This window comes from Ips typographus, linkage group LG3, assembly GCF_016097725.1.
Source record: "Ips typographus isolate SLU linkage group LG3, UJ_Ityp_2.0, whole genome shotgun sequence".
Lineage (NCBI taxonomy): Eukaryota > Metazoa > Arthropoda > Insecta > Coleoptera > Curculionidae > Ips > Ips typographus.
Window position 1 is genome coordinate 14,677,739 of NC_138424.1, and position 233,022 is coordinate 14,910,760.

Genomic DNA, 233,022 nt, shown 5'->3' on the forward strand with positions numbered 1-233,022 from the left:
ACAATTCTCGACTTTTCTACTTAATTCCTGTGTATGAATAATTAAAAAGAGCTCTGGCTAATTTCGTGATTAGTTTCTAAGGAATGTCTTACCTACGAATAAATTCTCAACGACGCCTTCGAGTTTTAACAGTTTCAAGCTTGAAAGTTTTTAGAAAGTTTTGACGAAGAACAAAGTTGCTTTTAGAGCTTTATTAGCATCAACTTGTAGAAATGTTTAATTCCGACAGTGATTAACAGTCGACTTTTTTACTACGGACACAAAAAGCCATCAGGGCGTACCTTTACTACTCATTAAATTCAACAAAAAAATTACAATTTATTTATTTATTTGAAATAGTGTTTACGCGAATGTAATGAGTTACAGGAACGTGTATATAGGGTAATTCCGCAATAAAGGTGAAGCAGAAAAAAATAAGGGTGATAACCCGGCGACACTGCTCTTTGGTTTCATCAGGCATGTAACTCCATCTGTATGAACGGGGGTTTAAAAACTAACTGACATGCACATAGTGAAACATATACGGGTGTAACCTGCAAAAGGAAGGATTATTTCCCTCATTGTACTAGCAGCCAATAAAATTCAATGAACCTTTCTAGTTCCACCAATGAGAGCCGTTATATACTGAATAAATCCCTAGTTGCTAAAATTTTACACTGATTATTTCCTTCCTATCAATTTTGACCAATCGCTATCAAGAATTAGTATAACAAATGTAAATTTTAAGTGGAAAAATCACTTAACAACTGTCAATTTGACACTCCTCACAGCAACATAAAGAATAGTGTTACCCTTTCTAGCTTGAAAGTTATTGTTCTTATTAATTATTGTTTTAATTAAAATAAAATGTTTATTTAACTCAGGAAATAATCTTACCAAATATCCCTCGTGCATCTAATTTTTTCTGTGGAAAAATTGGAATACTCCTTTCTAAGTAATTTGTTTTAACAATGAATCTTTGGAAAAAATCCTTCGACCTGCGGTCTCAGGATTTTATCGTCGAATTATTTAGTCCCAATCATTTTCCAAGCAAAATTTTGCAAAAAATCACCTATGCACAGTTTACCCGATAAAACTTCGGGATATAACCTATGAATAAATCCCTAGTTGCTAAAATTTTACACTGAATAAACACCTCCTACCTTTTTCGAATACGTTTTTTTGAAGAACATTTGATAATAAACGAAACGGGATTTAGACACATATAAAATTTAAGCTATTTTCTTCAATATTAACAATTAATAAATCACTATAACGTAGTTTCCATTAAAAAATTACATAAATTAAAATATTATGACGTCTGATTGTCAATCTGAAATGTAAACAAAAATATACATGGCTGAACGAAAATCTGTCGTCTGCTGGGGTGAGTTCAATATTATCATTAATTTCATCACGTTTAGTTTAGTATTTGTGTTCTAACTAAGGTGTTTTCTTGTTAATAAACTAAAATGTGAGTTTTCAGGAAATAATCTTGACATATACCCCTCGGCGTTCACGTTTTATCACGTAAAATGTGCATTGGTAGGTTTTTTGCAAAATTTTGCAAAAAATTACCTATGCACAGTTTACCCGATAAAACTTGAACGTCTCGGGATATAACCTATGACAAAAACAAACATGGATATCACAAATGCGATACAATTGTGATTTCCGCAAAAGGATCCACATATTGTGGACAACATCTCGTTGACAGCACGGGTGAAGCTAAAGCTAACCATTGCGAGTGATCTTACCCAAAGAAATGCAAAAACATGGAAGTGTTTACGCGGATAGGAGTTATCATCCTTGTTCCTTTCTGCTTCACATTTTTTGCGGAATTAGTTCCTGTTATTTATTTATTGTTTTACTCTGTGTGAAATGATCTACTAGCAATAATTATTAGTAGGCATTAGCTACTTAAAATTGGAATGCTTGGGTAGTTTTTGTAAATTTCCGGAGTAAAAGTAACTTTGTATTCTGAAAATGATAAAGCGAAGTCACGATGCAATTGGTCAACTTTTTTGTAATAGTACACAAGAGCGTCGCCAGCCTATGACCTAGGGGTGGAGGGGCATGTTATTATGGAATGGAAGATGGGAAAATGGTATTTTATTTAAAATTGCAAGAAACTCTTTCAGTGAGGGCGATTTCCTGATTATATCAATTGAAACATAATTTGCTTTGGTTTTTCGTAAATTTGTCGACTATTTTATTATGAAAATTCTTTAAATTTTCATTGACATTACATTTTTTGAATTTCTAAGGGGGGGGGCAGCTGCCCCTACCTGCTCCCCCTTGGCGACGCCCTTGGCGACGCTCTTGATAGTACATATGCAAGCATTCCCTAGATTTGTTAGTTATTACGGAAAATTTGTTTTAATTTTTTTTTTCAAAAAAATTAAAAATTTATATTAATTTTCATTGACAAAACCCTTCTCAGAGTTCCAAATTGAACATTATCAAGTTTAATATTTATTAAGTTGTTGTTTTCTGTGTTCTGACGTTGTGTTCTTTTTTAGATTCTCTGAAGACGGTGGTAGATTTTTCACCGAAACGTCAGCGTTTTTAGGTATCAAGACCGAATCTAAGTCAGTGGTCTTGTGTTGGGACGACTAGGTTAATGTTATTTTCAACTTAGTTGAAAATAGTGCGAAATTCCATTTTCCCAACAAACCTTTTTTGTGTGAGACAGAAGACCCAATAAACAAAGAAAAAATTACGGAAAAAACCAAAGTGTCTTTCAAGACGAAATCTATACCTCTCCTTCAAAATAGTAAATAAGGACGACCAGCCATAGAAAAAAAAGGGTTCTAATAATACAATAGAGCCTTTGTCCTGGTTCACCTGTATTTTTTTAAACAGGTGCGATGAAAGAAATATCGACCATAGGAAAACTGTATGAATGACAGAGAAACATTGATAATAGCATGCGCGAGACAAAGACAGAAAACCTAATACAAAGACAAAATCCAGTCAAAATTTCGAGGCAATGTTGTAGGAATCTGAATTCTGGCTTTTTTCGTATTCAAAAGAAGTAGAATATTTGTGATTAGCAATTTCAAGCCATTTGAATTTGAAAAAACTTCGCACCTGTAATAACGGATTTTATGTTGTAAAATTTTATTTTTAATGTAATTTTTATTTAAGTAATCTTAAGGAAGGATTCAAAAAACCTCAATAAAATTATGTTGCTACTTTGAAGTTAAGTTTATGTGGTTTTTTATGAGACTTAAGTGGAGTTCTTACTCTATAGGGTTGTCCGTTGTAGCATGACATTTACTTTATGGCATTTATTTACGTTCAAGTGACAGTTGATGCAGCCAACGATAGAGAGGCATGAAGGAAAGAAGAGGAAGCCTATGTCCAAAGATGGATGTTTAGGGCTGATTAGATAGATAGATAGACAGTAAATGACAATGTTTTTGATTAGACCAAATCAAAACCTAATGGCAAAAACCGTTGGTTCATATCGGTCACCGTTTGACAGATGGGTGCAAGGGTGCTTCTCAGAATTCCTACTTTTCTTCGAAACTGTCTAGCCTCTTCCAGGTGCATTATTTTTTATTTCTGAAAATACATTTCTACAGCAAGAAAATTTTTGCCTAGAATTCAGTAGTGTAAATAGTTTTTTTCTATTGGAAACGGTTTCTGAGATACGCACATAAAAATTGTTGTTTTAAACGGAACACTCTGTATATTATTTCATTTTTGAAAAGATCTTAAAATTACCATTCTAATGACATATAACACTTGATATTTCAAAATTTGTTCTTTTTAACGATTTTTCGTGCGTATCTCAAAAACCGGAAGTTTTTAAGAAAAGTAAGAATTCTGAGAAGCACCAGATCTGTCAAACGGCGACAGATATTAAACAACCAAAATAGTAGTTTTCCTATTCAGTGTGCAAAGTTATGTTTTCCCACACGCGAAAGCAGAAGCGGAGTTCGGATAAGCTTCAAGTGCGGGAAAACTACTTTGCACACGTGTTAGGAACAATATTTTTTCTACGAATGAAATATCTATACATTTTGTTTTTAATTTTTATTGATATTAAAAACAACAATTTATAACTATTTATTGTTATTAACAACATTAATGTTAAATGTACAGTTGGTCGCGTTTTTTAAATTGATCGCAGATTGAGCAACTGAAGGTAAAATACTGGTACTTGGAACTGCTTCACTTTCTTTAGGATTGAAGGTCAGAATTTTGTTACTCAATCCTTTTTTATAACTTGTGGATTCATCAATGTATTCTTCAGCTACCGTAGTCGATTTCCAACCCCCCAAGTGTTTTATGTCAGTGATTCCTTCTCCAGAATCGGCCAGGAACGTTGCCGATGATCGACGATAACTGTGCCCTGTGTAGAGTTCTGGATTTGGCAACTTCAAAAAATAGCTATTTCAGAAGGCATTTTTCCAAAACTGTTTACTCCAACACTTTGCGAAAAACATTTACCCTTTCTGTAAACTAGGAAAAAACGATTGTTTGACTTTTTTGGACGTAGGCCGGTGTATCTTCTGTACAGTTGCAGGTAGGTTCCGTTATGAATTTCTTCTGATATTATAAAGTTTCTTGCTGTATGATTTTTGGAATCCCTAATTTTAACAATTATGAGGTTTCCTTTGTCTTCAATATCTGTAGTGGTTAAATTGGCTAGCTCTTCCCTTCGACATGCACCAGCAAGTCCGAATATAGTGGCAACTTTAATTAACAGGTAAATTTCATCTGGTGCGGAGTTCATAAAACTGAATATTTCTTCTTTTGTAAAAATTTTCGCCTTTTTAGGTTTAAAACCAACATTCTGCTTTTTCAGAAATGCAGTGAGCTTATAAAACTCACCGATATCGATGTCTCTTTTTATTTTTATTACATTTTTGAGCATTGAATACTTTGACCACATTGTGTTAGGTTTGAATTCTTTGCTTAAAGTAACAAAATACGCTAAAAGTACCTCTTCCTTTAAGGTTTTTATCCCCTTTTGTTCGCACCATTGGGTAAACAACTCGTACTGTTTCTCGTATTTTTCTCGCGATTTGAGAGGCAGCAATTGCAAACTAGCCATGTTGGCGGCTTTTAGAACATCTTCCGGAAGTTCATCTTCAGTGATATCCATTATTAAAATAATTTTTTTAACTTAAATAAGTAAGAATAAACACTGTTGTAGACTTTAAATTGCATATAAATGCGTTGTTTGACAATGAGCTTTGGTTTCTAAGGAAACAAGCCTCATTTTCAAAGACAGAGACAAGGTGGTTTATTTACCTAAACTGTACGGAAGAATAATGTGAAAAAAGTCGTGGTTTTTATATGAAACCCCTGAATATTATTACATTTTTGAATTCTACGCAAAATTCTAAGCAGATTTTATATATAATAGTCTATATAAAACCACTGTTGCAAGGTATAATCAGCATTTTAAAAAGTGTGCGGGAAAAAAATTTTCCCGCATAGTGTGCGGGAAAGTGCCACTTTGCACACACTTTTACGTATGCAAAGTAGCTTATTTGCAAACATTCGTAGAAAAAATTTATTTTTTTAACCAAAAATTTTAGCTTTAGAATCTCTATTAATAAGAGCAATTCCCATTTAAATACATCCAATTTGGCCCATCCTGTACAAGGTGTCCGGATTTAGTGTGTTTTTACAGGAAAACCCCATTTCCCGGCTATATAGGAAAAAACCTAGTATACAATCATGTCTTGAGCTCAATTTTTGAAGAGAAATAGTTTATTACATACCTACTCAGGTGGAAACTGTTTGATTTCTGTCGAGAAATTAGGTAGTTTGCCGAGACTAAGTCGACTCGAAGTCGTTTGTTTTCATTTTTTCAATTTACTGACTTTATCTCGAGACAGAAATTAAAATTTCCACCGTGGTTTGTATAAAAAAAACACAAAAATCGTGAAAAAAAGCGCTTAAAAAGCAAAATCATTTTCTTTAAAAAAGCATAAAAAGCTTTAAAAAAGCACAAAACTCTTTCAGAGATGCAATTTTTTTTTTTAAATGCTTTAGTAGCACGGAAAATTTTAGACTGTTTTGAAAACTTTCAAAAGTATTTTGAACTACTTGAGAGCATTTGGACGGTTTTTGAACTGTTTAAACAACATATTGAAGGTTCTAGAATGCTTTAGAGGCATTTGGAATCTCTTACACGGTTCACAAAATTTGTTGGAAGCTTCTAAACTGGCTGATATTGTCACGAATGGAAAATCCATTAATTCAAAAGATGGACTGATTGACTTAAAAACATAAGAGTATTCGAGGATTGCAAAATATTAAGCGCACGAGGCAAGGTCGCATCACGATGCACCGAATGTGTCATGCACCGAGTGCACCGTATCGGTGATGAGTCACCACCACCTGCTTTGCAGAAATGTGAAAAACAAGCGACAATAACAAACTGCGTCAGCCGATCAATCGGGTATAAAATACGCCGATTTTAGCAGTAGGAGAGAGTGTAAACCAATCAACGGCAGCGCGACCAGCTGACCCAGGAAGTCGAGATGTCGACTCTCCTCGGTCAAGAAGATCAAGTTAAGTAGTCCGTTCTCCAAAGTAGTTCCAACGCGAAAGTGACCAAGCCAGCCGCCAGAAAATGCTAAGTCCTTAGCTTATGATATGTAAGTACGAATTGTTAAATTGTCAACTTTTAGTGTGTTCATGACTGTATTGTTTGGTTAATAGATTTAAGTGTTTAATAGAAAACTCAGTGTTTGATTCCATCCTTAAAACTGAGATCCCGGCACGACGTTTATCGTCGTGAGTCAGTTTAATTAATGAATCCGAAAGGGCTCATAAATTAAACGTGACATTTGGTGGAGGTGCCGGTCTGTTTTGAGATGGATGAAAAACAATAGTTGAGTTTTTTATTTTTATTTTATCTTTTGGGGTATGATTCAGATTCAGGAAAATAATGTGTGTAAATGTGTGTATAACACTGTTAAAAAAAAAGTGAATTTTTAAACCAGAAAAAATATTTTTGATTTTTCTCATCATGAGTGAAAATTACCTCTTTAAAGCAAAAATACAATTTTTCTTTTTGCATAATTAATTTTGTTCTACATTGTCATTTTGAATATTTGTTTTCTAAATTGTTAAAAGCATGTCAGTATTACTGAAACGATCGTGTCTTATGTTAAAAAAGTCAAGAAATTAATGGCTAATATAACTTTACGTACAGCACTGGCCGAACCAAAAACCCCGGCCATCCCTAAATTTACGTGTCCACCTACGTTTAATCCATCAAATGATTGCCCCATTACATTTTTAAATAAATATGAAAAGTCCGCAAGATTAAACAACTGGACTTATTCTTTAAAGATTTCATATTTTAATAATTATTTGGACGGACCAGCACAAGTTTGGTATCAAAACTATGTAAATGATCCAAAAAATGTTTTGAATACTTGGGCAATATTTCGAACAGATTTTCTAAAAGAATTCGCAGGTGACCAACCATTTCGTAAATTGAAATTTAGATTAAACACGCGTAAACATCGGGACAATGAAGACATTAAAACTTATTATTATGACTTACTTACCTTGGCAAATGAAATTAGCCCAGACATGTCTTTTGAAACTTTTAGAGATTATTTTGAAAACGGTTTAAATCCGTCGTGTTTTGAAATGTATTATTTGCTAAGCTCTAATAATACAAATTTGAGTGATTTAAACCAACTAGTCTTGAAAATAAGTAATATTAAAGAGCGTGTATTATTTAATCAAATGAATCGGCAAAGTAAATTTTACATTTCGGACGGAATGAATTTTCGGTCTCGTAATGATCGATTGAAAAACAAATTCGATGGTAATCGCACTTGGTCAAATAAGTATTGTAAAAATTGTGAATTTCAGTCCAACAATTATTGTGGAAATAATAATTACAAAGGGACCAAGTTAAACAAAAATGATTTTTACTATCAAAACGTGTCACGAGAAAAGCAAAATTATTCTAGGTTTGATCAAAATCGCGGTATAAGAAATAATAATACCAGAAATAATTGTTCATCAAAACGTAAAAATTTTAATCGAGGTAGCAACAAGTTTTACAATTTTGGACAAAATAAGAATGTTTCTACACATCAGAATCCTAGTGAATGTGAAAACTCAATGTTGTGTGTCGATGAAGTTGCTCTAAACTCGACAAACAGTAAAGATAGCAATTTATTGTCAATCAAAGCTTCAATAAATAACGAAGACAATTTGTTTGATGTAATTTTAGATACAGGATGTGAACCAAATTTAATTGATTTAAATCTTATAACTAACATGTCTTTATCATCGGAGAAAATCCAATTAACTTCAGTAGGAGGTTATACTGTTAACCCAATAGGTACTTCAAAAGTAACTCTAAAAATTAACAACATAAAGTTGGAAGTTGAAGCATTAGTAGTGAAAAACCTTTCTAAACCTTTAATTTTGGGACATAATTTTCTATCAAATTTTAACGCAATAATTGATAACAATAAAAATATTTTGAGTTTTTCAACAAACAACAACGATAAAGTAACAGTTAATCTCAATCGACCTGATTTAGATGTTACATCTAAAAACCAAGTTCAGAAAGAGTATCTAATGGGTGTAGAAATTTCTGACGTCAAAAACACAGTAAAACCTGTAATAAAATTAAAAGTTGCTCGAAAGTATATTGTAAAACCAAATACGCAAATAACGTTAAAATTGAAAACCGCGAATAATGTGCCGGATTTAACAAAATGCAATTTTATTAAAAGAGACAGTTATTTATGTCCAAGAAATCTGTGTGTAGACACACCATTTTTGCAAAATGGGCACAATTTATACATTAAAATTGTCAATAAGGGATTTAGAACAGTTCCTATTTTAAAGCATTCTGTTATAGGTAAATTCGACGTTAATGAATCAATCAACACAAATACGACAAAGGAATCAATGTTATGCATTTCAGAAAAACGCAAATCAAAAACTGCTAATAAGTTTCAGTCCGATTTTCCTGTTCAATCGAAAATGTTACATCCTAATTTACAGACAAGTAACATAAATGAAATCGATAATATAGATTATCGAAGAAAAGTTGCGATGTTTAAATCAACTCGTAAAACTTCACACCAAAATAGAGACACAGCCGACCAAGTCGAATTAAAAAATGTAATATTCCCTGTATCCCAATTTTGTGGATTACAATATTCAAAGCAAAATGTATGCTTTTAGCATTTCTATTTAGTAGAAGTTTGTATAAAAGTTAAGCTGAAAAATCAAATATTTTGAGAAAAAAAAATGAATTTTACATACTGCAGCATGCTATTAAATTAATTTTTACATGACTTCTAAATCTAAAGTTAAAAAATAAAATCCACACTGTAAAACAGCGGATTGTGTTATTTCGATGTCGAGGTCAAGCATTCCCGATAACGACAAAAAGTGTGCCGGAATGAAACTTCTAATTGTCGACAAATAATTTTTTACTTATTATGTGTAGGTACCAGCTTTAAATAAAAGCATAGTGCAGAGTTAAAGAGGATTTCGATATGTTTCTATCGTTTGAAAACGAACAGTACATAAAAAATCGAAGGTTATTATTTGGTCGCTTGCAAAAATCGCGACATTAGTGGAAAATAAAGTAAAGCAGACTAATTAGTTCTATTTGACGCCGCGTGCCGGTGTGACCGACTTGCTTTATTGCACTCGTCTCGTCGCATCGCCGCGAAGGTGTCGATAAGAAAACTGCTGATTGATGAATTTTAATGTTTTTTTTTTTCTAAATGCACATGATAATTTACCTACATGGAATAACAAGTCGAAATATTGTATTGGCTAAAAATAATTAAATTTGTTTTTACTATGAAAAAAATGACAACTGATTTAAAAAGTGTTTTTTTTTTAATACAAATGGAAAATCATACATTTGTAATAAAGTATTTCTGAAGTGATATTTAACACATTCAACAGACATACTGCTCGAATGAGACGACAAGACCCACACATCATGATAATGTGACTTTATTTTTAATTTATTTCAGCTGAATTTTATTACGTCTAATAATTAAGGTGAAAAACGCTAGCTGAGCGTAATACCTGATTATGTAAGATGAGATGAGTACTAAAGTTTCAACTTACATGCAGTTGAACTATTTTTGGTGCATCTGTACGAAGATGTCCAGCTCAGGATTCATAATTAAATGAAATAATTATTGAATTGCCAATGAAAAAATATTGGTATCTTTTATAAAGGAGTAATTTAAATACTCAAGAATTCAACAGGAAAAACAGTATAATTCAATGTTGGTAGGAGTATTAGCTCTCAAAGTAGTTGTTTCTGATTTTTCCCTTCTCAGTTGAGAAGTTTCTGATACAGAAAGGTCTGTACATGTTGATAAATATTTGTTTTAGTGCCACACAGCAATACTGTTTGCTGTTAGCGAGGTTAGGGCGGTGCATGAATTTTTCTTAAGGAACAAACCAAAAATACTCGTTGAATGCGAAATTAGTAGCAGGCTGAAATGATTGTGTGTATGCTACACCTTAACATATGTTTTGGAAATTGGGTCTTTGAAGCAAATCGATACTAGACTTCTTTAAACTCGGATATAAAAAGATCCATATAAAGTAGCTAAATTTGTCAACATTTTCAGGCAACGGAGATTCCTATTCCTGACAGCAACCGGTTATACGTTATCCTGGAAATTTGCGTAGTAGTTGCTTTAATCGTTTACCTTAATTCCGTTTATAGGATCGTCTCATTACGATGTACAATAAGTTGTACAAATTTCTAGCAGACTGACTACGACTACTTTTTTGAAACAAATATTGAACTGCTGAATAATTCAGAGTTACAAGCTACAAGCCCGATAAAGTCAAAATGCTCATAATTAAGTTATGAAAATGATTTACTTTTATTTGCTTAAATGAATTATCCTACAGTAGGATATATTTTGTGTTTTGTGCACATGAAAAAATGCGATATATAGGTACGTAACCTAAACAATTGATTAGATAATTCTTTTCTTATGCCGCATACAGTATGGTAATCACTTTGTTATTTAAGTCATGCTCCAAACTGCGTATGGATAAATATCATTGTAATTTCATTTTGACATGCAAATTTTTAGCATATGAGAATAATTAAGAAAAATGGCCATTGTTATTATAAAAGTTAAGAAGTGTACACTTGAGTTTTATATCATGATTTTTCATTGTATGAGTAAATTGATTAATTGAAGACTTTACGAAATAAAACTGGGCTAAATAATTATTGAACATTGACAAGTAAAGACTGTATTGCACGGTCAAGATGTCAAGATACTAGTAGCAAATTTTGAAACTTGAACACTTGTCATATTAGGTTATCAGAGAAATTTTTCCCAAAGGTTAATGAGTGCACCATGCTTAAAACCATGGAATTCGCTGGTTAACCAATTCGGAATATCTCAATGAGACCATGTAGGTACCTACCAACGAATAAAGATAAATATATGAAAAAATTAATATTGCTTATGCATTTTTGCGAAGAACGCAACTAATTCGCGAGCGATGAGAAATGAATGTGTCGCTGCGCGCATAAATAAATGACTAATTTAAATAGTCCAAGTTAGGAAGACGGTTTACATTATGTGCATATTGATTTTCATTACGTAATTTTTGAATCAACCGAATCATTCCCAATACACGCATATTTATATACCGAATGCTACGTTTCACCAGTTTCGGGTACCAGTAGTACCCCAAACACAACAAAGGGTTGAAACATCAGAAGTGAATTCTGCTGGCGCATCTTCTGGAGGTGCGTTTGGACCGCAAACTTATGGGACCACCTGAATCCCACGCAAGTCAGGTTGTCCGCAATCCGGCACTGTGCCCGAATCCGGATAACCAGGCGCAAGTGCGAGCAGGGGGGCCCATTAATCCTCAAACTAGAGATGATATAGAGCAAGCGGTAGCACAGCCGTTTGTTGCTTTGTTAGAGCCTTTTGGAAATATAGGGAAGAATATTCCATATTCTGCTTATCAGCAGCAATAAGGTCTACTTGACATTTTGATTTGATTGATAAGGTCTACTTGACATCTGAGTTTTTAAACGTGACATTTTTAGTAAGACAAACTTTAGCCTTGATTCAGCTTTGTAAGGCAAAGTGAAATCAAGACAAACAATGCAAATTTGTGGAAATGCAATAATTAGAGTTTTTTTTAATACGCCAGAAAGGATTTAAGTTAATCATTTAATACCTACTTGCATTTACATACTAATGGCATATTTTTAGTTTTACAGAAATCAATGAAAGAAAAGCATTTGATTGAGGACATTATATCCAATTTGTGATAAAACAAACTTCTCCAAAAGGATTTGAAGTTGATTAGAAACGGTTAATGTTTCTGTATTTTTTGAAACAGGCAAATACGTTCTATTTTCCATAAAATGAAAACTAGAGCGTCTTATACTTACGGAGTTCAAACTTTTTAGTTTCAGGACCGAATTCCTGTTTATTTTAACATGTCAGTTAACTTCATAAAGTAATACGTAACACTGCATGCAGAGTATACTTTGGATATAAGTATATTAAGCCTTAATGAACACATATTAACCTTTGTTCCTATTTTTATTTCATGTAAACGCACACATGAGAGTCAACAAGCCAGATCGAAATAATACCACACGCTGATCCTGCTCTGCTGAAGACATTTAATTTCTTCCACGACTGTTGACGTTGGTATACAACATAGTCCACACGCAATACCTACACGTCATTGGACTTTTACCCACGTCACATCCATCAATTTGATGCAAGTAATAAGAAACACGTAACATTATATTGGCATTCAGTTATGCGCAGTGAACATCTTCGTGGTAAGAGTGAACTATTCTCGGCTTAACAATAATGTCCTCTGTGTTGCTCTATTAAACTATGTTAGATTTAAGAAATTATTTAAATGGATGCGATGTAAGGCAAATGGAGTAAAGTATTTTACGCACATTCAATAATTGGTATTTTCGAAGCCTAGATACTTCTTTCTTTATAAATCTACTCCATTATCCTTTTCTGGGTTTATTAGTGTTAGTAAGTTATTTGTGTTGATCATAAGCAATACTGTGCTTTAATCATAATGTACTTAATAGTACCGTAACTTATCGATTGTTCTAATGGTTTTTATGTACGTCAATCTGAAATTTTGGTTTAATTGTATAATACTGTTACAAGTTAGATATTTTTTCAAGATAGTTGTTTTTAAGGAGAGTATATAGTATCTTTTGTTTTAAAACTGGGGACCAGTTTTTCTGGGGCGGAGGCATATGTCACGAATGGAAAATCCATTAATTCAAAAGATGGACTGATTGACTTAAAAACATAAGAGTATTCGAGGATTGCAAAATATTAAGCGCACGAGGCAAGGTCGCATCACGATGCACCGAATGTGTCATGCACCGAGTGCACCGTATCGGTGATGAGTCACCACCACCTGCTTTGCAGAAATGTGAAAAACAAGCGACAATAACAAACTGCGTCAGCCGATCAATCGGGTATAAAATACGCCGATTTTAGCAGTAGGAGAGAGTGTAAACCAATCAACGGCAGCGCGACCAGCTGACCCAGGAAGTCGAGATGTCGACTCTCCTCGGTCAAGAAGATCAAGTTAAGTAGTCCGTTCTCCAAAGTAGTTCCAACGCGAAAGTGACCAAGCCAGCCGCCAGAAAATGCTAAGTCCTTAGCTTATGATATGTAAGTACGAATTGTTAAATTGTCAACTTTTAGTGTGTTCATGACTGTATTGTTTGGTTAATAGATTTAAGTGTTTAATAGAAAACTCAGTGTTTGATTCCATCCTTAAAACTGAGATCCCGGCACGACGTTTATCGTCGTGAGTCAGTTTAATTAATGAATCCGAAAGGGCTCATAAATTAAACGTGACAATATCTTCTGGGAGCTTCTATACTAGTTTAAAGCATTTGGAATCTTCTAAACTGTTCTAACTGATTTTGGAAGCTTCTAGACTGTTTTGAACAACTTCCGACTGCTTTAGAAGCATTTTGGAGTTTCTGTTGTGTTTTAAAATCTTTTTAGACTACTTTAGGAGCATGGAAGGTTCTGGACTGCTTTTAAGACATGTGAATTTTGAAAACTTTTACTCTGCTCTAGAAGCATACGGAATCTTTTAGACTGCCATGGAATTTTTGAGTAGCTTCTAGACTAGTTGAAGTTTGTTTGGAAGCCCTTAGACTGCTTGAAAAGCATTTTGGAGTTTCTGTAGTGTTTTAAAACCTTTTTAGGAGCATTTGGAAGGTGTTTGGACAGTTTAAAGAGCCTTAAAGGTTCTGGACTGCCTTTAAGGCATTTGAAACCTTGTAGACGGTTTTAGAAACTTTTGGAAGCTGTTAAACTGCTGTAGAAGCATACGGAAGCCTTTGAGCGCTTCTAGATAAATTGAAAAAAAATGGTCTGAATTTTCTGAACTTTAGAGGGCTGTAATTCTCTTAGGATGAGGTCTTTTAAAAAATGACAACATACATGTCAATTTATTTTTTGAAGGAGACACCACTTCTTGCAGATTTATTTTTATAAAATAAAATGTTACTTTTTCCTTTTTTTTGTGTTTTAAAACGTAATAACTCGGTTATCTCCTAAAATAAATTTTGAATCAATTTCGTTTTCTATTAAACTAAGTTTTGAAGGACTGTATCTTCCTTAGGAAGCGTTTCTCTGCAAAATGACATGTCAACATATTTTTTGATGGTCTATCGGATAGTGGATAATTGGTATTTAAATATTTATTGTTAAGTCGATATACAAAAAGTTAAACAATCTGAATAAGAAAACCGACAAGTTCTTAAAACATCAACAATTCTGGTATAAGGTGACATAAAGAAGCTGCTTTACTGCATGATGTTTCATACACATCACTTTTACCACCGTATACATAACTGCTGGGGTTTAGACTAGAACAGTGGTCCCCAACAGGTGGTCCGCGGACCCCTGGGGGTCCGCAAGCCACGCCAGAAGGATCCCCAAGATATCATTAGAATACAAAAAGTTTACATATTTGGTACAGTAACAGGCTTTTATTTTATGCGCTTTCTGAGCGCTTCAGCGAAAGCTATCGTCCGGCAACTGACGCTAGCGCTCTCTAGTGCCGTCACTGTAAATAGACGAGCCTATAGTTTTAAGTTCATTAAGAACTAAAACTGTGTACTGATGGATGTAAAAATTATTTGTAAAAGAAACTTTAGCGTTAGCAGTATTTGAAAATCAAAAAAACAAATAATGACAAAGTTGAAAAAAAAATAAGCTCCATCTTCTTTCTCAAAATGTCAACCTTAATTTCTCAAACAATTAAATAAAGAAAACTACAAATTTTGCTCTTTTGCTACTTGTAAACTACTAGCTAAACTTAGGCTTAGTTGATTGAAGTTGGGTGTGCGGGGGGGGGGGGGGAGTTAGGAATTACTGGGGGTCCTTGCCATTATAGCAAATGGATGAGGTCCTGTGAAAAATATTGTTGGGAATCTCTGGACTAGAAAATACACATCTTGCAATTGGTAGGTACTGGCAAACTTTAGAGAACAATTCAGTGAACTTTGGTATGGGGTGTTAATGACTTCTTCGAATCGAATACACGAACAAAATGCCAATATCATAATATCAACGACCAGCTTTTTTTTTAAATCTTCTATTTCACGTGTTTTATAATTATGTGAAAAACAAAGATGCTAATAAATTCAATTCAATTCAAATTCGTCATTTAAGAAAGGTAAAATTCCAACTATAAAATGTTACGCTAGTTTTGTCTCCATTATTGAACGAGGAACTTAATAGTAATTTTTATTTTCTCAAGCGGTTTTACAGCAATCAAATTTTTGCTGTTTCTTTAATTACATACCTATATCACTCCGTAGAACGTTTGCACACCTATGTTTATGGGAGTAAGAAAAATTAAGATTAAATGTAGAATATCATATTTCGTTTTATGCATCTCATTCTGGAGTACCATGTCTATCAAACTAAGGTTATTTTCAAACAAAGAATGCTCGGTCAAAATAATTATCTTTTCTCATGAAACACGTATTTAAATAATATAGATTTGCAAGAGAATAATTGATATCTGTGATTAAGTTTTAATTCACGGACTTAATAAGATTGTTTAGGTCTAGTCTAGTCAAGTCTAGGTTGTAACATCTTAGAATTCGTCACGAAAACTTCTAGATAGACATTAAAAAGCCATTTGGTTGTAAACACTTTTATTGCTTTATTGGGCACTAGGTAGGTACACCAACTGGTACCACCAATCCAGGCATGAAAAAGTTGAAAGACAAGTACTCAGTTTTCTAGTTCAAGTCGCATTAATATTTCGACATCTTTCGTACAAGCAACATGATGGCTCCAGCCGTAAAGTCTAAAAGTGCATCTATGGAAGAGAAGCTTGAAGAGACAACGAATCGAGAGAGATTGTAATCAAAAAAAGTATTGATCTTCACAAAACGGTGGTGAAAAGAATGTGGATGGTGAACGCAGCCAAAAAACTAAAATCCTTCATAGCTCATCAACAAACTTTGAAAAAAAGTGAACGGTGCAGCGGTCAAGAAATCCAATCCCTGCTTAAGATGCTCCCAAAAAGCTTCTAGTTCTTCAAGCTTCAAGCTTTTGTTCCGTTATGTTGTTTCGAGTGAACTTCCTAATTGTCTAAGTCATACCACAGATTTTAACTTCTGTTTGTTGTTCGTTTTCATGTAAGTATGTATAATAGCTATTTATGTAACCAGTTACGAAAAGATCGATTTTGTGTAACGAATGAATGTTTGTAGGGCGAGTGCAGCGAGGTCCTACAATTTGAATGAGTTACACAATAAGACATTTTCGAAACGTGTTGCATACATAATTTTTTCTAATTTTGACCAAAAAGCGGTAAAAACCATCTTTTAAAGTGATTTAACACAAATATTCACTTTCACAGCACCTTGTATAAACAGTGACAACGACATGTTATGATGGATGTCGCCCATATGTTTCTACGGAAATGCATAAAAACAGGGAGTGATGAAATGAACTTTTCATAACTAGTTACATAAAGTAAAACGTTTTGTCACTCTAATCAGTTTTGAAAAGTGTCACTTTATATGCCAAAATTGGAAAAATAAAATTTTAATATCATGTATGTTATTTTTATTACCTGTCTACAAATCCTGTAGAGCTCGAATCAGCTAAGAAAAGGCCACAGGCGTCATCAAACGATGATGTCACGATCTCTGTACGTCTCGCTTTAAATATTGCTGCTCTCGTTACTTTCCAAGTTGTTGCAGCCAGTCAGTGGCGTGCTATTATTTTATCAGTAAAATGAAACATTTTCGTCGTTTTTAATAAAGAAAATAAAAGACAACAAGTTTTTTAAAGGAATGGAAACTCCTTCTGCTTCTTTCTTCATAAATTGTAAGACGTTACTGACGATTTCACGGCCTTGGCTGTATATGATAACACCTTTCTTTCCAACCTTTTTGAAAGACATTTTGACAAAATAACGTTTTTTATTCATAACACTATGTGAACTTCAACTGCGACCATCAACAATACAACCAAAACACCAGACTAAAACGGAACCTAACCTAACCCCCTAAGTCTCCCTGTCCGCCACTACATTTTTTTAAACTTGGCAACACCGTTTAGAATGCCTGCTAGTAAAAGCATATAAAAAGGTCCAAATGTCCCTGGCCGCTGCCGCATCTGTTTTAATTGTGTCCAAGTAAAAACCGTACTACGTTGCCAAGTGGCTTTTTGACCGCTTAACAATATATTTTCGGGAATATTTTAATAGGACGCCTCTGATTATATCTAATGCGACGGCAACTGTAGAAGGAGAAAGAAATAGTTTTAAAAACTGCGTCATTGATGATGCGGTGGCCTTTTCTCATCTGATTCGAGCTATACTTGTTGTTTCAGTTGTTTAAAAGCTGGTATTACCAAGAGTTTGAAATTCTAGTTGCTTTACAACTTTTTTTTTTTAAATCAAAGGGGTGCAACGCCAAGCAATTATTAATAAAAAAATAGTGAGCTTTATTGCTTTGAAAACCAGCTTTTTAAAAATCTGACATGTTTTGAATGCAATAAATTAATTCTTTTGGAAATGTTATATTAATTGTTCTCTTTTTATTGTTGTCACACCCAATACGCCACCTCGCCATCTCTTCATGGAAGATGTGGCAACTTTGGCCAGCAAATACACTTATTTCTCAACTGGCAGTGGACTAAACATAATATTAAGGTTAAAAAAAGTAGAAAGAGAAGAAAATAAAAACTTCCTTTGTGGTTGTTTAAGTTTTCATTTAGCGTTAATGACACCACAGTCTACTGTTATTCTGAGACTTTCGTAAAATGAAAGGATTTTTCTTTACCATACTGGAAAACTTTGGTGGTAAAAAAAGTGGAGTTATTGCAATTTTTCCAAATTAATTTTAAAAGTAACATTAAACAAATGTTTATTGCAGTTTTTATTTTTCAGGTTGTAAGGGGTCACTAGAGCTCGAATCAGATGAGAAAAGGCCACCGCATCATCAATGACGCAGTTTTTAAAACTATTTCTTTCTCCTTCTACAGTTGCCGTCGCATTAGATATAATCAGAGGCGTCCTATTAAAATATTCCCGAAAATATATTGTTAAGCGGTCAAAAAGCCACTTGGCAACGTAGTACGGTTTTTACTTGGACACAATTAAAACAGATGCGGCAGCGGCCAGGGACATTTGGACCTTTTTATATGCTTTTACTAGCCGGCACTCTAAACGGTGTTGCCAAGTTTAAAAAAATGTAGTGGCGGACAGGGAGACTTAGGGGGTTAGGTTAGGTTCCGTTTTAGTCTGGTGTTTTGGTTGTATTGTTGATGGTCGCAGTTGAAGTTCACATAGTGTTATGAATAAAAAACGTTATTTTGTCAAAATGTCTTTCAAAAAGGTTGGAAAGAAAGGTGTTATCATATACAGCCAAGGCCGTGAAATCGTCAGTAACGTCTTACAATTTATGAAGAAAGAAGCAGAAGGAGTTTCCATTCCTTTGAAAAACTTGTTGTCTTTTATTTTCTTTATTAAAAACGACGAAAATGTTTCATTTTACTGATAAAATAATAGCACGCCACTGACTGGCTGCAACAACTTGGAAAGTAACGAGAGCAGCAATATTTAAAGCGAGACGTACAGAGATCGTGACATCATCGTTTGATGACGCCTGTGGCCTTTTCTTAGCTGATTCGAGCTCTACAAAAAATAGTATATTAAGTACCTACCAAGAACAGTAAGTAAGCTTTACTGATCGATGACAAAGTTTGGATGATTTAATTTGTCTGAGATAAGTAAAGCTATTACTCTTCGTGATGCTTATCACTGTGTGTTACACTATTTTTTGTACGATTTCATCAAAATAAAATAACTAACTTTGTATAGTATGTTACATTGAAAATAATAAAAACAAACGTGCTTCAAAACAAGCCTACAGAGTGTTGTATCCTAATTGTCCTACATCATCAGATAGAATAAAATAAAAGTTATTCAAAGATCCAAAGAATATTAAAGAATAGTATATTACATACTCAGGTGGAAAGTGTTTAATTTCTGTCAAGAAATTAGGTAGTTTGCCGAGACAAAGTCGAGGTAAACTTTATCTCGAGACCGAAATTAAACTTTCTACCGTGGCTTATAAACTATTTTATTTTCAATCATTTATCAAAATCTCATCGAACTTTTAATAAATCATTCAGTTGAAATATTGATTGCTAATAGTCTCTAACAATACCATAGGCCCGAGTAGTTATGACTTCAACCATAATAAACGACTGGTGATTTGTTTACAATCTTAACAACGTCATTATTGTGCTATTCTGTCTTTAATATTTTGAGCTGAAAAGCGCTTTTAACATGGAGATTTCTGAAAACGCAGATGTTACTCATCATCACCTGAGCTGCGAGCTGTTGCAGAGGTGGCGGCACAATCTTTCAACTATAAAAAGTAAGCCCAGATATGACAAAACGCATATTGACATTCACCCGGGTGGAAAGTGACATTTACCCGAGTAGAAAGTGAGTACTTTCCACCCGGGTGGAAAGTAAAAGCGGGTAATTTTCATCTTTCCACCCGGTTTACACATAAGAAATAACGTTATTACATACCTGGTTGAAAATAAAAATAATTACAGACCCCACAAAATTTTACCAGACAGTGCAGACTTTTCTAATGCTCACAAACAGCAAAGGCTAGACTTTTGTCAAGATATGCTTCACAACCTAAATGAAGATCCCGATTATTTTTCCAGAATAATTTGGACTGATGAGTGATCATTTTCTAAGGCGGGAATTTTCAATAGAAAAAATAGAAGATAGGAAATTATGGGACTCAGATGGCCCCCTAACAGTCCGGATGTAGCTCCCATGGATTCGTTTTTCTGGTGCTTTCCAAAGGATATAGCGAACCACAATAATAATAACACTATCCAAGAAATTAAAGATCATATTCAATTAGAAATAAATAAACTTAATAACAATATTAACGTCATTCAGGACGTATTTTCTAATCTCAGGCGACGCTATAAATTATGCATCGAAAATAATGGCGGTGTTTGACAGATATCTAAGTTCGTTTGTTGTGTTAATTGATGATTTAAAATTTGTATTTTTTATAACCAGTTTATCATCTGCGACACTGTTTGCCGTTTTCATGCCTACTTGTGCTCACATGCGGTAATAAGTTTGATAAGTTAAAAAGTTTGACCAGGGTCGGACGCTTTTAATTTAAAATTTGTCCATTTTTTAAAACTAACCGTACCTAATATCTTTTAAATTTCTTTGTGTTTATAAGTAATAGTCCTTTGGTGCATTTTTGCTAGCTCTGATTTAAAAAAAAAAATACGTTATAAAGCTAGAATTTCAAACTCTTGGTAACACCAGCTTTTAAACAACTGAAACAACAAGTGCAGTAGGGGTACTATGTAACTTGATAGAGATAGAAACAGAGATTTAAACAAGGCAGACTTATAGTAGGACATACAAGTCAAAGTGAGATAAAGAAAGATTTTTTTTCTATTCCCTTACATAGTTCCACTGCAGGTTTTGTAGACCGGTAATAAAAACAACATAAAATATTCAAAAATTTTATTTATACATACTTACATAAAAACGAACAACAAACTGAAGTTAAAATTATAATATCTAAATCTACTAGACTAAAATTTCTATGTTTGACTTAGATATAGAAGATTTTATGACTTACGAATACTGTTTTTACTGTAATTTTCAAAAAAATTTTGCGTAAAACAATTAGGAAGTTTACTCGAAACAACATAACGGAACAGATGAATAACTAGAAGCTTTTTGGGAGCATCTTAAGCAGGGACTGGATTTCTTGACCGCTGCACCGTTCACTTTTTTTCAAAGTTTGTTGATGAGCTATGAAGGATTTTAGTTTTTTGACTGCGTTCACCATCCACGTTCTTTTCACCACTGTTTTGTGAAGATCGACACTCTTTTTGATTATAGTCTCTCTCGATTCGTTGACTATCTCTTCAAGATTCTCTTCCATAGATGCACTTTTAACACTTTTAGACTTTACGACTGGACCCATGATGTTGTTTGTACGAAAGACGTCGAAATAATGATGCGACTTGAACTAGAAAACTGAGTACTTTTTCATACCTGGATTGGTGGTACCGGTTGGTATACATACCTACCTAGTCCCCAATAAAGCAATAAAAGTGTTTACAACCAAATGGCTTTTTAATGTTTATTTAGAAGTTTCCGTGACGAATTCAAAGATGTTACAACCTAGACTAGACTAGACTAGACCTTTCCTTGCAAATCTATATTATTTAAATACGTGTTTCATGAAAAAAGAGAATTATTTTGACCGCGCATTATTTTTTTGAAAATAACCTTAGTTTGATATACACTCATAAGATAAAATATCAAATGAAGCAAAGTGGCGAGTACTGAGATGTGAAGCTTTAAACTCAAGGTGGCCGATATTAAAAGTGGAAAAATTAAAGAAAAAAGGGTATAATCCGCCATTTTTAAAAATTATTAATTATATACATTTTGGTATCGTTATTAAGCTTGAAAATAGTTATTTTCCTAACAAGTGCGGAAGGCAATACTCTCCTGCACGCAATTGCAGTCGTGCGTGGAAATAGTTATTTTTCTAACAAGTGCGGAAAGTGATACTATCCCGCACGCTGACGGGAAAGTATCTGAAGAAGAAGAAGTGTGAGAGAAGAAGTGTCGCCGTCACGCACGCCAAACTTTCTTTCGGCCGAAAAAATACCATTTTACGGTCTAGGTATAGAAATAACTATTGGGAGCAAAAAATGAGCGTTTCAGATAATCAAAATTTCAATTTTCACACCCTGTATATTCGAAACTATCAACATTCGGATCAGGCATATTTGCGTCAATCGCCACCATTTCACGTGTAGTATTTCCCGATGTATTTCCAGTTTTCGAGTTTCCCATTCTTTAAAAAATTAAGTTTCCCATTTTCATTAAAAAATTAAAATTTAATGCAGAATATCATATAGAATAGCTGTTGTGCAACATCTGGTGACATCTGTACTCAACTCTACTTTTTTTTTAAGGTTTTGTTCTTTGATTATGAAGCTTTACAGCTTTTCTAATGAGCCGGAATAAGGCAAAACCGGTCAAAGGATTGGGATTGATTAACAAAAAACAAAACCTCATCATTTTAAACCATATCATATTTAAGTTTACTACATCTACTCCTGAACCACCCTGTATATCAAATTAAGGTTATTATTAAACAAAGAATGTGAAGTCAAAATACTTTCCTTTTCTCATGGATTACGTATTTACGTATAGAGCGTTGCAAGATAAAGACTTGCAAGTAAAATAGTATCTTTGATAAAATTTTTACTTTACGGACTTCTAATATGATTGTTTATCCGTCATGTAAACTTTGGCCTAAACAAACATTAATGAACCATTTGTTTGTTAACACTTTTATTGCTTAATTGGGGGCTAGGTAGGTATAGTATATACGAAGTCAGTTGAAACTACTCAAAAAACAATTCTGGTGGAATAATCGTCGGCATCTTTGTTAAACATGGGCGGCGTTATAAAAATTTATTAAGGCGCTTTTTGCATGAACTGATCAATAAAACAAGTAAGAAAAAGGTATCATTGTTAATAAACAATGTTACTTAAACCCCCAAGAACTGTATTAAATATGTAAACACACACTGAACAATATTATTTATATTTTAATATGATACGAATGAAAACTCTAAATACCGGACTGCACTGCCTTTTTCACAAGTACGGAAGGAAGCTAATCGAGGGTCTAACAAGCATCTGAAAAAACTAAAAATAGTTTTTAAAATGCTGGCCAATAGAAACTGTGGTGCAACCAATCAAACAGCTTTACGGTGGTTATACTCAGAATTATTGGTGACACTCACACATCAAGTCCACGTTGACTCGCTGCAAATTTCTACGGGGGACAATCACATACAAATTTGCTCGTTTTTTCCTATTCTTTATGTGGTGTGTTGATCGAACCCCGTATTTTGACCTGTCCCAACTGACTTCGTATAGACTATACCTACCACCCGTCCAGGAATGCAGATGTTAAGGGCCAGGTACCTTGTTTTCTAGATCAAGTCGCATTATTTTGTCGACAACTTTTGTACAAGCAACACCATCATGGCTCAAGTCGTAAAATCTAAAAGTGATAAAAGTGCATCTATGGAAGAGAATTTTGAAAAGATAGTCGATGAATTGAGAGAGATTGTAATCAAAAAAAATATGGATCTTCACAAAACGGTGGTGAAACGAATGAGGATGGTGAACGCAGCAAAAAAACTAAAATCCTTCATAGCTCATCAACAAACTTTGAAAAAAAGTGAACGGTGCAGCTGTCAAGGAATCCAGTCCCTGCTTAAGATGCTCCCAAAAAGCAGTATGTATAAATACAATTTTAGAATTTTCCATGTTGTTTTTATTACCGGTCTACAAAACTTGCACTTGTTTTAAAGCTGGTGTTACCAAGAGTTGGAAAATCTAGTTGATTTACAATGTATTTTTTTTAAATCAGAGCTAGCAAAAATGCACCAAACGACTATTACGTATAAAAACAAAGAAATTTAAAAGATATTAGGTACCTACTTTTCCGGAAAATTATGTGTTGGTATCGTTTGATGTGAAGTCTCTTTTTACGAACATTTCACAGAACTTGGTTAAAGAAGTTATCGATAAACATTGGAATGAGCTATGTAAACACACTTCCATTAACAAAGAATTGTTTGTCATTTAAGTGTAGTTGCTTCTCATATGATAGACAGCACTATCAACAGAAGAAGGGAACACCGATGGGAGCGCCACTAAGCCCTATTCTGGCCAATTTAGTGATGGATCACATTACGACCACCGTAGTACAACAGTTGAGTTTCGAGGTTCCATTCTTTTTTCTGTTCGTTGATGATTCGTTGAATGCTGTACTGAGTAAAATGCCCGGTAATGTCTTTTTTAGATTGAATAGTGTGGAACCCAGCATTCAATTTACAGTGGAAAAGGAGAAAGATAACACAATACCCTTTCTCGATCTACTAGTTGTTAGGAACAATCATCAGCTTAGTACAGAATTTTAAATTACAGCTTTGCTCATCCACTTAACCAGAAAATAAACAATTTCAAACCAAAATATATAAACTTTGTGACCAACGAAACTGGAAAAGGAATGTAGAACAACTTCGGAAAACATGCTACAGAACGGGTATCCCATGGGCCTCTGTAGCCGTCTCCTTGCTCATGCTCCTCAGCTCAATCCCCTGCAGAGTGATTTATCCATTCCCACCGAAAAGAACGATGAAACTTCTATACAATGCTATACTTACCTTGACTTTCAGAGCGACTTAAAGAAAAATTATGCGTTAATGGTAAGATGGTGGGGATGTATAGCGTTAAGAAAGTAAAAAACCTTTTCAGTTCGGTTTTCAACTTGAAACGTGTCGCACGTCAGTTTCGTGAGTGCCATTTTTTGTCACTAAGAAACCACGTTTCTTGAAACGGTGTTCAGAGAAATTTGAAGTTGACGACCGAATTCCGCAGCCGGTCGAGTGGAGATGGTGGGACCTCTAAGTGGAAACGTCGATTCCTAAAAGTCTATGGGAATTGTCTTGTGCGGAGCACTAGGGTGAAAACCTAGGAGAAGACCACGTGGATGTGACAGTGACGGTTATAGTTTCCAGGGGGAATGACTATATCTTTTGCACGGATCGTGCCTTTGAGCGATTTTTTAGAACTTTTTGTAGCTATCTGGTGCTCAGGGGCTCTAGCCCGACTATCTGAGCCTCTCTCGTAACGAGCTGGCAAAATACCCCTAGCTGGTAGTGCCATAAAAACCCAGAAACAACAACAACAACAAAAAACCTTTTCATAAAAACTAAGGATCCCATAGACACAAAGCACAAGAGTAGTGTGCGGTACCAAATCCCGTGTGGAGCTTGCCCATCATGTTATGTTAGCTAAATAAATATATAAATATATATCCAGAATAGATTAGCTGAACATCGGCGGGACTGTGACATTTCACATGCGAACAGGATGCGACAGGATTGGCGAAACACCACTTTGAAGAGGGACACACTTTGATTTTGAATCTGTCAAGGTTTTACATGTAGGAAAAACGCCTCTTCTTAGAAATATGTCACATTAGTAGGGTAAAACCTAATGTCAATCTGCAGAGGGATACTTCGGATCTTAACAGCATTTATTACAAAATTTGATTTAAAACGCGATTAGGTGAGCCAGAGTGGGGTTGGTCGCCGGTACACACAGTGAATAAATTTCTGCTGAAGCCATTCGAAAGTACGGCGGCTATGGGTCATATTCCCAACACGATTTAGATCTATTAATTTAATTTGAAAAATCCAAGATGCTATTCTTGTGTTGCCTAGACAAAGTACAGCTATTTATCATAGGCAGTTCTTTTGTTTTTAGTTTTTTTCTAATTTTACCATCACCATAAGTTGTAAGTAGAAGTGTTTTATTTAACTATTTTATTTGAACACCGTTAAATGTGTGGAACGTTTTTATATTCAAGTTTTATGTGAATTGTAGTAATTTGACGTCACTAACGGCTATGAACGTTCTATGAATTTTATATCTTTTTTAGCCCTGAGGATGACACCGATATAGTGTCGAAACGTTGGCGGTTGATTTGAAAATTTGAAGATCCAAATACAAGTTCAAACAAGCCGAAACACAGTGTATTTTTTCGATACTAGGTAATATTTTTTTTTGGCGGTTACGTCACCGGGTGCAACGCCATATTGAAATTTGTGCAAGTTGCTCATGTATGCGTCTGTCATTAAGCAATTATTAATAGAAAGTAGTAAATTTTATTGTTTTGAATGCAATAAATTCATTCTTTTGGAAATTAATTTAATCGTTCGTTTTATTGCTACCACACACAATACGCCTGTTCAACATCTGCTTATGAAGGATGTGACAACCTTGGCCAGCAAATATTTCTCAACTGACAGTGGTCTAGACAACACTTTTATGAAATGAAGTCTAAAATAACTACCTTCCTTAAGGGTATTCCTTGAGCATGTTAAAGAAAGGCTAGATAATAATAACTTACAATTATCAGTGGAAAACGTAAAGCTGTCTGGTTTACAAAGACTAGAAAAAAAGACAATTTACCCCATGTAAAAATTGGGTTAAGTGATATTCCTTTTGAACAAGAAGCAAAATATTTGGGCATGCATTTACGATCGGATTTGAAATAGCATAGACACATTAAAGCGACAATTAAGAAAGCTAGAAAAGGATTAGCGAGTAATGCTAAGTGTACACGGCATTGACATTCAAACAAATGGACCGGCCTTTAGCTGTGCGACCAAGATACTCATAAAAGGACGGAGATGGTACAGTCAAAACGCGAAAAATATCAATTAGGCTGGGGTATGACCAAAGAATAACTATTTAACAAGAAGGGACAGCCGGCATAATTCCTTTGATGTTGGGGTGATGTTTTTGGCTGACCTCGGCTTGCCTTCGGTAGGCAACATGTTGACGGTTGTCTCTTATCTTATTTCATCTTGAAATAAAAATTGCATCTAATTTTCAGGATCAAATATAAACTAATTTCTTATAATCATTATTTACTTCTTTTGAGTCAGTGTTTTAAGTTCGTCTCTTAGGCTCAGTTGTACAACAATGGTTCAACCTTAGAACCTGGTTCAAGTCAGAAACCTCACTTTGACAGCAATGCAATTCATATGGAAAAGTTTAAGTACCAGTCGCAGTTCAACTGAACTAGGCTTTAAACTGTGATTGTACAACCGGACCTTAATCATTGGAAGATATCAATTCTTATTAACTATTATTAACTTTAAACTGATGTTTCAAAATAAATATTTGATGTGGTCTGAGATATGGCAACGTTATTTAACAACCTGAATGACCAACCAATGAAACTCCTGATAATTAACGATCAAAGCCGATATCAGTGGATTGTCTCTTAACTTTGGTAGGCAAAATCTATCTCTCTCTAATTCGCTTTCTCGTTTCAACTGTCTCTTCTTGTTAAATAGCTATTCTTTGGTATGACTATGGTATGACTGCCCTTACTGGAGGGCAAACGTCCTGCCGTTTGCCGATACCGCCATTCCTTAACCTGCGATTTCAACCAATTAAATATGTCACTTTATAGACAGCAGAAAATTCACTTTCGACTGTATTTTCATTTTCTTTTACGGATTCAGGGTCACAGCCCGAAGGGGCAATACAACAGACACAGCTGATCACGATCTGTCATCAATCCTGTCACAGGGTCAATCTTTATTTGATTCAACGAGCCAACACAATTGGCACACGTCATGTGATGCAGTCTACCACCTGGTAGCCGTAAGTAAATGACTCTGATTAAATGACTAACTATTAAATATCGTTCCTTTGATCTGCACGCTCCGTCCAGCTTCAAGGTTGGTGCACGGTGAAGAATGAAGAACACAGGGTAGTTTAGAAAAAAGCGTATGCTACGTGCAAATTGTTTATTGATCCTTTGTGAACCGGTTTCGGCCTTTTAGGCCATCATCAGCACTCAAATTAGTCAGATCAAGGCTGATCAACCGGAGACCACCACGCAATCAGCCACCGACCACATGTCCGGGCTGTATAGGCTAGTTACATTTTTTAAGAGGGGTTCAAGGGTTAAAACTGTTTTGGCAGGTAATTATTAAAAAGTTTGACCAGGATCGGACGTTTTTAATTTAAAATTTGCTCTAAACCGCCCCTTAGGTCGTTAGAGGTCTTTGGTCAAACTTTTTAACTTTTTAATAATTACCTCTCAAAACAGTTTTAAATGTTGAACTCCTTTTAAAAAATTTTAACTAGCCTATACATACGTTTTACATTAGAGGTGAAATCTTGTTGTTAGTGTTCTTATTCTTGTGTTATTGTGTTGGGTGTTGCGCTCCCGGAAAAGAATTGTTGTGGACGTCTTGAGTCCTGTGGTTAAGTCTGATTGCGTGGTGTTCTTCTGTGGATCAGCCTTAATCTGACGAATTTGAGTGCTGATGATGGCCTAAAAGGCCGAAACCTGTTCACAAAGAATCAATAAACAATTTGCACGTAGCACACGCTTTTTACTGAACAACCCTGTGTTCTTCACTGTACACACTTGGCATTACCATTATTAATGTGTCTATTCCATTTCAAATCCGATCGTAAATGCATGCCCAAATATTTTTTTTCTTGTTCAAATATAGCTCAACCTAATTTTTACATGGGGTAAGTTATTATTAGGTCTGTTCGTAGAGGCAATTTCAAACTGGTTTCCAACTAAAAACCGGAAATTGTTTGCTTTTATTAGTTGAATGCTCACGTGACATTGACATTTTCAAGGTAATGACCAATAGCTGGACATAATTCTCTAATTATTAGTTGGAGATTCGTTCTACGAACAGACCTATTATCTAGCCATTCTTCTTTAACATGCTCAAGGGAGTATTTTAGACTTCATTTCATAAAAGTCTGGTCCAGTCCACTGGCAGTTGAGAAATATTTGCTGGCCAAGGTTGCCACATCCTTCATAAGCAGATGTTGAACAGGCGTATTGTGTGTGGAAGCATACGAAGGCGTAGAAGGGCCACATACGTTATTTTTCTTAAATTCCGACTTTGAACTCGGAAATTAACTAAATTCCGACTTCAAACTCGGAATTTAGTTGCAATGTTGTCAAACTGACAAATTCTATTATTTTGGTTTGAAGAGTGTTTTTGCAATGTTGACAAATTAACAAGTTCTACTAATTAAGATCAAAAAGTGTTTGCAATGTTGCCAAACTGACTAATTTTACTAATTTGGTTTGAAGAGTATATGCAATGTTATCAAACTGACAAATTCTACAATTTTGGTTTGAAGAGTGTTTCCAATCTGTCCAAACTGACAAGTTCAACTAATTTCTTTGAAGTGTGTTTGCTTGCAATGTTGCCAAATTAACAAACTGTCCTAATTTAGATCGAAGACTGTTTGCAATGTTGCCTAACTGACAAAATTTGGTAATTTGGTTCAAAAGTGTCCTTGCAGTGTTATCAAACTAACAAATTTTACTAATTTGCTTCGAAGACTGTTTGCAATGTTGCCAAACTGAAATTTTTTGTCTAATTTGGTTTGAAGAGCTTTTGCAATGTGACAATGTAAATTCTGAGTTCGAAGTCGGAATTTAACTAAATTCCGAGTTTGAAGTCGAGATTTAATCGAAATTTAACTAAATTCCGAGTTTAAAGTCGGAATTTAACTAAATTCCGAGTTTGAAGTCGGAAACTAACTAAATTCCTAGTTTGAAGTCGGAATATAACTAAATTCCGAGTACAAAGTCGAAATTTAACTAAATTCCGAGTTCAAAGTCGGAATTTAACGAAATTCCGTGTACAAAGTCGAAATTTAACTAAATTCCGAGTTCAAAGTCGGAATTTAACTAAATTCCGAGTTCAAAGTCAGAATTTAACTAAATTCAGAGTTCGAAGTCGGAATTTACCTAAATTCCAAGGAATTTAAGAAAAAAAAAAAATGTTGTGGCCCTTCTACGCCTTCGTAGAAGCATTAAAAGAACGATTAAATTAATTTCCAAAAGAATGAATTCATTGCATTCAAAATGCGTCAGACTTTTAGAAAGCTGTTTTACAAAATATTAAAATTTACTACTTTTATTAATAATTGCTTAATGACAGACGCATACATGAGGTTTAAAAGACGAATTTGCCAATACGACCACGTGCAAATAGCGGATTAAAAAGATGGATAGTCCAAGCTTGTTATAAACAACATGTAAAAATTTCAATATGGCGTTGCACCCGATGACGTAACCGCCAGAGAAAAAAAATTATCCGTGCCTAATAACTTTTAAATTTCTTTGTGTTTATAAGTAATAGTACTTTGGTGCATTTTTGCTAGCTCTGATTTAAAAATTACATTGTAAAGCAACTAGAATTTCAAACTGTTGGTAACACCAGCTTTTAAACAACTGAAAAAACAAGTGCAGGTTTTGTATACCGGTAATAAAAACAACATAGAATATTCTAAAATTTTATTTATTCATACTTACATAAAAACGAACAACAAACCGAAGTTAAAATTATAATATCTAAATCTACTAGACTAGAATTTCCATGTTTGACTTACATATAGAAGATTTTATGGCTTACGAGTACTGTTTTTACTGTAATTTTCAATACTTTTGCGTAAAACAATTAGAAAGTTTACTCGACCGGACAGATGAAGAACTAGAAGCTTTTTGGGAGCATCTTAAGCAGGGACTGGATTTCTTGACCGCTGCACCGTTCACTTTTTTTCAAAGTTTGTTGATGAGCTATGAAGGATTTTAGTTTTTTGGCTGCGTTCACCATCCACATTCTTTTCACCACTGTTTTGTGAAGGTCGACACTCTTTTTGATTACAATCTCTCTCGATTCGTTGACTGACTCTTCAAGATTCTCTTCCATAGATGCACTTTTAACACTTTTAGACTTTACGACTGGACCCATGATGTTGCTTGTACGAAAGATGTCGAAAAAATGATGCGACTTGAACTAGAACTTTTTCATACCTGGATTGGTGGTACCGGTTGGTATACCTACCTAGTCCCCAATAAAGCAATAAAAGTGTTTACAACCAAATGGCTTTTAAATGTTTACGTACATGGAAGTTTCCGTGACAAATTCAAAGATGTTACAACCTAGAGTAGACTAGACTAGACCTTCTCTTGCAAATTTATATTATTTAAATACGTGTTTCATGAGAAAAGAGAATTATTTTGACCGCGCATTATTTTTTTGCAAATAACCTTAGTTTGATATACACTCATAAGATAAAATATCAAATGAAGCAAAGTGGCGAGTACTGAGATGTGAAGCTTTAAAATCAAGGTGGCCGATATTAAATATGGAAAAATAGAAGAAAAAAGGGTATAATCCGCCATTTTTAAAAATAATTAAGTATATACATTTTGGTATCGTTATTAAGCTTGAAAATAGTTATTTTCCTAACAAGTGCGGAAGGCAATACTCTCCTGCACGCAATTGCAGTCGTGTGTGGAAACAGTTATTTTTCTAACAAGTACGGAAAGTGATACTCTCCCGCACGCTGACGGAAAAGTATCTGAAGAAGAAGAAGTGTCGCCGCCACGCACGCCAAACTTTCTTTCGACCGAAAAAATACCATTTTACGGTCTAGGTATACAAATAACTATTGGGAGCAAAAAATGAGCGTTTCAAATAATCAAAATTTCAATTTTCACACCCTGTATATTCGAAACTATCAACATTCGGATCAGGCATATTTGCGTCAATCGCCACCATTTCACGTTTAGTATTTCCCGAGGTATTTCCAGTTTCCGAGTTTCACATTCTTTAAAAAATTAAGTTTCCCATTTCCATTAAAAAATTAAAATTTAATCCAGAATATCATATTTAATAGCTGTTGTGCAACATCTGGTGACATCTGTACTCAACTCTATTTTTTTTAAGGCTTTGTTCTTTGGTTATGAAGCTTTATAGCCTTTCTGATGAGCCGTACTACGGCGAAAACCGGTCAGAGGATTGGGATTGATACCACCAGCCATATCATATTATAGGTATAACCAAACTAAGGTTATTATTAAACAAAGAATGTGAAGTCAAAATACTGTCCTTTTCTCATGGAATACGTATTTACCTATGGAGCGTTGCAAGATAAAGATTTGCAAGTAAATTAGTATCTAAAATATAATTATATAAAATTCTGCTAATAAAATATTATATGTATATAAGATAAAATTATTACTTTACGCACTTCTAATATGATTGTTTAGGCATCTAGTTGTAAGATCTTTGAATCCGTCATGGAAACTTCTAGGTAAACATTAAAAATCCATTTGGTTGTAAACACTTTTATTGCTTTATTGGGGGTAGGTGCCACCCGTCCAGGAATGCAGATGTTAAGGGCCAGGTACCCAGTTTTCTAGATCAAGTCGCATTATTTTGTGGACAACTTTTGTTCAAGCAACACCATCATGGCTCCAGTCATGAAATCTAAAAGTGCATCTCGGGAAGATGATATTGAACAAACAGTCAATGAATCGAGAGAAATTGTAATCAAAAAGAGTGTCGATCTTCACAAAACAGTGATGAAAAGAATGTGGATGGTGAACGCAGCCAAAAAAACTAAAATCCTTCATAGCTCATCAACAAAGTTTGAAAAAAAGTGAACGGTGCAGCGTTCAAGAAATCCAGTCCCTGCTTAAGACGCTCCCAAAAAGCTTCTAGTCCTTCATCAGTTCCAGTTATGTTGTTTCGAGTGAAGTTCCTATTTGTTTTATGCAGAAGTATGAAAGTTATACTAAAAACAGTAAGACTTAAATGTTGAAATTCTAGTCTAGTAGGTAGATCCAAATAATTTTAACACTTGTTTGTTTGTTTCTATGTACTTCAGTACAAATAAAATTTAAATATTTTGTATGTTGTTTTTATTACCGGTAATCCAGGCAACAATTGCTAAAAAAATATATTGTGAGATATTCGATCTTGTACGTCTGGGAGTCTATTTTTGACCATACGCAACTTTAGAAACGTATGAAAATTATACGCAAATTTGCGAAGAAGCTTTTGGCAACATGCATTATTATATCTATATTTACATATAATCGTATACGTAAATCAACGTATGATGTCAAAAATTGACCCCCTGTCTAGTTATTATCGTAAACTCTTCAACCACGCAAGTCTCTCTCGGAAACTATGCGTCCTAAACTAATAATTTTGAAAATAAAGGATTCTTTTTCTTCTTCTTTTTCTTATTCATATTTAAGATCTCGCGATCTGTTAGTTTTGCAGGTTCCTCTGGATCAGTTCCTGGGAGGTGGACTGCCAGCTGTCCTTCCATCTCTTAGGTGGTCTTCCGGGTGCTTTCTTCCCTATTGGTTTCCCTTCAAGTGCGATGCGTGGTAGTCTTCCCTCTGCCATTCTTCTCACGTGAGCGTACCAATATCTTTTTCTTTGTCTCCCCCATCTTATGATGTCTTGCACCCCACATTGTTCCCTAATGTCAGTGTTCCTAATTCGGTTTATTCTTGTTTTCCCCATTATAGTCCTGAACGTTTTCATTTCGGCTACTCGAAGCATTCTTTTCGTTTTGTTGGTTTCTCTGGTTTCCATTCCGTATGTCATAATTGGCCTGATACAAGTCTTATAGATCCTGACCTTGCTATCCTTTCGCATCTATTCGTTCGCCCATATTATCTGCCTTAAGCAGCCCGACATGGCAGACGCTTTGTTGATCTGGCTTCTTAGGTCCTTCACTGGGTCGTGATAGCTCGACAGATCCATACCCAGATATTTGAATTGTGAGACTTGCTCGATGATTTTGTCCTGAACTACCAGGTTACATCTTACGGGATCTTTAGCAAAGGTTACGCTTTTCGTTTTTTCTATAGATATGGTCATGTTCATCGCTTGGCTGGCCTGGCAGACTTTGTGTAGTTGTCTCTGTAGATCGTCCTCCGTTTTCGCGAAAATAGCTGCATCATCGGCGTAGCATACCATGCTGAATCTTTTATTCTATTCTATTCGGTATCCCATATTTAGTGATGATACTTCCTCTATAATTCTGTCCTTTAAGAGATTGAACAAGAAAAATTGAAATGGGCTGTCACCTTGTCTGATGCTTTCTGGTGTCGGTATCTCTTCCGTATAAGTGTCTCCTGCCTTTACTTTAGTCATGTTGTTCATATTGAGACTGCGGACTGCTCTTACGATGGTGTCTGGCGTTACTTTTGCTATCAGTATATTTATGATGCCGCAGAGGCGAACCCTATCAAATGCCTTGGTCAAATCGATGAAGCAGACATATGATGGTGTATTAAATTCAATTTATTTTTCTTTTAGTTGTTTGATAATGAATATGGCGTCGGTCGTGGATCTGTTTCGTCTGAAGCCTTGTTGTTCTTCCCTGTTCGTTATTGGTGTTTCAAGTATTTCCTTCAAAATGCCGGTAATAAAAGAAACTCAAACTGTGATAAATTCATTTAAAAATTTTAAAAAGTCAGAAATTCAATGAAAGACCAATCAGTCAGTATTTTCGAAATCTGAGAGTTACGACACTGAAGTTTGCTATGTATAACCAGTAAATTAACCTTAAAATCTGGAGACCTACTGTAATTTTTCCAAAAACAAACCATACTTTACTGAAACTGTAACCATTACCATTAAAAATAAAATAATGTTAGTTAAATTACGATGAAACACAATTGCAGTCAGTATTTTTGAAATCTGGGAGTTACGGTTCTGAAATTTGCTGTGTAGTCAGTAAATTGACCATAAAAGACCATAAAATCCAGGAATGTATAGCACTCTTTCCATAAACAACTTTTACTTAACTCAAACTGTAATAAATCCTTTTAAAAATGAAAGAAAGTGGGAAAAGCAATAATATGTCATTTCAGTTAGTATTTTCGAAATTTGGGGATTAGGGCACTGAAATTTGCTGCGTAACCAGTAAATTGACCTTAAAACTCAGAGACGCATTGTATTTTTTCCATAAACAAACTTTACTTTACTGAAACTGTGACCATTACCATCAAAAATGGAAGAATGACAGTTAGAATGCAATGAAACGAAGCAATTTCAGTCAGTATTTTTGAAATCTGGAGGATACGGCGCTGAAATTTGCTGTGGAACCAGTAAATTGACCTTTAATCCAAGAGACGTACCTACCGTATAACCACCAAAATAAAAAAATAAAAGATAACGTCAGTTAAAATGCAATAGAACACAATTTCAGTCAGTATTTTCGAAATCTGGAGATTACGGTCTTGAAATTGGCTGTGTATGTAGTAAATTAACCTGAAAAATTAGGGACGTATGTAGCATTTTTCCCATAAACAATTCTTACTTAACTCAAATTGTGATACATTTTTTTAAAAATAAAGGAAAGTCGGAAATGCAATGAAACGGCATTTCAGTCAATGTCTTCGAATTCTGGGGCCTACTACCGATATGCCCACCAAAATGGCCAAAAATAGAAACGTGGTACAAGTCAACTAATCATAACTTTTTAGCTTCTTCTTCTTCTAGTGCCTATTCGTTTCGATTATTGGCTACCATCCTGGCTATGATGACCTTGTTGACTGCTGCTTTAAACAGTTCTGTGGTTGTTTTTGAATACCATGTCCTTAGGTTCTTGAGCCATGATATCCTTCTTCTTCCGGGCCCTCTCTTTCCAAATACTTTTCCTTGGAGGATGGATTTTAAGAGTTTGTATTTGTTGTCATTTCTCATTATATGTCCGAGATATTCCAGTTTCCTTCTCTGAATCGTTTTCTTCACCTGTTTTTCCTTCCCCATTCCTTCCAGTATTGTTTCATTGGTCACTCTATATACCCATGATATTCTAACGATCCTTCTGTATAGCCACATCTCGAAGGCTTCGAGTTTCTTTTGTGTAGCTTCGGTCAATGTCCGGGATTCCATGCCAGATTATAATATGGAGAACACATAGCAGCTCAAGAGTTTTACTTTGATATCTAATTTGAGAATATGGCTTTTGAAGAGCTTAGACATTTTGATTAAGGCATCTCTTGCTTTTTCTGGTTCCCAGGTAGACAAGTTTGGATACCCGTTCTATTGGTATATTGTTAATAAATAGTTGAAAATTTTCTTTCATTTCTTTACTTATGACCATGAATTTCGTTTTGTTGATGTTCATTTTTAGCCCATATCTTTCACTTACTTCATTTACTCTGTTCATTAGCTGTTATAGACCTTCTATACTATCTGCAAATATGACGGTATCATCTGCATATCGGATATTATTCAGCAGTTCACCGTTTACAAGAATTCCATTATCATCGTTTTCCAGAGCCTCTCTAAATATCTCTTCTGAATACAGATTGAATATCAGAGGGGAGATGATACACCCTTGTCGTACGCCCGCAGAATGTTAACTGCCTCTGTTGTTTCATCTCCAGGGTTGATTTTTATGGTGGCTGTCTGGTTCAAGTCTTTATCATTCATTCCGGTTCCTTTCAGCACTTGTATCATCTTCTGGAGTTGGACTTTGTCAAACGCTATTTGGTAGTCCACAAAGCAGGTATAAATGTAGCAATTCATGTGCCTACACCGTTGGAATAATACTTGTATACTGAACAGTGCTTCTCTTCCAACTCCTTTCATGAAGCCAAATTGTGTGTCTGCTACTCTCTCTTCGCATATCTGCTTTAGTAAATGGCTCATTAAGCTTATGGTTCTGTATTCTCCGCATGTCTTTGTCCCTTGTTTCTTGGGCAGCAATATAAATTCAGAGATGAGCCATTCTTTCGGGATTTTGCCTGTGTCATAGATATTGTTAAATATTTTGCAGATTTTTAGCTTAAGACGTCCTAATACTGGGGTTATAAAGTTATAGCGCTAGAGCTACAGAATTGGGCATACTGTCAGTCCCAAAAACTGGATTAAGTCGATTTTGAGTCGGAATTGATTTTGCATAAAGTAGAGGCGGCAATTTTGGTTTAAAATATTTTCTACTGTTCCAAACTTCTACCCTTTTGAAAAAAATGAGTACTTTAAAAACTTCTAAAACCTTAGAGAGTTCCACACTCGGTTCAACAAAAATAACTGTATATTAAGCGGTATTTTTTCAAAAAATCGACAGATTTTAAGAAGACTAAAATTGAAAAATTGATAAATGCATCCTTAATTTTTAATGTTTGGATTTTTTAAAATTATTGTTAAGAAGCATCCACATAAACTTAAAAATAAAACAACAAAATTATACAAACTAAAACGCCACAGTAACGCTAATTTACATATGAAATGAACATAAAATTAGTAAAATAAAACTTTGGTGTCGGCCATTTATGTGTCGAGTTTGCATTAGCTTTCTAACGAGAGGAATACGAAGAGTGCAATTAGATTTACTGTTACTGGAAGATAAAAAGTGAAGTAGAAGCTATGCAAGAGTTTGCATTAATTTCTTTTTGTTGGTTGGGATTTTTGTCCCACCGCACCAAAAAGGTTAGTTGGGAATATAGAATTTCACTCTATTTTCCAGTAAATTAAAAATAACATTAACTTAGACGCCCCAACACAAGAGCACTGATTTAGGCTAGGTCTTGAAATTCAGAAAACCCATCGTCCATCGCCGTCTTCAGAGAATCTAAAAACAAAAACAAAAAACGGCAAAACACAGAAAATACAATTTTTTAGAATTTGATAATCAATCATTCAATTTTTGTCAATAAAAATTGATATTAATTTTGATTTTTGTTATTCCTTTCAAGCCACGCCAAACCTGAAATCTCATAAAATCTGAAATATCTTAAGAACGGATAATTAATTATTATTTAATGAAATCCTAGCTCGTTTAAAAGATTTTTTTTTTAATTTGATGGTTTATTGCAATGTGCCTTTTCGTTCACTGAACAACTACTAAAGTGCACTTCTTTAAATATACCGCAATTTTTTGCGATCGATAGAAACATACAGGTGTGGTAAATGTAAAGCCAAGCATAGAAAAACCACGTAACTAACAGAGAAACATTGATAATTGCATGCACAAAGCAAAGACAGAAAACGTAATAAAATATTTAGTAATCGAAAACTTCAAAGCAATGTCGCCAGAAGCTTAAATGAATTCACCCAAGATATTAGTTACATAATTTGGTTATTGACCTATTGGCACCCAGTTTTATAAACAAATGTACACAGAAACCGAAGTAAACACCAGACAGTTATCGCAAATAGATAAACAGATTATCAAAATAAATTCAAATGATTAGGAGGAAAATTATTTTACAATTAGTTTAGTCAACGAATTCAGAAAGTCGTTTAGCAACATTGCAGCAAAATTATCTCTTACTTGGACTTTTTTAGGTTTTCTGTCTTTGTCTCCCGCACGTAATTATTCGTTGCATCCGCTTCGGATTCCACTGACTTACGAAGTTTTTCGTAGTCTTTGTCTAGCTTATTGATTTCTCTTGATGTTCCCTTTTTCTCTGCACTGCTTCCTATGCATAAATTTGAGAATTCCAAACCTATACAGGGTTACGACGAAAGACATCGATTGATATTGGAAAAAGTATAAATAGGAGAGTTTTGAAAATTTGGCAGGATACTGATGTGGGCATGCCCAATCCAACTAAAATATTTTCAAGATGGATGGTTGCACTTCCGTTTATACCGGAAGTCGATCACAACTTTCTTATTTTAAATAGAACACCCTATATATTATTACATATTTGGATTCCTCACAAAATTCTGACCAACTTTTGTATAGAATGCCCTTTGCCTATCTCTAGCCGTTTTCGAAATATTTGATGTTTTTCCAAAAAAGTGACAGTTGCAACGCTCAACATATTTTTGTACTATGTTAAAACCGTATTTCATTTTGCAATGAAACTTTGGGTTATTGTAAATAAAGGATCGTTTTATTAAACTGAGGGTGCGTAATGACTCATTTGTATACAGGGTCGTCAAGAAAAAATCATAAACTTGCCACTAAAACAAATGAAAAATCTCAAGTTTTTTAAATAGAAACCCACATTTTTTATGACGGAATCATTTTGAGCATTAAAAATTACTTTCAAGTTTCAATTTACTTGCCTATACCTAAATCCAACCCATTTCGTTTTATTTGAGAATAAACATTTTTTTATTATGCTGCACGGTTGGGATTATGTGGTGTTCTAGTTGGTCATGCTTTTGACACACGGTGATATTGGAGACCTGCAGGGCATAATAACACTAGTTTTGAGTGTTTTGACAACTGCAAATATGCCGTCGCGGTTACGTTATTCAAACCAAGATTACTTAAATCTGTTTATTATTTACGGAGAATGTGATAAAGTTGTGAGTAGAACATGTGAGGTATTTGCCGCTCGTTATCCAGAAAAACCAAAGCCATCACCAAAAGCTGTCAAGCAAATAATGGGCCTGTCCCACAATTTTTTTTTTTTATAACTACAAAGACGGATTGAAAATATTATACCAGTATTTTTTTGTTTTCAAAAATATTAAGTCTATATAGAAAAAAAATGATGATAAAAACTACATTAATCTCATGTTTTAAACGCCCGCCGCCGGTGACGTACTACACTATCAACCAATCAGCGACAAGAAGTGAAACAGTTGGCGTGCAACAGCCAATAAAATCGCCCAGAATGACGTACGTCACATGCGCGCCAAAACAGATCTTTTAAATTTAATGGACAAATTCAAACTAATGTAGGAACATTTACGACCATAATTTTTTCTTCAAGAATATGAAAAATTAGTTTTTTGATCCTTTTCTTTCGTTTCCAGTCATTAAAACAAAAATTTATGATATGTGGGATAGGCCCATTGAAAATTTTAAGAATACGGGATATGTGAAGATAAAAGCTATTAAAACAAAACCAATTCTTAATAATACAAATGTAGAAATTGCAATTTTGGGCTATTTTCTTGCAAATCCAACTTTGTCAATAAGACAAGTTTCCGTAGAATCAGGCATATCCAAAAGCTCAATTCAGAGGATCCTGAAGAAACATAAATTTCACCCTTTTTCATTTAAATTAGTGCAACACTTAAAATAGAGAGACTTTCCAAAGAGAGTTGTTTTTAGTGAGTTTTTGCTGACTAGTCACTATGGAGATGAATTGTTTTTGAATAATATTATTTGGAGCGACGAGGCCAAATTCACTAAAAATGGATTGTTCAATAGACATAATTCACACTACTGGTGTGACATAAATCCACACGTAATTAGAGAGAGAAATTTTCAAGAAATCTGGGAATTTTTATAATAAAAAATGTTTATTCTCAAATAAAACGAAATGGGTTGGATTTAGGTATAGGCAAGTAAATTGAAACATAGTAATTTTTAATGTTTGAGGTTTTAATTTTTAATGATGTGTGAGGAATCCAAATATGTAATAATATATAGGGTGTTCTATTTAAATATATACCTTTCCGGTATAAACGGAAGTGCAACCATCCATCTTGAAAATATTTTAGTTGGATTGGGCATGCCCACATCAGTATCCTGCCAAATTTTCAAAACTCTCCTATTCATACTTTTTCCAATATCAATCGATGTCTTTCGTCGTGGGACACCCTGTATACTTGTTCACAATGAAATGCTACATCGTTTCATATAGTTTCTTTTATAAATTAAATTGCTGAAGTTAATAATTACTTAAAATCGAAACATTTTCTCTCTCTCCTAGTTTATACAGCTAAATTTCAGGAAATACGGGTAGACTGGACGCTTGATAACGAAAATCTTAAAGTGTCAAGGGGGCTTAATGGCCTAGAACCAAGTTGTGGATCTGAAGGGCTACTCGCTCAAGACGGCCTTAACCGAGTCTATGTTGCTTTATAAGACAAAAAATACACAATGTTACTATATCGGCCACCATTTTATTTTAATAAACAAAACAGTCACAGTCTAAACCGGAAAATTTGCTTGGCAAAAAGCCCGACTGCTCTGAACTTGACAATGGTTGTTGAAAGGCAAATTCACGGAATGAATCTAGTCTAGAAGCCAATTAGGTACCGCAAAGGCCAGTAATTTTGAAAATCAAAGTTGCCAATATGGTGCAAATTAGCAAATTCCATAAACACAATATACTTCCCAAATTTCTAAATATTGATTGAAATATATGTATAGATAAGTTATGTTGAGTTTGAAATGTATCTTCCAAATGAAAACAAACCGGCAACCTGCCAACAGTACCATTTGCACACAAGTTGAATGAATTTGTTGTGACACTGGAAAGTAGAGATGAATTTAGACTCTATTAGATATGAAAATATGTTTATTAATTATATTACAGTATAGTTTTAAATTTTTATGCTTAATCATTTAATCATCAGTTCTTGTTGTTTTAAAGTTACCGTCCCAGTAACATACTTTTATCTACGACCGGTATATTATGAAGGTTTAATACGTCTGTTTTGGCGTGGACGCGTGGATTAAAGACCTTCTAATACACCACAGTGTAATAAAGGCCTTCTAATATACTGTCGTGTATTAAACTCATAACACTACGCCTACCGCAAAGTCAGTACCTATTTTTAACAAAACTTTTTTTCTCCTGTTCTCACTCTTTTTTCACTTTTCTACAGGGTGTCCAGTAAGCACATGATCGAAACGGTACTGTGACATTCTTTAGATCGAAAGGTGACGATTTGACGTATTTATCCTTAGAAAAAAACTGGGAAAAGTGTATGGTTCCAATGCTATTGATGGTCAAAGTTTGTGACTTGTCTCTAAGTAAGGCTCATGGTTTGATGAAACTACCACGTCCATTTGCCTTTGGCAAGTGCTAAGTTCTTCAGTAACTGGGTTCAAAAATTACCAGAACTTTTTATTTCGTCGTTAAAATTATTTTTTTATTATTTAATCTGATGTACTGGTCCTTTTTCAAGGCTTTACTATTCTTGGTAAAATTTTCTAGCATTCATAGTTCTTCCGCAAAAAATGTTTTTTGTGTCCCCCTGCTATTTACCATTTTACACATTTTTTAATTTTGTTAATTTGATAACTACAAACTAAGTATCAAAGTTTTGACTTTGGAAAAAAAAACATAATTTTCTATTGAAACTACCAGCCAGATCTCAAAAGCAGAAGATTCTCAACAAAATTTAAATTACAACAAATGTTCGATATTCTCACCATTTTCTCGGATGCATAGCTGGGTCCTTCGAATGAAATTGAATAGAACCTTCCTCAATATTTCTGCATCATTCCGAATTACGTTTGAACTAACTAACACGTAACTCTTTCTCGGATTCCACAGGAGTAGCGTAGACTTTATTTTTTAAGGCACCCCATAAAAAAATCTAATGGTGTTAAGTCGGTGGACCTACGGGGCCATTCGACAGGAACATCTCTCCCTCTCCTTTCGATCCAATTGTCTGGGAAAGTGTTGTTTAAATGTGCAGTTACATTTCTATTAATGTGTGGAGGAGCACCATCGTGCAAGAACCACATCTGAGCACGCACATTGAGAGGGACATCCTCCATTGGAACAGGCAAAGTATTCACTAAGAATTCAAGATAATTTTCACCATTCAAGCGATGGGGCAGGATATAAGGACCCAGAAGAATGTCTCCGATGATACCGGCCCACACATTTATGCGGAATTCCAGCTGAAAGTGATTAATACGCCTCACATGAGGGTTTTCTTCTGCGTAATGATGGAAATTATGTGAATTAAAAACAGAACTTCTAGTAAATCCAGCTTCATCAGTAAATAAAATTTTGCTGGTAAAATTTGGGTCACGTACCCGCGCATCTTCAATAAAGTGGCAAAACCGAAGTCTTTTGTCAAAATCGGGTGGTAGAAGCTCCTGAACAGGCGTTGCATGATATATATGAAGGAGCTGCCGTCTTGTGATGCAATTAACTGTAGTTTTTGGTACGCCAAATTCCAGTGCTAAACCGCGACTACTAATATTTGGGTCTTCAGCGACCCTGTTTCAAACATTAAATTTCTTCTTCAACAGCAGCACTACGAACTTGAGAACGACCCACACGGTCAACGGCTCTAACACCAAATTGCCCTGTCTCCTGTAAACTTCTTTCAATCCTTGCAAATGTCCGGTATTTTGCTGCACAATGAATCTTCAATATAACTTTCCGCTACCGTACTCGACTTTCAACCTCCGTGGCGCTTGAGAGTGATAATATCCCTCCAGCATTTACCAATAATGTTGCCGAAGACACCTCATTCCATGTCCGTTAAAACTTTCTAGATCAGGGAGTCCAAGAAACGACGCCACTTTTGAAAAAGTTTTCGAAATTGCGTTGAAGCTTCTTGGACTTGGCTGATATCCAAAAAGGTTAATTCATCGGCATCGACAAGCACCTGCGACTCCCATAATCCTTGCAACCTCTAAAAGGTTCAAAACAAACCCATTCGTATGTAAATTGAATATTAAAATCGTGAACTTCCTACCCTAACTTGTAAATATTCCTGATTTGCTCTCTCTCCAGTATCTTCTCGGTTTGTAATTTCTTATTGCGGATTTTAAATATGAAATAAGTTTACCATACTTTGAAATATCAATACTTCTATGCACTTTTAACATCGAATATTTTATCCACATTGATGAAGCAGCAAACCGTTGCTTCACATTAAAAAAATAGGATAATAAAACCTCTTCTGTAATTAACTTCTTCAGCTATACCCATTTTTTTCTCCAATTGTTGAATTTCACCAATTCCTTCTCGAATACACTTTTACTTTTCGATGGTAGCTATGATATAAAGTTGCTTTTTGAGCTTCTTGGTGGATTTCATCAGGAATAAAGAGATTCTGACTCATTTTTTGATGTCTCCGATTTGATAACTACCTACAGCTTCTTCAATTCTGTAAATCGTCGAATTGGTAGAGTACTCTTAAAATCCGAAGTAATATAGAGGGTGTTAAGTTTGAATTAAGAAAGTTGGTATACTTTGTGAGTGACTCTGTATACTTGCAAACCTCATTTCACTATCACGGCATGCGCTTTTATTTGCACAGATTATGTCTGGCGCTGCTCTAATGAAATAATTAAAATTTTGCAGCTAAAACATTTGTATACATGGTGTATCAAAATAACACACAAAATTAGAAAGCGATTTTCTTATGAAATTTAAGTTGGGTGTTTTAAATAATATTTCAGTTTGTGGTTCAGTTAGTTTTGCTGCATTAATTTTTTACTAGTTGGTGTGTCTGTGTGCTCAACGCACGTCTCAATTCTGAATATAGGAACTAATAGCAGTTTTTAGAGTAAATTAGGGTTCAATGCCGTCCTTTATGTACGAGGTCCCTAAAAGCAAACCCCTGTAAGAGGGTTGAGTGGTAAAAAAATTATTAACCCAAATACGATAGCACTAAGTAACTAATTTGTGTTTTACGCTCTAAATTGGTTAGATGCTGCTCTTTTCCTAAGTTAGTGAGTTATTAACTTAGTTAAGTATGTTTGATACATACCTGATATAATAAAGGCAGTTTTACAACATAATACCAAAGTTGTCTGTAAGTTTGATTTACTCTGTCGTGTATGTTAATGTGCAGAAAATATTTAAATTATTTTCATAGGTTTCCAAGTTAATTTCGTTTAACTAGATATTTGTTACTTTTGTAACCATTTTTCAGTTCTTTCAAAAACTACTTATGTATACTCAAAGGCCGATATTCGAGCTATCTTTATTTTCCAGACACGTTAAACCCAATAAATGGAAAATCTTTTTGCTTAAGGAGACAGCAAAACTTGCGGTTTTTATTTGGTGAACTGAGTGTTTATTGTCCTACCAATAAAAAGAAACCCTTAAAACGAGGGGTAAAGTTGGATGTCCGATTGACAAAGAAAAAATAACTTGTGAGTCGTGTTTTTTTCCTTTACGAGCATCAAAAATAACGTCTTTTTGTTAAGGAAACGTAATCAGATAGATAGTGTCAATTATACCTTTTGTGTTGCCTCTTTGTAGTATTGTAACCCTAATAGAAAGTAAGTAATGAACTTAGTTACTGTTTTAGACACTAAATTTCTTTTAGGATAATCTGCGTGAAGAAAACAATTTTTAATCAGAAGGTTATTGTTTAGAAAAGTAAGTATTATAACTACGTAGCACTTGGCATCCAAATAAAAAAACATACGAATAATAGCTATACAGGTATGGTAAATCCAAAACCGACCATAGGAAAACCATGTAGTGGACAAAGAAACATAGATAATTGCATGCGCGGAACAAAGACGGAAAAGTAGGCCGAAATTTGAGCGCGCTGTTGCCAAACGCCAAGTATCTAATACCGTCGACCAAATTAATTTTGTTCTTGGATTAATCCTAATTTATTTCCATTGTCCCCCGGAGTGGCCAGCTCATGCATAAAGAAATGTTATCATTGCAAAAGCGGAGAACACACTTTGACATCAAAACAATGTCCAGAATATAAAAGGCGAAGCCGAATTAAAAAACTGATGGTATTTGAAAACATAACCTACCAAGAAGTCAACGATGAGTGCCCCAAACAATACACCAATGAAAGGGACTTCCAGTATAACCCAAGAGAACACCCTCTCCTTCCATCGAGACAACAGGAAAGTAATAGAATATCCATAATGCAAAGAAGGGCGGTAGTAAAGTAGCAGTCGAGATTTAAAGGAACATATGATCAAGTAGTTAGAAATCAAGCTAAGAAACGAAACACCCAAGATGCACAGCCTGATAATAAAAGTAAGCATAATGAAGCACTTCTAAACCCCAATGGTAAAGCCCACCATATAAAGAGAAAAAAAATCCAAGAACTCAAGTAGAACCCATTAATACAACAAGACAAACAACATATACACCATTAACCCATCTGACTTTGCCAGCTAGTGCAGATCATCGACAACATAACAGAATGTTCTCTACAAAAGAGGGCATATTGAAATATTTTAAGGAAATGCCTAATAACACAATTCAGCTTATTGTCAAAACATTAATGCCAATTATTATAAACAGCCAGGAAATACAGAATGACCAAATGGGATCAGATACCGAATTCTAACTAAATAGTAAATAATGTATAGATGTTTTCAAAGAAGAGAAATCAGGAAATCATGAGACAAAAATTCAACAATAACGGAACACAAAGACTTAAACATGCACTACTTTCTCTCATTTGGGAATACAACCCACAAATAATATAGCTCTGAACGAAACATGGTTGAAAAATAATAAAAACATTTACCGAGGATGGATATGGCGGTGTAGCCATACTGGTCCAAAAACATATTTCATATAAGAATATCTACCAAGAAGGCCTTAATTCTCTCCGACTCCAAGAGTGCCATACAAAAAGTGGATGACAATACCATAAACCTTAAAAATGATCATATCACTTTAAAAACAAAAAGACTTTTAATTGAAGCAAGAGATGCGGGATTTGAGATTTCTTTGGCTTGGATACCAAGCCATTCCGAAATAAACGGGAATGAAAAAGTGGATCAATTTGCAAAATTAGGGAGAAACCTGAATGTTCCTGTGCAACTAGACCTGGACATAAGACATATCTTGCCTTACACAAAGCAAGAATTGATGGATAGAAAAAGGAATGAGATGCAAAGGTGGCAGATTGCGGAACAATCTTCAAAGACTTGAATCACATATTTTTCCAATGCTCTATCAACTATTATGGAGTCTTTGACCTTTATAGAGACCTGCAGAATGGGGGTGTATCATCCCCCATGGGTTTTCCTAGTTTGATTGAGAGCCCAACAAGCATGTTTATCAACCGACTAAATAAATACATAAAATTTTATGAAATATCCATTTGATGTAGAATAAGAATGATAATAATGGCGAAAAACTATAGTAATAAACTAATAGTTTTAATTAAAAGTTTGTAGATCAGGTTCTTGGACCCATTTTACTCTAAGCCGGTAGTTATGTTGTCCTCCTTTGTTGTGTTGTCTTTCTAACACTCAGCACCGTACGCACCGCCCATATCAAGGAGGAAGCAAAGCTCAGAAACCACACATTACAACCAATTGATTTGGACACCGAAGCACCAAAAGGCCCGCCTGGGGATAGCCTAGTGTCAGACTAATCCTAGGCAGAAAGAAAACCCCTGGCAAATTGTCCCATAAAGGAGCATGAGCCATATTCCCCTAGTTAGATAGGGGATTCAGGAAGAAAGGAAGGAACCTCAAATTCAAAGTAAACAAAAACAATTACAGTGACAGGCATATTAATACAAGAATATACTCTAACTAAAATTTTGGGAAAAGATGAACGAATGACACTATTTACACAACATTAAGAATCACTATAGTTAGTAGCCCTCTCAATTTAATGTATCATCAATGAGAGAAAATCTCAAGGGATTCCTAGTGTAAGTTATTTTTCCTAGCATGTAGTGATCAGAAACCCTGAAACTGGAGAGTAAGGCCAATCCGATAGCTTAAAGACAGACAACATTGCAACTTTTATTGAGTCCAGAGTCCAGTTACCAAAAAAACCATATTCAAAAGACCAACGAACGAATGGATTCTACAGTATTTTGTTTTTATTAGCGAAGTTGGTGCTTAAAACTGTTTTCTTTAAGATGTATCAATAAATAATAACTCTGTAACTAATGTATACTAGCCAAGTGCTAAATAAATACAAATTTATTGTTATTTAGTTTGAATAACAATATTACAATAAGGTGTAAAGTTTAAAAGCTTTGATTCACTAGACCACATACAAACAATCTAATTCAGTGTTCAAGTTGCTTTGAATCAATGTGCCAAAAGATTTTGCCAGAATAGCACAGCCATGCTGAATTTTTGCATTCTGAAATTAGATCAGTGAATTAGGTTTCTCATACATTATTCAAACATTCAACTAAGTACCAACCTTATTATCATCAACAAATTTTTTTATGAGTTGGATTGTTGAATCTCACTTTGGTTACTGGAAACAATAAAGTTATGATGTTGTTTGCCTTTAAAGGAATATTGCTTTTGGTCTTCAATTCAATTCAGTTCAGGTTTGATGTGAGATCAACATATCAGGTTTGTTGCTTTCTATTTTATAATATAGAGGTAGAATACTGGCTTATTAATGTGATTGTCACTGTTATTGCTGTGTGTTATTGTTTTTTAAGGTTTAGTAGGACTAAGCACAGACTGTATTTGCCAGTTGAAGATTACCTTATGTAAGGTTAATTGGTATTCTGTATTGGCACCAAAAAGCAAAAGGTCGGATAGGTTAGGTTAGGAACACCGGAACAACCCAGCATTTTTTAATTGAAAAAGGGGTTTGCCAGTGGTCAATTCTGTCCCAATGGTGTTCAAACTTTACGTAAGGAACGCATTCTGTGAGTAAAGAGAATCCCAATTAACAATATCCGGTACGCGGATGACACCGTGATACTGGCAGATAATGCCTACAAAATCTTTAAAATCTACTAAATAGTCAGTCGGCAAAACCTACACAATTTAAATACTTGGGATGCATGATCAACGAAAGATGGAATCCAAACCAAGAGATCAGGTGCAGGATCGAGCTGGCTAGAAACAACCTTCCTAAGATTTTGAATATTTCTTTTAAGCGGGAACTTGAACTGTGACTTCAGATAGAGGATGGTAAAATGCTATGTTTGTTTCGTTCTGCTGTACGGTGTTGAAACGTGTTAAACAAAATTGAGGCCTTTAAAATATAGATCCTGCGGCATATGTTGAGGGTATTTTGAATCGATCATCCGAAAATGAAGACCAGTCTAGCGGAACGAGAACTTTTCAAAAATACTAAGAAAAGAAAAATAGGTTACCTCGGGCACATACTGCGTGGTGAGCGCTACCACTTTCAGCGCGTCATTCTTGAGTAGAAAATTGAGAGAATAGACAGGAAAAAGTTGTCGTTACTGAGATATATCCGTCTATGAGCGGGGACAAAAGACTTTCAAACATTACAACATGCTGAAACTAAAATAATCATAAGGAAGAAGATGAATGCCAGGAATCTGCACGACACTCTAAGAAGAAGAATGTGTATGATTTGTATGCTAGGTAATAACCATATAACGTTTTACTCTGAAGCTGTCGCACCATGTAAGCATCGTACGGTCAATTCAGTACGAGTTCTTATTTCTGCAGAGGCATAGAAATCTTTAGAAGGTGAAATATCATCCCAAAGTGATGAATACCGTGGTTAAGACATTAATAGAAATATTTTTCTCGTCGTATTTCAAAGTAATGCCTGCTAAATCGCAACTAATAACTGAGAAACACAAAAATTGCTTTTTCCAGAAGCTTAGCAACCGTTATCCTTATGACTTCCTGTCAACATCGTACTCAAATTGCTTCTAACCTAACAGAAATAAAGACAGAAAGGGCAAAAAAATCAAGTCTACCCAATGCTTATAATCTTATTATACCAAGATGAAAACTACTGACTTGGGTCTAATAAGAAATAATGAATAGTTCCTGTAACGAAAATCTCTAGGGTAAAATGTTTAGGATACGCACTCGTTAGGTTGTTAGTGCTGAGCTCCTAAGGAAAAATATGTAGATCGTAAAAGTCTAGTCAAAACTTGGAAAGTAAATGTATAGTAAATCTGTAAGGATTTTGACCTAAATTTTTTTTTCTCTGCAATCTATCATTATTATTCACTTCCTACTGTCTTTATATAGTGCAGCATATGACCCATACATCCTACCCTGTAACAAATAAAGATCATCGATAAAGGAAAAAAAGGGAAAGTTTCTTTCTCGGAAAAAAATTGAAGCGATAAGGGAGGGTCTGAATTTATAACTACTCCTTTATAGTCAAAATATAAATTGCCATCCGAGAAATTTCGAAGGAAACTCTGCAATTTTCTATATAAAACCTCGTCGTTAGCGACCTCAGCAAGGCAGAATAATCTTTTTATTGGAGTTTGGTTTTTAGATGCTGTTGTTTGTTTTACAGTTTGTGGATGCTTTCAAAATCCTAATTATAATTTGAATGTCTTTTTTATTGTAGGCAATTTCTCGGGTTTTTTATTTGAAATAATAAATTTAGTAATTTAACTTTATCAATTGCTTTATGACACAGTTTTACTTAACAGCTATTCACTCGAAGAAAACATTGCATACTGAAGCTCTCACTGTAAAATTTACATTAGAAACATTCATAATAAATAGATACATTATACATTCATTTGCCACAAGTCAGAAAACGTCTACTCACGTGAGCATTCAACCAATGAAACTTGAAATTTACTGTTTCAGAGTTGGAAACCACTCAGGGATTGCCTCTGTCTCTGTGAACAGACCTAATCCCAATCCTCTGGCCGGTTTCGGCTCATCAGAGAAGCTATAGGGCTTGATAACCAAAGAACGAAAATTCATTCCAGTATAGTCAACTGGATGCCAGAAGTGATAGTTGTTGTGCAACATCTGGTGACATCTGTACTCAGCTCTATGAGTTAGAAAGTACAAATGACGTTTCCAAATGATGAGCCGTAATAAACATAAAACACACTAATAATCACCATTTTTAACCAATCAGATCTGTGTTTACCGAATGATGCGACATTAATGGGGCTGTTCCTAGATTTGGGAACGTCCATTTGTAGTTTCTAACTCTAGAGTTGAGTACAGATGTACTAGTCGTGCAAGCTAGGTTGACCAATGTGTGGTCTTCCACACATTTGGCCAAATCCTCCTCTCCTGTTTTTGTCCCCGCATATCATTAACATATTGTGTTCCAGTACTTCAGTAATTATTAGTTCAAGTTGATCATAGACGATACCCTTGTTTCTTATTCTTTTCCTCACTTGGGACATGTGATGATATTAAGAAAAAGTTATACTATTTGCCTTTCACTCTTAAACATATGGCAGATTTTATCTGTCAATAGGAAATAAATTCTAAAATTTTTAACCTCAAAATCAAACAAAACAGGAAATAATAAACACCGACTTTTAAGTTTTCTAGAGACCCTATTTGTAGCATTTTGACAAAACAGCAAAAATTAGCACTATTTACAGAAAAATAAAACTAATAAGAGTGATTTTAGCATGTGACCCATCCAACTCAATATAGGACACTCAGTTGAAGTTCTTCAGAGCTGGGGGGATAATATAGGAATTCTTAGGCCATAAATTGGTGACTTCTACGAAAGTTGTTGTCATATTTGATAGTGGGTCTGTAGTACAGACTGATAAGCACACTGTAAGTGTGAAAGTTAGTTTAAAGCAGGATAAACTTACAACTTTCATTGTATCCATATGCTAACTGAACCATATTTGAAAAACCAACCAACACAATGGTTATATGACAATGCGACTAAGGTGTCAGAAGCTTTTAATGCCTTCTATGCTTGTTTCTGCATTATGTAAAATTCCGTCACAAGAGATTTCTTTAAACAACTTGCGACAACGAATGAGCATTGAAAAGGAGTGCTGGACGTCGCATTCTATGAGAATATTTGCCGTGTTATTAGAAAGATAGATACAGAATATTATTTCCTATTTTTACTGAAGCCGTATGATGCATATACATAAAGAGTTCTATTAAAGCGTAGGTTATTTTTGTCAGTGCTTTTCGTTCGGAGAACCTCTATAAAGTCGGTATGTTTAATACAGTCAAAACATATTTCATATTCGCTGAAACATACGTATAACCTACATCTTTATTTCGGTCTCGACATTTTTGCAGCAATATTATAAGGTTAAAAAAGTAGTAGTTCTCCAGTATCAAATCCTTGGCAAAATCCGAACTGGAAGCATGTTTCTTTCATCCTTGTTATACATTTAAAAAAATATATCTTCTGGACTAATGAGGTTAATTATAATGAGTAAATCGCACTTGGTGTCTTTTGCTTCCTTATAGATATTCATCATCATCAATCAGCTTATTGCCATCCACTGCTGGACGAAGGCCTTCCCCTGCGTGTTCCATCTGTTCCTGTTTTGTGCCTCTTCGATCCAATTCCCTGCAGCTCTTCAGCTCGTCAGCGCGTGGTCTTCATTCAAGTATTTTCTTAGTCCATCGGCCATCCCGCATTCTCGCTACGTGCCCTGCCCATTTCCATTTCTGCTTTGCCACATGCTCAATTAGGTCGTTTTTCCTGTTCTTCGCCATATCTCGTCGTTCGTCACGTCATCCCTCAGTAATATCCCAAGCATTGCTCTTTCCATTTTTTGTTGATGTATCTTTAATTTCCTCGTAGATGCAGTTGTTAGAGTTGCATCTACGAGAGTATTTGCACCGTACGGTAGTATTGGTAGAACACACTGGTTATACACTTTCCTGTTCAGGCAGATCAGTTCAGACGGATTCTAAAAAATGCAGATGGACAAATTCTACTTGATCCTCTACTTGAAACGAGGATATCAGCCCAGGTCGGTCCCGATGTTGAAAAGCGATAAAGGAGACATGATAATCAACGAACACGAACAGTTGGAAATATGAAAAAAACTACTTTGAGAAGCTACTAAATATAGAATCTAACGAAAAGCACACGGAAAATACATACCATACAGAAGATCTCCCTGTTGAGCAACCATCTATAGAAGAAATTCGAAAGGCAGTAAAAAAATTACAATACTTATAGGCTCCTGGACCGGATAACATACCATCAGAACTATTAAAGCACGGAGGTGAATCGTTATACAGACAATTACACCAAGCAATTATTTTGATATGGAAAGAGGAGACAATACCGACAAAATGGCAAGAAAGCATTATAATACCAATCCACAAAAAAGGGGAGTCAAAGTGCTCAAACTACAGGGGAATCTCACTCATCAACATGTCCTAGCCAATATTGTTCTGGATAGACTAACTCCGTACTCAAAGAGCGTCCTGGGGGAATATAAGGAGGGTTTCAGGAAATTTAGATCCACTATTGACCAACTTTTTACACTCAGGCAACTACTAGAGAACGGATGAGAGTTAGACCGTACTATCCATAATCTCTTCATAGATTTTCGGCAGGCATACGACCGCATTGAAAGATCTCAAGTGTGGAATGCAATGGCCGAATTCGGAATCCCAATAAAACTTATCTAGATGACCAATGTTTGCTCGGCATTTTTCCTTATTCCTAAGAAAAACCACGCAAATGTGGTGACTTTAGACTAATAAGCTTAATGAGTCACTTTTTGAAAGTATTGCTTAGGATAGTCCTGAACAGGATACACTCAAAATGTGAAACAGTAGTTGGGAAAGAACAGTTCGGCTTTGTAAATGGTTTTGGAACTCGAGAAGCATTCACATCGAAAGCATTCGATAGGGTGAAGTACGACGGACTTTTTGAGATTCTGGAAACAACCGGTATAGATGATAGAGATACAAGACTCCTACAAAGCCTTTACTTACACCAAACTGTTGCGTTGTTACTTTCCTGTCTCCATGGACCTTCTATGATATTATGTTCAGGATCTTCAGCATCAAAACAGGTACCAGTTGTTTCGAATACACCATCTAAAGTCTTCTTTTTTTCTTAGAAAATAGTGTCAATACACACATGCCAAAACAGTCGTTTTAGCTTATTCAGGTTCTAATAACAACGGTTTTCTTAAAACTCAAAAACTACAGACAAAAATACCAAAATCATTTTCTACTACTCTTCGTGCTCTGCTTAAGCGGTAATTAACAATTCTTCTAGTCGATCCTGCTTTGTTGTTTGCCAGAGTAGGGTGTCATTATATGGTTTTGTAGTGGAAAGGCATCGTCGGCAACAAATACAAAAGGAACAGGTGTTTGTCGACCTGGTAAGGCATTGTCCTCTGGAAGATTTAAAGTTTCTTCGTTTAGTTTAGGAAATAAGTTTGCGTTCTTAAAAACTCCTCCAGATTCGTGATTCGAGAGCCAACATCTACAAAAATAAATGAATAATCAGCATCTACTACAGCCAGAAGCAGAATGCTAAGTTAAAATATTCCGTTCTAGTATTGATTGGAGCTTGAAGCACAACATGTTTTCTATTGCTGTAGACATTGAGAAAAATTCCATTTGTTATTATATCTTTCAGCAACTTTCTTCCATGAATCAAACGTAGTGGGCAACTGAAACAAATCAAAAGTAGATTTTTTTTAATTGTGTACGATAACAATATGTTAAATATTTTAACATTGTTTCCTTTTTTCAGAACGACGAATATCACAGTGAAAGTCATTTTGAGAAAGAAGAAGAAGAAGAACTCTTGTAGAAATCATCAGTTGTTTCTCAGCAACCGTACAACGATCACAGGGTATCATCAACTTCACTCAAACACACGATGTACAACCCCAATGGTAGACAATTCGTCGTCAGTAATGGAAATATTTTAAAAAATGTTCTGCTTTTTTTGTGTTATTAATAAAAAGAATTGATTTCCCACCTGAATATATTCATTTAATGTGGTTATTCGTGCACTGCACAACTCTGGGACTATTCTGGATATTAGCTGTTTTGAAGAAAAAGAACCTAGAAGATGCAAACTAGCTGTTAACGCCGAAATAGTAGAACAGGTGATGTCCTTCAGAGACTTAGGGGTAGAAATAACCGCTCATCAAAAGAGGAGATCTGAGGTGAAGAATCAAATAGATGAGGCCTCTACAATAACCGGATGTTTGAAAGGCATTATATGGAAAAACCAGTTTCTAAAAATAGAAGCAAAGACCAGAATATATAAATCATGCGCCAAAGCCAATATTCACATATGCCGCAGAAACGACGGCAGACACCAGCAGAACCAAGAGCATAACCCGAACGGCAGAGATGAGAACGCTCCGAAGTATCACGGGACACACGCTACGTGACACAATACCCAACCAAGAAATAAGACGAATCTGCGACATACAGGACATTGTAAGATTGACGAGGCAGAGACGGCGAGAGTGGAATCAACACATCAACAGAATGGAAGACAATAGAATTGCTAAAATTGCGAGAGACGGAAAACAACCACTCTAGAAGATCGCCAGGCAGACCATCAAAGACGTGAAGGGATAGGTGGCTGTCGACGTCGCAATGAACTACTTAAAGCTGGAAAAACAGGATGAAAGCCTATTTCAAGAAGAAGAACAAGAAGACAAGATATCTTGAAGGTGTACATTAAACTAGTATAAGAGTCCCCAGTAGCTAAGTACCGTAATGTAAGTAGAACTCTTTGCTCTGAGGGAATTGCTTCTCTATAATTAGTATTTTGTTTTTAAATTTTAGGTCCAAGTACGTTTAGAAAATATTCAAAGTCAGTCACTGACACACGACAAAAATTTCTAAAACCAACTGCATCTTCTAGTTTTAAATCTGCCAGTAAGCTGCTGCCATTGTATTGTTGTCTTTGCCAGTATCGTGGGCGACGTCTCTGCCGTTTGATATCATCTGATGATTACAATATATGCAGCGCAACAAGACTGTAACATGTTCGCGAGCTGTTCGTAATAAATTTGCCGATGGATTTGCTGTCTGCCTTTAGGCAGCAAGCATCAACCAGTAACGTCAGCTTATCTTAACCACTACTTGTGTATCATATTCTTGTCTATATCATTTCTATCAACAACATATCTAACCTAACATAGTCTATTTAAAAAATAGCTATTTATGTAACCAGTTACGAAAAGATCGATTTTCGCAGCGAGGTCCTACAATTTCAATGAGTTACACAAGAAGACATTTTCGAAACGTGTTGCATACATAATTTTTTCTAATTTTGACCAAAATGCGGTAAAAACCATCTTTTAAAGTGATTTAACACAAATATTCACTTTCATAACACCTTGTATAAACAGTGACAACGACATGTTATGATGGATGTCGCCCATATGTTTCTACGGAAATGCATAAAACCAGGGAGTGATGAAATGAACTTTTCATAACTAGTTACATAAAGTAAAACGTTTTGTCACTCTAATCAGTTTTGAAAAGTGTCACTTTATATGCCAAAATTAGAAAAAAAAAATTTAGTGAGTTGGAACATAATTTTTTATTGAGCTCATAAATTGCAACACTGCACTGTTTCACTCGTTTACTATGTAATAGATGCTGCAAAAAATAAAATATTTTAGAAGTATTTCCGGTACTAAATCACCTGCTTTATCCCAAGTGACCGCATTCTACGGTGTGTGATGTATACTCAGTGACCTGCAAAAAACCAACTACCTTAATGGATTAGTTTTGTTGCGGTCCAACTTTTTTATCTGTCACCCAACTACGACGATATTTCATCAAATTGTAATGCTCTCGACCAGCGCAGGGTTCTAAACTAACAAAAAAGAGCAATTACTCGCAAATATTGGATGGAGTTAAGGTTTTGCAGTACTTAAAACATACATTATAAGTACGAGTATACATATATTTATATATAATTTGCTAGAATATTTCAGATTTTCTAAACCTTTTCTTTCGTTAAGAGTTCTAAATCTGTCATGAGAAACGCAAACATTACTAGGATTGTCCTCTGCATTAACCGAGAAATATAACTCTAAAGTACAGGGTGAGTCAACGAAGGAGTAAAGTTCTTTATTTCGTTAGGTACGAAAAATAGAAAAAAATGTTAAATACCAAAGCTTTAGAGAATATTGAGATGTATAGTTTAAAATTACTTTCGTATACAGTATGTCCAAGATTCGATTCACTATACAGGGATCTCGCTTCCCGTAAGAGCTACTGCAAAGGTTAAATGGGGAAAGTTTTAGAGAATTTAATAGGCAATCCAACAACGTTTTAAAAATATTAAATTTCTGCTTCGTTTTTGAGTTATTTTCGAAAAACCAAAAACGACCATTTTTTATGACCGAACGTCATTTTTTTCTTATGACTCTGCCAGGTGTATTTCGGTTTAACATTGCAAAAGTATTTATTACCCTTTCTCGGAGAACATCTACATATGTAGGAGGTTCAAACTCATAAATCTCATTCTTAGCATGACCGCAAAGATAAAAATCTAAAGGGGATAGGTCTGAGGATCTAGCTGGCCATGGGATTGAACCGTTTAATGCAATGACATTGTTTTCAAAATTTTTTCCAAGATTATTTCCTTCCTCAATTTTGACCAATCGCTATCAAGAATTAGTATAACAAATGCAAATTTTAAGTGGAAAAATCACTTAACAACTGTCAACTTAGCTGTCAGCAGTTTTTCCGGAAAAAAATTCGAAAAAATTGCACACTCCTCACAGCAACATAGTGGAATAGTGTTACCCTTTCTAGCTTGAAAGTTATTGTTCTTATTAATTATTGTTTTAATTAAAATATAATGTTTATTTAACTCAGGAAATAATCTTACCAAATATCTCTCGTGCATCTAATTTTTCCTGTGGAAAAATTGGAACACTCGTTTCTAAGTAATTTGTTTTAACAAATAGCATGAACGAGAATGCTTCAAATTACTTAGAAACTCGTTTTTCCGAATTTTTCCGGAAAAATTAAATGCACTAGGGATATTACCCGCGAAAATCCATAACGGGCGCTGTGTTATGCGCAGGACAGCCATCCTGTTGAAACCATAATTTTCTAAAATCAGCTTCATTTGGCACAACTTCTCAAAGAGCTGGTAAGATCTCAGCTCTCAATAAATCCAAATATCTCCTTCCATTAAGATTATAATCAAATGTAAATAACCCTATTAAACGATTTCCTGAAATGAGAAACACTGCTCAGTTACTGAGTCGCAACTTTATTATAAAAGTAATATTTTATTTGCATACCAATGATTCCACACCAAATATTTAAGCCAAATCTTGTCTGCGTCTTTGAGCAACCTCATGGGGATTCTCTTCATCCCAAAAATGTCTGTTGTGCTTATTAGAAACACCACAATTAGTAATCCTTTCATCATCCGTCCATACAACAAAATTAGAAAATTCTGGGTCCTCATTACATTTATTAATGCACCAGTTCGAGAAAAGCAGTCTTCTGGGATTATCGGTCTCCAAAAGTCCTTGTACAACTGTTGGCTTATAAGGATGATATCCAGAAGTTTTAAGAACTTGGTGAACAGTTGATTTTGGTACGTTTACATCTTGTCCTACCATTCTAACAGATGCGGTTGGGTTTTCATTGAGGGCTTGCAAAATATTCCGATTCCGGATTTCATTATGAAGACGGTATGATTCCCTTGGTATTCTAATAAATTAACAACTAGATTTCTAAAGTGGGTCTGGTGAGGTTGGAGTTTTTCTGAATGCGTCTCCAAATACCTAATTGAAGTCACGTCTGCGTTTCTGTTGGATTGAAGATACATTGCCAGCATGTCAAATTTCATTTCATTTGAATACTTATTTTGTGACATTTTAATACAAATATTAATTACAACCACGAACGAAAGCTTACCTGTGCAACAGTTTTGAAAAACCGAAAAATATATGTCACTGTGATATTCCACAATACATTTTTAAGGCAAATGGCCACCTAAGTCTAAGTCAACTTTGAACTGTTTTTTAGCTTTTTTAACATAAAAGTACATTTTTTTGAAACATGTAATAAATCATTTTAATGCAAAAAACGTGCGCTTTTTAACTAGATAAAAAAATGGCGTCTATAAGAAAAAAAGAAGTTGATGGTATCTCCTACGTCGGAACTGAAAACGAAATACACAGAAAGATAGTTCTTAAAAAGTTGCTCTAACAATGCTCAAACCAAATTTTAAAATTAGCGAACATACAGCACTTTTTTGAAAATGGTCGTTTTCGGTTTTTCGAAAATAATTCAAAAACGAAGCAAAAATTAAATATTTTTCAAACGGTGTTGGATTTGGCTTATTAAATTCTCTAAAACTTTCCCCATTTAACCTTTGCAGTAGCTCTTACGAGAAGCGAGATCCCTGTATAAAGAATCGAATCTTGGGCATACTTATACATGATGGTTCATAAAAGCGTGGCAGATAAAAGATTAGTTTTTTTAAATAGAACCCCCTAATTATTAACAAATTTTGAGGTTCTCTATGAAATTTTAAAACTTTTTTGTTAATAATGTCATATACCTAAACCTAATAGATTTTCTAATATTTAAATTTTTTCAGCAAGATATTAGTTTTTACTATGATGGAAAATTGTCTGTATCGCCATTGTTTCTAAAGGTAAAATACTCCTATTTGATGCAAACGTTCTACAGGGACGACAAAAAAAGATTATCCAAATAAACTTGCGTTAGATACTACAGGGCGTTAAATTTTTTAAAACATACTTTGCCTAATTCAACTTACGAAATCTTGACTTTTTTAAATGGAACACACGGTGCATTATTCTTTTTCTAATAGCTTTTATGAAACACTTCAACTTTTATTAAGTGACATATTTATATACCTAATATTAACAATTTGCTATAAATTAAGTTTTCGCTTACTTGTTTTTTTATAGAAGTTTCTGAGTTTCTGTCTCTATCTCGCGCAAGCACTTATTTATGTTTCTCTGTCAATTACACGGTTTTCCAATGGCCAGTTTTTGTTTTAACCACACGTGTGTAAGCGCCATTTACTTTACATCGCGGAAAGATCTGATACGAAAAGTCCCAAAGGAAATACACAAAATACACCATTATTTCATACTTTTTTTTGTTCTCCATTGTCTTTGTTACTTTGTCGTGGAATTAAATGTTCTGAGGATGCATAAAGTACTTCCAAATAGAGTGAACAAATGCCTGCTAAATACGTAGATATAGGAAACGCCAACGAAAACTTTATTCACGTCATATTCGATCATTGCGTCATAGATAAACAATGTCGTCAGACTTCTTAACCTTTGTGAGATGAAAGACATTTTGCTAAAATATATTATTTGTCAAATGACAGTATTTGAGTTGGCTTAAGGAAAATTCACCGGTTGCAGTGCTACCAGCCTTCATAACAATCGCGGTCAGTTCGGTTTTCAACTTGGAACGTATCGCGCGTCAGTTTCGTGAGTGCCATTTTTTGTTACTAAGAAACCACGTTTCTTGAAACGGTGTTCAGGGAAATTTGAAGTTGACGACCGAATTCCGCAGCCGGTCGAGTGGAGATGGTGGGACCTCTAAGTGGAAACGTCGATTCCTAAAAGTCTACGGGGAATTGTCTTGTGCGGTGCACTTCCAAGAGGCGGAAAGGGGGAAAACCTAAGAATGACTATATCTTTTGCTCGTATCGTGCCTTTAAGCGATTTATTAGAACTTTTTGTTCTAATAATTGCTATCTGGGGCTCAGAGGCTCTAGCCCGACTATCTGAGCCTCTCTCGTAACGAGCTGGCAAAATACCCCTAGCTGGTAGTGCCAAAAAAACCCAGAAACAACAACAACAACAATCGCGGCCCGTCATTCTCTAATCAAATGTCAATAAAATCTTGATCAAGATACTTACTTTATCAGTAACCACAGCTCAAAGATCTGGTACGTTGCATTGTTGCATTTATAACCTCATTCAATGTCTCTACCTAACTTATGTACTTTGTAGTTAAGTTCTTTAAGAAAACACTGGTTTTGCTTGCAAATATTTAATGAGGACTACCAAATCCTCTATCTAAAGCCTATTTTTTTAAGACCAAACGATTTAAAGTTGCTTTACGATGTGTTATTTTGATGTGATTATGTGACTGCTAGTTTTTTTGTATCCTTCTGTTTTGCAGTGTTGTCAACACACCATAATGTTTAAGTGTTTTTTTTTATTGTCGGATGTTAATAAAAATGGATTCTTTATAACTGCTTATCAATAGTTTTTTCCTAGTTCTACAAGGTAAAGTAAGTAAGTAACTGATTTTGCATGTTAATCTCCTATGTCCAGAGTTCTCCTGGACACCTGGTATACACCCTCGTGATATTTGCCATTTATTTACTATTAAAATTTTGTTGTAAGTGCAGTACCAAAAACAACAATTTTTAAATTTGTTATAAAATTATAATACAAAATTTTGTTATAAAAATTGCTTTACCACTCTTTGAAAGGCACCCAACTTGCGGCGTCTTGTTTAAACCACTATACTGTCTGTCTGGTGCAGCTGTGTGTACCATTCTCTTTAGAATAACGCATTCAAAGAGAATCAGAAAAACGAATTTTTTGGTTTAGTTTCACTTAGCTTGCGCCATAAAATATTCCTATAAAATCTCTTCGAATTTTTCGTACCTACTATATTTTTGCTAGCTGGATGACAAATATTTCGCACAAAACTTATAGCTGGACTTAGCGACAGCATTTAGCAGGGTTCCTGCTTTTATTTTATCGTCTACTACTTTGTTCGCGATAAATTATTGCTAGATGCGCTCACTATAAATTGTTCAGTCCTCCACGTCGCCATTAAATTTCTCAAACTTCAGTTTATAAACGGCCATATTGTTATGATCAAGTTTTACATTGTTTGAACCGTGCCTAGCAGTTTCTTTGTCGTAAGTTTTTGTATAGTTTTTTTTAAAGTTTGGAAGACTACGAACATATTAACAACTATACCCAAATGTATAGATGTCCATCATTCTTTGTTGGTCCTCGCTAATCTGCGCTATAATTAGAATATCGTCTATGTTAATAAAAAGAATTCTAGAAAAATATAGTTTAAAAACATACTTGTTGGGTTTGCACCTGCACCTTATGAATGCTGATGCGAGTGATTGTTGATAAAGTTGTCAGTTGTAAGTCAGTCGTTCTATAAAGTGAATTCAGTTTACTCTGCCTTCACAAATTTGTTTGGGGACGTCACTTTATTCTTCAAACAGATCACCGACCCTTGGTTGCCCTATTCAATACATCGAACACCAAAGGTCTTAGTGAACGTACTGCAGTAAGACTGAAACGATGGGCACTACGTCTCATTGGATATGACTTCAACATTGAATACATCAAGACAGACGATTTCGGACAGGCCGATGTTCTATCCCGCCTTATAAATGAGACCCGTCAAGATGCTTTTGATGCAGAAGTCGAACAAGTTATCGCCTCGATTCAAACTGTTGACCAGGAAATCATCGATATCACTAAGGAAGCACTTGGCTCTAGTAAAGCACGTCAAACTCTAAGAAATTAAATCAATTCGGATCGAGTTCTCAGTAAACTTAAAACCTGTATTCAAAGGAACAAGTTCAACAAGTCTGATGAGGACTTAGTTCCTTTTGCTTCTTGGTTTAACAACATGAGCGTGGTTGATGACATCATTCTATTCGGTGACCGAGTAGTCATTCCGGACAAATTGACAAAATCAGCTTCATCTTGGACATCCAGGAATCCGCCGAATGAAGAATTTGGCACGACTTTATTTCTTCTGGTCCAAAATGGACAAAGAGATCGAGCTGGCTGTACAGAAATGCAGTCATTGCGCTATAGTGGCCTTGCAGCCAACAAAGAATCCTCAAGAGTTCATATGGACTTTGCAGAACCAAACAAATGTCAAGTATTTCTGGTCATTGCAGACAGCTATAGTCGTTTTATTGGTGCAAACTATCAAGAATTCACTTGATAGTTTAAACAATTTGACCACAGTTGTTTCTGCATACAACTACACTCCTCATCGTGAACTAGATGGGCGTACTCCTGCTAAAGTATTCTTTGGTCGCAAGGTCAAAACCCCATTGGACATCTTCCGTCCAATAAAAGCATTCCCTGCTGGTCTGACTGCGACCCAAACAAAAATACAATAGTCGAGAACGCAACTTTCAAGTAGAAGAAAAGGTAATGAATACATTGTGGAATGGGATACGCGTAAATGGTACCATACGGAGCATCATCGGTAACTGCATTGCTGAAGTTGGAGTAGGACATGATACTCATCGTAGACATTTCAATCAGATCTGGAAACGCAGCATGGATATACCTTCTAGATGCGATATGAATTTCGACTTTCTAATTCCATCTTCATCTGATTTAACTCCAGTCATTGAGCACAACCAAGGTAACAGATAATTCCGAAGCTGCTTCCAGAACCTACTGACGTCCACCTACAAGATTCTTCAGGCACCACTAACCAGGAGCAGTACACCAATCGGAGTCAACCAAGACGTTCTTGTAAGAGGCCAGTGGACTACCGAACTCTTGCGGAATGCCGACATCGGTGTCGGGACTACTAGCTATAGTTTGGGGAGGAGTTGTTGGGTTTGCACCTGCACCTTATGAATGCTGGTGCGAGTGATTGTTGATAAGTAGTTGTTAAAGTTGTCAGTTGTAAGTCAGTCGTTCAATAAAGTGAATTTACTCTGCCTGTGCTCCCTCTGTCACGACCCAACAATACTGATGTAAAAGATTTCCATATACATTTTTAATTGACCAATATTTTAGATTAGGAACAAGATATCGAGATGCGGTTTTAATACCGCATTTCGGAATTAATTATTTGTAGCCCAAGAACCAAGTGCTTTCTGACCATGTCCGTTTGATTGTCGCTGGAAAGATCACTTAAGCGAACACAAAAAAGCTAAAAAAAAGGAAAGTAGAATTTGACATACTGAAGAACCCAAAAATAAAAACTGAAATCCAGGATGACTTAAACACAGGAATTCAAATGATAACACCAAATATTGAAAAAATGTAACCCACTCTTGGACAGAGATAACAGAGATTGTAACTATGAAGACCAGACTGGGATATAGGAGGAGAGGTGCAAAGCAGAAGTGGATGACTGGTGACTCAATTACCAAAGAGATTGAGAGAACTATCGGTAACTTAAAAAACAACAAAGCAGCCGGTCCGGAGAGAGTCCCGGCAGAGACACTCAAGCTTCTGGATAAAAGAGGTATCGCAGCGCTGCATAAACATTTTTAACATCATTTATGACACGGGTCACGACACACGTGGGGAACACGAGAAAATGTGGGGAGCACAGACTGCTCAACCTAACGAGTTGTACTAAAAGTTTTCCTAAAAATAATATGCACCAAAGATGATACAAAAAATGCGAGAGAGACCTAAGCGACTCACAATTTAGATTCCGACAGGGGTTGGGCACATGAGTCGCGATAGTCGTGGCTGTGCTCATCCAAAACTGTTACAATCAGAGAGAAGACGTGTGTCTGTGCTTCATAGAGTACGAAAAAGCTTTCGATAGAGTGCAACATCGGAAATTGATGCAACTACTCTAGAGTCTTAACATAGACTAAAAAGACATCCGGTGCATCGAGAACCTTCTTTTTTCAGCCTGGGATCCTAAGAGGGTAGCGAGTCGACCCACCACTTTAAGTACGGGACTGTTGCTTGCCGACCAACTCGGAGACCAGTGAACCACTGGGGAGGACCCGAGAGTTCGGTGGTTTAGTCGAGATACGGTGCATCTTTCATATTCGTCAGCCTTGCTGACTGTGCTGGTTACTGGGTGTGCATCGTAACTACTAACACGGGTGTGACAATATTGTTTTCTAATTTTATCGTTCCACCAATGACTAAGTTTGTCATTAGACATTACATTTGTTTTACTTTTGTTTATTTGTAATCCCACTTTTTTGGTTACCTGTTAAAGTTCATTAAGCATTACTTCGGCTTTCTGTAGGGCATCAGCATCAATGAGAACAATATCATCGGCGAATCGAAAATTTAGTGTTTATCCCTGTTTTGCACTAGTTAAGTTTTTTAAAGGCGTATTCAAGATCTGTCCTGAAGAGCTTTGGTGACATTGTGTTCCCTTGTCTGACGTTTCTCTCTAATCGAAATTTATTGATTTTTTCGTAGAGTTGCACACATGCCGTTGATTTTTTATAGACGTTATATATTTGGCGGTGGTATCTGTAATCCACACGGCATTGAGTGTGAGCCTTGACTATTTCTCTAAGTCCTATGGTGTCGAATGCCTTCTGGAAATTAACAAAAACAAGAACCAGTGGTCGGTTGTATTCTACGGTTTTCTTAATTATTAAAATTAAAATATTAAGGTTTTTTAGCGTGTCAGGGTTTCTTCAACAGGTAGAGGGGATGCCAGTTAAGCAAAGAGGGGGTTCCAAGCAAGCCTAAAAGTGCCATACATTTAGGGTTTGTGGATGGCCTGAAAGTAAGTCACCACGTGGTTTCAACAACAAATGTGTTGATAAAGCTTTCTTGGTGTAAAATGGTTTCCAATAGATCTTAGCTTGTACAGATCAGTCTTCTGACTATTGAGTTGACTGCAACCTCACTAAAAAGGAAAGTTAGATCGGAATTACACCAAATTCATTAAATCCGCAGAAAAAGTTTGGGTTACAAATCTGACGATGTTACAATTCGGTTCACGGTTTGGGGCACACTTCCCAAACGGTTAAAGGTAAAACTAGCTTGGTAATCGGTTCGCGATATGATTTTGATATAAGATTGAACATTTCTGCTTTGCTGATGGAAAAATGAACAGAACAATTGCCTAAGATTAAGATCAATGAAAAAAGTGTGGCCCAATGGTCCACCATCAATTTGGCGGATAGTCATTATTCAAAACCGGGAGAAATTGATGGAATTTTAGGCGCGGAGGTATCTCCCTTGATTTTAAAATCAAAACGGTTCAATAGTAAAATTGATTCGTCTGTAGCAATAGAGACCGCATTCGGATATGTAGTCATGGGTGCGGTACCCGCCAATGATGAAGGAGATCGGCATACATTTTTCATTAACAACGAAGAGCCTATCGAAATACTTGAGGAAGTTCCAAGCAGGTTAAAAGGAGAACCAGAGAATTTAAAATGTGAAAGGATCTTTTCCAAAACAGTCAGTAGAGATATCACCAGCAGTCGGTTCACAGTGGCATTACCTTTCAAATACTCTCCGGAAAATTGAGGTAATTCAAAGACAAATGCGATACGGAGGTTGTTAGCTTTGGACAAAAAACTAGGACGGTCGGATCAGTTGAGGTTGGATTATAGTACAGCCATTTTGGATTTTACTTTATTAAAAAGATCACATCACATCACATGAAAAAGTGGAAAACTGATGATGACTTAGGGTATTATACAGTGCGTTTTTTTTAACGCGCAACATAGGATTTTACGTGTTAAATTTTTAAGCCCATGTTAGACCATTTTATTTTGGAACTGCAAGTCTATAACTTGACTGGTGTGTCTTTAGTACCCTGAAGCTTAAGTAAGTCTACCAATTTGGTCTAAAAAGTGATTAAAAACTGGAAAAAAAACATTTTTTTTCGAAAAGATTTTATCGTTCCATACTCCCTGTATGCATTGTTGTTCCTTGTTGTTTTTATACTGGCAGGGCAGGTAGCAGGTAAAGTGACATATTTTGACTGCATCACGACCCGACATCTTTTGAACGTCAAAAGGGCATTTTATGATTGTTTGGAATACTGTTTGGCTTCAAACGGAGGTCACTTTGAACAATTCACTTATAAAAATACTTCTTTTGTTCTTAACTTTCTTGATATAAAGTTAATGATCACCCTGTTATACTTTCTACGCCAAATTTTACCTGCTACCTGCCGTGCCAGTATCAAAAACAACAAAGAACAACAATGCATACAGGGAGTATGAAACGATAAAACCTTTTCGAAAAAAGATGATTTTTTGCAAGCTTTTTAACACTTTTTAGGCCGAATTGGTAAACTTACTTAAGCTTCAGGATACGAAACAGCCACCCGTCAGGGTTTATACTTGTAGTTCCAAAATAACATGGTCTAACATGGGCTTAAAAATTTAACACGTGAAATCCTATGTTGCGCGTTAAAAAAAACGCACTGTATTGAAGACACAGATTCCTCGCCAAGAGCCAGAAAATCAAAAGTGGAAATGATTCTAGAAGAATAGTCCTCAAGGGTACAGAAAGCTCAAAGAGCCTAACCTTTAACGGGATGTACTAGGGGTCTTCCACATTGTAGTAACCTACGACCAGCAATTGGTGCATGATAGTCACCAATCACACTGAAAGTTATATTATGTTCCGTTTGTCTATAACACCGCTCCAAAGATATATTTAATATAATTTAGCCATAGTTGTTTTGATTGTTATTTTACGCTGTCTTAAATCTTTTATTAAAAATTGGCTTTATCTCGAGACAGAAATTAAACTTTCCACCGTGGTTTGTATACTATTTTATTTTCAACCATTTATCAAAATTTTATCGAACTTTTAATAAATTATTCAGTTGAAATATTGTTTGTTAATAGTCTCTAACAATAAGGTGGTATAATGGGCCTATCCCACGTATCATAAATTTTTGTTTTAATGACTGGAATCGAAAGAATAGGATCAAAAAACTAATTTTTAATATTCTTGAAGAAAAAATTATGGTCGTAAATGTTCCTACATTAGTTTGAATTTGTCCATTAAATTTAAATGATCTGTTTTGGCGCGCATGTGACGTACGTAATTCTGGGCGATTTTATTGGCTGTTGCACGCCATCTGTTTCACTTCTTGTCGCTGATTGGTTGATAGTGTAGTACGTCACCGGCGGCGGGCGTTTTAAACATGAGATTAATGTAGTTTTTATCATCATTTTTTTTCTATTTAGACTTAATATTTTTGAAAACAAAAAAATACGGGTATAATATTTTCAATCTGTCTTTGTAGTAAAAAAATTGTGGGACAGGCCCATTGTACGAGTAGTTATGACTTCAACCACAATAAACGACTGGTGATTTGTTTACAATCTTGACAACGTCATTATTGTGCTATTCTGTCTTCAATATTTTGAGCTGAAACGTTTCTTAAACTGCTTTTAACATGGAGATTTCTGAAGACGCAGATGTTACTCATCATCACCTGAGTTGCGAGCTGTTGCAGAGGTGGCGGCACAGTCTCTTAACTATAAAAAGTAAGCCCAGATATGACAAAAAATATATTTATTTTCAACCAGGTATGTAATAACGTTATTACTTATGTGTAAACCAGGTGGAAAGATGAAAATTACCTGCTTTTACTTTCCACCCGGGTGGAAAGTACTCACTTTCCTGTTTAAGGCTCAAAGTACTCACTTTCCACCCGGGTAAATGTCACTTTCCACCCCGGTGAATGTCAATATGCGTTTTGTCATACCTGGGCTTACTTTTTGTAGTGAAGAGACTGTGCCGCCACTTCTGCAACAACTCGCAGCTCAGGTGATGATGAGTAACATCTGCGTCTTCAGAAATCTCCATGTTAAAAGCACTTTAAGAGTAGTTTCAGCTAAACATATTAAAGACAGAATAGCACAATAATGACGTTGTCAAGATTGTAAACAAATCACCAGTCGTTTATTGTGGTTGAAGTCATAACTAGTCGTACAATTATACCACCTTATTGTTAGACTGAATAATTTATTAAAAGTTCGATGAAATTTTGATAAATGGTTGAAAATAAAATAGTATACAAACCACGGTAGAAAGTTTAATTTCTGTCTCGAGATAAACTACCTAATTTCTCGACAGAAATCAAATACTTTCCACCTGAGTATGTAATATACTATTACATTCAACTGGGTGGAAAGTAAGAGCAGGTAATTTTCATCTTTCCACCTGGTTTACACATAAGAAATAACGTTATTGTTTGAAAATAAAATTATTTTTATTTGTGCCTTATTCATTTTTCATAGTAAAAAATTACTTACATATTTAATAATCCAATTTTGTATAATAGGGCTTTGGGGTACTATCACGGGTTTCATTTTAATTGAAAAGTGGGGAAAGTCTCATAACAGCAAATAATTAATTTTTCAGTCGAGTACTCTCAACTTCAGTAAACAACTTAATATTAATTTAATTAAAATTTGCGGACACAATAACAACTTTTCCAGAGTGCTTTTTCTCAGCTTTGTGTTCGAAATCTTAAACCAAATAATTGAAAAGTTTAGACACGATGATTGATCGTTATACTTATAGTAAAGAACCGCAAACGATTTTCGTCGACTTAAAGGCCAACGACATTTATCGTTTCCATCAGTTCCACACACCGTATAAATTGGTTTTCGTTAGTGTCCTTCCATTCATCTTTTAGCAAAATTCAGGTTGGATTACGTTCCATTGATATTTAAACTTAAGATTAATTCGACGTGAAAAGAGGAATTGGTTTCTATAAAAAGATATTAGATTGAAAGGACTAAACCAACATTTTTCCCTATTGCGGGCTCATCACAATAGAGTTTTTATTAAAAAAGACCATATCGATGTTTTATTTACATAATAATTACCCTGTTCTATACCTTCTCAATTAAACATTTAAGTCAACAATTACCTACATTACAAAACATTGAAATATTAAGTTTTAATATTTTATGAATAAAATGTATGAAAACCTAATCCTATATTTACAGAGAAATTCCTTATTAAACATTAAATTCTTTGGACATTTCACTACGCAAATCTTAAACTACAGTATTTACAGTCTGTAAGGATATCCATTGATTCTTTACAGGTTTGGTGCAGGGTAAATACGGGAAAAAATGCTCCCAGAACACTTCCCGGAACTTCTGCGACATGATACAATACAACACGAAGTTTATGGCTGAGATGGTAAGGGTGAAAATATCCAGAAGGTCTCCTGAAACAAAGAAATCACAATGTTATTTTCTTTATTATCTCGTAAATATGAGGGCAATAATAATTTGTCGTTAAGTTATATTTTTGTATCGCAAGAACTTGTCTATTGATTTAATTATTTTTGTTTTTTTGTTTTTTTAACGTTGTTTTATACCCAACTGTCTCTCTTTCAATAGTTCTTTTTAATAAACGGAATTATTTTTAAATTAAAATCTTTTTTTTTTGTAAGGCATTTGTATTTGAATTAATATTAAAATCTCAACAACCATATCAGGAAAATGTTTCGTTCATTGTGACAATAAGGTTCAAAAACGCCATTTTACGACGCCATTATTGAAATCCGATCATCAAAAATGAAATAATATCAAAATTAGACCATATTTTTCATGAGATAAGACAAAGTAATTTACACTTTGCTATTATAATTTTGTACCTTCTACTTTTGTTTTGCGATTTAACAAAGGCCTTTGACTGCGTTTCAGCCAGCATTCTTGAGCTTGCGAGCTTAAATGGTAAGAGATCCGAATTGTGTCATGATTGTCATTGTCATGTTCCATTAACAGAGATCATAGGCCATATCTCAAAAACTACAAACGATACAGCTTTGAAACAAATTTGTAAGTAATGTGGCTAAGAGAATACACTGAAAATATTTTTTTAATTCTAGCTTCAAAAAAGTGAAATAACTGAAAATCTGTATATGTATGTTTAAATTAACACACTTACGTTTTCGGAGCAAATCTACATATTTTTAGTATAGGAAAGTTTTCTCTAACTTTACGAGTTGCCCATAGGAACCGATTGTAAGAATGAGAACACGATCTGCGTTGCAAAACATGTTGAAACAAAGAAGTCATTCTGTGGAAATTACAAGTTCAGGTGCTGAAATATTTGAAACATCGCATATTAAGGACACCCAGATTCATAATAAGATAAGCCCAGCGGACGGAGAACAGTGTAAACAACAGATAGCAAAGATATAGGGTACCCTAGATAAGTGCGAAACTACGAATGCTAATGAAGAAGAGGAACTCCAGGCTATACTTAAACTAAGGCAGTCTGTTTTGCAAACTCCTACGATAAAAGGAGTAGGAGGCACAAGTGAGTCAAGATCCAAAAGACTGCATCCTGATTCGACTCGAAGAAAACATTTTAAAACAACCTTGTGAAAATTATAAATGGGATAACATATCACAGATCACAATTTCGGTATAATGAACCACTAGAAAGTACCGAAGATAATAAAAAAGAAGAAAATGGTCTAGTATCGGAAGAAATGGTCAAAGGAATATTTGATGCTTTAGATCAAATCAGCGAAGTAGTTGAAAAGAAAAGAGATGAACAAAATGAAAAATCTCGGTAAGAGACAAAGAAATTGTGGGAAAAGCGATAAATCAGATATGCAAATCATTTACTCTATTGATTTTTAAGATTAGACATCTAGAACGAGACAATTTGAAGGCCAAACTATAGTACATTACAGATGAAAATTCACCAAATTGAAACGAAAACAACATTCTGGTTAGTACTAAACCAACTACACGGTATGCAAGCTTCACCAAAAAAAACGTAGAAACGAAACAAACATATCGAATGGACAACGTCGAAGACTACCAGAAGACATGAATGGAAATATAAACAACCCGCATGAGGCCATGATTCAAATCAATCAATCAAAAAAGTAGCTTTATTGTCGGAAACTTAGTCATTGACGAAGCCCTGAAAATACATACAAAAACAGCAAAAAAAGAACATACATAATTATTACACTACACATACAATATGAATCACCACATAATTACACCTTACAATTATTAAAATAAAAACAAAACAAAAAGGCAGTTACCCTGTATAAGACAGGAGAAAGAGGATCAAAAACACAAACAGTGCTGCTTAGTCAATTTATGGCAGAACAAGGCGCCTTAAGAACTGGAGTAGAATTGGTCCAGAGAATAGTACGCCCCGTCAAGCAAAAACCTCTCAGCCTCACGCCTAAATCCATGCGCAGTTGGCTGGCCTCTCACGTGGAGAGGAAGGTTATTGAAAAGTCTCTTGCCACCGTAAATAAGCGACGACGTAATCTGCTCCGTGTGAGGAATGGGAAGCCTCAAAACGAATCTACCGCGAGTCACCGAGCCGGAGCCCTCGGACAACTGACCCCCAAACTTGCCACGGACAAGACAAATCGTCTCTAAGATGAAAATGTAGCACAAGGTGAGAATACCATGTTCAATGAAGAGGGGTCTACATGAGGCCCTGTATCCAACACGACACAAGCACCTCAATGCCCGCTTCTGCAGGAGAAACACAGAATTGAACAAACTCCCCAGAAAGCTATGTCGTAGCGGAGATGGCAGTCAATCAGTGCATAGTATGCACTCCTAGCTACATGGTAATCCAGATTGCCAGAGATTACCCTCAATGCATGGCAACCCGACGCCAGTCTAGAGCACAGACCGTCCACATATTCAGCGAATCGAAGCGAGTCGTCAATAATAAGACCAAGAAACTTGTTCATTCCAGTGGCGCACAATGGCTCCCCCTCAACAAAAATCTCCTGCAATGAGCATCCAAAATGTAGGATCTTGGTCTTACTGTTATTTAATGACAGTAAGTTGGAATTGCACCAATGTTTGATTATGGAGAGGTCCCCATCAATAGTGGCAGTCAATGAATCGGCGCTCTTGCTGCTCCTTAACTTCAAAGAACACGTTGATATCAAAAAATTAGAAATAGGTTTGAAGGGAATCAGACATCCAATAGATAGGGCTCTGCTAATTGAAAGTCACGACAAACAGCAGGATAAATTACTATCGATAATAAGTGAGATTGACACTATAAGCATAAAAGAAAATGTGGTTAACCCAATGTTTACTATAACTGGAATTAAAAATGGTTTTACAGACGAAGATTTTGTGGAAGAACTCATTATAAAGGCTCTGTAGAATTACAAAATACTGTAAAAAAACGAATTAAAGTAATTTCAAAAAACAATTCCGCAATCCTGTAAAAGATAATTGGATTTTGCAAGAACCACCGGAAATAGCCAAATGGTTCTTAAAGAAGAAAAGAGTTTCCATTGACTTGGTAGCTGTACGTGTCATAGAACACATAAATATTCCGATATGTTTTAAATGCTCGAGCTTTGGGCATGTTGTAAACATTGCTCAAGTGTCGAGTGCTGCCATAAATGCGGGGGGATCAACATAGTTCAGTTGAATGCAAGACTGAAATACGGAATTGCCCAAACTGTGTGAAAATTAAGTTTTCTGATACTGAACACTCAGCCAGAGATGTAACGTGCCCAGTCTTTAAAAGAAGATTACGCAGAGTTAAGGATAATATTAACTTCACGAATATTTGTTTGTATATAGAGTATAGACCACCAGCTATCGAAGAGAGAGATGTAACATTACGGCACATTTGAGCAGAATAATCATCTATTGAATACCTAATACTAGATTTAAGTTGTTGTGTTACCTTAGACATGCTTATACGTTGGACTGTCGACGTGTACATTCTTAACGCTGTTTCCCTTTATGTTGTATGTTTCATGTGAAATGTATTTATGTAATTGGAAATACAGATAATCATTATTATTATTACCTATTATTATTAATAAATGTGCATGTTTTAAATCGATGCGCCCGAAACATGTTACATCAGAAAACCATTTAGTTATTAGGTTAGGTTAGAACAGGAGAGAAGTTAGAGAAGGAGAGGGAGGAGAGGACCACTTCTCGGAGATCCAAATTGCACACTTCACTTCAGTTTTAATATCACTGGCCGACACAATTTTTGTAACACCAGTCAGACCATTAATTTCACAATGCTTATGCCTTTCTAGTAATAGAAAAAATTCCCATAAAGTCCTAGAACGTCCACTTTTTTCAATAGCTTCATTAAACCTTTTGATGTTGGCCAGTAATAGCCGTGTTTGAGTTGAAGCCCCGCATGAAGGAGCAGAGCAAATATGACGAACCCCCATTTGCACAGTCATACTTTAAGCCAAGATTAAGTTAAGGGTGGTTCACACTGTGACAATACAGGTGAAAAAATGACAGCCTGAATCAAACTTAACTTAGGCGCGGCTTAAAATACGACGGTAGGCGTGTTCGGCAGAGTCGGCACAACGCGTTCATCTAGAATTACAAAGTCGTAACTGCCAAAATGAAACTGTACAAAAGAATTGCTTTTTTGGGATTAACACAACGGATATTACTTATTTACCAAGAGGAAATATTCGTAAATTCATATGTAGTTACTGTTTTTTTTTTAAATATTTTTAGTATTATATACAAAAGAGCGTTCTTCCAAAAGGAGTTTATATGCATATACGACTTCTTTTGCCTCCTCTTCATATAAAACTCGGACTGATAAAAAACTTTGTGAAGGCTATGAATAAAGATGGTAAAGGATTTAAGTACCTGAGACAAGTGTTTCCTCAGTTAAGTGACGCCAAACTAAAAGAAGGTATTTTTATTGGACCGCAAACTAGAAAATTGATGGGAGATGTTCATTTCACGGAAAATCTCACCTTAGAAGAATTGAGAGCGTGGAACTCATTTGTAAGAGTGGTGAAGGGATTTTTAGGTAACAATAAGGATTAAAATTATGAACAAATAGTTGAGGAACTTTTGGAATCTTACAATTTGCTTGGCTGTCGAATGTCTTTAAAAATTCACTTTCTTCATTCCCGTCTATCATTTTTTTCCGGAGAATTTGGGCGCTGTTAGCGACGAGCAAGGTGAAAGGTTCCATCAGGACATTAGGACAATGGAAACAAGGTACTAAGGACGATAGGATGAAGCCATGATGGGTGACTATTGCTGGTTTTTGAAGAGAGCAGACGTCACCCCACACAAAAGAAATAAATAGCACTATTTGGTGTGTTTCAAATAACTTTTTTGAATATTTGTATTGTTATTAGATTTCAACTTATTATTAAGTAGATACAGTCGCTATAGAGATTTGAATTACTTGTAAAATATATTTTGTGATAAATAACATATGCATTATAATACCGTTCTACGCTTGTGGTTTGTTTAACGTAACAAGAAAACCTTACGTGCTACAAGTTTTTTTTTTGCTGTTTTCAATTCATATTGGTCCATTTTACCATTCTATGCTATTCAGCTTTTTGTTACAAAAAAAAATATTTTTTTTGTCGACCAGTGTATTTATATACCTTGTTTTCTGTGTTCTGCCGTTGTTTTATTTTTTAGATTATTTTCTTTTCTTTTGGGTTTCCACCGAAACGTCACTTTTTAGGTTAATGTTAAAAATGGTGAGGTTTTGTTTTTTGTTTATCAATCCCAATCCTCTGCCCGGTTTCGCCGTATTACGGCTCATCAGAGAGGCTATAGGGCTTGATAACAAAAGAACATAACCTTCATTCCAGTACAGTCAACTGGATGCCAGAAATGATAGTTGTTCTGCAACATCTGGTGACATCTGTACTCAACTCTATGAGTTATATATTGCGTTTCCAAATCTAGGAACAGCCCCATTAATGCCGCATCATTCGGTAAACACCGATCTGATTGGTTAAAAATGGTGAGGTTTTGTATTGTAATCTCAGACACATTAGAGGCTTCGCTTTACTGAGCCTCCAAACTTTGTCATCGGTCAGTGAAGCTTACTTACTGTTCTTGATACTTTCTTAATATAATATTAGACTACTTTAGTAGCATTTGGGAAGAGTTTAAAGAGCATTGAAGGTTTTGGACTGCTTTTAAGGCATTTGAAACCTTGTAGACGGTCTCTTGAAGCATACGGGGCTTTTAGGCTGTCTTGAAATCTTTTGAGAGCTTCTATAGATAAGTTGAAAAACATTTGGAAGCTTTTAGACTGTTCTAAATGCTTTTCGAAGCTTCTAGGCACTAGGCTGTTTTGTAAACTTTTGCAAGGCATTTTGGAGCTTCTATAGTGTTGTGGAATGTTTTTACATTTTGTTAGACTACTTCAGCAGCATTTGGAAATTATTTGGTCACTTTAAATTTGTAAATTGATACACATTTTGCAACAGATAATTGGTATGTTTTTGTCTCTCAGAACCATTCAATATCTCAATATAGCTATTGTAATTGTAAATTAACATATACAAAATAAAACAATAGAAAAAATAGCAGCAAATAAGCACAAAAAACTGAATTAAGCAGAAAATTAAAAATAAACATGGAAAAAATCTGTCAAATACTGTGTTTTTGCTTAACTCGTTTACATTAGATGTCAAAGGTTGGTTGCTTTTATTACTTGCAAAAAGCAAAATTCCTACAAATCCGGACACTAGTCATCAGCATAACGTAGGTTGTGTATTTTCCTGCAACCTATAATTATTCCTCCCTCTCAATCATCCACTGCTTTCCTGATAATGTATTCTCCGTAGATGTTCTATAGCAAGGGTGATAGAATGCAACATTGCCTGACGCCTCTTTATATATTGAACGGTTTGGAGTTCCTATTAAAAGAAAGGACTTTTTAAAAGAAGGACTAGATGTTGAAGAGTTTCCATGTTTATAAGGACTTTCCAGAGATTTCGCCAGTTAACATTACGTTAAGGCAAATGCTGAATATGAGGCTAACTGACAGAAAGAGAAAGGAGTGGATTCGCAATAAAACAAAAGTTAGAGATGTCTCAACAGAAGTAGCAAAACTGAAATGGAAATTTGCGGCAGGCATGGAGGAAAGAGGAGGCTTATATCCAAAGATGGATGTTTAGGGCTGATTAGATAGATAGAGAACACAGTCAAAAGCCTCGCTGTAATCTTGAAAACCCAAATATGTTGGTTTTCCAAATTTTCTTCCTTTTTCAATGATTGGTCTTACGTTCAAGATTTGTTCTTTAGATATGCACCAATCATTTGGCCATTGTCCTAGTTTTACTTTTTGTATTAAACTTTAGCATTTCTGCGTTTATATTATATTATCCTCGCCTGTGTTACGTCTTTGATAGAAGGTTTTTCTTCATGGCCTACATCCTCCTTGTAGAGGTTTTCACAGTATTGTTGCCACACTTCAAAGACTCCATCTATTTCTGTGATAATTTTACCATTAACATACACTTTCTATTTCTTAACAAGTTTTTAGGAGGTGTTGATTTTTGTCCCGTCTACTCAGTCGCTGGACCTCTCCATTCAGTTCCCGGTATTTGATTCCTGGTTCTTTACTATCTAGACCTGTTTCTCTCAGGTCTTTCTTTCTTTCACCACATCCCACGTTTCTTCAGTCATCCATTGTTTGTTTTTTACAGTGATGATGTTCTATATTATTTCTTCGTTTTGTCTCGAGTATGCCACACAAGATTTGCCAGTGTTTCTGAATTTTCATAGTATACGTTATTTGGTTTCTAGTTTCTCTTAGATTGTTTCCAGTTTCTCTTCTATTTATTTTTAAAGAGATCCATGTTTCGAGAATTCAAAGACGGAGTTTTTTTCTTTATTTTCGGAGCTTTGATATGTATTTTTACTTGAGCTAATATAATTTTGCGATTGTTACTACATTCCAGTTTAGGTAATGTTGTCACGTTATTAATACAAATTCTCCATCTAGCTTGCATTAGTATACAGGGTGTCCAACGACGAAAAACATCGATTGATATTGAAAAAAGTATAAATAGGAGAGTTTTGAAAATTTGGCAGGATACTGATGTGGGCATGCCCAATCTAACTAAAATATTTTCAAGATGGTTGCACTTCCGTTTATACCGGAAGTCGATCACAACTTTCTTATTTTAATTAGAACACCCGATATATTATTACATATTTGGATTCCTCACAAAATTCTGACCAATTTTTGTGTACAATGCCCTATGCCTATCTCTAGCCGTTTTCGAAATATTTGATGTTTTTCCAAAAAAGTGACAGTTGCAACGCTCAACATATTTTTGTACTCTGTCAAAACCGTTTCTCATTTTGCAATGAAACTTTGGGTTATTGTAAATAAAGGATCGTTTTATTAAACTGAGGGTGCGTAATGACATCATTTGTATACAGGGTCGACAAAAAAAATCATAAACCTGCCACTAAAAAAAATGAAAAATCTCAAGTTTTTTGAATAGAAACCCACATTTTTTATGACGGAATCATTTTGAGCATTAAAAATTACTATACGTTTCAATTTACTTGCCTATACCTAAATCCAACCCATTTCGTTTTATTTGAGAATAAACATTTTTTTATTATGCACGGTTGGGATTATCTGGTATTCTAGTTGGTTATGCTTTTGACACACTATTGGAGACCTGCAGGCTGCAGGTCATGTTAATAACACTAGTTTTGAGTGTTTTGACAACTGCAAATATGCCGTCGCTGTTACGTTATTCAAACCAAGATTACTTAAATCTGTTTATTATTTACGGAGAATGTGATAAAGTTATGAGTAGAACATGTGAGATATTTGCCGCTCGTTATCCAGAAAAACCAAAGCCATCACCAAAAGGTGTCAAGCAAATAATTGAAAATTTTAAGAATACGGGATCTCTGAAGAGAAAAGCTATTAAAACAAAACCAATCTTTAATAATACAAATGTAGAAATTGCAATTTTGGGCTATTTTGTTGCAAATCCAACTTCGTCAATAGACAAGTTTCCGTAGAATCAGGCATATCCAAAAGCTCAATTCAAAGGATCCTGAAGAAACATAAATTTCACCCTTTTTTATTTAAATTAGTGCACACTACAAGAGGTTGACTTTCCGAAGAGAGTGGTTTTTAGTGAGTTTTTGCTGACTAGTCATTATGGAGAATTGTTTTTGAATAATATTATTTAGAGCGACGAGGCCAAATTCACTAAAAATGGAATGTTCAATAGACATAAATCACACTACTGGTGTGACATAAATCCACACGTAATTAGAGAGAGACATTTTCAAGAAATCTGGAGTTTTATGAATAAAAAATGTTTATTCTCAAATAAAACGAAATGGGTTGGATTTAGGTATAGGCAAGTAAATTGAAACGTATAGTAATTTTTAATGCTTAAAATGATTCCGTCATAAAAAATACAAATGATTGTATACAAATGAGTCATTACGCACCTTCAGTTTAATAAAACGATCCTTTATTTACAATAACCCAAAGTTTCATTGCAAAATGAGAAACGGTTTTGACAGAGTACAAAAATATGTTGAGCGTTGCAACTGTCACTTTTTTTGGAAAAACATCAAATATTTCGAAAACGGCTAGAGATAGGCATAGGGCATTGTACACAAAAGTTGGCCAGAATTTTGTGAGGAATCCAAATATGTAATAATATATAGGGTATTCTATTTAAAATAAGAAAGTTGTGGATCGACTTCCGGTATAAACGGAAGTGCAACCATCTTGAAAATATTTTAGATTAGATTGGGCATGCCCACATCAGTATCCTGCCAAATTTTCAAAACTCTCCTATTTATACTTTTTCCAATATCAATCGATGTCTTTCGTCCCTACTAGCCTGTACTACTACCCTGTATAGTCTATCTGATCTTTCTATTGGTTGCCAGGGGATGTAGTATACCGTCGTCTTGGATGGTGAGGAAAGACACTTTTTACAATGGCTAAATTGTTTCCTGTGCAGAACCAGCTTTTCCACCAACGTTTCATCAGGTTAATTTCTAGAACCCCATCCATATCTGCCTACAAGTTGTTTAAAATTGTTCAATAAAACAACTTCATTATAGAAATCGTTTATTTCGTTTTACGTGCTTCCTGATGGTGGATAGCATTGAACAATGTCTAAGTTTGGAATTGGTAGGATTATAGTCATAGATAATAGGATTGTTCTCTAGATACTTCTAGTATATCACTGTGCGACTCACCCTGAATGTAGTTTTAGAACACGCGCAAAAGTTATATTAAAGTTTATATTAATAATTAATTATTATAATATTTATAATACATATATGTGAAATTTCTTATAATTGAATAGTGTCTATGTTCATAATTATGTTATTATTGGCAATTTGTTATTGATTAATACCAGTTTGAAATCAAAGTGCATTGAAGGACAAAAAACGCATATAATTTTGTTATCAAAATTTTTCCCTTACGAAAAAAAGTAAAAAGATAGTTGCCAATAGAATAACCGGTAAATAAAGGTGGGATTTTGTGACATCTCTGATGTCTTTATCGAGTTTTATTGATTGTTTGTCCATATCACTAATAAACAATGTAGGTACAAATTTAGAAATTTCTACACATACATTGCAATACATTAAAAAATAAAACACCTATACGTAAAGACTTAGTATATGAACATTTGCTTTCAGTTCATATACTAAAAACCTGAAATGTATTAGTCCGCCATATCCACGAATTCTCAAGAAATAAATCTAAGAATGTGCTCGTAAAGGTTACGAGGACTCGTAAATCATAAAGATATATCAAGGAATTTCTCTGGATTATAAAAAAATTGGAACCGCTTTCGAACTAGTGGTTCATGACTGAATACGATCAGATTCTATTTCCAATGTTGGCTACTCGCAACCGCATTTAAAAACCAATCATTTTAAAGAACTGATTAACCTTAATTATGTACATTTTGGTAACGGAAGTTATTAATAACAAATTTATTGACCGGGTAGGACATTTTCCACGGAGAGTTGATTAATTAAGTAGATTTACCTGCTAAGTGGGTTATGCAAATACCAAAGAAATTAGCAACCGTCCGAGCTGATAAATTCGCCAGATAAGGGTCTTAAATGAAGGTTGTAAGGAAGGACTTTTATTAATCGCACTTTTACTTGGATTGTGATGAATATGAATATAAATATTTCGTGACACTTAAAGTAAAGCAAGTTTTAATAAGCGTGTTCTATAAAAGTGCAATCACGGCTATTACCAGTTTTAGAAACATCGCCTTAAAAGCAGGTCAAAAATGCAATTTCGCAAATTGCTATATAAAACTGCATTGCTAGCTAAATTTCAAGCGTTTAATAAAAACCGACTTGCGACATTTTTCCAATAAGAAAACTAATTTCCTCCATTCAGCTGCTTTATTTCCGCGATGGAATATACGTTTAATCCAAATTACATATCGTCAATAATGTGGAACAATCATTGATTGATGTGTTTTAGATTTCACGCCCTGTGTGAAACCGGTTTTAAATATACCTAGATATATCCGTTCTTAATTAGTACATTGGTTTTAGGCACAGAACAAGCTTTGCCTGGAAAACCCTTTTAAATTCTTAAAGTTTGAAGTTTTATGACTTGATAGGAGTGTCAGGGTATTCGGATTCATTAGAGTGAAGTAAGTACTAAAACTGTGAGTTTAATCATTAATAGTATATTATTCAACGAGATTTTTATGATAGATTTTATCCCTAAGGGAGATGTTTAAGTCACGAGCCGCAGGCAAGGGACCCTAATATGTGGGATTAATGGCCATAAAAAATGAGAATAATACTATACTTTATCTACGAATACTGTCCATTATCACTTATGTCAAGTGAAGGTAAAGTAAAAGCTACACTTTTATGTAGATAGTTTCTTTCCCATGCTAATTGATTTAACATAATGTAGCAAATTTGTACTTGTCGTTTTGAGAGCTTGTACTATTTCTGTTGGGGTGGATGCAACCTGACTCCGTATCACTAATTTTCAACAAAAATTACAGCGGAAGAAGCAAATATATCTTTTAAAAGTATCAAAATAAAATTGAAATCCGCTAAATAAATATCCGCTATCCCATGGCTTGCCGCCAGGGGACCTATTCTTGAAAGCAAGGGACGGAATTCTCAAGAGAAGTGTTGAAAGCTGACAATGGCGGGTTCCTCTCACATTCTACAGGTCTTTCTAATGATTAGTCCCTTCCCTCGTTTCATGAATACGCAGTCAGCTCGGTTCGCCGCCAGCTGGGTTTGTCGCCGCCTGGTTTTGCCGCCAGAATTGTTTTTACGGTTGTGGCAGTACCTATTTGTTTATTGTACATTTAATTAAAAAAATGCATGGCTGATCCTGGCCAACCTGAGTGTACTGATCTTTACTCACTTTGAAGTTGTACTGCATATTTTATACTTTTATTACAGTATGTATGTTGTATGAATGTGAATGTCAAAACTGGCATGGAAAATCGCAATATTAATTACGTAAGTCCGGAAAATGGGAAATGTGTATGCCAGGTGTCCAAGAGCACCCTGGACATAGGAGATTAACATGGGAAAACGGTTTTGATTTTTTGCGCCTGTACGGTTGATTTGATTGAAAAATCGTATTAATGAAAGTTGTTGTACCTATAACGGACTAGTTTTCTGTATTTTTTTCAGATCTGTAACTTGAGCCCTTTCGTCGTAAAACACGAACAAAAATGCGAAAATTTTAGCTTTTTACCTGCACTGTATAAGCGGTTGTCGAGCAACCGTACCAGCAACAATGATCTGTTTACCCGTTGCCCGACAACCGCTTATACAGTGCAGGCCAAAAGTTTAAATTTTCTCATTTTTGTTCGTGTTTTACGACGAAACGGCTCCAGTTAGAGATCCGAAAAAAATACAGAAAACTAGTCCGTGATAGGTACTACAACTTTCATTATTACGATTTTTCAATCAAATCAACCGTACAGGCGCAAAAAAATCAAAACCGTTTTCCCATGTTAATCTCCTATGTCCAGGGTGCTCTTGGACACCTGGTATGTACATAGAAAATTGCATTTCACGGAAGAGTATCGTAAAACGTTTTATTTCATACTGTAAGTGGTAATAGTTATTAATCTTAGTTTTTTTTTGTGATTTCACACATCCCTATACATTTTGGACACCAACTGTTAAATAGGTTGATAACAAAGGTAACTTACTTTGCCGGACCAGTCCGGAAAAAAATATTTTGCTGAACTAGTAACGTAATGAATCATTCCCAGATTGAAACCGACTACGTAATAGATATTACTATACAGTATAAAATAATAGCTATTTATTTACCAAGAGCGTTAGATAGAACATAATGTCCTGAAAGCCGAAACAGCCAGAGGGTCTATGCCCCAAGGGATAGGTTTTGGCATGGGCCCTAATTCTTGAACGCAGGGAGTAGAATTACCGATAGAAGTATTGATAGTATGTGACAGAACTGGTTGACAAAAGAAGGTTTTTGTCAAATTATGTGTTCCTTTCTCTTGATAATTCCCTTCTCTCGATTCAAGAATCTAGGGCCTGATGGACATTATTACTCTCCCTAACGCCTATGGTGCATACAATGTTTTATGTTTCACTTAATTCAGCATTATTATTTTCAACTATGTATGTAATAACATTATTTCTTACGTGTAAACCACGTGGAAAGATGAAAATTATCTGATTTTACTTTCCACCCGGTTGAATGTCAGTATGCTTTTTGTCATATCTGGGCTCTCTTTACAGTTCTCTCTTTACCAGCTCGCAGCTCAGGTGGTGACAAGTAATATCTGACTATTTTCTCCGTTATGGGGGGCGAATGGTACGACGTGCTCTTGCAGAACATCGCGAATATATCCATTTGCATTTAAAGCTCCATTAACAACAACCACCAACTCTGTTCGTGCCCCTAAGCATAATCCACCCCAGACCATCACAGAGCCTCCACCATAAGAGACAGTGGGAGTGAAATTAAATTGTTCATCTTGTTTTCCTCGGCGGCGATATCTCACAAAATCGACTCTCATCTGTGAACAAAACATTGGCTCACTGATCATTTTCCCAATTTTCGTGCTCCCTAGCAAAGCCTAGTCTGGCCACACGATGACGTCGCTAGAGTAACGGAGCCTTCTTGGTTCTATAGCCCTTCAAACCAACTTCCTCAAGCCTTCTGCTAATGGTCCGGGTACTTGTTCTTCCACGTACTTCTTCCAGTTCGCTTCTTAGTTGCGGTACTGTTTAACGCTTATTCCAGAATGTTTGCAAGACTATGAATCTGTAATCTCTAGCCGTGGTTGACCGTTTTCTTCCTTGACCTCGTCTCCTCACATACTCTCCCGTTTGTCTTCACCGTCTTACATTACGATATATCGTATATTTTGATTTTCCTAACATGTCAGCAACATATCTGTAACTTGTACCAATTTCAATCAACCCTACAGCCTTCGCCACATCAGTAGAAGCCCTATTACCCATGTTGGATTTTTAAGAATCAAAATGATGAATGTTCTTGACTTTCGCTTGACAAGAACCAATGACGTATAGCAAATTTGAATAGAAAACCATGGCAATAGATTACCTCTAAAACAGGTGTGGAAAAATAAAATCAATATCCATAAAATAATAATTGAGATATCAGAGGGAATAAAAAAGGAAAATGTTCAGAAAATAACGGGCTACAGTTTGATATTATAAACTGTTTTCAAATCTCAGTTGTTCTCTCCACAGGGTGTCTCAAAGAGCACAGAAAATTCCTTACTTCCTTTTCATCCCTGTATATGACATAAAAACAAACCATTTAAAAATCGTAATAAGACAGATGTATTCATAAAGAATCAAGCTACAATTCACAAAAAAAAATGATCAAAATCGAGCGAAGGATTGAAGAGGAAATTGATGTTAAACTAAGTCTAAATTTTGACCGTTCCTCTAATTTTGCCGGTGTGGGTATTAAAAAAGGTTTCAGGGCGTTATAAGCGGGCGTTACGATAACGACCGCCTATAATGCCCTTAGGTTGTTATGAACACTATCACCTACACCGATTACAACGTATTATGTATTCATAACGTATAGGTGAGACATAAAAACTATTTTGGCGGCAAAACCAGGTGACGGCAAACCCAGGCGGCGGCAAACCCAACGGCGACAAACCCAGCTGTTCCTTTCTTTTACAGTTTCAGTGTTTTATATTTTAGTTTATACGTTTTGTGTAAAAAGTATGCCAATTATTATATCTTACCCAAGCATCTCACCAAAAAAACATTGCAATTTTCACACAAAAAATCGTATTTTTTGGGTGTTTCCCACATTAACTAGGCGACTACGGGAAACTACTAAGATGCAACCCGTTCAAAGACGTGTAAGTTGGTTTCAGTTGCCGGCACATTTGCCGGACCTTACATGTCTAGACTTTTATCTCTAGGGTACATTGAAAGAAGATTTGAAGACTTGGTTTTTACATGCAAACCTACAGCGAAAGAAATTATAATGGACAGATTACGAACTGCCATTCGAATCAATCAAATAAATGTATCGGAAATAAAGGTAAGCATTTTGAACATTTTTTAGTATTTTTTGGATATTAATGACACCGGTTTTCAATTTCAAAAAACACAAAAATGTCCACCTTTTTTTATTTGTGGACATCAGTACCCACAATTTGGTGACCCCGACGTAATCGTGGAGGCATTAGGATCAACTGAGGAGCGACATACTGTGAAGATACCAGGAAGTCCACTCCCAGGATTCAAAAAAATTAACGGAGACGACCCAACCAACGATGGCACTGCGCCCGTATTCGCCGCCAGTAACATTAAAATCCCTCCATTTTGGAGAGACGAACCAGATATCTGGTTTCTTCAGATAGAGGCTTCGTTCTTAATCGCAAAGATTACCAAGGATGAAATTCAGTACCTTTTTTTAATTGCTTAACCTCCTTTCCTGTGACACATCAACTCCTGAGCCTCGTCCTTGTGTTCCCGTTACACTCAGGAAAAAGGTATTTGAAAACACACACAACTTATCACATCCAAGTGGTCGAGCAACACGTAAATTAATACAAAAGCACATTGTTTGGCCAAGTATGAACATGAAGGTTTTGTTCTTTGATTATCAAGCCCTATAGCCTCTCTGATGAGCCGTAATACGGCGAAACCGGTCAGAGGATTGAAATTGACCATTGATTGACCATTTTTAACCAATTAGATCGGTGTTCACCGAAGGATGCGGCAGTTCCTGGATTTGGGAACGCCATTTGTACTTTTTAACTCATAGAGTTGAGTACAGATGTCATCAGATGTTGCACAACAACTACCATATACCTAATTTCTCAAAATGCGACCGCACGTCAGTTTCGTGAGTGCCATTTTTTGCCACTAAGAAACCACGTTTCTTGAAACGGTGTTCAGGGAAATTGGAAGTTGACGACCGAATTCCGCAGCCGGTCGAGTGGAAATGGTGGCCCCTCTAAGTGGAAACGTCGATTCTTAAAAGTATACGGGGAATTGTCTTGTGCGGTGCACTTCCAAGAGGCGGAAAGGGTGAAAACCTAGGAGAAGACCACGTGGATGTGACAGTGACGGTTATAGTTTCCACGAGGAATGACTATATCTTTTGCTCGAATCGTGCCTTTAAGCGATTTTTTAGAACTTTTTGTAGCTATCTGGGGGTCAGGGGCTCTAGCCCGACTATCTGAACCTCTCTCGAAACGAGCTGGCAAAATACCCCTAGCTGGTAGTGCCAAAGAAAACCCAGTAACAACAACTTAAACCGTTTATTATCCCGATTGAGCAGTTTATTTCTGAAAATCCCAATTGAATTTTGGATTTTTTTACGGGGTTAAAACTGATCAAGTTTTATTACAATAAATCCCTTTAGAACGTCGTAATACTCTCACGACTATACGGATACACTTCAATTTAGAGACAACCAATACAGTATAGTAATCCCACTTTTATTATTTGGTCTGGAGTCTTATGAATCGACCAATCCATTTCCACTTGAAATTATCTGAGATGTTCACGATGAAATTACATCATAAATAATACAAATATTACGAGAAAAATAAGGATTTTTGGAATAAATTTTAAAATTACAAATATTTATACAGAATACCACATTACATTAAAATTACCTCACACATTATTTACATTGAAGTTACTTAACTTTTATTATTCATTTTTATTTAAATAAAGAAATTCCATTAACATTCTTCACTTCAACAACTTCTTTTTCACAAACATAGCGTTTTTCTATTGTGGGTTTCTCTACATTTCTATTTTAAACATTCAAATTTACTATACAGGGTGGACCATAAGTAATGGGACATAGAGCTACAGCATATTCCTGACATCAAAATAATACGATTTAGCGAAATTGTTCTATACCGAAAATTAATATTAAGAAAGATACAGGGTGTGAAAGTTGAAATTTTATTTTTGTTTTTTTATCATATCTTCACGGTCGTTTGATATAAATTACTGAAAGTTGGTATAAAGGGGTTTTGGCAGGCGTTAAATACGATGCTTTCATTTGTTTTGTAGTAGCTGATAGGGGGCGCTAGCTGCAACCATATCCGTTCCTTCAAGAGACTCTAACTTTTTTTTACGGAACTGAAACGACCATATGCTCTCAAAACATGATTCTAAGATGTTTTCTATGTAAAAAAGGTATACTTGTTGTAAGTCTTAAAAGTTGACTGTTTTCGAGTTATTTAATGTTTTATTATTGCATGCATTGTCGTATGTTACTACGATATGTGCTGTATATTAAGTTACACACATAACAGTTTCTGTATGTAAATTTGACCGTTTAAAAAATGTTTGTAAACTTTAAAATAAAGCTAGTTGTTATGAACGCCCTTTTTGTTTTTGTATCAAATCCTACTTAGAATTAAAAAAAAAATAGTAATTAAAATCTGCTGTACATGTAAATGCATGCAATAATAAAAGATTAAATAACTCGAAAACGGTCGACTTTTAAGACTTACAACAAGTATACCTTTTTTACGTAGAAAACATCTTAGAATCATATTTTGAAGTCATATGGCCGTTTCAGTTCCGTAAAAAAAAGTTTGAACCTCTTGAAGGGACGGAGATGGTTACCGCTAGCGCCCCCTATCAGCTACTACAAAACAAATGAAAGCATCGTATTTTACGCCTGCCAAAACCCCTTTATACCAACTTTCAATAATTTATATCAAAAGACCGTGAAGATATGACAAAAAAGCTAAAATAAAATTTCAACTTTCACACCCTGTATCTTTCTTAATATTAACTTTCGGTATAGGACAATTCAGCTAAATCGTATTATTTTGATGTTAGGAATATGCTGTAGCTCTATGTCCCATTATGGTCCACCCTGTATATTTATATCTTTATAATAAATTTACGAGGCTGACTTGTCGAGCATTCGGTGTATTCATGCGCTTGAAACGTACGCTATTCCGACTGAATGTCGTACGTATGTCCTTATTATGGTCTTTGAAATATAAATGGTGGAAAATGTCAACGAAATAGCATATGAGGAAAAGCAACGAAACGTAAATAGCTATTTATGTACCGTAGTGCGTTGACGAATTAGCTTGTCAAAGGTGGTTGAGAAAAAATTCACTGGATCAAATTTGTTTTGATACATCTGTCTATAGAAATATCAATATTATTTTTTTCCGGGGTATTTTTTCCGGCTTTGTGGTTATGTAGATATTGTTACGGTTTGGGCCTACTATGCTCGATACTTCTGAACGAGCACTCGATTCGGGATGGAATCGGTGCGCCGCAATATCTGGCCGGACGCGTGTTAAAGTAGGCCATCGTTAGATAGCGATACAGCGAGAACCATCTTGGACGTTCGACGCAAATCGCGAAGCGTTTCAGAGTGGTTCTAGAACGTGGTTTACCGAATATAAAAGAAGCTGTCTCGACGGTGGGAGCAGTGAATTTGGCAACGCGGTAAAGTTTAAATAGTCGAATTGTAGTAGTGTTTTTAGTAGCTGAACCGGACTAGAGATTTTCAGAACAGTGGTGTGTTAAATTTATTTTATGCCAATAACAAGACGTTAAAGTGCACTTATGGAGGCCCAACTTGCAGCTATTATGGCAAAGCTTGAAAAACAAGAAGAGATTAGACAACGAGACAAAGAAGAACAAGAAAGGATTCGACAACAAGACAAGGAAGAACAAGAAAGGATTCGACCACAAGACAAAGAAGAAGACAGAGAGCGGCAAGAAAAGCGTAACGTAGAAATATTGGACGTTCTAGTGGGGACCAAGACAGAAATCCAAGAGTATGTAACCCATCGTCCCAATAAAATTCAGATGATGTTCGGGAGGACATTATTGATGTTCGGGAGGACATAAATAAAATTCAGAATGATGTCGAGATAAAGCTACGCGACTTAGAGCGGAAAATTGACAGCAGAGGAGTCAACTCTACAGTGATCACCGGAAACGGGCTCAACAAGAGCAAGCCTCCCACATACGACGGTGAAACTTCATGGGCAACGTACCAACTCCAATTTGAGGCCGCTGCAAATGCAAATGGATGGAGTAACGAGGAAATGGCTGTAGCACTACGAGGACCTGCATTGCAGCTGTTACAGACTCTGCCTATCGCCCAACAAAGCAACTATGAAGCATTAGTAGCTGCATTAGAACGACGTTATGGGGATCAACATAGAAAAGGAGTGTATCAAACGTAATTAAAGGCAAGACAGCAGAAAACTGGTGAAAATCTACAAGAGTTTGAGGCCGAAATTCGTCGCCTTGTGCATCTGGCTTACCCAGCCGTCCCGGAGGAAATCCAAGAAGAATTTGTGGCACAGTATTTTGTAGAAGGGATTCGAGATCCGGAGGTAAAGAAAATGCTGAAGATGTTCAAAGGGAGCAACAGCAGCGAATTACTGGTTTGAGCGGTGGAAGTTGAAACTGCAGGCAATGACTTAAAGCCAGAGACTATTCAAGAGGAGAGAGTACCGCCAGCCGATCATGTTGCTACATTAATAGATGAAATTAAATCATTGTTCGGCCAATTAGTGCAACAAATGGCACCAATGAAATGGTCAGTCCACACAGTTAGAACGATCACGTCCGATCACTAGAGTGGAATGTTATCGATGTGGAGACTATAGAAGGAATTGCAGACAGCGGTCTTGTTCTCCAAACCCACAGTGCCGACGAAATCAGGACATCAGAACAAATTGCTGGAATTCCTCTGTTAAAAGAAACATTACGTGTTATAATTGTGGACGTAAAGGACATTACCGCCGGAATTGCAGAGAGCAGCCTCGTTTACTGACCCCTCAGAACTGGCGTAACCAGGAGCAGGAAATGAAGAACCCGGAAGGACATTTACCGCGATATGTAGAGGATCGTCAAGTTTTTGATAGTGACTTAAGGTACCAGAAAGGACAAATTCATAATGGTTGGAGGATTGGTCAAATCGCGAAGGTGACAGATAAAGAGGCAACAAAAAGAATGAAGAGCAGCGTTTCTAAGGAAGACATAATAAAAGGACAGCGCTCAGACTCTGATTTGAAAGTAATCAGAAGATGGTTGGAGAAGGATTTGAAACCGGATTGGCAACAGATTTCCAGATATGGACCAACAGTAAGGGGTGGAATTTGCTTCGACTGCGAGATGACTTAATTACTCGCAAATGGGAAGTCCAGACGGAAAACGCTTTGTTTACCAAACAATAGTGCCCAGTTCCTGCAAAGAGAATGTGCTGCGAGAACTACATGACAGTCGCGGAGGAGAACACTTTGGAGTAAGCCAGATTTTGGCTAGAATAAGAGATCGATTTTACTGGATTAACTTCAGAAAGGACGTTGTGGAATGGTGTAAATGGTGTGACCAGTGTTCGTTACAGAAGGGATCCATCACAATTCGGGAACTTGAGAGAGAGAAGATGAAACCAAACAACGACCGTATGAAGATGACACTGGACCACAGACCAATTATAAGGAAGGTGATGCTGTGTGGATGTTTCAAACCAGGAGGAGCAAAGGATTAAGTCAAGAAATACCAGGGTTTCGTCCAGGGACCCGTGACGATCAGCTTTAAGAGGGGGGGCAGTGTTATGGTTTGGGCCTACTATGCTCGATACTTCTGAACGAGCACTCGATTCGGGATGGAATCGGTGCGCCGAAATATCTGGCCGGGCGCGTGTTAAAGTAGGCCATCGTTAGATAGCGATACAGCGAGAACCATCTTGGACGTTCGACGCAAACCGCGAAGCGTTTCAGAGTGGTTTACCGAATATAAAAGAAGCGGTCTCGACGGTGGGAGCAGTGAATTTGGGAACGCGGTAAAGTTTAAATAGTGGAATAATTGTGGAATTGTAGTAGTGTTTTTAGTAGCTGAATTAATTATTGTACGGAGTTTTGAAGTGTAAATAAATTTATTAATTGTTGAGTTAAATTGACTTTGTGTAAACCCACGGGAAAATCGTAACAATATCATACAGGGTGTCCCTAAAAGGTGCTACCACAAGTTCTCGAGGCTTAAATATGACGGTATAACCCAATTTACCTCAGTCGAATAGTCGATGATTACGGTGATACAGGGTGTCAAAAGTTTCCAAAATAATTCTTTTAATTAATAATTGGTGTATTACAAAATTTAGCTAAGGGGGGTTTTGTGGTGTAAAAAATTAAAATCGGCTATCTTTTTTTGTAAAATTTAGAGGGCGCTACCTACAACACCTCTGTGGGTATTAATGTCCACAAATAAAGAGAAGCAAAAGTAGAACAATACTTTTAATAAATGAACGTTAAAACAGATATAAAGGTGAATAATGGAGTTTTGCGTCTGACTGATGAACGTTCCAGTTTTTTACTGACAGTCAACAAAACCAATCAAAAACGTTTGCTGATCACGTCATCAAACGAAAGTCCGTGGTGCCGTGGATATTCAGGTAATCCAGGTTGGCCCCAGGTGGTCCAGGAACGGTATAGTGACTGCCACACCTTGTACACATTTAAAACCAAATAACTTTTTTGATTAACCCTTTATTTCATTTTTCAATTAAGATTTGTATTCTCCAATGTCTTTTACCTAAAAAAGGTATACGTGGTAAGAAGAATATGTTCTCAAAGGTTATCTCCCGAGACAAGGCATTCATGCGAATTACAGAACTCGCTTTGCTCGTCCTGCAAACTTTCACATGCGTGCCTTAAAAACACACTTTTTTAACACTCATATCATAAATAGCTATTAAATAAAGTCAAGTGACATTTAATCTGGATCTGAAAACCTTTAATTTTCTCATGGCAACTCTAAAATGATAGCCATATATATAAATAGGGCCATATTATATTCTTAGGGTCAAGTGGTCGAAAATTTGATTTCTTGTGTCAAATATTGTTTGAAGAGGTACTTTTTACTGTTACTGTTTTATCAAATAATTTAATTTTTGTCATGTACGTGTAATAAACGATACTTTTCATTAATAGACTCTGAAAAACGTTTACATCATTTAAATATGTTATTAAAAAAGTACATTGACAATGATAGTGACAAGATAGTTATTAAATTCATGCAGATATACCCTGATCCATGTTTTGCACTTCCTTTGGTAGGAAAAAGTTTCCAAAGAAATGCAAAACATTAATCACTCGCAGCGGTTGGCTTTAGCGTCACCCGAAATTTACAAAAATACGAAAAGTTGTTCTAGAGTTAAACCACCACAGAAAGACAATAAGCTATCGGCTAGCACACTTTAACATAAAAGAAAGGAAAACAACATCCAGAGATACAACAGACTACAGGGAGCATGCAAGAGAGTACAGAAGACAGTAAGAAAAGGGGTGAGATTCTATAATACCAGAACAAATAAAACCGTAGATAAGGATAGGTCTAACATGAAAGTTCTTATATCGAGAAAGCATAAATGTTAAAATAAAGGACAAAAATCTCTTAGTCTTTTATTATCTTTTGTACATCTCGTTGTGCTGGCTCCGAATATTCAGAAAGTTACTGTTTGCTGGTTCAGAAGAAATTTCTAAAATAAAAAAAGAGGAAATAAAGGTGGCACTAGGGCAGATGAAGAACCATAAATCACCTGATGACGACAACATACAATGAAAGAGATTTTTGTTCAAGAATGGACAGATATTGTCTGACAAAGAATAATAAGAAGAAACGTTCCATTTAAAATTAGCCAGTTAGTACACTTGTCTTTCGTATTTGGTACTTTGTATAATATGTATATTAAACCTCTAACTAAGATTAAGTTAAGTATTAGCCTTCATTGGGTATTTTATTCGGGTTTGCACAATTTATTATTTGCCATTTCACGGCAGTTAATAGCTTAATGTACCAAGGGCGTTAGCAAGAACGTTCGAAAGGCCGAAACAGCCAGAGGGCCTATGGCCCGATGGATAGGTTTCGGCCTGATGAACATTATACCACATAACACTTACTATATAAGGGCAACTACCATGCTAACCAATTGTTGAAAAATCAGGGTATACCTGCTGACTACAGCGCTGTCAGTGGGTATGGTCCTAACTTTTTGAAGTGTTTGTACTAAAGTTTTCTATATTACCGGCTGTCATACATTTCGATACAGGGGAAGTTATAAAAAGGTATTGTTATTTTTAGAATATTACATACAGGGCGATTCTTAATCTATACGGATAAACTTAGCGAATGATACCTTATAAAAAAATAATGAGTAATCATGGAAAAAAGTTTAGTAAAAGTATTTTATTTATGAAGATAATCGATAATACAGTGAATTTGCAATGCAATTCACAGTTATCGTAAAAATGTTTTTGCCCGGTTTAGGCCGTGCGAGTAGGTCTCATCGATTCAGCAATTTATAGAAAATGATGGAAATATCTTCGAACAGTTGGTATCAATCATATTAGTTAATAATGCATTTTCAATTATAATTTTGAATTCACGGTAATGTATTTTTTTCAAATTTGTCTCTGTAAATAAAAAAACTTCACTTTTACTAAACTTTTTTCACATTATTAATCATTATTTTTCATAAGGTATCATTCCCTAAATTTAGGCGTATAGGTTAAAAGAATCACCCTTTATTATTAGATGCGTTTCAAGCGTAAGAAAGTCGGCTCATTTAACCACATGTGTTATAATGGGTCGATTATTCTTAATTGTTCCAATGAAAGTAAACTCCCCCTATATTGAAAACGCTTGTGCACACTCCACACTCAGCAAATTCTGGAAAATAATGTAGGTAAAGTTATACAAATCACCAAGAAATTATATCTCACATTCAGAAAGTCATATAAAATTTTTATTTTTGCTATTTATAAATAATATGGATACATACTAGGTACATTTGAACTTTGAAGAGGTGCTGTCAATAGCAAACTATCTGCATGATGTGAGCTTGTGTACTTTACAATAATAAGAAGACACTATATAAACATACAATTATTAAACACGTCAAACTTTTAATAATATTTGCTTAGAAAGCTAGACGATAACTTAAAAGTTAGTAGGTAAATCGTTATTTATAATTCCTTTGTCCCTTACCGGCTACATCTCTCTTCACTCACTTAATAATATTAATAAAAAATTTAGTAATCAGCTATAATATATTCCTTATTAGTTTCATATGTAAAACTCGCTGTTTACGTAATTTAAAAAAAAAATAGGAATGTTTGAAATATAACGAGCGATACATGTATTTAAGTTTTTCTAAACTTGCGTTTAGACTGCCATTTTTTATAGGCTTTGATCTTAATGGGATCAATTGAAGATTTATCTGGAAATTCATGATAAAATTTTAAAAATTTTGAATCTTGCCCCTTTACTATTTTATTAATTTTCTTACACCAAAAATAAATTGCGCACTTTATTAGAAGGTTTAAAATTTTATCTGCCAAATTATGTATTCTGCAGTTTATCGGATTTAACTCAATTTTTTGTTTTAAAATTTCTTTAAGGTTTAAAAAAAGATGTTTTTGATTGCCTAATCGAGGTATCAAAAAATATAAGTACGGTAGCGCTTGGCTTACAATAAAAGTTAAGAATGTTCCAGGTCTTTCCATCATTTTAGGTTTATATTCCCTCGCTTCGATAAAGTCAATATTGGACGTTGCGGGACCTGCAGCTAAATTACTGAGACACGTTAAGCAGTTATATTTTCTTACTACTGTACGTTTTTTTTTTGTAATATATCCAGCATAATACGTTATACTGCATTTTGCTACCTTATTTCTTTTAAATAACGGTATAAAATGGGGAATGCTCATTTCTATAGGGCTTATATTAGGCACATTTTCGGTGTCAAAATTTTTCATTAAAAAGGATTTCATATTGTCTAATAAGCCCTCACATTCATCAATTTCGCAGTTGGAATATGGTGAATGATAGGACATAAAATTATTAATAATTAATGTTTTAAAAGATGATGTAAATTGTTTGGCCCCAGGCGTTACGTTTCTTACGCCATGACTCCTGATATAACTAAAAAAATTTTCTAACGGATCTTGATTGAAAAATCTTGTTAGAATGTATTTATATTTAAATTTTGAAATTAATACTTTTTTTAAATGTATGAAACCCTTAATTGTATGTATTAAATTTCGCAAGGATGGGACCGAAACAAAACTAGATTTTCGATGACTAAAAAATTTCATGGATGAAATTACTTGTATCGCATTAGTCCAAAACACTTCATGCTGGCTAGTCTCTGTTACCCCTCCTTTAAGAGGTTTTGCGGATGAAGCAACTTTTGAATTGTTATTCAAACTGTCAAATAATTCATCCATAAATAACAAAAACTGTGCTGTGTCTTCAGCTTCCATCGGTAGTCCTGTTTTCTCCTTGTCTCCTAAAAACATTTATAGCAATAAAGTATTTTTCCTAGAAGCACAATAACCTTCAAAGTAGAAGGATATTAAATATATTTTAAACCACTTACCCCATCTTGCAATTCCTTTTAATAATGATCCAACTTGGTGACTGAATACTTGAGTACATAAAGACACCTTCATTTTATTAAGCTTTCCTATTTTTACGTGCGAGTCTGTCAATTTTGTACAAATTTGTTCATCTGCGCCTGCGTCTAAAACATATAGTGAGTTTATATGCTCCCACTTAGCAATCATTTTGCGAGATTGATATTCAAAATGTAACTCTTTTTCAAGTAAATTGTTTCTGATTCCCTTAAAAATGTGTGGAACGTCAAACAGTGGAACAATCTCTTGTCCCATAATCTCAAACCCAAATAGTCTGTTTTCTTTGTTTTGACGACTAAACTTTTCTTGCGTATCTTTCAATAAGCTATGAATTGCAGCTTGATTAGAACCGCCTTGGTCACATACTGTGGCAATCACATGAAGTCCGATTTTTTGACAATTCTTGATTATATCTACAATCATGTTTTTCAATTCAAATGTTTTTATGGGCCCATCGCTAAATGTGAAACATAATGGTTGCTTCCATTTTGTATAAATTCCCTGCACCATAAATACATTTGCATGATCTACTATTCCAAAATTTTGAGTTAGGCCACAAATTCTGCCTTCTTTGGGGTCGTAATGCAATTCAGTTGAGAGCGACATCTCGTCAAACATGACAATACAACATCTTTGTTGTTTATTCATTTTTCTTATAGACCCTTCCAGATGTTTCAATAAATGTTCATTTAGTCCTTCGGTCAAAGGAAATTTGCGTAATAGAGTTGTTAGAGTTTTTCTTGAGGGCAAAGAAAATATTTTAGACAAGAATTTATAACCTTTTCCACTTGACTTCATCATCGACAATGCTAATATTTTCGCATCAGTAAAAAAGCGCCTCCCGTTTTTTGACTTGTTTTGATTTTTAATTTGTGATAAAAGAAAATTATATGTAGGTGTATTTAGTTGTCCTAAATTTTTTTCAATTGGAAGGGAGTTTCTTGCTTTTATTGCTAGTTGCAGTCTTTTTTTATATTGCTTGTTTCGGGATTTTAAAACTGACATCTGCCGAGTTAGCTGTAATGCTCTTTTATACAATATTCTAGCCGATGACGTTAAATGAACCTGTTTGGTCACTGCACTTTTGTTCAAAACTTTTCGTTTCCTTTTCTTCATGACTAAAAATTAAAATCATATAAGTAAAATTCCAATTAATTTAATAACGTAATTTAAATATTTTTTTAGGATTTCTTTTAGGTGTTACAGAAAGTGACTGATTACCTGTAGCTGAATTGGTGTTATGGATACTTGATCGACTCAGGTTCTCTTCATGATCTGATGCTCGATCTTCTGCTACACTCGCATATGCTATACAAATAAAATCTATTATTATCCATTTATCAGTATGGTATTAACAAAGACAGTGTTAAAAATTTTGCAGATATTTTTGATTTTATCCTCAATTTCAGTGATAAGCTATTATTTTATTTAAAAAATACAAATGGAGTGATGTTCCTGATCGATACTTTTGCAAATAACTAGAATACAATGCAAAAAAAAATGGAAATGAATGTCCCCAGCGAATTTGGGATGTTATGCTGATATAGCCTGTTAAGCCTCTATTCTTTCACATACCTTTTGAATTTTTGTTAATATGCATCTGTAAACTAAGATTTTTTTACACCTTTTGTGAAGGAAACAGAAAATTAATCATCCGGTATTGAATCTTATTGATATGAAAGTTAAATTCGCCGTAGACGAAAAATGGCTTACATGAATTGTAATTATTGTGTCCGTTAAAATCGACGGATGGATTGATGATTTCAGAAGAATCATTATTTATGCGAATGTTATTATAAGATTCTTCATTTGATCTATTCTCATCGTCATTTTTTAGGGTCGGAGATGAACTACTTGTTCCTAGAATAAAGAAAAACATGTAATCACATTATTGTTATTACGTGTCCCAAATGAAACCTAATATTGATAAAAAAATATATTTGTGTACCTACTTACCCAGTATGGATGGTACTTTCAATCGGGGCAAAAATTTCGTGGGAATGGCCGTTGTTCGAAGCCCTCTTAGAGTACCAGGAACTTTGTCAAAATCGCTAAAGTGAACATCACAAACCCAGTAGGACTTGTAAATTTGGTCATTGCTTTTGTTTTTGAGAATAGGATTTTGGACGCAATTGACCCATTTTTTAAAAAGTTCTTGATTTTTTTTCGGGAACGTATGACGTTTTGAGAAAACGTCCAAACACTCCGGAACGACGCACTTTTTATAACGAACACGATAACACTCCATATTTATTTTACTTCTAAAACTCTGAACTTAACGAAATTAACGAAATAATGAACAAAATTTAATTACTAAACTATTTAAATAAAAACAAAAAACATAAATATATAACAAATATGGAACAAATAAGTTTGCAAATTAAACGTGACACTTTTTCAAAATAATGGCAGCTCTAGTCAAAATACCAATTAACCAAAAATTTTGTCTTACCTTCCTCCTGGATTTTTTGATATGATGGTGACATCTATTATTAGAATGCAAAACGTAGATTTTTATACAGCGCCAAATCCTTGCAGTGGGTATGGTCCTAACTAACAGGTTTGGTATATAGGAGTTTCACATATATTATAAGTGATATGTGCATTATACTCTCCCTAACGCCTGTGGTGCATACAATGTTTTATGTTTTACCTAATTCAGCAATTATTTATTGTTTCTGGCATTGAAAAGTAGGGTATACTTTTTCCGGTATGTTGTTTAGTGTTTATTTTACCTGAATGATGTGACTTTGATAGTCCTGTCAGTCAGTTAAAATGGCAAAAGCTGGACGAAGTTTTAGAAAATATAAAAGACAATTTAGAAAAAGCTAACAAAGGGTCAAAGGTTAAAATATAAGCGGGCGTTATGATAACGTCTGCCTATAATGCCCTCAGGTTGTTATGAACACTATAAGCTACACTGTTTCCAAGGTATTATTTATTTATAATATATAGGTGAAACATTAACACTTGAATAAACCAAGTTCCAGTATTATCAATTTCGTATAAATTTATACTCAGGATATAACCGCAAAATGGAATGATATAGGATGACATTATTGGTCAGCTTTGTTATTTCTCTGAATCCGATTTCCGCCATAAATTTATTCGGAGATAAAAATATCTGGCCACAATGGGTTCCTTAAGTGATTTTTTATTTGATGCTAACAATTTAATTTATTTGTTCTTATTGATGACCAAAAGTTTTACACGGTGCTGGTATATTTAAACTCATTATTGTTTTTAGTAATTTGTAATGTAGGTCGGATCCAAACTTCCTTATTGTTTCTCTCTCAGATCAACCGAAAATATGTTTTCTTATTTTCGATAATTCTCAGATAGAATATCCTGCTTAATCATTTTCGAATTTACTACACTTACACGAAATTTAGAATAAATTAAGTAATCTAGGTAATCTTTAATGAAGGAGATGAACTAAGTGTTCTGACTTATTTCTAGATATAACCACGTGCTTCGATAAAGTGTACAGAACAAGATTTGGGTTCATCGTATGCATCCATCCAAAGAATTTGATCAAGACATAATTTTAGGATTAATTTAATTGACAACAATAAAAGCTCTTAAACTTGACGACCTTTAACAAATGACCCAGTTTTGTGAAGTTTTGATCATCCGGAATCAAGGGAATTCTGGCTCACTTTCAAGAACCAATGAGTCTAAATTTACCCGGGGCGGCCATTTTTAATTCAAAAAATTATCATTTAGTCTCTTGAAAATCCTTAGTAATCGTAATGGTAATGGTAGGTGTGGATGGTGACAGATGTACTGCGACCTAATTAGATCTATTGCACCCCATCTTCTTTTGCTATCTCAAGGTTTCCTTGTTCATAGCATAGCCCTTAAGATTTAGTTCCTTTAGGAATTTCAGGATCTTGAGTGGGTCTGTTCAAGGTATTACTTCCACAGCCAGCTGGGGTAATCCCAGTGTGTTTAATCTTCTGTGGCGTACAGCATAACACTCCAGCAAGATGTGGTAGGGTGTTTTTGATTCTTCTCCGCAAAACCTGCAGGTACTGTCCTCTTCTAGGTCTAGCTTCCTTAGGTCTTCTCTGAGTCGACAATGACCCGTTAGAAACCCCGTTAATGCCTTGAGACTAATTTTGTTGAGGTTGATCAGTGCCTTCGATCTTGCTCGGTTAAAATTGCCGAGATCTTTGGCCTGCCTCAGTCCTGGAAGTCTTTGCCAGTGCGTTGCTTTCAGTTCTTCTTCAGCTTTATTAAGTACTTCTTGGACATATGCTTTTCCAAGGCCGCAGAATGGTTCTGGCCCGATCAGAGGGGCTGATGCTCCTTTTCGTGCCAGAGTATCTGCTTGTTCGTTACCCTCTTCTCCGACGTGCCCCGGAACCCAGAGAAGGGTTACCTTGTTGTTCCTTCCTAGGTCATTAAGCTTTCCTAGGCACTCCAGAACCATCATCGAGTTGATGTTAGATGATCTCGACGCTTTGATGGCTACTAGGCTATTGGAAAGGATCGCAATTTCCTTGTTCCGGTATTTCCTGTCGAGGTTAAACTGAATACACCTTTCTATGGCGTGAATTTCCGCTTGAAAAATACTAGGGAACTGGCTATAATGAAAATAATAAGATACGTTTTCGAGCATTTTTCTGATAGATGCAATACTGAATTTTAATCGAATATATTTCATCAGAATTTAAGCAATTTGACAATAGAAATTCCAAATCTGGTTTTTAGATATCCGTTACCATGTTGCCAATAGTAGAACCAAACCAAATAAACTTTAAACAAATAAATGTGGTCCTAAACACATACATATCTAAAAAGTAGCTTAAAAACAGACTTTTTTTCAGTTTTACGACTAAAAATGTTAATAATGATAAACTTACATGTAAAATTTTAGTTCTAGTAAGCTCTGGCTTTGCTTCTCAATTTGGAAAACGATAACGCAATATTATCTAAAAACCAATAAATGACTTCAATCGGAAATGGATTTAAGTTTAATCTACAATTCCATAAAGTAGCAATTCACATAAAAAACCAATGCAACGAGAAAATAAATTGTATGCATGCACTTGATACAGATAATAGAAAGTTTGTTTTAGAGCTTTGCATTATTTGCGTACGCAGACAGTTTTGAAAATGGCTCTATGCGGAAAATTGCTGATTTTCTGCATTAAACGCGATATCCTTTTTCAATGAGAGAATGCAGTTTGCGGTATTAATTGCGTTTACACATTTATCGGCAGGTAAATCGTAATAAACGAACGCTTTTGTCACAGATGATAAAATATTTAATGGTGCATAGTATCATTTTCGGAGACACCTATGTAGGCTGCTATATTAGTCATGTCCAAACCAGATAAAACATTTTCATAGGTAATATACCTAATAACATAAAAAATTACCGATAATTTTTCTAAAGGATGGTTCTTTTATTATAAGTTGCCTGAATACAAGGATGCCAAAAGTTATTAGTTCGCTTTCGTTGCACAAATTACATTTAGGCAGAAAATTTGACTGCTAAGCTCTTTTAAAAAATGTACGATAGAGAGTTTACCGTGGTTTTTGACCCTTTTTTTGCCATAAATTTTAAAAAATCAAGAGAGGCAAACTCTGCATCGTAGATTGCAAAGAGATATTACAAAAAGGAAAATCAGTTTTTCAGCTTATTAAATTCAAATTCTGGTTAATGATACAGGTTTGAAAAGAAAAAAAATCTCATCTCCTAATGGGGTTCAGAAGAACTTATTCATTCTGATTTCAAACGAATTGGCATTTCGAAGATGTGCAAAAATCAACCGTCTGACTGAATTCTTTAAAGAAGAAAAACTAACCGATGGATCCCCTAAGTATCAGAATTGGGTATAACTCAATTTTCTCAAAAACATGCCAAAGTGAAAACTGCAAGCTTGTTGATAGGAAATGGTTAATTACAAACATTACAAACACCGATAAGTGTTGCATGAATAATTGTAGAATATTGCATATTTCGATATAATAAAACATTTATACCAGCACACTTTGCCAAAATTCATTCATTCTCACACTCCAGACAATGATTTAAAAAGAAAACTTAACGAACTCAACAGAAACCTCAAGACTTTGATAGAACACAGATAAGACAAATAGCTGGAGGCGTGCCAAGAAATCGAACAGGACAACGGAAAAACGTACTGGAAGAAAAAAATTTGCCCACTGGGCATAATAATTAACGACAATGGTACAGAACCTATAGATCAAGGCAACGCTAACACTTTTGCCAGACACTTTCAGAAAGCTTTTCAAACGTCTACTAATCCCAACTTTGACAACCAAAACTGGACCCTGTAAGCGACTGGTACGACAATTACTTTGACCACAATATACACAACACATTCCAACTATGAATACGATAGTCACGAACACTGCACCTGGCAAAGACAAAATAAAAAGCAAGCTAAAAAATGGTGAGGTTTTGTTTTTTTTTGGGATTGATAAACAAAAAACAAAACCTCACCATTTTTTAACCAATCAGATCGGTGTTTACCGAATGAGAGTAAGTAAGTTTATAGCCGAAAATGTGCTGTATCTATCTATTTATCTAAAGCGTTTTTCCATTAAATGAACCGTACAGGCTCCAAAAAATAATAGTGGTTTACCATGTTAATCTCCTTTGTCCAGGGTTCTCCAGGACAGGCTGTACAGTCTTTTTAAAAAACCGGAACCTGAAAGTAGCACTTATTCAACATAATTTACATTCGCAAAAATTTTCCCAAAATTACCCATAATTTTCGTTGCACTTGTTCCCGGTTATATTATTTATGGCAATATGAATGCTTTTAAAAAGTTGCAAACAAGGCTGTTCAGGAAAACTACATCAAAACGTAGAAAAAAATAATAACATAAAATTAGTGTACGGATACCTGCATGTAAAGACCTTGCATATCGAAACCATAACATTTTCAAGCAAAGGTGAGAGCTTTGTTATAAGAAATTTATTGAAAATAGCGAATATTGTGGAAATAATATGTACTTCACACATAAGAAACAGTCAGATTGAATTACAATGTAATTTTAAATCAACTTAGTTACTTTTTATTAGAGTTCTTGTCTCAACTAATAAAAAAGTAAGTTATAACAACTTTTTGTTTCCTAAAAGCTAGGTGATATCCAACATACAGAAAGTCGCTAAATTTAATTTCGTAGTTTGGTGTTTTTTCATCTGGCAAAACTAACTCGCAAGTAAACAAAAAGGGTTTTAATTAATTAGACAGCACTCTCGGTTTTCTGTGTTTTCCTGGAATGACATATCGTGAGTTTCCGCGACATGTTTGGTCTGCAGTCATATATGATGCGGAAGTTGGATATGCGACAGTCCTACAAATCATAATGTTTAGAATTAAATGCAGTAAGAAAAATATATTCTTCCACGAGCGTGTAATAATGGATTGTTTGGTAAAAAGTCTACCCATAATGAACACAAGTGTACATTAAAAATATTTCATTTTTATAATTTATATGTTGTATGTGTAGATAATACAAAAAATAATCAGGTAGTACTGCACAAAATTATTTGCAGCTTCTCTTTTTTATGTCTATTATTAGAAACTCTTTATAAGCTTTATATTTCTGTAAATTAATAACTTTACATTCAATTCACATAAGTAACCGGAATATTACTAATAACTGGTTATTTCAACACAGTCCATATTGATTTTTCCTAAAATTACTAAAAGCATGATTACAAACAGCTTTGATTTGGAATCTCTTCAAGCAATCGGTATTTTATGATAGTCACAATTTCTGATTATGACCTTAATTATGGTGGTATACATCCATTAGGTACATATAGCCTGATTTACAACTCCAGTAATTTTTTGCTAGTCTTCTACACAGCATGAAGGCTTTTGTGGCTTTAATCACAGTTTTCTGTAGATGCCTAATTCAAAGAACTTTGTGATCTAGTGTTATTCTTGGAAAATGATAAACGACTTTTCCAGGTCCTTGGGTCGTTGTCGAGTACATCAGCTTTTTCTTTATTGAGAATGATTTTCCTCTATGGATTTTACAGTGTCCTGTAGCCCTGTAGCCGTGCACCATATTTCAGTGACTTGAGTCCTATACTAGTATATAAGTGGAATAAAAAAGGCTTTCAGAATCTGATAATAAAAAATAAGGATCATATTTACAAAAATGAGCTAGATGATGATTTAACAAAGACGAAACGTCAGAATGAAAATCTAAAATTTTTACTTTAAAAAGCTTTAAAAGTTGCTGTGGAAAGGTGTCAATAAAGTTATTCTATGTTCAATATTAACGAGTTACGGTTCAATTTCTTCATTACCAACTTACCTGATTTTAGCTTAATTAGTTAGTATTTACTTTGATTTCAATTTCACACTCGTTTACATTCTTGAAGTTTGAGGTTATGCCTCTCTTCAATTTCAATTTTGGATTATTGGCGTTTTAAGTTCAAATCTCAGCGCCATTTGAAACTAAAATCGTGTTCATAACCGAATATTTTTTATTATATAACTTAACATTTTATGTTTATCTGTAGTTGCCGTACTGTTTATTCAGTATACACGATACCACAGCTTCAGTTAACGGCGAAAAACACATAAAATTATGAAACCAGTCCTAAATTTTTCAAAATCAACGTAAAGAAACGGAGAATTGACGGCTAGCATGCTCGAAATAGCCTTTGCAAGCTTTTCTTTTCTTCCATTGCAGTTTTCCCTTTTATTCTGTTTAAATTTTACTTTGCTGCTGTCATTATCAATGAACCGTCTGTCATCCTCAGTCTAGCTCATCAGTTTGAGGTGGTTTTAGACCCAATTGTACAACAGTGGTTCAACCTTTGAACTTGGTTCAAGTCAGAAATGTCACTTTGACGGCAATGTGTTTTATATGGCAAAGTTCAACTATCAGTCGCAGTTTAACTGAACCGGTGTTTAAACTGTGAATGTGTACAACTGGGTCTTAGGGTGGAAGATTCGGTTAGCTTAGAACCGATTCACGGTTGTCCCATGACAATGGATGGACAATGGGATAAACACGGGAAAGTCATTTTGACCTCTTGACCAGTGATTAACGCTAGATGTAGTTGCACAGTCATTTAGCAGACTCTCCTTTTGAACCCATAGTTTTTACCTTTTTTTAAATTAACTATCGAATCTATCTACTGATAATATGAATTGTGTTCGTTGTGGAGGATCAAGCTTAATTATTTAATTAATTAATATATACCCTGAATATTATAACTTGATGATGAGCTAAGACAACTGAATAAAGACATAACAAAAGCCGTAAGGACTGAGATAAGAAACTACAACAATAAATGGGTGGCTAGAATTATAGAAGAAAATAAAAGCATGAGGGTTCTATACAACAAAATAAGTAAAGGAAAAGCTGAAATAACTAAACTGGAAGATGAGAGAGGACAAATAACAAGCAACAGAGAAGAAATGTTCTCCGACTGTAAGTTCTCCGAAACTCTTCACAACTCAGTTAGAATATATGTTTAAAAAGATTGAATTAGGCAACAAAGGCATTAACGCGAATAGAGAAAAACTGAACCACCTATGATTTGCAGACGATATTGTGCGGGTCTCAGACCGACTTGACGAAGCAAACGAAATGGTCTCAGAATTGTCCGCAGCTTCTCAAAAACTAGACGTAAAAATCAACATCGCCAAGATCCACTTTATGACAAACTAGTTCCCAGCTGTAACCTAGTGCTAGACGGAAAAGCGATTCAATACGTAACATAGTACAAATTCCTAGGGCATGAGATCCGAATGGTAAGAGACAATCGGACCTGCAAACTGAACAGAAGGATAGGACTGACTTGGGCTGCTTTTGGCATGCTGAAACATGTATTCAAGTCAGATATACCGATGTGTCTTAAACGAAAGGTGTTTGACCAATGCGCCCTCCCGGTATCAACATACGGCTCGGAATCACTTACATTAACACAAACAACTATAAATAAAATAAGAATAACCCAACGAGCTATGGAAAGATCTATGTTAGGAGTTACATTGCGAGATAAAGTCCGAAATGAAGAACTACGTAGAAGAACAAAAGTTAGAGAATAAGCATGATGTCAAGTGGAGAACCACTTGTATTGACATAAAATATATTCTTATTTCTTAATCTAAGGTTGACGACATAGTAAACGAACGGACCACTCGCCTCTCTAGGAGACTCTGCATTCCAAATATGCCAAGCATAGTCCTGTAGGACACTAACAATGGATAGACAGGGTAAACATGATATTTTTTTTTGTACTTTTTCAATAAGCTCTTTATGATAGTCAGTTGTGGGACACCATACTGTAGATGCATACTCTAAGTGAGGCCTTACAAAGCTATTGTAAAGCCTGATTACAACGTCAATATTCTGGAAATATTTAGTGTTTCTCATGACCCTATTAACAATATTTCCTAATGCATTCTGAAATTAAAATCAGCCCCAATAGTGACTCCAGGATCCCTACACCGGTCCCTCCTTCGCAGTGCATTGTCAACAAAGTCCAGATCTTGTTGAAGTGCAATAGTATCTGGCTGCGAAGAAACCTCTTTAAGTCCCTTGAAGTCATCAGCAAACAGCAGGCACTGAGAGACTGTAATGCACCCTGGCAAGTCATTAATAAAAATCTAAAACAGGAGAGGAGCTATGTTACTTCCCTGCGGAACCCCAGAAGTTGCATAGTACTTCTCAGAGTACTCCTTACCCACCCGCACTGAGTAAACTCTCCTTGACAGATATGAATCCATGAAGGCAACAACATTATTTGTAAAGCCAATTGAAGCAAGTTTTCGAAATAGTAGATGATGATTTACTCTGTGATGTAACATCTGTGTATATGACATCCTGCTGCAGAGAGCAGAAGTCACTAAAAACACACAGATTAGGTGTAGTAGATTTACCCGGAACAAAACCATCTATTCCACAGCCCTAGTCAATTTATCATCAAAGCGTAAAAATGATGATATCTCTGCAAATCTGTTACGGGATAAGACAGCAGTAAAAAAGATCGTCTAATAGAGGCATCGACTACCAGAGGACGACCACATTTCTTGTATAGATTTTAGACCTTAGTGCCCCTGCTTTTACCAAAACGCCTAACGCCGAAGCTGTCTAATTCATCCATTTCTAGTATCCTCCACGCCTTTTGCTTTTGGGGAAATTTTTTATTTCACTCAGAATACGATCTAAGAGCCTCTTCGTTGGTATGTTGAAGAATAACATTTTTTATTTCTGCTGTCAAAAAGAGGTTGAAAAATTCCAAAATGGTATTAGCCTACCTTGACTATATTGCGTAAGACCAGTGCGAGCATTTACAATATTTCTCTTCAACTTCCTAAATCTGACAAACGGGCGACTTTCCCAAGATTTTGCTGTATATTTTGCACCAAATGAAATATTTTCTAGTTCGGTTGGTTCGCCATCGGACTCCTCTTCACTGTTACTAACGTTCTCTAAAACATACTGACCGCCTTCTTCTTCAGCGACTTCGCCGTCCTCACTTTCGTAAACGTTTTCTGAATCGGAATCTTATAATTCAAGATTTTCGACCAGTTTTTCGTGTTCCTTTTCGACCAGTTCTTCGTGTTCCCAACGACTTTTATAATCCATTTTTGATGAAAACTAAAAAACCGATTGATAGGAAAATAAATTTCATGTCAACAAATTTAGGGGCGGTGAACATCCATGAGGGGTCCTCTTGGGACCCCACTTACCTAAACCTACTCTAGCTCGATCTGAACGTAACGAAAACTTGTGCCGCACTGACCATAGCAGCAAAGCGGCGTCAAGGCGGCAAAGTATACCGTGAAACAATGTTGCCAAATTGTTTAAATACTGAAAATATTCCAGAAATTTGACGTCTGGGGTCCCGAAAAGACCCCGCACGGTTCGTTAAGGGTTGAGACCCGTTCACGTGTTTGTGCTATTTGTTCTCGCGCAGGTAATGCTGTGTTGGTGTCGTTTTGGTACCAACCATAAAAATAATCTTTTTATTTCAGCTGGTTAGTAATTTATTTAACCACGCTTTGAAAACTTAACTTCAAAGCCATAACCATATAATGATTTACGATCGAGAGGAAAATCGCTTGTCAAACACTACTATAACAGTTTAAGCAAACAATATGCAAAAATTTAAGTTAGTTACCAAACGGTGAAAGTTTATTATTTACGCGTTCATCACTGTCGTCGGAGGTTCACAAACGATTATTCGATGCATGAAAGAATATATTATTATGGAAGGAGCTTTATTTACGTAAACTGTGATGGATGAACTTTTGTACGCGCGGACGTGCTGTTTTAAATAAACAAAAGCGCCTTCGAAAAATTGTATTCATTTTACTTCATAAATTTAAACCGTCTGTTTACAAAATACAACCTGAGGCTTTTACCACGAACGTCCTAAAATTAGAATTTCAAGCTTCACTTTCTCCATCCTGACTAGTTATTTAAAAACAAACTTTCTACTTAAAACGCCCAGGAGGCGTAAGTGGTGTAAGCTCTAACAGAGACAATCAAAACTTTCAAATAGAGCTACTGTTTAAAAGTAGTTTTTCATGTAAGTACTTGGATCCGCTTAAATTTTATCAAGCTGTAAGATAATTAAGTACCTAAGATTTAAATTATTTTTAGATGTAAAATCTCGTTTTTGAAATAAACATGATTATAAAGTAACAAATTAGGCAGGTACATCAGCAGTGGCGCGTAAATCAAATTCCAGAGTCCGGATTATTTAAACGCCAGGAAAACGAAATTCAAATGGCAAAGAAAGAATTCTGAAAAGTATTTCCCCTTGAAAGAAGTTTTTTTATTTGATTAAGGGTTTTCAACTAATTTGAAGAAATTTCTGCTTGATAGAATTGCTCGTTTCTCCGAGATAACGAGCTATAAATTAGCGAAAAAAAAAACAATTTTGACGCTTTATGCCTTTCTTATGATGTCATTAATTATGATTATTGTTTACCTAAACTCTTGGGAATTATTATGAAATACTGATATATTCGAAATCCTTTTCCGCCTTTTGTTTTTTCTTACGACTGAAAATCTAAGATAAACACAATAAACACAATATCCACGCTGTTTTGCTTTATCTGAACTTTGTTTCAACATATTGTATTATGGGTATAAAAGTAACTGAAAATCACATATTCTGTAAATCTATATAAAATTCTAGAATTTACAACGTGCTTGAATGTGTCGAAGTAGAGGTAGAAAAAATATGTTTCTGCAAATAGCACGCCAATAAGGAGAGACAGCTTTACAGCATAAACCAGAAGGAGGCCGAGCTGAAAAGCAAGAAAGAAAAAAAAAACGCAGTAGAGTTGTTACTGATAAAAATACACGAAATTGGTGCATTACAACTACACAGTGGCAAGATAGACATACAACTTCAGCTTGATTCAATAAACAGTATAATTGATGCAGAAAAGTTTCTAAAGTAAATCTAATACTAGAAGTTACTTAAGATCTAAAAACAAAAACATAATTACACAGTAGCACAGAAAGACAGGTACAAAACTCCATAGCTAACGCTAGTTAGTTTTTTTAAGAATTTAAAAAAAGTAGAATAAACTAATAAATGTTTTTTTTTAGTTTTTTGTCACATCCATAACATAAAGAAATCCTATTAACAAAGCATCCTAGGCAGTAGCCATCATCCACCAATCCCAGACTACAGAGAAAAAAACGTCTTCAGATTAGAGGATCGTCGTAGAAAACCACCGCCGTCTTGAAGAAGGAGAAGCAGGAGTAATACACTGACTCCTTAACAACGGAGAAAACGATCAAAGCGGTAATCAGCGTATTACTACTAAACATTGAGAACAAAATCATCGCCAAAGGCTTTCTAAGCAGAGAATCACCAGGAATATTCAGCCGATATCAAGCCGGCGCAACAGCGCCACTCTCTCAATAGTTCTTCCCTATATGAGGTCCTGTTCAGGATTAAATGGTCGTATCACTTGGTGGCCAAGTGATACGACCATTTTTTAGTTACTTTGACAGTGAATACAACTGTGTAAAATGCAGCAGACCTCACCATCGCGGGAAGTGTCTAAAACCCAGGGACACCCCACCAAAGTACGTAAACCTCGACGGCACGATAACGAAGGATGGATTGATCAACATATCTGGAAAACGCAAATGCAGAAAATGACATTATAGTCATCTCCTTCATTACGACTTCGCGATGGACCATGAATGGATAGTGTAGACAGAAGGTTCATCCGACAATAGCCGGATTTTACTGCATCTACAGACAGGATTCAGCACCGGAGAAGATAATCGCCTGCAGAAATAGTCAGGAAAACATTTCAGTTTGTTTCTGCAACGGGATTTACCACCAATCTCCAAACTGGAATCAGCGGCAGGAAACGAAGATACAGTTTGAACCTTTGTGCACTACAGACTCTACCAGCAAACACTATAACGACAAATCAACCATTATGTCCTATATGTTCATCTTATATGTGGCAGACTAATCAGGAACAAAGATGCGCCAGAAGAACTGCTGCAGGAGTCAATGTTCCTTTGATCAGGACAGGACCAAAACATACAAAGCGCAAACGATAGAAAAGGAGATCGATTCCAGCCATCCATAGCGCCAACAGAATTGTATAGGAGAAGGACAAACGACGTCAGAGGAACGAACTTACCGGCCAACCAGCATACTGTCATCTTGGGGATAAGTGACCGACACCATTATTCTGAGAAGACAAAAATAGCAAGGAAATGAGCAGCACGGTCATTTCTTTGGATTTTAGAAAGCGCTTTTTTGACACACAGAAGAAGAGTTTTTTCTGAGCAAAATGCTGGGCACCACCTTTTCACCCAGCTTGGTAGAACGAATCAGACTTAATCTTTCAGCTCGACGCTTTTGGGTAAAAAATCGATAGCGTTTTTTAGTGAAGTTATAAGTAATCAAATCGATAAGCGCTTAACATTTACATTTCAGATCTTTCTAGAACACAGCGAATCTAAGTGCTCTACGCGGAAAACACTGCGATTGTTGCCAGAAGCATGAGCGGCTGATTCTCGATCCAATACCGTTAGAAAGGAATCACAGCCTTGAAGAAGTGATGCAACAAATGCATTTTCAACCAAGGGAAATCGCAGGTGACATTTACCAAAAATCGTCAATAAATGAGAATAAGATTGAACGAACCAACATACCTTATACTAAAACCGTCCCTTTATCCAAAAATGTCATTCAAAGTTGACATGGAGAGGCAACATAGATTACACCCGACGAAAAGAAAGAATTGTTAAGTTGTCACGAACATGAACCTTTTCACACACTGAAGATATTCCTTAAGATTATCCACTACAGAATATCAATAAAGTGCGAAAGAAACATCGGATCCCCACAATTTGGATTCAGACGAGGTTTAGGCACGAGAGAAGCATTAGTTGCGACTCAAGTACTGACTCAGAACTGCAACGATCAGAGAAAGGACATAATGCTGTGTTACATCTATTATTAAAAGACGTTCGACAGTGTCCAACATCATAAACTGATCCAAATCCTAAATAGATTGGACATAGTCCAAAAAGACATCCACTGCATTCAAAGCCTATACTGGAACCAAATGGCTGAAGTCAGAGTGGGTAACGATCTTACAGGAGCAAGACCAATATGTAGAGGGGTCAGACAAGGGTGTGTTCTCTCCCCACCTCTCTTCAATTTATATTCTGAGGCCATCTTTCAGGAAGCCTTAGAAGAACGCAACGTGGGCCTTAAGGTAATTGGGTCAACAATATTCGTTATGCGGACGACACAGTTCTAATTTCAGATAACATGGAGGATTTGCGGGATGTGCTTGGGGCTGTCGGGGAATGCAGTAAGAACATGGACCTCAATATCAACACCAAGAAGACTAAATTCATGAAAATTGCTCGAAACATATGAGAATCAACCAATAGAGCGAGTAAATAAATTTAAATATCTAGAAACGTGCCTGTGTGAAAACTGGGAATCAGACAGAAATCAGATGCCGGATTGAAAGTGAGTTCATGAAATTTAAAAAAGTGCTCACCAATACTGATTTTGATCTTGGCTTGAGAATTAGATTTGTCAAATACTATGTCTGGACAGTGTTGCTTTATGGCATGGAGGGATGAACACTGAAGGTGTGAATGTACTATGAACAAGCTGTAAGCATTTGGGATGTGGGTCTATAGGCTATATTCTTCAATGGACTGCAAGAAGAACCAACGATGAGGTCTTGAGAATAATCAATAAAGACCGCAAACTGTTAGATACCATTAAACGTCGAAAAACAGCATACCTGGGCCACGTAATACGCAACGAGAGGTACCAATTCCTGCAATTGATAATTGAGGGGAAGATTGAGGGAAAGAGAGGAATCGGCAGGGAAAAGATGTCATGACTCCGCAACGTTAGGCAGTGGACAGGACTGAGGACAATGCAAGAACTAATGCATACCATACGTAATAAGGACGAGTGGACAAATGTGATCGCAAACAGCCATTAATGGACACGCAGCAGAAGAAGAAGAACGTTTAGAAAGTCTCTATCAACTTCAGAAAGCTTAAGAACTCTCTTCTTAAATGGCTTACTCTACATATAAAGAAAGCAATTTTCAGTTCAAAACAATATAAATAAATAAATAATTGAGAAGAATCTTTTGGATGCATTTCATAATATTGTTTCCCACTACTATTTATTTAAGATGGATCCAGCCCACGCATGCTTCAAACTTGATAAATTAATAAAATTGCGTGGTTTGGTAAGCTTGGTTTGACAAACTACAATCGACAAACTTCTGACATATGCAGTTCGGAATTGGCTCGCGGTTTTCGGTGCGTGGTTTACAAGTTCCATCGGCGGTCGGCAACTGTGTAGAGATCAAAAAAGCTCAACTAGCCAGTTTGGGTAAGGTTTAGCATAGTTTGTCTAGGTATTGTTACGGTCTGGGCCTACTATGCTCGATACTTCTTAACGAGCGCTCGCCTCGGGATGAAACCGATGCGCCGCAATATCTGGCCGGGCGCGTATTAAAGTAGGCCACAGTTAGAAAGCGCTACCTGGAAGATTCTTGAATGATCAAGGCAACCCGCGAAGCGTTTCGCGGTCATTCTAGAACGTGGTTTGTGAATATAAAAGAAGCGGCGTCGATGACAGGTAGTAGTAGTAGTGTGTAGTAGTGAATTTGGGAACGCGGATAAGTTTAAATAGCGGAATAATTGTGGAATTGTAGTAGTGTTTTTAGTAGCTGTGTTAATTATTGTACGGAGTGTTTTGAAGTGTAATAAATTTATTAATTGTTAAGTTAAACTGACTTTGTGTGAACCAACGGGAAAATCGTAACAGTATGTTTATTTACGAAATTCTTGCTAAAAGAATCGTATATTTTTTGATATCCACCACCTCTTTGTTATGCGCTTGTTTAATTCATGTTATAATATAATTCCTGAGTAAATAATGGAAAAACTAGCGGATATGCCATAGTTTGTTGCCTAGTATCCATGGTTTGAATTTCAACGCTGCGTTTGCCAAGGATGCATCTTGTCGACCTTGTTATTTAACATACATCATACATATTTATCAAAGCCCTAGACGGCTGGAAAGGCGATTAGTTAACGACGGCAATAAATAACCTCCGCTATGCATATGACACGACCCTGATCGCGAAAGAAGAACAAGAGGTGACACAGTTGATTGAAAGAGTGTAACAAGTGAGTGTACAATTCGGTTTAAAACTCAACCGACAAAAAACAAAACTTATGGTAATAGATCAGACCAACAAACTAGCAGCCGCACCTAACATTCATGATATAGAAAATGTAAGTTAAACAGTGTATCTTGGTGTCCTGCTCAACTCATCAACGGATATCAAAATAAGAACAGCGCCTGCCAAATCGGATATGACTAAATTACGAGAGCAATAAAATGAAAGTTAGTTAGAACACTTGGATTTCCCATTGCCATATACAGAGCGGTAACTTGGACCTTGAGGGCCGCTGACATCAAAAAGCTGGATGCCTTCGAGATGTGGTTGTGGCAATGACTCCTGAGAATTCATTGGACAGCACGTAGAACCATTGTTGCCATACTGGAAGAATTGGGAATTCAGGAAAGGCTGTCACGTGTAACAAAGCGTCGAATCCTAAAATACTTGCCACACGTTACTGAAAAGAAGGACGACAATCTGGAAAAACTGAGCAGGGGAAGCTGGAGGAAAACGACATAGAGGACGCATAGAAGGAATTCACCGGAACTCCGTTTCAAGGAAACATAGGAATCCCTCAAAGACAGTTCAATTGGAGAAAGATTGCACAAGCCACAACTTAAACCATGAGATCACAAACTTGTCATAAAGTATACGACTAGAGAGAGCGAAAGATCCATGGTCGTTGTCGAAGCAACAAACTTTGGTTTTGCCTACTAGAGGACGAACCAAATACGTCACAAGTCTGTCCGAACGACGTTTATTTTTTGACACACCTGGTTCTCTAAGTGGTAAGTGCAAACTACGCATTACATGTGTGGTTTCCATGCTAGGGCTCTTCCACTGAACTATGAATGCATATTGGTTTCCTCGGCTTATCAAAAACTAGTTATCTGATTTTTAGTTAGTTGAGATTCGAAGGTTGTTAGATAGGAAAAAAGAAATCCTTTACAACTGAGACCAATAAGCCTTGTATTATCCCCACTTCTTTATCGCTGGGATAGTGACCGTCAAGTATTTGACGACCTTTAAGTGTCGAGAAAATACGGGACTTATTGGGCTCGGTTGTGAATGATTTCTGCTTTCTTATCTAACAGCCTTCGTATAACAAGATCTAAAAATAATTAAGTAAGTAAAGTAAAAACTAGTTCTCGATAATCCGAGCGAACCAATTTATAGCTCAGTGGAAGAGCTTTATACCGGAAAGGTAGGAGGTTGTTAGTTTGAATGCGGATTTAAATGTTTGCTAGATTTTCTGATTGTTAATTTTATGTCCGATGCCAGAATCGATTCGATCTCTATCGATTTTTCTTTAAAAACCAATCACTTTGATAAAGTAAATCCTTTGTTTCAGTGGAGTAAACTGTTTTTAATATAAAAGTACTAATTTTCTTCCTCCTTCCACGCAGACAAACAAAACGGTATTACAGTTTCCGCAAAACCAATAGAAAAACTAGGTCAATTACACTTAAATAAAGCACTTTCAGTTAATAGAAACTGCCTTAGGCTTCAGAAAAAATCTCTTAATAAACCTGAATGCATCTGGCGGAAGCGATAACGTTGAAAGTCTCTCATTCTTGGAACGCTTAATTTCTTATAAATTAAGGTCGACAAGGGAGGCAGCTATTTTTCCATTATACTTTGTTGTTGTGATAACAAAATATCCCATGTGTGCGGGTAATGTCCCTATTATCCTTGGCGAAGATGATAAGCTGAATTTGAAATCCAAAACGTTATGTTCCATGAATCCTGGCAAGATTGAATCGATTTTACGGGGGGTGTTAATGGAAACAAACACGAAATTCTAGGGTCACTTGTTAATGGAAATTGGAGTGTGAGGGCGTACATGTTTAAACAAAATCACGTTCACGTGTAGGTAAATATGAAGATGGTAGTGATAAACAGCTAGCGGTTTTCGTAAACAAGGTAATTAACCGTGTTTTACCAGAACTCCTACTTCTCAAATTTCTTAATGAATTTTACCGCTTTATATGGTCACTAAATTAAGAAAGAAGGAATACTTTGAAGAAGGTAATTAATATTTTAATAGCGTTCCAGAGAATAACTGATTTACCAAGAAATAATTGATAAAATAATGACGTATTTTCATAAAATTTTTATTAGTCGTATTAATCATAAATTTAATCGCCAAAATTATTGATGGTCTCTGCGTGAAAATGGCAACATTTTGTTATCAATAACATATAATATCGTTTGCAACCGTCAAACATATCTAGTAGAAATTTAAAAAAAAAACTAGAGAAGCAACATTTTCAGAAATATATTATTGGAGAAAATACCAATGGAATTTAAAGATTTTTATGGTAATTCAAGAGAATGCTAATAAATGCATAACAAAAGCAATAATTCAGGCATTGGAATTCAGACTATTTGGAAATTACAAAATGCTAAGTAGTGCTTACAGTGTGTTTCTTGGAGAAACCACACTGTAAGTAGTCAAATTTGATAGTTGTGAGGTTAAAGAACACTTTATTACTTTGTTTGCGTCACGTGCTGTCATAAATGTCAAAACACACCCACCAGTGACTTGAAAGTATAAAATTCCAAATAGTTGTGTTTCTTCGAGGATATTCACTGTAAGTTGTGTTTACAGCTGGATGGAGTCAAACTTGTCACTTATAAAGTTAAGGAACACTTGAAGACTTACGTAACTTAACATCACAACTGTCGAGGTGCGCTGCATAGAACTATAAATACAATGTACAGTGTGATTGATCCAAGCGGTATCCCGGAGGAATCCAAACATTTAATCAGGGACAGAAGACGCGCCAAAAGAACCGCCATGAGGACAGGAGCTCTTGCAGACAAGAACAGGCTCAACCAGCTTAACCGGCGAGTTAAGGTTGCACTGGACGGCCATAGAGCAAACGAGTGGCAGGAACACCTAGAAAGCCTAAATCCCGAGGACAGAAGCATGTGGAAAACATGCAGAGCGCTGCTACAAAAGAGGAAGCCGAATCCAGCCATTCACGGCAACAACGGGATTGTCTACGAGAAGAGGGTCAAAGTAGAAGCCTTTGCCGACACATTAGAGAGACAATTTTAGGAGAACGACATCGACGACGATGACGCCGGCGCCTGGGAAAACATCGTGAACGGACGTGCCGGACGACCAACAAATCCAGCACCCGACGTCAGAGGAGCTACAGGAAATCCTGCGGCCCCTCAGTGCTGCAAGGTGCAGTACTGTCGCCATTTCTCTTCGTTTATGTTTCAGATCCAGCTTAGCACTCTACGCTGATGACACTGCGATCATGGCCCGGAGCAGGAGCGGCCGACTCCTGACCCGATACCTGCAAGAGGAGATCACAGCATTGGAGAAATGGTGCAACGAATGGAAGAGCGACCTAAACGTAAAAAACGCAGGGGATAGTCTTCAAAAGAAGATGATAGAAGGCAACGTCAGGTTAAAAGACATGGACATCGAGTGGAGCAACGAGGCGACGTACCTTGGGGTCAAGATGAACAAAAACTCACGTGGGGAAGCCACATAGAATACGCCAGACAGAAACCCAGCGCGACCAGAGCAAAACTGTACCCCATGACAAGCAGGACATCGAAGCTAGCACTTCGGAACAAAGTGACGCTCATCAAGTCGGTTCGTCAACCGCACCTGACCTACGCCACGGCCGCGTGGGCGTACGCGGCCAAATCGCACCTGAAGAAACTCCAAGTTGTGGAAAACATTGCGCTCAGGACAGCGGTGGATGCCCCAAGTTACGTGAGAAACGTAGACATCCAGCGAAATTTGAAGTTCACCAACTGCAACGGAAAGAATCAAGCAGAGCGCAGTGAAGATGTTCCAAACTGCGAAAAGCCGCGAAGGTCGGTTACTGCGAGAAGCAGTAAACTACGACCTGGAGCTAGAAGCACCCGACAAACGCCCTCGATACCAGTTATTGGATAACAGGTAATTATTAATAAGTTTTTCTTTCTGTTTCAGATAGACGACAATTCAGAACCAACCAGCCAAGAAGAAGAGGACCACAATTTCCCCCAGGCCATTCCCCACGGGTGGCGAGAATTTTATTCTCAAAATCTGGGTAGAACCTTTGCGTAGTTATCCCGGTGCTAACTGGGCTCTGACTACACTCCTGGCACTTTCCCCCGCTTTGCCTACGCAAAATGGGGAAAACCATTCCCCACTCACCAGACCCTAACTCCCCAAAACTTTAGGATGTTAAAACGAACGGACAAAAGCCGGCTGTGTGGACATCCTATAGTTTGCCAGGACCACCAGAGATGGACGAGCTGACGAAGAAAGAAAAAATGGAGGACAAGAAGAGCCCCTCCGTCAGCGGGGGCATCTTTCTCCCAGGACAGAGGTTGCCGATGCAACTCTGGGAATTTCCCGAAACGAAAAATTCCTAGACTTGTAGCGACTTCCTCTTCCAGACCTATCTTTTAGGTCTACAGCGATGGGAGGGTAAAAAGCAGTAGTCTTGCTGAACCCATCTATGTGAGGCCGCAGCCAAACAATTTTGGCAGCTACAATGCTGGCGAACTCTGGATCCAATATCACCAACATTAAGAGACATGGTGGGTGGAAGTCTACCTCAGTTGCGGAGTCGTAAAAAGATTCCATCCCAAATAAAAAGAATATTGCAGAAAATATACTCCAAAAACCTACAAGCAGTAAATCCCTATCAATACAGCCAGATGACCAGTCCAACAGTATTAATCGAACTGTAATATTAGCAAGTCAAACTACATTTCAGTCTGTCCGAGAGCAAACTGAAATGGATTCTGCAGTAAAGGTACAATGTGCTACGAATTGTACCTTTAATTCAAACATTTATTGGTCTTAAATAATTTTATATGGTGTATAATAGTATATTGTACAACAAGGGTGAAAAAGATGTCCCTATCGCACGAGGACGAAAATTTGAGCACGACGCCGAAGGCGGAGTGCTCAATCGGACGAGGGCAATATGGACAATTCGCCCGAGATTTACAGGCTATTTTTTCTACGACTAATTGGAATTACATACCAAATTTCACACAAATAAATTCTTAATGTTTGAGACGTTTCCGTGTTTACATTATAACCACATAACACTTACTATATAAGGGCAACTACCATGCTAACCAATTGTTGAAAAATCAGGGTATACCTGCTGACTACAGCGCTGTCAGTGGGTATGGTCCTAACTAACAGGTTTGGTATATAGGAGTTTCACATATATTATAAGTGATATGTGATTATAACTTTTGACGCAGCCAAAGTTTGACCGGTATCCTGGATTGTCACCGGGTGACAGCTGATTAACTTCATCTTTTAGGTTGAGATGGTGAATGGTTTTGATTCATTGTAAATTGTAAGTTTGTAAGTTTGTTTGTATGCATGTAACTTGAACAGCTTTTTCATTGCCTCAAAACATAAGCCAAAATGCAATGTTTTGATGCCAACTGTCAGTGAGGATGACAATCAGAAGAATTATTTTGTTTACGTTCAAGATTAGCTGTAATTGGTCTATTTCTTTACGCACGCTGAAGATTGTCTGTGATTGATCTATTTCTTTACGCACGCTGAAGATTGTCTAGGATTCTGTATTCGTTCAACCGTTGGCAATTGCCTACTTATCCGTTCTCTAAACTGTTAAGGAATGAACCAATATCCCTGTAGGAGTAGAAAAAATTATTTTATATTTTATTTAAAAACGATAAATGCGCAGTTAGAAATATAATGATTTAGTTATAATTTGTTTTTCATGTAAGATTTAAATTACGTGATTTTTGGAAATGCTATTTTTTGCTGGGCAAAATTGAGTATAGTACATATTTCGCTAAATTTGTAATTAGTTTCTATTAAAGTAAAGTAAAACTCAAAAAAAAAATGCAGAAACTAAAACAAATTATTAGAAAAGTGCTTGAAAAAAATGAGTGCGGAAAAGTTACTTTACTCAGTGCAGTGCACTCATTTTATTTTTTCAAAAATATACATTCAAATAAAAGTACAATAACAGTGTATTTGTTTTCTCAATTATGATTACACTTTTAATCATCTTTGCAGAGACTCTCATTTTAGTAATTTTACTATACATTTTGATGAAAATTGATACTCGTAGGAAAAATGTTGTACCTAACACATGCGGAAAGCGTCTTTCCCTCCCTTTAACTGCTCCGCTTTGCGTCGTTCGGGCAACTGCAGTCTCGTGCGGGAAAGTATCACTTTTCGCACTTCTTAGGTAAATAACTATAACCTAAAGAAAACCTACCTTGTCGGCAAATCAACAAATCCCCAAATCTGTTTCGCATTTACAAAAACCAAACTCAAAAAGTTTGGTAATTTCAATTTGAGATTTATAGTACACGCTTCAAATAAAAAATGATAACCGTTCGTCAAATTAATGGGTCAATGTCAAGTCAATCCTGTTTACATCGGCCATCCATCGCATAGACGTCACCGCTCCAATCAGATAGAGCATTTCAATCCTATTATTTTTTAGGATTGACTAGTCAATCCGAATCGTTATCCGAGTGGTGCATACCGAGGAATTAATGGCGGTTTATTTGATCGGATTCAATTAGCTCGAGTTAAAAGTACCAAAGCAATTTTTGTACTTTTGAGCTTATAAATACAAAAAACATAACCTTGATGGTATAATGATAATAAACTTGATTCAGGACCGGTACTTTCACCTCCGGATTAATTTATTGTTATAGAATAATTTCTATAGAAATGACAGCATTGACCAAACCAATTCCACCAGCGTCTGATTTCACGGTTTCCATAAAAATGATCTTTAGAATAAAGTTATTCTGATCTGAAAATACTGGCCATCAGTAAAAAAAATACTTATTCTGGAAGATAGGGCGCCATGTTGACTTGTTCGGCAACTCCCGAAAATCTCAGATTATTTAAACGATTGTTTTCGTGGAGGTTGGATTGAATGTGATTGAAAGATGTAGGTCAATAAAGCATTTTCCAGAATCACCCGATTTTAAACTTTTCTAATATTTTTTATCACTTTTTTTAAAATAAAAGTTTTCGGATTCAAGTTTGGAAACATCGAATATTTGAAAATTCCAATGTGCAAGTCAATATTTTATAGAAACTCCCTGAAAAAGTTGTTAAAGATAATCTTCTTGCTCATTGATTCAGGTGTGGGGGTAGTAAAAAAAATAAATAAAAACTTAAGTGACTAGTATCAGAAACAAAACATGAGCGTTTTACAAGAGTTTGTTATCATTGAATAAAAAAATAACAAGTATCAGGAGTTAACAATAACCCCTTAGTAGTAGTAATAATGCGGGGGGACCTTAAAAGGTCCGGCGAGTCCCTTAAGTCTTCCCCTCACCCCCTCCACTTTACCACCCCTCACCTACGCCACCCAGACGTCCCGTCTCCCTTACGAAGGTAAGGATCCGTCCCCACTCCAAGGAAGACAGTTCAGGAGAGTGTGGGAGGCCCCAGAGTTGCAGGAGAGTGTGGAGGTCCCAAGAAAGCGCCTTCTGATAGACGACCAGCGATGGCAACCTTCTAATAGGTGATATGATGTTTCCTCCGCCGTTCCACATTGTGAACAAACAGGACTATTACCAATTCCTAGTAGTTGCAAATGTCTGTTTAGGCCACACTGGCCTCAGAACCGCAACCAGGGTTTTTAAGGCCCAGCAACTCTTTGACATTTGGCGTCGCTTGGGATTCCAATCAATTCCTTGGCTTGTCTGCACCCTTCCGCCTTTCTCCACGTTTCTGTGGTTCTTTCAAGTGTCCAATCACTTAGTACGCTTACTACCTGTCTGTTGCTTAATCCTCTGTGAGGTTCGGCAGTTATTGGACCATCAGAAGACCCGAGCCGGGCCGATGCCCGCTCATTTCCCGCAAACCCCATATGTGCCGGAATCCACACTAGGTTTACCTGCTTCTGCTCTGCCACTTTGTTCAGGGCATCCCAGCATTTTTAAATCAGTCTGTTGCCCATTTTGGCACTACAAAGTGCTATTAGGACAGCCTGACTGTCGGAGTAGATCTCAATCAATTCCTCTCGTCCTTCTGTAACTTCCTTGCTTGTTGGCGACCTCAAGGATTGCAAACGATTCCGCCTGAAAGATGATCGTCCACCCCGCCAGCGAAAAATATGCCCCCTTTTTGGTGTCTTGTCGGTAGACTCCCTCCCCGGACCATGGAGACTTTGAGCCGTCGGTGTACCAGCTTTGCACCCCTTCTCTCACTGACCTACTATCCCAACTATTCCTGGTTGGGATTTCTACATTAAACTTCCTTTCAAACTTAAGTTTTACGTCAGGTGCGACCACCTTTGCCCCCAGGATTGGAATATCCCGATGCATGGCGGCCGCTATTCTAGCATGCTCGTTACTATGCAGCGGAGTCCTGATGAGGACTTCCTTTGTTAGGTACCTTTACCCCTTTGTTAGGATGATAGACCTAACAAAGGTCTATCATCCTTTCCAGCGTTTTCATGAAGAAGGACGTTAAACTGATAAATCTGAATGATTTGGGCCCGGTGTGGACCCTTTTATTGGGTGTTGGTATAGAGACCACTTCCGCTGACTGCCAATCATTTGAGACATCTCATTGCCACGCTGGCCCTGAAGACAAAGGGAGTAAGATCTCTAGGCCCAACTGCAGCATCATTTGATAGCGTCATGACTAACAACTCTTTCCGCCAGTGACATTTCTGCAAGTAAATTTTTCCATTCTGTACTGTTTATACATATTAGTTTTGAGCGGGTTAAAGAATATTGATCTGGTTGTGATTTACAAACTAGTGAGTGATTTTTGGTTCGAATTGTCTGGTTCTAATGACTATAGAATTTCCTGAAATATTCACCTCAAAATTTACAGAAATACCACGAAGTTAATATTGCATCTACAAGATAGGTTTTGGTTTAGCAATCGTCTCCTAATTCTTCGTCCCCTTGTAATATACTTATCCCCTCTGTGTAATGCAACTTATTTCTCCTGTGATCCCGACGTCGGATCCGCGGTCTCCCAGGTGGACGGGACGTGTTGAGTTTTTGTATTCATGCTTATCTTGTTATTCGATCAGGGTTCATTCTGGTGACATATTTCTCCCAGCAACCTCTTCTTGCTCTCACCTATCTTCTGCACCTCAAGTTACTCTCTTATAGTATTTTCCGTTGTTCTGATTATTGATTTTGTCTCTGATGTTTACGCAGTTGGTTCTCTGGCATAGATACATATGGGCCTGACGCATGTTTGAAAGGTGCAAATTTTATTTTGTCTTGACCTGAGTTTGTTTCTCCATATAACATCTAGGCGCCTAGGCAACTAACTACTAGCGCGGCTTTGTTCGCTTGTTCTCTTAATTTCTCTGAATGTTTTCTATCTCTTCAAGTATTTAAAGTGATATGTAGATGATATGAGTATTTATGACATCCGTCAAGCGGATTCTGTCGAATGCCGGTTTTAGATCCACAAAGAATAGGGACAGCGGTTTGGTAAACTACAGATTTTTTCACCAATTGGCTCTAAAGCCTTGTTGATCCTCGTTTATATTAACCCGCTCGCTAAGTTTCTTCGTTCGTATTTTGCTTAGCAGTTTGCCATTAAATTCAATAATGTTATTCCATGTATTTCGATGGGTCATCCTTTTTGCCTTATCTATTGGGATGGTAATGCTCGTTTTCCACTCATTTGGAATTATACGACGCGTTAACATTTACTGAAACAGTTTCAATGTTTTCTGTATGTACAGGAAACTAAAAATGATGAATAATCTACAGATGAATAGTCAAATGTTGAACTAAGTTATTCTGTATTTCGTACTAACAATGTTCTAAAATTTCATTCCTTTCATTAAGTAAATCCTTCTCAGTCAAAAAAGTTTTGTCCTCCTTTTTTTGGATTCTTTGTTTATAGTTTAGTTATTTGTCATTGTTAATTTAAGTCATGAACATGTCCCGTAAAATAAATAATTTCTATGTGGCAAAACACAAAGTCACAATGGAGCATAGTTTCCACGAGATCATGTATCAAGAAAACCGCCTTCGCTGCTGTACAGATATTCAACTAACTAAAACTCAGATAGTTAAGATAGTCGGTTCTATTTTACCTAAACTTCTGTTAGCAAAAAGTTAAGATTGCTACTTACAAGTATTATGTACCTACTGTAAGTTGTGAATTTCATAGAATTTACCAAAACTAGGTTTCGCCACAATCAGTTTCACGGAAACTAATTAACGCGTCTAGCAAATTCAATTCGAAACTTTGCAAGCTTTCGAGAAATCTACGTTGTTCAAAACTGCCTCATTTTAACTTATCTCTAGCATTTTCCTTGAAACCTTTTACAAAATTGGGTTTAGAAGAAAACTACAAACTGGAGAAAAAAACAATTTTTTTTTTTAGTTAATAGTTGTTTATGCAACAACTGAGTTGAACCACTACGTGCTAATCGTTGAAAAATATTGATTCATAATAGGAAACAACTTAATTAAGTTTTTTAAAGTATTTTAAACAATAACTAAAAATCGTTAAAAAGTATAGGTAAATCGCTTTCAGAAAATGTAAATTCTTATTTGTATGAAACGGCTCCATAAACACATATACAGGGTGTCCCGCGAGGTAAGGGACAAAATTTCACTACGTGTTCTTTAGGTAAATTCGAGTCGAAAATGTTCTATGAACATGGGTCCGCAAATGCTTCCTTACCAAGATATGATTTTTTTAAGTTTAATAGTATTATTGTGTTGAAAAGTACAATAACCTCACAAAAATATTTTTTTACAAAAAAAATTAATACCTCTTGGAAAATAACTGTTTATAATAATTGTTCAAAGCGTCCATTTTCCCATTGTAAGCATAGTCTAGCCCTTTTAATGATGTGGATGAGAGCCATTGTAGTTTTCGGCACAAAATCATTATTAAATTTAAAAAATCATATCTCGGTAAGGAAGCATTTGCGGACCCATGTTCATAGAACATTTTTGACTCGAATTCACCTAAAGAACACGTAGTGAAGTTTTGTCCCTTACCTCGCGGGACACCCTGTATACGTTAGAACAACGTTCTAACCCTTGTTTTAACATTTCTCGTTGGTTGTGGTTTTTAAGTTGACGTTGAACCGAAAACCGTTCATCATCATCAGCATCATCACACCGCTATACGTTCGTCCACTGCTGGACATAAACCTCCCGTAAAGATTTCCATCTCCCTCTATCCTGTGCTGCATTTAACCAGTTGGTTTGGATGCGCTTCAGATCATCTGACCAACGACTGGGCGGTCTGCCTCTGCTGCGGAAGGCGTGGTATCGCGGTCTCATTGAGTTATTTTTCTAGTCTATCTGTCTACTAGGTGACCCGCCCAGTTCCATTTTAGAGTCGATATTCTTGTGATGGCATCTGTTACTCCACTTCTCCTTCTCACCTCTGTGTTTGGAACTCTATCTCTCAGGGATAAGCCTAACATTATTCTTTCCATGCTTCTTTGCGCTTCTCTTATTTTGTTCGCGATGTTCTTTGTTAAAGTCAGTGTTTCGGATCCGTAAGTTAGTACTGGTAAAATACATTGGTCGAAGACTTTCTTCTTAAGACACATGGGAATATCAGATCTTAGGATGTAGCTCAATCTTCGAAAGGCTGCCCATGTAAGACCTATTCTTCTGCCAATTTTGCAGGTTTCATTATCCCCTCCCAATCGAATCTCGTGGCCTAAGTATTTGTAGGAGTATACTTGCTCAATGTTTAAGTTGTTCACTGTTAGGTTTTCACTGGCAACTAGATTTGTCATGAACTTTGTTTTGCCTATATCGATTTTCAGCCCAGCCTCTCTGGATGCTAGGCTCAGCTCGCTCATAATTTCTTGCGCTTCTTTGAGATCATTCGTAATTAATATCAGATCATCGGCGAAGCGAAGGTGACAAAGTTTTTCACCATTAATGTTGATGCCGAGGTTCTCGATGTTTGCGCGTTTGAACATGTACTCTAAAAGGTTGCTAAATAATTTGGGCTGATGACATCCCCTTGCCGCACACCTCTCTCCATTTGGAAGCTAAAAGTATGATGAAGAATGAAGTCTAATGACAGCATTTGCGTTCTTGTATAATTGCTTAATGATGTCGATGTAGCGATGGTCGATTCTGCAATCAGCGAGGACACTAAGCATATTATGGTGGTCTATGGTGTCAAAAGCTTTTTCAAAGTCTACAAAAATGATACCTAACGGTTTATTATACTCTATGCATTTTTTAATGAGGATTTTAATTGTATGAAAATGATCGTTTGTGCCATAGCCCTTACGAAATCCTGCCTGCTCAATAGGTTGGTAAAGATCGAGTTTAGCTGTCAGCCTTTTGGTGATTATTCTCATAAAGAGCTTATATATCTGCGATATGCAGATGAGCAGGCTAATGATGGACTGATTGATGGACTTACTCCATTGATCAAGCGTAATGTAGTTTCTTAAACAAGCGTTGTATAGCTTACACAGTATGATCCTAAGTGCTGATCCTCCTAGTTTAATATTTTCGGTGCTAAATTCGTCATTTCCTGGTGATTTATTGTTCTTCATGTCTTTTAAGCAGTTGTTTATTTCGTCTTGAGTGATTACTGGGATGTCTTCTGATCCATGGTTTTGTATCACTTCCATTCTTATTGTCAATCATCTTACTTAATTGTTTCTTACCCTCAGATAATTTTTTCCTAAGCACTTTCATCACCCTAGTTCCTCTGCTTTGTGTAGCTGTTGCCCTCGAACAAAACTACCCGTTTTGCCCTTGGAGTTGTCTCTTGCACTCTGGATCGGGAAAAAATATAACACCCTTTACTCGAATTCAACTTTATTCGGTGTTAGAACTAAACTTTAGATTGGGATTAAAACCCTAAAAGATATCAAGAACATGTGCCTATTTTTTACTTAACGCCAATAATCTCCCTTTTTTAGGTTATAGTTACACGTTGACATTACTTTTCAAAACAAAATTTTTCAGCTAACAGATGACAGTTGAAACTAGAAAATGTACATAGATACAACATTCTCCCACCTGAGTCACTTAAAAAGTACAATCAAGTGACTCACAAATCAAATTTAAATTTACAAGTATTTTTTGGGCATCTTAGACACACGCCCGCTTCTAGTCATCTTCTGCATCACTGGAGCCGGTCTAGGGATCAGAACTTCTTGTTCTGGATCAGCCTCATAAATCCGTCCCATAGTCCAATCGAGGCGTTTCTCATTGTCATTGCCAATAAGGACAATATCACCAAGTTTAGGTTCTGTTGTACGTTTTCCCCAGTTTAGTAACTTTAACTGACCTAAATACTCAGTTCGGAATCTTCGATGTAGATCTTCTCGGATTTTCCTGAGATATACAACTCTTTTGCAAAGTGACTGACCATCTATTGCATCAATGTCACAAACGCTACTGCTCGCCTGGTCTCTCAAAAAGAACATGGGAGTGAGAGGTATTAGTTCTTCGGGATCATCTGACAAATACGTCAACGGTCTGGAGTTCACAATTGCTTCGCAATCACACAATACTGTGACTAGCTCCTCGTAATTCAACGACGCCCGTCCTAAAGTCTTACGGAGAAGTTGTTTAACAGCTCCCACTAACCTTTCCCAAAATCCTCCCCACCAGGGTGCGGACGGAGGGTTGAATTTCCAGGTAATACGTTCTATACTGGTTTCCGTAGTAATTTTATCCCAGTCCAGCTTGCTGAACAGTGTCTCTGTCCCTACGAAATTAGTCCCATTATCACTGTAAATGGTCCGTGGTCGTCCTCGTCTAGCGATAAACCTACGAAGAGCTTGAAGAAAATTAACAACCGACAGTGAAGTACACAGTTCCAAATGCACCGCACGGTATACAGCACAAGTAAAAAGGCATATCCATGCCTTTTCTCCATTTTTTAAATATAAAGGTCCAGCAAAGTCTAAACCGGTCACTTCGAATGTAGCAGCCTCGCGAACACGGTCCCGCGGCAGAGCAGGTGAATCCACGACGTACGATTTACCGTTATGTCTCTTACACACGACACACTTAGAAATTATGGATTTGATAACTCGCCTACCGCCCGGGATCCAGTAGTTTTCTCGAAGTATCCCCAATAGACCCTGTGCTCGAACATGACACGATTTAATATGAAGGTCAAATATCAAGTTTTCAACCAGCTGGTTTTTGGCAGGTAAAATAATAGGGTAACGAAACTGGTCAGTATCGTCGCGTTGACTCACTCTAGACTTCAAACGTATGATACCCGATTTGTCCACAAATAATCAAAACTTCCAAGTCGTTTTTCTTCATTTCCTTTAAATGACTGTTGTTGCAGCAGCTTAAATATAAACGTCTCTGCTTTACTCAATTCTTCAGTAGACAAGACACTTTGTGATCGTCTGGAAGGAAATCGAGCATTATGAGAAAATCTAAATATCCAAGCTATCATTCGGACGGTTTTCCAATACTTAGAGAAATAAGTCATATGCCAATCATCTACGGTCATACTACAATCATTATTGGCTAATAATGAGGTAACAAGCCCTTTCTTGCGTTCACGTTGAACTTCTTGTTCATTTGTTAGTGAACATTGGTTAGGCCAATTATCAGATGCTGTATAAAGCCATTCTGGGCCCTCCCACCAATTTGATTTTTTAAGTTGACTGGCCGAACATCCACGAGATGGCAGGTCTGCAGGATTAAGATGGCCAGGAACGTGTCTCCACGCATCGAAGGGGGTTGCATTTTTTATTTCATTGACTCGATTGGTGACGAATACGTTCCATTCTTCCTGTCGTCGAATCCAAGCTAAAACTGTAGAGGAGTCAGTCCAGAAAAAACTTCCATAACTACACTGTAAACTTTGCTGGACTGAAGAATACAACCTCGCTCCAATCACCGCTGCTAATAGTTCTAATCGTGGTATAGTTATTCTTTTCACTGGAGCGATTCTGCTTTTCGCTGCTAGGAGAGTAACAAAAACCTTACCATGTTTAACTCCACGCAAGAAAACAACAGCTGCGTAAGCAGTTTTACTTGCATCACAGAAAGTATGCAGCGTCCAGTCTTCTGCGTCTTCCAATCCTGCATGAATCCAACGAGGAATCTTGATGTCCAAAAGATGTTTTGACTCTGTCAGCCAGTTCTTAAAGTCTTTGGAAATATCCGGAGTAACCTCAGCGTCCCAACCTATTTTCATTCCCCATGTCAGTTGCAACAGCAGTTTGGGAACCAATGTCGTAGGACAAGTAAACCCAATAGGATCAAATATTCTTTGAGCTACAGACAGCATTATTCTTTTTGTTACAGGGGTATTCAGAAATTGTTCAAAACAGTGTGACAGCGATTTATTCAAACCTAAGGTATCCTGGTCAGTGTTCCACTCCATTCCAAGTAACGCAGTCACGGGTTCGCTGTATTCTGGTAACGTCTGATGAGAAGACTCCCACCCTCTCAAGTCAAATAATGCTTTCTCCAAAAATGTAGTGGCTTCTCGTCGAAAAGTAATCAAGCTTTCTTCATCTGGAACACTACAAACACAATTATCTACATAAAAGCTCTTACTAAGTCTTTCTAAAGTTTGTTTGGAAAACTCAAGACTACATTCCTTCAAACCTTGATTTATATGGTACTCTAAGGTAGCCCCCAACAAAAATGGACTACTTCTAATACCAAAGACTACTCGTTTGTGTCGATAAATTATTTCATTCCCTTCAGAATCGACCCATAAAAAGCGCAGAAAGTCTCGGTCAGCTTCGTGAATACTAATCTGTAGAAATGCTTTTCTTATATCTGCAGACACACCTATTTTATGTTGACGGAAACGAAGAAGTATGTCTGGTATCAGCTCTATTAAGTTGGGGCCAGTCTCTAAACATTGATTCAGTGAGGGTCCCTGCTTGTCTTTGGCTGACGCGTCGAACACTGGTCTAATTCTGGTAGTGCTATTTTCCTTGACGACTGGCCTGTGAGGTAAATAATGAACCAATGAAGTTACCTGGTTTTCTCTAACTTCTTCAATGATCCCAGCTTTAATCCATTCCAAGAAAACTTCATCGTAAGGTTGCCTCAATTGACTGGTGATTAATTTCGTCAAAGTGTTTTTCAAACGTTTTTGTGCCAGCTCATAATTTGAAGGCAATGGCGGATGTCCATCTACCCAGGGAAGCCTTACTTTATAACGACCCCTTGGTGTAACTTGAACAGATTCTAAAAAGAGCTGTACTGCCGCCGAAGCTTGTTCTCTTCGAGAGCGTTGTTCATAAGGGTCACGAATTCCTAAAGTATCTAAATCCCATAGTTGGGACAGTAAAGCATCATTTATAAGTAAACTTATAGCACTTAAAGTGTGTCCTAAAGGTCTATCAATTGGTACCTTTCCCATCAGGGTCCAACCAAGTAGCATTTCCACAGCAACTAAACCGGTTGTCAGCTTAAGGGTACGTCCAGTATACAGCTTCCCAGCTACATCCGACCCTATCAGCACCTCTATGGGGCCTGGAGTATTAAAATCAGAGAGGGGAATGTCCTTCTGCCTCAAATCGTCCATCCAGGGTCCATAAAAAACAGGCAAAACATCTGTACAAATAACATTTTGAGATAAAGCTTCTAAAGTACACTTGTAATTTCCTTGACTTAAACAAATATCATAAACATTGTGGTTCTGTTCAGATGACACTCCTCCAAACAAACAGTGGCGTATTTTAAAATTCTGTTTTATAGAAAATCCTAATGAGTCTGCTGTGGCTTTTAGTATGTAACTGTTATGTGAACCAGTGTCAATAAGTACCCTCACGCTTTTGGAACCATGTGGACCATTCAAGTTAACCTTCAAAGTCTGCAAAAATACATGAGAACCCGTCCCATTAGTACAAGTCAAAAAATCGTTGGACGTCGACGCGGGAGTTTCGTCGGCTTTCAGCTCTGTCACTGCTTTTCCACCTGTTGATAGACTGAAACACATAAGGGTTACATGTGACTTTCCACAAATTATGCATTTAACCCTGGCATGGCACTGCCGTGACTGATGACCCAACTTCAAGCATCGAAAACAAGCCCTCATGGAAGACAACAACTCTTTCCTCTTCTCCAAAGTCATACCTTGGGCTTTAAAACAGTTTAGGCTGTCATGACAACTGTTGCAAAATACACATTTATTTGGTTCTCGTTGTGGTGGACTTGGCTTCTGGTTTGACTGCACCAACAGTGCACTGGCACTAGGCTGTCGACGGGAGTTTGCTTTCACAGGGGTCTCTTGAAAATTGTCCACAGTTTCACTACGTAGACCAAATCCCTGTGCTGCAAGAACAATGCGTTGCTCATTATTAACCTCATTTCGCAGAAAATGTAGCAAATGTTTTAGTTTGGCCTCGAGACTGACTGCTTCAACATCTGGTGGCTCTGATGGTATACTACTACTAATAAACGATCGCTGCCACACTCTTAATAAGTCCTCAGGTAGGCAAGACTCAATCAAAGGAAACAACACTGCTGAATATCCACTTGTGGTAATGCCTAAAGTCTCCAAAGCACGAATTTGTGTTTCCAGGCCATCATAAAGTGAACATACGTCTATATTATTACTAGAGGTAGCATTGTTAATAATAAGCTGCAGCAGACCACGTATATACACCTCTATTTGCAAATCTTCCCTGCCAAAACGAGATTTTAGTGACTCAACGATCTTAGGATAATTTTCTTTAACAGCAGGGAAACTTTCTACTAGTAACCTGGCTCTACTGCCAGGAACAGTAGCCTGAATAAGGTATTCAATTTTATCATTGCAATCAATGTCAGGGTCTTCATAAACTTTGCGAAATTGTGACCAAAATGGTAACCATTCCTTGATATTACCGGAAAATGTCTTAAATTCAATAACAGGCAACTTAAACTTATGTTTACCTTGTAACGGTGCAACACTATTGGTTTCCGGGTTTCCTGAAGCTGCATGGTATCCATTTCTATCTTTCTGCATGAGGGATTCGTAACGTAAACTTAATGAGGAGAATCTCTTCATGTAGTTATCACATGCTTCTAACTCCGTCATTATGAGGTCCTCTTCAGTATCTTCGCTCAACAGTAGATCATATATTTCCTCATTGAGAGCTTTTAGCTTCTCAGCTTTATTATTCAACATGTCGAAGGCCACTCGAACATCTAAGTTCACCTCTTCACCAGTTAGTAGCTCTTCCAAATCATTGGCACTCTTTGTAAACATAGTACGCAGAATTTTTCTATTCTTCCTTAGCTGCTCCATACTATGTCCCCAAAAGCTCAAAAAATACACTACAAAACTGTCCAACCCCAACCAAAGTCACAAGAGTCCTGTCACGGTCGCCACTAATGTTGCCCTCGAACAAAACTACCCGTTTTGCCCTTGGAGTTGTCTCTTGCACTCTGGATCGGGAAAAAATATAACACCCTTTACTCGAATTCAACTTTATTCGGTGTTAGAACTAAACTTTAGATTGGGATTAAAACCCTAAAAGATATCAAGAACATGTGCCTATTTTTTACTTAACGCCAATAATCTCCCTTTTTTAGGTTATAGTTACACGTTGACATTACTTTTCAAAACAAAATTTTTCAGCTAACAGATGACAGTTGAAACTAGAAAATGTACATAGATACAACAGTAGCCTTACATCTCTTCGGATAGCCTTTGCTATTTCTTTGTTGAGTTCTCTTAGCTGAGTGGCATAGTTTTGATGTTTGTCTGTTAGATTCTTCTTTTTCCCATCAACTTCTTAGTACTATCACTCAACTTCTCCTCCTTTCCAACTCCAAGCGATTTCTTGCACTTGATTTCCGCTTCTTTCATTGCCGTTATTATTTGTTTGTTGGTCTCCTCAATGTCTATATCCTCTTCATTTGTCAGCATTGGTGATAGACGAGAATTAAGGAGTTGTGCGTATTGGTCTGCGCTTTGTGTTGTTAATGATTTTCTAGAAGCTGTTTTTCTTATTAGTTTTGACCTCTTAAAAAAACCGTTACATAAATAACCTTATTTTAAATAACTTTTCTCTCAAAAATTTAAATTCAACAGTTACACTTTAATGTTGAATTCCTACGCGACTGCAATGTTTCTTAATGAAAGTTGAATCAACTTTACACATTTCTCACACGTTTATATTAGACTGAAATTCAACGTTGATTGATGTATGTTTCTTTTAAACGGGAATGTAATAATAAAACATTTTGTTACATTTGCAGAACAACGTAGCTAATATAACATTTGCACAGGAACGTAAAATATACTTGCATTTGCAAATCAACGTTGCTGTTGCAATTTGGTTCAGCAGACATTTTTCCTATAATTTAACGATTCCCAAACTACCAAAATCAACGATTACGTTTCACTACAACGTTCATTATTCGACTAAGTTGTGCTTATTGAGTACTAACGTTAATTAGACGTATCTTTTACAAACGTTGCATTACATTTGCAAATCTACGTTACTGTTGCAATTAATTCAAGCAAAATTTTTCTCTCTTTATATGGAAATCTCCTAAAATCAACGTCAGGTTAAGTTTTAGTCAACGTAGTTCTGTTAATTGGGCACCATAACTGATCAGACAAAAACAAATTATTATACCAGCACAGTGATTAAAATTTAATTTTTTAGTGCGTTTTGAACACTAAATAATTAAATTGTTGTTTTAGTGTTTATTTAAACAGAAAAATAATAACTACAGATAATCGAATCAAATATTGCTTCATATTTTTGATTTATTATTTATATGGATTCGTATCGAAATAGTTAATAGGAATTACGAGCATAACGTTTTCAATTTACCCGAATGTATTATGACACCACAATACAAATATACGACTTATTAAAATAATTTTGGTCTTTTAATACTAGCCACGCAATAGGATAATTCATTAAAATTATAATTTATTAAACACGTTTGTTTATAACTGTAATACAAAAAGGACAGCTAATTTTGTAACATTGAGTTAATACGTGTGTTACATCAAAGACATAACCAAAAATTATTGACTTAATAAAACTCGCTTTCCACCAACGACCAAATAAAATTAAACGACCTGCACAAATATGTATTTGTTGATTATCTTTTGCTTGTTTATGGATTTTGTTTGGCTTCATAATTGGGTCTGTCGAACTGATCCAGCCTTTAGGGTACGTGTGCATTAAAAACAGATTACAAACACGATAATGACGTCAAGAGCATTAATATATGCGTGGTATATAAAAATGTAGGTTAAGGCTTGCGGCTTATCTTTTCGGTAAATTTCGCTTATTGCGATTAAGGCCTTAAGCCTGAGCGACTATTAATCCTCGTTTCAGGAAACCCGACCCGTCAGGTTCATGCTGTTTAGTATAATATGACAATTCAAATGAACTCAAACCGAATGCTGCAACAGATTTCCTATACAATTTGTCTTGAACATTATGATTAATTTATGAGCCTTGATGTTGAATCTATAGGCGGAATAATTTCAAACCTATCGGGGTAGGGCGCTGCAATGCGTAAATACTGATGCGAACGTTAAAGTTCAGTAGTTCAGTTCAGCCAAAACAATAGGATTTTACATATTGTTTAGGCTAATTACGCACAGAGAGTCCTGTAATATTTCTTTATCTACCACCTCAGTGTAAATAGCTAATTACGCACAGTTTTAAGATCAACCATAAACTAACTGCTCTAATCCTGCAGAAAACTGATGTGATTTTTAATAAATGTAATTCCACCATAAATAGTCATTTTAAGAACAACACTAATAAATTAGATAACATGTTTTTATGACATTTTTTTATTAATATTATTTTTTTTAGTAGCATAATAACTGTATTAGTACAAATATGATGTTAATACGTTAAAAATATACTTTTTTTTATGAAAAAACTTCTTTGAATTATATGAGATGCGCAAAAACAGGATTTTACACTTGGTCGTAGGTAAAGTATAGTACGTCACACGTGCGGCTAATCTTTTTCACACTCATGGTATTACGCACTCGCCGCTACGTGGCTTCGTGCATAACTTTTCTCATTTTGTGCGTAAAGTGCTTCTAATAACAATAGTTACGTAATATACTGTTACGAAATGGGCTTTTAGTTTTTTCGTTATAATTATTGTTAATGTTCTCGAACGTAGTATTCCAGCTGTTTGTGAGAGAGAGGGACTTATGTCTTAGTTTGAAGTTTGAGAGAATGCCAATTTCATAAATAAACTTCATAAATGCATCGCGCCCAATACTTTAATTGCAAATATCTCTAAAACCGGTGATTTTAGGGATACTAATTATACCTTTTTTAGCTACAAGATATTGGGAAACAGATATTCGGGTTCCAGTTGTCACTTGGTTATACCTCTGCGCGCTGTCTTAACACTGAGTTGATAATTACATTTGTTATCCTCAAAAACCTTCGAATACCTAATTTGATTGAAAGTTGTTGTGTTGGTGAGTTATTTAAGAGTTATTTGACGACCGGGAAAGGGGCTTCTGTAGCCATTTTAATTGTAATGTTTATATAAATACTACTGTTTATGTTGTTCTCCATGTCGTGACCAATGTTCGTTTCTGTATACTGTGTAACAACGTTTGTGTTTACTATGTACGTGTTGTGTAACTTTTCGAAATACCCATAAAATCTAAGTGCTTGGTCAAGTGACAATTTCGTCACGAAACGTCGCACCACAGATAAGTCGGTGTTTTTGTTACCACACCTCCTCATCCCACGACTTACCCAACAGTTTATCAATAAGGAGACTAAATTCTAACCAATGTCTAATTTCCAAGTGCTAGATCAAGTCGTCGTAGTTTTTTTAGCGGCTTTCATCTGCAAAACCTTCAGAGCTTCTTCTCTAATTGAAAAAACTGAGGCGGTGGCTTTGTCACTTGATGTGGAGTCATTCGCCTCAGCAGCAGCCTCAAACTGCTTCTTGTAAATTCGCCACGAGGTCTTACCATCGTAAACTGGAAATTTAATGTTGGAACAAGCATTTGAGCTGTCAACTATAGTTGGCTTCAGTGACATTTCTTGTAGATCATCAACTTCTCTCTGTAAGTTCTACACAGTTTCTTCCGCCTATTCTCTTGACGACTTTTCTTTCCAAAGTTCCCATCCGGTCTTCCATCTCGCTTTTCAGTTCACCAATCACACAATTCAACTGGTCCTTTATTTGTCCTTTTATGTCATCTAGCTTACGGTCTTGGATGGCTTGCGTTTCTTTTACTTAGTGTCTTGGCTTGCTATCATCTCTATTCTCTTCGCGGTTTGCTTTCATTTATTCTTTTATGTCTGCTTTCATTTCCTTCATCATCTGCGTAAGCTGTTTTACTGCATCCTCCATTTTCGCACTTTGTAATTGGGTACTCACAAGCCAACGGCATCTTCAACCTCAATGCCTTAAACCCAGAAGAATGGAAAACCAGGAAATGTGGAATAGGAGAAGACAAGTCAATCAAAATTAACAAACAAAGCCATCTACACGAAAAAGAAAAGGAATGTTGAACCAAAAAAGAGAAGGACTAGTCAATGTGCATCAGATGCAAAAACTGACCAGAATCAAGCTTCACCCACAGTTATTAAGGTAGCTCGTCTTCAGCAGAACAACCCAAACTTGATAGCAAGGTTTGCGGAAGCAATTGTCAAATGGTTGTCGTCACTGGAACTTGTTTCACCATAGTAAGACCAGACATAGAGAAGCATTGCAGAATTACTTTTACCGGAGCAAAGTTTATATTGGAAACAGCTGGGGATGAAACAATGCTTGTTTTGGAAATCCATGAAAAGAAAATGAAGTTTGGACAGCATGAATGTAATTATTTGGTTCTCGTAGCCCACATAACCGATCAAATACTGATGGATCTGGATCTTATGCAGCAACATACATTTCATTTAGATTTGGAGAGTAGCGTCATCAAGACTAATCGAGACGAGTTTAGTGTGAAAATGGTCGAACAAGCAACAAAAAAACGGTTACATTGCAAGGAAATGACTTGCCCAGAGTCATGGAGGCAAGATCTTGTCTTGAAACTTGCTGAAACTGAAGCGCCGTGCAGAAGAGTGGTTTTAAAAAGTGAGGCAGTCCAGAAACAGAAAATATTGAATACAAGTACATCATCATCGAGACATCGACTTTGGAGTTTGGAGTACCTAAGGGGTACTAAAAACATTGAAAGAAACAACCGCAAGTTTAGTAACATCAAAAACTAAAAGAATAGAAAAGTTTACAACACAAACCAAACAGCTGCTGGAAAGAAGGAGAGAGCTCATTAAAGACAACAAAAGAAATATAGTAGAGTATGCCGAATTGAACAAAACAGCAAGGAAAATGGCCAAACAGGACATACGAAAGCATCAAGAGAATCGAATAGAGGAGTTGATACAGCAAAACAGAGGTCTAAACATCTTTAAAAAGGAAAACGCATACAAAAAAGAAATGACCAAATTGAGAGACGAACAAGGTAACATAACAGAAGATCGAAGAGAGATACTCAAGATAACAGAGAAGTTCTACACAGGTCTGTACGAATCCAAAATAGACAATGAGGATGTTAGAAGAGCAAACAATGATCAGGAAAACAAGATATGTAACGTTGGCTCCGAGGATCTACCAGAGATTGTAGAGGAAGAAATTGAAAAAGCTTTAAATCAACTAAAAAACGGAAAGGCGGCAGGCGACGACAACATCATACCGGAAATGTTGAAGGAAGGTGGAAGCCTACTGATAAGTGAGCTTAAATCATTATTTAATACATGCCTAACCGAGGGACGAATACCACAGGATTGGAACACCGCGATAGTCATACTGATATATAAGAAAGGCGATCCAAGCAACCTAGAAAACTATAGACCAATCAGCCTACTATCACAGATCTACAAGCTTTTTATGAGAATAATAGCAAACCGCCTTGAATACAAACTCGACGCATACCAACCCTATGAGCAGGCGGGCTTCAGGAAAGGCATGAGTACAATAGAGCATCTCCACACCGTAAGGACACTGAACGAAAAAGTAACGGAATATAACATCCCATTATGGATCGCCTTCATAGATTTTAGAAAGGCCTTCGACACAGTTGAATTCTGGGCAATCATCAGGTCAATGAAAAATGCAAGAATAGACCAACGATATATTGACATTATACAGACACTAAATGACAACTCAAAAATGAAAGTAAGGCTATATGAAGACACCGAGGAAATCACAATTAAAAGAGGCGTTAGACAGGGAGACATTGTGTCACCCAAATTGTTTACACTGTTGCTAGAAGACGCCTTCAAGAGCCTACACTGGGAAGACAGAGGAATTAATATATCGGGAGAAAAACTAAGTAACCTAAGATTTGCTGACGACATTGCCATTTTTGCCCCAAACAATGAAGAATTACAACACATGCTTATAGAACTACAACAAGAAGCAAGAAAAGTAGGCCTAGAAATGAACATTTCTAAAACCAAATTCATGACAAACCAACGGACAAACATAGAGAGTATAAATGTGCTAGGACAACAGGTAAAGAAGGTGAACTCTTATGTCTACCTAGGTCAAGAGTTAACATTGGGTAAAGCTAATCAAGAACTTGAAATTAACCACAGAATACATCTAGGATGGGCGGCCTAGGGGAAGATGCGTCACGTCTTCAGCTCCAACCTACCCCTCAAACTAAAAACCAAGGTTTACATGGAATGCATTCTCCCAGTAAAAACCTACGGATGTGAAACATGGGTCCTAACAAAGAAAATCTTAAATAAATTAAAGATACACCAAAGATCAATAGAACGAAAAATGATAGAATTAACGCTTAAAGACCATAAAACCAATGAGTGGATAAGAAATAGAACCAAGGTAGAGTACATAGTGAGGCGAATAGCCAGTCTTAAATGGAACTGGGCCGGACATGTTGCCCGAAACAAAAGCAACTGGAGCGGAAAAATAACAAGATGGAGACCTTGGGGGGAGAAAAGAAGCACCGGCAGACCACAACAAAGATGGTATGATGACATCAAAAGAACAGCCGGACTTAACTGGAACCAAGTGGCACAGAACAGGGAAGACTGGAAAAATATGAGAGAGGCCTATATCCAAAGGATAGAAAACGGCTAGAAGAAGAAGAAGAAGAAGAAGAAGGGGTACTACCTCGTGGAACGAACAAGACAGATGTTATGGAACGAGTAGCAGCGGAATCCAAACTGGTGAGCTGCGCTCACTCCTCCTTATTTTCTGATGCACTATCAAGTTCTTAAATACAGCATTTTTCGTAAAATACAGTGTAGGAAGCTGATTTATACATCTGGGTCAGCATTAATTAGTTGTTGTTTAAAATCAAAGTTATAAGTGTTATTACCTAAATCCTTTAAAAACATTAATCAATAATTAAAATATCACATTCGTTGACCCTGTCTTTAGATTGGCATCTATTCACTGAGTCATAACCTACAAACGGCTTAAATCTATAACTATTCCCTCGATGCCTAATCATTCGGATTTAAATGGTAATTAGTAAGTTCTCATTTGTTGCGGATTGTTCGTTGATCGTCAAGCCCTACAACCACTCTGATTTGTCATAATATGACAAAAACGCACCAGTGGATTAAGACTATAAATTTTATATTTTATTCGGTGTTCTTCAAGGCCTGAACATAAAAAGCGTTGCCAAAACTTTCAAGTGAGTAGCTCAACTTCTCGTTTATCGTCTTGCGTTAATGATGCAGATTTAACACTTTTTGGCACGCTACATTACCCTGACCACAAATTAACTGGCACAATATCTTCAAGCGTTTACGTCCATTAAATTACCACACCTATCTTGTTAATACGAGTTCTATTTACATCTACCTAATTGTTGATTTGAAAAAATGACGCCTCTAGACATTTTATAATTTATAACACTAGAGTAACTGATATCTGGTTTCTAAAGCCTTTTCATTTCCTCTTTTATCTATTTCGGATGAGAATATTGACAGAAACGTAATGTGAGACATTAACTTGGATTTCGTTTTTGGGATAAGAACTAGGTTATCAGTAATGGCCTCCAGAGCGCAACTAACAACAGGATTATTCCGCTTCATAAACGGTTTTTCCTCGGTTTTTCAAATGAAATAGGTCATCAGTAAATGTATGTGAACTACGGACCGTATTCTAATATCTGTTTAAATAACAGGTCAGCTGTTTAGGGAAACGTTAATATTAAAGAGATTATTCGCGTTCCTGTAACGATTTAAGCTTTTTGAACTTCCGCAATTTTAAAACTATGCTGTAGGATAACTATATTAAAAAGTTTAAAACTTCTAGCCGCGTGCCAAAACTCATCATCGAAGGATTAAATTGGCTTTATCCAGTTACGGGATATACTTTTATATTGCTCTAGGTCGCTTTTAAATATTAACTGTACACAATTTAGATTATGAGTTTGACTTCATAAAAAGTTGGATGGACGTTTTGTAATGCTTGGTATTAACTTTGCTATCTGTACGAAACATTCCACATTTGCATGAGAATAAATATGAGTTTATGAGGCAAAAAATGTAAAAACTTTTTCAATTTGTCGTTTCGATATGGATATTATTTATCTCTTTGTTCGAAAATGGAAATGTCAGAGAGCTTTCCGGGTTTTAACGTTTCGAGTAATTGGGATGGTAGCGTTTGATGGTTATATTTTTTTAAAGCTTTTTGATGAATATATATGGTGACTATCGCCGTTGTGCATTAAATGTTGCATTAAACTTTAATTTAGTAAAAGACAAAATGATGGAATAACACACGTTCAGGTTAGCAGTTAATGTCCAAATTATTTCCTTTCATTTAATAATTTATATAACAATTGACTAAATAATCATGACTAAAACCAATAACATCCAACTCAAAAAATTCCGCACCAATACTCACAAATCGCTACTTCAGTATTTCTGCCAGATCGCGACGCAGAGCTCCTAAGAAGGTTTGAGAGAAAGATCCTGCGCATGATATATGGTTCCGTTCGAGACCCTGAAACCGGCCATTATAAGATGAGAAGCAATGCTGAGCTTGCCCAAATATATCAAAGCCCCGACATCATTCAGGAGATAAAGTCCGACAGACTAAGATGGGCAGGGCACGTGCAGAGAAGCCAAAACGATCGCCTAATAAAACGGGTATGGGATAAAACTCAGATGGGGAGATAACATCATTTAGGATCTGGTTATCCTTGGTGTAGACCAGCAAGAATGGAGGGAGATGACCAACGACCGCTCCAGGTGGAGGCAGGCAGATAGTCAAGGCAGTCAAAACCAACCCTGGGTTGTAGTGCTACGGAGTAGTAGTACTAGTAGTATATTTGAATTAAACTTTTTGTTCGACCCTGTATCAAATTGTAACAAAATTCTGGTATGTACAGGCGAATACTACTCAAAAATCCTTTCAGTTTTCAAGTTGGTATACTGTATCTATTTATGTTTGTGTTATCATCTGAACTATTTTTTCTTCTTTTTTTTCCACATATTGTAGGCCTTAGGCCTGTATTTTCCAACTGTTTCTTTTGAGTCATCCTATCCACGTGCTCATTCCATGCTCTTCTACGTTTACGTCTTATCTAACAATGTCTTCTACCTCACATTAGTGCCTTATGTCTGTGTTTCTTTTTCTGTCTCTTAATGTGTACCTTGAGAAGTTATTTCATTTCCGTTGTTTGGAGGATATTTTTCGTTCATTTGTTGTCTGCTTTTGTCTTTATAGCATATGTCAACATCGGTTTTGTAAAGGTTTTGTATATTTTAACTTTTAATATTTTATTCATATTGGTGTATTCCAGATGATATGAAGTGAACCTGATATTTGGCTGGTTTGATGGCTTGTCCATTTACTTCATTCGTTCTATTTTGCCTTAAGCTAATTTGTATGCTTAGGTAATGAAACTACATACCAACAAGACGGTCACTAAAAACCGAAACGTCGATAATGAAACATGATATTGTCACGTTGGAGAGGAGGAAAAGTGGAAATGGTAAACTGTCATTTATTTCCAGTTAACTAAGCAAAAAAGTAAAAACTAATTTCGGAAGTGGTACATAGAACCCTGTATATTTGAAATCAGCATAAAAATGTATTCGAATGAAAAAATAATAATATACAGGTCTTTCCATTAAAAAAAACTTTCTCCATATTAATATTTTAATGGTTGACATCAGTTTAATTTATTTTCGAGTTTGGACTCTGCAGATTGTCAAAATTACTATACAGTTTTTTCGAATATATCCTCTATTCCGGAGATATCGAAATAACGAGTCCATTGTTCGGATATATCCGAAAGTAGGATAGAATTCGGATTTTTCCAATTTTTAAAGCGGCGTTTTATTAACCACCAAATTGTGCCACTTTGCCTCTATTATCGTTTCAAATAAACGAAATTTACATGAAACGTCTTAAAAAACGGACACGGTATATTAAAATGGAATGGAATGACATGGAATCCTCAGTACACGTCTATAGACCCACATCTGGAATGCTTCCAGCTGGTTCATAGTGCTCACCTTAAGTGTTCACCCGTCCATCAATCCTGCATCTGTTTCCCAATATTCACACAACCACGTTTCTAGATATTTAAATTTATTTACTCGCTCTATTGGTTGATTCTCATATGTTAGGCTAGGTTTCAGTTTTGATATTCTTGTGACTTTCGAATTATAATTATCATGAATTTAGTCTTCTTGGTGTTGATATTGAGGTCCATGTTCTTACTGCATTCCCTGACAAGCCCAAGCATATCCCGCAAACACTCCATGTTATCTGCAATTAGAAGTGTGTCGTCCGCATATCGAATATTATTGACCCATACACCATTCACCTTAACGCCCACGTTGCGTTCTTCTAGGGTTTCCTGAAAGATGGCTTCAGAATATAAATTGAAGATGAGTGGGGAGAGAACACACCCTAGTCTGGCCCCTCTACAAATTGGTCTTGCTTCTGTGAGATCGTTACCAACTCTGACTTCAGCCAGTTGGTTCCAGTATAGGCTTTCACAGTTTCACAAGACATCACACACCTTTAAAGGAGCAGTGCTAGTGCTAGAGTGTGGAGGCCAACCAATTAGTATCCATTACATAATCTCGAAGTTGTTGGCACATAAAATTATTTCTAAACATTTAGACATAGTCGGTAAAATACTGATAGGATTGCTTTGAAATAGGGATGACATTAGCCTTCTTCCAGTTGGAAAGAAAGGCTCCCAGCGTGAGACATTGATTAAAAATATATGTAAAGTGAGGAAAAACTTTTTTATTTGGAAGACTTTTTTTGTATACAAGCAGCAACCTCTGAGAGTTTTATTAAATGGAATATTTACATACGAGCCCCATCTCAAAAGTAATTGTATTTTTTACAGGATTAAGACTAAAAAGGTCAGATAAGTGAACTATTTGTAGCATTTCGGATTTTAAAATGCTTTTTTTCTGCACTCGCAAAATGGAAATAATCAAAAATCTTAAGTACCTAATACAAAATTCACACAGACAATGTGCTCAAATGCCGGTATTTTTCCTAATAAAGTTATTCATACAGTAATTTCCACGAAAAGTACAGAATTGCCCAATAGTATTAATAGTTTAATGTCCTATTTTCTACAGTTTTCGTAGAAATTATCAGTAGTAATGTGTCAAAATCATCCTAATTATTAAATAAAATAAAAATATTCTAACAAATTTCCATTAATCCTGTATGTTACTTCCCGTTAGCTGAACGGTAAGTACAGCAGGTATTTACTTCCCGGTTTGTTAGCCCTAGCAATCAGAAACTAGACAGGAACTAGTTCTTCCCGTCTTCAAAACAGGGGTTGTAATCACTCAAAATTAGACAAGTCGTACAAAAAGTAACATTAGACCTAATTAACAATTCCTCATCAAAGGGCAAATCATTTTGATCTCTAATATCAATTTATATCTTTAAGCTTTATCTGGTTGTACGAAAGCGTAAATGACTGAATATAATGATTTAAAGTTATGGCGAATGAAAATGCAACCAATGAACTTGAGCCCCAAGAGTGGGAAATGGTTATAGACGTGTGTTGTCGCCAAGTCTAGAATGTATACACCTTATTCTGCCAAAGGACCAGGAACGTGCAGCATACCCCAAGTGTATAAATTAGTAGGAATAAAGTGGAATTCCCTCCAAAAGTGGGCACGGCCTTGAACCACACACTTAAGTCAGATTGCTTGCAAATAGGCATATCAGGGACAAAACAATACATGCTTCTTCTTTAAATTAACGTCAATTTGCTTATCAACCACGAAAATTGACAGACTTAATTGTTCTCACTTTAGCTCTGTCAAAGAAGACCGTTACAGCCACTTTTCCAGATGTAGTATTGGCTTCGAACAAGGCCTCAATGGATTCTATAACAAGAGTATTCTATAGCAATCTGTAAACAACACAAGTAATCTCTTAGAGCGACACCAGATAGTCCTCACAATAGTGGAAAACTGGTGCAAGGAAGAAAAGCTCTCAATTACATTTAGTAGAAAAATTATTCTCTCTTCAGTCAATTACCCTCTAGGGAGGGTCTGGTGGCGTCATCCGTAGTCTGACTGACCACTGGTCTCCATACTGGGCCATGTAAACTGCTCCATGTAAGTTGGATGAGGAGTTTTGTTTGGTCAACCCATCGTTTCGGCGTCCATTTATTTTTCCCTCTATCATTGGCCAAAGTATCGGAGGAAAGACTATATCACCTTTATGGAGCTCGTCTAATATGGAGACATTCTTGATTTCAAACGTATCTAATCTTCGCTTGTCTGCTTCCCTCACAGTCCAGGTTTCTGAAGCATAGCTGACGATTAGAAACATTAGGAAATTGAGCAGTGGTAGCTTTGTATTTTGTGTGGTAGCAGAGTCCCTTCATATGTTGTTCGGCTTGGTGGTTGCTGTTCTGGCTATAGGTGGACGTCTTCGGATCTCTGCTTCGCATCATCCAGTGGTTGTGATCGATGCACCGCTGAGTCGCTGACGCCGAGACGAGACAACATTTGGGTTTTTTCATCGGTTGGCGTATAGGAAAGTCGAACTTGGTGACATCCAATGCTTGGCTTATCAGCTGGATCTTTTAATACACACATCTGGGCAGCGTTTGTTATCCAGCTTTCTATTTGTGTCCAGAGTTGCTGCGGGTTGGAGGTAGGTGTATGTGTGATCTTCAGCATGGAAAAGGGCGGCTGGTGGAGTCGGAGTTGCACCGAGACGAGTTGTGGCTTTAACAGGTTTTCTCAACTTAAGTTTTAGATTTGTCACTAGGGTCTTGTAGTCGGAGCTACAGTCTGCAGATGGTTTTGTCATTGTATCTGTTATCGACGTTATCCACTTGTTTCTAACCAGTATTGTATATTATTATTCAATTTGGTTATTGGTTCTCTTGTCTGGAGATATCCATGTTTTGCGGATATGCGCATCGAATTTTGTGCATCCCACTTTCGCATTGAAATCGCCCATGATAATCACAACTTCCTTTTTTGCAAGGAAGCAATGTACTTCGGTGTTGTTTTGACCAAAAGCTTACTTGAAAATCGCACGAGTAACGAGAGATTTTATCGCACTAGTGCGGTAATAATTGTTTTACTGTACTCTTGCGGTGTTTTACTACAATAGTACGGTTAAACATTATTTATTATTGCACTCCTGAGGTAAAATCTCTTTCTACCTAACTGGAAGTGATCAATAATTACCATGCTAGTTCGTAAGATAAAATGATTTTCAACAGTTGGTGGTTAGGTAGAGAGAGGTAACCCTGCTCCTTTTCCTCTGCTTTTGGGTACCTATACACATTTTCAATTAGTTTTAGATGGTTTGCGCAATATACCAGGAATTATTGATGTTACCTACGAAATCCTAGCGTTTGGCACTTTTTTGATTACACCTGCTACATAACTTGACTTCTTTTGAATGTGGATATAACCTCACATCATAAATCTATACAACCACATTTGGTCTTTCGGGCTGGATTAGTCTTAAAATATCAAGATTAGCTCTTGCAGTGCCATACACCAGTGAAAATAATACTTAAAAAACTTATAACTAATTATACTGCAACAAGTACTTGTATCGTGCAGTAGTATCAAAGAAAAACCTTTTGCAGCAGCAGTAGTTACATATGTTTTGATTGTCTGCGATTCCTGGAAATGTTTGCACAATCTTTTTTTCGATTACAGCTATTATCATTGGTTTTAATACTTGGATATTGCGTCTCGAGTAAACGTTATTTGTAATTAAACTTTGAAATCAACTGTAACTAGTGTACTTACATTTAACTAATGGAAGTAATTACGTATCTAGTTTGGTTACAAGAACTAGTACCTATTCTGTTTGTCTATAAAATCTATACTGTCTACAATTTTATTGAAATTATTTTATCAAAAACATTATTCAATGGAATCTCACGTTTTATGCTGACTATTATCAAAAAAATTGTCAACAGTCATAATCTGCAAAATTATGTAAAAGCGAACCAGCTTTATCCAAATTTATTCATAGAAGCTTATGCCGCAAAGCCCATTTGATCGTGACTGAAATTGAAATCAGTGATCTCTACACTTTAGATGGACATGTTTACTAAACAAACCGCTCCTCTTTACTGCCAAATCTTGATGTTATTGACGACTTTTTGTCACAGTTGAACATCCAAATAAGTATTGATAGAAATGCGAGTTATTCTCGTTGGGGAAGATATCAGAATATAAAACCAGTGCAATAACTATCTATCATGTCATGTACCTTTGTTGTAAGCTAAAAATTATATTTTTAGAAAGGTCATTGATACCTTTCGTCAATAGGTCTCTTTGTAATGGTCTATGGGAAAAATATTAGTTTTAAAGAATCGTTTTAGCAAAAAAGAGAACAATTTTTACATCTAAATTACATGATGTACTTATGACAGTAAAATAAGAACATAATCGGTTTTTTATTTCATGTTGCCCAATGTTTTTAATTTTTTTATTAAATTCTTAAAAGCAAGAAGCAGGACTCTCAAGAGTAGCTTTTATAGAATGTAACAGAAGAAGCTGACAATGACAGATTTCTGACACATTCTGCATACTTCGTAACTGTCTTCCCTCATTACAAGAATATCCTGAAGATATCCGAAGAGAACTTGTTGCGTCTATCGATCAACTGCTACAGCCTTGAACTAGCCTTATGTCTTGGAGAAGCCGACATCTTCAGATGGGTCCCGCCACGACGGTTCTACTTACACCCGTGTGCACCTGGAATCTTTAATATGTCGAGCTGAAGAAGCATCTCCTGATGGGCTCACGTTAATTAGGAAGAAATATACATGTCCAAGAATAGGTGTTCTAAAGGAGCACGCAAAGAACACAGTATGAAGAAGTTACCATGAGATGAAGCCTAGGTGAAGCGTTTCCATTTAGATGATGGTGCCAAAGAAGGATACAATGAGCAATTTACGTGAATGTCGCTTATTAAGGAAGGCAATAAGACAGTATACAGTACATATTTTACTGGTTTCCGGTTCCCCCAGCTGCCATGTCTGTCATTGTCTTTCACTTTTTTTTGCTGCGTTTAAGTTAAACGTAGGTTTGTTAACTGCGTTTCGATTTTTCTGATGTAAAGAACTTAAAGATTATAACCATTCTGACGAGCCGTAATATGAAAATATGACTGGGATTGTACGTAAGTATAATATTCAAATCTCAAAACTAGCTTAAGAGGTTAAAACTTAAATTGGCGTTAAACTAACTTTAGAAAATTGCCCTAACTTGAACTGAAAGTTCTAATTATACAAATTGAAGGTAATCAGGCCACATCATAAAAAGTTTTCGCAAGTAAAATTTCCAGTTACTTAAATGCAAATTAGTCTGAAAGTCAATAACAAGTTTGGTGTTTGTGAACGCTTGAAGTTCAATTTACCTATAACATCGTGACTTACTGAAATAGGAATAAAGTTTTGAATATTAAACACGAACCGACTTTGCCACATAAATCTCCATGAATAAATTGCGTTAAAGCTGTTATGCTTCTACATCCTTTTGCCGATTATAGGCATTAAGAGCTGCTGAAGTAATTGAGAGAGTATTAAGGACTTGATCTCGGTATAAGTACTGTAAGGATAATTATGTAGTTTCCAAGTTTTGTTATGATGTTACAATAGGATTTAATTTCCAAGGCTGTAGTGTTATTTATACTAATCTTTTCCATAACTTTCAAAGTTTTCCTAATTATACAAGCAAAGTATTTCAGACGTGCGTATGCGGCTTAATTGCCCATTAACAACATTTTGCTCCAACAGGTTATGGGCCCGACTCTTGTTTTGTGTGAGTTTCAGATTAACTATCTTGCACAGTATAAAGTTTTAGGCTCAAGTAGTTGTTTGATGTGTTTTGCAAAATGAGAAACTTGGAGCTTCCTAACTATTCACAGCAAATGTGTCTAAAACAGGCCCCGGGAATGTTTTTGTTTAATTAGTCTCATTCAATTATTTTATTTCATACTGTATCGTAATATGCTCTATTACATAGTCGGTTTCAGTCCGGGGAATGATTTATTACGTTACTTCTTCTTCTTGTGCCTTGTGCTTCGCCGCACGTTGGCGATTGTCTGTACTCTTTATACAATGTGCAGAGTGCCGCTTCCAGCTCTTCGAAATATAGTGGCTGCGTCGTTAATGTTACAAGAGTACCATATGTTTCTTAGCCAGGAGTGTTGCTCTCTTCCCGGGCAAAGACGTCTCTCAATTTTTCCTTGCAGAATCAATTTAGGAATGTAATATTTGCCTCCTCTAAGGATATGGCCAAGGTAGGAAACTTTTCTTTCTTTAACGTTGTTAAGTAGTTCTCGTTCGCAACCTGAAGTTCTTAGAATTTCTTCATTCGTGGCATATGCTGCATCGCACGCGCCAGTGTCTCCGGGAATTCCACATTTCGAACGCCTCGATGCGGTTCAGGGTTCTAACTTTGAGAGACCACGTTTCTGCGCCGTATAGTAAAATGGGCCATATGTAGCACTTTATTACCCGTAGTCTAAGTGCTAGAGGGAGACTGCAAGCTAATAGGATGTTTTTAAGTTTGAAAAATGTTATTTTGCATAATTCGTTCTTCTTCATCGCAGTCCCATCGTTCGTTGATCGTGCACCCAGATATTTAAGCTGTGACACCCGCTCTATAATTTTTCCGTCGACCGTCAGTGCGGCATTGATTATGGGCTGGCGGCCTATTGCCATGAGTTTGGTCTTGGTAGCGTTGATTTTAAGACCAAAACGTTTGCCCATGTCCTCTATCCTATCCATCATTTCTTGGAGATCCTCTAAAGTTGGTGCTAAAATTGCCGTATCGTCTCCATATCGTATATTGTTAATTGGAGATCCGTTAATCTTAATTCGTCTACTTTCTTCTTCCAGGGCCATTTCAAAGATCTTTTCCACGTAGATATTAAAATATTATCTCAGTGGACAGAGACTAGACTTTGTTCTGGAAAACGGTCAGCACATCAGATACTGCACGGACTATAAATATTTAAGGATTCAAATTACGAACGGAACAACAGATCAAGTCATTAAAGAACGGAACATACACGGCAGACGTGCAATCTTCCTTCTAAATTAAATTCTGTATGATCAAAGTGTATCCCAACATAACAAGAGGCTTAAAGAAACCTCCCAGAGAGCAATACTCGCCACTGAAATGGACTTCTGGAGACGAGCGGCTGGACAACCAGATTGGACAGATTAATCAACGACGAGATAATTATGGAAGATATAATGACAATACAGCTGATATGGTATGATCACGTGCAGAGAATGGCAGAAGAACGAATCCCGAAACAGATATTGAACTGGAATCCTCAAGAAAGGACAAAACGGAGAAGATCGAAAATAACGATAAAAATATTATCGTATTGATGACAATATACAGCCCTGGCGGACTCCTTTGCGAACATTGAAGGTATCTGTTGTTAGGTTTTTGTTGTTAACTCTTATCTCCGCGATTTGGTTCCAATATAGTTCCTGTATGATTCTGATGTCCTTGGCATCTATTCCTACATCGAGCAGTCTATTTAGAAGGATATCATGTTTAACATTGTCGAAGGCTTTCTGATGAAGCAATAAGTTTGATTGAAAACAAAGCCTCTCTCGTACCAACCCCTTGATGAAGCCAAACTGTGTCTCTCCGCTCTTTTCTTCACACGTCGTGTATATTCAACCGTCTATGACCCGAAGAAAAACTTTCAGAGTTAAGTCTGTAATCATTACAATCCTTTGGAGATGTCTTTATGGGAATTGTTACAAAAGTTGATTTTAGTCGGTTGGAATTTTACCTGAATCGTATATTCGGTTGAACAAATATGTGAGATGTTTAGGGTCAAATATTTTAAGATCTTCTGCATGTACGTTGTCATGACCGGGACTTTTTCGGTTTTTCATTGCTTTCGGAACATGCTGAACTTCAGGCTCAAGAATTTCCAGGCCCGACCATTCTTCCCAATTGATAGTTGGTCTGGCTTTTCTTTGGTCTTCAAATAGTACTTGTGCATAGCTTTTCCATGTGTTGCATAGATCTACCGGTCTACAATCAATTTTCCAGTGTGTTTTAGTGAGGGTATACGTTCTTTAGCCAGGACACACGTCGTCTTACAATGTCACGCTTTCCAATCGTTCCTTGTTGGACTATCAATTGGACAAGTGTGTATTTCTGTCCTCTCATTATATGACCCAGATATTTAACCTTTCTTTTCTTTATGATGTTAATGATCCGGTTCAGCACTTCGGTACAGGGAATACGCCACATTCTATGGTAGCACCATATATCGAATGGCTGTCGCTTGTCGATGTGATTCTTCTTGATGGTCCATGCTTCAACTCCATACAACAACGCGGAAACAACGTAACAACGCAGCATCCTCATCCTAAGTTCCATGTTAATATCGCGACTGGTTAATAACTTCTTTATTTTTACAAATGTTGACTTGGCCATCTCTATCCCCGTTCTTATTACTCTTGATTCACCCGACTGTTCTATCCCAGTTCCTAGATATTTATATATGTTAAAACATTTTCTATTGTGGTGTTTGCCACCGTTAGGTTCTCATGGATATATCTTGTGGGAATTTTGTAACTATCATGGTTTTCATAAAATTAATTTTTAGTCTTTGTGTTGTGGTGGTGTTGTGTTTCTTCAAAATTGCAACAATACGGTGTCATTAGCATGCCTCATATTATTAATTACTTCTCCATTTATACCTACTTAACTATTCTCACTAACTCATCTTTTAGGGCTTCTCTAAAAATAGCTTCGCTATGGAGGTAAAATAGAAGTGATAATAGAATGCAACCTTGTCTCACAACATGACAAATCTCCTTTTCTTCTGTTGGTTGGTTTTCGACCATTGCATTAGTTTTTTGGCTGCAGTATAGATTATTAATTATTCTAACGTCGCATAGTGGACTAATGTGATAATCTAACTAGATATAATGTTGGAATGTCCTCTTTGGCTTTGAAATTGATCAGTAATATTAATTATATCTTCATCTTCAATCTTTTGAAGCTTATTTGCTTTTATGTTTATTTGTGAGTTTATTGTATTTTGAAATTTTTCAACCCTCTAGGACTAAATATAAGAGAGTTACCCATATAACCCCATGTAAAATACAAGTCCCCGAACATCTACTTATGGACACGTTCCGGTATTATTAAAGAAACTTGGCTGGAAGTCAGCTGGAAGTACAATTCGCAATATAACAGACGTTTAATGAACGTATAGGAAGACCATTCAGGAAGCTTCAAGCGGACAATCAGTTGTGGAATTATAGCGATGCAAAACGAAGCAAAATAGCGAAGTAGTGAAAAGTGATCAAAGTGATTTCTAGTGTTGTAAATTGTGTAATTAATGAATAAAGTTTGTTGAGTTTATTAAAAGTCTCACTTATCTAAAAGAGCCCCGAAAAGTGTAACATTTGGTGTCAGAAGTGGGATAAGTGAGTAAAAAATTGTGCTCTATGTCAATGGTAAATACAAGAACTACTGAAATTAAGGATTTGATTGAGATGTTCAGAGCTGATAAAGAGGAGCAGCAGAGAGAAAAACAGAAACAAGAGGAACGACGATGTCTCGAAAAAGAACAACAAGAGAGACGCTACCAACAGGATGAGGAACGACGACAGCTAGAAAAGCGAGAGGAGGAAGAACGCAGACAAAAAGAACAACAACAAGCTATTCTGCAAGCTTTGGAGAAAAACCGAACAGAGTTGCAATCCTATATCCTATAGAATAGTTAGGCCATGAATTTAGCACTAAATTTGGTCAAATGAAGACTCAATTTGGAGAAGAGATCGCAACTTTACGGAAGAAAATCATGAGTATTCGCGAAGAACTGAAGAAATCAATTCAACCGAATGCGACACTGAAACATTATAAGGTGCCAAAGTTTGATGGGGAATCTTCGTGGAATTTGTACAGAAGACAGTTTGAAGTTGCTGCTATGGCTAATGGGTGGACTGGACATCAAAACGTCACCAAGTTGGTGCCGGCACTGCAAGGCAAAGCTCTTGAAATACTCCAGAACATCCCGGAGAGTAAACAAGGAGACTATTACTCCCTTACAAATGCGCTAAGGTATGGGACCAAACACTTGACGCTGGTGTACCCAAGCCAACTGAAAAGTAGATTGCAAGGACTATCAGAAACCCTACAAGAATTTGGGACTGAAGTTGGACGGCTAACTCGACTGGCATATCCATAAGCACCCGAAGAGTGTCTGGACTAGATTGCTGTGCAAACCTTCATTGATGGTGTCAGAGGCGCAGGTCTACAACTGGCGCTTCGTCTTGGCCGTTTTAACAACTTGACGGATGCCTTAGTTTACAGTATGGAGTTCGAAGTTGCAAAGAACCTCTCCAATAAAAAGGATAGTGTGCAAGTGGCCAAATTTCCGGAAGATCAGTGCCAAACGGAAGACGTAGTACCTGAGTTAATTGTAAAGAAGTTAGATGAACTTCACCATCGTCTTAACCAGAACATCAGAACAAATCACTATGTGTTATCATTGTGAACGTAAAGGATATTACCGCTGGAATTGCAGACAGCAGTCTCGTTTACCCACCCCGCAGAACTGACGTAACCAGAAGCAAGAAATGAAGATCTCGGAAGGGCAATTACCACGATATGTAGAGGATCGTCAAGCTTTTGATAGTGACTTAAAGCAACGGAAAGGACAAATTCATGATGATTGGAGGATTGGTCAAATCGCGAAGGTGACAGACAAAGAGGCTACAAAAAGAGTGAAGAGCAGCGTTTCTAAGGAAGACATATCAAAAGGACAGCGCCCAGACCCTGATTTGAAAGTAATCAGAACATGGTTGGAGAACGATTTGAAACCGGATTGGCAAGAAATTTCCAGGCATGGACCAACAGTAAAGGGTTACTGGATGCAATGGGATTCTCTGCACCTGCTAGATGACTTAATTACTCGCAAATGGGAAAGTTCAGACGGAACGGAACAGGTTTGTTTACCAAACAATAGTGCCCAATTCCTGCAAAGAGAATGTGCTGCGAGAACTACATGACAGTCGCGGAGGACGACACTTTGGAGTAAACCAGACTTTGGCTAGAATAAGGAATCGATTTTACTGGATTCACTTCAGAAACGACGTTGAGGAATGGTGTAAACGGTGTGACCAGTGTTCAAGCACAATTCAGGAACTTGAGAAAGAGAAGATGAAACCAAACAGCGACCGTATGAAGATGAGACTGGACCACAGACCAGCTGTAGGCAAAATATAAGGAAAGGGATGCTGTGAGGTTGAGTTTATTAAGTCTCACTTATTTAAAAGAACCCCGAAAAGTGTAACAATACCCATTTCGCATCTTTACTCTCATTTAAAGAATACGTAAAGGACTATTTCAAAACCACTGCTTGCATCAAGAAAATATCAAACACGAATGAGTCAAACGACATCTCTACAAACAGTGGTTTCGAACTTAAACTGGCCAAATATGTATATTTTTATGGATCTGTTAAGATAGACTAGACTAGTCTAGCGTCGTCGCGAAATTATTACGTAAAGAACTATTATAAATTTATTCAGAAATCAACAAATTTCAACATCGTTTATTAGGTGAAAATACTGTGTGAATAAGTGAATAAGAAATAAAGCGTACAAACGTCATTTCCGCTAAACGCATAATGCTGATTTGCTCGTAAATCCTTCTTTTTCTCCACTTTGGACACTACATCCTTCTGCAATAATACCACAAATCAAAAAATATAGACCTAAATACAGGACACACGAACAAGCTTTATTTCCCATTTTGGACCGCTGACTGAACATAAAACCTTTTTGAAAGAAGAGAATATCGATATCCCTTTAAAAATATATCGCTCGTGTTTTTTTTTCAAGTTAAAGCCACGAAACTTGGTCGCATAATATCGGTGAATCTTTTGTCACGTTACAAGGTGTTTCAACCGTTTATTTCAAGCGCCCTTACTTGAATATATGGTAGTTCAAACATGCTTTGTTATTGTCATGTCTTTGAAATTGAGATAAAACGTTAGCCTTGTAAGTGGGTAATACAGTTTTGAGGGTTTAACACCACGGAAATAAAAAAAACTGGTAAACGTAAAGGTTGTTTAAGCCAAGCTATATTTAAGTGATCAATAGAAAGTGTGTGCAAATACGTTAGGTGTATAATTTCTTCATTTTTCATGGGTAATATTTAATCAATCAAACGCTCACATTGACCCAAATAGTGCCTTTATACAAACACAATGTAGCACTCTAAATGGATTAATTATTTGGTTGTGCCTGACCTTAAAGGTTGCTCCCATATCTGATTACACATTTGTTTAAAAATTCAATAAGAAATAGAGCCACAAATCATTACTTCCTAAACAACAGCTCGTAACGTTTCACTAAGGTTTTGCACCATCTATGTATGTTATTAGAAATTAAGTTGCACTTCAAAAAGTCGTTCCGTCTGTACTTAACTAGCCCAAAAAATGAGAATAAATTATAAGTTGAGTGCCCTGCAATTTTGTATGAACAGATGATTTGCATAATAGAAACGTTGGTCTGAGCTGGAGTGTAGCTCCTTTCAATCAAATGTAAAGTGGCAACAAAGTTTCTTTGAATATAAAATATGGTTCACTTATATTCTGGACACGTTTTTCATTATACAGTGTGTCCAGTTCAATAAATTGGTGCACGTATTGTCGGAAATCGAAGGCCGGTCAAATGGAAAAAATGTTTTGTAATAGTTATTTACCTAACAAATTCGGAAAGTGGTACTTTTCCGCACGGCAAGCAGTTAAAGGGCGGAAAAGACGCTTTCCGCATGTGTTGAATGAAATTGTTCCTACGAGTATATCATTTTTCATTAAATTGAACGAAAATGTATAGTAAAGTTACTAAAATAAAAACAAAGTAACTTTTCCACACCAGTGCGGTAAAGTTACTTTTCCGCACTCATTTTTTCTTCACTTAAACATCTCATATAAAGTTTGGTGAAAATGGGTATTTTTGCTCTACACATATAAACTTCAAAATCGCAGGTTTATTATTCATTTATCGTAAATTAATCTTGCAATGCGGAAGTGTGGAAAAGTACTCCTTCCCGCACGCGAATGAGTGCGGAAAAGTGCACTTTACCGCACCGAGTAGAAAAAAAAAGAAGTAATGTCTGTGATGTACAGGGTGCTGCATTTTTGATGGTTTTACGGGGTTCAGAGAAAACGGTAATAGATAGAAAAAAAGTAGCATACGTGTTCTGATCTCTTTTTCTGAGCTGAGATGACTGGCGAAAAGTGGGCGGCGCAAACTTTGACGGCGAAACTAAACGGAATAGAAAAAAATGGCTACGCCATTGGATTCTACATGAAAACTTCTACCGGGAACCGTTCTTCCTTTTTTGATAACTTTAAGAGCAACTGAAATACTGAAGAGGTTCAAAAACTACCAATTTTCGAAAACCCCCCGTCATCTTTGAAACAAAAGAAGTTTGCGCCACCCACTTTTCGCCAGTCATCTCAGCTCAGAAAAAGAGATCAGAACACGTATGCTACTTTTTTTCTATCTATTACCGTTTTCTCTGTACCCCGTAAAACCATCGAAAATGCAGCACCCTGCACAATTCCGTTGGAACAGAGTGGAAACCAAGAAATAACATATTTCAAATGCTTCTACATTTTATTTATTGCCAGAAGTACGATCATTAAAATTCCATATTTGGTGGTACATAAAACTATATTAAATCAACCACTTTAACGCATTTGTAGTAAGTTTATGTAATACTTTTAAATAAAAGAAACGCTTATAAATGTCTCTTAAAAACAATTAAAACGTATGTTACTATGAACACTTCCTTTCCTTGATCCATTTTCTTTATACTTTTCATTACACACACAATGGTTAGTCTAAAAAATGAAAACAAACCCTGTAAAATAATTTTAGAACAAATGGCTCGCTTTTACGGTAATGTTTTCTAATATCGATATCTTCAAAAGTTTATCAAAATTGGGCCTTTGGTTTCTTGAAGAACTGTATGAAAACTTAACTCTTCGATGACAACCAATAGGATGTTTGAAATATGAAAGTTATCCGGGCTTATAAGCTGTGGTCTAATGGAATGTCTTCCTGACGTTTCGTCCAAATCTGCGGCGGACATTATCAAAGGCAATGACGTAACGGTCGAAATGTTCTTCCGTGTACTTCTCGACGATGACTGGCTCGACTGCTGGAGCATCGGTCGTATTTATACCGGTGGGAGGCTGCACATGCGCATAACGGTTACGCATCGGCGCGCAAGAATTCTGGCGCAAGGTTTGTTTCCACTCCAGACTTAACAAGGGGTCTTCCTTTCAGTTGATGATGTTCTCGTGCTTAAAGATCTCAATGGCTTCTCTAGGTAATCTAGGATAGTAACATTGTGATCGATCCAAAACCTCCACCTCTTCAAAACGAATATCGTGCCCTCTGGAAAGTGCATGTTCTGCCACCGCTGATTTGTCGGTCTGTCCCAGTCTGCAACTTCTCTTGTGCTCTGCTATTGTCGTGTTGACACTACGTTTAGACGTTCCAATATATACGGATCCACAGCTGCACGGGATCCTGTAAACTCCAGAAGCCGATAAACTATCCCGTTTGTATCGTGCGGGTTGGTTTAAAGACCGTCTTAATCTTGTGCTTCTCTAAAATCCTTCCAATCCTTTTGTTTCAGTTTTGAAAGCCTCCATAGTCTGATAATAGGATGTTTGTTTTTTACGGTGGAAAATAGCTGTAAGTGGCCTATTTCATATCTCACAGTTAGCATTAGACTGTAGCAATTGCCTACTTATCCGTTTTCTAAAGGAATGTACCTGTTAGAATGGAAAAAACAACCTTCTCTGTGTTGTAAGCTTGAAAATTAAAAAAATCACAAATTCCACGATGTAATTCGGTTTCCCGCTGGAGAGAATTCTCAATCCTCCCTCTTAGGTTCTACAAACTTTAGATGTCCACTAGATAGAAGCGTCGGATGAACGCGATTCTGCTTTATCAACAGTTCCAGGCACTCTTCGGGTTTTAGCTTTGGTTCCTTTAGAATTATTTTGCATGGGCTAAATCTAACATGTTGTATCCTACACAGATTTTGTGTTTAATTCGTCCGGAGATCCTATTTCAGTAGGAACTTTCGTCTGGGGTTATTGAAACCTGCAATTCTCGTCAGGAAGTTTTACTTAGGGTCCTCTAACACCTCGAGATCGTAGGAACTACAGGGCTACTGTCACCAGCCATCCACTAACCACTTTTGTAGGCGCAGACCATATCCAAATCTTCACGTATTAGAGAACCAAACTTTAAGGGCTACAGGGTTATAAACAAGTTTAGATTTAGAACCACCAAGTCACCTTAAGATTTAGACTATATAAGAGAGATATAAGACTTTGTGGGTAATTTCAATTTCATTATTTTATTAGATTTTAAGAGCTGTTGAATACGTCTGGACTGGGAAAAATGTTTTATACGAGATAAATTATGTCTTAATTCTAGTTAATACAATTAATATTTACAATAATGTCTATATACACTAATGTTTACATAGGGATGTTATTTACATTTGACTGAAATGCTCCAACAGAGTGGAGTGGGGAAATGTGAAGCGGGATTGTCGAGTTGGTCTTTTAATGGAAATAGGGTTTATTATAGTCCAGTTGTGGTGCTTGTTGTTCCATTTTGTCTGTACTTGTGTTAACCGTTCCTAATCCTTGTCATTTTTGTTCGTTCGTACAAAAATTCATTGGATGCATTTGCTCTTAGTATATGTCCATAATCAAGTAGAGGTCTGCACATACCTATATGTATATCAGCTTTGTACTTATTCCTTTGGTTTGTATGTAAGTGTTCTGAAGTGTTTTGTTTTTGGTTTCTGTTTCCGTCTGCTGTTGGATTGTAGGAGATCATTTGGTGTCAGTCTCCATGTGCAGAACGACAACATGCTTTTGTCTGTCAGTGTTTGCAACTTCTCCGCAGCTTTTGCTGTAGTTTTGTCATGCACAACTAGAGCAGTGTTAAAATTATAATTTATTGCTTTTAGCGAATTGTCAGATCTAGTCTACATAAAATGCAAAATGAAATACAAAATTTTATACAAGAAAATGTTTTAATAGAACTGGTTTACTAGAATAAGCCGTAAACATCAACTTAAATTTTTCACGACTCAAATTAATTACCGGAACGTGTAAAATCTATGCAAAGTGCATTTACGTGAGAAAAGTCACAAAAAGGAATAATAACGGGTCTTAAACAGGCCATCAATTTTATCACTGGTTATATGGGTGCATAAAGTCCATTATTACCGAGAACTTTGCAGTAATAAAGCGTCTCCCATGCAACTAAGTCAATGCATAATACAAGTGTTTAAGCGGATTCCGCTTAAAACCTCATTGTAGGTTACCACGAGGTTGAAATCACCGTTTACCCTTTCTCGTTATTAGTTGTAATGACAAAAGGGACTTGAGAAGATACACTCGATCGTAATGCCATAGTAACTGAATACAATAAGTAGAAATGGAATTCGTGTAGCATAATTATTGTCATTGTCGTTAACTGAAATTATTGTTGAATTAAAGTAAACATATGCCTTTTTCCATAAGATGAAATTTTGGAATATCAGGTAAGGGTAAAACAATATCTCTTGAAGGTCGTTTCGAATTGTTAGAATCTAGGTCTTCCGACCAGCGACGTCCACCATTATTTTTTAATTGGTTATAATTTCAATTAATTTATAATATTTTATAATCAGCAGTTAAGGTTTAATGAAGTCTTATCTAGCCAGTTTGTAGAAATCATTAATTTTTAATTTTGAGCAAGCCAATCACAGTGATTTTTTTGCTCATTTTAAAAATCTCGTTACTTTGAAACGAATCATCCGATGCTGATGCAGTTTGGACTGCCAATGGGCTTGTCTTATTGGATTTTTGCTGAGGTAAAAATCTGTGACTTTAATTTCCTATAACTGTACTATACAGGGTTGGAAAGGAAGAAAAAAGGTAAATTTTTTAGTTAGTAGTTGAATCAACTATTGATATTTCTTCAGACACATGACGTTAATTGAGAAACTCCCAAAAACGTCTCGAGATATTAACGAAAACAACACTACAATATTGTTACGATTTTCCCGTGGGTTCACACAAAGTCAATTTAACTGAACAATTAATAAATTTATTAACACGTTAAAACACTCCGTACAATAATTAACACAGCTACTAAAAACACTACTACAATTCCACAATTACTTCGCTATTTAAACTTAACCGCGTTCCCAAATTTACTAATCCACTACACTACCTCTCTCGTCGACGCCGCTTCTTTTATATTCACAAACCACGTTCTAGAATGACCGCGAAACGCTTCGCGGGTTGCCTTGATCATTCAAGAATCTTCCAGGTAAACTCGGTTCCTAACTGTGGCCTACTTTAATACGCGCCCGGCCAGGTATTGCGGCGCATCGGTTTCATCCCGAGGCGAGCGCTCGTTAAGAAGTATCGAGCATAGTAGGCCCAGACCGTAACACTGCCCCCCTCTTAAAGCTGATCGTCCCGATCCGCTTCATCTAATCCCTGGTATTTCTTGAGTCTGTCCAGATGGACAATTTTCATCTTGCCTTTGGGGCCGCGTTGGACTCTGTACACGACGTCGTTTAACCTTTTTACCACATTGTAAGGTCCCTCCCAAACAGGTGTTAATTTCGGTGATTTGCCTTTCTTCCTTTGAGGGTTAAACAACCAAACTTTATCATCCTTCTGGAACCCTCCCGAATTGGCCCTCAGATCATAACGAGCTTTCATCTTATCGCTAGCTAGATTCAAACTTCCCCTGACCAGATCATGGATGTTCAGTAATCTGTCTTGCAACTCGTCAACGTAGTTCTCAATGTTCGTGCTTTGGCCTGTTGGAGATCCGAACACCACATCACATGGAAGTCGAAGTTCTCGACCAAACAGAACTTTAGATGGTGACTGTCCAGTTGAGTTGTGGACTGCTGCTCTATAAGCCATCAAGAAGAGCGGAATATGCTGGTCCCAATCTTTCTGATGCTGATCAACAACCTTTGAGAGATGTTGCTCTATGGTCTTATTAAATCTCTCGACCATTCCGTCCGACTGAGGATGAAGCGGCGTTGTTCGGGTCTTCCTAATGCCTAGCAGATCACAGAGCCTCTGAAAGAGCTTGGACTCAAAGTTTCGTCCCTGATCAGAGTGTAACTCCAACGGCACACCAAATCTACTGAAGACATTTTCGACGAGAATATCAGCGACTGTGCTGGCTTCCTGATTTGGAATCGCAAACACCTCAGGCCATTTGCTAAAGTAATCCATGGCAACAAGAATGTACTTGTTGCCTCTGTTGGTCTCAGGAAAAGGCCCAGCAACGTCTATGGCTAAACATTCGAACGGCAATCCTACGTTGTACTGCTTCATAGGTCCCCGGGATCTCGTCTGTGGTCCGTGGCTAGCTGCACAAATGGAACATTGTCGACACCATGATTTCACGTCTTGGCAGTAGTTCACCCAGTAAAAGCGTTGCCGGATTTTGTCCAAAGTCTTATTTACTCCCAAATGAGCACCAGTCTTTCCATTGTGCATTTCCTCCAGTAGGTGGTCGACCCTTCCTCTGGGAACTACCAGCTGCTTCCTTATCTCTTTTCCATCGGCACTCTCCCAAGCTCTTTTTAGCAAGCCGCCTTCAACCACAAGCGAGTCCCACTGAGCCCAAAGTGCTTTGAACGTCAGGCCTTTGCTAGAGATTTCTTGCCATGTTGGTCTTGGCTCGCTTTGTTCCTTTCTCAACAACAATGGGCCTATGTCGCTGTCTTCTAGTTGATCCTTCCTGATCTCATCGGGACTCCATTCATCATCGGTCTTCAGCTGAACCATTCCGATGGACACAACTCCCTCACGTTGTTCCGCTTTCTGGCAATGTTTGCATTCTTCGGCGCAAGGTCTTCTTGATAGAGCATCTGCGTTATTATGCAGCTTTCCGGGTCGATGCTTGATGTTGAAATTATACTGCTGGAGTTTTTCAAGCCATCTTGCTACTTGTCCTTCCGGTTGTTTCATTCCGAGGAGCCACTTGAGTGCCGCATGGTCAGTCCTTATCAAAAATTCCTGTCCGTACAAGTACTTGTGAAAGTGATCGACTGATTTTACTATTGCCAGTAGCTCTTTTCTCGTTACACAGTAGTTCCGTTCTGCTTTGGTAAGTTTCCTACTGAAGTATTCTATGACATGTTCTTCTCCGTTTTGGACTTGAGACAATACAGCTCCAATACCAGAATTACTGGCATCTGTGTCTAAAATGAACTTTCCTTTTGGTTGTGGATAACTGAGGATGGGACTGGAGCAAAGTGATGCCTTTAATCTTCTGAACGCCTGATCACATTGGGTATTCCAACAGTAGGGTGTTTTGTCCTCAGTAAGTTGATGTAGCGGAGCTGCGATGTTGGCAAATCCTTCCACAAACCGTCTGTAGTAGGTGGCAAGTCCTAGAAAGCTTCTGAGTTCGTGTTTATCCTTTGGTACTGGCCATTCTCTAATTGCTTGGATCTTCTTGTCGTCCGTCTGGATTCCGTCGACCGTCACCACATGCCCAAGGAATTCGACTTGCTTTTGGAAGAACCAACACTTTTTGGCGTTCAATCGAAGATGGGCACCACCTATTCTAGCAAATACTTCTTGCAAGTTGTCCAGATGTTCTTCAAAAGTTTTTCCCATCACCATGATATCGTCCAGATAAACCAAGCAAGTCTTCCAGTTAAGGCCACGAAGCACAATTTCCATTAGTCTTTCAAACGTAGCAGGAGCATTACAAAGTCCGAAGGGCATCACATTGAATTGGTACAGCCCATTTCCAGCAGAAAAAGCAGTCTTCTCCTTATCTTGCTCCTCAATGCCAACTTGCCAGTACCCACTCTTCAAATCTAAAGTAGAAAACCAACAGGATCCTGCCAAAGTCGTCAGTGTGTCGTCGATACGGGGAAGTGGATAGCTGTCCTTTTTGGTCACGTCATTCAGTTTTCGGTAATCTACACAAAATCTGCTTGATCCATCTTTCTTAGTGACCAGAACAACAGGTGATGACCAAGGGCTGCAGGATTCTTCTATAACTCCGTCGTCAAGCATCCTGTCCACTAATTCCTGCACTTCCTGTTGTTTGGCTATTGGTAGTCTCCTAGGTGGTTGTCGAATCGGTTGTGCATTGCCGGTGTTAATTCGGTGTTTTACAATGGTAGTTTTTCCCATATTAGTTCCAAATATGCTACCATGGTCCAAAATTCATTCGGTTTCATCCCGAGGCGAGCGCTCGTTAAGAAGTATCGAGCATAGTAGGCCCAGACCGTAACAATATGTTAAAACAGAACAAAAAAAAATGTTGGTTTATTGAGGACACCTTGCCTCATAAGAAGAACTGATCAATCTTATACGAAGACTCGAATGAATAAGCAACGAATTAAGTTTGCAGATATACAGAAAGAAAACCTATAAGGTCAACAAAAGGAAGATGAAAACTCAAAGCCTTCTCCACAATAAAGTTTATTGAGCCTCCAATTAAAGAGGACACGCTCTACATCTATCGAGTGCAGCTTTTTCATCTTCATCAATTGGAGGCTCAATAAAGCTTATTGTAGAGAAGGCTTTGTGTTTTTCACTTTCCTTTTGAAAAATCTAAAACAATTGACGCTTTTATATAAATAATTTGGTGCCACAATTTCGACCAAGGGCGGATCCAGCAAAGACGTAAGCGCACTAACGAGAGAAGCCATGACCAGACTAACCAAAGTATAGAAAATCCATCACATGTTGCTAAGCACCAAAGTGAGATAAATCAGGAGCTTGGTGTTTTCAGTCTTACTATATAGGGCAGAATGCTGGTCTTTCCAAAGACTGATAAATATTTTGCTGGCGCATAATTCTGAGAGTGTCCTGGCCTGAGAAACGAACCAACCAATCTAGCGGAGAAGATAGCTAAATTCTTTGGTCATGTGGTTACAAGAAATGGTCTTAATGTCCGACAGGTATTATTTCATCAATATATATTTCGTCAATTAGCTAAGAAATCCAGCAGCAACCTGGACAATGAAGAAAAGCGATACCAGGCGGATAGAGGTATTCGAAATGTGGGCATATCGACGGCTGCTGCGGATACCCTGGACGGCCCACCGTACAAATGAGTCTGTCCTTCAAGAATTAAATACTCTGGCAAAAAAAAATTAACCGAAGCTTTCTAACATACATCGGCCACACTGCAAGAAGAACAGATTCACTACAACTACTACCGTCCTCAACTACAATCGAAGGAAAAGTAGAGGAAAAGCGTCCGCGCGGAAGGTCACCCAATAGATGGGTGGACCAAACGAATGATCTAATCGGCCAAGGCCTTAATCAAACTGTAAACATGGCCCAGAATAGAACGGAGTGGCAAAATACCATAGATACTGCTACAGGAGCATCATAGTCACTAATCCCTTCTAAGGGAAATGGACCAGAGAGAGAGAGATTTCTAAGAAATAATGCCCCAGGGCATTATTTTTCATAATGCGCTCGAGTGAGGGCATTATTTTTTATAATGCCCTCTAACCATTTTTTAAATAAATATCTACAGAATGAAAGTCGGACATTATTAAACATTGAAGACACCAGAGGCATTATAGAAAATAATGCCCTCGTGTTCTACCCTATCGACCTCATGTATTATTGTCCTTATAATGCCCTTGGTATCTTAATTACTATAAGAGAATCACTTTTAAGGGGACAATCCTTGTCAAAATTTCAAGAGGAAGGTCGCCTACGTGGATTTTATAACACGTTTAACCGACAAAACCTCACCCAAACATTCAAGATGACAGAATATAGATAGAAATGGAAGGCCATCACAGGAAGTAATACATGGATTTACGATGCTCAAAACCCAGAAAACGACTAAGAAGACGTTCAGTGCAGTTAAAGAACATTCATCAGGTAGTAACTTCATCTGTATGAAAGGAGGTTAAAAAACCAACTGACATACACATGATGAAACATATACGGGTGTAACCTGGAAAAGGAGGGACAAAAACAAACATGGATATCACAAACGGCCAGCAGCGACACAATTGTGATTTCCGCAAGAAGATCCACACTTTCCTTGTAACTCATTACATCCGCGTAAAAACTCATCCATGTTTCACACTTCCTTGGGTAGGATCACTCGCAACGGTTCGCTTTAGCGTCACCCGTGCAGAAGCGAGATGTTGTCCACGATATGTGGATCCTCTTGTGGAAATCACGCTGCAATTGTGTCGCTGCTAGCCCTTTGTGATATCCATGTTTGTTTTTGTCCCTCCTTTTCCAGGTTACACCAGTATATGTTTCATCATGTGTATGTCAGTTGGTTTTTAACCTCCTTTCATACAGATGAAGTTATATGACTGATGAAGTCAAAAAGCATGTTACATCCTTGTTCCTCTCTGCTTCACCTTTTTGCGGAATTGCCCAATAAACACTTTTTTGTAACTCATTACATCCGCGTACCAATAAAAGATTACCAATGAGGAAGTTCTACGCAGAGTAAAAAGAGAAAGAGAACTGGCGAACGTGATTAAAGCCAGAAAATTAGAATATCTCGGTCATATTATGCGTGGAGAGAGATACGGTATACTACGACTGATAATGGAGGGAAAGATCGCAGGAAAGAGATCGATAGGCAGAAGACGTATGTCCTGGCTAAGAAACCTCAGAGAATGGTTAAGATGCACATCCCTCCAACTCTTCAGAGCCGCGGCATCCAAAGTAAAAATAGCTGTAATGATAGCCAACCTCCATAAAGAGATGGCACCATAAGAAGAAGACATCCGCGTAAAGACTCTTCCATAAACCTAAGCTTCACACAACATAATCTAAGAGAATAAAGTTGTTTGGAGCCAGTGTTCGACCGTTTTGTAATAACAGAGACAGTTCAATGGCAGGTTGTTGGAATGTTGTGCACTAGAAAACCATTTAACGATGACCACAGGAACGTAAGATAGGATCATAAGAAAGAAAAAAATTTGAAAACGTTGATATTTACGTCAAACTTTGACACTTCGAAACGTATAAGGATCGGGTGAGATAATCGGTGAACGGTGATCGGCAGCAAGAACATCGGAAAACTGCATGCTCACTATTGCCATCATATTTTAAGGCCCGTAATTTAAATTTCCGTATTTATGAGATGTTATAGTCCAGTAAGCTCGGTTGGCAATAGAATCACCTGTAAAAACAACAACAAACAACTATCATTTCTGGCATCCAGTTGACTATACTGGAATGAAGGTTTTGTTCTTTGGTTATCAAGCTCTATAGCCTCTCTGATGAGCCGTAATACGGCGAAACCGGTCAGAGGATTGGGATTGATAAACAAGAAACAAAACCTCACCATTTTCAACCAATCAGATCGGTGTTTACCGAATGATGCGACATTAATGGTGCTGTTCCTAGATTTGGGAACGCCATCTGTACTTTCTAACTCATTGAGTTGAGTACAGATGTCACCAGATGTTGCACAACAACTAACTAGAATCACCTGTGTTATGACGTGCAACTAGAGTTATAATAATCAGGGTATAGTTGAGATACAGCAAAGCCTAGCTCTTTTGACTCGTTTAAGAAATTGGTATAAATTTAGGTTTAAGTAAACATAATTTTTGATTTACAAATGTACAGTTTACACAAGCAAATCATTCTAATTCTTAATTCTTTACTTTACTTTAATACTTTTGTATTAAACCAGTACCTACTTATAAAAGACTGATTAAATATTTTTTTTATAAAATGATGTAGCAGCAAAATATCTTGCGCAACCTGACACTAAGATATTTTTCTTTAAAACTTCAAAGGCAGATATTTGTTCATATGAATGATTAGGTATTAGAGCTATTGTTCGATCTTATTAGATCTTACCCCAATAATTTCATAGTCGTAAATATGCCAACATTTAAGATTAGAAACTTGAAAGAACATTTTAAGTCATTAAATCAAGTTTCAATTTTTTTCTATCTAAACTCTCTAAACACATTCTATCACCTAGGTTAATTAAATGTAGATTTTTCCTACAAGCTTTTACTAAAGTTTTTGTTACTAGCATTTTTTTGGCATTATGCTAATACTAGCACACTTTAAAGAACAAATTAAATGCAGTCACCGACATGCAAGTTTTGACATCAAAACTGAACCACTAAGTTTTCTAAATAATGTATCATTTTGCTCTAAAAATGTAAAAAAGTTTTTCCGTATTTTTTCAGCTCGATTAATACAGCAGTTGCAGATTAAGTCTATACATGATGGCGACAGACGGGTGTAAAAATGTGAGGGATCTAGATGTAATCACACTAAAACTTGTCTTATTCAGAAAACACTGTACGAAACCAAAAACTACATTATTCAGCTCGACTTTTCTACTCGAAATAAAAGCGATGAGGGATTTATATACTTTGTCGTTTTCTTTTTGGACAGAACGAGTTCTCACACTTCGCGTTCATTTTCTAAACAGCATGAGTCAAACATCGTGGTTGTTCTCATCGGAAAACCTTTGTCACACGCAGGGTAAATAATGCTTCTGTGTAAATCACACACTTACTCTAGATGAAGATTTTATTATTCATTTCAAATTTAATGTTATGGGAAGGAAAAATGGATAAACCAATTAATTGATAAATATTATTAATATTCGCAATAACTGAATTTCTTTTTAAAACCTGTAACATACATTTTATTCAACTTTTAACAGCTATAAAATTCGATATATAAGTTACTCGTTTCTAAAAGATTTTAAACCGGTTTTAAGAACCCCAAAATTCATAGGTACTTGTAACGTCACATACAGTGTGGAACAGCCAAATGGAATAAATTCGATAACGAATAAATGAGAGCGTGTTGGGAAAAACGCTAGGACACGTCGATTTGTATTTTTAGATGCGCATTTATTAAAAAAAATTAAAATTATATAGGGTGTGTCATGTGACAGTGGCCGATACCAACTTTCTTATTTTAAATACAACCCCCTGTATATTATTAGTTTTTTGGATTCTTCAGAAAATTCTAGACATAATTCATGTACAATGTCCCATACACCCATACCCTTCTTCAACTGTTTCGGAAATATTAAGTGTTTTCAGATGTATTACAACAATTGCATTAAAAAAAGAAAATTATTTTATTTCACAAATAATGTAAAAAAAAAACAAAAAAGCATTAATTTCAATGTAAGAGATGTTCAAAATGTTCGTGAAAATAAGTATTGAGTGTAATGTAGCGAATTTGTTATGAATAGCCATTATTTAACTGTCCTGGCCTACTCTCAGATGTTTCATTACATGTACTATCCAAAACCACTCGACTAAACGATTTATTCCATGTTCCGTTCCACAGAACGAACTACGGCGCAAATTCTTTTCTGACTAGAGTCTTATCTCTGGCAAACGGAAAACCTAAGCTGGATTTTTCTTGCGGAACTTTGCTACACTTTAGCAGACAGATCAGGAATCTACAGATGATCAAATGTTAGACTAAATTTTGTGTAGTTCGTACTCACAGTGTTATAGGGTAGTGGTACATTGCTTTCACTAGGATCACTTTTCTTTAAGAGAGTTTGGTCCTCCTTTGTTTTCGTTGTTTCGTTTTTATAGTTTAGTACATTGTATTGGCATGTCCCGTAAATAAATAAATAAATGATTATAAACTTACAAGGATATTTCTCACTTTTAGGACTATGGCCCTTTCTGTTTGTGGTTTGGTATCTTTTAACTATTAACCAGCTCAGTAAAAAGTGAAACATTCTGTGTACCCTTCTGGCGGAGCCAGTCAATGCTGACGACAATACAACCATATGAATCAAATCAAAATTTTGTCAAAAAACCTTTTCCATTTATATATGGAAAACGGTGTATCTAAAGGTACGCCGAATCAAAACTACGCGCAGAGTCCATACTATTTAGTATCAATAATTGTAGGGTTTGTAAAAGTTAGTACTTAAAGTAGTTTCTATTAAAGTAATTTAAGGAATCACAATAAATCCGTGAAAACCAAAAATGGGTAAACAAAGCTGACACAGTAGATTCTCCCACTTTTAAACAAGCTAGAAATTAAATGCATATTGTCACACCCGTGTTAGTACTTACGGTTTACACCCAGTAACCAGCATAGTCAGCAAGGTTAGCATAATGAGGTCGCTGACGATTATAAAAGATGCACCGTAGCTCGACTAAATCACCGAACTCTGAGGTCTTCCCCAGAGGGAGGTCACTGACTAATCTCTGGGTTAGTCTGGGTACGCCTCTTGTGTAACGTAAACGTGGAGCAGTAGGTGACTAAGTGACATACCCGAGTATCAGCCCTAGCAAAGGAAATAGTGTGGGTGTGCAGCAAGAGTTGCCGCACCTACTTATCTCCCTTTGCTAGTACCGTAACGACTTTACCGGCCCGGTGAATGCCGTCGGACACGAGTCTATGGTTCATTCATCCCCGATAAAGTGTTTCACACATCATGCTCTTCGCCATCTTGGCAATCTGGGGGTAAAATTATTGTAGCTATTGATTTAACTTCTCAATTAAAATAGATTACCTGTGGAAACCTGAGTTTTCTTCCCTCTGGGCTACCCCTTTTAACGTGACAATATCTCTCTAAAGAATTCAAACTACGCACCCAAGTAATAAAAATATGTATAGCAGAATGGTATAGCAGAAGTTACTTAGGATAGTATACTGTGAAAAACTTTACAAAGGTGATTTAGAACAAATTTCAAAAAAAAATAAATACCCCTCAAGAGTCTGAGATACTAAGATCAGATCAACTTCTCCGAAACAAAAAATCACCAGGTGCGGATCAAATAACGGCAGATATCCTAAAAACTCTGGGCAAGGAGGGAATAGAAATCTTTCACAAAATCTGTAACCTTATATGGAAAACAGGACAGTGGCCTGAAGATTGGGGAGAGTCGCTCTTCATTCGGAATACAACAACCACAGAACAGTTTTTCTTATCTCTCACGCTAGTAAGATCTTCCTCCATATCATACATAACTCATCTTAAATCATTTATTTTCCCGCAGCTCTCAGGGGAACAAGCAGGTTTTGTCCCAAGAAAAGGAACTAGGGAACAAATACTACTATGCCAGGCAACGCATTGAAAAAGCTAGAGAATTTAATATCCCAATGTATTTCTGCTTTGTAGACTATCAAAAAGCTTTTGATAAAGTAGTTGAGCCACCTTTGGACCATAATAGAAGAAATGGGAACGCCAAAACACCTGGTTCAACTGGTGCGCAATCTCTATCAGAAAAACCGCGCGAAAGTCAGAATCGACGGGATTTACTCGAGGAGCTTCAAAACGACTGCAGGAGTTAGACAGGGTTGCATTCTTCTACCTATCTTATTTAACGTTTATAGCGAATACGTCATGAAAGATGTTCTAAATGAGTGGCAAGGCGGAATACCAGTTAGTGGAAGGCGGATTAACAACCTCCGTTAGGCCGACGACACACTGATCATAGCGTCAACAATACCAGAAATAACGGAAGTTATGAGCAGACTGTCAGTTATTTGCGAAAAATTTGTCTTAAATAAATCTAAAACAAAAATAATGATAGATGATAGACAAGACAACAATTCTCCACAAATATCAGCAATTGCAGGCTATGAAGTGGTAAACAATTTCAATTATCTTGGTCTCTTGATAACCATAACTGGGAAATGTGAAAGCGAAATACTGCGTCGCCTGATTATGGCAAGATCAGCGACTACCAAGCTAAATCAAATATGGAAAGAAAGATCTATCACCAAAACAACAAAACTACGTCTAGTTGATGCTCTTGTTTTCCCCATTGCAACGTACGCAGCGGAAACATGGACTTTAAACAAAGTAGATAAAAACAGAGTAGAGGCTTTCGAAATGTGGGTTTATAGACGACTTAAGAGTATCGTTGACAGAACACCGAACCACGTATCCGTATTACAAGAAATTGGTCCACGTTCAAGACTGCTAAACAGAATAAACCGCATGTATCTGCAGTATCTTGGGCATATAGCTAGAAGATCAGGAACAATGGAACGACTAATCATAGAAGGGAAAATAGAAGGCAAACGCTCAAGAGGCAGATCTCCAACCATATGGGTAAACCAAACAAAATCCTTAATAAACTTGAGACTGCATGATGTCGAAAGGATTGCACAGGATAGGCAAGCATGGAATCAACTGCTGAATCAAATATAAATGGTGTCACTACATTCTTTGGAGGATAATTGAAAGAGGAGGAGGAGTACTTCAGTATAGTTTTCATTCAAACTTGTAAATTTGTAAATATAGATTGTACATTTCACCTGATTCTTTGTTTGTTTTCGACTAACTTTAAACCCAAAAGTGTCGCTTAGCAGGGCTATCTCATGCTCATCAGTTATCTACGACCGAGATAAATATATTTAATCAGCAATTAAGTTAAAATATTGTAACATGTAGTGCCAAAGCAAATAGAAAATGTATGCACTTATCTGAAAGAACGATACTCTTGCCATCATTTACCCTGTTTGACTTTTCTTGGCCCTTGTTGATTAGACCGAAAATTAAAAACCATTTTTTTGATCGGCATTTTCGTTTAACCCCTGGCGCTGTATAAATTTGCTTTGCTAATATTTCATCTTGCTATAAATCGAATATATCCACTCATTTTGCGGGTATGGTGCACGTGCCCTAATAGTGTTTGTTTGGCCGTTGAGTGTAAACAACCAGTGTTATTAGCATAAGTTAGGGTTTATTGGGTACTTATTTTGAAAGGAATGTCTAGTAGCATTTAGGAAAATATGTAGTTTAGTACGTTAAAAGTATTATTAACAGTAGAGTTAACAGTTGTTTTGGAATATTTCTTTCTATGTTAAACTGTCCATATAAGAAGCAATGTTTTGGAAAACTTCCAGCAAAAAGAAATATCAAAAACAGCACGTTTGTCTTTTAATAATAAAAAAAAACTCAGGAAAGAAACTTGAGACATCAAATTGACTTTCGGTGCATTTACAAACCAGTTTTAGAACAAATTGTGTTGTGTCCTAAATACTAATTCTTAATCGAATGAAAACATAAAGATTTTCTAAAACGCATTTAAAAATTAATTAAAAGTAAGTATTACATCAAAAAGTCAAATTCTCTCCTTGCCATCTGATTTATAAAAAAGGGCACGTTTTCCTTTTGTTTACGCTTCCAATATAATGCCTCTTTCACAATGAACATTAACATAAGAAACACGTAAACATAAAGTTAATTATTTCAAACCTTATTTATGTTATGATTAGTCGGAATTATACGTTCGAATAAAATGTTCATATTTGTTAACGATAACATTCTTCTTTTATAGGGATTGCAAAATAAACATAAAGATTTGAAAAAAATTTGCGTTTATGTTTCCATATATTATGTTTTCTTACTTTCATTGTGAAAGAGGCATAAATCTTGATTAACAAGTGACGTAAACTAAACTCATAAAACTACATAACAACCATATTTTCTTCTAAATTATGTCTAAACTAAAGCATTGTCTGCTCATGTTATATTCTTTTTCCACTACTTGGTGGGTGTACATCAAACATTAAAACATACTACAAATCATAAACAAACCACACAACACGCTGAAATAATTACTGATAAGACTAATCTCGTATAATGTCGATTTTCATCTAAATTGCATGTCATATGTCACGTTTAATTGCACGTATTGTTGACACTTATTAACGCTCTGTATTCGTATGGCCTCTTGAAAATTATCTAATATTATGAGGTAATTACCGAACTGCTATTTATTCACCGTGCAACAAAATCAAGGAATTTGCTTTCGTTAAAGTTATTTCAGCGTTTCAGGGGAATTCGAATCAGATATGAATATTTGAGAAAAACTTGTATTTTTTTGGAATCTGGGTAAATACTAACTCAACGCTCCAATTGAATTATTCATTATTTGTATACAGAAAAATATATTTCAATCGGTTATAAACTTGGAAACCGTCAAACAAGCATTCAAAAAGCTATAAAACTGCAAAACTTGTTTAAAAGCAATACAATCACTGTAAATAATAATTACGCATTTATAGGTTTTATTAAACGTTTTTTGGCAGTTGTGACCTGCCAGCTGTCTATTGTGCATATATTTCGAACTGTTACAATGGTGGGAACTGTCAAATACAACTCCATGAAGCTATAAAACTACAAAACCTGCTTAACTTAGAAGCACTGTTAGAGTTAATACAGTTGTACCAAAATCATATTAAATGCTGTTTTATAAGTCCATGAATAGAAATTGGACACTCGTGACGTGTGTCTGTTTATTTTGAGCAAAAAAGTTAAATGGGGAAAGTTTTAGAGAATTTAATAGGCACAGTTTTAAAAATATCAAATGTTTGCTTTGTTTTTGAATTATTTTCGAAAAACTAAAAACGACCATTTTCAAAAAAGTGCTGTACTTTCGCTATTTTTAAAATTTGGCTTAAACATTGTTAAAGCAACTTTTTAAGAACTATCTTTCTGTGTATTTCGTTTTCAGTTCCGACGTTTGGGTCTCGAGATACCATCATCAACTTCCTTTTTTTCTTATGGACGCCATTTTGTTTTTTTATCTAGTTAGAAATAGCACGTTTTTTGCATTAAAATGATGTATTACATGTTAGAAAAAAATTTACTTTTATGTTAAAAACGCTAAAAAGCAGCTTGATTCTAAGTTGACTTTGACTTAGGTGGCCATTTGTCGTAAAAATACATTGTGGAATATGACAGTGACATTTTTTTTTTTATTCGTTTTTTCAAGACTTTTGTACAGATAAGCTTTTGTTCGTGGTTGTAATTAATATTTGTATTAAAATGCCACAAAATAAGTATTCAAATGAAGAGAAATTTGACATGCTGGCACTGTATCTTCAGTCCAAGAAAAACGCAGACGTGACTTTAATTATGGTTCATTTTTTTTTCCCGTGGCGGTTACGTCATCAAGTGCTCCGCCATATTGAAATTTACGCACGTCGTTTATTACAAGCTAGGATATCCATTATTTTAATCACCTGTTTGGACGTTGCCGTATTGACAAATTCCTTCTTTAAACCTCACAATATGTATCTTTCATTAAGCAATTATAAATGAAAATTAGAAAACATGTTTCTCACATGTTTTGCATGCTTTTAAATAAAAATAATAAATGCTTTTTTTTCGAAATCTGTATAATTTATCGGTCAAACTTTGGCTTGGAATCTTGGGAACAATAACCACATTCAATTTTAATTATCTGGAAAGAACATTACAAATAGGTGCATTCAAACGAGTCATTAACAGCCCAATACCAACGTTTCAAGAATTATTCCATAAAATTTGCAAGAAAGGAAAGGTGTGTGTTCTGGAGACTATTAAATCCTTGCAGTTTTGTGATGATCCTAAAGCAGTGTTTTCAACTTATAACAGAATTGTTGGTGTTTTAAGAACTTCTTGGTTTTGTGATTTAGATTGCTTATTTATTTCCTTTTGTAAATTTAACCAGCATTAAATACATATATATAATTGCCAACGGTTGAACGAATACAGAATCCTAAGCAATCTTCAGCGTGCGTAAAGAAATAGACCAATCACAGACAATCTTCAGCGTGCGTAAAGAAATAGACCAAAAAAAAAAGTTGATGATGGTATCTCGAGACCGAAACGTCGGAACTGAAAACGAAATACATAGAAAGACAGTCCTTAAAAAGTTGCTCTAACAAAGTTTAAGCCAAATTTAAATTTTTTTAAAAATTAGCGAAAATACAGCACTTTTTTTAAATAATTCAAAAACGAAGCAAAAATTAAATATTTTTAAAACGGTGTTAGATTGCCTATTAAATTCTCTAACTTCATTAAACTTTCACCATTTAACCTTTGCAGTAGCTCTTACGGGAAGCGAAGAGATCCTTGTATAGAGAATCGAATCTTGGACATACTGTATTTCAATCTAACATAAACTCTACATGAAGCTATAAAATGACAAAACTTTCTTAAAACTTGTACAGTCTGATAAAATTCACATTAAATGTTTTTTAAAGCTGTGACGTGATGCTGATATTTTCTTTGGTGCTAGTTCCATATGTCAAAATGCTAATTGGTTCTAAATACTCTCTATGAAGCTATAAAATGAAAAAAACAAACTCAAATCATCCAATCTTATTATTAGACGTAATCATGGCATTTTAAGTGGGCACTCAAAGGAATAGCAAATTATTATAAAGTAGCATTAAAGCAGAACTTAAAAAACCTAAAACCAACTTTTTTTTGAAACGATATTGGGAAAATTCCATCATTTAAGGGTTGGCAACACTGCAATTAATTTGCTATACCGTGAAGGTAAATACAATTAAAACCCTCAACGAATAACTCAAACCCCTCATTAATTTTCCTCGCGAATACCCTTAACGGCAAATGCTGCAGGCTTCGTTCTGTTACGATATAATTAAAAAAATTCTTATTTGCTGTTTCCATTTCAAAGTATTACATTATTCATCGTCTTACTCGTGCCGGACAAGTACACAGTGAGTTTGCTCTTGTTTTGATGAGTTTTAGTTTTATTCCCCTCTCTAAGTTTGATAAGCTGTTTTGCATTGCATAATGAATGAATAGTAGAAATTCTCTGTAAAAACTGCCTGAGAAATAATCTTCTATTGTCTTACTATTCGGATTTTTGGTCAGGATTGCAGTTTTATTTTATCCTTCATATTTTAAAATTTCAGGCCAACCGTAAGAATAAAATCCGTTAAGTAGATAATCTGGATATAAATAATGCTTTCCAGAAAACTGGTTTTAATAAAGGAAATCGGAAATACACTAATCAGCCTATTTATTATTATAATGCCTTCTTATAAGATACTTTTAGTATTAAGTTTATTAATTAGTCCCTTACTAAGTAACAGGGTGTTTAATTTAATTTATGATTTAGGAAAATCTTTGTAAAATTTTAAGAGTAGTATTTTCTAAAATATTCCAGACTAGTCCATTTTTATGTTGGAGTCCTGTATTTTTTTGAAGAGAAGAGCGCCGATAAAAAAGAAAACCATAACCATAATCAAAAAAGTTAGATAGCTCTTTCTCTTAAACAAAATATTCTTCTCTGTTTTGCTCAAGTCTCTAAATTACTAGTAGCTGCTAGCGTGTACTTTTACGGACCAATATACGAGTAATATGCGTAAGATGGAAAAAATAAATCAATATCCCTGGTGGCCTACCAAGGGTGAGGTATTTGAAAAGGTATCCATCGGTATCCAACCTCTAGGTTAGCGGAAAAAAAAATAACTAAAAAGACCACATACACACACTAACATATTTTTGTAATTCCAGCGTTGTCACATATTCATAAAATCAGTAACAACAACGGATTTTTTCTCGGCAAACCTTGTGACTGATGACATTTTTCGATTCTGCTGCTTGGTATCGACAATTTTTGTTCAGAAAAGTCTATATCTAAATTTAGTCGTTTTCGAGATATTTACCCTTAAACATTGAAGTTTTCAATATTTGAAAGGCTGTGACAATAAACGACTGATGAGGTTTTGGACAAAACGGTGTGCATGTTCTTATCAAAATTTTTAAAAAACCAAAACAAATTCAAAATTTAAATTTTTTTAAAAAAAATTGAAATTGCGTAGTACTGATCTCAGAAAAGTAAGATAAAAATATGTAAACTGTTTGCCATAACTTTAAAAGTTAATGGTAAATATCTCGAAAACGACAACATTTAGAGCTTTTCAGAACAGAAATTGTTAAAAGTGTACCAGAATGGGGAAATGGTGTCATCAAATATCAACTATAGTATACAGTTGCCGAACAAAAATCCGTTGTTGTCACTGATTTCATGTAGGCGTGACAACGCTGGAGAGAAAAATATTTTAGATGAGTTTCTCTTGGCCCTTTTAGTTATCCATTTTTTCAGGATGCCTCTATGTTGGATAGTTTTCCAAATACAGTACAGTTTCATACTACTGCCAGGTTATAGTAATGTATTTCATACTGCATCGTAATATGCTCTATTACGTAGTCGGTTTCAGTTCGGGAAATGATTAATTACATTACTACACCATTTCCAAATGTAGTTTAGAAAAGGCCAGGTAAAAGTATAATTCAAAATAAGGAACTGCAATTCAGAAACCATCAAGTGCAATTCGGAAAAAATCAATTTAAATTCAGAAACGATCAAATGAAATTCAGAACATTCAAAGACAATTCCATAAAATACATTATTTGTGGATAAAATTACCAAAGGTGAAACTTCAACGCACTTTAATAAATTAATATTCTTTATAATAAAATGAATGTTATGAAAAATATAATACAATTCAGGTTGAAAACTGAATTACACTTGATATACTTTCTGAATTGCAATTAACAATTTCTGAATTACACTTTACAATTTCTGAATTACTCTTGATATTTTATGAATTACAATTAACTATTCTAAATTACCCCTGAATTTCAAATGACTATTCTGAATTACACTTACTTACACACCAGTTCATTTGAAATTCAGAATTCGTAAAGTGTAATTCAGAAATTGTTAATTGCAATTAAATAAGAATTAATATAACTAATGTCCGACAGGGCTATTATGTCATCAATAATGACACCTATTAAGGTAAATTATTTAAGAAATAATGCCCTCAGGTGAGACCTTTGACCATTTTTTAAATACACATCTACAGAACGAAAGTCGGACATAAAACATTGAAGACACCACAGGCATTATAGGAAATAATGACCTCGGTCGAAGAAGACCCCTCGGGCCTCGTGTTTTACCCTATCGACCTCATGCATTATTGTCCTTATAATGCCCTTGGTATCTTAATTACTATAACCACCTACAGTATAAAATAAAACGTTTTACGATACTATTCCGTGAAATGCAATTAAAGTACTCGTCTAGAAATTCCTAACATCTGGACTTGTACCTGCATAACTGCATAACTGCATAATAACTTGACATTCAAACGTATGGGAAGTACTCACTTTCTACCCGGGTGGAAAGTAAAAGCAGGTAATTTTCATCTTTCCACCGGTTTACACATAAGAAATAACGTTATTACATACCTGGTTGAAAATAATAGTAATTTACGTTATAAGTTCGGGAAATGGGTTATTAAGTACAAGTCTAGATGTTTACGGAATTTCTAGACGAGTACTTAAATTGCATTTTACGGAAGAGTATCGTAAAGCGTTTTATTTCATACTGTAATTGGAAATAGTTATTTAGTTTTTAGTTTTTTTTGTTATTTCACACACCCCTATACACTTTGGACACCACATCTTAAATAAGTTGCTAACAAAATTATATCACTAGTAACGTAATGAATCATTTCCCGGACTGAAACCGACTACGTAATAGAGCATTATTACGATACAGTATGAAATACAAAAATTACAGTGACAACCATGATGGTGCCATTTTGCTGGCAAATGTAACAAAAATGATAAAGTATCCATTAATTTGAGGAATAATAAGTATAATTTACGGTCATAAGTGGTGGATCGACTCAAACATGATTTCTTCCAATAAATTTTTGATCTTTTCCAAAATCATAGTATCATTTTGCGGCTTATGCTTTTCTTCAAACTAATTATTTGTTTGAGTTACATACATATTTTCTGATGATGATATATGAGATTCTATAGTAAGAAGAAACAAATTCCAAGGCCGTACAACTATAACTATATGAAATACTTACCCAATGGAGTGTAGCATTCGGTAGCAAACTTTTCCCCCAAGATGTGCAGCAGCAATCCCATCATAGCTTGAGGAAACTCAGCCATCAGAAACAGCAACAAAACAGCCAGAAGCATTTTCGTCGTCCTGTTGAATTGCTTTTCCTTTTCCGCGTGTTTGTGATTAGGCTTTTTCTTATTCAATGCTTGCGTTTCTTTATTATTGCTCTGCATTAGATTTTTCTTTCTCTGTTTCGCCTTGAATAGTTCTATCACCAGTAGTGTTGACAGTAAGACCAATAAGATACACGGAATTAGCTTTAGAACTATACCGTACACGTAAAAACTTATAGCTTTGAAGATGTTATTGCGGTAGTATGTGTAGTAAATGGTGATGTTTTCAACGTTGCTAAAGTTGCTTATTAGAGTCTTGTTGACAATTATTTCACCTGTCGAAGTTCGAAATGCATTTTGACTGTTAATTTTCATTGAAGCCAACACCGGAATGCAAACACACGCGCAAAGCACATAGGTGAGCAGTACAGTGTATTTAGTTCGGGATTCGTCACACCATTTCTGATTGTTTTGAGGGAATTTCACAGCAACATATCGCCAAATTGCCAGAATAATAGCCAGACTACACGAAATGAAATGGAACGCGTTAGTGTAAACCGCATGGAAAATTAAAAACGATGCAAAATTGTACGTGAAGTACGAAGTAGATTCGTGTTGTAAATATGCAAAAGGCATATATTCGAGCATTACGAACACATCCGCGATAGCCAGTGCCGTTAAAATCAAATTAGTAGGCGATCTCATTTGTTTAGTACTCAATATGAAGATGTTGAATGCGTTGAGGATCGATCCCAAAGTGCAGATAATAAAGCTGAGATAGATGTGATAGTTGCGAAAGTCTTTGCTAAATTGCTTCAGGTCGCAGTACGTCGCGTTTCCGCTGGATGCCATTATTTATATGTCTTGAATTGCGTCCTCTTCAAATATGTTTAAGTTAGCGGCTTCATTCTATCAGTTTCTGTTCCGCCATCTAAAAATACAAAAAAACGTTTTTTAGCAAAGGTATAAAAGTCAATGAAATAATTACACTGATTTCCAAAAAAAAATAGTTCACTTGATTTTAAAGGTGATTATAGACCGTTTTCGGAAACGCACAGACAAACGATCGGTAACCATATAACATATACGTTAACATAAACGATATTTGACAAATTTCAGAATAGTTTTCGTTTTGGTTTTTTAGTTCGATAGCCGTTAACGTTACGAAACGAGTGCACTTTTAAGCAGGGTTAAAAACAAATTATTCACTTTTATTTAATTTTTTATTTAAACAAATTCATCCAAGCAGTTAATGAAAATATCGTTTTGTTTCAATCTTCCGATTCAGATAGTGATCTGCATAATTTTTATTTCGGAAAGTTTTAAATCTAATATTTGATAAAGCTGGTGCTGATCTGCCCAACAAGCGTTTCGAATCAGTGTGTTTGGGTAAGCGTCTCCTTAAGAGAACGCAGAGTCCTTCATGGGCTGTACTTTGATGTGTACTATCTGTCGAGAATTTATTGGGGATTCTCAGTGATTGAGCCAGTCTTGGAATATCACCTTTTTTTAAAAAGAACATTTTACATTCTTCTTTAAATAAGTTTTCTAAATCAAATACTGCATACAATTCAGTCCTTTCCTCATTCCAACTTAGATTTAAAACTTTCCGAAATAAAAATTATGCAGATCACTATCTGAATCGGAAGATTGAAACAAAACAATATTTTCATTAAGTGCTTGGATGAATTTTGCTGATTCGCTTGTAGAATTCTTTCTGTAATACCCCCGTATAACACTTTCCAGAGAAAACTTTGTAAGTATGCCTGAGTGACTCGTATTCGTAAAGTAAAGTGATTTACGACCGACCGGGCGCAAAAAAAGCCGGCTTTTGCGACAGATCAAAGAAGTGATCCTACTGGTTAGACTATTTTTATACTGTGGTAAAACCACATTTATTTTCAAGACAGAATTGACACAATAATCATCTACAGAACAATAATACCCATTGGTAGCCATGTTTAAGTTCATTAAAACAAGTCACAAGAAAATAAACGCTGCAGCACAAATAACGTAACATACGAAACTTCACCCGTCTTTATCCCACAATGTTCAGTTAGTCATTGCGAATATTAGATTCTTGCTTGGCAAGTCGACTTTAGGCGGGATGCAAGGTGAGGTAAATTTTACGATTTTCGGAGAGTGATCGGACTGGTTATGTTATATCTTTAGACTGTGGTTTTACAGGGTATAGAAAGAACGGTAATAAATAGAAAAAAAGTAGACTACTTTTTCTGATTTCTTTTTCCAAGCTCAGATGACTAGCGAAGAGTGAGCGGCGCAATCTTCTTTCGGTTCAAATATACGGGGGGTTTTTGAAAATTGGTCATTTTTAAATCTCCTCTGTATTTCATTTGCTGTTAAAGTTACCAAAGAAGGAAAACTGGTTTCCGGTAGAAGTTTTTACGTAGAATCCAACAGCGTAGTCAGGTTTTTTCTATTACGTTTAGTTTCTGACATATGACAGTAAGTTACATTTTTTTAAATGGAACACCTCATCGTCATTTAATTCTGTTGATTTTTTCCTTTTGAACGGTGTATTACAACATATCAGTTTGTAAATGTCAATCTTGTTAATTAAAAAAGGTGTTTCCTTATCAAGAAAGTGCTATAGTTATTTGCCCAATTAGGGAGGAAAGTGCCACTTTTGCTCCCGCGAACAATTGACACCACGCGAAGCGGAGGGTTTTAAAGTTCAAGGGTGTAAAAAGCAGTTTACTCCAGAGTTGCGCATCTAATTTTTTCTAGAACCAATGTTATATTTTATGAAAAAAAGCAGCATACAACATAAATACCTGGCTGAAAAAAAAGGTATTATACTATTTGTCAAGAAAGTGACAAACTGTCTTTAGAAAGTTTGACTTTTACTGGTGGCACTTTTCCTCCCATGGGAGGAAAATACTTTCAGTCTCTCTTGGTGCGTATTCGTGAAACGAGGAAAAGGAGTTATCAAGAGAAAGATTTGTAGAATGTGACAGGAACCCGCCATTCCCAGCTTCTTCCAAGGCTTCTTCTGTCACATTCTATCAACACTTCTCTTGAGAATTCCGGTTGGGGGGCCTTTCACTCCCCAGGTAATGAAAATGGTACTTTTATCTCTCAAATTAGGGAGAAAAATTGTATTTTTTATAGGGGTCGTAGAACAAATAATAATACAGAGTGGACCATAAGTAATTGGACATGGACCTACAGCATATTACTGACATCAAAATAATACGATTTAGCTAAATTGTTCTATACCGAAAGTGAATATTAAGAAAGATCATCATCATCAATCAGCCCTCTGCGTGCACTGCTGGACATAAGCCTCCCCTAGTTGTGTTCATTCTTTTCTGTCTTCCGCGCTACGAATCCAGTTTTTTTGTAATGTCGTCTGTCTTCATCTATTCTGGGTTTCCATTCAAGTAATCGTTTTGTCCACCTGCCATCTTGCATGCCAGCCACTTGTCCTGCCCAGTTTCATTTGAGGTTTGCTGCATGTACGACCACATCAGTCACGCCAATTCTTCTGCGTAATTATTCATTTCTAATGTGGTCACATAACGAAACACAAAGCATCGGTCTCTCCATTTTGCGCTGTGTTACTTTTAGTTTCTTAGCAGAAGCCTTGGTAGGGGGTTAGTGTTTCGGCGCCGTAGGTCATAATCGGTAGAGCACATTGGTTGAAAACTGTTCTTTTCAAGTATATTGAAAGGTCGCTTTTGGAAACGTCTCTAAGTTTGCCGTAAGCCGCCCCAGGAGAGTATAACTCTTCTGTTTATCTCGCATGTTTGGTTGGCTTTGGATATGCTTATCCCGTGGCCTAAATATGTGTATTTATCTACCCATTCTATCTCAGAGTTTTCAATGATTAGGTTGTTGCTAGGGACGAGGTTTGTCATAAATTTTGCTTTTCCGATATTCATTTTTAGACCTACTGTTGCACATACCTCCTGAAGTTCCTGTAGCATTATTCTAATATCTTCCAAGTTGTCAGCTAGTAAGACAATGTCGTCTGCAAACCGTAAGTTTGACAGACTTTCTAGACAGAGATCTAGCTTTTTGAATACATATTCTAGGACAGTGATAAACAGTTTTGGAGACATCGTATCTCCCTGGCGTACTCCTCTCCCAATTTCTATAGGATTCGTATTTTCATGTAGGTTTACCATAAGAGTAGTATTTTTATATACAATCTGGTAAATTAGTTTGGTGTAGCGATAGTCAATACGGCATGTTTCTAGGGACTGCAACACTGCGTCCAGCTCCACAGTGTTGAAGGCTTTATGGAAGTCCACAAAAACAAGGACAAGACGTCTATAATAGGTGAACGGTAAGTACAGCAAGTATTTACTTCCCGGTGTATTAGCCCTAGGAACAAGAAACTACACCATTTAGACATCTAATTTAGAAAGCGTCAGTTGAATTTTAGAATCTATGAGATGGAATTCAGAAATATAACTTGCATTTCAAAAAAGGTACATTTAATTTTAGAATAGTAACTTTGATTTCAGAAATCGCAAGTTGTATTTTAGATTAGTCAATTGTAGTACAGGAAAGATTCGTTGTATTTTAGATAGGGTCATTTGTAATTTGATAAAATAAAGTTGTATTTTAGAAATCATAATATTATTATATCCTATGTAGATCAATAGTATATTAAGTATCAAGTAAGTAAGCTTTACTGATCGATGTCAAAGTTCGTCGCTTCGCTCAGCCTCCAATTTGTCTAAGAATATCTAATATACTGTTACAACGGCCACATAACCAGATTAAGATTTCCTCAAATTTAGGGAAAAAGTGCACAACCTGGCAACACCGCATCCCAGGGGTGTCTCAATTTTACCCGCCTAATTTAAACCTAACCCCCTAAGCTTTAAAATACGGGAGTTACCCATATATCTCCATATAAAATACAAGTCCCCAAACATTTACTTTTAGACACGTCCCGGTATTGAGGTTGGCTAGAAACTTCGCGACATCAAAAACGTTTAGTGGCCGTTACAGAAGGATGTTCTAGACATTCTGGAAACTTCAAGAAGCAAGAACCGCACATATGTATATAAACGGATCGAAAGGACGGAGAGTTAGTGGCACAGAGGACTTCTAACCAAGATGATGGATGCCGGCTTTTCACTCGGCCTGGTAAAACTAATTATATCTTTTCTTTCAGCTCAAAATCGACAGTGTCCACTCGAGTAATAGGGAAATGGAAGCAGGAGTGCCTCAAGATGCAGTACTGTCGCCATTTCTCTATAACATTTATGTTTCAGATCCGCCTAGAACTGAGCGAACCAGCTTTGCACTCTACGCGGATGACACTGCGATCATGGCCCGGAGCAGGAGCGGCCGACTTCTGACCTGATACCTTCAAGAGGAGACCACAGTATTGGAGAAATGGTGCAACAAATGGAAGATCGACCTAAACGCGAAGAAAAGGCAGGCCATAATCTTCAAAAGAAGACCAAAGATTGAGGGCAGCGTCAGGTTAAAAGACATGGACATCGAGTGGCGCAACGAGGCGACGTGCCTTGGGGTCAAGATGGACAAAAAACACACGTGGGGAAGCCACATGAATACGCCAGACAGGAAGCCAGAGCGACCGGAGCAAAACTGTACCCCATAACAAGCAGGACATCGAAGCTGGCACTTCGGAACAAAGTGACGCTCATCATGTCGGTTCTTTAACGGCACCTGACCTACGCACCGGCCGCGTGGAGGTAGGCGGTCAAATCGCACCTGAAGAAATTCCAAGCTGTGGAAAACATTGCGCTCAGGACAGCGGTAGACGCTCCATGGTACGTCAGAAACGTGGACATCCAGCGAGATTTAAAGTTCGCCACCGCAACGTAACGGATCAAGCAGCGCGCTGTGAAGATATTCCAAAAAGCGGAGAGCAGCGAAAATCAGTTACTGCGAGAAGCAGTGAACTACGACCCGGAGCTAGAAGCACCCCACAAACGCCCCCGATACCAGTTATTGGATAACGTATAATTATTAATAAGTTTTTCTTTCTGTTTCAGATAGACTACATACAATTCAGAACCAACCAGCCAAGAAGAGTACCACAATTTCCCCCAGACCTTCCCATCGGGTGGCGAGAATTTAATTCTCAAAATCTGGGTAGAACCTTTCCGCCGTTATCCCGGCGCTAAATGGGCCCTGGCTGCACTCCTAGCACTTTCCCCCGTCTCACCAGAACCACCAGAACAAAACCATCCCCCACTCACCAGACCCTAACTCCCCAAAACTTTAGGATGTAATAGCAGACGGACGAAAGCCGGCTGTTTGGACATCCTATAGTTTGCCAGTACCACCAGAGATGGACGAGCTGACGAAGAAAGAAGAAATGGAGGACAAGAAAACCGCCAGAAGAGCCCCTCCGTCAGCGGGGGCATCCTTTTCCCACGACAGAGACTTCCTAAAAGGGAAAATTCCTGGACTTGTAGCGACTTCTTCTTCCAGACCTATCCTTTGGGTCTACAGCGATGGTAAAAAGTAGTAGTCCTGCTTGACCTATTTATCTGAGGCCGCATTCCCTGCCAAAGAATATTGGGGCGGAGAGTTAGTTCAGTAATGAACAAATTATGGAATTATAGCGGTGCGAAGAGAAGCAAAATAGCGAAGTAGTGAAAAGTGGTAAAAGTGATATTAGTTGGTTTAAAAGTTTTTTCCTGTGTTGTAAATTGTTGTGTAATTATTAAATATAGTAAATTAAATATCAAAAACAGTAAGTAAGCTTTATTGACCGATGACAAAGTTAGTAATTTGTCTGAGATCAGTAAAGCTATTACTATTCGTGATGCTTACACTATTTTTTGTACGACTTCAACAAAATCATCCTAATTATTAAATAAAATGAAAATATTCTAACAAATTCCCTGTATAGGTATTTACTTCCCGGTTTGTTAGCCCTAGCAAGCAGAAACTAGAGAGGAACTAGTCCTTCCCCCCTTCAAAACAGGTGCAGTACAAAAAAGTTTGTTCAGTTTATTCAAAATCCCACTTATCGGAAAGAACCCCTTAAAGTATAACAATACTTTGATAAAGCAAAACAAGACAACAAAAACAATTTTTTCTACAAGATTAGGTCAGTTGGTTTATGACCGACTTTAAAGACGGACATTACGTATCGGAAAACTATGCGTAATTAGGTAGTTACACTGAGGTAGTAGGTAAAATAAGTTTCAGTAATTTATACCAGTTCTCCCAACTAAAATAGGTTTGCTGACAGTAGTTAAAAATGCAAGTGGCCACGGGTAAGCGTGGGCTCCGGAAAACAATTTAAGGATAATAATTCAGTTTAACATTCTCTGGACTAGGTGTAAGTAATTTATGAGGTTTGCCGGAGTTAACTGCGTTAAAAGCCGTCAGGCAGTCCTTTATTAGTTTTCCGTAATGCTGAAGGCTTGACAATTCATTTAATTCAACAGATTAAATGTAATGTCAAGCCTAATAACTTATTGAAGTTGCTTCCGAATGATTCATAGTGGGTTTAATTCCATGATTTTTACATAAAAACATTCGATTTTAATATTCCATATCTCAATCAATAAAAAGTGTTAATTTAGAGTGATAAAGTGGCCTACTCACTGGGTGATTCGGAGTGAAATGTACCTTATTATGAATGTCAATTAAAATAAACCAATTTAAGTAGGTTATGGGTTAGGTAGCCTAACCGAAAAAGTAGTTTTGACAAGAATTTACAGAAAAAGGAAAAAATGACCAGTGTGGACTGTTACATTACAGGGTGGTCCACCAGGAATGGCCGCGATCCATTATGGGAAAACCGTAAGGAGCATAAATTCTGAAAATTTGGTGGTACACTAAAGTCAACAGGGGCAGTTCATCTAAAATATTTTCAAAATGTTGGCGCTTCCGGTTTTACCGGAAGTACGTACCAACAAGCACTAGCCGATGCCGAGATGAGACAGGACAAATCATCGGAAACGAAACAGAAATACAAGGGAGGGGGAAACAATATTTCGAGGAACTCCTAAACCCAAGCAGCAACCAGAACCTAACCAACAAAGACCAGAGAGCACTCGAACTCACAACAGACGAACAAGAGGAGAACTGAAGAAGAGGTGAGAAAAGCCATTAAGTCGCTAAACAACAACAAATCACCAGGTATGGACAACATTCCGTCAGAATTAATGAAATATGGATGACCACTAGCCAAAGCGGTAACAGACCTAATCAAAGAAATATGGAGAACCGATACAAGCCGAACGAATGGAGAACCAGCATCATCTGTCCAATCCACAAAAAAGGAGACAAGCTAGAATGTAAAAAATATAGGGGAATATCCCTACTAAACACAACATATAAAGTCTTCACAACCATCCACCGAAACAAACTAGAACCACTAGCCGAAAACATCATTGGCAAATACCAAGCAGGTTTTAGACCAGGAAGATCGACCACAGACCAATTATGTGCACTAAAACAAGTTCTGGAGAAAAGCTGGAAATATGACATTGATGTGTATCAACTCTACCTGGACTTCAGACAGGCATACCACAGCATAGACAAAGAAAACCTATACAGCATCATGCTAGACTTTAACATACCATGAAAATTAGTAAGGCTAACAAGACTAACAATGGAGAACTCTGAATAATGAAAACCACGGTAGACACCAACGCGCCGCTCCTACACAAATCTACCCAACTAGCAGGATATGCAGGTGACATAAACATACTTGGAAAAAACCTACATACAACTAGAAGGCGCGGCTGAAGAAGTGGGCCTAAAAGCGAATGAAGATAGGACTAAAGTATTAATATAGACCCGAAGCAATAGGAGGAGAGGCCAGAACATGACAATAGGCGACCAAAACTTTGTGGTGGTCAATGACTTTTTCTGCCTAGGCTGTAACGTATCCAGCAAACGGGACGAGATGAAGGAGATCCAACGAAGAACCAGTAAGGCCAATAAAGTATACCACATTTCGGCCATAATCAGATTAGGGAATGTCCACAGGCAAACAAAACTGAAACTTTATAAAACAATAATACGCCCGGTGTTATGCTATGGAAGCGAGACCTGGACGTTCTCACAAAGAGCGGAAACAATGGTGAACGCATTCGAAAGAAATATCTTACGCAGAATATATGGACCGGTCCAAGAAAACGAACAGTGGAGAATAAGATACAACCACGAGATCTACCAGCTCTTCGCAGAAGCAGACCTGGCAACAACAATAAGATTACAAAGACCTAAATGGGCCAGGCATTTGCAGAGGATGGAAGAGTCAAGAGGATTTTCAACCAAAAACTGGAAGGTAAAAGAACGGTTGGAAGACCAGGGGCGAGATGGGCAGACAAAATCCAGGGGGACGCTCGATCCATGCTTGGAACTCCAAACTGGAGAAAGGCGACGGAGGACAGGGATGGCTGGAGAAAGAAAATAGAAGAGGCCAAAGCCAGATTTGAGCTGTAGCGCCACTGGATGGATGGATGGATGATACCAACTAGCTTATTTTAAATGGAACACGCTGTATATTATTATATTTTTAGATTCTGCTAACGATTTCAAGTGTGTTTCATGTATGATAACCTATATGTATCGGCAACGGTTTTCGAGATATTGACTTAAGAAAAATAACAATTTCAGATTTTGGAGTGTTAATGCTCCTATGCAGAAGGAGTTAGAGAAAAATGGCTTGCATGTTCTTATATTAACTTTTTCTAGTGTATGCCAAGGTCATACTACAAAGTAGGCAGGTGTCATTTTTTACTCATAAATTTTTGACACCGGTCAAAATTTAAGAATGTTACCGGGTGATAGATCTCAAAAAGTTAAGATAGGAACATGCAAACCGTTTTGCTCTATCTTAATCTGGTTAAGAGGTACGACGGTTCAAAGTGTGAAAACGTCTTTTTCCAAACGTCAATATGTCGAAAACAGTTGCATATACTCATAGGTATAGGTTATGATACATGAAACATGCTTTAAATCTTTAAGAGAATTAAAAAATATAATAATACACAGAGTGATTCTTTTAAAATAGTGAAGTTGGTACCTACGGTGGTACCGCAAACGTAAAAATATTGGTGGAGGCCTCAACGCAATTACTAATCACTAAAATTTTCAAAAATTTTTCTTTTACAAGTTTTTGAAATATCGTTCGCGGTAGTTCCGATAGGACAGGACACCCTGTATATGTTACATTCATAATTTAGTAAATGCACTGAAAGGTATACTGAAGTGTTTATAAAAGCTGTAGAAAGACTTAGAAGTTATAAAAATGTTATAACTTCTAAATTCTAAAAAATCAGGCTTAGAAGCTTTTGATAGTAAAACGACGACTAAATAGATCAAAACTTATGACCAAAAGAAACCTTCCCACTCTGTATGTTGGTAAGGAATTAAGTTTGATATGATATATGGATAGTCTAAGTTCTCTTAGAGTATGTACATTTAACACCGAATCACCTTATATAAATTTATTTTTATGTAACATCCTTCTGTAGCTTAAATAAGACTCTTTCTATAGATATGCTTTTGTCTATTAGACTTCCCAAATAAATTCCAAATGAGAAAAATAGATTAGCTGCTCTTGCTAATCTCACAAGTACCTACCTGCAGCTTTCATATCCACATTTTTCTAGAAACAACAATAAGTCGACTAGATTGACTAAATATCGATATAATTTGGTTCTAGCTAATTATTCAGTAATTCTTAAATTTTTCCATAAAAACGAAACGGGTACGAAAAGTAGTTTTTCTAAACATCTCCGGGACTCTTTTACATTGAAATAATACTCACCTTGTATATTGCAATAAACGGAGGTATAATGGCAAATTTTAGTTAAAACCGAGTCATAAAAATGTTATAATAGTAAATACTTTATGTAGTAGGCACGTAATCTAATTTGGTTACAAGAACAACGAGTTTATGGTCAAGCAAACTTGCAAGCTAGTCCGTAAATGGATAAGTGTAATAAAACCGCATTTCATACACATTACATATTCTATTTTATGTCCGATTTAATGTTAATTTGCCAATAAATAACGTTTGAAAGCTACAACTTGAAAACTCCCAAATCCATTAATTATTAAATATCAGCCAAATTAGTTAAAGCGGACAGTTATTACTAAATAACCTACCTATTAAGCACAAAAATGGTAATATTTAATATTTGGCCGCTCTATCATTAGGTTTTAATTTTAATAACTAGTTAGGTCTAGAGATTATAGGCTTAATGCCTATGTCCGTATAAAGTGGAGCAAGATAAAAAGGCGTTTAAAAATCTAAATTACCCAGAAGACATAGGCCGAGAAGGCTATAAACGCCTAGACTTTTTCCGCCTGAGCTACAGGATATTGCCCTAAAAAAAAAATGTGAATCTATCATCTATCGTTGTGTGAAAACTGCAGTACTCAATCTCTTTTACAACACGAGATATTATTGAAAAATCGTCAAGAATAACCTTTTTACAGTTATAAACATTACATTATTAATCAAATTAGAATACTATATGTTGCATAGGGTTTGGTTATAATGGCAGTCATTAGTACACTCAATTCCGTTTTGATTCAGACAACAAAAAACTTTTTTTTCACACAAAGACGAAGTCTGATTGCTTATGGAATAAGTAATAGGAAGCTATACCATTGCATTTGATTTTTTCGAGATATCTAAGATGAAAGTGCAATTTTTGTAAAAACGCCTTCTATTGAAAAGACCGAAAACTGAATGGAACATTGTTTTGGGGCACTCTACAGGACAGAAAATGCTCTTTAAAATGCCGCAAAAACTTTGGACTACTCCCACCACTTTATTTAAAGAGATTCTTCGAAAGAATTAAATTAGGAAAATTCTTCGTAGATAATAGGGGATTACTTCTTCTCTATAGGGAAAATTATTTCCAGCGTTTTCCCTTGGCCACATTTACTAATAACATTTTTTTTTCGTAGCCATACTATGTATAGTTTTCGGGAAACAGCCGCGTGCACGGCTTATTGGGACACCCTGTACATTAGGGCTTTTAGTGACAGGTATTGATGTAGGTTAATTGGTAATGAACCAATTTTGTTTATTTTATAATTGTGTTCCGTTTTCCACACACTTAATTGTTGTTTTTAAAAAAACTTTGTACACTAAACTGTTTGTATTAATTATTTATTCACAGTTCAAGGTACGGTAGGTAAGGTAGTATACATTTTCTTCAAGTGAAAAGCTTAGGTACAATAGGTGGCAAAGAAAACTGGTCTTACCACATAAACAGTGATTGTTCCACAGATTGAGTGTGCTAAAAACAACTTTGTCTTGTTAGCGTAATGTTTCTTTGGATAATAGTGGAATTCCAAATTAGCAAATGTAGTGATTGAAAGTCTCTAAAGAGAAACAATTTCAATTTCAATCCAATAAAATCATTTCACAGACATAACTTTACCAATCAAATTATTACTTGCAAATAGACTATTTTTGGTTAGTAGACATTTTACAAGAATCCTTGAAGATGAATGATGTTCAAGATAGTTAGTTAGTTAGTTAGTTATGGAACATGAATGGGCGTATTCTGCCCTCTGCCGCGACCGCAGGTCTATTGTGGCTCACACATAAGTTAGAACTCATCCAGAATACTCGACTTCCTGAGGAACCGAATAACTGCTCTGGATGAGAGGTTGTCCAGGTCTCCTGGGCGTACGTCCGCCCGTCCAAATATGGAAGATCTGGAGTTGGCCAGAGCCGGACAGCGGCACAGTAGGTGCGCGACCCACTCGTCATCTTCCATATACCAGTGGCATTCGGCGTCTTCCGCCAGGCCTATCCGGTGCATGTGATCCCTTAGCTGACAGTGACCGGTGTACAGCGCCGTCACTGCCCTCATGTGTGGTCTACTGAGTTGCAGGAGATTGTTAGTCTTGCTTTTAGAGGGCCTCCTAATGAACTCCTTGGAGTGAGCCAACCCTGTAGTTCTCAGCCATAGGTCGGAGTGTTCCTGATAACACCACTCCGTTATGCTTTTCTTTGCTTCACTGTGCGCCATACGGAGTGCCGGTTCTAGGCCGATGTAGGCCGCCTACGAACCCAGCTTAGCAAGTTCGTCGGCTTTGGCATTCCCTGTGAAGTCGGAGGGACCCGGAATCCACATCAGGGTAATGCTGTTGGATTTTCCAAGAGTGTTAAGAACTTCATGACAGCCCAGGACCGCCTTTGACACAAAGTGACCTGACGAGAGGGCTCGAACAGCGGCGTCACTGTATGTGAAGATTTTTATCGATTTCCGCCTAGGGGGTTTTTTAATCAACTTCCTAGAGCAGATCACGATGGCGTAGAGTTCAGCCTGCAGGACCGTCGGTGTTTGCCCCAGTCCCTTAGTCAGACAGACCCACGCCTTGGCACAGAAAGCACCGGCTCCAGCAGATATCTACTCGGAGTAGGTCATCAGCCCGTTCTGCCCAGTCCACTCTCGATGGTACGAGGGTCCTGTAGCAGAAATAGGTGGCAGCCGTGCCCGGCAGAACATCGGAGGGCATCGCAAGGGACTCGCGATTTAGAATTTCCGCAAGTGGCCCTAGAGGCTCCATGTATGTGGCCAGGATACGGGTAATATGGAAGAGCCGGTAGGAGGCCATCCTTGCCTCTCTCTTCACCAAGAGCTGAAGGGGGCGTAAGTTAAGGAGGCAGTCTAACGCAGACGTGGGCGTTGTCTTAAACGCCCCCATGATAAAAAGGCATGCCTGTCTTTGGATTGAAGACAGTTTCTTCGCTACGGTGCTCTGGAGGCTCTTGCCATACCAGAGTATGGCCCCGTAGGTCAGCACAGGTAGTTCAAGTTCAATGTTCAAGTTAACTAATAGAGCTAATTAAATATCAGTAATTTACCTTATCCTGTAGAACTAAGGAAAAAACATTGATAATCAGTTATAAAGAATGCCTTTTTATTAACATCATACAATATAAAACCACTTAAACACTATGGTGTGTTAACAACACTACAAAACAGAAGGATATTCAACAAAACTAACAGTCACCTAGGTCACTAAATGAGGTTTTGAGGTATTAGGAAGTATTTTTGCCTCACACAGGCTTGAGATAGGTGATTCGGTCGTTCTCATTAAATATTTGTAAGCAAAACCAGTGTTTTCTTAAAGAACTTACAAGTAAATAAGTTACCATCATCAACTTTATTTTTTCTTATAAGCGCATGATGATGGTAACTAAAAACCGAAACGTCGGAACTGAAATTTGATATTATCACGTTGTAGATGAGGAAAAGTGACAATGATAAAGTGTTTTTGTTTTCAGTTATCTTATAAAATAAATTATTATAAAAATAAAGACTAATTTCCAAAATTTCTCCGGAAGTACTAAGAATTTTTAATTTTTTAAAGCGGCATTTTACCCGACTCCTGTTTGCTCAATTTTGCCCCAATTTAAACTTTTTTGTATATATGATTTTTGTATATATGTAAATGTCTTCTTGAAATGAAAGTTCTGTAGTAAATAACTTGGTATTGCCCTGTATTTTTTGATTCTTTGTCAAGTACTTTCTACAAAACTTAATACATTAAATTTGCCTGCATACTACACTCAATTTCTCTCCCACATTTATAAAAAACTTGTAACTCGCTGGAATATGTAAAAATGCAGCAGAGAAATTGTGAGGAAACCGTATTCCCAAATGGTAAAAGTAATAAAACTATTACCATCATTTCTTTGTAACCATTTTAAAGTAGTGGCAATTGTTAACACTCCAACTCCCTTGAATGCAGAAGATTTAAATTTTTCAAAGAAAACGTTTTATTATTTATGATGCTTTGCTTTTATGTAGGTTTCCAACTTTAAAATCTGGAACAGAAATTCGAGTTGTAGTTTCCTCTCGTCTTTTTATCAACTAGATTTCATTTATTTTAAAGTAGACCAAACTGCAAATTCTCTTTGCATCAAAGCGCAGACTGAGTACTGACGAGATTTAATTTGGAAATGCTTGTTCCAGTGGCTCTCAATTCGGTCCGAAAAACCGCACTGTACGAATAACCCTGGACATTCCAATTTAGGTGGCCTTGTTCAAAAATAATATCTTTATATTATACGAAGGAAGGAAAATGAGAAAGGCAAACTGGCGTCTACCGTCTCGTTATTATTAATAATACCATAATATTCACCAGCATTTTTGTATTAAGTAAAACAACAGATCAAAGCAGGAATTTTATGCAACTTCCGATCAGCACTTTTTTTAAACATCTTTAAGACTGGAACAAAAAAATGTTTATTTATTCTGATTGAAAAAATTAAGGTCATCCTTTCATCTTTTATTGTTAGAGTAACAAATCCAAACGTAATAATCTCTAATAGCTTTCACAAGCTGCTGCTCGTTATTTAGATAGAAAAAGTACACAAAACGGGGTTTTCAAACCAAACAGATAGAGCCGAACAATCTGTAAATACACAATGAAACATCATTTTTGAAGCAATTGAAAATAGCAGTAAAAATCCATATTTTTGTTCGTTTAAGGGAACCAATTTGCTGAAAAATATTTCATGTAAGCGGCAACAAGAACTGACGTAATTTCTGCCCACTTTTGATCGTTAATGGCGTGTTTAGAACGAAATTGGAAGCGATTTGTCAATAAAAATTTCATGTGTTTCTACATTCTGATATATATCAGCTTGGACTTAAATTACCATAAAAATGATCTACAACGTATTAAAAATTTTGAAAATTTCTAAAAATTAAGCTGAGAGCTTAAGATTTTCAAATTCAACATTCTAAGCCCGAAAGTTCATTCCCACACGTTGAAATTGTACTTTTTTTAAAAAAAAACGCAGAAAAAAGTAATATGAAACTACTACTTTGTAGATTTTCTCATTTGTTTTCAATAAGACCCTTGGAGAGTAATGAACGACATTTACAATGAGGCTTACAATGATCATCAAGTAGTTGTTTTATCAGGTCGATGATTTTGCCGACTCACTAAACAAACTTCGCTCAATGAAAAAACGCCCATATCCGTTCAATCATTTTTTTGCTGGAACGGTCTGTTTTAAGTTTTTCTTGATTTTTCCTGAAAAGCTGCATGATTGCATTATCTATGTTTATCCACATCTTAGAAAAGATCTGCTTTCTTACTAATGCACAGACTTCCCCGCTATTTCGTTCGTCTATTACTACCTACACCGGAGTTTTACCGAATTTCGGCAACATTGACTTGAAAGTATTTTGCACCTCCACGTTTACCAAATTATATGACGCCATTTATAGCCGAACGTACTGTTACACTTTATTAAATTAGAATGAACAATCATCAGCAAATTTCTATATTTTAGTGTTAATAATATCCCATTATTTAGAGAAGTTATCTAGGTAGAGTTAACATCCGTACATCAATGCTACCCAAATGCCAACCTTACCTTCGAGTGGTGACCCCTGCTAGCAAACAAACGAGGCAATACTGACCGGTTATTGGCCGTATAACCATACGTAACAGGGATACAGGACTAAATCCCTGTATAAAGTGGAGGAAGGCAACGGGATACCACCTTCACATCCCAAGAGAATCACATAAAACTCATGAAATCCTATGATGAATGCATTTAACTCAAAATTGTCTGGTTATAAATCGTTCCCCAATCGGATCTCCTGGGGAAACTATGTTAAATGAAGTCAGGAAGGAGAAACTAAGTCTACGAGGCGAAGTAAGGGTTGCTACTTGGAATGTGCGTAGCTTATATGAGGCCGGAAAACTGGCCAACCTACTACAGGAAATGAAGAGACTGAAGATGGACATTCTGGGTGTTGCGGAAACGTGGTGGCCTCAGGCTGGAGTGTGTCACGTTTCTGGAGGGGTCATGTACTATTCAGCAAATAATGACAGAAATCATAGAAAGGGAGTAGGAATAGTCCTGATTGAAAAGTTATCCAGATATGTAATAAATGTTCCTTTTCTTAGACAAAATCATATTACTTAAACTATACGCCAAACCAGTCACCATCAATGTCATCCAGGTGTATGCACCCACCACAGATTCAACAGAAGATGAGATCGAGACGTTTTACGAAGAATTAAAGCAAGTACTCAAACTAGTTAAAAATGATTATGGGTGATTTCAACGCCAAAGTGGGAGAAGGAAGATTTGAAGCTTGAATTTGGTGGGACCTTATGGACTAGGACTACGCAATGATCGTGGCGACGTGGCAGACGTCTTTGACAATTCTGCCAGGAGGAAAACATGAAAATAACAAACACATATTACAAGCTGCCACCTAGACACTTTTATACGTGGAAGGCTCCAGGAGATCGCCCAGACAACATAATCCGCAATCAGATCGATTACATACTCATCAACAAACGTTATGGGACATGGGTAAAGAGAGTATGCCTATCTGGGCGCCGATGTGCCCTCAGACCATGTTCTCCTGATGACGGTAATCAAAATCAAAATTATGACAAAACAGACCCATGTACCACAGCGAAAGATACATTACGAAAGTCTTAAAGAAGAAGAAACAAAAAACAAAGTTACCAAAAATCTTAATGAGAAAATACTGACAACCATGGACGGTAGAGGAAGCTAGAGCATGGGTGACGTATGGGAAGAAATGCAGGCTGCCATGACAAATGTTCCAGAGGCAGAATTGGGACATAAACGAAAAGCACAAAAATACGATTGGATGACAGATGAGATGCTGGCGCTGTTTGAGGCACGAAGAGGGTACAAGAACACCGGGAATGGTGATAACTACAAAAAAATCCAGAAAGTCATTAAAACGAAGATAAGAACCGCTAAGAATGAGTGGCTGAAACAACAGTATGAAGAACTAGAACAACTACAAAGAATACACGATGACACAACCTACACAGAAAGATAAAAGAGACGGCAGGAGTATATAGAATGAGTCCATTCTTTAATGTAGAAAACGATCAGGGAGAATAAGCGCAGTATGATCAACAGCGTAAAATCATATGGGAAAACTATATTAGCAGAGATAGAAGACCTGTTGTTGAAAATGTAGACGACAAAGACCTCTCGGGCCTTCCCATCACAAAAGAGGAAATTATAAGTGCGATCAAAACATCCAAAGATAGAAAGGCGATTGGCTCAGACCGCATACCTGTAGAGTTGCTCAAACTATTGGCAAGCATCACAGTTCTTCAGACGATATTTAATCGAATCTATAACACAGGCGCATATCACGCCAAATGGTTAACATCGAATTTTGTCCCCTTGTCGAAAAAGAACAATGCAACAAAATATGAGGACCAAAGACTCATCAGCCTCATGAGTCACACACTGAAGATATTCCTTAAGATTATCCAATACAGAATATCAATAAAGTGCGAAAGAAACATCGGATCCACACAATTTGGATTCAGACGAGGTTTAGGCACGAGAGAAGCATTAGTTGCGACTCAAGTACTGATTCAGAACTGCAACGATCAGAGAAAGGACATAATGCTGTGTTACATCTATTATGAAAAGACGTTCGACAGTGTCCAACATCATAAACTGATCCAAATCCTAAATAGATTTGACATAGACCAAAAAGACATCCGCTACATTCAAAGCCTATACTGGAACCAAATGGCTGAAGTCAGAGTGGGTAACGATCTCTCAGAAGCGATCTCAATTTGTAGAGGGGTCAGACAAGGGTGTGTTCTCTCCCCACTTCCATCTTTCAGGAAACCCTAGAAGAACAACCGTGGGCGTTAAGGTGAATGGTGTATGGGTGAACAATATTCGTTATGCGGACGACACAGTTCTAATTGCAGATAACATGGAGGATTTGCCGGATTACACAGAAATCAGATGCCGAATTGAAAATGCCCGCAGTACGTTCAAGAAATTCAAAAATCTCAGCTCACCAATACTGATTTCGATCTTGGCTTGAGAATTAGATTTGTCGAATGCTATGTCTGGACAGTGTTGCTTTATGGTATGGAGGGATGGACACTGAAGGTGAGCACTATGAAGCACTATGAATACAAATTAGCTTAAAATTAACTTTGTTATATTAATTAATTAATAATTATAATTTTTTTTCAATTTGGCACAGATTGACCACGAACGAGCCAAATTCAGCGTCCAATGTGATCCCAACAGACGTAGAATGGCTCAAAAGTAACAACTGTGCAGACTAGAACAACACCAAAATTATTGATCTTTGCCGGTTTTGAGACGAAAGAATACAATTTGGCACAGATTGTACACGAATGAGCGAAATTCAGCATCCAATGTGGTCCCAACAGACGTAGAATGGCTCGAAAGTAACAATTATAGAGACTAGAACAACACCAGAATTAATCTTTGTCGGTTTTGAGACGAAAGAATACAATTTGGCACAGATTGACTACCAAGTAAAAATAAAAATAAACTTCTAAAACCTGATATTGTGTATTTTATTCAAATTCTCAATTCAACCTTTTTAAAAAAAAAATATTTTTGTGGAATGTAAGTAAAGGAGCAGAAAAAATGAAATTGTAACTAATATAATATGTTGAAAACTCCTGAAGTAGTTTAATTTACGGATTTAATTTGAAGCTGCAACAAGTTACACAAAAGACACACAATTAGTGGGGCAATTGTCTATAGGATATTAAAGTAATTTAAACTCATTTTGTTTATTCTTTCAGTTCAACGTTTAACTACAAGACAGACATAATGGCAATTTTAATCTGTTCCCTGTTTCCCATTTAATATAATTGTACAAGGTAACGATGCTAATTCATTTACAACTATTTTGTAAACGAGTGAGGCATTGTTGAGGACGTCTGGTTTGTTCAAAAACATTTACTAATTACCTACTCGCCTGTAGAAAATGAGATAAATTCTTCAAATTATAGTTTAGCAGTGCCATGGCCCTTTGTTACAGAAAATTATGCGAAAAAAAAATAAATGTGGCTTTATTGAAACCACCAAGATATTTGGCCTATCATATAATTTGAAGAAGATGGAAATCTTACCCATGCAACAAGGATCTGCATGGACAGCTTTACAACAATCTAGTCGTTTTCGCCTTGAGGGTCAATACTAACTTTATTTTTGTCTTTAATAAAGTGTTACCCTTGATAAAATCGTGTATTTTTGGAAGAAGGTCGGACACCTCAATAAGAAAAATTATATGCCGACCCTTTCTCTTCCAAGTACCCTGGGCAAGTAGGATAGTAGGATACCCTTCAAGTGTTGATGTCGCATCAGTTAGCTATGATCGGTTAATAATAAGTCACCAAACTCAGATTATCTGATGCTTAATTCCAGGTATTTCGTTTTTTTGGCGGAAAGGCCTATGATTGAATTGCTTCTCTTATTCCTACGGCGAAGTTCCAGCGTCTTGGAGCATCTATTCTGACTTAGAAATGGGTTTCTAGGAAAGCTCTATTGTTTTTCTTGGTTGATTAAACGACGAAATTGACGATTGATTAAATTCTTGTATATATTACGAAAGTACTACTACGTAGACAACAAACGGGGGATGTTGAAGAGAAAGTTGGTTGGACTTGCTTACCATACATACACAAGGTCACGGATAGGATTGGAAGGATTTTAGAGAAGCACAAGGTCAAGACCGTCTTTAAACCAACCCGCACGATACAACAGAGTCTCAGATCGGCCAAGGACAAACGGGATCCTTTATCGGCTTCTGGAGTTTACAGGATCCCCTGCAGCTGTGGATCCGCATACTTACGTTTAGAACGACTAAACGTAGTGTCAACACAAGAGTGGCAGAGCACAAGAGAAGTTGCAGACTGGGACAGACCGAAAAATCAGCGGTGGCAGAACATGCACTTTCTAGAGGACATGATATTCGTTTTGAAGAGGTGGAGAGGTTTTGGATCGATCACAGCGTTACTAGCCTAGATTAACCAGAGAAGCCATTGAGATCTTTAAGCACGAAAACATCATCAACAGAAAGGAAGAGATCACCTTGTTAGATCCGGAGTGGAAACGAACCTTGCGCCAGACAGTTATGTGCATGTGCAGCCCCCCACTGGTATAAATACGACCGATGCTCCAGCAATCGATACAGCAACGAGGCGACGTACCTTGGGGTCAAGATGGACAAAAAACTCACGTGGGGAAGCCACATAGAATACGCCAGACAAAAAGCCAGAGCGACCACCAGAGCAAAACTGTACCCCATGACAAGCAGGACATCGAAGCTGGCTTCGGAACAAAGTAATGCTCATCAAGTCGGTTCTTCAACCGCACCTGAAATGCCCCCAAACCTTCCCATCGGGTGGCGAGAATTTAATTCTCAAAGTCTGGGTAGAACCTTTCCGCAGTTATCCCGGTGCTAAATGGGCCCTGGTTGCACTCCTGGGAACTTTCCAAAAGGGAAAATTCCTGGACTTGTAGCGACTTCCAGACCTATCCTTTTGGTCTACAGCGATGGGACGGTAAAAAGCAGTAGTCTTACTTGACCCATCTATCTCAGGCCGCATTCCCTGCCAAAGAAAATTGGCGCGCAGTCAAGCCAGTCATCGTCGAGAGGTACGGAAGAGCACTTCGACTGTTACGTCATCGCTTTTGATAATGTCCGCCGCAGCTGTGGACGAAACGTCAGGAAGAAATTCCATTGAACCACGGCTTATAAGCCCGGACATCTTTCATATTTCAGCATAAAATATATCTAAACTAAATAGGAGAATCTAAAAATTGCGTTAGTTGCTACGGTTGTCAGATAGCGATAATGCTGACACTTGACTAATTTTTAGTTTTTCAGGTAAAGCCGACGTTCTGTCTTAATTGATCATAATTCATTATCCGGTATACTGTTTGTATTATGTCTTCAGATAACCACCCAAACCACAAAAAAATTAAATTTGGAAACGTCTGGCAGTTCAAATTTTGAACCCGTTTTTCTCCCCGAGTGTACCAAATTTTGTAGTATTTTTTAAGGTTTGGATAGGAAATTTAATGAGGATTCCTAAAATGTACTTAAAACGTTAGCTAAATTATCTTCCAAAAACCAAGTAATGTTTATACCTAATGTCAAAAGTGTCAAAATGTGTCTAAAATTGGCAAGAATAACAGTTTAACACAGTTTTATTACAGATTTCGAAACGTGTTTCTGAGAATTATTACAGTTATTTTGACAATGTCAGTAAATTACTGACAAATTTACTAATATTTTAAATTAATACATTTTTCTCATCTCAAGAACACATTATTTGTCATAATTTAAACATGACATATTAAAGAGACAAAAAGCTGAAAATGCTATTTTTTAGAAAAGGCTACTTTTTCATAAAAAAATTTAAGATTGAACTTATAACTCATTTGGTACAAGAGTAGCTTTGTCAGAAAAATGTTACTTCATTATTATTTTAATTATTTATATTATTATTTTATTAAAGCATATTTTTATTTAATTTTTTTATTATTGATAAACCAAAATCTCTAAAACAATAAATAACAAATCAAAACAGCTTTTTATTCAGTTTTTATTTTTCGGAATTTTATTTTGACAATATTGACCAATGTAATCATGATGACTAATGAAATCATATCTTTCAAGCAAATTTCAATTAAACCCATAAACTTATTCGAAATCGAATCGAATTGGTAAATTTTCCTGTCATACTAAATTCAATCACTTTTTTGATTGGCCACAATCAATTAGTTAATTAAACATTAACCAATCAATTTTCACTTATTTATTTGAAAACTGTTAATTTGTTAAATCTAATCTTCACGTTTTTTTTTACTTTTGGGAATTAAAATTTGGAAAATTAATAAAGAAGTTTATGAGAAACAGACTTTGAGAACCTCTGTTTTAAATGATATGCAGAAATAGCTCAGTTCCCAACCAGAACCGTCACAAAATAAAACAAAACGTTAAAAACTAAATTTAGTATTGTTTATTTCTTGTTGCTACTTATTTTGTATAAAGTACACTATACTATAGTCATTATAAAATTTGATGTTTTGTTCAGTTCTTGTTGTAAATTTGATTGTGGGTTCTATTGAGTTTATGTGTGCTAAAAATTGGTTGAGATGATCACCACCATGTGGATATATAAAAAAAAAATCAATATATCTCTACCAACTAGTTGGTTTTTAATTATCTTTTAATGTTATTTTCTTCTGTTATTAATAGAACTTTTTTTGTGATATGATGATACAAATTATGTCATGACATTTAAAAAATAGTAATGTTGCACAATCGATTTGGAACATTACGTTTTTTATGTATTGTACTTTAAACTTATTAAGGAACATAATCAGCAAAATGCAATGTTGTGCTTTCGCCATTTAACCTAACTTACTTATCCGTATAAAACGCATACCGACTATTAACCAGGTCGCTATTGTAGATTTATTGAAACAATCAAAACGTGGCAAATTCGACTAATGGAAATTGCGCGCAAAACATTTTCCGAACAACGGCAGTTCTCCAACAGTCAATCAAAATGCAACGTCTTTTTAGAATCGAACAGCTTTTCAAAATGATCGGAAGAGCAATTCAATAATCTCAACGGCTTCCACGATCCAAAGCAAACTTAATGGGCTTTTAGCCTCGAACAATCGTTTTGTGTATTTTGTAGTAAACTTCGGTAATAATCCATGATTAAATATTTACATAAAATTAATATCGACTCTCATGAATTATTCAGAGTGCATTACTGCAAATATAATGACAAGGCAATTTATTGGCGCTTTAATTAAAACCCACACTAAAGGCATTGCCCCCGATACAATACACAATGGATAAATAAAAAATTTATGCTTTTTATTAAAGCAATTTTGCATACATTATGTCACATTTTAAATGGAAGTTTCGGCGTAAACTCAATAGGAAACCAAAAATGTAATCGTACAAAAATGGACATGACAACAAATCCGACATTTTATAGAACTATACGGCGTGCATAAAATATTTCAATTCAGATATACGGTCTCGAATATAAAGTAGGATTGTAAGGAATTTGACCCTGTTTTATGTTGCATTTCTATCAAATTGGAACGATAAAAGTTTACGTATCTTGTAAATAGAGAAGAGGAACGAGTGTTAAGTTAAATACCTACTATTTACAGGTAATTAGAATGGTTAGGTTCAGGAAGCTGAGAACAAGTGGCGCATAAATTTCCATTCATTTAGAGCACTAACAATATTTGTTAGCAAAGTTGTAAAAGGATATGAAATATTGTTGCACGAGTCAACCTTTTTGTTTTGTTAGCTTGGCAGGTTTCCGAGATCTATTTAGAGGTTTAAACGAGCTTCAATTAAAATGAAAAATATTGTCGAGGTCAAAAATGATTTCATTAAAATACTTGTTTATTTTGATGACAAAAATATGCTGGCTGAGCAGAATCTTCTTCTTCTTCTGCTGCGCGTCCATTAATGGATGTTTGCGATCACATTGGTCCACTCTTCCTTATTACGTATGGTATGCATTAGTTCTTGCATTGTCCTTTGTCCTGTCCACTGCCTAACGTTGCGGAGCCATGACATCTTTTTCCTGCCGATTCCTCTCTTTCCCTCAATCTTCCCCTCAATTATCAATTGCAAGAATTGGTACCTCTCCTTGCGTATTACGTGGCCCCGGTATGCCGTATTTCGACTTTTAAAGGTGTCTAACAGTTCGCGGTCTTGATATTGATATTCTCAAGACCTCATCGTGGGTTCTTCTTGCAGTCCATGGAATCCTCAGTACACGCCTATAACCTCACATCTTGAATGCATCCAGCTTGTTCATAGTGATCGCCTTCAGACAGACAGATTCTTCAGTCATAGCATTTGACAAATCTAATTCTCAAGCCAAGATCGAAATCAGTATTGGTGAGCACTTTTTTGAATTTCATGAACGCACTGCAGGCATTTTCAATCCGGCATCTGAATTCTGTGTCTGATTCCCAGTTTTCACACAGCCACGTTCCTAGATGTTTAAATTTATTTACTCGCTCTATTGGTTGATTCTCATATGTTAGGCTTGAGTTTTGAAATTCTGGTGGCTTTCGAGTAATTATCATGAATTTAGTCTTCTTGGTGTTGATATTGAGGCCCATGTTCTTACTGCATTCACCGACAGTCCCAAGCATATCCCGCAAATCCTCCATGTTATCTGCAATTAGAACTGTGTCGTCCGCATAACGAATATTGTTGACGCATACATCATTCACCTTAACTCACACGTTGCGTTCTTCTAGGGTTTTCTGAAAAATGGCTTCAGAATATAAACTGAAGAGATGTGGGGAGAGAACACACCCTTGTCTGACGCCTCTACAAATTAGTCTTGCTTCTGTGAAATCGTTACCAACTCTGACTTCAGCCATTTGGTTCCAGTATAGGCTTTGAATGCAGCGGATGTCTTTTTGGTCTATGTCCAATCTATTTAGGATTTGGATCAGTTTATGATGTTGGACTATGTCGAGCGCCTTTTCATAATCGATGAAACTAAGCATTATGTCCTTTCTCTGATCGTTGCAGTTCTGAATCACTACTTGAGTCGCAAACTATTGCTTCTCTTGTGCCTAAACCTCGTTTGAATCCAAATTGTGTGGATCCGATGTTTCTTTCGCACTTTATTGATATTCTGTAGTGGATAATCTTAAGGAATATCTTCAGTGTGTTCACTCATGAGGCTGATTAGTCTGTGGTCCTCACATTTTGTTGCATTGTTATTTTTCGTCAAGAGGACAAAATTCGATGTTAACCATTGGGCGGGATATTCGCCTGTGTTATAGATCGATTACATATCGTCTGAAGAACTGTGATGCTTTTGTCGTCCAGTAGTTTGAACAACTCTACAGGTATGATGTCTGGGCCAATCGCCTTTCTATCTTTGGATGTAGGGATCGCTCTTATAATTTAGCCTCTTCGTTCCTCAAACAGCGCCAGTATCTCATCTGTCATCCAATCGTGTTTTTGTGCTTTTCGTTTATTTCCCAATTCTGCCTCCCCCCAACATTAGTCATGGCAGCCTCCATTTCTTTCCATACGTCACCCATGTTAGCTTCCTCTACCGTCTGTGTTGAAGAAGATTAATGAACTGAAGCAACCGACCAGCTTACGCCTATTATGGCAATGCTTGAGAAACACGATATAGAAATTCGACAACAATAAAAAGAAAAACAAGAAACGCTGCGACAACAGGAAAAAGAAGAACAGGAAAGGATATGATCACAAGAAAGAAGAGAACAAGAAAGGATACGTCAACAAGAAAAAGAAGAGCAATAACGGTTGCTAAGAGTGGTAAGAAATGCATAACGCAGAAATATTGAACGTTTTAGCGGAAAACAAAATAAAAATTCACCAATATGTCACCCATAGTCTCAAAAACATGGAAGATTATTAATAAATAAATATTTGATGTGGTCTGAGATATGGCAACGAAAATAGATAAGAAAGCAGCTGGTGCTTCCCAGACGAAGTGTCGTCCACGTACTTGAGGAAATGCACAATGAAAAGAGGGGCGCTCATTTAGGGGTGAATAAGACTTTGGAGAAAATACGGCAATGTTTCTACTGGGTGAGCTACTACCAAGACGTGAAATCATTGAGCCGACAATGTTCTACTTGTGCAGCTAGCCAAGGACCACAGAAAAGATACCGGGGACCTATAAATCACTATAACCATTTGAACATTTGGTCATGTCGCTAGACCTTTTCCTGAGACTAACAGAGGCAACAAGTAAATTCTTGTTGCCATGGACTACTTTAGCAAATGGCCTGAACTGTTTGCTATTTCAAATCAAGAAGCCAGCACAGTCGCTCATATTCTCGTCAAAAAGTCTTCAGTAGATTTGGTATGCCGTTGGAGCTATATTCTGACCAGGAACGAAACTTTGAATCCAAGCTCATCCAAAGGTTCTGTGACCTGCTAGGCATTAGAAAAACCCTAACAACACCACTACATCCTTAGTCAGATGGTATGGTCGAGGGGTTCAAAAAGACTATAGTGCAACATCTCTCAAAAGTAGTCGACCAACATCAGAAGGATTTGGGACCAGCATGTAATATGCTCTTCTTGATGGCGTATAGAGCAGCAGTCCACAACTCAACAGGACAGTCACCATTCAAAGTTGTATTGGGTGTGGATCCAGGCCAAAGCAAGGGCATTGAGTATTACGTTGACCAGTTGAAAGGAAGATTGCTGAACATACATGAGCTTGTCAGGAAAAATTTGAATGTTGGTAGTGACAAGATTAAAGCTAGTAATGATATTAGGGTCAGTTCGGGAAAGTTCCAGAAAGATGATGATGTTTGGTGGTTTAAAGGAAGAAAGGTAAATCACCAACATTGACTCCAGTTTGGGATAAACGATGTCGTATGCTGGATGCAGCGGATCGGGTCGATCAGCTTTAAAAGGGGTGCAGTGTTACGATCGGCGCTTACTATACTCAAGACTAACCGAGCGAACACTCAATTCAGACGACTTCGAGGCGTCCATATTCTCTCAGTGGAGTTGAAGAAGATTAAGGAACAGAAGCAACACACAGCTCTTCTACACAATTTATTGGTCCTAAACCTACAGAAATCCGCCCAACATGTTTCGAACGCAGAGGCGTCTCATCACCAGAGGCTATATCAGTTACACATAACATCACAGCACGCTACAAGATATAATATGTATTATTTTCAAATTGCTGTAATGAAAAATCAAGTGAAGAGCTTGAATGTGAGAAACTTACTAACTTTTGCGTGCTCCTAAATTATTATTTTTTAATAAATAATTGTTGATTTTTTAGGGAAAAGTATTGCTTTCCGCACTTGGTAGGAATAGCTACAGCGTGCAGTACAAGGGAGAGATGAACTTTACGGTATGTACTTAAAATAGCAAACATATTTAAAATGCATGAGTAGAGTCCGGATTTCTAGGCATTTTGCACTTACTTTGCACTTTTCCGATTTTTGTAAAATAATTTTGCTTATAAGCGTTTTTTTTAAATTTGTGCAGACTTAATTTTCCGCGTTAATATTTGACCAAGATTGTATTTATAATAAACAAAGTCTCAGAGATAAAACTCATCAAACTGTAGTTAAAACAAAAGTCTTCATTGCTTAAGCTTTTTGCTGGTCGCGTTAGTTTTTAATTAAGTAAGTTCATAATGTTTAAAATTCTGATTTTATAATTAGATTTTAACTCTTTTAGGACCGGTACTTTTACCTCCGGATAAATTTATTCTTCCCATGGGGCACCCTGCATCCGTTTAGTATTCCATCAAAGATAACCATTAACTACTACTAGTACAAATTTTCAAATTAGTAATTTGTAAGTCAGTTCTTAATTGCATATTTATAACGTTATTCTTGAGTGATAGTTGATAAAATAGTAAATCATAATCAACTAGGAGAATATGCTTATAATTTTGAAGACACTACTTATTACTTGACTTCTATTTTTTTACCCTTATAAGAATATTGGTTAATTTCTTAACAGTTTAGTGACCGCCTTTGGTGTCGTGCACAAGCTTTCGTCCTTGTAAAGGATATAATAAAGACATCTTATTCACTCTTATGTAATGCCAATCATAGACTTATTTCACGTTTTTCTTACGTGTGTATTGACAAGAAAATCAGTCCTATTGTACAGCTTCCCTAGAAAATATTTTTGTAGTTGATATTATGTGCCGGAAATGTTGTATTTATTTTCGGATTGGACGGAAAAGTTACCTGACAAGATGAGATGAGAAGTTAATAAGATAAAACGTCGGTCCCCCTGTTGCACGTTTTCCAGCTCCGAAGAACATTATCTGAATACCGTCAGGTCGTACACTCTTCTTTGGCTTTTAAATTATTAATGTTATGATCAATATTTTCTGCCGGGTCACAGTCCAGCCGATAGTAAAGGTGGTTGAGAATTATTTGCTGGAAAATAGTACATTCTTGCTCTTTTTTAGTGACCAACTGGGTCAGAACGCTATCAGATCATCGAAGGTTTCCGACTTTAGTTCTTGCTCAGAAAGTCGTTGGTGCTGGACCCTTGAGCTAATCGAGTGCTGACTGGACCAAAGTTTTGAATGTTAAAAATTGTGTTTCATTGATTACTGATTTTTCCGATTTTCCTTCCCTTTTTTTAAAAATATAATATCATGCTCTAATCTACTTTTACGTGTAGGAAATTAAAAACGATACTCCGAATTAATAACAAAATGAAAAACCTGATATTTACAGTCAATCAATGCAACTAGGAAATTAAAATGAGCTGACCATAATTCCCTTTTTGGGATCCTGTGACATAGGCGTTAAAACAGCAAAACGTAATATTTCAGTATCATTTATTCCGTTCGATCAACCAGAAAAATCACAATTAAAAAAAATTTTTAAAGCTCCCAATGGTAAAGTAAGTACGTAAGTTAAAATTAAAGGTAAAGATAATGTTAAATTTAATTAATACATTCATCAGTAGGTTTAAGTCGAGGTTCAAGTAAACCGGTTCAAAATTACTATTAACCTAAATGGCAACTAAATATTAGGCACTCCAATGAAATGTCAAATACAGGAAATTTTTTGGAGGGCAAACATGGCCATTAAAACACACTTTCTTATGTATTTGACAGGCATTTTATGAAATATCAACTAAAAGTCTTTAGAAAATCGCTAAATTTAAGATAAAACTCTATGTATTCATAAGAAAATGTGTTTTAATAGCCCTGTTTGCCCTTTCAAAAGTTTCAATCAGCTGTTTTTAACATTCCATTGCCTAATACTACTTTGGGGTTTTGGGCAGGTATTTTCAAATAGTAATCACTCATTTTAAGTAAATTCACAATCCACTACTAATTATCCATGAAATAAAGGAAAAACATCATTTAGCAGTGATCTCTCAAATGAAACTAATGATAACACTTCCTCTGTTTGCCCTTCCAAAAATGATATACAGTGTGGAACAGCCAAATGGAATAAATTCGATAACGAATAAATGAGAGCGTGTTGCGAAAAACGCTTGGACACGTCGATTTGTATTTTTAGATGCGCATTTAAAAAAATTATAAAATTATGTAGAGGGTGTGTCCTGTGACAGTGGCCGATACCAACTTTCTTATTTTAAATACAACCCCCTGTATATTATTAGTTTTTTGGATTCTTCAGAAAATTCTAGACATAATTCATGTACAATGTCCCATACCTATCTTCAACTGTTTCGGAAATATTAAGTGTTTTCAGATGTATTACAAAAATTAACATTAAAAAAAGAAAATTATTTTATTTCACAAATTCGCTACATTACACTCAATGCTTATTTTCGCAAACTTTTTGACCATCTCTTACATTGAAATTAATGTTTTTTTTTTTTTACATTATTTGTGAAATAAAATAATTTTCTTTTTTTAATGTTAATTTTTGTAATACATCTGAAAACACTTAATATTTCCGAAACAGTTGAAGATAGGTATGGGACATTGTACATGAATTATGTCTAGAATTTTCTGAAGAATCCAAAAAACTAATAATATACAGGGGGTTGTATTTAAAATAAGAAAGTTGGTATCGGCCACTGTCACAGAACACACCCTTTACTTAATTTTTTTTTTTTTTTAAATGCGCATCTAAAAATACAAATCGACGTGTCCAAGCATTTTTCGCAACACGCTCTCATTTATTCGTTATCGAATTTATTCCATTTGGCTGTTCCACACTGTATAATGTAAAACAACTGATTTCCGTTAGAGCCTAATTCAAAATAAGGTGACAATAGGGTGACTGGTATTAGTGGAAAGAGGTTAAAAGTGCATCAAACTTTGTCTGATAACTTTTACAACTGTGAACTCGTAAAATCAGCCCTTAGCAAGACCTTAGAGAAATCAGCTCGTCGCAGGAGTACAAAGCCTTAATGAATATTTCAGCCCCCTTGTAAGACTCTTAGGCTCTTTATAAATCCTAAAACTATGAGTAAAAAGAAAGAGTAATCTAAGTAGCTTCCACAACAACTGGATGCACCACATTTTGTCGCCTAAAGAAAAAAAAAACTGGAAATACTAAAAATTATGGCTTAGGTAATAGTGGGATGAAGAGGTTAACAGAAACACCTAATTAACCGTGATGCGACGTGGACGACGAACAGCTGTTGTAGGTAGTTGGGGGTAGGTTGAGTGCTTCAAAAAGTGACAATTAGATCACAAAACGTCGCCTAACCACGGTTAATTAGGTGTTTCTGGTAACGTCCTTATCCCACGATTACACGATTTACATGATTGCAGCGTTCGGCTTCGCCTCAAGCTGCAATTTTCATGTGCAAGCGGCAAATATGTACTTTCCGCTATTAATATAGAATATACTATTGCGCAACTAGGGAGGAAAGTGCAACTTTTCCTTCTTCTTCCACAATTTGAGATTCAAAGTTCAAGGGTTTCAAAGTTCAAGGGTGCAAAAAGCAGTTTACTCCAGAGTTCCGCATCTAATTTTTTCTACGACCAGTGTTATGTTTTATGAAGAAAAACAGCAGTTAAATACAATGCTGATGGTATGTTACTACAGATATGTTTGTCAGTTTGTCAAAAAAGTGACAAACTGTATTTAGACAATGTGACTTTTACTGGTGGCACTTTTCCTCCCTCTTCTTCTTTCAGCAGCCCTGTTGCACCACTCCTGGACATAGGCCTCCAATTGCTGCTTCCATTCGGATTGGTTCATTGCCATCTGGTATCATTGAACCGATCCGAATGGAAGCAGCCCGTGAGGAGTTGGCCAGTCTCCCATCGGGCGCCTCCCCAGGTGGCGGATAGGTGAATGCTTCTCAGATATGAGTGGTACCAGGGAAATCAAATACCCGGGGCGGACCAAAACTGGCACAGGACACGTCGGATCTCCAGGTTAGAAGCGGCTGAAAATGTCAGTTTTCCAACTCGTCTGGCCAGCGCGGAAGACTTAAGACTAAATTATCCCCCTATGGCGAATTTCAAAACAAACGGAACTGGTTTCTAGGTGGGTAAACAAAAATCCCACACCTTTGATAAGGTCAGCCTCATGGATTCTGGGGGAGGCAAAAATTCGCTAGCACGTAAACCACCTTTAAAAACCATACATCTGTCAATTGGCACTTACAATATCAAAACACCAAGAACTGAAGACCCCATGGAAGAGCTAGAAGAAGAGCTAGGTCTTATCAATTGGGATATACTTGGCATGTGCGAGACACGACTGCCAGAAGAAAAATGCTCAGTACTTAGGTCGGGCCATATGATCTATCAAAATAATAGTGAGACAAACCACCATATTGGAGGAGCAGCACTACTCATCAATGAAAGCTTAAAAATCAAGTAATCAAGATGAAATCAATTTCCGATGGGGTCATCTACATAATCGTCAAATTATCAGAAAGATATAAGCTTCAGATAATCCAAGTGTATGCCCCCACAAGTACAGCAGAAGAACAGCAAATAGATCAACTTTATGAGGATATAACCACAGCAAGAAAATCTGAAAAGAAGCACTTTGCTATGATAATGGGCGACTTTAATTCCAAAATAGGAGATACGAACACAGACAACATTCCGAACAGAGGAAAATTTGGGACAGGCGCCCCAAACGAAAGAGGTGAGACGTTAATTAACTATCTCCAAACAGAAAATCTTTTCTGCATGAACTCTTTTTTCAAAAAGCCAGCTAATCGAAGATGGACATGGAAAAGCCCAGACTTAAAAACGAAAAACGAAATTGACTTTATAATAACGAATAAAAGGTGCATAATAACCGATGTTTCAGCATTAAATAGATTCAATACAGGCAGTGCCCATAGACTGGTAAGGGCAAAAATCAAAATTAACCTCGAAACGGAAAGGAAGAAACTAATACATCAAAAAAGATTTCGAACAATTCTGGAGCTTCAACAAAATGTCGACACCTATCAAAGGAACATTAAAAGCAAACTCCCTTCTATTGCCCAGATGACCGAAATAAACCTGGATGAATTGGAACAAAAAATAAGAAACAGCATGCAGAGAGCGACAAAACAGATCTGTTCGGGGAAAAAACCAAAATGCAGAGAGATTAAAAGATTAAAAAAGAAACAAGAGACCTCATGAATATAAGAAGAAACACACATAGAAGTGACCTTAACTATTTTGCTCCCTAGAGAGGAAAATACTTTCAGTCTCTTAGGGACTTAATTCTTGAAAGCAGAGAACGGAAATTCTCAAGAGAATTGTCGATAGAATGTGACAGTAGAAGCTGACAATGGCGGGTTCTTGTCTTCTATAACAGTCGTAGAAAAAACATTTTTGTGAGGTTTAGGGTGTGGTTCTCCCGAGGATTCTCCACGCCGTAGTACTACGCTTGCATGTTATTTTCAACTAAGTATAATGAAATAATTTGAGTAAGGCTAAAATTTAATAAAATCCGAAAGATATCAATAAAATAAATTGTAAAAAAGCAGCAACCAAACTCTCAGTTGATCATTTCCATTTGAATGTTAAATTACAGTTGCAAATCGAGCAGAATTTGAGAATTTAGAATATTATGATAATGCTTCAGCGTTTTACGATGTGCGAGGAGAAAATGAATGCTGCATTCAAATTTTACTTAAACAGGTTTATTTTTGGAAGACAAGAACTGCAATTTTTTTCCAATCCAAGTCGTTCCTCACGTTTACTAATAGCAAGTTTGGTCGATCGATTGTTTTGATAAATTTATTACCTTGTTCAAGTCTCAATATACGGTGTATTTCTGCTTTAAAATGTTCAGTTTGATGATTTGTTTTTACGAAGGTTGAAGAAAACAGGGCCATATCGGACAACTATTTTATGAAAGCAAATATAGCTAAACAGCACCTACACGTGAAAACAATAAAATTCTATTCCACCTTTACACCGATAAAGCCGATCAGTGGCAAATCATCAATTTAATGTGTAGTGCTCTCGCTGGAAGCGCAGTTTTTATATTGATTTTGATAAACTGCTTTGGACAAGTGAATCAGTCCAACAGAACATAAAAAAATTATTAAATTTCAATAAGTGAACAACTAACTTTATCATTAAATCAAAACCATCAGAATGCGTATTGAATCTCGCATGCAGAGATGCTTATTTGCTTCTGCTCAATATTTTGTTGCCCTTTTTAATTTGTACAGATTAAAAGACCAATTTGTTTAGTTTAAAATTTATATCGGTTTTATTTTATCAGTATCAGTCCACTCCTGCCGGCGTGCGTGCACTTTTGGCGGTCTTATTTAAGTTTAGGTGGTTTGTGATCCTACGTTTTAAATTCAACTTTTTTTGTAATTATATAACTTTGATCATGCCCGGCCTGCGACGTCAAAGGAGTTACAGGAAATCCTGCGGCACCTCATCATCAAAAAGGCACCAGAATGGGACGAGATAGGAAACATTACGCTCAGAAAACTTTCGGGACGCGGGATAGCTGCCCTGTTGAATACTGTTGATGCAATACTTCGACTGAGGCACTTTCGTGCTGACTGGAAGAGGGCTGATGTTATCCTGTTTCCAAAACCACAAAAGGACCCTATGTTCCTCCAGAATTATCGGCCCATCAGCCAAGAAGAGGACCTGCACGTCATCCCCGACGAGCAATTTGGATTCCGGAGGACACTATCAACGGAATTCGAAGTCCTGAGAATGACCGAGTACATCATGGAAGGGTTCAACAGAAAAGAAGCGACAAAAGCCGTGGTGCTAGACGTCTCCAAGGCCTTCGACAGAGTTTGGCACAGAGGACTTCTAATCAAGATGCTAGATGCCGGCTTTTCAGTCGGCCTGGTAAAACTAATTAGATCTTTTCTTTCAAGTCGTCGCTTGCGAGTTCGATAGCGTCTACTCAAGTTATAGGGAAATGGAAGCAGGAGACGGAGAACATTTATGTTTCAGATCCACCTAGAACGCAGCGGACCAGCTTAGCGCTCTATGCGGATGACAATGCAATCATGGCCCATGCCGACCTCGGTGGCGTGGTGGGTTAAATGGCCAGTCTGCCTATCGAGTAATCGTGGGTTCGAGTCCCACCTCGGGCATGGTTGTTGTGTGTGTTGGGAAAAAATTAAAAAATTAATTGAACTGGCCTGGATGAGTGCCCAAGTGGCGAGAGCCATTAAAAAAAAAAAAAAAAAAAAATCATGGCCCGGAGCAGGAGCGACTCCTGACCCGATACCTGCAAGAGGAGGCCACAGCATTGGAGAAATGGTGCAACCAATGGAATGTCGACCTAAACGCGAAGAAAACGCAGGCCATAGTCTTCAAAAGAAGACCAAAGATGAGGATAGAAGACAACGATTTTTGGTTTACGATCCTCGGTTGGTAGTATGTAGTAGCTTTTTCTTTTTTGGGAGTTGGATCGGGTTCACGTAGAATCATACTACGACAGTTTAGCCGACGTTTCGCAAATTTATTTTTGCATCATCAGGGCATGCTTTTCTTGTGATTCCGTGTCATTGCTTTTTTTTGCACTTATTTGGAGGCATAAACGGGGATACTAATATCATTATTTATTTAAGTATAATATCCCCGAGTATGCCTCCAAATAAGTGCACACGGAATCACAAGAACAACGTGCCCTAATGATGCAAAATTAAATTTGCAAAACGTCGGCTAAACTGTTGTAGTTTGATTCTACGTGAACCCGATCCAACTCCCAAAAAAGAAAAAGCTACTACATAGAAGGCAACGTCAAGTTAAAAGACATGGACATCGAGTGGCGCAACGAGGCGACGTACCTTGTGGTCAAGATGGACCAAAAACTCACGTGGGGAAGCCACATAAAATACGCCAGACAGAAAGCCAGAGCGACCAGAACAAAACTGTACCCATGACAAGCAGGACATCGAAGCTGGCACTTCGGAACAAAGTGACGCTTATCAAGTCGGTTCTTCAATCGCACCTGACCTCGGCCGCATGGGGGTACGCGGCCAAATCGCACCTGATGAAACTCCAAGCTGTGGAAAACATTGTGCTCAGGACAGCGGTGGACGCCCCATGGTACGTCAGAAACTTGGACATCCAGCGAGATTTGAATTTCACCAACGCAACGGAAAGGATCAAGCAGAGCGCAGTAAAGATATTCCAAAAAGCGGAAAGTAGCGAATATCAGTTACTGCGAGAAGCAGTGAACTACGACCCGGAGCTAGAAACACCCCACAAACCACACCGATACCAGTTATTTGATAACGGGTAATTATTAATAAGTTTTTCTTTCTGTTTCAGATAGACGACAATTCAGGACCAACCAGCCAAGAAGAGGACAACAATTTCCACCAGACCTTCCCCCGGGTGGCGAGAATTTTATTATCAAAATCTGGGTAAAACCTTCCCTCCGTCATCCCGTTGCTAACTGGGCTCTGACTGAACTCTTGGCACTTTATCCCGCTTTGCCTACGCAAAAGGGGGAAAACCATCCCCCACTCACCAGACCCTAACTCCCCAAAAACCTTAGGATGTAAAAAAAGACGGACGAAAGCCGGCTGTTTAGACATCCTATAGTTTGCCAGGACCACCAGAGATAGATGAGTTGACGAAGAAAGAAGAAATAGAGGACAAGAAGAGCCCCTTCGTCAGCGGGTGCATCCTTTTTTCCAGGACAGAGTACGCCGATGCAACTCTGGGAACTTCCCGAAAGGGAAAATTCCTAGACTTGTAGCAACTTCCTCTTCCAAACCTATCTATTTGGTCTACAGCGATGGGAGGGTAAAAAGCAGTAGTCTTGCTTGATGACTTGATCTATCTGAGGCCGCATTCCCAGCCAAAGAATATTGGCGCGTTTGATCATGTTTTTCTTTTTGCTACTACAACACGTTGATCGACAGAATGTTATCAAGTCAGTATTCTGGGGCCACAATCTTTTTTTTCCTAAATTATCCTATTATTTGTTATGTCTACTCCTAGATATTTGAAAGACATCACTTCTTCTACACTCGGATCGTAAATCGCTAGTTTACATCTTCTCGGTTCTCTAGATACTAGGGTGATTTTGTTTTTTTATGGATATTTATTTGCATTTTAAACGTTACTGCTACTTGTTGGAATTTATACTTTCCGCACGTGAATTACAAAAATAATACTTGATTACAACCTGCAAACTTGATTACCACATTGTCCACACTTGTCTGATGTGTACAAGACTCTGTGTGCGTACAAGACTTACTTTGCACACTTGTTAGGAAATAACAAGTGTGCAAAGTAAAGTGTTTTTTAAACTCACTTGAAATCGTAGATAGTTTAGCAAGATGTTTTAACAACATATCACTTCTGTTTTGCTCCATCTTTGACAAAAGCACCAAATTTTAACGGTTCTTTGTCTGCGACATTCATTCGGTTCGAACAATTTCAAAATTTTCCCATCTGTATTAAAGCGGCTTTGTTTAATACAGAACGTCCTTTGTCTATATTCATAAATTAATATTTCATTCAAAGTATAAGCTCTTCCATGTTTTAAATTTGCAGGCTTTACAGGGGTATACTCTCTACCGGAGAAAATTTAATTCCTCAGGCATAAAAAGTAAACTTTAATCCCTCAAATTAATGAAAAAAGGACCGTTTTAGTTCATAATGTGGAAAAAGTATTTTGCATTAGTATTTTAGGGTAAATAAAACAAAAATGTCAGTTATTTCGAAAACCAAGATGGTGGGGGTGTTCAATTGTTTTTGTAATAATCTGCTGTAACTTCTTAGCGGTATAAAAAAACCAAATGGAATTATAAGACTTTTCTGTATGAAAAAGTAGCGAAATAAGTTCCAAATGAAAAACGTTTTTCAAAATCTTGTTTCTAACCTCAAATATTGAGAAAATGAGATCAATGGAAATTTGAAGGCCAACAATCGGGAGGTAAATATCCTAAAACTAAGAACCAATTTGGCTACGAGATAATAAGATGTTGAGTCTAAAGTCTAATATGGAAAACACTTTTTAGTCCGTTTACAAAAATAGAAAATGCAATTTTAAAATTTAAGATGGCAGTTACGCACTCTTGTGGTCATTTTTAGAACTTGAAAATATTTTTCAGAGATTCTTCATGGCCAATTTACCCCTTAATTTTTTTTACCTCAAAGTCATACGACGAACGTTTCCCAGGATATGGGCGAGGAACAGTTTTATTGGGTCACCCGGTACATTTTCTTAAAAACTTAGTGTTAATAGGCGAATAACAAAATTATGTAAATATAATCCAGTAGATGAAAACAGATAAGCTTCGGGCAACATATCCCTGAAGTTTTCGACTACTAGATATTTTATTAGGTTTTCTGTCTTTGTCTCGTGCAGGCATTTATCTATGTTTCTCTGTCACACTGTTTTAGTTTTACCACACCTGTATGTACAGGGTCGTTCACTGTGGATTGACCAACCCCCCAATTCTATAACACTATAAAGAAAATTCAAGCTCAACGTAAACAGCATGGCGGCTGAACCATTAAATGACGTTTTATAGAGCATGTTTACCTGTCAGTGGATGTCAAATTTATTGTATTATTTGGGCGATATATAAGTTTTTTTGCAGCTCAGAAACACTAAAATGTCACCAGTGTCTTCTGAGTCTTGAAAGTATTACATAAGGTTCTCAAACAGGCAGAAACACCAAAATGGTATTAGTGAATTCTGATGCTTTAAAATGTCACCAGAAGTTTGAAAACTGTTTTCAGTTTCTTGGATTCTCAAGGTTGAGAAAAAAGTTTGACAGTGGTGTCATATCTTTAGAAAGCTCATTTCATTGACTATCTACTGACGTACAAAAGTTTATATTACTTCACTAAAAAAAGTGGAAAATAAATTCATCAAATTTGACGTTTTCTAGCTGCCCATCCAATCAGAGTTGCCATATATTGCACTAATTTAAATGAAAAAGGGTGAAATTTATGTTTCTTCAGGATCGTTTGAATTGAGCTTTAGGATATGCCTGATTCTACGGATACTTGTCTTATTGACGAAGTTGGATTTGCAGCAAAATAGCCCAAAATTGCAATTTCTACATTTGTATTATTAAGGATTGGTTTTGTTTTAATAGCTTTTATCATATTCAACTCCATCCATTGATATATAAAAATCTACACAGAGTGTACCACACCGGCGAGTGTGGTACAGTATTTATGATTGAGTAAATACTACATCAAAAGAAATGAAAAAAAATTGGTTAAATTTTTTTGGTTAGTGGGGCACCCTGTTGGAAACAATGCATTTCATATGGCAAAGTTGAACTATAGCAGTCGCAGGTCAAAGACCGGTTCTACTAATACTATTATTTGTATTTCCGTTTTAAAATTATATTAGGAGGTTACTGTCTGTACAGGTTTTGATATTAGGTACATTAGAAAAAACACACTGACCTACGAGCACATTTGGAAGTTTATAAAATTGAGTTTCTTACGAGAAATGAAAAGAAAAAAAAACACCAACCGTACATTAAAGTTTAGTGCGTACTGAGAGAGCGGCAAATGTAAAGGCGGGTCCACACATGCGGCATTCGGCGAATACCGAGCACGTGCTCGCCGTATATCGAGCAATCGGGATATTCCTAGAGTGCTCGGCAAATGCCAAGCACGCTAAACCACATATACGACGTTTTCTGCTTAGCGAGAGAGAAAAGTGAAAAATTGGTAATCGACAAACACCGAGCAACCTGTCCACACTATCGGTGTTTGGCCCACATTTGCTCGGTATTCGCCGAATGCCGCATGTGTGGACCCGTCTTTACACACAAAATCATCAGACTTTTGTAAAACACTGAATAGTAATTACAAAATTTATCATTATCACAACTTTTTTTTAGGTCACCCTGTATTAATAAAAATTGTTTTCAAAAATGCGCTACTAAAAACAAAAATCGACGACTCGAGATCGACGATTTGCCACTGTATTGACCTGCGCAATACTGCCACAATTACCAAAAAAAAAACTTAGTTATAATTTAGAACAAATTGTTTGAACTCGTTAACATATTTTTACATAAATTTCAAATTAGTGTTATAAAATCGCACTATTATTTTAATGCTTACTAATATTTGGCGCGACATCGAAATGCACGTGTCAAACTGGTATGAAAGATTGATGATGACAGTGATTTACATTCTGCAAGTGAAAATCTGGATTATGAAAGAGTGAGTTATTACCCAAAACAATTATACGAGCAGATTCAGCTCTTGACGATAAAATACCGTTCTTATCGAACCAATTTACAGTCAAAGTTCCTAAAAACTTTGTATTGTTCAAACTTGAGAATTTCCATAATTAACCTAAACATTAAAAACCAAAAAACATTTCCAAATATGTGTGTATCAAAAATATTCTGTTCAATAAACCTAAACTTATGTAATTATAAACGTTTAGAAAAAATGTGACTCTGGTGGCAATAAATTTAATGTGATTTATACGATAGTGAATACATACCAGAATTTAAATTGATGAGATTAGTTGCGCTGAATTTCCACTGGAATTTTGGACCTACATCCATTAAGTTTTTGTTCGGTGGAAATACGGCTCTTTTAACTAAATTGAATTTGTTCTTTCTACCAAATTATGCACTTAACTGTCTATCATTCAATGCATAATTGGTATAGTTCACTACTTGTATTAAAAACCGAAATTGTAATATCTAACATACAGTGCGTTTTTTTTAACGCGCAACATAGGATTTCACGTGTTAAATTTTTAAGCCCATGTTAGACCATGTTATTTTGGAACTACAAGTATAAAACTTGACGGGTGGCTATTTCGTACCCTGAAGCTTAAGTAAGTTTACCAATTCGGCCTAAAAAGTGTTAAAAAGCTTGCAAAAAATCATCTTTTTTCGAATAGGTTTTATCGTTTCATACTCCCTGTATGCATTGTTGTTCTTTGTTGTTTTTGATACTGGCACGGCAGGAAGCAGGTAAAATTTGGCGTAGAAAGTAAAACAGGGTGATCATTAACTTTATATCCAGAAAGTTAAGAACAAAAGAAGTTTTTTTATAAGTGAATTGTTCAAAGTGACCTCCGTTTGAAGCCAAACAGTATTCCAAACAATCATAAAATGCCCTTTTGACGTTCAAAAGATGTCGGATCGTGATGCAGTCAAAATATGTCACTTTACCTGCTACCTGCCCTGCCAGTATCGAAAACAACAAGGAACAACAATGCGTACAGGGAGTATGAAACGATAAAATCTTTTCGAAAAAAAGTGATTTTTTTTCAGTTTTTAATCACTTTTTAGACCAAATTGGTAGACTTACTTAAGCTTCAGGGTACTAAAGACACACCCGTCAAGTTATAGACTTGCAGTTCCAAAATAAAATGGTCTAACATGGGCTTAAAAATTTAACACGTAAAATCCTATGTTGCGCGTTAAAAAAAACGCACTGTATATAAAATTAATGATAATAAGGGTAACACAATTTCTGAGCAAGACTATACTAATAACATAGTAGGGCAGTAATCTGTGAAGATTATACTTAATTGTGATTCAGTTTTTGTTTAATATTGCAATGTATTCACAAAAACACCACTTTGACCGAGACTACTGTAGAATTTGTTTGCTTACAAACAAGTCTTACGATGACTACCTAACCTCCAAATGACTTGAGATAACAGTCATTACAACAACTGAGTACCGGACCTAGAGGGACATTGACATAGCAGTCAACCAGATGCCGGCAGTCGACATTAAAGCTTTTGACGGCAGCTGTCCGATAAGGAGCAAACCTTCCAATGCGAAGAACTCCTAGTGAAACAACATCTTGGAGAAACAACCGAGATTAACGAGATTAATATAGTTAGGGTTTATAAACTGCCTGCTGCTTGCCTTTGCAATCTGTTGGATAAGAACTCCAAAGCGGAAACCGGACCACTTGCTAGTTTAGAAAGGGGTTTTACGTCTTTTGATCGGAAAATATTGGATACTTCAAACACTAATTTAGGAATAAACAAAGGGAAATTAAGAACAAGATATGGGACGCTAAGGAAAAATGGATGACAGACAGATGCAGAGAAATGAAAGAGATGGAAAGCAAACATGACATGTTGAATTCAATGTTCTGTCTCTGAAGAAAGGCATTGACATTAAAGGTTATTGCAGTTTGATTGCGTATTTAAAAACATGCAGCGATGGGTATAAGGCGAAGAAATCTAATATGGTTACTAGAGAAAACACGTCGGAGTTTTTAAAAGAAGCAGATGATTCCAAGTGGCTGTTAGCTAAGATAGGTCTAAACTATTACACAAAATTTCGATATAATCACTTAGATTATTATTTTCATATTTCAGGTGGTCCTTATTGTAGGTGTAGCAGGCCTGTCGAAAGGTGGAATTAACGTTTTAAACACTCGCATTTTTGAGTTAACATTCCAATCGAAGGAGGTGTTGAGGGAATCAGTTTTGTAGATATACTAAGAAGATACATTAATATGCGACCAAAAAATTTGAAACACAACAAATTTTTTATTAACTACCTACATGGTAAATGCAGTATACAACCAGTAGGTATTGATAGTATTGGCCAGTTACCAAAGAAAATTGCTGAATTACTTTGCTTAAAAAATCCAGGATTATTCGCTGGACATTACTTTCGAAGGTCGCCTGCTACCTTTCTTGCAGATTCTGGAGCCAATTTGTTGAAATTAAAACCACATGGTGGATGGAAATCGAAGTCTGTTGCCGAGGGATATGTTGAAAACTCGATTGAAAATTCTTGGTGAAACAAGCAGTGCCAAATCACTTGCTGTAACAACAAATTCAAGCAACAGCAAGACAAATTCGGGCATCAACTTGTCGAACTGTACAAATTGTGTAATTAATATTTACAATAATTGATTTTTTAAATTGTTATGTTCCTTTTGATATAAATTGTACTTATTTTTGATTTTCACATTTTAAATTAGTAAAAAAGAAGTTAGAAAAGCTAATAAGTTGTCGTATTCATTTATTAACTAGTTAAGAAATGGCAATTTCATTACTAATAACAAGAAGTGTTACTTTTCGTAACTAGTTACGTACATGTCAAAATTAAAATAGCTATTTATGTAACCAGTTACGAAAAGATCGATTTTGTGTAACGAATGAATGTTTGTAGGGCGAGCGCAGCGAGGTCCTACAATTTGAATGAGTTACACAATAAGACATTTTCTAAACGTGTTGCATACATAATTTTTTCTAATTTTGACCATAAAGCGGTAAAAACCGTCTTTTAAAGTGGTTTAACACAAATATTCACTTTCATAGCACCTTGTATAAACTGTGACAACGACATGTTATGATGGATGTCGCCCATATGTTTCTACGGAAATGCATAAAAACAGGGAGTGATGAAATGAACTTTTCATAACTAGTTACATAAACTGATACTTTTCGTAAGTAGATACTTTTCGTAACTAGTTACGAAAAGTAGAAGTTTTGTCACTCTAATCAGTTTTGAAAAGTGTCACTTTATATGCCAAAATTAGAAATTATTATTACTGGTTTTCTAACTAGTATTTCAATTTTAACACTCTCAATATCGTACTCGTACCTATACTCCACTGTATAGGTACGTGTCTACGGAATTGTTTTTCAAGATTAATCGCAGCCAGTCCTATTTTGGGATATATGAAATTGACTAATTACTGCTTGCATTTGATTATCTGCGTCATCCATTTTGTAAATAAAAATGTCAAAGCCAGATATTTGCTACGTTGGTTTTCCTTTGCGATTTGCGTAATTAAATCCAGTTTTCTGTATCCGACCCGAAACTCCAATTACCACAGCCAAATGCTTGCATTTTAGTGACAAATTTTCTGTTTATTTTGCTAAGAAATAATTAAAAGTAAATTTTTACGAGATGTTTGCAATGCAAACTACCTTTCGAAATAAATATTTTAAAAGACTCACCTAAAGTGCACGTGCTGTTCATGCATTAACTTTTGTTTCAAAATCAATCCCAATTTTCAAACAAGTACAAGGAGAACAAAGAGTCAAAGTCGTTATTCCATGCACTATAATTATTATACAATTATTATTATATGTAGTAGCAACGACTTTGAGTCTTTGTTCTCCTTGTTTTTGAAAACATGCGCCACTTTGAGTTTTTGAACAATCAGACAATAAAAACTACCTAAAAATAAGTCTTGAACATCCATTAAATCGTTTTACAATGACAATAGTACTTTCAGAGTCTGCCTATATTTATTGTAATTACTAGAGTCCGGATTAAAAAGAACTAAAATCGTGAAAAAAGCGCTTAAAAAGTAAAATTATTTCCATCAAAAATGAATAAAAACCTGTAAAAAAGCTTTAAAAAAAGCACAAAACTCATTAAGAGATGCAAAACTTTTTACTTTTTTTTGAGTTCCAAGTTCTCGACATTTTTTTAGGCTTTTAAACTACTTTAGAAGCATACGGAAGATTTTAAATTGTTTTGAAAACTTTCAATGTTTTTTAACTACTTGAGAAGCGTTTGGAGGGTTTTGGGACAGTTTAAATAGCATAACGAAGATTTTGGAATGCTTTAGAGCCATTTGGAAACTCTTACACTATTCTAGAATTTTTTGTAAGCTTCTAGACTGTTTTGATATCTTTTGTGAGCTTCTAGACTAGTTGAAGAGCATTCATCATCTAGTTAAATTTCGACTTCGAACTCAGAATTTACATTGTCACGTTGCAAAAGCTCTTCAAACCAAATTAGACAAAATTTTTCAGTTTGGCAACATTGCAAACATTCTTCGAAGCAAATTAGTAAAATTTGCTAACTTTGGCTACATTGCAAACACACTTCAAAGATATTAGTCGGACTTGTCAGTTTGGTTACGTTACAAACACTCGAACAAAAATTGTAGAATTTGTTAGTTTGATAACATTGCAAGGACACTTTTGAACCAAATTACCAAATTTTGTCAGTTAGGCAACATTGCAAACAGTCTTCGATCTAAATTAGGAGAGTTTGTTAATTTGGCAACATTGCAAGCAAACACACTTCAAAGAAATTAGTTGAACTTGTCAGTTTGATAACATTGCATATACTCTTCAAACCAAATTAGTAAAACTAGTCAGTTTGGCAACATTGCAAACACTCTTTGATCTTAATTAGTAGAATTTGTTAATTTGTCAACATTGCAACTAAATTCCGAGATTGAAGTCGAAATTTAACTAACTTCCGAGTTCGAACTCGGAAATTAACTAAATTCTGAGTTCGAAGTCGAAATTTAACTAAATTCCAAGTTTTAAGTCGGAATTTGACTAAATTCCGAGTTTGAAGTCCGAATTTACCTAAATTCCGAGTACAAAGTCGAAATTTAACTAAATTCCGAGTTCAAAGTCGGAATTTAACTAAATTCAGAGTTCGAAGTCGGAATTTACCTAAATTCAGAGGAATTAAGGAAAAAAAAATGTTTGTGGCCCTTCTACGCCTTCGTAGCGAACGCTTTCCAAAACGGTCTAAAAGTTTCCAAAAGCTTTTAGAACAGTCTAAAAGATTCCAAATGCTCTTCAACTAGTCTAGAAGCTCACAAAAGATATTAAAACAGTCTAGAAGCTTCCAAAAAATTCTAGAATAGTCTAAGAGTTTCCAAATGGCTCTAAAGCATTCCAAAACCTTCGTTATGCTATTTAAACTGTCCCAAAACCCTCCAAACGCTTCTCAAGTAGTTAAAAAACATTGAAAGTTTTCAAAACAATTTAAAATCTTCCGTATGCTTCTAAAGTAGTTTAAAAGCCTCAAAAAATGTCGAGAACTTGGAACTCAAAAAAAGTAAAAAGTTTTGCATCTCTTAATGAGTTTTGTGCTTTTTTTAACGCTTTTTTACAGGTTTTTATTCATTTTTGATGGAAATAATTTTACTTTTTAAGCGCTTTTTTCACGATTTTAGTTCTTTTTAATCCGGACTCTAGTAATTACAATAAATATAGGCAGACTCTGAAAGTACTGTGTATTGTCATTGTAAAACGATTTAATGGATGTTCAAGACTTATTTTTAGGTAGTTTTTATTGTCTAATTGTTCAAAAACTCAAAGTGGCCCATGTTTTCAAAAACAAGGAGAACAAAGACTCAAAGTCGTTGCTACTACATATAATAATAATTGTATAATAATTATAGTGCATGGAATAACGACTTTGACTCTTTGTTCTCCTTGTACTTGTTTGAAAATTGGGATTGATTTTGAAACAAAAGTTAATGCATGAACAGCACGTGCACTTTAGGTGAGTCTTTTAAAATATATATATATAAACAATCTTTATTTCCAAGAAAAAACGGCTATCGACCATTACGGTCTTTCTGCCTATGTATACATGTTTTTTTAATATGTACAGGTAATCTTATTTCTAATTAATATATACAAATTATACATTGAGAAAAAAAAAAAAGTTCTAATTAAAATGTTCTAACAGGGTGAGAGCGGGGAAAAGATAACGGGATTGTCTAGTCTGTCTGGTTATGCATAGTGGATTTACAATTGTCAAGTTGTTTGGGTTATTTTTCCACTTGGTTTGTAGTTGTATGAGTCTGTCAGTTATTTTAGTCATGTTCGTACGTTCGTAGAGAAGTTGGTTGGATGGGTTGTGTAGTGGGTTTGCAGGATGTCGTATTTTTGTTATTAGTCTTAGAGCAATCTGTTCAGTAATTTGTGTATATTTTTTAGTCTTGTCCGTAGCGTTTGCTCTAAGTAAGTGTCCGTAGTCCAGGACCGGTCTACAGATGGATTTGTATATTTGAGTTGCCGTTTTTGTACTAATGCCTTTGTTTTTGTATGTTAGTGACCTAAAGTGTTTTGTTCTTTTAATGATTTCAGTCCGGACATTTTTAAGGTGTTTTGTGAATTTTAGTTTTTGGTCCAGTGTTATCCCTAAGTATTTAACGTCTTGTTTGGGATCAGTTGTGTGTCCGTCTGCGGTTATGTTTGGTGAGTCGTTTTTTATTTGATGGTTCAGTAATAAAAGCTGGTTTTTAGTTGCGTTAGGCGTTAGTCTCCATCTGTAGAACCATGTCATGGTGTCGTCAGTAAGTGATTGTAGTTTTGAGACTGCTTTTGTTGTAGTTTTGTCGTGAACAATAAGTGCAGTGTCGTCTGCGTATTGTAATATGTATGCTGTTTCGTCAATATGATTTTTGTCTTGTTTGTTATGGTTGTATATGTCATGGCAGTACAGATTATATAGTAAAGGTGAAAGAGGTGAGCCTTGCGGTAGTCCCTGCTCAGGGCTGAAGGAAAAGGAGAGTTTGTTGTCTATTCGAACGTGCAGTTGTCTGTTTTCCAGTAAGTTTCTGATAGTGTAAAGTAAGTATTTTGGTGTGTTAAGTCTATGTAGTTTGTAGAGTAGTCCCTTATGCCAAACACTGTCGAAAGCTTTGTTTATGTCCATGAATAGACATGCTGTTTTATTGTTATTGAGGTGTGTTGTTTGTATGTTGTTGGTTAAGATGAAAAGTGGGTGTATAGTCGAGTGCTTTGGTTTAAAACCAAACTGGTATGGTGGTATATGTTGTCCGATCTGCTCTTGAAGTCTGTTTTTAATAATAAGTTCAAGCAGTTTACTAAGTACTGGAAGTAGTGTGATGGGTCTGTAATTTTGTGTTTGTGTGTTGTCAAGTCCAGGTTTTGGAATGGGTATTATTATACCAGTTTTCCATGTATCCGGAATTGTGTTGGATTTAATGCAGTCGTTAAGTGAGTCTAGTATGAGTTTGTGGGTTTCAGGAGTTAAGCTTTTTAGTAGTTTGCTTTTTATTTTGTCCTTGCCAGGTGCGGTGTTCTTAAGGTGCGTTAGTGCTTCATCATATTCATTGTCTGAAATTAGTGGAAATCTGTTGTTAGTTTGGTCGTCAAAGTAATTGTCGTACCATTCGTTTATTAGGGTCCAGTTCTGATGGTCAAAGTTAGGATTGGTGGAGATTTGGAAAGCCTTTTCGAAGTGTCTAGCAAAAGCGTTAGCTTTGTCTTGGTCTGTGTTTTGTTCTGAACCATTTTCGTTAATTATGCCAACTGGGTTATTTTTTTTGTAACGTGAGAGTTTTTTTATTTTTTGCCAGTATGTTTTCCCGTTGTCAAGTTCGATTTCCTGGCACGCCTCAAGCCATTTGTCTTGTTTGTATTGCTCTACTAAAGTCTTGACGTTTCTGTTGAGTTCGTTAAGTATTCTTTTTAAATCATTGTCTTGAGTGCGAGTGTATAGTCTGTATAGTTCCCTTTTGCGTTTGATTAGTCTCAGGATAAATTTTGGCAAAGTGTGTTGGTAAAAAGTATTCTTGACTCGTGGAGAAAATTTTTCTATTGCCAATGTCAGTTGTTCTTGTAAGTTTTGTATAGAAGGCTTTATCTTTTGTGATTGAATGTAGTCATGTATTTGTCGTTGTACTTTTTCTATGTCTGTCCTGTTTAAATCAAATTTTTGTGTGTTTTCTTTCGTATTTTTTATAGGTTGTGTTTGATGGATGTCAATGTCAAACTTAATAGCCAGATGATCGGAACCCAGTTCGTTTGTCAAATCAACGTTGTTTATAATATTTGTCAGGTTTGCCGTATGTAGTAATATGTCTGGTGTCGAGTCCTGGTTTTCTGGCATTAAAAATGTCGGCGGTGTTTGTTTTTGTATAAAGTCTGAGTTGTTTAGGAATCTGGCCAGCTGTACTTTTTTGTTTCTGTTTACGTTAAAGTCTCCAATTATTATAGCATACTTGTAGAGGCATGCTTTAGTCAGAATGTTTTGTTCAATGTCTGAGTGAGGATGGATATATACGAGGAATATGTGGATTTTGTCGTCCAAGTAAGGTATTGTAAAGTGAAGGCAGTCGTTTAGTGGGTTGTTTAGAGAGGGAGGGTTTGCCTTTCCCAGTTTTATTTTCGGTTTTAGCAACACTGTGGCCCCTCCTCTAGCGTTATTAAGTGTGTTACCATGTCTGCAGATAAACTGCCAGTCTCTGTACGTTGGTGTCTGTCCAATTTTAGTCTTCGTTTCTACAAACATACAACAGTCAGTATCGTTTTGTTCAATGTAGTTATAGATAAGATGTTTTTTATGGTTTAGTCCGTTGATGTTGGCGTAAATCATTTTTAAGTTGAACGTTCTGCATTTGTGATTGTTTGTCTAAGTTGTTCAAAGGGTTCGGTTGGGGAAATCCTGTTAGGTAGTGACAAATCAAACATCAAAATATACATGTGGTTGCCAAAAAATACCGCCGTGGTGTCAATGTTGAAGTCTTCAATAAATTGTTTCTTAAGTTTTTTAAGCAGTTCTTCTCTATTATTGTTGTTGGTTTTATTAATTTGATGTTTATATTTGTTTATAATAAAGTCGTGAGTTGTTATGGGGGAGTGGACTCTGCTCTCCTTCGTTAAAGCTTCTGACACCTCAGCGGTCTTTTTGTTATGGCACTTAACCTTTACATTCGGAATTCCTTCTATCGGCGCTGTCGGTCTTCTTGGACATTTTAGGCTCCAGGCTGCGTGGTCCTCTGCGTTGCATGCAGTGCACTTCATGGGTAGAGGGGATGTACATGTGCTGGTTTGGTGGTTTCCTTGACATTTGCTGCATTTAGTTGGTTTTTTACAGTCTTCAGTGCGGTGTTCGAATGAGCTACATCGGCTACATGGTGCTGGAATTGGTTCCGGTGGCTTGCTCTCAATAATTCTGTACATACGTCCCAGAAAATGCACTGCACGGTCGGTCATGAGTTTTTCATACGTCGCCAGTTCGCCTGTGATCAAACGCATCATCAAAGTGGGTTTTCCCCTTTGCCGGGAGATTATTCTCTTACAGAAGCGAATTTTAAGCTGCATTTTTTCTAGGTGCTGCAAGAACATCTCATCAGAAATGTCCAATTCCACTCCTGTCGCTATAACTGAGTAGGATGGGGTAAAGCTTCGGCTGGAATTTGTTTGAACTTGTGTTGGTTTAGCTGTGTATAAACTGAAAGAGTTTATAACTTTTTGTTGTTGTAAAAGGTCGAGTAGTTTCTTAGTGGTGTTTTCATCATTAGTCTTGATTATGAAATTGGATTCTTGCTTGATTATAATGTCTTTGTTATTGTAGTTGATTTCCTCCCATTTGAGAGCTAGTTGTACTCGTGTCAAAGTCGATGGTGCAGTAACAGTAAATGTACACAGAAATGTTGGATGTTGAAGTTGAACATTGGTGTATTTGGTAATTGGTGTTGTTCCTGTTGATGTGGTTGGTTGTGTTAATAATTTGTCGAATGCAGGTCTTTTCGCATCCCGAGTCGGAGTTGTAGGTGTGGGGGTGGGGGGGGTTGAGTTGGGTTTTCTACCTCTTTTCTTGGATTTGGGTTTTTTAAACCCTTCATCCTGGGAGGTCAAGTCCGACTCGGACTCTTGCGAACTCCCAGGATACATCTCTTGATTTATCAAACGCCCTGTAAATCCACCTGATAAGCTATCTTGTTGACAAACAAAATTTTAAAATTCCTATCCGGCACAAAAAAGTTTTTACAGGTTGTCCGCACTACACACGTCTGTACCGTATGAATGCTGCTACGAGACTCAAGCAGCAGTAATTAGTCAATTTCATATATCACAAAATAGGACTGGCTGCGATTAATCTTGAGAAACAATTCCGTAGACACGTACCTATACAGTTAGAGTGTTCAAATTGAAATACTAGTTAGAAAACCAGTAATAATAATTTTTTTTTTCTAATTTTGGCATATAAAGTGACACTTTTCAAAACTGATTAGAGGGACAAAACGTTTTACTTTTCGTAACTAGTTCCGAAAAGTATCTAGTTACGAAAAGTATCACTTTATGTAACTAGTTATGAAAAGTTCATTTCATCACTCCCTGTTTTTATGCATTTCCGTAGAAACATATGGGCGACATCCATCATAACATGTCGTTGTCACAGTTTATACAAGGTGCTATGAAAGTGAATATTTGTGTTAAATCACTTTAAAAGATGGTTTTTACCGCTTTTTGGTCAAAATTAGAAAAAATTCGTTAAGTCGGAATTTAGTTAATTTCCGAGTTCGAAGTCGGAATTTAGTTAATTTCCGAGTTCGAAGTCGGAATTTAGTTAATTTCTGAGTTTGAAGTAAAAATTTAAGAAAAATAACGTCTGTGGCGCTTTTACGCCTTCGTATTCGTCTGATTGGGAAGCATATTGGAGTTATCGTAGTGTTTTACAACCTTTTAAACTACTAGGAGTATTTGGAAAGTTTTTGGGTAGTTTAAAGAGCATATTGAAGGTTCTGGAATGCTTTAAAGGCATTTGGAAATTCTTAGACGGTTCTAGAAGTTTCTGAAAACTACTAGACTGTTTCGATATCTTTTGGGAGTTTCTAGACTAGTCAAAGGGCATTTGGAAGCTTATAGACTGTTCTAAAAGCTTTTGAAAGCTACTAGATGGTTTTGAAAGGCTTCCGATTGCTTCAAAAGCATTTTGGAGTTTCTGTAGTGTTTAGAAATCTTTTTAGACTACTTTAGGAGCATTGAAGATTCTGTACTACTTTTAAGACATTTGAAACCTTGTAGACGGTTCTAGTGATACTTTTGGAAGCTTTTAAACTGCTCTAAAAATACGGAAATTTTTGGACTGTTTCAAATGTTTTAAGAGCTCTACCCTAAAAACTTTTGGAAGGCTTTTAACTGCTTTAGAAGCATTTTGGCATTTGACTGTCTTAAAATCTCTTGAAAACTTAGATAAGTTGAAAAGCATTTGGAAGCTTTTAGACTGTTCTAAAAGGTTTTGGAAGCTTCTAAGCTGTTTTGTAAGTTTTTACAAGGCATTTTGGAGCTTCTATAGTGTTTAGGAATGGTTTTATATTTTTTTAGGCTACTTGGAAATTAAAAATTATTTGGTGGTAGTTTAAATTTGTAAATTGATACTTACCCATTTTGAAACAGATAATTGGTATGTTTTTGTCTTTCACAAGCCTTCAATATCTCAATATAGCTATTGCAATTGTAAATTAACCTATAAAAAAATAAAACCATACAAAAAATAGCAGCAAATAAGCACAAAAAAATAAATTAAGCACGAAAAGAAAAAAAAAAGCAAAAAAAGCAAAAAAAGCATGAAAAAAATCTGTCAAATGACGTGTTTTTGCGTAAATCGTTTACATTAGATGTCAAAGGTTGGTTGCATTTATTATTTACAAAAAGCAAAATTTCTAGAAATCCGGACTCTAAATTACCTTCCTGCAAGAGGTTTCCAATTAAAATTTGACTTAGGAACACAAATTTCAGTAATACTATATCTATTTTACTAATGTCAATTTTATGGGCTAATCTACTAGAATAACCATTCGGAGAATTTACCAAAAATACTTTAAAAACATTTTAAAATATCAGAAAAGAAAAGATTAATTTCTCATCTACCGAACACTTAGTTGATCAATTGTCATTTGTAAAATAGGGATATTACTGAATTTTTTGTCAAATTTCAAGTGAAAGTACTATAAGGAGTACTATAAGGACGGTTATTCTAATAAACTTTAGCAACCAAATGGACATACGGTAGAATACTGAAATTAGTTTTCTACAGTCAAATTTACAGTGAAAAACTTCTGAAATATTATCAGGAAGAATTTTCTAGTAAATGTAAGCCACTAAACTGGCATTTGTAAAATCGGTAAATTTTTAGGCCAAATTTTGAAGAGAAAACTTTTAAAATCAGCAAAAATTATCAGCAGCAAAGCAACAAAATTGACATTGGTTGAATTGGTAAAATTCTTAAATTAGCATTTTTGAGTCAAATTTCATCCTTCTCTAATATTCCTAGTAAAAATAAAATCTTATTTAAAAGAAAAATGAAGTTGATGATGGAAAGACAGAAATTTCCAACTTGAAAATGAAATGTGACGTTTTAGAAAGAAAAGGAAGACAAAGTGTCAATTATCTGAAATATCTTTTATCAACAAGAAAAAAACAACATAATTTATATTATTTCCGCAAAATTGCAAGACTACACCACGTCATATGATATATCACCGTAATCAGAAATAAACGCTGTAATCAAAAATGTAAAATTTCAATATAGCGCCCAAAAGAAAAATCAAAGTTGATGATGATAACCAAGAACCGAAAAGTCGAATCTCAAATATAATACTGCCACGTTGTAGAGAAAGAAGAGTGCAATTTACTTTTCAAAATTTAGTTTTTTTAAATCAAAATTATTAAAATTTTAAAGCGGCACATTATTATTATGTATACTCAAAGTTGTGTCATTTTGCCATAATTTATTTTCTGAAGAATATACTTCTCGGAAATGATGTACCATACTTAAAAAACATCCTGTATCTACAGTCTACATTATTGTTCATATTAATTTATGATTTTTTTAATTTTTCTTTTATTTCTATTTTTGTTTGGTTTTAGCAGGCTCTTACAATAAACGTTCGAAATCGTGAACTTTATTGTCTTTCGTTAGTTTGACAAGACTTGCAAACTTTTTAAAGCCCTTCTTAATATTAATTAAAAGTTTTTGATAAAATTAAAAAAAAAAAAAATTCTTAAACTTGTAAGCCCAATATGATTTATGTTAAGATTAACTGAATTTTGAGTTATTAATTAATTATAATAAAATTAATTTAATTATATTTAATAAAGCGGACACAGTAATGTAAAAAGTGATTTTTTTTTTAATTATTGATGTCAAAACTGTACTTGACACCTTTTTAAATAAAACAATTAACACTTACCGAGTTAAAACAAAAAAAAAACACCATCACAAAACAGGACTCACAGTCATAATTGAAAGCTTAATCTTTGGCGCGATTGTCACGATAAACTTGCGCTATATTCCGATTATTGTCGACGTTGCGCACCCACACAGCCACGAGACGAAACAGAGACTGAACATTGGAAGGAATTTCTGCAAATTTGTTATTCAAATCGGTAAAAGCGCATGCGATTCGATTTTTTTTTACTTACTAAGGTCGTTTTTATTGTTATTATGTCATTTCTGCATTTCTGGTTGGCCCTGTCTGCAGTCGCCCACCATAAATAATAATAATATTCGAGTCTTTCGACATTGCCGATGTTGCGTCTGAATCTCGTTCTGAATGTAATTTGAAAGTGGATTTTTTTTTACAATTTATACAGGTTTTTGATAAAGTTACTTTTATTTAGTTTAATCAATCAGAAACACTGAATTATACAGCAAAGTTATGTTAAAATATTTGAACAGCGAATTCTCTTAGAGCGGAATTTTGAAAGCTTCCTAAATGGTTGCAATCTCGTACTCAACTAGCTTCACCGGAACCTAATCTGATTAAGGGCGGAATTGAGAGATGATCTAAAATTTATACTCACCTCATTCTCAGAATTTAATTATAGTTCACTCAAATTAGGGTTTTTTAAGTTAACCTTACTTTATGTAATCATTAATTAGTTTTAATAAGGTCCTAATCTGAGTGTGAGTTAACATAAAATACTATAAAAATATCTTTACGTTTGTTAGGAAGGGAAGTAATAATTGCTTCAATTTAACTTAGGTACTGTTTGAAATTCGAGTATTTCATTCACTAAAACTCACAAGTAATTTTGAGAAGTCTATTTTGTTGTCTGTTTTGAATATTAAAACCAACGTCCTTAACTTTATTTTTTATAATAACGTTTTTCCTACTTAAATAGGTACTAAAGTGCAATTTTGCCTATTCTATAACTTCAAAATAATAGGTTTGTCATTGGCAATATTCATAGCCAAAATAAAAATTTGACTTTTATATTAATTTTTCAAAATCACACTTGTATCTTAATAAATTTTATCTACAACAGTTACATAATATCGTAATTTCGCACTATTTTCAGTGTCATAATGACGTTTATTACCGCACTAGTGCGTTAATAATCGGTGAACAATTTGTTTGTACATCTGGAGTTCTGTTGCCTCCACCATCTTGCTTCTTGTTAATATTAATATTAAAAGTAACTTTTAGTTAGATATTTTTTAATTAAAAAACATGACATACAATTACATGAAAACTCAATTATTATTAGGATAAATATTAATGGTAAACTCTTTACAATTGGATAAATTAATGCCATATGTTGACATGCCTAACAAGTTGCTGAAAATATTTTTATTTATTTTTTTAATTTTTATTTTTTTTATTTATTTTTTCAATTAATTATTAAAATAATAATCGTTGTAGATAAAATGTTGTACGTAACACGTAGGATATGTTATTAACGCACTGTGTGATTACACGACTTGGCCTGCGGCCTCGTCTTGCAAATTTTCACATGCGTGCGTTAATAACATTCATATCCTACTTGTTACGTAAATAACTATTTTAAAGTTAATATGATCAAGTTTTAAGTTCTATTTGACAGACACATTAAATACTGTCAGCATAAATGACAACCTTATCGCAGTGATACTGACATAGTAAACTGATTGGAAACAACAGATAAAATATGATTTTAAATGTTGAAATTGATATTATAATTTTACTGGAAGATAACGAAATGGGCATTTTTAAAAACTATTATACTCTTTTTAAAAACTAGGAGGAGAAAATGAAGAAGCCTGTCATACACAAGCAAAAATTACCAAAAAAAAATTTCCAAATTTTTGTTATGGGTGACATTAGCACTTTGATGATGTTTAGGTTAGATAACTGAAACGATAGTGCCAGTGTATAAAAATAAGAACATTAATTTAGATTTTCATTGAAAGTTTAACATAAACATAAAAATTTAATGCTAAGCTTGATTTTCCAATCAATCATTACCTGCTTCACTTCACTTATTTTTGATACAATACATACGGTTTTTGCATCCGTGTCTCCATTTAATATTTGTTTGTAATCTTCACTATAAATTTGAGCTCAATTGAAAAATTGGTTTTTGGATTATACCTACCCATATACAAAAACTTTGGCCACCCTACTGATAATTTGACTGTCCATGGATTTGGATTTGTTCCATAAGAATTTGAAGTCCATATTGTGTTCATAGAAGGGGTTTCTCAGAGGTTTTATAGCCAGAGTGATTAAGATTCTTTACACTTACACACAGTCAGATCAATTTAAGAGATTTAAGTCAGATATCAGCACTGAATCACATTAAGTTTTAGTTACAACTTTTAGTTTTTTTTTAGTAAGTTTTAGACTGATGAAGAGCCTCACTAATGATAGTCCAGGAAGTTAAGCACATTGAAGCTAAATCACATCACTTTTAAAGGAAGTATTTGGCTTCTTTGTGGTTGTCCCTGTATAGGGTGCTGCATTTTCGATGGTTTTACGGGGTACAAAGAAAACGGTTATAGATAGAAAAAAAGTAGCATACGTGTTCTGATCTCTTTTTCTGATCTGAGATGACTGGCGAAAAGTGGGCGGCGCAAACTTCTTTTGTTTCAAAGATACGGGGGGTTTTCGAAAATTGGTAATTTTTGAACCTCTTCTGTTGCTCTTCTGTTTCAGTTGCTCTTAAAGTTATCAAAAAAGGAAGAACGGTTTCCGGTAGAAGTTTTCATGTAGAATCCAATGGCGTAGTCAGTTTTTTTCAATTCCGTTTAGTTTCTGACATATGACAGTAAGTTACATTTTTTTAAATGGAACATCCTATATATTTATACTTCTACTTCTGTTGATTTTTACCTTTTCAACGGTGTATTACAACATATAAGTTTGTAGAGG

At 36.2% G+C, this 233,022-nt stretch overlaps 3 protein-coding genes and 4 long non-coding RNA genes across 8 annotated transcripts; 1 reads left to right on the plus strand and 6 right to left on the minus strand.

Moving 5' to 3' along the window:
• Positions 1 to 6,181: 6,181 nt before the first annotated feature.
• LOC145725985 (uncharacterized) lies at positions 6,182 to 13,761 on the plus strand. Its single transcript, XR_014177461.1, has 2 exons — positions 6,182 to 6,806; positions 8,141 to 13,761. It is a non-coding gene; the product is annotated as an uncharacterized LOC145725985 (long non-coding RNA).
• Positions 13,762 to 23,130: 9,369 nt separating this feature from the next.
• On the minus strand, positions 23,131 to 23,530 carry LOC145726834 (uncharacterized). Its single transcript, XR_014177696.1, has 2 exons — positions 23,391 to 23,530; positions 23,131 to 23,292 (listed from the first exon to the last, which is right to left on the minus strand). It is a non-coding gene; the product is annotated as an uncharacterized LOC145726834 (long non-coding RNA).
• Positions 23,531 to 26,840: 3,310 nt separating this feature from the next.
• LOC145727090 (uncharacterized) lies at positions 26,841 to 27,676 on the minus strand. Its single transcript, XR_014177776.1, has 3 exons — positions 27,285 to 27,676; positions 27,012 to 27,132; positions 26,841 to 26,979 (listed from the first exon to the last, which is right to left on the minus strand). It is a non-coding gene; the product is annotated as an uncharacterized LOC145727090 (long non-coding RNA).
• A 41,133-nt stretch (positions 27,677 to 68,809) lies between these two features.
• On the minus strand, positions 68,810 to 230,228 carry LOC145727157 (G-protein coupled receptor dmsr-1-like). The gene is made up of 3 exons (XM_081976636.1): positions 230,080 to 230,228; positions 176,583 to 177,604; positions 68,810 to 69,243 (listed from the first exon to the last, which is right to left on the minus strand). Exons 2-3 carry the CDS (start codon positions 177,523 to 177,525, stop codon positions 69,068 to 69,070), a joined length of 1,119 nt encoding a protein of 372 aa, XP_081832762.1. The 5' UTR covers positions 177,526 to 177,604; positions 230,080 to 230,228; the 3' UTR covers positions 68,810 to 69,067.
• LOC145727145 (uncharacterized) lies at positions 92,986 to 97,370 on the minus strand. Of its 2 annotated transcripts, XM_081976620.1 has the most exons (5): positions 96,724 to 97,370; positions 96,481 to 96,627; positions 95,989 to 96,075; positions 94,731 to 95,885; positions 92,986 to 94,640 (listed from the first exon to the last, which is right to left on the minus strand). In XM_081976620.1, exons 1-5 carry the CDS (start codon positions 97,013 to 97,015, stop codon positions 93,493 to 93,495), a joined length of 2,829 nt encoding a protein of 942 aa, XP_081832746.1. In that variant the 5' UTR covers positions 97,016 to 97,370; the 3' UTR covers positions 92,986 to 93,492. The 2 variants fall into 2 exon arrangements, with proteins under 2 accessions (XP_081832746.1, XP_081832747.1); XM_081976621.1 differs by lacking the exon at positions 92,986 to 94,640 and having other exon boundaries at positions 95,739 to 96,075.
• Positions 105,211 to 106,675, minus strand: LOC145727167 (uncharacterized). The gene is made up of 3 exons (XR_014177793.1): positions 106,476 to 106,675; positions 105,471 to 106,383; positions 105,211 to 105,389 (listed from the first exon to the last, which is right to left on the minus strand). It is a non-coding gene; the product is annotated as an uncharacterized LOC145727167 (long non-coding RNA).
• LOC145726720 (uncharacterized) lies at positions 225,467 to 226,920 on the minus strand. The gene has a single exon (XM_081975944.1). It carries the CDS (start codon positions 226,775 to 226,777, stop codon positions 225,479 to 225,481), a length of 1,299 nt encoding a protein of 432 aa, XP_081832070.1. The 5' UTR covers positions 226,778 to 226,920; the 3' UTR covers positions 225,467 to 225,478.
• Positions 230,229 to 233,022: the final 2,794 nt, after the last annotated feature.

What these genes read in the sequence shown, in the direction of transcription:
- LOC145727145 (XM_081976620.1), bottom strand. Translation starts at nt 97,015, where the DNA reads ATGGAGTGTTATCGTGTTCGTTATAAAAAGTGCGTCGTTCCGGAGTGT. An exon ending in GAAAGTACCATCCATACTGG is followed by an intron (nt 96,628 to 96,723) that starts GTAAGTAGGTAC and finishes TCTTTATTCTAG; the next exon opens with GAACAAGTAGTTCATCTCCG. An exon ending in AAAAGGAATTGCAAGATGGG is followed by an intron (nt 94,641 to 94,730) that starts GTAAGTGGTTTA and finishes AAATGTTTTTAG; the next exon opens with GAGACAAGGAGAAAACAGGA.
- LOC145727157 (XM_081976636.1), bottom strand. Translation starts at nt 177,525, where the DNA reads ATGGCATCCAGCGGAAACGCGACGTACTGCGACCTGAAGCAATTTAGC. An exon ending in CGAATGCTACACTCCATTGG is followed by an intron (nt 69,244 to 176,582) that starts GTAAGTATTTCA and finishes TCTTTGTTTCAG; the next exon opens with GAGACCTTCTGGATATTTTC.
- LOC145726720 (XM_081975944.1), bottom strand. Translation starts at nt 226,777, where the DNA reads ATGTATCCTGGGAGTTCGCAAGAGTCCGAGTCGGACTTGACCTCCCAG.